General features: G+C 46.9%; 2 protein-coding genes and 2 long non-coding RNA genes across 12 annotated transcripts in view; 3 read left to right on the forward strand and 1 right to left on the reverse strand.

The window, feature by feature from the left end:
* The window catches only part of LOC123614998 (uncharacterized), a 14,267-nt gene extending 5,759 nt beyond the window's left edge, over window positions 1-8,508 (forward strand). The window contains exon 4 of the long non-coding RNA XR_012499619.1: window positions 1-8,508. This exon is cut by the window's left edge and continues 195 nt beyond it. This is a non-coding gene — a long non-coding RNA (uncharacterized LOC123614998).
* Window positions 8,509-40,369: 31,861 nt separating this feature from the next.
* On the forward strand, window positions 40,370-46,193 carry LOC141573532 (uncharacterized). Its single transcript, XR_012499316.1, has 3 exons — window positions 40,370-40,854; window positions 41,419-41,480; window positions 45,937-46,193. It is a non-coding gene; the product is annotated as an uncharacterized LOC141573532 (long non-coding RNA).
* A 30,276-nt stretch (window positions 46,194-76,469) lies between these two features.
* Window positions 76,470-189,114, reverse strand: RGS9 (regulator of G protein signaling 9). Of its 9 annotated transcripts, XM_074343527.1 has the most exons (23): window positions 188,979-189,111; window positions 187,477-187,587; window positions 171,821-171,898; window positions 165,062-171,398; window positions 164,385-164,610; window positions 127,988-128,084; window positions 124,189-124,239; window positions 122,671-122,777; window positions 122,433-122,484; window positions 122,117-122,175; window positions 120,978-121,054; window positions 116,711-116,792; window positions 111,520-111,591; window positions 103,671-103,700; window positions 102,917-102,978; window positions 100,978-101,091; window positions 98,890-99,005; window positions 95,343-95,430; window positions 93,233-93,371; window positions 89,947-90,032; window positions 87,514-87,631; window positions 78,269-78,738; window positions 76,470-76,943 (listed from the first exon to the last, which is right to left on the reverse strand). In XM_074343527.1, exons 6-23 carry the CDS (start codon window positions 128,061-128,063, stop codon window positions 76,796-76,798), a joined length of 1,947 nt encoding a protein of 648 aa, XP_074199628.1. In that variant the 5' UTR covers window positions 128,064-128,084; window positions 164,385-164,610; window positions 165,062-171,398; window positions 171,821-171,898; window positions 187,477-187,587; window positions 188,979-189,111; the 3' UTR covers window positions 76,470-76,795. The 9 variants fall into 9 exon arrangements, with proteins under 9 accessions (XP_074199628.1, XP_074199629.1, XP_074199631.1 ...); XM_074343528.1 differs by lacking the exon at window positions 187,477-187,587 and having other exon boundaries at window positions 188,979-189,114; XM_074343530.1 differs by having other exon boundaries at window positions 164,385-164,516; window positions 165,062-171,898.
* GNA13 (G protein subunit alpha 13) lies at window positions 188,611-227,725 on the forward strand. Its single transcript, XM_074343533.1, has 4 exons — window positions 188,611-189,129; window positions 191,581-191,807; window positions 216,879-216,929; window positions 222,170-227,725. The coding sequence occupies exons 1-4, from the start codon at window positions 188,847-188,849 to the stop codon at window positions 222,740-222,742; spliced, it is 1,134 nt and encodes a 377-aa protein (XP_074199634.1). The 5' UTR covers window positions 188,611-188,846; the 3' UTR covers window positions 222,743-227,725.
* Window positions 227,726-242,291: the final 14,566 nt, after the last annotated feature.

Raw genomic sequence — 242,291 nt, forward strand, 5'->3', positions numbered from 1 at the left:
CTGTGCGAGATATTCAGTACCCTTGACCCAAACGCCAGAGTCCTCCTCCCCTGACATGCGACAATCAAAATGCAGCCCACCCAATTCCAAACTCCCCTCCCCTGGCCGAGGGGCTCCATGGTGGTGGAGACCCCTCCCCAGTCAGCCAGGCAGACCTCGTCTCTGCGGGTCACACGCTTGAGAATCCTGGAGCAGAACTGGCAGTTAAACCTCATTTCTGTGGCTCCTGAGTGTGGTGGCCTGTGCACCCAGGACAGCACAGCCCGGGTCACTGTGCTTCCTGCTGCCTCTCTGCTCCAGTGCCTGCCCCCAACACACACACACACACACACACACACACACACACACACACGGTCCCCTCAAAGCCCAGGTTTCCACGTGGGCTTCTCAGAAGAAATGCCCCGCTACCCTGCAGGGGACTCCTGCCTCCTTGGAGCAGCCTGGGAAGGAGGGGGAGATGTTGGCATAACCCTGTGCCCTTGGGGACAGACGAGACAGTGAAGGCTGGAAGGCGAGAGGCCCGTGTTGCCTGTCACCAGCCCAGACAGCAGCAGAAGTCCACAGGGCAGAGGGCTTAGCTAGTTAGTGACTTAGCTATAAAATATAATATAAATGTCATAACCTATAATGAAAAAGAACATATATCTATATATATAACTGAATCACTATGCTGTACACCAGAAACGAACACAACATTGTAAATCGACTCTACTTCAGTAAAAATGCGTATAATATAAAAGAGGTTTTTAATCTAGTCCCCTCCCCACCACGTCGAAAAGAAAAGTAATTCACGCTTCTGTAGAGAATTTAGAAATCATAGAAAAGAAAATGATACTAAATCAAATCACCCACAATCTCACTGACCCCCGAGAGAGGATCGTTGTTAACATTTTGTTTATCTAATCATTTTCCTAACCATCTATTGTCATGGTTGGTTTTAGGTGTCAACTTGGCTGGCTCTGTGTATGAATCATGCCTTTTTATTTGCTTTATTCCAATGCCTTAACATCTTGGGGCCTTGCTGCCCGTGGAGGGATTGCCCCTGCCAAGGTTTGCCAGTTTCTAGAGATAGCAGAAGACCCACCCGCAAGCACGCCTTTCATATTCCAACCAATGAATCCAGAGCCTGAACCCACAACACCTCTTTCGAACCCACACTCAGGCCCCCTCTTCCCTGCCCTCATCACCCCAGGGCCAGCTATCAGACCACGAGGGACAGCCCCTGTACCGCAGAGCCCGCTGGAATTATGTCCACTAGCCAATCCAAAACCTGCTCACCCTGCCTCACATGCTCCTTCCTGTGGAAACCACAATAAAGACTCCTATCCGTGCTTTCCCGCTGCTCTCTCTGCCTCCTGACTGACCCTGGTACTTCTCCATGTGGCCCTTCCATCCTCCCTTCTCTTGGGATAATGTGTGATACACAACTGCCTTTTCAATGGTAACCATCTCCTGATCTGTTGGCCTCACCACACCTGGATAATAGTTAAACCTAAACTTTAAAACACGGTTGCTATAGTCTGAATGTTTGTGTCCTCCCAAAATTCATATGTTGAAACCCTAACCCCCAAGGTGATGATATTAAAAGGAGAGACTTTTGGAAAGGTGATTAGTTCATGAGGGTGGAGTCCTCATGAATGAGATTAGTGCCTTTTTAAAAGAGGCCCTAGAGAACTTGTGAGAAGCTGGCAGAAGGCCGTCACCGGAACTGGAGCGTGCTGGCACCCTGATCTTCAAGTCTGCAGGATCAACTCCTGCACATGCTACGTTTCTCTGGAGAAATCTTTGTTTACTCTGAGATCATGAAGAGGTTCCCCTGTGTTGTAACTTTCATATTAGATCAAAATCTACCTGGAATTGATGTGTTAAATTGTGGTAAAAACACGTAACATGAATTTACCGTCTTAACCGTCTTTAATTGTACAGTACAGTGGTGTTAACTATATTCATATTGTGCAACAGATCTTTAGAACTTTTTCATCTTGCAAAACTGAAACTCTACACCATCTCTCCATTCCTCCTCCCTGCAGCTCCTGCCAACCACCATTCTACTTTCTGTTTCTATGAGTCTGACTACTTTAGATACCTCATATGAGTGGAATCATACAGTATTTGTTTTTTTGTGACTGATTTATTCCACTTACCATGATGTCCTCAAAAGTCTTCCTGGTTGTAGCTTAGGACAAGATTTTCTTCTTTTTTAAGGCTGAATAATATTCCAGTGTATGTATCTACCACATTTTGTTTATCCATTCATCCATTGATGGACACAGGTTGTTTCCATCTCTTGGCTATTGTAAATAATTCTGAAATGAACAGGAGAGTGCAAATATCTCTTTGATATGATGCTTTGAATTCTTTTGGATATGTATGCCCAGAATGGGACTGATGGATCATATGGTAATATTTTTTTTTTGAGGTCTCACCATACTGTCTTCTATAGCAATGCCCCCTTTTACATTTCCACCAACAGTACATAAGGGTTCCAGTTTTTCCACATATTCTCCAACACTTGTGATTTTCTGCTTTTTTTCATAGTAGTCATCCTAAAGAGTATGAGGTGAAATCTCACTGTGGCTTTGATTTGCCTTTCTTTAACAATTACTGATATTGAGCATCTTTTCATATACTTGTTGGCTGTTTATTTTATCTTCTTTGGAGAAATGTCTATCAAAATTTGCCCATTTTTAAATTGAGTTACTTCTTTTTCTTTTGTTGTTGAGTTGTAAGGGCTCTTTTTATATTCTGAGTATTAATCCTGATTAGATATATGATTTGCAAATATTTTCTCCCATTCTTTAAGTTGCATTTAAATTTATTGGCATAAAATTATACTCTCTTCTTTTGTTAAAAATTGAATGCCTTTAGGATTTGTAGTGACGTCTTCCTTTAAATTTAATTCCTGATACTGGTTGTTTGCCTTCTCTTTTTCATTTGATTAATTTTATGAGGGAATTATCAATTTTATTAATCATTTTAAGGAATCATGTTTTGGCTTTATTGAGTCTTCTATGTTTGTTTCCTATTTCATTCATTTCTGTAAATAGCTTTATTTCTTGTTACCTTCTCCTTTGGGGGGGGGGTTAATTTACTGTTCTTTTGTCTAACTTTTTAAGTTTGGTACTTAGATCATGGATTTTCAGGCTTTCTTTTTTTCTAATGTATGAAAATTAGAAAAGAAAAAAAAAAGTAGCTCCCTCCAAGCATCACTCTAGCTGCATCATATAAAATTTCTATTTCATTATCATTCAGTTAAAAACATTTTATTATCTCCATTGTGATTTATTCTTTTACCTATGGATTATTTAGGAGTATATTTTGTTTAATTTATAAACAAATGGGGATTTTCTATTTATTGTTTTGTTATTGATTTCTAGCTTAATTGCATTGTAGTCAGAGAATTTATTATGTATGATTTTAATAGCTTGAAAATTATTGAAATTTGTTTTATGACCCAGCATATAGTCATTTTTAAATCCCTTTTTTCATGAATGCTTGAAAAAAGTGTACTTGAAATTCTTGATTCGAACATTTCATGTATATCCGTTGAGTCAAATTTGCTACACGTTTCTCAAATCTACTATATTCTTTATCATCGTTAACAAATCTACTATATTCTTGCTGATTATTTGTTTTATTGTAACTTCAAGACATATGAAAATCTCCTTTTATGGCTATGAGTTTACCTGTTTTCCCTTGTAGTTCCAAAAATGATTGCATTGTGTATTTTGAAGTTATCTTGTTTGTTGCATGAAAATTTAGAATTATTACATAATTTGGTTGTGAATTGAAACTTTTAGTTTTTTCAACCTTTTTGTCTCTAATAATGCTCCTTTCCCCTTAAAATCTACCTTGTTTTAATAGAGTTACACAAACTTTCTTTTTTTTTTTCCTGTTCGCATGGTTATCTTCATCTAGAGAGAATTTTCATTTGCTTCAACAAAGTTCCTGGGAACCTTAGCAGCATGGCATCACCTCAGTCCAGTTTCAACTGAGATTATTCAAATGTGGACTACAGCATCCATCACCTATAGACAGCATTCTTCTGCCTATATTGCCATTGTCTCTTTCTCTCCCATGTGCCTATCAAACTCGGAAGTTATCTTCCAAAGCCTCGAGCCAGCTTTAATGACTTTCTTAGAAAAAAACAATCACAACTTCCCCCGTGTTATTCCCTCACCCTGTACGGACCTCTCTCACGGGTGCTCCTCACCCTGGGTTTTAATTACTGGTTCACGTGTCTGTCTTCCCCAATAGACTCAGTGGTCTTTGCCCACAGGCATCTCATCATTGTGATATCTTTCTATTTCCAGCAGCCAGCACATAGTAGGTGCTCAAGAAAACACGCACTCACGGCTGAATGAAGACAAGAAATCATCACCATTTTAGAGAAAAGGAAATAAAACCCAGAAAGCTGAGACAGATTGCTCAAGGTCACACTGGGTCAGCCGGGCTCAAAGCCAGGTCTTCTGATGCCCAAGGCCAACCCTACTTCCAACACCCAGAATAAGCAAAGCCCCTTGTACAGGGCCAGCCTCCGTGAGCTCGCAGAGAGCCAGCGCCCCCACGGACCCCCCAGCTCCCGCCGCTGGGGACTCTGCACCACCCCGGCCCCGCCCACTGCCCACCGCTGGCAGCTCTCCAGGGTCCCTGTCTGCCATCCTCCTCCCTCCACGGAGGCTGAGTCACAGGGATCCCAGGGAAGTTCCTGAACTCCGCTCCTGTCGGAGCTGGCCACCAACCTCCCTAATGATGCCCGTGGCAGGGTTCACCGAGATAAAAGGCATCCCTCGTCTCCAGAGCCAACAGTTGACTTTGGCCAACAACTCCGGGAACGCACACCCGACGTTACTCGAGGTGTGGCCCTCAGGGGGAAGATTTTGCAGGGAGAAATGGTCTGTCCTTCCCAGGATGTTTTTCTGGAAAGCCTCAGGTCCTGAAAGGGAGTCACTTAAGCAGGCAGAAAGAAGGCTTTCGTGGGTTGGGTTTTTGTTTTTTGGGGTTTTTTTTTTTTTTGCTTTTCTTGTCTTTTTTAACCTTCTGCTTCTGACTCTGCCCGTCTGTGCCTCTCTCACCCCCCGAGATTTCTCTTCAATACTGGTCATCCGTGGAGTCGGCGCTGCCCTCTCTGCTTGTGACTGGGGAGAGAGCGGAGCCGCCTCCCTCTAATGAGGGGCCCTCCAGGCCCCACTGCCCTCATTTTTGATACCTGGGGAGAGGATGTTACAGGCAAGGGGCAACTGATCAGAAAGGCCCCGCTGAACAGACATCACAGCCAAGCTCAAAGAGTGCAGGAAGTCGACGGAAGAACAAAAACATTTACAGAAGTGCGACAGTGTAAGGGGAAAAAGTACTAGCAACTCTAACAAGGTCAATGGTGAGGGGAAAAAAAATTTCTTTTTTTTCTTTTTTGAAAGGAATCGCTGAGGGAAAGAAAGAAAAAACCTCAAAAGGGGGCTGAGAACTCAGCGTAGGTCCTGCTGGTTGGTTCCTGGAACATTTTCCTTGATATCTTCCCATGAAACACTATTTCTCCAAGACTTCAATACATTGGAAAAGTTTATGCAACTGGTTAGAAGGAGGGTTAGAAGTTGTGAGTCACCATCATCAGCTCTGTGTGTGTTTGCTTTCAACACCAGCTTCCTGTGGGACCACATGAATGGAGCCTTTTTGGTTCTTTGGCATGTGCTGGGGCGGGGTGGGGTGGGGGCGCCCCGCCAACCTATTTCAAGGGAGTGTGGGGCGCCGGGCCTCTGTAGCTACTGAGAACAGAACACATGGACTGACGTTGCCTTGTACTCTGATCCCCGATGTCAAAGAACCGCAGGGAAGGTATAGGTGGCACTAATGCTAAATTCTGTGACTTGGGGCGAATTCCGTAAGCACTCCGAGCCTCAGTTTCTTTACCTGTGTAATGGGTATAAAACAGTCACCTTTGCAGGATTATTCTGAGGAGGATGACATTCAGCCTGCAGGTCACAGGGGCTCCTTAAGGAGCTGCTACTCTTTTTTTCCCCCTTGTAATTATTTATCAACGAAAACCAGAATGTTAAAACAGATCCTCTCAAATCTTGGGCTTCTGAGCTCATAGAAATGGGCCCTTATAAGCCTGCTTCCCCGCTTTTTAATGGGACAGGCGGCCGTAGGTCTTCGGTGGACTGCTAAATTCTACTTTCTCCTTTTGTGGGTTATCTGTGTGCAAATATTTTAATCTGACTTCCTCTGGACACCCAGAGAGCTGTAGAATTGTTCCTCTTTGATCCCATTAGTCATACTTTAAATGATGCAACTCGTTTGAATGTCACCCCAACAAAAGTACTTGCCAGGTGGGGCTGCCGCGTGCTTAGCTGTGTGAGAGGGAAGGATGGCCACTTCTTACCAAGCACCTGCTCCACACCCGCCCTCGGCAGCTCCTTTATCCACTTCCACTCAATTCAGGATGGGGCCTGGTGACAGCTTCCCTAGCCAGCGCCTCCCTCCCAGACCCCACTCTTTACTTCAGGGTATTTATTTCCTTCAAACAGACCACCAAACTTACTTATTTAAGGTTTATTGTTGGTTGGCCCCGCCCCCAGAATGAAAGTCCACAAGGGTGGGACATTTTTTCCAAAGACAGTTTTTAATTTTAGAATAGTTTTAAGTTTACAGCAAAGTTGCAAAGATCGTACAGAGGGGCCCTGTGCACCCCACTCCCCGTCTCCTCTATTGTTCACTTCTTCCATAACCACGTACTTTGTCACAAGGAAGGAAACAGCGATGGTACGTTGACGAAACGGCAGGCTTTATCCAGATTTCACTAATTTTTCCCAAATGTCCAGTTTCTGTTCCAAGGTCCCCTCCAGGATCCCACACCGCTTTTAGGCATCATGTGTCCCTAGTCTCCCCTTGTCTGTGACAGTGTCTCAGACTTCCCTTGTTTTTGGTGACCTTGACAGTTTCCAGGCATGTTGGTCATGTGCTTTGTACAGTGTCCCTCAGTCTGGGTTTATCTGATGTTTTGCTCAACTCTGTTGCTGGTGTTTTAACCTCCTAATGTGTCGAATCACAAACCCAGTTTTTCTAATGTTACTTAGAAACGTATTTCTATTTCTTACAATTATTATTATAATTGTATCATGCAAGGGCCAGTCTTCAGACACTAACATTATAAACATGAGGCATAAAGTTGTTTCCTTGAACTGGAAAAAAAAAAAAAAGAAGAAACTTATTTCTAGAATAATCTTTATGCCAAGTAAGTCTCACTACTTAGTCTTTTCTTTCTTTCTTTCGTTTTTTTATTGAAGTAGAGTCAGTTTACAATGTTGTGTCAGTTTCTAGTGAATGGTGTAATGCTTCAGTCATACATATACATACATAAATTCTTTTTTATTATGAGTTACTACAAAATATTGAATATAGTTCCCTGTGTTATACAGTAGAAACTTGGGTGTCTATTTTGTATATAGTAGTTAGTATCTGTAAATCTCAAACTCCCAATTAATCCCTTCCTGCTTCTTTTCCACCTTGGTAAATATTATTATTCTTTAATGTATTGCTGGATTTGATATCTAGTATTTATTTTTTCACTGTCTATAGTAATTTTTGTATTTTTATTATAATTAAAGTCTTCTAAGACCTTAGTGAAGTCTAATTGACATACCATAAATTGCAAATATTTAAAGTGTACAATTTGATAAGTTTTGACATATGTATACACCTGTGACATCATCACTACAATTAAGACAATGAACATATCCATCACCTTCAAAAGTTTTATCAAACCCCTTAATATTTTAGTGTTTCCTCCTCTTTATTCCCATCCCTGGCTGACCTCAGGCAAGAGCTGATCTGTTTTCTGTCACTATATATTAGTTTGCATTTCCTGGAATTTTAGACACATGAAATCATAGAGTACTCTTTTTATCCATCTGGATTCTTTAACTCAGGGTTAATTATTCTGATTTTCAAGTATGTTTAGCATGTGTCAATAGTTTGTTCCTTTTTATTGCTGAGTAGTATTCCATTGTGTGGAATCTCACAGCTGCTGGACATTTATGTTGTTTCCAGCTTTAGGCTGTTACAAAGCTGTTATAACCATTCATGCAAAACTCTCAAAGGACATATACTGTCATTTCTCTTTAGCAAATACCCAGGAGTGAAATGGCTGGATCATACAGTAGGTATCCACTTAATTCTTTAAGAAAATGCAAACTATTTGCCAAGTTGTACCTTGAGAAATAGCTGTACCATCTTAACATTTTACATTTCTGCCAGCAACATATGAGTGTTCCACCTCCTTCACATCCTTACCAATACTTGGCAGGGTTCGTCTTTTTAAATTTTAGCCATTTTAACAAATTAATATTGGTATCTCATGCTTTTCATTTGCATTTCCCTTTTATCTACTGATGCTGAGAATTTTTTTAATGTGCTTATTTGCCATCCATCCATGTATCTTTTTTGATGAAATGTCTTTTCAAATATTTTGCCTATTTTTGTTTGTTATCTTATTATTGCATTTTGAGAGTTATTTACATATTCTGAACTTACCAAATATATGCTTAATAATTATTTTTCCCAGTCTGTGGCTTTTCTTTTTTTTCCCTAGTTTTCCCAAGATAAAATTGACATACAGCACTGTGTAAGTTTAAGATGTACAACATGATTTGCCTTATATACATCATGATGAAATAGTTGACACAAATGAATGAACATACACCATCTCCTATAGATGCAAAATTAAAGAAATAGAGAAAAGTAGTTTTCTTGTGATAAGAACTCTTAGAATTTACTCTCTTAGCAACTTTCATATATAACATACAGCAGTGTTAATTATATTTATCATGTTGTACATTACACCCCTAAAACTTGTTTGTCTTATACCTGGAAGTTTGTACCTTTGGACTGCCTTTATCCAGTTCCCCCTCTCTGCACCTCCCTGGCTTATCTTTTCATTAACAGTATCTTTTGAAAAGCAGAAGTGTATAATTTTGATGACATCCAACTTAACAATTTGTTTTTATGGGTTGTGATTTTGGTGTCATTTCTAAGAAACATGTGCTTAACCTGAGGTCACAAAAAATTGCGCCTGTGTTAGGTTTAGGTTTTATATTTAGGTTAATAATCCAATTTGAATTAATTTCTTTAACGCGGTATTGGGAGGCAAAAAGTTTTTTTGTTTTTGTTTTGCATACTAATATCTAATTGTTCCAGAATCATTTGTTGAAAAGATGATTCTTTTGTCACTGAATTGTCTTTGTATCTTCGCCCAGAACCAGTTGTTTGGATATGCATGGGTCTACTTCTGGACTCCCTGTTCTGTCCCATCGATCTATTTGTCTTCCCTTATGTCAATATCACACTCTTCTGTTTGTTTGTTTTTGGTTTTTTTTGTTTATCTATTTTTAATAGTCAGTTTACAATGTCTTGTCAATTTCTGATGTGTTGCACTGTCTTGATTACTGGAGTTTATGATAAGCCTTGAGGGTGAGATGTGAACCATGTAGTAGGTTTTGTGTTCCTGTGAAGGAGACAATCAAGTACTAACGTAGAGAGGAGTCGGGCAAGCCCCTCTAGAACTAATGTGAGAAACCTCATAGGTACACAGAAAGTGAGAGCTGGTAGGGTTCTTAGAACTCATCATTATTTAACTCAGCAATTATTAACTGAGTGTTTGCTACATGCTATATTTTAAACTAGGCACTGGGGATGCAATGATATATAAAATTAGGTAGTATTCTTGTTCCCATCATGTTTCCACTCTAAGGGGGAGAGGGGAGTCAATCACACTAAAAGGTATAATTACAACCCAAAACAAGTGTTCTAAAGGAGATGAATAAGCTTCCAGGAGAAGGATGCAATTCTTCCTTATAGAAGTAATCCTCCACCTGGTGTGTGGGTAGGAGTGTGCCAGGACGTGGAGGGGAAGGGAAAAAGAAACTGCATTGGAGACTCTTTCCCCACATCCGTATATATCTATACTGCTTCTCCTTCAGTTAAAGAAGGTATTTAACAAATTTCTGCTCTTCTAAAGTTTTAGGAAGTTGTGGTTGTGTGCATGTCTGTCCTTGGCGAACACTGTATTTCCCAGCCTCGTCTGCAGATGGGTGACGCCACGTGACTAAGTTCTGCCCTGTAAGATCTAGATGGAAGTGCTGTGTGCAAATTCCAAGAAGTGTCTTTAAAGGGAGAAGATGTGCCTTTTGCTCTGTCGTAACAACTTTCTGCTGGCTGGATGTGGATATGATTGCTGAAATTGAGCAGCCACGTTAGCCACAAGAGAGAAGCTGTGTTCTACCACGGAACAATAAGGGTGGCAGAAAAGTAAGAGAGAAGGAGCCTTGACTGTCTTAAAGCTACCAAACAAGCTTTGGACCATCTACCTGGACTTCCACAGAAGAGAAATAAACTCCTGTCTCATTAACTCACTGTTACTTCGGGTTTGCTCACTATACAGCTGAATCTAATCCTAACTCATGTGAGCGATAAGCACAGAGTCCTCACAATGAGGGAGCAATACACACACACAAGGAACTAATAAGAGGTCAGTATGGCTGGAGGGCAGAGTCTTTCTCTCCCATTTAATGGACAAAGCGATGGAGACCCAGAAATGAATCAACTTGAGCTCAGACTAGAATCATATTGATGGATTTCCAATAGACGTTGCCAGTGATGAGTGCCTACACCGTACCCGGCTCTGTGCTTGACAGATGGTAGCTCCTTGGATCCTCCCAACAACACTGAGACGTAAACATCACCATCCCTTTTGACAGAGGAGGACACGGTGGCTCGGGGAGGTGCACAGCCTTGCCCAAAATCACAAGCTGGTTTGTGGCTGAGCAGGGAATTGGGACCCAGGTCTGTTTGATTTCAAAGCCCCTTCTCTTTCCACTACCCCAAGTCCAGGGGAATTCTACTCTGCAGGTCCACAGAATAACCCAGATGTTTGTGTTTAGTGAGTCTCAGAAGGAAAAAGAGACTTGGAAGGCTTATTATTCTCAATTTTGTTATTTGTCAATCCAGCTCTGAAGAGTAGTGATAGACAAGGGCAGGCTTTTTGGCTTCTGTCTTCTGGATTTCTTTTTTAAAAACAGTCACAATGCTATGCATTTAAAGCCAACATGTTGCCAGCCTCCTGGATCGAATGGGTGCATCTTTGGGATATAGGTGTGTATTAGTCAGAGATCTCCAGAGAAACAGAGGCAATAGGATAGATAGATGATAGATAGATAGATAGATTTATATAGAATTAGCTCACACAGTTATGGAGACCGAGACGTCCCACAACCTGCCATCTGCAAGCTGGAGAACAGGAAAGCTGGCGATGAAATGCAATTCAAATCCAAGGACTTGAGAATCAGGGGGCCCGTGGTGTGTGATCAGAGTCTGAAGGCCAAAGAACCAGGAGTGCCAGCGTCTGGGGGCAGGAGAAGATGGATGTCCCAGCTCCAAGAGAGAGTAAAAGAATTTGCCTTTCCTCCTCCTTTATGTTCTATGAGGCCCCTCTGCAGATTAGGCGATGCCCACCCACCTTGGTGAGGGTGATCTCCTTTACTTAGTCAGATTCAGATGCTAATCTCTTCCAGAAACACCCTCAGAGACACAACTAGAAATAACATGTGACCAGCTATCTGGGCATCTCCTAGCCCAGCCAAGTTGACACATAAAATTAGCTCACACAAGCTGTGCTGGGGGAAGGGAGATTTGGGTACAAATTAAAATAATGCATCTCTGGGCATAATATACACCCGAGCAGGACATTTAACTGTGAGCAGTGATTCGCTCCTGCTTGCAGCTCTGCCCGGCCTGGGGGAAATGCCATGATGTCAGAGTGACCTGGACTCCCCAGGGCAAGCTGCTCTGAACACCAAGCAAAGTCAGGCCGACCTGAGCTCAGGGGATAGGTGGGAATCAGAAAATCATAGAGATAGGAAGTAGAATGGTGGCTGCCAGAGGCTGAGGGGAGAGGAGAAGGGGGAGTTAAATGGGGACTGACTTTTAGTTTTGCAAAAGTTTTGGAGCTAAATGTTGGTGATAGTTGAAAAACAATGTGAATATACTTAATACCCCTGAACTGTACAGGGTTGTACAGATGCTAAATGTGATGTTATGTGTATTTTACCACAATTTTTAAAAGTTAATGAGAGAGCGAGAGAAAGAAAGAGAGAGAGAGAGAGAAAGAGAGAAAGAAAGGGAGGAAGGAAGGAAGGGAGGAAGGAAGAAAGAAAGAGAAGAAGGAAGAAATGTCACACACGTAATTGCGCTCTGGATACTGGAGAGCTGAACAAACTCTAAAAGAGAGAGAAGGGTCTGGGCAGAGGGGTCAGCACTGGGGTGGGGTGTCAGGGGCCCCATTAAGAGTCTCGTGTGGCCAGCCATGGACAGTAGGAGCAGAGCTGCAGGAGCCCCCCCGCTGCCAGGAGCAGTGGTGTGTCCGGTGGGGAAGTGGGGTTAGGAGGTACTGGTGGGTTGACTCCCGAGCCCTGTGCCCTGTCCTTCTGTGCTGTTCTAAGACTCTGTGTCAGCCCGAGGTGGGCTGAGGGTGTCTCGGAAACCCCACCACTCTTCCCAGAGTCGGTCCTTCCCATTCCCACCCCAGGATCAAAGCGAGCCTCCCCTTCACAGGAACCCTTTGTTTATTTCCTCCATTTCCTGACGACCTACTTTCTGGCCCCTGCTCTTTATTCCCGCTCTCCCAGCGACTCCTTCATCCCACTCCCGCTGTGTTGCAAGGAAAAGATGCTGACCTTCCAGCCCAGATGGTGGCCCTTGGGCCTGCTCGCCGCTCCCCACGCTGGTGGGAGCCTGGCCAGGCCTGAGCTCCCTGTGGAAGCTTCCCTGGGGGCTCCAGGAGATCCCCCAGGGCCCGTCTGCACGGTCTCCTGTCCAGTCCCCAGTGCATGATCTCGCCCCCAGCTGGAGGAGTCAGCCCCAAGCCAAGGGCGCCCTCTTTCCTCCCTTTTGAAAAAAAAATTTTCATTTTTTTCTAATTATAAGCAATACCCACGTGTTCAATGTAGACATTTGGATAATACAGAACATTAAAAAATTAAATAGAAAATTATGCATGATGCCTCACCCAAAGAGGAGAAGTGTTAGCATTTTACGTGTGACCTTGTCTCTCCCTCAATGTGTTTACACCTAAGTTTACATGGGAAGGTGTTTATTATTGACCAATGTATACATTCAACTGTATAACACGTATTAATAAGAAATACTAAATAAATATGACATAATGTAGTTGTTCAAGGGTGCTTGCTGTTTTATATGCTGCTTTCCTTTTTCGGTTCACAGTATAGCATAAATATGTCTCCTGGCCGTGGATTGATCTCCTATGAGCGTTCTGGCTTAAGAATTCAGGTTAACCTTGTTCTAGGCTTTGTGGTTCAGTTGGTGATACACAGTACCCAGCCGGGGAAGACCCAGCATTCTCAGAACCGTTACTAAAAACTCACCTTAACACTCAGTCCCCACGTCTCCCTGTAGGACTGATAGGTGCATCTTCAACCACCAACCAACGCCAGGTACCAAGATTTATCCTTCTGAGACAATGGCTGGTAATGACCCTGACACTCAGATTTCTCCTAAACCCCTGCTGTCCTTGCCTTTCACAGTTCCATCTTTAGGGATGGAGGGGGTGGCTAACTTCCTTTCTGGACAGCCCTTTCCCTCACCAGAGATGGGTTTGAAAGGTGTTTGAACATTGAATTGAACTCTGGTTCTCCGTTCCCTTTCCCCCTTGGCATTCGTCCACACAAAAGGAACAAGTTTAATTCCCCGGCCATACGACTCACCCCCAAAATGTTGGAACCCAGCATTTATGTATCTTTGAGGCTTCCCTTCTCTAAGTGAGGGAGCCCTGACACCTCTAGCTGGTCTTCATCTGAATAGTTCCCAATCCTTTCACCCTCTGGGCTGACGCCCTCCGAACGTGCTCCAGTTTCTCCGGGTCCTTCCTCAAGTGTTTCCCGGAACCGAAGGTGGGGCTCCAGATGTGGCTGGCCTGAGCGCTGCAGGATTTGCCGCCTTTGATGCCGGCTAAGATTGCCTTTGCTTTTTGGCAACCACATCACACAGTTGCCTCACATTGATTTGCAAGCAACTGAAACTCTGCACAATTTTTTTTTTTTCAGTAACATGTGCTCTTGTTAAGCCATTCTGTACTTGTCTGGCTGATATTTTTGGACCGAAGTGTATGACCTTGTATTTGTCTACCCAAGAGTTCCTTCTTGTGCGGTTCAGGCCCTGTGCTCGTCTGTTGAGGTTATTTGGAACCCCAAGTCGGTCACCCAGCTGTCCCTCTGGCTTTGTATTAACAGCCCATTTGATCCACGTGCTTCCTAGAGCTTAATCCAAGTCATTGATAAAAATGTTGAATAGAACCGGACCAGTGACATAAACCCTGTGCTACTAGAAATTTTTCTTAGGGTTACAGTTCACACAGTGAAGGTCCAGGTGTGTTTTCTTTGGCCTGTGTGGCATTTTTCTTTTCTTTTCTTTTTTTAATTTTGAATCAATGGCCAACATCTGGATTCCAGCTTCTCCTGAAATAGTGACTATATCTCAACACTGGGTCCACAGCCCAACATGACAACAACCAGCTGGTACGGCCCAAAGCAGCTGTGTGTGGTTGTGTGGCTTGTAGACTGCATGTCCCACCTGGATGTGTATAGTGATCACTTCAGCCATTAGGCAAGACACGGTTTCCATTTGTCTCTGTCCCCATCACTTTCTACTATCAAGCATCCTGCCTGGTCCTACTCTTTAATGACACCTCTCTCACTCCCGAAGGCAGTGAGCTGGCAGCCCCGACTCCCCATTCATCATCACCCTTTCAGTGTGATCTGTCAACTAGGTTATAAATCCATCTAACTGGATCATCTCCCAGGCCACAGAGTCTCCTTCGGATTTTATGAGAGATCGTGCCAAATGCTTTATAAAACTCAGTTTTCAAGGTTTCCTGAACCTCCTTGATTTACCAGATTAAGACCATGGGAGATGCAGTTGAGGTTAGCTTGGCCCTCCTTGGTCTTGGGAGACTGCTAACTCTTAACTGTTACTATTTACCTTTCTAAGTGCATGTAAACTGTCTTTTAAAACATTGTTTTTAGTACTCTTTAGAACTTAACCTGGAATTGGTAATCCAGCCACAAAGCAAGCCTGCACCAAGACAGTCTCTCTTTCATGACAACCAGGAGTACATTTTGCCCACATTTAGTTTTCAGGTACTTTTGTGGCTCTCCGTGGTGCCTAATTTGTCACCATTTTCACAAATCCTCTTGTGATCTCTAAAGGAGAACCATCCAGGCCACGTGGAATCAGTAACTATTTTGGGGGCTTCAATTCTTTCCTTTCTTTCACCAATGTCCATTTTACTCTATTCAGTCTGATTATTCTCTTCCCAGGCAGAGAAACAAGAGGTGAGGAAATTCATTTCCCTTCGTGTTGTAAGCACGGTACCATAAGATTGAATAACAGGTCTACCCATTCTTTGATCATCTTCTTGTTGTGTCACTCAAAAAAAGAAAACCCTTTTATATTGTTGTAGAGACAGTGAGTCGCCCATCAACACTGTACTTTCATCTCCCTTTGTATCTAGGTGATGCTATATGACTAATTCTTCCCAATGGAATGTGGAAGAAGTGGTGAATGTCACTTCTGGCCTAAAGAGCTTGGGATAGGAGTGATCTTCTTCACCCCTACTTTTCCCACCTCCACCGGCTCACGGCTCATAGCTCAGGGCTCTGGGACCCTGGCAGGGGGTGCAGACGCAGGGTGAAGGGGCACAGATCCCTGCATCACCGTGTGACAGATCACCTGCCTATCCAGACTCCCTCGTTAAGCTTTTCAAGTGAGTGAGAAACTAGCTTGAATGATGTCCCGCCACTGAGATGTTGTGCTTTGTTGGTTTCAAAGTTCACCCTAACTCATACAGTCACCCTAAGTATTTTTCCTAAGTCTCAGCTGGGAGACCTTCTTTTATGACTCTGGACCACTTGGGTCTTTGTCCTTGTAAATGTCTTTCCATCTTTTGTTGTATATGTTCTTTTAGAACTTCAGCTCTCCTGACACCCCCTGTGTAGCTAATCTCTTCCAACTCCCCCCACCCTTTGCTTCCTCATCAGGACTCTTTGAGACTGCATGGTCAGACTGCATCTTTACCAGCTTCTAGCTCTCTGGAAGCTTCTTTCTGTCAAGGCCATTGCTGTGGAATCATGTTCAAGACTCCAGAACTAGGTGCTTGGACTCTCTCCCCAACGTCATTCAGCTTTTGGAGCCTCTCAGATGGAAGATATGAATTATACTGGAGACTGTATATTAGTTCAGATAGTACCAGATGCTAAATAAGCCCCCAGATGGCCCCCTAATTGGGGACAGGCTTTCTTCTGATTCAGAGATCCAGTCTCCTTCCATCTTACAGCTGTGCCGTCTTCAACACCTGGCTTCCCAGTTGTCTTGATGGCCATTGCTTCTGCATCGGCCCCACCTACAAAAGGGTCTGGGAAATGTAGTTCAGCTTCAGGCCCAGGGAGAAAAGAGTTAGTAAGCAGCTAGTCAGTCTCTGCCACAAAGTGTAAGATTCCTGGTACTTTGAAAACCACTCTCACAGATAATGGTTTATAGTTTTCTTGATTCAGTCACTCAGAATTTATTTGTTGAGCGCTCAGTGGGTGCTAAGTATTTAAGAGGTAAGAGGTCTTCTGAACCCCTACCTTCCCCCCAGAAGCATCAGTGGGTGCTTATCTGCTCCCATGTGCAGCCAGCTTAACGACCTCCTGGTTGGGCTGTGAAGGTTTGTGTCTGCTCTGCTACCCAAGTGACTTTAACGTCCAGATCACGGAATTCTTTCCCCCTAACTTCATCCTGTGGCCAGGCAGCACGCAAGCCACAGGGAGTACAGTGGTAAGCAAAGAGATACTGCATTCTAAATCATCCCATCAAGTAGGCAGGGACTATGTTTTTATTCCCATTTAAAAGCTGAGTCCAACAACCTGCCAGAAGTCACACCTGCAGTCACTGGCAGATGAGGGCTGGGGTATCAGTCTCTCAACTTAGGTCACCCTATGCCCTGTGGTGGCAATGAACGGCACATATCTGAGTTAGCGTTCATGCTTCCTGCTCATTTGTGCAAATTAGTTCAAATCTGCAGGCCTGACATCAGAAAGAAACTCAACTTTGGGGGAAGAAACACTTTTAGAGGCGTGGAAACCTAGATCGTGTCCCTAATACTTTGCTAGGTTGGCAGGGTAGCGCTACCCTCGACTGCTCTGCGCAAGAGTGGTGGAGACGGAGTGGCAAGGGGGAGTCTCCCCATCTGGAACCTCCCATGTGGTAATCACACCTCGCGGTTTGGCCCCCAAACCCAAGCTGTTCCAGTCTGGTGAATTTCTGCTCCCAGACATTCATGCTGTGGATTCATTGGCGTCCTTCTGAACAAAGCCCCAAACATTTGGTCTGGCCTTTGTTTCTCAAGTTACCACTTACCTAATATGATTTGGTTCTGCTTGTAAGTAACAGGGCTGCAGAAAGGACATCATCTACCAAGGTCCCGGCCACCTGCAGCTCCTGCCAGGTTCTGCCTGGGCCGGCAGTGCCAGCCACACTCAGGGTTTGCTTGGGGAGCTGACCACAGAAGATGCTCCGGTCTGGATCCTTCTCAGTCTGCTCCAGGGCAGAGAGAGATGGGCTGCCTGTCACCATAAAATCACCCCAGACATGGGTGGATGGGGCCAATCGGTTTGCTAGAAGTGAGGTTTTTGGGACTCGTCTGTACAGAATGGATTAAAATCACCTTGGACCGAAAATCTGATATTGATAAACTTTTTTTTTAATATTACACCAAGTAAATTATGTTTATTATTTGAAAAATGTTTAAAATAAAAGAACTAAAAATCACTTCTATCATCATCACTTGGATATAATCACTCTTAACATTTTGGTTTCTACCGTGGACTGAATTATGCACCCACCCCAATTTAAAAACTTCATATATTGAAGCCCTGACCCACAATGTGATTTATTTGAAGATGGGGCTCCTAGGAGGTAATTAAGGTTAATTGAAGTCATAAGTCATAAGGGCTGGTCCTAATCCAACTGGTAGCCTTATAGGAAGAAAAAGATGCCCTCCCCACACTCACCCCTACCCCAGTGCCCACACCTCCATGAACACCCTGGAGGGAAGGCCGTGTGAGGACACAGGGGAAGGCGGCTGTCTGCAAGCCAGCAAGAGAGCCCTCACCAGAAAGGTCATCAGCTAGTGCCTTGATCTCAGACTTCCCAGCCCCCAGAACAGCAAGAAAGTTAATTTCTCTCGTTTCAGCCACCTAGTCTTACAGTACTTTGCCATGGCGTCCTGAGTCTACAAATGCAGCCTCAATGCCCTTCTCTCTCTCTGAATGGTGATTTTTATTTACTAGCATACGAAATCTTTTACATATATATATATTTCTAAGTTGCCTTCTTGTCTTAAATTCTGTTCTACCATTTCACATGTCACCTCTAATGGTTGTGACGTGTTCATGACGGAGCATTCACTGGTGTGGATCTGCTACAAATGATTTAAGCAATATCTCATTTGGGGGCTATTTGGGTTGTTTCCAAGTTTTCGCTCTTGTAGATAGCACTGTCAGGAACCTGCGTCTGGCGTGGGTGCTGAAGCCTGACTGCCAAGGTTCACATCCTGGCTCTGTGTCTCAGCTTCTTCGCCTGTAAAACAGGGATGATTAAAAACCTCGCCACTGGGGAATTGTTGTGATGATGAAATGTGATAGTCCAAATAAAGCTGAGAACAGAGACGGGCACAGAGTAAATGCTCACTAAATAAGGAGCAGATTAAGAGCTATCTCGAGGCTCCCCGAGATCTTTCCGACCCAGGTGAGCTGTGCCTTATCATCTACAGAATGGCAGCAGCAAGGTCTCTGCCAACCCCCTCCTCTCCTTCACCTTCGCCCATAGTGAGTGCAGCTCTCACTTCCGTCATTACGAAGGCGCTGACCCCCTGACACCCCGCGAATCCTACAGAGCTGTGTGTAGCTACCTCCGTGCCCTTCCGTGTTCCCCATCAAACAACAGGTTCTTGAGGAAAAAAAAAAAAAAACTTACTCCCAAAGAGGCAGGAAGGAACAACAAAAACTGACCCGTGGTTAGTATTGGAAGAAAGTTAAGCCAAGCGTGCTGAGCAAGGGAGTGTGCTTCTGGTCCAAGAGACTCCAGTTGGAGAGGCTGGGCTCCCGGCTAAGCCCTATTTTCCTCTTTATGATGAATAGCAGTTCCGTCTCCATGAAAAGAAAAGAAGAAAGAGGAGAAAAGAGAGAGGGGCAGCTTCACTCCCTCAAAAAAGAAAGGAACCCAGATTTCAAAACACTCAGACTTATTTCTCTTTCAAAAGGCAACTTCAGAAACCTGTCCACCCCTCCATCAAAGAACGGCGCTGTTTGAAGCCACCCCCTCCCCAAGCCTACCTGCTGATTATTCAGGAAAATATTATATTGACATGACTCTTTAGAACAGAAAGGCTTTGCCATGTTTGGGTACCACCCTAGGACTATCTTGCGCCCACACATGATTAAAAATTTAGATGGCTAACTTTGAAACAATCAAATGCATTAGAAGCCTCTTAATGAGCCGCTATCGGAACTAAAGAGCTGCAAACTTCAGAAAAGTGCTTCTGTGGAAACTCCGTTGTCTTTGATCCGGTAAAGTCACGGCGGGGTGGATTTATTTCAAGTTTATTTTTTTGGCGTACTGGTCCTCCCGAAATATTGGGAGATATCTTTCTTAGCAAGATGTGGGGGAAAACAATGGTGCCGTCTCTTTCATTTATCTGCAATTTGACAGGAGTGCGGTTTACTGACTTGAAAAGAGGCCAGGACATTATCTGAAGCCCAGAGACTCTAGCAGGGATCGCCTCCCTTTTGTACCAGTGGGAGTTGGCGACATTTTGAACCTGCTCACCATTAAATGCCGTCCTGAGTGGTGGAAAAGCCTTTAAAGAGAAAGCCGATGCATTTATGATGTAAATTTGTTATTTTGACGGGTCTTTGAAATCTGTCATATTCACATCCAATTTAATGCTTTGCAAAAAAAAAAAAAGTCTTTTTTCTTTTAAAACACTTTTAAGATTTTCAAAGCCATTTTCATGTAGCAAACTATTGTTATACCTAATATATCCTGAAAGTATTTTAGCAAAGGAAACTTATAGGATTCTGTTTTAAGTCATGTCGAGTTTTAAAACATGGCAGTCTTCAAACATGCTTGGACCAGGATATATCTTTTTGATTAGTTAAAAGCTGTTCTTGATTTCCACGTACACAAGTAGCTCGAGCACATACGCATTTAAAGGCTTAGGCAATTGTTTAGCATAACAAAAGTTGGCTTTCTGAGCAGTCACATAGGTTGTTGTATCTTTTGGGTAACGGAATTGTCTGGACCTTTGACTGTAGAGGTCTCTTATCGGCTCTCTGGAACACAGCTGAAACCCTGGGGCAGTGGGTCTGAACCAGGGGTGACTTTGCCCTCCAGGGAAGATTAAGCAGTGTCTGGAGGCACTTTTGGCTGTCACAGCTGGAAGAGACGAGCTACGGGGTCCAGAGGGTGTAGAACAGGGATACTGCTAAATCTCTTAGGATGCACGGGCCATCCTCTCACGGCAGAGAACAGCCATCCCAAACACCAACAGTGATGAGGCTGAGAAGCCCTGTCCCAGAAGCAGGCAGTGAAGGTCACTCCCTGCAGGTCTGTACTGGGTGTCTCCATGCCAATGCACTAAGCGAGTGGCTCCCAAGCTTGCACAGGGTGAGGACAGCTGGCCTCCTTTTTGACAAATAGAGATTCTCAGAAACCCCACCCCCAACTCCACACCTACCGAAACAGGTCCTCCAAGGAGGGAGTTGCAGTGTCCGTATCATTCGGATGTTCCCCAGGTAATTCTGATGCAATCAGTCCACAGCAGCAGCTAGGAACCATCATGCTAAACCAAAGGCATCTTTTCAGGGTAAGAGGGTCTCGGCCTTGCTCAGAATTATAACTTACACTTTGTTCCCAATTCTAATGAGCGTGCCTACTGCCTTCCTGGTTCAGGATATACTCACAGCTAGGTGGCTGGCAGAGATGGGAGTCCTGAGGACAGCAAAAAGTGACAGTGTTCAATAAAAACAGAAGAGTCAGACAATCTACTTAAAAGAAAAAAAAAAGCAGATATAAATTCCCAAAGCACAGCACTCTGGAGCTAACTTCTTCATTAGAGGGAGTTGTGTAGACAGGCAGTAAAGAACTGAGTGAACAAGTAAACAATTAAAACGTCCGCTAGAGGTAAACACTGTGCAGAGAATTAAAACAGGGCGATAGAAAGTGGCTGGGTAGCTACGTTGGTTTGCAAAGTCAGAAAAGGTCTGTTTGAACTGACTTTGAGATCTGACAAGAAGAAACCAGCCGCAGGGTAGTAGCATTCCAGGCCCACAGCCCAGCTAGTGCAAAGGCCCTGAGGCTGGAATGAGCTTGAGGATGTTCTGAGGATGGGAAAGAAGGCCGGAGAGGCTGGGCAGCAGTGGCCCAGAGGGAGAGTAGTGCGAAGTGAGGTTGGAATATTAGCGCTGCTGGTGCTTTGTACACCATGGGAAGCAGTTTGGGTCTTGTTCTTAACACAAGAGGAAGCCACCAGAGAACTTTAAGCCAGATAGTGACATGATCTGATTATCTCTCAGTGAGACCACCTGGTCAACAGGTAGAGAATGGATTGCAAGGGGCAAGAGTGAGAGAAGGGAGGTCAATACGGTTGCAACCATTGACGTATAGATGGTACTTAAGTCATCACTTAGGGCTGGACAGCAGTAGGGAACCATCATGGAGAGGCCGAACGAAGGAATGGCGCAGCAAAAGTAGGGAGTAAACAGGAGGAAAGTTAAGAAAGGGGCAGAAGAAGATACTGCAAGCAGGAGAGAGCGGTTAATGGTGCCCCCGATGCAGTTCACCAAGAGAAACGGGCACCTTGCGCCGCGGGCTGGGTAGGATCCCGCCAGACAGTCCCCCTGCGGATGAGGACAGTAAAGATGCACAGCAACTGACAAGGCTCTGGCCAGTCAGTGCAGACCAGGCCTTGTAGCAGCTTCAGGTGCCTGCGATGTGGGGCAGTCCGGGAATTCCTGGGGGAGGGGAGGGCGACGGGGCAGCAGGTGGCACTCCAAGGACCAGAGGCTATGGCTGTTTGTCAGCCCCTTACCCCATGAGCTCAATATTTTCACCACCAGCTCTAGTGCAGACCACAGCCCCGCATACGTGGCTTTCACCATTGTCAGCGGTCTGAAGAGTCTGGTCAGCACCTGCTTTAGAAGCCCCTGGGGTCTTACTAAAACTCGGGGTCACTGAGTCCCACCTTAGTCTTTGCAAATAAACCTCTGCTTCACTGTCACCTCAGAATCTGCCCTGACCAAGCTTGGCGATTCGCACGCCTGGTGAAGTTTAAGAACCACCGTGGAGAGGGAAAAGCCCTGCGAGACTGAAGGACTTTCTGACTTTGAAGGTGGGTGCCCTCCGGGTGTCTGGCTGGGCGTCTCCTCCCCTCCCCTCGGTGGTGGGATGGGGTGGGGGCGGGGTGACTGGGGTTTGGGTTCGTTTTGATTGAATCCAAACCTCACATTTTTCGACTCAGCCTTCCCTCCGAACGCCGCATCGCAGGTCCTCTAATCTCTGCCACCGAGTGGATTTCAGCTGGATCCCAGCTCCTCTATCAGCCCGCAAAACATTTTCATCTCGTACGGAGGTCTTCCTGCAGTTCTGCTTCAAAGCGGCGGACCCAAGAAGGCGGGCAAAAGAGCTTCAGAGTGTTTACAGATGCCTTATCACCGAAGGGGTGGGGAGGCAGCGAGGGGAGGGGAGGGCATCGGGCAAAAGGAACAAATTTCTCCAAAGCAGTTCAGAGCTCACCTAATCTGCTGAGGCGATCAAACAGTAGCTTAAAAGATCTCTCCTACAAAGAGGGAAATTAAGTTTTCTGGCTTGTCAGTCACCCAGGATCTAGGCTGGTGGTTTCCAATGTGTAGAATTGTCCTTTACAGGGTGCTAATTACAGGGTTCTGGAAGCAGATGTATGCGGGGGTGCAAACACACACACACACACACACACACACACACACACACAAGCATATCATCCCGTATTTATGTCTGTGAGTGCGTGTCCATATAATTAAGAGAATGAAGTGCCTGGCCTCTGAAAGCACTGGGGAGGGAAGGTGCTCACTTTGGAAACCATTCTCTCTATTTCTGAGTTGAATTGGGGGTGCAGGGAGGGGGCCAGGGGATTGGCTTTACCAAGAAGTCACCCACCAATTCCTTTAATTGCCTGACATGAGCAAGGGATAAATATATATTCCCCTTTTTCCCCCTCACCTAGGGAGCTTCTGTTCTTCCCAAAGCTTCTCCCTGGAGAAGGGAAGTTGAGTGCTTCTGCAGCACAGAAAGGCTAGCGGGGAGGCCAGCACGTCCGGAGCTCAGAGGCGCAGGAAGGAATCCACTAGGCGTGCCTGGTGTCTGCCCATCCTCAGCCCCAGCAGTGAGCAAGGCTCAGGGCTGGAGCCTCCACATCCCGCCTTCTCCTTGGCGTAAGTGAGGCCTGGGCTGCTAGGAAAAGAGCCAGTTTGGAACTCGGCCTGATAGACTTGGTCCCGGTTCAGAACAGAGTACACCACACAAACCACCATAACAGCGCCGGGTGAGAGAGAGAGGATGCTCCCATGTTTGGCTAAACTGTGGGCTATTTCCTTTACAGACGGTGCAGTTTAATCGTGTTTAAGTATAGGTTTGTTGTGGCAGGGGGAAGAGTCCCTGTCATCCTTGATTTTCCCACAGAAGGGCTTGGCTTTCTTAGTGTCAGCCACTAAGTACCGGGGGTTCCCTGGACCGGCTGGAGCACAGCCTCCGTCCTTCCCATGGAAGCCTGGCCAGGGCCCCAGCCACGGCAGGAGCATCTCTCCTCGGACCATCTCTGGCCTCTATGTGTTTAGCCACCTGGCCCGTTTCAGGGTCTCAGAGTTCTCAGCCTGTCTTCTCTCTTGTAAGCATCTTCACTTTCCGGTGGACTTAATTTTTGAGGATGAATTGCCCTGTGGTCTCCTGGAAGAGAAGGCCTGGGCCGCTTCCACTGCTGTTGAGAGCTTAGACCTCGGAGAGTCTGTGAGCTCTGAGTACCTCGGGGAGCTTCCTGAGAGGCAGGAAAGGGTCGGCCTTAATAGCAAGAACTCCGAAGCTGGACAGTGGGTTTTGGACTTTGTGCCCAGGTTTCCTGTTTCCTCAATGTAAAATAGGAGTAACAACAGTGCCCACCTCCCAGGGCTCGGGGGGCGAGGGGAGGGCTAATAAGTGTGAGGCCTTAGAATAGTGCCTGGTTCGGACGATTCTTAGCCATCGTCATCCTGCCCCTTGGGTGGCACCCGTGATGACTGTGTGAGGGGTTTAATCATCTTCCGAACTGGCCCACAGTGTGATTCGGGGCAGAAACTCACAAAAGCCTCTAGCCCAGGGGCCCACGTTGGTGCTGAAACGGGACATTTCCCTCTGCAGCTGCTGCAGGAATGGGTACCTTTGGGGATTTGTCTGTCTACAGGGCCTTGGGACCCATGGAAAGGGTGCTTTTGGAGGTGACTCAGGGGTGGGCACCAGATCTGTGTTGACCCCTTTGGACGTGCCTGTACTGGGCCTTGTGTTCGAGTGACAGCCACCACCCAGGATGAGCCCCACCCCAGTGGGCCTCACACCTTCCATCCGTCCGTCCTCAGCATCAGTACTCGTGCTGGGGTTTCACTATGTGTTTTTCCATAAGTCTGTGGCTCCAGACTCTTGCCCCCAGGGTAAGCTGTAAGCTGAAGATGCACTAGCCTCCTCGTTAATGCTCCTGACGGGTCTCCCAGCTTCCACTCAACCCCCGAGGTCCATCCCTCAAAAGCAGCCAGAGCCATCTATTCAGAGCACGAGTCGGAACATCCTAACCTTGCCCCCTGCTAGAGTCCATCCAATAAAATACACTCCCACATCTTTCCACAACCTGCTCTCCCTTGATCGACCTCTTTGTTCTGCGTTCACGTCTCTCTGGCCACAACAGGCCACCTTCGGGTCCTCTGACTCACCAGCCTGGGTCCAGCCTCCAGGTCTTTGCCTTTGCAGTCCCCTGCATCCAGATTCCGCTCCTCCCAGCTCCTTCGACCCTTCAGATCTCAGCCCAATGGTCACATCAGCAGAGGAGTCTTCCCGGACCACCTGATCCAAAGTGGCCCCTCCCCGGCCAGATCCTTCTCTCTTCACTGTGTGCCTTTTACCACAAACCATACTGCAAACTCAGACTGACGGTGTTGTAGACTGACTCAACAGCAAAGTCTCCAAGAGCGTGGTCCATCAGACACCCTCCTTTTCCACAAGTCCCAGGACAGGTCGTGGCCCATGTTGGCTTATGTACATACACATTTTTTAATTGATGGATAAAACACTGCCCTTGGACTATTTTGTGGGGACTCTCTGAAGGGCCTTGGACTCGGGATGGAGGGTTAGGGCAGATTTGGGGGATTCAGGTTGCAAATGCTGCTGGGTGACTTACCAGCAACAGGGGCTTAGGCAAGTTCACCTCAATATCTCAGGCCTCAGAGTCTTAATTTATAAGAGGGGAGAACACCAGCCTCTTGTAAGTGGTCTGGGTCGAGATCAGCATGGCGCCTGGCAGTGAGTGGTAATTGCTTTCGTGGTCCTGGTCGCTGTTGTTATGATGGGGCTGGGAGGTAGGCTGTCCTAACACATCTCATCAACCCCCATCCTAAATGCCAACTGTCATTCCCTTAATCCTTTATATGCTGTCACAAGGTCTAAATTAAAAGAAAATATTTTCCCTGGAAAGGCTAGTGCAGTCACAGTTTGTCTACCTAAACCTCAGTATGAATTTGTAGGCCGAGATCAGAGGGACTCCAGGGAAAAGAAACACAAACTTATTTAAGGGTAAGAGAGGGACAAGCTTGTCCAGGTTAAAGACGGACCACCTCACAAGGTCAGATACCCTGACTTCCCAGAGACATCAGAGGAAGCCCATTTGGCAGGTGGTCAGGCTGGGACTTGAACCTGGGCCTCAGTTCCCTCCTGCTGGGTGGCCCGGGCAGTTTGAGAGCAGGGTGAGGGTTGGGGACAGGGTGGGAGGGGAGGGGGCAGAGCCAGCGGCTGGGCCGGGAGGTGGAGCAGAGTTCAACAGGAAGAGTATCCACTCTTCAGTCTTGACCTTGGCCCGTGGCCATCGCTGCACCTGGCTGGAGAGACTCCAACCCCTGGCTGGCCCACCAGCCCAGTCCCAATTTCTCCACCTGTCCTGGAAGCCCTGCGCCAGCCTGACCTCCCAGGAGCACCTGCAGGGAGGCCCAGGCCAACGTGATGTGTCCCAGGCAAAATCCCCGTGTTCTGCTGGGGCTTGGCTCCTCCGGCTCCCAGGCTAATCACTGTCATCCTCCGTGGCCTCACGCCGTGATCGCCAGGGTTAAAGAGCTACAGTCGGAGAGCCACTTTGAGCCGTGTGAATGAGAGGGCTCAAAGAAGAGAGCTGAAAAGAGCAAAATATTGGACTGGGGGATAAAGTGCCTCTTCTGGGTGTTGCCAGGAAAATCACTGTACATCTCTGAGCTCTCGTTGCGGTTTGATTCACCAGAGGCCGTTCTGCAATCACCGTATGTTCTCTGCCCTCCTCCCCATAGACATAGACTATACTGAATGGTCTAACCCCATCACTGACCCCCAATCATATGGGAATGGCTGGAGACTGAACAAGTCCGGCTCATAGCCCTTCCCACGACTTGGAGACTCGGAGAGAGGGATGGTCATTGAACGGGGACCACCCCACCATCCACCCGGCAAGTGCAGAGGAGCAGGACGCCTGCAGGAGGGCGAGAGGACCAGTGGTAAGAGGAAGGGGGATAGTAAGAGGACCACTGAGCCTTGGCCAAGGAAAGAGGCAGGTGCGATCAATTCCACTGGCTGGGCGCAGCCCTGCATCCTCTACTTGGGGCTTGAGCCCCACCCGGGGGGCACTGGCTGTGTGCCCCGTGGTCTGAAGACAGGAGGGGACAGCGGAGACATCGCCAGAACAGAAGACTCTTAGAAGAGTTGTTTCCTGGTCTTGGAGTCTTGATGCCTCAGGAGTAGGAGCAGGGAAGGAGAAGGTCTGAAACATCCTGCTCTGAGTTCTCTCCAACTACAGTTACAGGTTGGATGCAGGTGAGATGAGAGAGACAAAGAGGCAGAGGAGGCCGTGCTGGGCTAGAAGTGACCGAGCCGAGCGGAGGCTGCAGCCCAGCCAATGGAAAGTGCTTATTTCCGATGCTAGAAAGTCTGTGATTACTCTTGCTGGCAACACTCTCTCTTCTGAAGCCCAAAGTGGCTGGACTGCAAGTGACAAGAAGTCAGGGCTGGGAGAGAAATGTTGAGGTGCTTCTCCAGGGGATTAATAAAAAGCCTCCAGAAGAAAAGGTTTAAAAGCTTAAATACTTGCTGATCATCCAGATGGGATTTTTGCATCAACATCGATGCCAGAGGCAAATGCAGACCGTGCCTAATTATCCAAAAACAATTCTTCCCGGAATCACTCCAAACTTCAGTCTTCTTTTAGCATTTCAGTGGGGGTGAGAGTCTTCAGGGGAGAGGGCAGAAGGAGACAGGCAGCGTTGAAAAACAGGAAGAAATTGGTTTTTTGAGATTCTCTTTGACAAGGACACCCACTGTAATTAAAATTGCAAAGCAAATTCCCTTAGATGTACAAGGGCTTTCATTATTCCAGTATGAGATTGTAATCTTTCCTCTTTCCCTGTTCTCTCTCTCTTATTATACATACGTACAAAAATATTTATGTATATAAATATATATATATATATATATATATATATTTTCCTCCCCATTTCTGGGCCATTTGAGACAGAGTTGCAGATATCACACCCTCTTTACCCCTTTTAGGGTGCATTTCCCAAGAGCAAGGACAATGTCTTACAAAACAAGAGTAAATGACCAAATTTAGGAAATTTCCGTTAAAACAAGGCTTTTATCTATCTACAGTCCATAGTCCACATTCTGATTTCATCAATTATCCCAATAACGTCCTCTCTGGCAATGTTTGTCTTCTGGTTCGTAATCCAGCTAGAATCACAGAAAGCAGGATGATTTTTCAATTCAGTCTTAGCTGAACCCCATCAATGTCCATCTTGTTTTATTTATATATTCTATATATTTATATGTATTTTTGAAATTGGCATACCAAAAAGGGGGCATACATTATCTGATAAGATAAAATACAAATTAAAACTGTCTCATGAAGGCAATGAAACAAGGGAAGAAAAACTAAAGCTGGGAGCTAGCTTACTTTTGTAAAGAGACACACCTCAACATCCTTCACGTTTGTTGCTGGAGGTGAATCATGGTTCCACCTTGAGCTTTCTAGCGGCCCAAACAAAGAAAGAAACAAGATCAGATGGACATGGCTGCAGGATGGTCCCAGGTGAGGGCTTCTGTCTTATAAGGTAGCTTTTATTTTTTAACGCTAATACTTACAGTTCATGATTGTGGTACATGCTTTCTTTCCAGCTTCTCCAAGCTCATGCCTACCTGAGCGCCGGGGTGAAGGGAGACAGAAGCTTGGGGAAGCCTCGGAGACCGTGGTAAATCATCATGACACAGTGGCGTAGCTCTCCCGGCATTCTCGTCCTTTCTTTCCTGGCACTGTCCCCATTTGTCATTTCCTACGAAATAATCTAACTTGATTGTAGTTCACGTACATTTGGGTGTGCATTTGACTGTTTCTTCTCTCCTGCTGGAGTGTAAGTTCCTGGAGGGCAGGGACTCCATCCGTTCTGTTCCCAAGCACCTAACGAGTGCTCCAAAGCTTTTGTTGAATAAACCATTGTCCCCAGGAACCCGCCTTTCCCCTTCCACACACAGGACCCACTGCATGTCACTCCTTCCTCCCCTGTGATGCCTACAAATCCTGAAGGAGCCAGATCAGTTTCTCTGCTTGAACGTGGAATGCAAACTCTCAGAGGACAGCTGGGCAGCCGGTGGACATTCAATAGTGCTTGCTGACAGATGGACACTGGGACTGGCCGAGTGGGGCCAAGATCGCGGCCGGCGTGGGCCGGGGAGGTGAGGACCCCCGCCCGCCTCCTCTGTCTGCTGCAGCTGCGTACAAGAGCCATCTGGGCCACACCCGGCTGGAAGGGGGGCCCAGTGGCGCCAGTGTTCCTTGTGAGCCCTGGGCAGCCTGCAGCTTGGCCCCACCACTCTCCTCCCCCGTGGATCTCAGGACCTCGACAGGCGCCTCGTGGCTTTAGGGCTCCAGCCCCCACCAAATGCTGGGCTCCCAAAGGTGCCCCGCCACCCACACTGCCCTCTGGCACCTTTGGGATCACACGGGGAGTGGCTGGCTCGGCCCCACATGTCTGTTCTCTCTCTGCAGCCACCACTCCCCGCCCCGGCCTTTCAGCCACCTTCATCCCCCAACCCAACACATGCGGCGGGCCCTGCTTCTCCGAGATTCAGTCAGAGCCTCCCACACATCTTTTATTAATATTAATTCTAAAAAAATTTTTTTTTCCAGTGCTATTTACCATCTGTTTTCTCCTTTGGCTGAAAATAATTGGAGATGAAACGCCGGCTGCTCGGTCCCCTGCGTCGTCTCAGAAGGAACAATGGGAACAGACAATGGTTCCATTTTCTCCCCCAGCAAAGCAAGCTTGGATCCACTCTCCTCCCCGGGCTGCAGCAGCCACCCTCAATCCAAGGGGTGCCACATCCTGGCATTTCTTACCACCTGGCTGTTTGGGGTCCTGTGCACCTTGGGTCCAGAAAGAAGTCTTGTCCAGGGTTTGGCAGGGGAGGTCTTTGATTTCTATCAGCCGAGTTCACTCCTTTTCCTCTGTCCTGACCACATCTGGCGCATCTGATGTTCCACTCACGTTTGCACCATCTGTAAATATAAATAGCTTGGTCTTGATTCCATTAGAGGCCCATGAATGGAACAAAAATATTCCCAACTGACTGTGCTGTGAGGCCGTGGGCCTGCCGGCATCGGGCTCCCGCTGGGGAGAAAGGAAGCGGAGGCCGTATGGGCCCTCCTTCCCCGGGAGCCGGACCTTCTGGCTTCCGGGCTGAGGGCTCTCGGCCTCCCTAGGTCCCTCTGAGTCACGGAATCGTAGGGAAATTACAGAGGGTCACTCAGCAGATAAAATGCTGAGGCCAGAATGGGCTGTGATGCATCAAGTTCACAGAAGCAGGATGAGAGCCGGATTCCTCTCGCCCGAGTGCACGATCTGAGGGGAGGTGACCCAGGCCGCCCCCTCCCCGGGGAGCAGCCCCCCAGAGACGGATCCCCCAGGGCGTCTGCAGCCCTCGTCACTCAGGGCGTTTGTGGGCACCCCGCTGACGTGACACTGAGCCCTCGTCCTGCCAACCTCGTTCAGCTCCTCTGCCCTATGCCCACCCGTTGGCACGAGGGGTGCCGAGCTCACAGCAGAGGGACCCTCCATCACTAGGTGGGTGTGGCCCAGGGCGCCAGCGGGATTCCATTCCTCACAGGCACCCACTGACTTCCCCGCCTCCCTGCTGGAGGCCTTGCTGCCTCCTGCCCTGATCTCTGGGGGCAGCCACGTGTCCGGTCACTGTGTGCCTGCCCCTCGGTGTCCAGGCTGCATTTACTCAGCCTTCAATCAGTCTCTCTCTCCTTCTTCCTCTGTCGCTCCCCTTCCTCTCAACTTCCAAGCAAAAACCAGGATAACTTCTCAACCTAAATGTTATAGACTGCAGGCTTGTGTCTCCCCAAAATTCGTATGCCAGAGCCCTAAGACCCAGTGTGATGGCGCTGGGAGACGCACCCTGGGGAGGGAGTTAGGACATGAAGGTGGAGCCTCGTGATGGGATTAGTGCTCTTGCCAGAAGAGGCCTGAGAGAGCATGCTCTCTGTCTCTGTCTCTGTCTCCCCTCCATCCCCCTCTCCCACGTGAGGACAAAGTGAGAAGCTGTTCTACAAACCAGGAGGCAGGCCCTCACCAGACGCCTGATCTGCGGGGGCTTTGACCTTGGATGTCCCAGCCTTCAGAACCATGAGAAATGACTGTGCATGGTTTCAGCCACCTAGCCCACACTGCCTGGGATGCTAGCCCTGGCACCCAACGCTCAGCTTCAGGGAGAAACCACTTTTGGCAAAGCTACCTGAAGCTTGACCCAAGGGTGCCCTTGAACGTCACCTGCGTCCTCCCTGTTGTCACAGCTCCCGGTTGCCTCTCTCCACCAGCACCTCAAACAGCCCCCCCACAAGACTGAATCTCCTCTGTAACCCCCAGAGTCGTTCACTGCTTTGTCTCCATCTCCTCCACCAGAGACTTTCCAACACCTGGCACGGTGGACATTCACCTCCAGAGCACAGGCCTCTGTGGGTCTCTGATCAGACAGCATTATTATCCACCAGCTTGTCTGGGAAAATGCCCCATATAGTACCATCTGTGGTGTCACACACCAAAGGGGAATTTGCTCGATAAGTAAGACTGAGCTACTGGGTGTCATGGACTGAATGTTTATGCGTCCCGCCCCCTTCCCCACTGCCCAGATTTGTATGTTGAGGCTCTGATCTCCTGTTGGACTGTATTTGGAGATGGCACCTCTAAGGAAGTAATTAAGGTTAAATGAGGTCCCAAAGGTGAGGCTTGATCTAATAGGATTGGTGTCCTTTTAAGAAGAGACACCAGAGTGTCTCTTCCTCTCTGTCTCTCTCCCCCCACAGACTTCTGCCCTCACCGGATACCAACCCTGCGGGCACCGTGACCTTGAGCTTCCAGCCCCCAGAACTGTGAGAAAATACATTTTATTGTTTCCAGCCCCCAGTTTATGTTTTGCTGTGGCAGCCAGAGCAGATTGACAAACCGGGTTAAACAGAGTGGAAGTTTCCAGTACAATCATCATTCATTCAACCACTTGTGTTCAGCAAATAAGTATTTGCTGAGCTCCTCTGGAGTCAGCTGCTGGGCTGGGCACTGGGGACACAGTGGGGACAGCAGGCCTCCTCTCCGTGCCTCTTACAAGACAAAGCGCTCTGTGGTTCTCAAAGAGGGGATGGAATATGCAATCCCTGCTCATATCTGACCACAAGAACCTTTCTTTAGGGAGCAGTGTGCAACAGATATTTTGAAGAAAGCTCAATAATACTTTGGTCCAATAGGGAGATGGATTCTTTGGTTTGTGTTTCACCATGATTATTATTTGATCCAGCAGATTTGGGCTCCCATATTCAGTACCTAGTACCTGGCTGAACACTGGGAAGATTGAAAAGCAAAGAGAAGGCAGGGAGTTGGGAGAAAACAGTGTATTCTAGAGGGCAGGGGCCTTGGAATTGACAGACCAGGGTTCAAGACTTGAGATTGCTATTTGTGAGCTGTGTGACCTCTGATTAGTTACCTGACCTCTCTGTGCTTCTGTTTCTTCCCATGTAAAAGAAGGATATCTTGGAATATTAGTGATGCCTCAAAGTAACACAGATATAAAGTTTTTGGTACACACAGCACGTGCCATAGGTGGTAGCCATCACTATGTCATGTGTAGACTGCACCCTCGGTGGGCAGAGATGGGAGGACTCAGCTGCTCTGGCCCAGGATCCATGAGCAAATTCCCCAGCCTCCTCCCAATGCTCATCCAGAAACCAGGGAAGCCAGATCCTGGTTGCCTTTGGGTCCCCCTCAGAGCCCCCAGCACCGTGGGCTGCTCTGTCCGACAAGCCCCGTCTCCCACATTGGCCCAGGGAGTCCAAGCCAGGACCTGGGGAAGTTAATCTGTATTTCTACTTATTCAGTGGTAACCATTCCCCTGCCCTTCAGTGGAGGCCTAATTACAAAGGCTTAGTTCCACATCTTCCCTGGCGGGATGATAGTCAGTGTGCTCTGCTTTGACCTGCAAGGAGCTCACTGGAGTTCTAGACGGGCTGGATTTGCATTGCCACGCTCTGACCCTCTTTATCATCCCCCCAGAGAGGAGACGGGGAAGCTTTTTCAGACTTGCCTTTTAAGTGCACCTCGCCAGGCCCTTGGTGCCTGTTTGGTTTTGTTTTGTTTTGTTTTCTTGAACAGGGTTGCCCCACCCCACATTTATCTTCGCTGCTAAAACTCTCTGTGAATCCACATTAGGGGTCAGAAAGGCCTATGCTTGCTGAGATATGGCATCGAAATGCAGCTTGTACCAGTCGAGGTTTGACCTCCCGGGTGTGTGTTAGGCGATATTTGTGTGCCTGCTTTCTCTCCCCCGTGTCCCTGGGGGACTGGAAGGCATACGGGACTCTGGGTCACAAGAAAGGGGCTTGAATCTACTTCCAGCACTAGCTCTGTCCCTGGCAGCGGGCGAGTTGCTGAATCCCTCAGGACTCAGTCTCTCTTTCTGAAAAGGGGGTGGGTTGAGGATTTCCCGATGTATCATTTGCTCCGGTGCTGTAACAGTGTAGCACAGGCTGGGTGGTTTAAACAACGAAAGCTGGAAGTCCAAGATCAAGGTGTCCCTGGGTTGCTTCTGAGGCCTCTCTCCTTGGCGGGAAGACGGTCACCTTCTCACTGTGTCCTCACATGGTCTTCCTTCGGTACGTGTCTGTGTCCTAATCTCCTCTTCTTAGAAGGACCCCAGGCATGTTGGATTAGGGGCCACCCTAATGACCTCCTTTTACTTCAATTACCTTTTCAAAGGTCCTCTCTCCAGATACAGTCACAAGCCGAGGTACTGGGGGTTAAGACCCCAACACGAGAATTTGGAGGGTGCACAATTCCATCTGCAGCTCCAGATGTAACATAGGGGGAGATGGTTGTGTTACGATGTATAAGATGCATTGTTGAACCCAAATCTGGTGACAGCTCAGTGCCTTCTGTCATTGAACAAGTTTTCCTTGTTAGCAAGCACCTAAACAAGTTTCGTGCCCTACAATGCGGGATGAGGACCCTCTTGCAAAGGCCACCAGAAAGAACATTGGCTGTTGGAGAATAGTCTGAAACGGCCTTAGACTGACTACCAGAGCTTGAATCCCACGCAAGCAACTCAAGCCAGTTACGTGAGTTCTATGCTGGGCCTCGCCTGAAGGCAGGGACCATTGTAGGACCTTCGTGATGATGAAATGAGATAGCTATGCTAAGCTCTGGACAGAAGGCTTGGAGCATAATAAGTGCGTGAGCTCTGTGAGCTATGGGGATTACTTCCGGTTGGCCCCTCGGATGAAAGCCACCAATGGGAGACAGTCAGGCTACCCCGGGGTTTGTGCGGTTCATTTCTGGAGTTGGGTTATTCAGACTCTCCTTGGCTTTTTCCAGGCGAAATAGTTCCCATTCCTTTAACCTTGCTTCACAGGCCCTTGTTTCCATGCCTTTGATCATTTCTGCGGCTCCTGCCTGGACACTCTCCAGCCTCCCCAGGCCCTTTCAGGAGGGTGACACAGACTCAACCCAGCAGCCTAATGAGGAACTGACTAATGCAAGACCTGAGAAGGGGGATGAGCCGGGGGCCGGGGCATGTCACGGGCCTTTTATGTGTGTGGAATCCAGCCGGCTTTGAAGAAGGCAAGGCGCTCTGTTGACTACGACCAGATGCCCTGGAGTTTCCAGGACGGGCTTTCTGGAGATGGTTCAGATTTCAAATATTCTATTTGATTGTCCCCATAAACCAGTAAAACATCCCAGAAGTCCTAACTCTTTCTGCTTCCACACTGCAGATCCCGGCATGCCTTTTATACACGGATGTGACACTAGAATGTTCCCGCAGCAAGTCAGGGGGACAGATGACATTCTGATGCAAGGTCACATGATGGTAGCCCTCGATTTTGAAGACTCTCCCCTTTTGCAAACTGGGAGTTATCCGTCATGCCAGACCACTCTTTTGGGAGTTTGTATTCATGGAACTATGACCACGTGGCGATCTTGCTCATTTGTCCTCAGCCTGTGAACTGTGATCACAACTAGGACGTTTTCTCCTAAACCCATGTCTGGCCCCAGTCCTTAGCTCAAGGTCAGACACGTAGGAGGCACTCACCTGGTAGTCGCTGACCCACTGGGAGCTGGTCCTGTCTTCATTCTAAACATATAGCGACTGCTTTTAGCCCTAAATATATCACCTTCTAATTGTACTATTGAATTTCATCCGGTTTTTGTCAGGGTCATGTTTTCAATTTGTCACGGTTGTTTTGAATTTTATTCTTGGCTTTCTGAGTGTGAGCCACCCCACCAAATTTAGCATCATGTGAGGATTTGATGAGCACAGCCTCCATCCTTTTGTTTAAGTCATTAGTAAAGATAGACCCGGCACTTAATCCCAGAGGAGCGGCATCCTTTCAAGTAAATGCCACAGCCCTGATTATGCAATAAAGCGTGGCTTTTCTTTTTGGCTGTAGAATGTGCGTTCATTTGCAGAACATTTACAAAATGCAGATAAGCATAAGAAGGACATAAAAATAACTTGTAATCCCACCATGCAGATGCATGTGCTGTCGTTTGGTGTGGATCCTTCTGGTTAAATATATATACATATACAATTAATCAGCATGGATTAAGGGACATACATTTGTGCTTATTTGTGCATTTGATCATATAGCATGACCGGAGAGCTAGTTACTATTCATACTCAACTACTGCACAGACATTCCCAAATCAAAAGCTTTTTTATATAATGTACAGATACACACACGCAACCCAACTACAGTTGACTCTAGAATATGGGTTTGAATGGCATGGGTCCACTCGTACAAAATTTTTTTTTCAATAGTAAATACAACAGTTTTACATGATCCACAGCTGGTTGAATCCGAGGATGAGAGGAACCCGAGATACGGAGAAATTGTTGATATAGACGGACCCAACGTAAGGGAGGCTGACTTTACATCATACTTGGGTTTTCAACTGCATGGTGAGTCAGCATCCTTAACCCCTGCCTTGTTCAAGAGTCAACTGAATATTTGATGAATACCACCTCCACGAGATGGTCCAAAAATATAAGGGTAGCACTGTTAATTCCTTTGAGAAATGCTTTCACTATACTGGCCTCTAGGAGATTTCCAATGTACATAGACATATTAAAGGTTCTGAGAAGTCCTGCAGTTTAAAAAAAAACCCTGTATTTTTTTCAAACTCAACATTCTCCTTATTTACTTATCCATATTACCCTGTTTCTAGAAGCACCTATTACTATTTCTTTGAGAAACATTTGTAGAAATGCTGTTATAGATTAAATCTTGACATCAGACTGAAGAGTAGTAATAATTTTTAAAAGCACTTGACTTAAAGATCAAGAGACCAGATCCCGTCTTTGCCTTTAATGTGCTTATGCCCTTGGGTAAGTTACTTTTGTCTGAGCCTTGGTTTAGCAAAATGATTGGATTCCCTGGTAACCCCAACCTGCCATACTTTCCCCTTAAAGAGGAATGAAATCGGTCAGGGAAGATGGGCACTTCACAACATCATTCGGTTATTTTCTCCGTCCCGCAGTAATAGTCATCATTTGTTTAGCACTTCACACAGGTTAACTCATTGGATCCTTACAACATCATCACGGCAGGTGATAGGAACTGAAGGGGTTAAATGCACGTACTTGCCCTGGGGCCCCTTAACCAGTGAGGGGATGAGGATTTGAACCCCAGGGCTCCTGTTCTCAGTCACTAAGCTCCACCACCACCGCTATGCTTCCCCCACATGGGCGGTGACCAGCTCCAGCATCTTCCCAGGAAAGTTTCAGCTGCTGGTCACTGGCTTATAGGATTTATCTGCTCTTTCTTTCTTCAGAGGTGAGCAAGCATTTGTCACCTCCCCTCCACTGGTCCTCAGTGATGCCACTAGGATACCAATTCCACCCCAAAACGCCCCAGTCCCTTGGACACCCCTCGGGGCACCTCCACATGTCCTCCTGGCTTGAATAAACCTGGCTTCTAAGTTCTCAGCTGCCTCTTCCCATCTCCAGGTGAGCCTTCCTTCACCGTGGAGACTTCATCTGATCCCCTGGTGGTATCAGATTTCTGGACAATTGAAGGGAAGGAGTCATTCCTGTTCACTGCCCCTGTTTTATTGGCTTCCTCTTCCTGTCTTTAACGGGAGTGGGAGGCGGGTGAGTTTGCACCAGCCTTTCCTGCCTGCTTATGCTACTGAATAAGAAATAGCTAAGATTTCCTGAGTGCTTACTACGTGGCAGGCACTGATCTTATCACAGGCACTCTATGAGGTAGTATATCTTCAATTTACAGATGAATCCATAGCAACAGAGAGGTTGAGTCATTTGCCTAAAGCCACACAGCTTGTAGGAGTTTGAGCTAGGATGCAAATCCAGACCCAGCCCTTCCTCCCGGGGCTGTGTAATTGACTCCTCTGTAATAGTGCCTCTCCCTTTCCACCAGGCTCTTCCTCTCCTCCCTCCTCCCTACCCACCTTGTCCTGAGGGACAGGGTGCCCCCACCTCCCCAGGTCCTCTTCCACTCTGCACAAACCTGCACTCTCTCTGGTCTCTCCATCCCTTCACACTTTGTCTGGCCTTCCCAGCCTTCTCCTGGTCCCTAAAATGCCACCCTCCTTCTTCCTGCCAAGGAGAGAGGACCTGAGGAACCCGCAGAGCATCCCTGGGCAAGGTGGGTGACGCAACTTGGGTAGAGAGGGAAGGAGGCCTTTCCGCATCTGGTTTCTGGTGCGTGTCCTCCTGCAAGAACCAAGGCGGATGTGAACCGTGTGTAGCAGAGACACCTACTGGCTGCTCTGAGAACAGGCCCTGGAAACCCGGGAACAGGCTCATGCTTCAGAGGACAGGTAGATGCAGCTACTTGGCAGGGTTTTCTGTCTGTTCCGTTCCCCTCTCAGGCCAGGCTAGACTGGTCCCTGAGAAGGCCTGAGAGGACCAGTTCCCCCTCTTTCTTCTCTTTCTCTCTCCTCCCTCTCCCTCTCTCTCTTTCTCTCGCCCTGCCTTGCAGACCAAGCCAAAGGGAGGAGGTAATTTTATTGCAAAGCATCAACCCCTGAGGATGACAGGCTGCTCACCACTTTGTCCACTTGTCAAGAAGGAGGGGCAGAGCCATTTATAGCCAAGTAAACAAAGGGCAGTTTTTCCGTCATGTAAGTGGAGCGAGGGTCACAGCCCACGCAGGTCGATTGGACCTGAAGTGTGTTATTCGTGAAGGACCGTGCTCCCTGGCCGCCTGTCTCCCTTTGAATCAGGGTTTACAACCCCGTATCCAGGGCCAGGCATCATTTGATGTAGACAAATGAGACCCACCATTCTGGTTAATTGCCACAATTTGCCAGTTCAAATATTGAGCTAGAAGGTGGCTGGTGGAGAGAGTAACCACTTCCTAGGAAATCACTGAGCTAAGACAGCCAGGGAGATTCATCCTCAGATGTTCTGCCAAAGAGCAGGGACACCACTGCCAGCAACAACCACTCCCCAACCTTCCCCCCTTAGAGAAGAACACGAGGGCCAGAGTGATTACACGTAGGTGTGGGGTGCAGTTGTTTCCCAGGTGTATCCGAAGTATTTCCAAGCTTCCGTCCGGTCTGAATGAACCCTCTTCCCCAATTTCATTTCTTCTTCTGAACCGGGGCCTTATTCTCCAACCAACATTTGTGAGTACTCAGATGTGTCTCGCACACAGTGGTGGGGATTCAGGAAATAACAAGGAGCTTCAGCAGGATCACCGTCCATCGCCAATGTGAGAGGGAGATGCCTAACTTTAAAACATCAGGTCTATCTTTTCTCATGAGTATACTCGTCTCAGGCAAGTCCAAGGAGTTTACAAACTCTGTGAGTGAAGAAGATCTAAGCCGCAAGAAGCTAAGACATGATTAAAGTCATTTAAGAGCAGTTAGATTTCAGAGTTTCCTCAAGACAATCGGATGATTGTTCCCAATGACTTGGTGCAGACATGCTCCGACGATGAGACAGGTGACGCTGGATGGCGTAAACACGGAAGGCTTCTCGGAGGAGGAGGGTTTCATAGGGCTCTTAAAGGATAAATAGGCTTTGACAGGAGGAGGAATGCCAAGTGCAGAAGGCATGCGAGGAAATAAGCCCGTTTGCGACAGGAAGGAAACCCCATGATAATAACCACCCCCCACCCCTGTTTGCAACAGGGCTTAGAACCCCCAGCTAAGGAGTCTGGGCCTCTTCAGTGTCATGAAGCAGCCACTGAAGGCTCTTCTGCACACAAGGGTCGGCAGAGCAATGCCGTTGGAAGAGTGCAGGAGGAGCGAGAGGTAAGAAGCCGATGGAATGGTTCTAGAATGGCAGAAACAATAAAACCACATGACTGGTGGACACAAAAATACAGATGCTTCTTAGTCGGGGGGCGGGGAGGACTGGCGGGGTGGGGGCGGCCCCTGAACGACCAGCTGTTATAGGGGAGCAGGCCTACTGGGTCTTTCTTCCCTGGTGTTACTAACAGGGTGAAGTTTCAAGGACAGAGCGTTTTTAAAGGTGGTTGAGGAAGGGAGGGCATAGCTCAAGTGGTAGAGCGCGTGCTTAGCGTGCATAAGGTCCTGGGTTCAATCCCCCGTACCTCCATTAAACAAATAAATGAACAAGCCTAATTACCCTCCCCAAGTCACTTAAAGGGGGTGGGCCCGAGCATGGGCTTTAAGTGCTCAGATGCAGCAGAAGTTTCCACGGGGGTGGGGCCGGGGGACAAAGCAGTCCGAGCACACTAATTTCCTGTTACATAGACAACTGGATGCCTCCAGGAGGGACGGCTAGCCCAGTGATCTCCAGCAGAAATGGAATTCCAGATTCCTGTGTAATTTTAAGTTTTCTAGGAGTCACATTAAAAAAAAAAAAGTAAATAGAAATCAATGAAACGAATGTCATGTTTTATGATAAGCTCCATATATCCAGAATAGTATCATTTTAATATGTGATCAGTGCTCTAAGATTGCTATTGAAATCATTTACACTCTTTTTGTCTGTTTGTTTGTTTGTTTGTTTTGTACTAAGTCTTTAAAATCTGGTGTGAGTTTTACACTCAGAGCACATCTCAGTTTGGACCAGTCATATATCAAATGCTTAAGAGCCACACGCAACAAGTGGCTAACATCTAGACAACACTGAGTTAGCCTCTAAAGCATGGATTTGCAAATCCCAGGCAGTTTGTCTCCCAGGGGACATTTGGTAACATCTAGGGACAGTTTTGGTTTTATCTGGGGGTAGAGACCAAAGATGTGCTAAACATCCTTCAGTGAACTAGGAAGTCCCCCACAGCAAAGAATGATCCGCAAATGTGGATCGAGGCAAGTCGGAGCGCCACAGAATGCTGGGAGGAAGTGGGCACTCTGGGCCAGGTTGTCAGGGTGATGCCACTGCAGACACTCACGCTAGAGCTCAGGCCTCGCCTCAGACAGGGCAGGCTTCCAGGCGCCAGTGTCAGAACTTCCTGGTGCTTTGTGATATGGCAGGGACTACACCCTGAGCCACTCAGATAAGCCAGATTGTGTTTGGAATGATTATAGTCCTGCAATTACCCTCACTGCACCCCACCCAAACCTCAGCATTGTGGTTGCCGTATTGTGTGATTCTCGCTCAGGGCAACTGTGCAATGGACAATCATGTGAACAGCAACCCCTACAGTTGGGCAGTGCACAACCTATGCAGCTGTACGTGGCAGCTCCACTCCCAGAAGCCCGGGGACCAGCTCTCATCATCACAGCAACCTCTTCTGGTTTTCTTCTTGGCCATCTCCTCGTTTAAAAGCCACCAAGTAGTAGAGCAACTGATGATTATGCACGTAGCAGAAGAAGACTCTCAACGTGGGAGCCACGACCAAGAATTGAAAGTTCCACCGGATTTCTGTCCAGGGTACCTGCTCTTAAGACAGGGATCCTGCTTTTTTTTTTTTTTTTTCTTTTGGTAAGGACAACCTTTCCTTCCTCTTCTCCTCCCTCTCCTTCCTACAAATATTTGTTATAGTGCAAAGTTGTGAGTTCACAGGGGGTTGGGCTAGGTCTCGGAACAGATCAAGGCAGAAAGATCGCTGCTGGTTGCAACAATATCTCTGCAGGAAATCAAGATAAACTTAGAGCAAACTGTTTCAGTAGAACCAGTTTAGCTGATGTTAATAGGTAATATGATTTTTTTTAATCCATCATCAAAAGAGCAAGGGCAATTCTGAGTTAAAGCAAGAGTATACATAGCATTCTGATTATGCAGACATTCTCTGGAGCCAGGCTTCCTGGATGTGAAGCCAAGCTTCTCTGCTCATTCCCTGTGCTACCTTACACAAGTCCCTTAAATGCTCTGTGCCTCAGTTTCCCTGTTTGTAAAATGGAATCATAATAATACCTATCTCAGAGGGTTGCAGTGGGAATTTTAACATGTCAGGATATGTAAAATGCTTAGAATTGTGTTTACCATAAAGTAAGGGTTCAATTAATGTTAGCTTGTAAAGTAAATAAATTTTTTTTTTCACCACAGAACTGCCGTCTCTTGCACATGCTCATGGGCACCGTGACTCTCAAAGCAAGAAGCAGGGTAAAGTAGGTTGTATTTCCTATCTTATTTGCCCACTGTTGTTAACCAGCCCTCTAGAAAACAAAGCAGGTGGCAAAGGTGGAAGTGCTGATAACTTTATTTGTGAGGCACAAGCCCAGGGCAGTAAGGATGAAGGAAGGGGAAAGGGGGCAAGGAGAGAAGTGAACCAAGGTCGTACCACGCATCATCACACTGGGTACCACTTTGCCACCAGGATGCTCAGCAAGTGTGCTCGCTGGGCACACCGGATTTCTCCGGAATGGCTACAAGGAAGAGAGGCGCTCCAGAGTAGTCCTCCAAAGGGAGAAAGAGGGAGGATTTCTCTGCCCAGTCCCTTCCCATGTCCCTCTGGTCAAATTTCCCTATGTGAGGAGCTGATTCCACGGGTTGTATCATCTGGCCCCCGGGCGGCTACTCCAGATTCCATACCTGGAGGTGTGAGTTTCCATCTCGGTCTGGAAGGAGGAAGAGCGAGGTGGGACACCAGCCCAAATCAGGGAAGAAGGGGACGGTCAAGGGGACCTGAGAAGGCATGTGGGCTCATGGCAAATGCAGCCACAGAACTCCTTCAGGGGAGATCTCCTCTTGGTAGATGCTCTGGGAAACATGCTTACGCCTGCCCAGAATGGCTCGGAGAGCCATACTCCTTATCGGTGCCGTCAAGGAACCACAAGGAAATCACTACAATATGAACAAATGTGATGCATTTGGGGAGGACCCCACCTGGTGTGATGTGTGAGGCTGAAGCATCAGTAGGAGGTTGGCGGTCAAGGGAAGATGGGGTGAATGAACACGGGATAGGGGAGTGGGGAAGCAGAGTCTACGACAGGAGATATTCATTCATAGGGCCACCATAACAAAGCCCCACAAACTGATGGCTTAAAACAACAGAAATTGATTCTCTCACAGTTCTGGAGGCCAGAAGTCCAAAAATCAAGGTGTCAGCAGGCCACGCTCGAGGGGAGGAGACGACCTTGTCTTTATCCTGACTTCTCGTGGCTGCAGGCGAGCCTTGAAGGTCCTTGGCTTGTATCTGCCTCATTCCAATCTCTGCTTCTGTCTTCCCATGGCTTTCTCCCCTGTGTGTTTCCTGTGTCTCTTCATATAAGGACACAGTAACACTGGATCAAGGGCCCTCCCAACTCCAGGATGATCTCATCTTAGCGAATTACATCGGCAACAACCCTATTTCCAAATAAGTTCACCTTCTGCTGTTCTGGGAAGGACACAGGTTTGGGAGAAACACTATTCAGTCCAGCACACGGGGAGAAAAGCACGTGCAAAGGCCTGGAAGGAGGAAGAGAGAACCAGGCCAAGAAAGTGGCCGGCGTGGCTGGGTGGCCCTGGAGATCAGGAAGGAAAAAGAGAGGCTGCAGAGAGACTGAGGGGGGGATCCCAGGAAATTCGAAAGCCCAGGGCTTACCCTGAGCCGGGGAGTGAGGCCTTTGACAAAGTCTTCGCTCTAGAGAGACCCTTGGCCCCCACAGGGCATGCAGTTTGAAGGGATCTGAGTTGAGCCGTGTGATACTGTGATTTATAAGAAGAAATAAATATTTGGTCTTTGTCCCGTGTCTGGCACAGAGCTCCTAAAATCCTTGGAATTTCCTAAGTGATGAGAGCGATGAAGGTGTCTTTTGTTATGTTAATGAAATGATTTTGGATCCCACCTAAGGATGGGAGCGGGCTGCCAGGAGAACTAACCAAGTCATTAGATAGCTGGCACTTTCCATCCATCCCCCCACCCCCACCCCTTACCCCAAGAGGAGAGGCTGGAGGTTGAATCAATCTCTAGCGGTTGATGATTTAATCAAGCATGTGTGGATAATGAAATCTCCATAAAATCCAAAAAAGGAGTGGGTTCGGAGAGCTTCCAGATTGATGACCGCGTGGTGATTTGGGGCGAGTATCACACCTGGAGAAGGCATCACAAACTTTCCCCACCCCTTGCCTTATGCATCTCTTCCATGTGGCTGTTTCTAACTTACATCCTTTTACAACAAACTGGTGATTTAGTGAGGAAAATGTTCCTCTGAGGTCTGTGAGCCGCTCTAGCAGATTAATCAAACCCAGGGAGGGGATCGTTGGAACCTCTGAACTATACAGCAAGTCGGTCAGAAGCACAGGTGACAACCTGGACTTTTCAACTGGTGCCTGAAGGGTGAGGGGCAGTCTCGCAGGGCTGACCCCTTCACTTGTGGGATCTGATGCCATCTCCACGTAGGTGGTGTCAGAGTCCAGCTGAATTGTAGGACACCCAGCTGGTGTCGCAGAGAATTGCTGGTGGTGAGGGGAAACCCTCGCGTATTGAAATGTGTGTCAAAATCTGAGGCAGGTTAACCTGGGAAGGCTTAGGGTGGATTTGAGATCTGAGCCAGGCCTTGAGCAGGTGATGGATTGGCAGGGATGGCCATGCCAGGTGGGCACAAAGGGCCTAGAGCCCCAAACGAGTTGTATGTTGGCTCCATGAACCTTTTCAATTGGGTTCTGCTGGAGAGGCCATGGCGGCGTTGGAAGCTATGCAGGGTGGACTGGGAGATGCAGGGTGTGGGGTCCCAGGGGCTGAGCACAGACCCGCTGACCGTGGGGCGATGACTCTGCCAGCCTGTGTGATGGACAAGTTGCCTCTGACATCGGACCAACACATGCTGAGCCACCGTCCTGTGGCCCCTGACTCTGAACATCCCCCGGAGGACCCCAGCCTCTTGCAGCAGCTTCTGGAGCCTTTCCTGGAGACGGGTTTTCTGAGACGAAGCCACAGAGGAACTGCTGCTCCCCGTTCCCGGTGGAGTGGCTGAAGTCTTCAGGTCCCTCCTGCCCTCCACCCCTCCTTCCCCATCATGCCGCTCAGCACAGAGGTGGGAACACAGAAGAGGGCTGTGCTGGAGAATGCTGGGGTCAGGAACTCCGGGAAAGAATGTCAAATATGAGAGGGTTCTGCTGACACGATTGAAGATGTGGGTGGCTGGAAGCTGCAGGGGATTTTAGATTTAAAAGAGTTTCTGAAGACACTTCTTCGAGGTCAGTGACAGGAGGATCCAGGCACATCTCGTGCCTCCTGCCAAGAATTCCGGAGGCCAGGACCCTCTTTCTGGGAGCTGAGGTTGGAGAGTTTCCCATGGAGCCCCCTGATGTGGGCAAATTCCATGTCTACCCATTTTCTTCTTCTAGACTTCAAAGCTGAGGGAGACCCCAGCTTGGGCTGGTGGCAAACAGACAGACGCCAAGACAGGCAGGCTCCGTCTCTCCACTTATGAACTGTGTGATCTTAAGCAACTGACTTAACCTCTCTGGGCCTGTTTCTTTACACAGAAAAGTAGGTGTAAACTGAACGGAGGCACTCAATACAGTGCCCGGAGTACACGGTAGATGCTCACTGTCCTTTTTCACTTCAAAAGATGGCTAATGGGGCGGGATTGTATACATGGATTGCACTACCAACAGGGGCTGACCGGTGAAATTTCATTCATTCATTCATTCATTCATTCATGTATGTTACAAATAGTTATTGAGAGCTACTGCCTGCTGGCCACTGTCATGGGCACTAAGGATTTGGCAATGAACAAAACAGAGTCCTGAGAAGCTTGCACTCAGATGGAGGGAGACAGAATTAAATCATCAGATCAGTAAATACAGTTGACCCTTGAACAACATAGGTTTGAACCGTGCGGGTCCACTTACATGTGGATTTTTCTCAGTAAATACTCCAGCACTATCCAATCCGTGGTTGGCTGAATCAGTGAATAAGACACAAGGGATATGGAGGGTCCACTGGAACGTTATACATGGTGGCACCCCTAAACCCTGCATTGTTCAAGGTCAGCTGTATTTAATATAGCAACTAATGATAAGTGCTAAGAAAAAAATCAAGCAGCCCACAGGGGCCAGAAGTGCTGGAAACGGGGACACATGGCAGAACCCGGGTGGAAATTTATTGATTGACTGATTGATTGGGTAGCATTTTAAATAGGGATGCAGAGGAAGGTCTCAGATCAGATGAGCTTTAAAGAGAGACCAAACTCAAGCCAGGCAGGAGCAGCCACAAATGCAAAGGTGTCAGGCAGACACAGAGAACAGCCATGAGGTCAGAGCAGTTGAAATGCAGAGAACAGAAGGGTAGGAGGTCAGAAATGGGATCAGAAAGAACTGGGCCTGTATCATGGAAGGGCTTGTCGCCCACCACCAAGACGTTGGGTTTTATGCACAGTGAAACAGAAGGCATCTGATCGGTCATACTGTTTCCATAACTACTATTAATTGAGCTCTTCCTTGGGGCCAGGCATGGGGCTAAGCACTTTACATACATTTAACTCTTACAAGACCCCCATGAGGTGTGTACTGTTACCAGCCCCATTTTACAGATGAGGAGGTTCAGCTGTGGAAAGCCTGAGTTGATTGCCCAGGATTCAGCCTAGAAGTCCCTGACTCTGTATCCTCCTTCATCTTAGATTGTCTTTCCCACAGTGCCTCCAACTCTCCAACTTATTTCACTGTTCTCCAAAGAAGAAGTTCATGGAAGGACCCATGTGAAGATAAGCACAGATTGAAGTGAGGGATTCACAAGCCATTGAATGCCAAGGATGACCAGCAGCCCCCAGAAACTTGGAGAGAGACACGGAACAGATTCTCCTGTAGAGCCTCCAGGAGGAACCTATGCTGCCAACACCTTGATTTTGGACATCTGGCTTCCAGGACTGTAGAAAGAATAAATTCCTCTTGCTTTAAGCCACCAGGTTTGAGGTAATTTATTATGGCGGCCGTAAGAAACAAACACAGATGCGTGTAGCATGTTGGAACAAACCCTATATTTGGAATCAGATGACCTGAATTTAAGCCCTGCTCTACACCTCCCAGCCATGTGTCCTTGCTCAAGTCCTTTACTTTCACCCAGGCCTCAATGTCTTCCTCTGTAAAATGGGTGCACGATTATCTGGCTTCCTGGGTTGTAGTAAGAATGAAATGAGATCTAAGCCACTGTGGGCAAGCAACTGGCAGACTCAGTGGAGCTCCTACATCCTAGAGGGGTAGGCTTGGAGGACCAGATGATGAGCTGGAATCCCTAGCGCTCAAGATCACATATGGGACAAGATCTAGAAGCACCAACTCTTGGGCATTTGCTTCCAAATGCTCCAGAGTGTTGCTGCCAAGGTGGTTTCTCCCTGACATCACCTCCTGAAGAGGGAGCGTCCAGCTCCTGGGCCAGGCAGAAGTAACCGCTTAGAGAGTGAGTCAAGGAACCCTGGCACTTGGATCCTCAGTCATTACTTCCTGCCAAGAGTCTGGGTGTGTGTCGGGGAGGAAGTCCTGTGCCAAGGGGAGTCTTAGGGCTTCAAAGCCAAAGAAAAGGCAATTAAGTTTATGGTGGAATTAGTCAGGAAACTGTAAACCTAGGACACTGCCCCTGTACAGAAGATCCTTTTAGCACCATCTCAGAACACACTGAGCAGTCTGGGACCTAGTTCCAACAAAATTGTCTCTTAAAAATAAATTCAGAGTCTAGACACAGTCACCAGGACCTCCTTGCTACCCCTGGGTCTTCATATATCATCAGGCTGGGGATTGTGCCCCAGTGATAAACCAAGATGTTCCGAGTCCTGGACCCCCAACCTTAACACAACCCCACCCTGGATCTGGCATCCACTGAGTCCCTCCCAGGGGAGAAACATGGGAAGGAAACTGGAGATGGTGCTTTGCACAGCTCATCAGAGTGAGCCAAGTGTTAAAGTGACTTGGCCTCCGATCATGGGATGGACTCAGTCCCCACAATTGGTGAAACCAAGCGAAAGCAATCAAAATGCTGCCTTCTGGGCCGTGGACCAGATAAACAAGAACATTTCACAATGATAAAGGAATCAGTCTATCAAGAGGACATAACAGTCCTGAACATTTATGCTCCTAATAACAGAGCTTCAAAGCACATGGAGCAACATCTGATAGACGTGCAGGCAGACATGGACAAGCTGCAGTTGCAATCAGAGATCCCAATCCTCCTCTCCTGATAATTGATAAATCATGTAGACAGAAAATCAGCAAAGATAGAGCAGATTTGGACAACACTGTCAACCAGCTTGACCTAATTCACTGGAAATAACCCCAATGCTCATCAACAGGGAATGAATAAACAAGTTGTGCTATATGCATATAGTGAAACACCATCAGCAATAAAAAAAAAAGAATAAACTATTAATCACTCAGTGAAATGGATGAATTTCAAAATTACTATGCGCAGCAAGAGAAGTCAACTAAAAAGGAGTACATACTATATGAATCCACTTACATAAAACTCTAGAGTTAGTCTATAATGACAGAAAGCAGATTGTGGTCACTTAGGGAGAAAGGTGTGGGGAGGACAGAGAGGGAGTTATTAACAAGGGGCATGAAGAAACTTTAGGAGGAGAGAGAAATGTTCCCTCTCTTGGTTGTGGTGATGGGTTCATGCATATATGTCAAAATTTGTCCAATTGTACATGCTATGTGCAGCTTATTATCTCAATTAAACCTCAGAAGAGCTGTTCTTAGAAATGTCTTAAGGCTTTCCAGAAGTCAGAGGAGAAAGTCTCCACCTGGAAGTCTTGTCTTCCCAGTTGCACAATTTGCCTGGTAGCGGGCTCATGTGCTCTGCTCACGAGACACTGGTGAAAGGCATCAGACACGCAGCGCAGCATTTTTGGTTCAGAGAGAGCATCCTTAGGAACCCAAGGCAACGTGCCAAGTGTCCCAGGTAAAACCCCTTCTGAGAAGGGGACATGGATACTTGGCAAGAAACTACAGAGATTTTACTGGGGCAGAGCGACATGAGTCCTTGTTTGGGCCATTGCTGCGCACCTGGCTCTCCTGGCATCTGGAGTTGCAACACCCATTTCCCCAAGTGCCTCTTTCCATTTGGGTCTATGGAGAGACCGAGGACCTCCTGGGGGAAAAGCTTCTGGTACACAATCATCATCCAGTCATTGGCAGATATATTTGGCAAACATTGGGTGGTGGTGCTGGGAAGGACCAGGCCATCTGAGAATAAAGTCATGTTGGGAGAAGGAATTTGGCCAGAGGGTGCCAGACTCAGCCACACCACCTGAAGATCAGGGCTAAGGGTAGTTCAGGGCAGAGCACGCTGGCTGGGTCCTGACCCTGTCCCACATGTGAGCCCTGGGGAGGAAAGCAGTGACAGAATCATCCCACTGACACTGCCGCCTGTGATCTTAATGATATACACATCGACTCTCAGAACAGGTGTCTTCAAACTACCGACCACAGGCCAAATCTGCCCCACTTCCTGTCTTTGTAAATAAAGTTTTATTGACACAAGCACCTCTATTCATTTGTGTGTTTGGTCAATGGCGGTCACACTCCCACAGCACAGTTACGGAGCAGCACGATTGCAGTAGGGACCATGTGACCCATAAAGCCTAAAATATTTACTACCTGGCCCATTAAGGAAAAGTCTATCAACCCCTGGCCCTATGTGCCAGGCTTTATTATGGTGTGAAAAATCTGCTTAACCACTAAGTCATTGTAAGACTTTTTATTTAAAATAAACAGATATAGATGAACGGATAAACACAATGTAATGTGTACACACACACACAGGGATATTATTCAGCTTTCAAAAAGAAGGAAGTTCTGACACATGCCATCACATAGATGAGCCCTGAGGACATTACACTAAGTGAAAAAACCAGGCACAGAAGGACAAGTACTGTATGATTTCCCCTCGTGACGAGTAATTAGTCGTCAGATCTGCAGGGACAGAAAGTAGAATGGTGGTTTTCAGGAGCTGGGGGGAGTGGAGAACGGAGAGTTATTGTTTCACAGGGACAGAGTTTCAGTTTGAGAAGATGATGAAGTTCTGGAGGTGGATGGTGGTGACGGTCGCACAACAGTGTGAATGTACTTAAAGCCCCTGAACTTAAAACTGGTTAAGACGGTCAATTGTATGTTATATGCATTTTACTACTAATTTTTTTTTAGAGAAAGAAAAAGGAGAAACAGATATGTGATCAAGTAGAATGTAACTTTCCATGAATTTTTTTTCTTTAGATAAAATAAAACAATTCAAAGAATTTTCAGATGCCTTCGGTCTCCTTGGCTGTTTAGGACACACAGGTAGGCAGAAGCTGTCACGATGCTCTGCACATCCAGGGCCAAGTGGTCGCCTTTCCAAGTGCTCTGAGGCTCATCGGATCTCATTCCTCTTTGGTACAGGTGAGTACCATGGGTGTACAGTGCCAATGAAGGCCACTGTGCCCAGGCGGCCTTCTCAGGAGAGGATGGCCACCCACACGCTCCGGGGAGCAGGCTGCCTGACACGGTCGCTGGGGTCCCCTGGGGGAGAGGTCAGCAGGGAGGAGGGCCCAGTGCCAGGACTAGCATCTCTCCCAACCACACCATCAGAGATCTCCTGGGAGAAGCAAACAAGATAATGGAAGTAGATGTGAAAAGGCTTTTACAAGTTTAAAGCACGTGATGACGGTTGGCTATTTCCTCTGCCTCCACGGGGTCACGTCTGTTTGTACAGGTGGAGCAGAGGCACAGGCCCGGGCTAAGAGCTCAGGGGGCCTCCGATCGGGCACTGGCTCCGTGACCTACTGGTTTTGTGACCTCTGGTGAAGGACTTCATGGATCTGAGCCTCTGAGTCTGTTTCCTGGTGTATAAATGGGAACACTAATATCTCAAGGAGGGGCCACGAGGCATCAGTGAAGGGTGAGACACGGCGCTCCTGAGTCACGGTCCTCCGGCGTCAGCCCAAGTCCTCACACCCCAGCCAGCCCGTGGCCCCAGGCAGGTAGCGGATCCACCCCAGATCTTCTCGAAAGACTGGTCTCTCCCGCCTCAGACCTGAGGGGGGCTCTTTTTACTGTGAGGGTGGTATGATGAGGTTATCACACACCTGCTGGGTGCGCCAGAGAGGCTCCATCTGTGTAAACCGGCCCCATCCTGCACCCACAGCCCTGTCAGGGTGCTGAGTGAAGCTGTCGCGAGCGATCCCACTGTTCGGCCGACTTCTAAGTAAGACGGAGCTGGGCGGCGCGGCCGGGGCCAGCACTGATTCCTGGGACAAACTGTTCTACAGGCTGAGTTGTGGAGTGACAGCCACCTATTTGTCAAGATGGAGCCTTCTGTGCGCAAGAGGGAGGAGGAAGAACGGAGCTAAAGAACCAGGCGGGACCGTGGCTCACAAACAGGACTTCGGAAGCACAAGACACCCTCCTCCTGGCCTCCCGTGGGACTGCACCTGTCTCAGCCGCTCCAGGGCTCCCGGTCTGGGGGTGGCCCCGACCTGGCCCCTCTGAGGGAGCATTTGGAACCTAATTGCTCACCATCCTTTGGGGCAGCCCTGGAGAGAGTACAGCCATCTGAATTCTTGTAGGACTCACAGGACTTTCATCGCCCTCGGACAAAATCTGGACCTGGGGGGGTTTGGCTGTGACCAGATTCCCTTCCTGTTGGGGTTGAGGAGGGGGTGTGGAGAGGATTCTGGGTTGGAGGTGAGAGATGGAGAGACAGGAGAAAGGGCTTGACTTGATGCTCTCGTGGTAGGAATCTTCTTGGTCTTCTTAAGAAAACTCATGTGGACCGTCTCAACCAAAACAGAAGTTAAAACCCAGAGATGAAAACAAGACTGCTTCAGTGGAGATTTTTTAAACTAAATAAAGGGTGAAAGCAAATGATAAAATCAAGTAGATGGCTCTGGGCTGTCTTCTCATCTGACTCTCAATCCAGTCAGCACGCACGTGAAAGGACATTCACTTTTCTCCTCTTGCTGAATGCGGTGGAATTGTCAAATGACACTTTGTTGAAAATATTAAAACCTAGAGGTCACGCCAAACCCAGCTTGAAAGCGGGAAGACATTCTTTCGTCTTAGCACAAGTGCGTATTTGGAATTGTAAATGCAGATTCTTTGGAGACAGCCTTGCCTTCCCGGCTGGCAAGTACAGACAGAACATTTGAAAGCAGGTCTCGCTTTAATTTTTGACAAGTGTTAGGAAGAGGTACCCTTTGCAGCTTGCAAGAGGGAGAATGAAAACCAGCTTTCGGTTCAGAGAGTGGGAAGGGAGAGCAAGGAGAGGGGGAACTGATTTCTGGAAAGAACCATCTGACTCAATCTCCACCCCCGTGAGGGCTTTCTCTGATGTTAAGGAGGGGGTGGCCGGCACGTCTCTAGGGGAAGTCCAGTGGCATCATGGTAGCCAGTGCAATGGTACAGGTACCTAGGAACCTGGCAAGCGATCGGAATTTTTCCAAAGAAGGACAGGAGGCAACAAAGGCTTGGGTTCCTGAAGACTCTCCGTAGTTACCTGGTGTGTAGTGGTTTGCATCCAGCCCTGAGCCTTATGGTCCAGCTGAATTTTTGTACAGCTCATGGGAAGTTGCCCTCAAAGTTTAGACCTAAGAGATTTGGAACCAATTATTCACCATCCATTGAGGCAGCCCCCCTAGGAAGAGTATAGTCGGCTGAATTCTTGTAGGACTCATGGGACGTTCGTTGCCCTCGAACCTAGGGGATTTGGCTGTGATCAGACTCCCTTCCTGTTGGAGGCGAGGAGAGGGTGCGGGGAGGATGCTGGCAGAGTTTGGGTGAGGGCATGTGGTGGATACAGTTTGTCTCTTCACCCAGCCTTCCCACACACGAAGACAAAGAGAAGGGACAAGTAAGGTATTAACCTTGACTGGATATGCACCAGGTGCCTGGAACAGACATTGCGTCTTCCCACCAACCCACGCTGTCGATGAGAAAATTCAGTTGGTTGGGGGTGGGGAGTGGGCAAGTAACCTACTGAAGGTCTCCCAACATTCAACACAATTTTGCCTGGCTCTGAAACTCTTGTTCTTTCTTCTTTACTGAGCCTCCTACACGTATATGAGAAAATCAGGAGATGTCCAATGACCAGATGAAAGTCCCTCAGCCGTGGAAGAAACGAGACCAAAACATGCATGTCTCAGTCACCTCGTTTGGGCCACTGTCACTATGAAAAGGTGACCTCTTGCATGCCTCACTTACAATTAAGGAAAAATCCTACTGTGGCCAAGAGAAGTTGGTCTTGATGCCTCCTCAGCCCTCACTTGCCCTCTTAGCTTTCCGAATCCATCCTCCAAATTCACCCCCACGGCCTTTAAAAAAAACTGAGATATAATTCATACACCATACAATTCACCCACTGAAAAGTATACAATTCAGTGGCTTTTAGTATACTAACACACATTTGTCTAAAATCAACGGAGCATCAGTATATGGATTTACTTCTGGGCCCTCAGTTCTATTCCATTGACCCGTGGGTCTGTCCACACGCCAGGATCACACGGTCTCGATTCCTAGAGTTTTGCATAGATTTTTGATCATTGTAGCTTACTATATGTTTTGAAATTGAGAAAGCATGGGTCTTCCAACTTAGTTCTTCTTTTTCAAGATTGCTTGGCTGTGCTGGGTCCCTCATTTCCACGTGAATTTCAGGATCAGCTTGTCAATTTCCACAAAAAGGGCCAGCTAGGATTTTCACCACGTGGCCTCTTATCTCTGAAAAGGGAAGGGGAGGAAAGCTGCGGGCAGGTAAGGGAGCTTTCTTAGCACATTGACAGCAGGAACAGGACAGTGTCTGTCCTCCAGACTAATTGTCTGACACCCGCTAATAAAATATGATACGGCTGTGACTTTGGTAACAGCTGAACGACATGGGATTTCTAACTAAGCCACCGCAGTGGGGGAGCACTTTACGTTTTCCTGTCCACTATTCCTTCGCCGCTTGCAAAGGAATGAACGGATTTCCGTCAAGTGTAATCTATCACTGAGAGAGTCAAGACGCACAGTGAATTTGATTTGGGGGTTGGCACACCATCTTGAAATTAAATAGTATATCTTCCGTGATTTTTAACTGAAGCCACGGAAATTTGACCAAGGTGATAGACGTCTGCTCTTACTGTAGAGATCACTGTTAATTTTAGACTCCAGTGAATTGTCTGTGAGCACACACCGAGGTGGCCCTCAGCTTTCTCGTCTGTAAACAGAGATGACCGCTGAGTCCCCTTCAGCTCTGAGGACCTACGGTTTTAGTAACTGGCTGAGTTACGGGGAGAGCGCCTTCACCCCTCGGGTCCTTTCTCGGTGCAGGAACCATCGCCTCGGTGATGGTCCTCATTGAAAGGGGTTGTCTCGGCTGAACAGAGTGACGAAAGGAGACAGATCCTGTTTGAGAACCTCCTGCTGCTTTATGCGTTTCTCTAAGATAAGAGAACACAGGTCTCTAAGAGAGGGGGACAACTCACTGTAGTGACTCCTGGACTGCTCTTCTCACATACCTTTAGGTAAATCCTTGCAACTCAGGGGGAGGCTCATCCTGCAAGATCACCCAAACTGCACTTTCTCAGATCTTCGTAAGCCCGTCTGCCTAAGTCACTGACCAGCCTGATTAAACCAGGCCCAGGTGGACCCTCCCCAAGTCCTAGAAGTCTTTCATTACTGTCTTGAGGCTCAGAACAAGCATCCTCTGACCCCTCTACCCTCTTAAAACTTTGCAGTCTATTTCAGAGGAAGGAAATGAGTTCCTATGACCTCGGGTGCCAACTCTCACAGATGGGTAGTGATTTCTTAGAGGGCTGTGTTGAGAAGGACTCTGAGGTTGAGTTGCAGACTCAGCTGGAAAGAAGTGGAATGATGGAGTGTGCACAGATTAGGGGCCTGGAGGCATAGACCCCACATATTTGCCACCTCTCAGCTATATACAGCAGTAGGTTTGTTCACCAGTCTGTGAACTCTGAAGTAAAGATGCTCAAATTGTCTTTATTCTGTCTAATGATTGTCTATTATTATTTCTAGGATGAATCATGCTTTACACATATACATGCAATGATTTTCCAAATACGAGTAGATGTAGCAATAGGAGGCAAGCTTATTTCAAAGAATAATTAAATTTAGGCCAGAGATAAGAAAAGTCCACAAGAAGCCTTTGAGAGTTAAAAGGTGTCCTCACCCTGAGAAATGTGGGAACCACGACATGATAGCCTTCCCGTGAGCAAAGGCTGAAGGGCAAACAAAGGCATCAGACATAATCATGTCACGATGACTTGACATGAATCGCACATACTGAATGAGTTGCTTAACTTGCATCCTGGCGTCAGCGTGGTTTTTCCAACAGCCAGGTAAGCCTGTTGCCTTGGGAAGGGAGGTCCTGATGCAGTCCTTCCCGTGCCAATGCATCTCCAGGGATGAGGGAATGGGGCCACTTCAATTTCTTCTTGATTTTGATCTCAGAGAATGCCAGTACCAAGGACCCTTCGAAATGTCTACTTCAGTGATTCTTAAACAGTGTTGTTCGTAGCAGATTTCTTCCTGCCACAAAATTTTACCCACAAGTACAAAACATAAAAAGATGAGAGAGGAGCCATTACAGTTGAGGGGGGCATCATTGTTGGGGCACCCAAACTCCTCCCTGTTGGGCATTCCCTCAGCTCCGCCATGGCTATGCTTACAGACTCCCAGGCCTGGGTACCAAAAGCATCAAGCCCCTGACCTCATGACCACCTTTACCACTCAGAGTAACGAAACCAAGACCCACAGCCTCAGCCCCAACCTCAAACCAAATCCTATGCCTTGACAAAGCCCAGGCAAGCCAGATATATCATCGTCTTTCCAAACTGATAAGCGTGGTGTCTTCACGTTGGATCGCCATGGCACTGAGGGTAGCCAGCCAAATCTTGAAGCCTCATGGCTCTCCTGAGCAGGAATCCTTCCAGGCTGTGAGTTTATCTGCATCTTTCTTTTTTTTTTTTTTAAGTACAATAGGATGCCAAAACCCCAGGCATCTTGTGTCTCATTTATATCTTGTATCTGTAGTATAAGGCTGCCTAGACGTCCACCTCCACCCTCTCTCCCTCCCTCCTCCCTTCTTTTCCCACTACTTCCCCTCCTCCTCCTTTGAGCTGGGTTGAGCTGGTCTCCACTGGGTCCCGCCCCTGCCGTCTCCGGCCCAAGCTGCCCCGCAGAGCAGTGGGGGCCCGCCTCCATTCCACGCCACCCCCTGGGCCATTCCTTGGCAGAGATTTGAAACATTTCTATTTAAATGACATTTGAACAAATGCGGAGGGGTTCAGTAGTACTTCAATCAAATTCCGTCGGATCCAGTTGGGAGCCCGGTCCCTGTGGACAGTGCGCATGGAGTTCCCTCTGTTTTCTGATTTGAATTGCTTTGTTCTCAGTCCAGGAAGGGGGAATGAGGGGGATGCATTTGGCCCAAAATGAAACATTTCCCTTTTAAGTCAAAAACTTGAACATGGCTGGAAGGAGAGAATTTAAGCTCCATAATCCCCGGTCCTGAGCAAAGCAGTAACAAGTCTGCAATTTCCTTTTTGGAGAAGGGAAGTCAGGGACACAGCTACTGGGCAGAGCCGCCTGGCGCCCTCCATGAGCCTGCCCGGAGCAGGCATTTCACATGCTCCTGGGGCCGCTGCTCAGAATCGTGTCCTGCAAGGCAGTTGGGCCTGTTTCCTTTCCAGCCTACGCAGCTAGGCTCTGTGTTTCCATTGCTAGGGGAGAGAACCCCAAGGAAGCTCTTCCGTGGCTCCTGGCTCTTTCCCTCCACTTTCCCTCCTGTGTGGGTCCCACCTCCCGCACCCATCCCCACGCCAGCTGACACTGCTTCCTGACTGGCCCTGCTGCGGTTGTGCAGAGTCTTTCTTCCCTCCCTGCCCACCAGCCATCACGAAGTGATGAAGTCCTGGGGGAGCGAAGTGGGTTTCAGGTCTTCGCACAAACCCTCCAAGCTTTGGGTATCAGACATTTGAGTATTCTCATCCAGGATGTGAGAAAATTGGACCGGATAACACTTAAAGTTACCATCCATTTTGAAAACTGTTTGAATCATCAGAGGAATAGCACTCAAAGGGATTGACCAAGTATCTCGTTAGATTCCCTCATTTTTTCTCTGATGAAAAACAGGGCATCTAGGGGTAAGCACAGCTCAGTGGTAGAGCACATACTTAGCATGTATGAAGTCCTGGGTTCAAGCCCCAGCACCTCCATTAAATAAATAAATACATACATACATAAATACATAAATAAATCGAATGCCCCCCCCCCAGGGAAGACTTTAAATATATTTTTTTAAAGAAAAAAAGATATAGAGGGCATCTGACTGAGCCCCAGCCTCCAGGCACAGAAATGTCTTGCTAATTTGACCTTGACCTTGTGCTTCAAGTCCTCTCTCTCACAAAGCCTTGTGCCAGTTGTTTAAACTCCATTGATATTTGTTTAATTCATAGGCAAATGAAGAGATGGATGGATGAATAAATGAATGGATGGATCGAGATTCTGTCAGACTAACAGATGCTTTCCATCCTGCCCAGGATTTGATATCACAATAAAAAGGCTCAGAAGCAGGTGTCAGAAGCACTGTAGAATCAACCCAATGCAGTTCCTTGGCCATATACGTCTCCCTTAACCATAGGTCCAATTCTTTCAAGCCCAGCCTTGCCCCTGATTTGTCCATTCTGGAAGAGGAGGAAATACTTTACATGGTGATTTGATGTCCTTGGAACCTTGAATCTTTTTCCCAAGGAGAATATTGCAAACTTCTGATCCAATTTCTTCACGTTAATATTTATGTGGGAAGCGCACCCTGTTAATCAGAGCGCTATTGGTTACAAGTGCCAGAAATTCAGCCCAACCTGGAATAAGACCCAAAGGGAATTCAGTGGTGGTGTCTGTCAGCCAACTCCAGGGGTGGATTTGCCTCTGCATATGGCCGAAACCAGGTCTGTAAACAATGTGATCGGAAATCTTTCTCTCTCTTCATCTCTCAGCCTTACTTTCCTCAGTTTCAGCTTCATTCTTAAGCATGGAACCTAACAGAAGATGCTGCACACCAAGTAGCTCTAGCTCCAAGCTCATCAGGTGCCCTAGAGTGGTCGTCCAATCAGATTCTCTCAGTGAAAAATGAGGCTTGTGGAGAAAGAAAGAGATGTGATTAATAGGGTGGGGGGAAGCCACTGAAAGACACTCAGAGAAGACTTGAAATGCCATAGATGATCTGAGATTGTAGAAGCCTTAACACAGCCAACCAGGAAGTGGGAAGGCAGAAATCGGATGCCACTATGTCAATAGGAGCAGGAATCTACTGGCCAAGCAGCTAACTTCTGCCTTCTGCTCAGAGGGCAAGGATGTAACCAAGTCACTCTGCTAGATGATTGGAGTTGCTATGGAAATGCCATAACTACTGAAATGCCCTACTGAAAAAATTCTAGCTGTTGAAATACAGTAGCTCCTGTTATGGTATAAGGTGTTCCTGTGCTTTGTGGGATGTGTCTAGGCAGCTGCTAAGCTATTGGCTGTCTCTCTAGATTCTCTGGGCTCCCTTATCATAAACCCCATGAACCATGGCAACCTGAACATGCATGTGTTGCATACGACATAAAAGAACCTCTCATACACTTCTCTCCCCCGAACACGTGCCTGTCTTAAAAGAAAGTGTGATGTAGACATTTCAGGCATCAGTGAAAAAACTAGTTGGTACATATATTTTGATTAAGGAAATGTAAAAAATCATAGCCCGCACACCACAGTGTCCAACTTAACCGGCAGAATCAGCATGCTGCCACATGCAAAGGACTATAGTAATTATTCTTCAAAATAGTGTTTTCTACAAAAGACTTGAATAGGACTTCACCAAAAAAAGGATATCCAAGCGGCTTGTGAAGAGGTATTCAGGTCCTCAGCTTCATGAAGGCAATGACATGCTACCATGTGCCCATCAAAACAGAAACGACCAAGAGCTGGCAAAGAAGCAGAGTGCTGGAAAATTGTATCCACTCTGGGTTGAGATATAACTTGGTACAACCACTTTGGAGAACTATCTGATGGTATTTACCAAAGCAGAACATACATATACCCTGTGACCCAGCAATTTCACACCTCGGTATGTGGCCCAAAGAAACGCATTCACCAAACAACATGGAAAAAAAATTAGAAACAATCAGATGCCCATCAGCAGGAGAATGGGTAAGTTCTGCTGGATAGTATATAGTCAGTCACTCAGTGGATGCTGCCTGTCCATCCGCTTGAACAAACTTCATATAAACATCATAATCTTATAAACATTGTATGATCTGTTTATATTATGTTCAGAAAGTTCCATCTACATAAAGTTCAAATCAGTCACAACTTATCTAAGGTGTTAGAAGTCAGGGGGGTTATTGTCTTTATCAAGGGGGAGGGAACTGGAAGGGAATATGGTTGTGGGCGGTGCTTCTGGGGTTCTTGCGATGCCTGTTTCTTGATTTGGGAGCTGGTTACTGGGCGTGCTCACTTTGTGAAAATGCATCAGGCAGTGCCCTGGTTCACTGTGTGAGCTTCTCTATTTATGTCAAACTTCAATCATAATGTACCTTAAAAAAAAATACTGTCTGGTTCCAGAATTACGCTGAGTAGATCAATGTTGATGTGATTCATGTGCCTCTGTCTTTTAAAAACAGTTCAATTCTTTCAAAAACGATTCTTTCATTGTGGCATCAGTATAATTCATCATGGCAAGCTCTCCTTTCCCACTGTACAGACAGCTGTGTCCTCAGGCCCCATGCTGGCCAGCCCTTTGTACGGACTCTTCTGTTTATTGGCAAGGCCAGCTCTGCTCAGCACCTGTGCTCGCCTGGAATCTCTAACCCTATCCCAGATGCTTTGGCTAATTTTGTGTTTAGCAGGGAAAAACAAACAAAAAAAAAACCCTGCTCTGATAGACAGTGAGGTGGGGTGGAAAAGCGCAGAGCTTGGAGTCAGACCTACACCATGAACATATTTCTGCCACATTAGGTAAGTTGCTTAACCTCTCTGAGCCTCAGATTTCTCATCTGTGAACTATGTATGGCAGTCCCTACCCCATAAGGCAGTTGTGAGGAAGGAATGGGGTCATATAAAGTGGCCAGCCCCATACCAGGCATGTCAAGCATCCTTAGTAAGTGTGAGCCATTATTGTTGTTCTTGGAGAAGGATCTGAAATAAACTGTTTTTTCTAATTTCAAAATTAATGAATGTTCTATTGCCAAACACTTGAAAAACACAGGAAAGCACCCCAAAGGAAAGAGAAATCACTCCGTGATAACCACTGAATCATAATTTTGTGTGTCCTCTTACTCCTTTCCTGTGCCTAAATTCTGGTCCACAGCTTCAGGTTGGCAAGAAATAGGTCTTTATTTCCTCTAATTAACCTTGATTTCTGTTACGAGCCCATGCTGCTGCAGGCAGGGATTCAGTCTCATCACTTCAATCCTCCTCTTTTCCCTGGAGTTGTATCCAAATGCCCACGGCAGGTGGAGGAGGAAGAGAAGAGGAGGAGGAGGAAACAGGGCACAATGGGATCTGGTCCATGGATCTGGTCCATGGAACCAGCTACGTGGTTCACTGCCCATTACCCCTCTCTCCCATCTGCAAGCCCTGTGGTCCAGCACCTCTGCTGCATGGGTCCCCTGGAGCTGGGGGTAAGCCAGGGTGCACCATAGTGGCCATAGAGGGCGCATCACAGGACCCTCTCCACACAGCATCCCTGTTGAGTCAAAGTCCCTCTGAGGAATTGACCTCAGATCCCCTGGGTTCTTGGAGCCTTTGAAGTAGCCCCCACCTACACTCAGCCCTCAGCAGGCTCAGCCAAGTGAGGGTAAGGTGCTGGACTTTTTCTCAGGAACCCTCCAGCATCTAAACTCTCAGCCCCTCTCCCTCTCCTCAACAACCCCCCCACTATCCCTCCATCCTCCACCCTCCAATCTTAATCCCAGGGGATCTTTGTCTGGGGTGGGGCTGGGGGAAAGTTTGTCATCATGTCTTCTGATGTCTCGGCCCTGAGGACCTTTCTGTTTTTCAAGCCCCCGACCCTGACCACTCTCCCTTTCCACTGCTTTCCAGGTCACATCCCTTCCCCGAGGCCAAACACACCAAAGAGCTGAACTTTAATGCCAAGATAGTGGGCTGGGAGGGGGTTCAGCAAAGGGTAAAAGGAAATGGAGATACAAAAATATCCCTTAATGTTGGAAAGATATTGTCTACACGTGCCCGCACACACACACCAGTACGATGCAGCTTTGTGGCCTCATTTTTCCATATAGTGATGGGTTATGAACCCATCCCTGTATCATTATGGTATTTTTTTTTTATTGACTGCATGCCGTCATGCATTACTTGACTCTACCCAGTGTTGGAGAAATACATTACACATCTTCCTTGACTTGTGATGGGTTTGCATCCCAATAAACCCACTGTAAATTGAAAATATCTTAGGTCGAAAAGCTACCAAACATCGTAGCTTAGCCTAGCTGACCTTAAACATGCTCAGAACACTTACGATAGCCTCCAGTTGGGCAAAATCATCTCACACAAAGCCTACTTTATAATGAAGCATTGAATCTCTCATGCGATTTGCATTCGAAATTGTACCGTTGAAAAATCATGTCAGATTGCTGTAAGCTGGGGACTGTCTGAATTTCCAAATCTTTATTACCGTAACTAACACCGCCATGCACGTCTCATGGGCGTGCCATTCTAAATCTGTGGGATCTAAGGCAAGAGTAATAACCTCTCTAAGTCTCCATTTCTTGATTTATAAAACGTTAGCCATACCGCACAGAATCAGTGGAAGAAGTCAATGAGATACTAGATGCGAAGTTGTAAAGTGCCCACCAAATACATGCTCAGCCAAGGGTGATGAAGATGATGCTGGTGGTGGTGATAGCCCATATTTTCCTCCGGATAAAAACCTAAAAGCAACACTGCTAGGTTAAATGATATGTACATTTTCTAAAATCTTCTGATAGCTGTTTTGATTTACCCTGCATGCTCCCTGCCCAGAACCTCTTTGCCGGGCTGATCCCACCTGTTGGGCGTGTTGACTGCAAAGGCTCACGGCTGTGCTGTTACCTGGAGAATCACCCTTGGCCTAGAGGACTCGCCCGTCTGGGAAGTGCCTGGAATGTCAGCCCGCCCCCAGCGCGGCCCGCAGCCAATGGCCGACTGGCACCGGGAACAAGGCCAGCCCCCTTGCCCGTGCGTAGAACCACCTGCGGTTCTATTCATGTTCCACGGCTCCCTGTGGGATCAGGCTGAGACCCGACTTCTTGGCTAGGTTTCTTCCTCTCTCCTGCTTTCTTCACTTCCTTAGAGGCTTTTCTCCTAAGAACCTCCCACTATAAATAAATCATTCACTTGAGAACCTCCTCTAGAAAATCCATCTTGAAACACTCATCCAATAGCAGTTTGAGGGGGTTGTGGGGGGTGTCAGGTGGGAGGTCTTAGGTGTGTTTTGTAGTTGTCATTCTTCAAAATACACGACAACAGAGCCTGGCCACAGGAGGGCGTGTGCTGGTGCAATGGGGCTCTCAGTCCCAGGACATCCCTGCTTTGAGTGGCTGCATCTCCCCAGACACGTGTGTACAGGATGCCCTCACCCAGCAAGCCAGTGAGTCTCAGAGGCAAAGGAGGGGCAGACAAGCTGTTCGATAACAAACAAGCCAGCGCTGAAAGGCAGCGATGTAGACCTCTGCTGCTCTTCCCCAAAGAGCAGCCAAGGAAGCCAGCACACAGAACCTGGGGGTGGGGGTGGGGGGCCAGGAGAGGCGAGAGGGGTGGGCAGGCTGAACGAAGCCGAGACAAAGTTCAGATTGGGGCCAAGGTGAAAATCGAACAGTCTGACCTAGTTCAAGTACATCGTTTAACAAGGACACTCATTGATAAGCGAACCACCTGATGCTTGCACAGTAGAAAAAATAATAACAATGAAACACCTGGTACTGCCTTTGGGTTGATAAGCCAGTATCTTTCATCACATCTCTCTCTCTCTCTCTCTCCTTGATGACTGAAGTACCCACTCTATGAGGCCTTCTGCTCAATCCACACTGGTAATAGTGACAAGACTTTGATGTCCTTCTCATTCAACAGAATGTTGTTTAGTTCAAAGTGAAGAACAGAGGCAATTCTTTGCTTTTAAATTATTAGCTCCCTAAGTCTTCTGTAATGATATCGTTTGACTGAAGTGTGCAGTTTATTAACTACATAAAGACGGCATTATCAGAGCGGAGAAAGGCCGAGGCGAGCCTCGCCTTTCAGCCGAGCAGCAGGGGTTCTAGATACTTTGATCTCAATCAATGCTAAATGTCTTTGTGCGATGGGGAGCGCGCTGAAATTATCTTTGGCATGACGGCAGCATCAATTATTCAAGTCCTTTTCCTGACGAATTAAAGTGTTCAACTTCTACCCCACTTGTGGCTTTGGTTTTTTTCTTTTTTTTCTTTTATTGTTGTTTTTCCAGTCAGGAAAGGCACTTGGAATAAATCTCCAAGCATTCGCTAGTCATACTCCAGCTGACCTTTGAAAATTCACATCGCCTCCTCCTCCTCCTCCTTCCTAATCACTCTCCCCACCCTCACTCGGAGCCCTGGTCTTCTCGGGGGTGACCCGAAGGACTCTGCAGAGAAAACGGAGGTATTGTTTCCATCTGGCTTTGGGCCAGAATGGTCAGTAGAGGCCCATGAAGTGACCCCTTGACAAGAAGGGTTGGTTTGAAATCTGATGAACTGGAGGCGTCTACAGGCTGTTAGAAACCCTCCCAGCTGACCCCGGCTACTCACTGTGCCTCCCAAGGGAGCCTTCAGCTACCAAACTGCCCCTCCGGTCGAGACCCAGCTCTTTAGAATACACTTACCCTCTGGGATGATGACTTTCAAACTGCAGGCTGAGACCCAGGAGTGGGTCATCAGATCAATTTAGAGGATCACGTCCAGCAGAAGAGAAAAGAAAGGACCAGAATGCATTTGATGGATGAGGGTAAGCACTGTTGCTTGAAACTCTGTTCTAGATGTGAATGCCCCGGGTCACCATACATCATCACCACCATCCCCTTTCCCTGTCAGAGAAACCCTGAGACAAGGATTTGGGAGCAAGTTGCTTATTTGGGGGGTGATTCCAGAAAGCACTGTGAGGTCATGGGGTAAATGAGATAGGAAGGCAGGAAGCTAATGAAGTGTGTGTTAGGGGTGGGCTACCACTATGGGCCACTGGAGTCGTCCTGCCAAAAATGAGGGAGCTGGAGGGCTGGCCTGCAAATGCTGGTCCTCCATTGGTCAGGGTCTTGCCTGGGTTTCAGCTCCCCAGAACGCTTCCCTATGCACAGACCAAGTATGTCCCTATGGCCAGAGAACACCTTCAGGCCAAGAGATGGGACAGCCAACAGAGAAAGGAGGAACTGTCTGCAGTGACCTCAGGAATATGGACGGAGGACCTACAGCATCCGCACCACCATGTAAAACGTGTTTCTAATCATGGACAGCAGTCAAAAGAGTTTGAACGTCCCTGCCCTGGCAGATAAAAGTAGGAGAGGTATCATCCACACCACTAAAATATTCTCTAAGCCTTCTAGACTTTTCTTGAAAGGTATTAATTACATGCACTCACTGACTACATGTACTTTACAAGTTAGTGATGTTGACACAATATAAGACCATGTAGGTCAATGAGCCCAGCACAGTGTTTAGCCTGGAACGACTACTATTATGTGAGCCAATTTCTTACAATTTCTCTCTAGATATCTATCTATCTATCCATCTATATCAAAACTGATAACTACCTACTTACCTACCTCCGTATCTCCTTTTGGTCCTGTTTCTCTGGAGAACACCAATTAATAACACCTAGATTCTCCCTTTTCACTTACCCTCACCCCCTCACAACTTGCTTACCAAACTCTTTGGCTTCACCTTTTTCTGGGCTCCAGAATCAATCCCTTCTTTCCCACCCACACCATCCCACCCACACCGTCTTCTTGAGTTGAGTGATCACACTCAACATGTAATTAGACTCTGTCCCCTCTCTACGTTCAGGCCCTATGGTACATTTTTTTTTAACATTGGCAAACTAGAAAATGAGAACTTGACCTTGCCTAAGATGACCCCAAGAGTTGGGCGCAAAGGAGAGAAAGACAGGCCAAATAAAAGGCTGGAAAGGGACAGAAGAGGGGTACATCAGGGCTTCCTAGAGAAGACACCGCTTGAAATGAGTCTTGGAAAAATGGGTGAGTGTTTGCCAGGCAGGACGGTAGAAGAGCATGAGAAAATTTCTGGAAGAAGGAAGTGGCACTCTGGGTTTAGGGAACACAGCTCTGTTCGTGGTGGTTTTTTTGAAATGCCCTTTTAAAATCATAATACCCACAGCATGTCAAATGGGTGCTCATATATTCTACGGAGAGTATTTTTCCAGAAGGCAAATGACCAACAGATGTGAAGAGCATTCACAAATTTCCTCTCATTTGACAAGCAGTCATATTTCTAGGAATTTTCTTTTTGTAAGAAACACCTGCCAAAGTGAAAACTTAGCAATACCCCAAATATCCAACAAAGTGGGATTAATTAAATAATTGTGCTGTATCCCCTACAATTGAATACAACACTATTATTAAAAATGATGTTGAGATGAACATGTGTTGTCATGGGAAAGTGTTCATGGCAAAGTAGGTGAAAAAGTAGGTATTAAACTGGTTGAAAGGTTTATGGGAACTCTCTCTGTACTACTTTGCAGCTTTTCTGTAAATCTAAAACTATTCTCAAATTTAATTAAATTTGAGAATAGTTTAAAGTAAATTCAAAAGCAGATATTTACAGTACTGTTTCATTTGTGTTTGACACACACACAAGGGAGAGTATATTTGAAGGGCGTCACAGTGGTCATTCTCCATGGTAGGATCCGTCGGTCAAATATGCAGAGTTAGCGTGCGGGGAGAATGGACGGAAGGACATACCTTTAGACACAGGGTAAGTTGTTGTCATTTGCTGTGAGAACTCTCGTGACACGGAGCAGCCAAACAACTCACACCCACTCCGGGGCTCATGCTGTGTAACCGCCCGTGGGTCCTCAACACCGCCAAGCATCCCTCTGAATTCCTCTCGTCCACTCTCACATCCACACTCTTCTAGATTCTGCTCTTCTATCTCCTCTTCTCGCCCTCGGCTCTGTCCCTCAATATTCTCACCTACTCCCAGACTATCAGTATTTCCATTATGTCTACAAGGATGTCCACATAAAGCGCCATTCCTCTGCTCTTCCTTCCCCTCTCATTTAAGGTTCAACCTCAGCTCATCTGTGAAAACCCTGATGGCGCCGGCAGGGTGATCTCCCTTCTCTGAAACTCTGTACTCTCTAGGCAATTTATCACATTCTGCTTTGTATCATTTTCATGCGTGTTTTAGTGCCCTGACTTCGTAGGAAGTCCTTGAGGGCTGATGGCGACACAAACCATTCTTGAATCTTCCAGCACCAAACACACAGTAAGTCCTCAGAATGGCTGTTCAGTGAATCCTTAAATTATTGACATTGTTGAGACTTGATGAGCCAGGCCACGTCTATTGATAAACCACTCTCTTCCTTAGCTGGGTTGCTAAACACACACACAAACCATCTCATTTGCAATTTCCTTGCAAGTCAAGCAGTGCATACCGAACCCTCATTACAGACCCATCCAACTGCTCTCTCTTCAGATCCAGATCTCTTGCCCTGAGGGTTTCGAGCCAGCTCCCCCAGAATAGAGCCTCAGTCTCAGGGCTTAGCCGACTTCTGAGGGTCTCATTCTTTGTCTTCCTGTCCCCAGCTTTCCACTTCTGGGACAATCCCCAGGCCCAGGAGCAAAGCCAAAGCTTGACCCCAAGGCGGTGTCCCCTCAGAACCAGCTCAAGAGCAAAAGAAACCTTGCCTTCCCTGAGATCAAAGCTCTGTGCAGCCGGATCACCCGTGGCCTAATGCCACGCTGCTATGGCAACAGGAATTTTAAGCAGACATCGGCAGAACCTGCCTCTTCTATTTCAGCAAGTCTGGAGCCCACCTCTCCTGGGCGGGACTTCCCACAAAGAGGGTCCCTGGTGCACCTGAGGGACCTGAGTCATTTTCTGGGGTTAGGATGGCCTGACCTGGTAGCTGATACCCTGAGACCTGGTAAGGAGGCTCGGGGGAGGAGGGAGGTGTCACACGAGTGCATTGCTGGGGAAGGTAGTGGGGGGAACTGGCCGCCTCAAGGGCAGAACCCCCAGAAGAAGGCTGAAAACTGATCATCATGTCCCTACCTTCCAGGAACCTAGGCTTTTCTGTATCTTTGGCATCCGTGCAAAAGATGACTAGCACCTGATCCCAAGCATATCACCACCTCTTGGGAAAATAAATCACATATTGAAATGACGCGAAGTGGATTGTAACTGAGGTCATAATAAAGATTCCCTCACTTCCTGTGAAGCTGTATGCTGAGACCACGGGTGACGGGGGCACCAAACAACAAGCACCCAAAGCCCCAGCGAGGCTGGGCTGCCCCAGAGGACAGGCAGGGAGGCACATGCCTCTCGCTCTCCGTGACCATCGCCACTGTCCTGTCCTCCCAGGGTCAGGAGCGTGCAGGGAGACGAGGGCCCCAGCACACTCAGCCTTGTGCCCTGGCTCTAGAAGAAAGTGCTCAACCCCAGATGGTCTCCCTGCTGAGTAAATGCAGTGCAGACAACATGACAGAGTCAACGTCAGCTCTAACCAGGATGCGAGGAAATGACTGCCCTCAGACCTTCATGTCGGTAGACGTCTAGATTTGTAGACTTTTAAAGATGATTTGACATGGTGGATTGATCTTAAAATTATGCATACTTTTAATTAATACTTACTGTTGTGTATGTGTATATATATATAGTTGTGTATTCACACACACACAATGGAATACTACTAGGCCATAAAACAGAACGAACTTGTGCCATTTGCATCAACATGGATGGACTTGGAGGGCATTATGCTAAGTGAAATAAGTCAGACAGAGAGAAAGACAAATACAGTCTGATATCACTTATACGTGGAATCTAAAAAAATACGACAAACTAGTGAATATAACAAAATGGAAGCCGACTCACAGGTATCAAGAACAAACTAGTGGTTACAAGCGGGGAGAGGGAAGCGGGGAGGGGTGACACAGGGGTAGGGGGACTAAGAAGTATAAACCATTAGGTATAAAATAAGCTACAGGGGATATTGTACAACACGGGGAACATAATAACTGCAAATGGGGTCTATAACCATTCAAAATCATGAATCACTGTATTGCACACCTGTAACTTACATGATATTGCACATCCACTATATGTCAATAAAAAAGTGTGCTCCCCAGCTACACTATGAATTATTGAGAGGAGGACCTCATTTTTTTCATGGCAACACACCAAATACCTAGTAGGCCCTCTATGAAACTGAATGGATAGACAGATAGAAATGTTAGGAAGGAGAAAACTTTTCGCCCTATCAACTTATGTCCAGTGGTTGGGGATTTGCCAATTAACTGACAAGAACAGGTGAGCAGATTAATGGTCAGAGGTTCATTCTCAGATTCACCGAGAAAAGATCAAGTTTATTCACGCACATGAGCACACACAAAGAAATGGCTCCTGTACAACGGGTTAAGGGTTTATATACCATCTTAATAAAAAGGGGGGTTAAGACTTCAAGGGAAAGCAAATGATGGGAAACTAATGAGAAACAAATAGGAGAAAAAAGCAAAGGGTATAGAAAGTTTTGGAAAGACTCTGTTTATGGAATTTCTCATCCAGGTGCAAATGGTCCATCTTCTTTCTGGATGTAAACCTCCCAGAGAGGGGATTTGCGGCAGCTGTATTTTTGAGGCTTTGTTTAAGTCAGGAAAAAAAAAAAGTGTAAGTAAGGGCTTTTTCTTCCACTGCTGTTTGTTCAGATATTTTCAGCTTAAAGTAAAGTTCATACCACATCAGTGAGACCATCAGATGGATGGACAGATGGATGGGTGGGTGGAATGGTGACAGTGGATGGTATAGACTCATTTGTGTGTGCAGGGTGCAGAGTGAAGAGGCATTTCAGGGCAAGGCCAGAGCCAGAGCCACTCAGGGAGTGTAAATCTCCCTGCCACCAAATTGTGGTGCCTACAATTCTAAGTTTGGAAATGCATTTTCTTGAGCCAGACATCTCTGTTAAAATGGAGCTACAATGGAGCAGGAAATGGTATAACTTGACAATTTGAGAAATGTATATGAACTATATACACATAAATATATGAAATGTATGTGCATAATAATATACATACACAAATATATACATACACATATATATGTATATATGTGTGTGTATATACATAATATTATATATATATAATATATTATATATATAAATATGGTAGGCAGCTGTGTTATGGTGGAAAAGAAGGCTTTGGATGAACTTCTAGTTCCTGCAACAGGACAGCCGAGCTACCATGGACTCCCCTCTGTTATAAAATGTGGCAATAACTCTGAATGAAGATAACAATTACATAGTCCCTGAGGGAGAGCAACAGGAGGCCCAGAGACTTGAAGGGCCAGAACTAAGTCCCCTCCATCAAGCCAGAATACCTGAAAGGCTGCCCAGGACAGGAAAAGGGGACTGAGAAAAAAGACGGGACATCCCTCTAAAGTATAACAAACATCTAATAGGAGCTGCCAAAGACACCGGAGAGAAGGGAGAGGAAGGAGGAACATTATTCAAAGAGACAGTGGATGAGAATGGAAACAAGACCTGAATCCTCAGATTGAAGCAGCACCATCCCCAGCAGGATACACAGGGGCAAACTTCCAGCTCTAGACACACTGCAGGGAAACTGCAGGACACTCAAGACAAAGACCTGTTCTTAGAAGTGAACCAGAGAAGAACAATCTATAAAGCAACAACAATTGGACTTCTCATCAGCAACAAGACAGGGTGAAAGGAGGAAATAATATCGGAAATGCAGAGAGGATTACTCTCAACCAATCATTCTTTATTCAGCTAAGCAATCATTTAATAGTAATAATCAAAATACTGTTAGGGTACAATAGTAATGAGGGTAAAATAAAGACATTTTCAGACAAAAACACAGTTTACATTTCAAAGCCATCAATGAGAGAATCATTAAAGGATGCACTTCAACACAAAGAAAAGTGGACCTGGAAAGAGGAAGTGGGATCCTAGGGACAGTGATGAGCAAAGAATTAGGTCAACATGTAGTTGAAGCTGAATGAGCATTGACAAGTAATAAACAATAATGACCATCACAATGACTCATTCGTTTAAAACCATAATGAAACTAATAATAACATTGAGCAAACGTTGGTGAACCTTGACCCTGGAGCTACACCCAGTCAACAGCATGTTTTCTTTCATATGGCTCTCGTGGTAAGAATAGTTTTCACTTTTTTTTTTTTTTAATGGTGGTAAAGTGGACATGACATAAAAATTACCATTTTAATGATTTTTAAATGTACAATTCAGGGTATTTAGTACATTCACATTGTGCACCAGTATTACTACCATCCATCTCCAGAACTTGTTTCATCTCCCCCAGACTGGAACTCTATCCCCATTCCTCCCCTCTCCCCCCTGGCCCCTGGCAACCACCATTCTGCTTTCTGTTTCTATGACTTGGACTGCCCTAGGGACCTCATATAACTGGAATCATACGGTATTTATTCTTTTGTGACTGGCTTACTTCACTTAGCATAATGTCTTCACATTCATCCCTGTTGTGGCATGTGTCAGAATTTCCTTCCTTTTTAAGGCGGAATAATTTCCATTATATGGATAGACCACATTTTGTTTATGCATTCATCCACGGATGGACATTTGAGTTGTCTCCACCTTTTGGCTATTGTGGATAATGCTGCTGTGAATATGAGTGTGTAAATATATGTTCAAGTCCCCGATTTCAATTCTTTGGGGAGGGCATATACCAAGCAATTGAATCATATGGTAATTCTGATTTTAATTTTTTAAGAACCCTCCACACTGTTTTCCATAGTGGCTGCTCCATTTTACCTTCCCACCAACAACACAGAAGGGCTCCGATTTCTCCACATCCTCGCTGGTGCTTCTCGTTTCCTGGGTTTTTTCTAGTAGCCATCCTAACTGATTGTAACGTGATCTCTCGTTGTGGTTTTAATTTGCATTTACATAAAGATGAGTGATGTTAGGCATCTTTTCATGTCTTTATTGTCTATTTGTATCTTGCTGACATAGAAGATGGGAGGGTGGATGGATGAGGGGAGGCAGAAAGAAATATTGTTTTGCCTTTTTTTAAGTATTTAAAGTAATTTGGGCAAAATGTTAACACGAGTTAATTCTAGGTGATGTGTATATGGATGTTCGTTATATTAATCACTGTATTTTTAAGTATTTTTTAATTCCAAAATTGAATTATAAATAACACACACATACACACAAAGAAAATAAAGTGCATTAGACTTCAACTGGAGTGTTTCTACCTGTTGTAAGTGGGGAAATCACACCTGCACGATGAAGGCAGTGATGCTCTCCGCTCACAGTGCTGTAGTGAGGATTAAATGTGCTCAGGAATTCATGGAGGGGCTCTGTAAGCCTGTAAGCTGTGGTTGTGTAAATCCCTAACTCCTCAAGACGAAGAACTTCAGGACAAGACAGTTGGGTGGCTACTTGTGGGCTGAGGAGGAGCAGAGGGTACAAAAACTGGTTAGAAGATGGAGAATGAAAAAAGGATTTTTTTCTAAAGGTTCTGAGATGAGTCCTGCAGTAATTCTGCAGCTCAGAGCATGGCTTTCTTTGTTCAAGTCGGTTGAACCTCAGCGGATCCCAGCACCCTAGGCAACAGGCTATGGTCACATCTCCCCAAACATCTGGGGTCAGGGAGACAGAAGATTTCTTCATAAACATCAGGCTTGTCAAGGACACATCCTGTGATGCTCTCCACGTGCCTCGTGGTCTCCAGATTCACCACTGAGCTACTTTGTGTTAGGGTGTGCGTGGTGTCTCCACTGCAACCAGTGTCTGGCCCACACCCACGGCATCCCATGCATGTACCACACAGACACTCCATGCACACACAGGCGGGGTGTACACACGTGGTCCCGGGTGCTTGCGCATGCACGGGTGACTGCGCGCACCTCCATGCACACGGGCGAGCTCCCCCTACTCCTTAGATGTGCCTGATGCTGGTAAACCAGCGCCTATAAGCTCACCCAGCTGTCCCTAATACACTCATATACTATTAGCCGTACCTAACATACTCCTCTTCACAGAGTTCTTCCAATAGCTTTGCTCTACTTCTTGAGAAGAAAATGAACCTTCTCCTCCCTCAGTCTCCTGCCCTGTGTCCATACGGGCCCCTCCCACCAGAAGTGGAAAAAGCTTGCTTCCTGATACCATTTATTTCCCCTACATATCACCCCGTAAGGCAATGCCCCAGCTCTCCAACCGCGCCCGCTCAACAGAGATGCTGACAGATCGCTCAGGCTGAGGAGTGAAAGATGAATGAGGCTTAATCAATTTGCGGTCCCAGGAGTCGGAGCTTGACACAGAGGGATGACCCTCCAAGGGAGGAATTCTACTGGACGTGGTCCACAGGCGAGGGAGGGGGCATTCTTCCTGCAGGAGTTTTTCTGCAGAGTCTCAACACTCACCCAAAGCCACTAGGAACAGCACAAGCCCCTCGTCCCAATCCGAGCACAGCAGCCAGGAGAACCCTGCGGCTCTCCCCTCCCCTTCTCTCTCATCCTCCTCCACCATGGGCAGCCCCGGGGGCTCTGGGGCCGAGGACAGGAGGACAGAGTGCATAGAGGAGCCCTTCTGCAGCCCCTGGATGGCACCCCAAACTGACTTTCCAACAAGTAAAGTACCTTTCTCCAAGTCCCTCTCCCTTCTTCTCCACAAAAGCTCTCTGAACTCCTGAGGGGAATCCCAGCCGCCTCTCTCTGGGGATCCGTGATCCTCCAACTCCCTCTTCTGGTGAAGAATGGGGAGGGGGCTGTACCCAGAGGCCCCTGTCCCCTCTCCCTCCCTGGCTCACCTTCTCTGTGCCCGAGGACCCCAGTGCCCTTGGCAGGTGCAGACTACATGATCCTTCTCCCCTTTCCTGGCAAATAGCAAGGGACAGCCCTGTCTCCATTCAGGGTCAATGAGTTCACAGCCTCGAGTGTGGGCCACCAAGAGTCCCCTCCCTGGAGGACAAAGGGACAACCGTCTTAGGAGAAATTGCTTGCTGGTAGATTTTCAAAAGAAGAAAAATAAGCACATTTCTGAAACTGGGACAAATATAATGAGATGTTAAACTGGATTCTTTCTCTGTTTCTGCTGTGGACCCAAAGGCTGAGAACAAAACAGTAGGTGCCAATCTCTTGCCCAGGTCCAAATGAGCCACCGGACATGTAGGTCCGCCTGGTGGCCTAAGAGTCATTCTTGCAATGCCACCTGTTGGGGAAAAGGGAGCTTGGCCCTCTCTGGAGCTAAGTGAGGGGTTTCACAGGGCCATGCAGAGGGCTTGACTCATGTTCCAGAGGGAGAGGGGCAGAACTGGAGGAAAGCTGAGGCCACGAAGCAGAGGGGAGAGAAAGAGAACAGGACTTCCCTGTTGGGACAAGGATGCTGGGGTCCAAAGGGGCGGCACAGAAGGGAGTGATCTGCATCCGTTAGAATCTGGCCCCAAGCAACTGGAGACATGACGACCATCGGTTGCTCAAGGGACAAGAGAGGTCCTCGTGCAGCCAGCTGGAGGAGACTCGTGGGCCCTCCTGACCAAGGAAGCCAAGGCCATAAAGCCTCCAAGAATCTAGGAAAACTCTCAACTAAGTGAGACCCAGCAGGGGAGTCCCAGCGAGCACGGGCACGGGTGGTTTCTGCGCCAGTCACCTAAGAACTTCCCTGTTCTCCTGTCCACCCCTCCAGGAGCCAGAGGCCACACAATGAGCAGGGAAGGAAGAAAAGAAGGGCAAGGTGGGGAGGAGAGAAGAAGCTGAGCCCCGTGTCCCCCAGTCCAGGCACCAGTGCCGCCCCAGCCGGGAGCAGTTCAGCAAGGAGACGGGGAGGCGCTGGACCTCTGGGCGACATTCCGAGGCTGCTCGTTACACTGACATTTGAACTGTGAACGCAACTGGATAGAGATTGCTTTTGTCACTGACAGTGCTTGGAGGATTTATTCTCTGAAAGGGACCAGAAATGTTATGGAACTTGCCAGAGCTTTCATTCAGGGTTAAGAAGAGAGCTAAGGAACAGCATAGGTTTAAAGAGAGAATTGGGGGGAAAAATAAAATTGTTTTCTTCTTGCACCCTCTAAAGATCTGAACAGGCAAAAAGTTATATATGTACCATCTCATTTTCTGTACCTCCAAATAACCCTATGAAGAAGGTCAAATTATTACCTCCGATTCACAGAAATCAAGGAGCTGTCCCAAGCTGGAAAAGGAAGGGGTAGGACTCAAGCATCCCACAATCTTAGGACCCACTAGTAACCCAGAGAGTAACCCACTAGTAACCAACTTCTCCACCTTCTTCTGAGCAGCAACAGAGCACCATGAAGAAATCAGCTTTATTCGCAGCCCCTCTCTTGGTGTTTGGCTCCTAGCAGGCATTCAGTCTGAATGAATGAAAAGACATTCAGCCATCAAATGGAGCATGGCTGCATTTCATAGATGTTGACAAACTATTTGGCTCAATTAAAATGAATCAGCCACTCTCGTCTTCTCTTGCCCCACCCACTACCGCCTCCCATTTTTCCATCCCCCAACCGAGACCATGTAACAGTTCCAGCGTGGGAGTGACTAAGTTTCCCACCAGTGTCCACTCTCCCCATCTCCCTTCCTGGTATCAGAGCCTCCAGAAGTTCAGCTGTTCAGAAGCTGGCCTTGCTCACAAAAGACTACAATTCCCAGCCTCCTTTGCACCTAGGTGTGGCCATGTGACCAAGCAATGAACCATGGGAGGTGAGTGGAAATGACACGTACTACTTACAGGTTATGAACTTAAGAAGAAACCGCCCTCCCTTCTCTTCCTCTTCTCCCATGGTCTCCATGGGCATGAACTGGGACCTGGGGGTGGTGAATCAGCTTCAGTCACTGCCCCAGGGCAGTGGTTCTCAACCCTGTCTGGACACTGGAATCACTGGGAAAAGACTCTTTCGAAAAAAAATCTTGATGCCAGGGCTCCGTCTCTTCTGACTTGATTGGACTGGGTGTGGCCCGGGCATCAGGAACTTTTCAAGGTTCCCCAGAGAATTTTTATGTCTAGACAAGACAGAGGCTAATCATACCAGCGACTAGGGGATGCGTGGGGCAGCAAGATAAAAACATATCGGTCCCTGGATTTCCTCTCTTCCGAGCGGTCTGCTCACCCTGGGCTGCCTCCTGCCTTTCAATAATTATGTGACAGAAACAGAAGCTCCTTCATGTTTGAACCACTGCCCTCCATCTGGAGTTGTTACTGCACTTGTCACTGGGCGTCACCTAGTCCAACCGCTGAATCCTGCAGCCTTCAGTCATTGATGCTGGGGATTCATGTGGGCTTGATTTCTCTGTAGGACCCCAGGGGCTTAGGAGTCGAGCCCCGTAACATGAATTTGCAAGTCCAGCCTTGAAATTCTTGAAATTCTCCTTATTTTCCAGACACCCTGGCTGCTGGTGGGGTATGGATTTGCCTTTAACCTCATTTTAGACCAGCTTTGCAAGCATAGACATCAAACTAATTGGCCTGCTCACCTTCCAAGAAAGATCTGGCTGAATTTTGCTTACTCTCTGGGAGAAAAGTTTCCTTTCCCCGAAGGGAGTGACTCCTGTGAGCCTGAAGGAGTGGATTCTGTAGAATCTGAAATGAAGCATCTGTGTTTCAGCGGTGAAGCATCTGTGTTTCCCTGCAGGGTCAGTGGGTCCAGGCTTGGCCAAACACCCGGGTACCCATCCACCATTCACCTGGAGATGCGTGCAGAGACATGGCGCAGCACCCCTAATATTTATGGGCTAAATGAGGTAAATTGTCCCGGATTAAAAGCAGGTGAGGGCCTCTTACCTGCTCATTGAATTCTGACGAAGCTAAGGATTAAAGGTGAGAAGCATAATAAGTGGTTTTGCAAACCACTTAAATTTTTTTTTCCTAAGAGGACTTTCCATGCAACTCGTGAGAAATGTTTTATTCACCACGTAACCCTTAATCTCAACCCACCATCCAATCCAAATATGGTCCCAGTGGGACCCTTTGGGGCAATGCTTCAGGGCTTTGGACAGAAACCAGTGACAAGGGCACATGCCCAGCCACACAGGGTGTGACCTGTAACCGCTCTTCCAGGGTTTCTCCGCAGTGGCACTGAGATTTTAGACCAGACAGTCTTTTGATGTGGAGGGGGAGGGGCTGTCCTGTGCATGGTAGGATGTTCAGCAGCGTTTCTGGCCTCTACCCACTAGATGCCAGTAGCAACACTCCCTGCCCCAGTCTTGGCAACCAAAAATGTCTCCAGACACTGCTAATGTCTCCTGGGGACAAAGCTGTGCCCTGACTGAGAACCACCAGTCTAGACGCATCTCAAGAAGCAAGACGTCACAGCAGCATCTCCAGGACCCAGCACAGTGCCTGGCACATAGGAGGGGCTCAATAAACGCTTGTTGAGTGAGTAACAGAAGAGGAGGTGGGAGGGGCACACCAAGGCCCAAACCTCCAGAAGCACCTACTGCACTGGTACGGCAGATGTGAAAATGCGTGCTCAGGGGGCAATGGACTGAGGCCCCCAGCACATCCATGCCAGGGCCAGGATGCCCACAGGTGCTCCCAGCCAGTGACCTTGCACGGTGGGAGTACTATGCAGATCCGTTCTCCCAAGATACAGGCTCAAGGACACCCCAGCAGCCTGGACAAAACCTTCTTGGTCTCAGACGTGCCCACTCCTTCCCCAGAGGTCAGCCCCGTGCCATGGTCTGAAAGCCCTCACTGACCTCCTTCTCCAGTTCCCACCCTTGATTCTTCACAGGTGTTCCCCCTAATCCCATCCTGGCCTCTGCTTCTTGGTGGATCTGAAAAACACACCTGGCATTCTAGAAAGATGCCTTTCCCCAGTCCTCTCTTCTTGTGGGATGCCACACCCTGGGGCTTCCCCCTGGGGATCTCTGTTGATGAACGCATCATGCACAAACCAATTTAGACGGGGAGGGAGTTCTTGGAAGAGATTCAGTTCCTTTGTCCAGAAAAAACCAAGAAGACATGAGTTGATCTCATAAATAGCTAATAAAACCACACTCACATTCCAATCCAAAAACACTTTTACAAGTTAACCTTTCATTGGAGTTAAGGCAGTAAGTAAAGTCCTCTGGTTCACATGACTTTCTTCTGACCAAGGGAGGAGAGGTCGGGGGAAAGAGAAGGACTTGGCCATTGGGAGCCCAGCCAGAGCCCTCTTTTCCATAATCCACCCCATCCTGTCTCTCCAACCCTCAAAAGTGATCTTAATGCACATTGGTTCCCAAGTAAGCATGCCCCGTGGCCCCATCCAGCCAAGTCTGTGGGAACAAATTCCCAGTCCAAGGTCCAGGGCTCAGCCCGCTTTCCCCTCGGCCAGGCTCTCCCAGGGGCAGATGACCTCCTTTATGGCCTGGTCACCCCGTTCTCCTGTCCCGGCGTCCTCCGAGTCCATCAGGCAGGTCCCGCTCCCCGTTGGCACATCCATTTTGATCTGGAAAAAGCTTCAGGCAGAAGAGGAAAGCAAGTGTGTGGGGACAGGAGGGTCACCTCATCCCCAGCCCACCCTGACATCCCTAAAGAAAAGTGAACACAGGTGCGATTTGCCAAAAGCCGTGGGTGCAGCCATGGGCTTGGCCAATCCTTTTCATTGGGGATGGAGACTCTTATTTTCCTGCTGAGTTATGGGTAATTCAGAAAATGGTTTATTTTCATTTTCAAGGGACTTGAGTTTTCACGGTTTTGATGAATTCAGGATGTCCCGAGAAAACATACTGAGACTTAATCCTCTGCCCTTTAAACTGCCTTCTGATGAAGTGGTGGCTGCTGAGGGAAGAGCTTTTAAAAAGCCCCAAGCCTGTATGTGCAGCACAGCTGTGGCCACAGAGCTAGAACATTCGCTCAGCAAGGCCAGTTCACCCTGGATCCCGACACCCTACCCCCTTCCCCAGCTGCCACAGACAGGAGAGGAGCAGTAACCTCCGCTCCCTCCCCGCTGTCCCCATCTGCACAGCAGAGGCCGTGGACTTGGGTATCCATGGCAACCCAAGACCTCAGCAAGGCGCCCTCTTTCTCCAGGACCAGGCAGGGTCAAACACAGTCGCACGCTAGTTGGTGCAGGGGTGCCCCCCCCCACGGTTTCCCCTCAAACAAAATAAAGGTGGGGGCTGACTCGTTGTTTTGCATTGACTACAACTTTTCTTTCTGCCACTGGTCCAGGAGTTATCAAGTGCCCCTCAGAGCCTCTGTTCTGCACCCAGAGAGCTGCCTCGGGACACTGGGGGTCTCAGAGGTCAGGCTGGCAGCGTCACCCACAGCGGAGCTTAGAGACGCCACCCCTGGACAGAGCCTGGGCACTGTCAGGATCGCTGCCGGCCCTTCTGAGCAACTGTGCAGGTGTGTGCAGGAGCGGGTGGGGGAGGCGAGGGCGCCTAAGGCAGGGGAGAGTGTGCTGGAGCCCCAGAACCGCCCCCGCTGCATCCACCTCCTGTGGTTCCACGGCTGACCTTTAAAAATGCGATGGAGTCATTAGACTAACGTTCTTGGCGGGGGCAGGGTGGGTGGAAATGCATAGAAGAGGGAAAAAAGATGGAAAAGAAAGACACCCTTCTTTTCCTCAGGAAGACAGGGGAGGGCAGCACTGAGTTTTTGGAAACTCTCCAGTGGCCAAGGGGTTTCAATGGCCCATCAGAGGCGTCTGCTCTCCCAGAATCCTCCTTAGCCAGGGCCCAGCTCTAGATCACCACATTTGCATCACAGAGCCTCGATCTTCAACAGACATCCGTGCACGTGCGCACACACACACACACACACTCTCCTCTCTTCTTACTTTGTTACCCTCCTGGATTTCAGCCGTGGCAGCTGCTGGCCCACATCCCCCAGGGGCTGCACCTTCCCATGGGACACAGCAGGGCACTTGGGTGACAGCCTGGCAAAGACTGGCGAGGCCAAACAGCCACGTCTCAGAAACCTGCTGAAGGACAGAGACATGCGGGCCTGGGGAGGGGCCCGGGGCCGGGGCCGGTCCCTGGAGGTCTCGCTGGTCTCAGCATCCGAGGGCCCGTGGCCAGCGCCGGATCCGCTGGCTTCCCCCTTCTGCTCCAAGCCCGAGGAGCTCTCCAATGCCACTCTGATGGGTGAGGGGCAGATGGTGCTGGGCCGGCGGATGAAGCGGCAGGGCGAGGGGAAGGGCCTCCTGGGGGAGCGGCACTGAGGCGAGAAGGGGCTGGAAGGGGAAGGGGGCACGCAGGTCCCGGTGTACACGGCCAGGTGGGGGCTGGGAGCCGTGTGCTGGCCCGGCTGCAGAGAAGGAAAGAGAGTTCAGGGTGAGTGCGTGGCTGGTCCCCCATCCGTTGGCTGCCCTCGGCTAACTTAGCCCCTTCCAGTGCCCGGAGAACAGGCCAGGTATGGCTGCTTCCCTGGGATGTGAGAAGGATGCCCCATGCCACCCAAGACAATGGCACAGTCATACACAGGCGTCCCGCTAAGGGCTCTGCCTGTCCCAAGCCTTGGTCACGTCCCCAGAGCCGGGCAGTTGCATTCCAGGGCACCGACTGGCCTTCTTCCAGGCCTGGGCTGCTGGGGTGTGGCCAATCGCCCACCAACTCTGCCCCAAGGGAGCCATGCTGAGTACCCACCCCACCCCATCTCACCCGTCTGTCCTTGTCCTTGGTGCCACCTAAGGACTGGAGGCCTTTAAAACTCTTTTAACAGAGCAGAAGGAGCCCTCGCCATGCTTGCGCTGACTCCCAGGCCAGAGACCACCCGCCTCGTCCTGATCCCTGACCACGTCCACACTGACCACACCTCGGGGATGGCCCGGCCCCGCACTTTCCAGTGCCTCCCGCAGGCACAGCCGCGAAACCTGGACTAGCCACGGAGAAGCAGGCAGGAAACAGGGGGTGAGGAGGTTACTTGGTGGAGAAAGAGGACATACGTCAACGTCTCTGGGCCATGGTGGCCCGGGTCCTGGTGCGCTGCGGAAGGAGTGTGGGACCAGGCGTGTTTCAGCTGAAGGAGCCCGAGAGAGCTAGGTCTGGGCTGACAGAGGAAGTTAAAACTGGAATTTAAAGGGAGGCTCTCCGCCCTCACCTCTCTTGGACTTGGTTTCTCGTCTCCTCCCAAAGGCCTGCCGTGGCCACATGCCACATCAAAGCCCCGTGTGAACAGATCTGGAGGATGTACTGGTTGGTCCTGGTGGGGCGGGGGACCCCCCCGGGACAGTTGGACCAACACTGTGTCCAAGAGACTCGGAAATGACTTCAGGGCAAAACAAACCTTCTTTGAAATGCCACAGCCACCCAGACATCCCGCTCAGAGGGAGCTGCCTGCCGCCGGGGCCTGGGCACCGCCCTGGGGTCGAAGGAGGGCAGCTCTGCGCGCGGAGCTGGGGGCAGCTAGCTTCAGAGGAGTGCGGCCAGTCCCGACCCAAAGAGGGAAGGGCGGGCACATCCAAGAACAGCCCTGGGAGGAAAAGCAAGGCCAGGTGGCCACAGAGGGCTTTGTTGTGGGGGACAGGGGGGTGGCCTCCATTCTCTCCCACCAGCTCCCTGAAGTTCAAGTGAGATCCTGTTCTGAAACAGCAGCTCAGAGCCACTGATTCTGCTCCACTGCTCAGACAGGCTGCCACACCCGAGCTGAGGCCCACACCTGAGGCCACGGGGTTTCATAGTATCGTCACTATTATTGGTAACATGCACCGGGAATTCAGCAAACCCACGTGAGGTTCTGGGCTGAGCCCTTTGTGAGGATTATTGCATTTACCTCCCAGAGCCACTCAGTGAGGCAGCTAACTATTATTATGCCCATTTCACAGGTGAGAAAACTAATGCTTCCAAGAGCCAAGCCCCAGGAATGCTGGGAACGCTGGGCAGGCTTTGAAACCAGGTTCGCTGGCTCCATAGTTTGCATGTGTAACGCTACCTGGATGGCTCAGGGCTCCTGCAGGTGAGAAGCACCCAGGGTGCCTGTTATAAATGTAGATCCCAGCCGCACCCCAGCCCCAGTGAAGGAGACTCGCAGGGGGTGCGACTCAGGAAAGCATCTTCTCACAGACACCCGAGGACACTGCTTGGTTCTTCTGCCCAGTAAGTTTGAGGAGCTCAGCACTGTGCTTCTAACACCTCCAGGGACACGTGTCCCCCATTTAGGACAAAGTCTGCAAAGAACAATAATACCAATAGTGGGGGAGGCTAGGCCCTGGTTAAGGATTTGGGAGTCGATGTTTAGTGAAAGAGTATGGCCCTATAATTTATTAAGATCTACTACGTGCTATGTTCTTTGAATCTATAATCACCCCATTTTAGAGAACCGAATATTGAGACCCAGAGAGGTTCATTACCATCCCCCAGGCTCTCCCAAGAAAGCAGTGACTGTGGAATGTAGAACTCTAACGTGGCCACCAAGATTCCTGTCCCATTCCTTCAGGATGGGTGTGCACTGTAAACGTCAGGGAGAGTCACCCCCATGGCCAGGCTATGTGACATGGCGTTAGGTAACTTACAAAAGTTACCTGGGTGAGCTTGACTGCATCACGTGATCCCTTTAAAGCTGAGTCTAGAGGCCAGAGACAGAAGTCAGGTTTGAAGCATGATAAAAATTCAGTGAGGAAGTTCTCCATTGTTGACTTTGAAGATGGAGGGTAGGAGCATGTGGCAAAGAATTCGGGCAGCTTCGAGAAGCTGAGAGCAGCCCTCGGCTACCAACCAACCGAAAAAAGAAAAGGGGGGGGCCCTCAGTCCTATAGCAAGAAACTGAATCCTTCCAACAACTTGCAGAAGGCTGGAAGCAGATTATTTCCAGGAGCCTCCAGGTAAGAACACAGACAGCCCGGTGACCCCTTGACTGTGTGTCCTGAGCAGAGAACCCAGCCAGGTCTCACCTGGCCAACCGTGAACTTAATAGATGTTTGTGCTGATTTGTCACGTGGCAATCGAAAACGAATACAGTGGCCAAACAAGAATCTGATCCCAGGTGCGAGTCACCCCAAAGCCCTTGCTTTTTCTACTGATTCTCCCATTGCCTGGGGGATCTGGACAGGACTTGGGGTCCTGGGGAGTGGGCTGAAACAGCAAACTAGGGGAGAGAGACAGGAGGCATCAAAGTTCTCCTCCCTCAACAAGTTGACTGAGGACACCCCCAGCCCCAGCTCATTAACTTAAAGCCCACTTACTCAGAACATGTGATAAACGCCTGTTCTAATCCGCACTTTACAGATGAGAAAACAGAAGCTCATGGAGATGATGCCACTTGATCAAGATTATACAGCTTTGTGACAGGATGAGCCACCTGCATCCCCCACCCAATTCAGTGCCCTCCTCCCCACCTCACGCCTCCCCCAGCACCTTCTTTTTTCCAGGATGAATGACAGGACAGGTAGGGAAGGCGGCCACCATCCTGCTTCACTTACTTGGCCCGAGAAGGTCCTTTCTTCTGGGCAAATAGCCCTGGACACTCCAAGCAAGAGGCCTTTTCTACCCCCTCCCACCATGACCCTGGCCTCTCCCACAGGGGCCTGGGGCTTGTGCTTGGAGACCCCGCCCCCCGCTTGGAGGCCACGCCCACTATCAGCATGTGGCAGCGAAGCAGTGGCGTGCAAGGCACACGGCACAAAGAAATGACACACACAGACACAGTGAAGGAGAGCCCGGCTTGGCTTTGTGCTGCTGCTTTATTATGCAAGGGAACCAGGAGAGCTGGGGAAGGAGCTTGAAATGGAGCAGGGTAGTGGCCATGAGAACACAATCAAGGCTTTTTAATGAAAGGCAAAGCAGGTGGCACAGAGATGCAATTCACTTCCTGTCCAGAAGCTGGCTGAGAATTTGAAGGAGCCCTTGTGGCCCCCTGAACTCCCACTTCCTGGGAGCAGGCAGGAGCCGAGGGCTGCATTCCGGCTCAGCATGCAGTGAACCATCCCCGCTTCCAGCCCCCTCTTCCTCTCCCCACTGCCCCACTGCCCCCAAAAGCGAAAGAGCGAAGTTGGCCCCTTGGAGAAAAAAATCCACATGGGTGAACACACCATCTCTCCTACCAGTCGTTTCATCTGTCACAGCCCAGCATGAGACCTTCCCATTTTGAACGGACCCTCACTTCAGCCGTGAAACTTGGGACCAATGGATTGACCAGTCACTGTACTGTTACTGCTCAGCCCTCTCATGGGAGCTGCAGACAGATGACATGACATCAACACCCCGCTTCCCTCCCCTCAAATATATCCTAATGGTCCCTGGGGAGTCCGACTCTGAGCGTGAAGAGAAGTAAGATGGTTTGGGTCAATGATGCTTTAAATGCACCTCAGGAAATGCCCTGAATAATAAAGAATAATGAATCACTCTTCTGGGCAACACTGACAGATGCAAGAAAACACAAGCTTACTTTAAGACCAGGAAGCTACTAGGGATGGTGAGGGTGATGATGATGGTGACGGTGATGGTGGTGATGGTGATGATAGTGGTGATGATGACAGTGATGGTGGTACTGATGAGGATGGTGATGGTGGTGATGGTGATGAGGATGGTGATGGTGATACTGATGAGGATGGTGAGGGTGATGGTGGTGATGGTGATGATAGTGGTGATGATGACGGTGATGGTGGTACTAATGAGGATGGTGGTGGTGAGGATGATGGTGGTGATGATGATGATAGTGGTGACAATGACAGTGATGGTGGTACTAATGAGGATGATGGTGGTGATGGTGATGATAGTGGTGACAATGACAGTGATGGTGGTACTAATGAGGATGGTGGTGGTGAGGATGATGGTGGTGATGGTGATGATAGTGGTGATGATGATGGTGATGGTGATACTGATGAGGATGGTGAGGATGATGGTGGTGATAGTGATGATAGTGGTGATGATGACGGTGATGGTGGTACTGATGAGGATGGTGATGGTGAGGATGACAGTAGGATGGCAGTGATGGTGATGGTAATAATAATGGTTGTGATGATGATCACAGCAGCTAGCATTACTGAACACTTGTACGCCAGGCATTTTCCTAAGCACTCTACTTGCATTTTCTTGTCCTGAGTCCTTGTACTTCCATGCAGCCCTCACAGCAAAAGCAGTATTTTCTCTAAAAGCCAAGCTTGAAAATGAAATTCTACCAAGGGAATCCTGGTAACTTATAGCATACCTTATACTCTAGCATAAGATATACACCACCATGGGGAGAGAAACTCAAGCTGTTTAACACATAGCAGTAAGGAATTAAGACGGTGACTCAGTACAAGGCATAACAAGAGAATATCATAATGATTTCAATGTAACAATAACATTGTCCAAATAAATACTATTTTTTATGTTATTTGAGATTCAAATGGGCCCTGTGGGGCTACTATTATGTTTGATACCTAGAAACAAAGCTATCAGGAGAGCAGGGGCCACCGGCTGAAGTCTAGAAGCAGACACTTCCACAAAACCTCAAAACTGGGCAGGGACCTGTGGCTCCTTTCCTACAAAACATGAGAATTTTCTGGCAGATTCTCCCTCGATCCCCCAGGTCAAACAAATCTGCCCCATCTCTGTGCTCTCCTAGCACGTTGCATGTGCTCTACACCATCCAGCCTCCATCATGTTCTGTCTCATGTTGTGGCTGTTGGCATCTATGCACCCTTGTCAGCCCCTTGAGGGCTGAGGGAAAGAGAACATCTTGTCCATTTTTGCATCTCTGTCCTAGAACCACTGAGTACCACCACCTGCTCTCACACAAAACAGGGATTTAAAATACATCTGTGGAGGGGATTAAGAGGTACACATTACTAGGTATACAATAAATAAGATACAAGGACATAGTATACAGCACAGGGAATGCAGTCCATATTTTACAATAACTATAAATGGAGTATAATCTATAAAAATATTGAACCACTATGTTGTGCACCTGCAACTAATGTAATATTGCAAATCCACTATACTTCAATAATGAAAAATAAATAAAATAAAATACATTTGTAGACTGTAGCTCCTGCTATCTAGAAGGGAAGCCATTTATCACCTCCCTGCCTTTAGATGAGTAATGTTGAAGCACTTAATTATTCATCCATCTAATAAAGAATGATAACCTACTGCTTGGCATGCCTGTGCCTCTCCTTAGATTGTGGGATCCTGTGTGTCTGATGTTGAGAAGGTTTCCATCAATAAGTTTGGTATACCTACTATGTGTCTGACACAGAGCGCCTGGGAGTCTGTTGGAGGATGGGATGGGTTAAATCAAAACTGAACAAGACGTAGTTTGTGCCCTGAAGAATTTATGACTTACTTCGACACTCCCACCATCCCCATCCCCATTTTGCTAAGTGTGTAATCTCAGCTCACGTAGGGTAACTAGGAGGGATGGCAAATACCTCTAGTTTCATGTTTCTCAAACTTTCCCATGGAAGTAGGCCAAACAGCAGGAGAGCCAGGGAACTATGTTCTCCTGGGAGTCTGAGGGCAAAGCCTCAATCTGCCACAGCCAAGCAAGAGATGTCTTTGATGTCTCAAATTTTATCTTAAAAAATTCATGTACATCTTGCAGTCTAATTCATAATATATTCATGATTGTTTTCATGTGAAATTTTAAGAATTATCTAACTTTCCTCCCATTCCAAATCTTCAAGTATAACTTTTGCTCCAGGCTGGGTATCTTCCTGAAATTCACCGAGTCTGGTTTGAGAAGCATGAATCTGGTCCCAACCCCTCATTTCACAAATCAGAAAGCAGAGAGGTGAAGTGACTTGGTCAAGACCATATGGTTCATGGTAGAATGAGGACCAGAGCCTAGGAGGCATTCTCCAAATCCAGGGCTCTTTCCACTCATCCACCCACCCACCCATCCATCCATCCATTCACCCATCCACCCACGTAATACTTGTTTCTACAGATCTAGATCTCAGGCATTAGACTCCAAATGGTGAGTGAGATACTCAGTTTACAAGGGTTCATTACCTGAAATTTCTGCTTGGGGTTCCCTCCCTGAGTTGGAGAAGTCCAACATTCTTCAAAAAAGAGATGAACTCTCTAGTTACTCTTTCAGAGTGTAAACTAGTCTATGACTAGGGAAAACGGGGAGAGTAATAAAATCATTTTGCTAACATGAAACCAAGAGCCTCAAACTCCTTACAACAGCCTAGAAAGTCCTCCTTGGCCTGGCCTTCCCACTTCTCTAAGCTCATCTTGTACCATTCCCCCCCTGGTCCACTAGGCTCCATTCATCTGGCCTTTCAGTCCACTCTGAGCCATTTCCCACTTCTGGGCTTTGGCTCATGCAGCTCCCTCTGCCTGGAAAGCTCTTCCTGCCCAGCCCAAACTCCTTGTATGGTCAGCTCTTTTTCATCCTCTGCTCATCTGTCATCACCTCAGAGAGCCCTCCTTAGTCTACACACCCCTAATCTTCCCTGTCACAGCACCATATCCATTTCCTTTAAAGCACCTTCTCCAGATTTTATCATATATTTGTTTGACCTTCTGATTGCAATGATGGTCTCAGTTCTTCAGCCTTCCCTGACTCCTTGTCTTTTGCCATAGGACTTTGAAATTTCTCTCACTAGAGAGGTAGAATCAATTTCCCTATCCATGATTCTAGGCTGGATTTGTGATTTGCTTTGGTTAATAAGATGAGGCACCAGTTCCAAACCTTCATCTCAAGAACCTTATGTGTTCCCATTTACTCCCTTGCAATTCTACCACCATCACAGGATCAGCCTAGGGTTGTTGAAGGATAAGAGACACATGAACAGAATCATTCCACTCATCCTGGCCTGGGTCAACCCCTACCAGGCATAGGAGGGAGCCCCACCAAGAGACACAGAGCCACAGAGATGACCCTATGTGCATAAGCCAGAAACACTTATTCTGGTATACCACTCTAGTTTTGTGGTTGTTTGTTACACAGCAATGGCTGCCTGATACGGTTGGCTTCATTATTTTTTGTCAGTCCTAGACCTAAGCTCCATGAGGCAGGGGCCATGACTATGTTATTCACCAATGCCTGGTACATAGTAGGTGCTCAGTTAAAGTGTTGAACGAGTCTTCTCGATGCATAAGGTCAATCCCTTGGTCATTGACTTGTTTTATCTCCTTTGCATTACTATACAGACATACAGGGGCAAATCCAACTTCTAGAATTACCTTCTAGGCCTCCAAGGTCGGATATGGAACTGTCCTGGCCACCCCCACCCCATCCCCACCCGCCCTGACCACAGGCTGGCCTGATCTAAAACTACAGAGGAGGAAGCACCACATCTAGACAACAGCCCAAAGAGTATTATCTTTGACTCTGATTCATTTTGGAAATGTCACAGACCTCCACCATCCCTCCTGCCACGAATGAAGACATCAGCACCTTTGTCCTTTATCCAAAAAGATGCTCCCAGCAGGCCATTTCACCTTGAATGCTCTGGACGCCTGTGACCTGAGTCCTTCGTTCCTACAAGCTATGAATTCTCCTAGCATCATGTAAAAAGGGGGTGGGGAGGCAAGAGGGAAGGAGAGAGGCCACCAACCCCTGATAATTGGGACTAAACACGCTCAACAGAAATTCCCAGGCAGGTGTGACAGGAGCCCGGGAAGTGTGTCTGCAGCGGGGCCCTGCAGCCAGCCCCTCGGAGGGACCCCCGGCTGCTTTAGAAGCAGAGTCTGAACTGGGGAGACGGGATGAGGAGCACCATTAAGCTACTGGAAACAAACATGCCTGAAAGAACTATGCCCTGGAGGTGAAGAGAGACCTTCTCATTAATTTTCCAAAGCCAATGGTTGTACACAAAGCAGCCTATTCTCTCTGGTTCTCACCCCAGGAACTCCCTAGGGTGCGACAGGCCATCTCACAGCCACTGAGTCGGGGCCCTCCCCTACCATGCGACCCGGCCCTGTGGGGGGTTGTGGTGGGAGGAGGGAGCCTGGGAATGGAAGTCAGAGGAATCAGAGGGTGGCCTGGCTAGTCCACCACCCCACAGAAGAGGAATGAGCCCTCCAGACTCTGCCTCTCTCTGCTGGCCCCGCCCCCGCCCTCACCCCCAGGGGGAGACCAAGTATGGATTTATTTGGGAGGCAGCTCTTTTCTGAGCTGGCTCCTGCGGTCCAGCTTGCTCATGACCTGGGTGATGTCCACCGTGTTGGCTGCTTCTCGAGCCTTGGCCTCCTCTTCCAGCTGCCTGAGGATGACAGGGCTGGGGCTGGAGCGCAGGTGACGCCGCATGAACAGGAGGCTCGAGCTGAAAGGAAGGACAGGACTGGCATTAGCAGAAAGCCACGTGCTTGCTTGCTCAACAGTGACCTGGTACACCCCACCCGGTGGGAGGTGAGGCCGGGGCTGGGGGATCAGACCCTAGACTTGTTCCCTCATCCTCCCGGGGAGCCTCAAGGGGGACCTTCAGACCTGAGCTCTTTTCTCCCCTCTGGGAGGATGGGACCAGAGTGAGTACCCGCTGCCATCAAATTTCAGGCTTAGGCACAAGGAAGACTGCTCAGATGGGACCGAGCACAGACTGCCTTCTACAGTGTTTAGAAATCAGTGTGTCAACTTAACTTCCTGGAGGCTCTTCCTGAAAGGGACAAGGAGGCTTTGGATGCTGGAAGCCCAAGGGTTCTTGCCTCAAGGGAGAATTGGAGCATTTGTTTGCAAAAGCCAAGGTTCTGGGAAGGAAGGAAAGAGCTGGGCTGCCCACGAGCTAGGCTGGGCAGGCACAGAAAAGGGCAAGGGGCCTGGGGAGGGTGGGTGAGCTGGCGGTACTGTGCGCAGGCACTGGACAAGTCGGAACCCTCTACCAAAGCCAAACATGGATTCCCGACACCAAACTCTCTCTGTCACAGCCTTGGGGGCCAGGACAAAGCTCCAGGTGATGCAGGCGATGGTGAGCAGGCTTGGAAAATAAGCATCTCAGCCCCAAGGGTAGACTTCAACCCCAGGACGTCCCCAAATTTCAGGACCACATAAGCCCCTAGAACTTATGTGTCTACCCTAGCGAGGAAGAGGGCTCCCCTATCAGTAAGCCACGCCTGAGACTGGGTCTCCCACCAGCCCTGCCTGCTTGAGGCTTGATTTAACTTGTTCTGGAAAAAATAAGCGTTGTACATTGTCTCACGCCTGCGCGTCACGGGACAAACTCACACCCTCTGCCACCCGTGCAGAGTCACAGGCCGAGCGTCCCTCGTTCCAGAAGCAGTCCCACGTGCACTCTCCCTCCCAGCAGCGGTGACAGCGTCACCCCACCCCACAGCCAAGCTCTACGCCTGCGGTCTCGTGCCACCCCGGCTCTCAGAGCACCCGGGGTGCCCCGCAAAAGACCCCAGCTGATTCCTCAGGTCGGTGCCAACCAAAAAAGATCTCTGGAGAGAGACGTACGAGACTCCCCTCCTTTCCCCACTACTTTCTGGCAGGACTTCTGGAGCTATTATGGGCCTTCCTTGCAGCTTAAAGAAGATGCTTTCAAGTCCCCAGGGACACTGAACTCCTTCCTTACCCTGTAAACCTAGAAGAATAGCACCACAAAGGCCTCCTTTCTCTCCTTTTATAACACAGCCATTATCCTCAAGAATGGAACCAAGTTGGGTGTTTTTTTTTTAAGCTCCTTTGATAAAGGCTCTGGTCCAACCACCCCTCTTTTGAATTGACTGGAGACGCTGGAAAAGAGCCCAGCGTGGGCTGAGCCAGCAAACAGGGGAACGTCTACTAACGGGGCGGAGGTGGGGAGCGGACAGGACACGCACTGGCGCTGGGAAAGCCTCAGCGAAGTCCCAAGTCTTTGTTCAAGCTGTCAGTTGGTTACTCTTTTGGATCTTCAGTCCCTGTAGAGTTTTCTTCCCCCTCCTTCAATAAAAAGTGTTCAAACTGCCCCCTCTGAACACTTCGTCCTTTGCCCAAGGGCTCTTCAGGTGAGGAAGATGAGAATGAGCGCAGTAACTGAGGGACTTGATAAAGGATGGTCCCCCCTGGACACAGCAAGAATGCCTGAAGTGTCCCTGTTCACTTCCCGTAGTAGTGCACCGTTTCTCTTGGGGTGCAATCTCCAAGGTCTTAGGCCATTACAAGGATACCAGGGCATAGCTAAATGAATTGCAGCAATTAAAAGACCAATGGCAGGGGGAGGGTATAGCTCAGTGGTAGAGAGCACGCCTAGCATGCACAGGGTCCTGGGTTCAATCCCCAGGACCTCCACTGAAAATAAATAAGTAAATAAACCTAATTACCTCCTCTTGCTGCAAAAAACAAAACAAAACAAAACAAAAAAACTCAGTGAGATGCTTTCATTTGTGATAAAGGTAACTATCCCATCTGCTAGTCAAACCTGTTTCAAACTAGTATTAGGGGAACAAAACTTACTGGCAGTAATTACTATGTACATCTTGCGAGCCTGATTTCAGGGCATTATGGAGCCAATGAGGCAAATCATACCCTAAGAAATACTTCCCAGTGCCCAGTATTTTCATCCAGCGAGTACCCTGATCATAGCCATTTGGCTGAAGGAGACCCTCATTTCTCTGTAAACAGAACAGCAGGCAGCGAGCAGTTGCAGCCCCTTCCACTTGCCTCTTCTTGGTGGTTTCCTGAGGCTCAATCGCTTTGGCCAGCATTTCCTTATAGATTGGGGATTTTAAATAGCGAGCGTAAGAGTCCTAGCGGGAACAAGGGAAAAACAGTAATTACGAGAGAGAAAGTGTCAAATCAAACGAATAAATTTGCTGGTTTTCCAGCCTTCCCTCGGCAGTGAGATGGCAAAGTTAAGAGACTCTGTATCCTTGTGTGAAAGGCATTCCGGTGTGGCTCTCAAGCAACGGTTCCCAAGTGTGGTCCCCAGGCCAGCAGCATCCATTTCACCTGGCCACCTGCTGGCAGTGCACATTCTCAGGCACCCCAGTCCTGCTGAATCGGAAACCCTGGCGGTGGGATACGCCGAGTCTTAACAAGCCTCCAGGTGACGGTGCCACACTTGCTGCTGGAGAACCGCGGTCTGCAGCCACCCACACAGAAACTCGGGGCTTCTCCAGTCAAGTGCGCATGAAACAGAGGGCACCTGCCCCCAACCTCTCTCCCACCCAGCACCTCCCACTCCAAGCCCACGAACAACCCCTTCTGCCCTGAATTTGAGTGTAAAGGCAAAAAAAATACAAAAATCAAACCAAACCAAAAAAAAAAAAAAAAAAAAAAAAAACCCAGTCTCAGACTCCTCTTGTGTGTCTACTTCCCAGGACCCTGGTCAGATTCAGAGAAGTTGCTTCCTAAATGCCTGCAACCTCCAAGCCAACTGGAAACTCTAGTGACAACAAATATGGGACAAAGCACACAGAAACAAATGTGAAAATTTCTCAACAACCAATTAAGATTTTTTTTTAATTTATTGAAACAGCACCTTTCTAAAGACTAAGTTGTAGTAGTAAAAGCTATGAGAACTATGGGCAGAAGATCTAAATAGAGAGCGTTTCAAAGAAGACACATAGATGGCCAATGGGCACTGAGAAGATGCTCAACATCACTAATTATCAGAGAAATGCAAATCAAAACTACAATGAGGTGCCACCTCACACTGGTCAGAAGGGCCATCATCAAAAAGCCTATACAATCTGTATAGAGATATAATAATCCATATATAGTAATTACATATAATCTATAATAACAAATACTGGAGAGGGTGTGGAGAAAAGAGAACCCTCCTACACTGTTGGCAGAAATGCAATTTGGTGCAGCCACAGTGAAGAGTAGTATGGAGGTCCCTTAAAAAAACTAAAAATAGAGTTACCACATGATCCAGTAATCCCACTCCTGGGCATTTATCTGGAAAAGATGGAAACTCTAAGTCGAAAAGATACATGCATCCTAATGTTCATAGCAGCTCTATTTACAATAGCTAGGACATGGAAGCAACCTAAATGTCCATCGACAGATGACTGGATAAAGAGGAGTATATAGATATATAGATATACACACACAGTGGAATATTACTCAGCCATAAAAAAGAATGAAGCATTGCCCTTTGCAGCAACATGGAGGGACCTAAAGATTATCACACCAAGTGAAATAAGTCACACGGAGAAAGACAAATACTATATGATATCGCTTACATGTGGAATCTAAAAAATAATACAAATGAACTGATTTACAAAACAGAGACAGATTCACAGACACAGAAAACAAACTTACAGTTACCAAAGGGCAAAAGTGGGGCAGAGGGATAAATTAGGAGTATGGGATTAACAGATACACGCCACTATACATCAAATAGATAAACAACAAATTCCTACTATGTAGAACAGGGAACTATATTCAGTATCTTGAAATATTCTATAATGAAAAAGAATCTGAAAAAGAATATATATATATATATATATATATATATATATATATATATATATATATATTCACACACACAGATATATGAACATAAAACTGACTCACTTTACTGTACACCTAGGATTAACAAAATATTGTAAATCAACTATAGTTCAATTTAAAAAAAGAGTAAGAAAAGAAAAAAATGCAAGGAGAACTAGGAGACAGCAGAGGAGTAGGGATTATGGAAACACGGGTCATGTTGATTTTACCTGTAGTGACACAAAGCGCTATGAGCATAGACAGTGTTCTTTTCTTAAGTTACCCGCGACTCTGTTCTGTTCTGGCTAGTAGCTGGCCTCCCTGGGGGGTCTCCCTGCAAGGCTGTATGAAAGCCCCATGTTTAAGAATCAAAATGCATTTTAAAATTCATTATTAAAGAAGCCCTGCTGTGAATCTTCTTGTAGGATAAACACAGAGAAACCCCACTGATGAAAAACAAATGATGAAAAAGAAAAAAAAAGGCTGTTCTAGCTTGGTAAAAATCAGAAACTATTACATATTTTAAAAGTAAAGTTTAAAAAATTTTATAACATAACCCACATAAAAGACTAAACAGAAATACATAAATGAGGGAAGCTAATAAAAGTCCGTCACTTACACAAGCCTACATGATATAATGAAGTTCCTAGAGATGTTTTACCATCAAAGAAATAACTACCGTCACAAGAAGGTGAAGCTACCCAGGGAAGTCTTGCTGGGCATGGCACCCCCTCACAACCAAACCAGACAGCTTCTCCTAGGCCACCTCTCAGCCCCAAATTCTAATTTCTTAAGAAAGTGACTGATTCTCTTCCATGTTCCCTTTACCTTTTTTTAACAACTCCCTGAAAATTCCACCAAGTTTGCTTTTTATTAATAATCCAGAAGGCAGTCTGAATTCTCAAAGGCTTTTACCATAACCACACCTAGTCTGTCTCTTTCAGATACTAAATCCTCACACCCCCTACCATGTGTTACAGGTGCTTAGGGCCAAGGCCACCAGAAGCACCACCAATCCACAGCAGAGACTAAAAGCTTGGCCTTTGGGCTCACGTAGACCCGAGTTGAAACCCCAGCTCCACTTCTGGTGAGACCTTGGGCAAACTCTCAGACTCTAGAGACTTGGGGTCCACTTTGTTGTCCTTGGGTACAAAATTCTGCACTTTGCACAGTGACTGCACCTCCAAGTCCCTAATCAAGAACAACCATTATGGCAATCCTACCATTACCAATGTCATTACTGCCTGCACCCCCACGGCAGAGTGAGAAACCACATGAAGACACACAGCCCTTGCAGGTGGTCCTCCCCGGCCAGAGAGCTTGAGAGCATGAGGAGGGGCCAGCGCCGTGGACAGGAAGACGGCGGCAACAATTCTGCATTCCCAACACCAGCAAAGCAGTAACCATATATGAGCTCCCCTTCCCCCGTATCTAAAGAACCGTCCAGGTATCTGGGCAGGGAAGGGCTTCCCGGCCCCCACGTATGCTCAGCACAGACCCCACCTACCTTCTTCATGAGCATGTAAATGTGGGTCTGCGCCGCATCGAGCACGTAGCGGTGAGGATGCTTCAGCCCCTTGACCGTGATGTCCATGGTCTTGCCGTCTATGTTTATCCACCGTCTTGCTCCCGGGGCCAGGAACAGCCTGAGACGGGAGGCGGGGGGGATGTTAGCACAAGTAGCCAAACCAAGTCAGTTAACAAAGACTTCACAGCTGCTGGGGAGTGAGTGAGTGACAGACATGACTCGGGCCACCCAGGATGAACGCGGCCCTTTTTTAGGAGACAGTAAAGAATTTGCACCGGTTGTCAAGCAACATTTCCCAGAAGCAAGTAAACAGCCCCGCCAGCCCTGGGAACGTGAATACGTATTTAACGTTGGTGTTCCCAGCCTCTAGGGGAGAGAGCAAAGAGTGGGTGGGGTAGCCCCAAGCTGGGTGAGGCCCTAGCCTCTAGAATGACAAATCCAGCCTCCAACTTCGTAAATTCTGCCTCCTTATGTGCTAGGATCCAGGGCTCACCTGGAACCAGGCTAAGACACCTTCAGACAGGTGTTCCGCTCTGCTCTCCCCTGGCCCCGGCTAGGCGTGTCTGGGGATAAGTCTCTAATGCTGAGAGGGGAGGCAGCCCGCATTCCCAGAACCCGAATCCAACGACCCGGGCACCCTCACCAGGGGCCCCAGCGAGAATCCAAACTCAGCCACACTTTGTGTGTCCTGCGGCTCCACCTGGAATTTCCAGCCCTGGAAGCCTGCTCTGAGTCGTTGAGGGGCTAGAAACCCTTATGTGGATATTTTGCCACAATCCCAGGCTCTGCATTAAGAGTCTGGAATTCAGACTAAGATTTGTGTGGCAGGGGAGCCCAGGAGGAAGGAAGCTGACACAAAGTTGGGGGGCGAAGAGTTCTGAAATTCTGGAGTTCTGGAGTGATGAGTGTGTGGCTGTGTGTGAGGCCACTGGGTACCGCTGTTCTGGGGAAGGGTGTCACGGAAACTTCATGGACGGACCATCCCTCCCTCACCCCCATTTCTCCTAGTGTGCAGAGTCCCCACGCCGTGGGACGAGGTGGGTACATTTAAAGAAAGTCCAGGAGCCTCTTGGTTTGAGGAGTGGGGCCCCAAGATCATCCCTTCCACGTTGTTAGCATCTCTCTGAAAACTGGGATGGTCTGAGTCCATTCATTCAAACGGATAAGCACTCAGAGGGGAGGGGCCAGTCTGGCCAGCTGCCCCAAGCTCAGCACCACAGTCTGATGGCCACGGAGGGCTGGCTCCAACTCAGCTTGGGGACTGGGAACCACAGCTCGGCTGGTGAGTAAGAACGAAACACGCTGGGCCCACAGAGCCCAAGACTAGTGTCCACTCTGGCCAGCGCAGAGAGAAGCACCAGCAGGGATGCGATCACATCAGACAAGGCACCCTCCACGCCAGGGCGAGGAGGGGACGGGTGCCGATTCCCGCAGCTCTGCACCTCAGCAGCCCTGGCGGTCTCATTGGACGTCCCCTCCCCGCTCCGCCTGGCCAGGACAAGCCCTGTTGGACTGGAACCCTCGGTTCTTGGGGTTCTGGGAGGAGATGCAGACCTGGAGAGGGACAGACTTACAGAGCCATTAAGTGCAGAATAAAAGATGTGCCACACTTGTGCGCCAGCCGATCTCCCTGTCCCAGACCCTCCGGGGACCCTCCCTTCCCTTCATGGTCCTCACTTCTCTAAGACGACCTGGGAATCGGGTTCCCATCTCACCTATTATCTCCTTTCTCTCTCTTTCTCTCTCTAACACACACACACACACACACACACACAAGACCTAAGGGACTTCAGTCAAAGCCCTTCACACTGTAATTCAGGGCCGCTTGCTTTTTTAACTCCTAAGCACATTCCCCTCAGAGCCGGAGAATCACTCACGCCTCACCAGGCTTTCTTCCGAGGAATCCCCTCCCCCCACCTCCCAGAGCAGTGGGAGGTGTTTCCAGCACGAGGCGCAGTGACTGATGCACACACGCGGACACGAGGCGGGTGGTGCCTCCGGTTCAGTCTCCGACCTCAAACGCATGGTCGGGGTCCGGGGAGCCCCAGGCCCCAGAGGAGGCTTCTCCCACAAGCTGGCTGGTCCTCACTTGTAAATCTCCTCCGCTTTCTCCTTGACTTTGGACTGATCTCCATACTTCAGATCCTCACAAGCTTCCCAGAATCCCAGATTCTCCCCTGCACGGGGAGGGGAGGTCCACGCCGATGAAAGCCAGACGGGAAACGGGTGGCAGAAGAAAAGAAGAAAGAAGAGAAACGGGTCAGCTGGGACAGACGCCATTCCCGGCGCAGTGACTGTCTTCCCTCTGCACAACGAGCTGAGGCACGAGGCAAGGCTGGACAAGACACTCCTGGGAGAAGGAGCCCCATCTTCCTTCCAGGGCCCGGGAGAGGGTTGTTAACTGAGCAAGGGCACCTCCGTGTTCTCTGCAGTGAACCAGGCTGGCACACCTGGTCTGCGGCCTCCGCAGCCGTATGTGTCTGCTGTGAACCTGCGCCTTCCCCCAACGGCGCACGAGCCAGAGCTCACGTCCACCCCCAGGGGCTGCCACATTCCTTTTCTGCCCTAGAATGTGGCTGCAGCAGGTGCGGCACGAGCAAGTTCACGCAGGACTCGACCTGGAAGCAGGCGTTGCTTCACTCCAGGTTTCCTTCATGAAGGGCCCTGCTGACGTTGCTCATGTTCAGTGACCACACGTGACTTCTGCCTCCTTCGTGTGCAGAGACCCCATCTTTTAGAGCCCCTCGCTGGGCATATTCCAGCCAAAGGTCCTTACAGAGACGCCGCTCAAGCAGCAATGCTGACGGACTGACTCTCCGGGAAGGCCTGGCCACTGCGGGACTTAACAAAGGGTCACCTGAGCCAGAGAGGCTCTGTTCTCTGGTCCCAGAAGAAAGCCAGATGCCTCCAGGTCCCTCATTTCTTTCCAACTTGAATTTCTCTAACCAGTTCTCCCCAGCACCCGGAAGTAGTGTGAACACCTAGGTACAGTCATCCCAGGTGGCAATTTTTGCCTGAGAAAACATAGTCACAGCAGTGGGAGAGCAAGAGCCTATGTGTGCGTGTGTGTGCGTGTGTGCATGCATGTGTGTGTGTATACGTGTGTGCGTGTGTGTGCACATGTGTGGGTGAACCACAGACTGCCACTGTGTGGGGAAATGGATAAGACCACGCCCCCTCTCCATTCAGAGTATTCTTTGAAAGGCTCCCAGGCACTTCAGACTAGAAAAGTCTGCACAATTCCAAGCTAGGTGACCCTTCCCCATAACTCCATAGAGATCCTTCCTCGCCAGCATAAAATTCAAGGTCTTCTTAGGACTGAGACCACAGGCATGAGTAACCAGGCCAGCGATGCTCTTAAGTGCCAGCCACTGGTCTTACATCACACACCATATAAACCAGCTTGCCCAGGGCAAAAAGGCAGTTACTTGCTTAGGCGTAAAATTAAATGAGTAATTATTCACAATAGTCAAAAGGTGGAAACAACCACAATGTTTATAAGCAGATGAATAGATAAACAAAATGTGGTGCATACACACAATGAATATTACTCAGCCTTAAAAAGGACTGAAGTTCTTGCAGACGCTACAAGGCAGACGAACCCTGAAGACATCGTGCTAAGTGACTAACAAGCCAGACACAAAAGTAAGATTCCACTTACAGCGGTCCCTAGTGTAGTCAAATTCACAGAAACAGAAAGTGGGATGGTGGTTTCCAGGGGGCTGGGAAGTTAGTGTTTCATGGGGACAGAGTTTCAGTTTGGGATGATTTTTCGAAAGTTCTGGAGATGGATGGTGGTGATGGTTGCACAACGATGTCAATTTCACTGAATGGTTAAAACGATTACGTTTTATGTTATGAGTGTTTCACCGTCGTAAAAAAAAAATTAAATGAGCACACAAAAATGTGTACGTGAATGTTCACGGCAGCACTACTCATAATAGCCAAAAAGTTGAAACAATCCAAATGTCCACCACCTGAGGAGTGGATGAACAAAATGGGGTATATCCATCCGCACACTGGAGTGTTATTTGGCCATAAAAAGAAGGAATGTTACATGCTCCGACAGGAATGGACTTGAAAATACTACGCCAAGTGAAAGGAGACAGAAAGCCACATTTTGTGTGACTCCATTTATATGAAATGTCCAGAATAGGCAAATCTATGAAAACAGAAAGTTCCCTGGGGCTGTGGGTGGGGGTGGGGGGAGCAGGGAGCAGAGGAAAAGGAAATGACTTCTGTGGACTAGGAGTTTCTGAGGTGGTGAAAATGTCCTGGAATTACATAGTGGTGACTGTTGAGCAACTCGGTGAATATACTAAAAAACCACTGACCCGTACACTTTAAAGGGTATGTGGATTATGGTTTGTGAATTACATGGTATGTGAATTTATGGCATGGGAAGTATTTCTCAATTTAAAAAAAAAAAAAAAAAAACCTTAATTAAGTGAACTGATTGTTTGTGGGTTCTGTTCATCCCTGAAGTCCCTGGAATCCTGTCAGGAGATCCCCAATAGTAATTTTTGAATGACGCAGGGAAATCTTTCAGATGGATTCTCTCTAAGTAATGCGTGGGTGAGACAAGCTCAGGGTGTAGTTTGTCATCTGGCCACGAGATGGCACCCTATCCACTTATTCACCAGTTGCTTCTGGCCTGTGCACTTCCCTTCTCCCACCCGTCTGTTCTGGGTTTTACTGTATCATGGCAATTAGGCTTAATTGGAAAAAGGGGATTTTCAAGAATCCATATTATAATGTAATGCGCTGCATCAAGCAGTCAAACAGGATAATGGGATGTCCCGTGGGTTAGTTTTCAGGTGCAACCTCACAGACAAGTAGTCTTGGAGAGGAAGTGTCAGGGCTCCAATGCGATGCTCTCCGTGGCTGGGCACTCGGTACACGAGCAACAGAATCCCATAAAAGTAAATATTTCAGGGAAGGTGGTTGAGCCAGTGGGATGCCCAACGTAACAAAATCGGTCCTAATTTGGTCTTTGCCTTTCCCAGATGTTTCCACGGGGCAGCATATTTAAGAAGCTGCAGGTGCTCCCAATCATAAGACGTCCCGAGCTGGGCTATAAGTGTGACCCCACCCCTTCCAATCAAATCCTCACCCTCTAAGGAGGTAGCGACCCGGAGCTGAGACAGCGGCCACACGTTAGAATCATCTCAGTGAGTTCTCAAAACTTCAGAGATTCCACCCCAAACCAATTAAAAAAGGAACCTCTGGGGATGGGATCCAGGCAAACATGTTTTAAAACACCCCCAGGCCATGAGACAAAGGGAGCTTGCTCTCTGGCCTGAGCTCTTGTCAGGTTTCCCTGAGGGTCTGCCCCAAGCGCAGGAGACACAGGAGCCTGTGGGCAGGTGACCCAGGGGTGGGAGTGAGCGAGTGAGGCCAGTGGAGGGCATGGAGCCTTGGAAATGTGAGTAACGCTAATGTGGATTCTGTGAGCAGAAGCAATTTCCCCCAACTCTGGGGCCCCTTGGAACCGGTGGAAAGGATGGGTCCAGGGAGCTCCTGTTAAGAGTCAGAGCTATAGAAACACATGCCCAGCAATGCTCGGAACCGAAGGCTGGATACTGCAGGAGTGTTCCTAAAAGGAAATATTTTATTGAAGAAAATTAGAAACCCACCACTGAATTCTTTCTTGAGAAAGTACTGGAAGCTCTGCCGCCCCTTGGGGTCTCGGATCAACTCGCTGAAGTTGAAGGCCCACCGCTCCACCCGCATCTTGGTTGGGATCTCCACCCTGCGAGGACAAGCACCATAAGCGCTCCAGACACTCAGCGGGAGGAGGGGCTGCGCCAGGCGGGGGCCTTCACCCCACTCACCTCCGTTAGTCCCACGGCCCAGGACGCGACCCCATCCTCCCCTCTCCCCCCGTCCCAGCACAAACAACGCAAGTCATCACTGGCTAGGAAAACACAGCCTTGGACAAGTCCCCTGGGCCTTGTGTCAGAAGCTGGCCACCTGGCTGGTGAGAAGGATGCCGCCAGCGGACAGCCTCGTACTCTGGCCCCCCTCCCTTAGCCATCAGGGCAAAGGGACACAAATGCCTCCTCCAAGGTCTGTGGAGACCGGAGGGTCAGGCTGCCACACTAGACCAGGAGAGATCCCAGAACAGCACCGGTGACGGGTGCTGTGGCCACTGCCACCCCTGGATGCTGGTCACCCACCACACAGCTGCCCTTTCCCCACAGGGCCACCTAGTGGTTCTTCCCCTACCTGCCTTCAGCCCATCTGCCCGCAGGTAGACCCCCGTCTGCCATCTGTGCACCCTTTCCCTGAGCTTCCCCTGAGATGCAACGCCCTCTCCACTCCCCGTCATCTCCCTAAAAGGTCTCCCTGATCCCAGGCAGGACTTGCAAGCCCGGCCAGAATGGGTCTCTCATTCCAAAAAATCAGGAAAACAGTTGATTTTTCTCCTATTCCTTATGGAAGTCTCCATAATCCAACACGGCCCCTTGGAAACAGGTTTCCGAGGCCATGACACCACGTTTCCCGCTGATGTCACAGCTGGAACCATGTCTGGGTACAACTGATGTCTGTGGGAGCTCAAGTTGGCCAGGCCAGTTTACTTTCCATGACATCAGCATGAAAACAGTAGGAATCTGGATTAAGATGAACCATTTATGAGTGTCAGCCTCTGGGAAGCACTGTGCTTTACATACCCATCGCTGGGCCCTGCAGAGAACACGGGCCACTACATGCCACAACATGGGGAAACCTTGGAGGTATTATGCTAAGTGAAAACGCTAATCACAAGGGACCACATATGACATGATTCCATCCATAGGAATGTCCAGAATAGGCAAATCCACAGAGACAGAACATAGTTTACTGGTTGCCTAGGGTTGCAGTAGGGGGTTCTTTTTTGGATGATGAAAATGTCTTAAAAATTGACTGTGGGGATGGTTGCATGGCTCTGTGAATATAGTAAAAAAATTTGAATTGTACACTTTAAACAGGTGAATTGTACAGCATGTGAATTATAACACAAAACATTACTTTGAAAAAAGATTAGCAATAGACTTACCATATGACCCAGGAATCCTGCTCCTGGGCATATATCCAAAAGGAACCCTACTTCAAAATGACACCTGCACCCCAATGTTCATAGCAGCACTATTTATAATAGCCAAGACATGGAAACACCCTTAATGTCCATCAACAGATGACTGGATGAAGAAGAGGTGGTATATTTATACAATGGAATACTATTCAGCCATAAAAACCGACAACATAATGCTATTTGCAGCAACATGGATGGCCCTGGAGAATGTCATTCTAAGTGAAGTAAGCCAGAAAGAGAAAGAAAAGTACCATATGAGATCGCTCATATGTGGAATCTAAAAAAAAAAAAAAACATAAATACAAAATAGAAACAGACTCATAGACATAAAATACAAACTTATGGTTGCTGGAGGGACGAGGGGTGGGAAGGAACTGGGATTTCAAAATGTAGAATAGATAAACAAGATTGTACTGTGTAGCACAGGGAAATATATACAGGATCTTGTGGTGGCTCAGAGCGAAAGAGAATGTGACAATGAATGTATGTATGTTCATATATAACTGAAAAATTGTGCTCTACACTGGAATTTGACACAACATTGTAAAATTACTATAACTCAATAAAAAAAGTTTAAAAGAGTAAAAAATAAAAAAAAAAATTTTTAAAGTTACTTCTAAAAGAACACCAATATATATCGAATACATACAATTTGGCATTTAAATCCCAGAACTGGGTGTCATCTGTTATCCAAGGATTGCTGGGGAGGCAGCCTGACATGATGGCGTCGTTGGACGAAAACTGCTCGCTGTATTTGACGATCCTGAAAAGCAAATGGAAAGCGATTTCCTAGACATTCAACACCCCGGGGACCAAATCAATACTCACGTTGACTGACCAGCGTGTCCCCCTTTAACCTGATCGATTTCGTTACATCCTTATTACTGTCTTCCGAGAAACACGTCCTAATAGCCCTGGGGACTGGTGGGTATTTCATAAGCTCTGCCTCTCTTCTCCTGGTGAGATGAAACACCATTCCCTGATCCGGTGCCTTTGTGATTTCTCTGTACCTATTTCATTAAAATATACTTTATCCTGAGCTTTCAAAACACAAAGCCGATGCAGTTTTCACGGGTTCAGACAAGTGTCTTTGGCACCACCTTGGAAGCACGAGGTTGCCAGGGACTCAGTGGGATCCTGTTGCCACCTTGGGGGCCACCCTTTATAGAGATAATGCCAGTGTTGGGAACTTAGACCAACTGTTCAAAACGGGGTCTCACTGAGACAAACGCGGGCAAGAGCGAATTCCCTCTAGCTGAGCTCCACCCGAGCTGACCCATTTCCCAGCGTCTGGGAGATTTACAAAAACCTGCATGCTTCCGCCCACATGGAAGGCATGGAATTGCCTCCCTAGCGAATGCATAAAGCGCCTGCCACGAAGCCTGCCCACAGCAGGAGATTTTGACAGAGGTGGACCCATGCCCACGGGAGATACACGGGAACTCTCGGTTTAGCGTTCTGTGCAGAACTCAGCTCCCCTGGCTCAATTTCTCCCAAGACCTTCTTATTCTTATGAGACCTTTACAGTGGAGCAGCTGCAGGGAAGGAAAAAAACTCATCCACAGGTCTGAACACTAATGATGTCAAAATTATGGTAATGAGTCTCTGAGACCAAAAAAAAAAAAATTGGAAAGTGGGTCTAAGAAGCAGCCTAATACAGCCTTTGAGCCTCCTCTAATGTCTTTCCTAATTGGTTTCATGAAACTGGGTTTCTGGAACATCAGAGTAGACGGCTGTCACTCTATCACAGAACAACGATGATCCCTGTAACCCCAAGTGAGCACCCCTGAGAAGCCGGGTGCACACTCATCTGTGACTGGGCTCAGCAGCCGCAGGCAGAAGTCACTGAAAAGGTGGGTGAGGTCGGGGCACATTTTCTCGAGCAGGTGGTATTTTTGCAAACTAGGGGCTTGGAGAGATATAAAAAGACATCTGAAGATTTTTACAAGAGCCTAACCCCTCACCACATCGGGAGAAAGGCACTGGACGAGACACAGCGTCTTCCATCTCCCTCAGCACTGCTACCGGAGCCTCACACAGGAAGAATAAATGAGAAGTCGTGTTGTGTTTCTCCAGAAAATGGAGCCAAGTCAATTTTCACATGTGCAGAAAAATCACAGAGTTAGCAAGGTGATCCCAAAATGATTTCCCCATTTCAAAAGGGTCACTGCTTACATTTCGGGGGACACTAAACCTCTTTGTGTCTTCCAAATAATGCCCAATGGGGGATGGGATCAAAACAGCCTGAAGGTTCAATAAATCAAACATAAATTTTCAACTTCTCATCGGATTTTAAATCAAAAATGAACCCCATTTATCAAGACAATGAACCATGGGGTCCAGCCTTTCCACTCTTTCCACCCACACAGACAGACGTGTGCAGACACCCGCCCCGACCCATGACTTTACCTAACCCACGATGAGACCTGGAGACTCACACGGAGCAAAGAACTAGTAACGTAACCCCTCAAGAGACAGCTTTCGTCCCTTAGAGCCCTTTCAGATCTTACACCAACCTATGACTTGTCAAATTTGCTTTAAGGCAAGTCATAGGTTGTCTCAGCAAGACCAACAAATCAGAGACGTACCCTCCGAGGGACACTGAGGACTTCACCGTGGACCTCATTAAGGCCTGTCGGTAGTACATGATCTGGAAGAGACACAGCTGTTAGACGTCCAGCTTCCCCACCCCGGGGTGTCACAAACACTGACGCGTACACACGGCCTCCAAGCCGGAAGCCATTTCTCCATCACGCGCCCCATCCTGTTCCCTCAAACCAGCCACCTCAGTGCCAGCGGGGCTCAGGTCTTCAGTATTCCATTTAGGGACCTCCTTAACGCAGCATATGTTAGTCTCAGAAAAGGCACTAACTGGGGAAAAAAAAGTCCTACGGTGCATTAGACCGAGACACAGGACAGGGACAGAAGCTGAACCTTTCCCTTAAATGCCTCTGACTCACAGGAGCAAATCTAACCTCAACAGCCAATGCTTCCCAGGGGCTCTGTTTTGAGCCCTGGATACAGGATTTGCCAAAACAGGCAGCCTGTCACCCTGGACAGATACTGGGCGGCGCTATAATTGTAGGAGCAGGGACCAGGGTGGCTGCACACTCTCCCACGTCCCTCCGGTCTGTGCCTTCAGAGGGCGCTTCATTTCCCAAGCCAGACCTTATGAGAGAATGCTTTGGCATTCTGAGCTGTCTGTCCACTTGCAAACCACTGTCTGCAACATTACACGTGGTTTTCATTTCATCGCTGAGTATGGAGCACGAAGCCAAAGTACATATAATTTGTTAGAGGATTTAAAAATCAAACTTCCCCGGAACTGGGAGACTAAATTACCTCTTTCCTGACAGAAACGACCGTTTGTTTCTGTAAAATAAAGAAGCAAGAACCATTAAACAGATGTCATTAAATCATTAGAGTTCAAATACCCCATTTGAAAAATAAAAGCACTTCCCTAAGAGAAAACGGCCCACCTTTTTTTTTTATTTATTTAAGAGAGAATTCCCCACCATCACCACCACCACTTCTGCCCTATTTGATGCAGCTATTGGAGAATTAGATCAACCGAGAGGTTTGGTGAGGGAAGGAGTACGATTTACCACTGTAACTTTGCCCAACTCTCCTCAAAGCCACAGTGAATTAAAGACTAAAGCGTGGGACTGGTTGCAGCCTACCGCAGTGCCCACAGAACCATTTTAAATGGAACGAGACATAAAGATGGGAGAGCAAGCCACCTGACCAACAGCACAAGTTGGGGGGGAGCCACATTGCCAAAAATAAAGCACACCATTAACAGACTCAAGCCCACTGAAAGCTGAGCCCCAGAGCTGGAAGAGGACAGCGGGTCCCATCCTCTCCCTGAAGTCACGGAAGCAAGTCCCCGCTGGGGATGGGCTGCACAGCATCCTCCCTCTGGACTCTCTGAGGTACAGCAGAGAAAGGATGGCTCCGAGAGAGGCTCCAGGTGTAAGATTCTGGAAGCCCCTGGAAACCGTTTGGTCCTGTCTCCTACTAAACTCTCCTACCATCTGACACGCTTCCTTGGTGTCACTTTTCTGCCCCACGCAACTCCTGGAGGTTGGGCACAGTTGGTGGTGCCAATCTCAGCGTTCCTAGGTTTGGATGTGTCTGGGGGCTGCTTGGTGCTGACTCTTAACACTTCAAGCTGAATATCTAAATTCCCGGCTGCTTAATACTCAGGCTGCTTAATGCAACTGGGTTTTCACTCGGAATAGAGTCAGAAGTCCAAGGAGGACACTAGTTCCCTTAGCCAGTTAGTAAAATAAATCGTGGACCAGAGTCCTCCAACGAAGGAGTGTCCAGTCTCGAACATCAGATACGGGTCTCTGCTTTCTAACCCATGCTGGGTATCATTTTGCTTCCTTAGATTGATTGCTGTTATCTTATTGCTTTTCACAGGAAATCCTTTTTCCTGGGTAGGGGAGGAGGGAGAAATGACCTCTCAGAAAGTTAATTAATGCTCAGGTAGGTGTCTCTGATTTGGACCCCCACACACCCTAACTTCCTCCTTCAAAGCACTGATCACAAGTGTAATTAGAGATTTGTTTGCGTGACTCTTGGTTTAACATACGTATCACCCATTAGGCACCATTAAGAGCAGGAAGACCATGTTTATCTTCCCGAGCATAATGTGTGGTGCAGAGTACATGCTCAGGAAGTACGAAATAAGTGATGACTGTGGCGTGCTTGGAAGCCTAGAAAAATGGAGATGTACCTTAAGGTAAACAGAATATTTTTCCACTTAAAAAAACTGAAAATACTCCCCAAATGACCCAAATATTTTGGCAATCATACTGACTACCTCTCCCCATTCTCTCCTAACTTAAGACTGTTTTAGAAGACACACGTTTCAGTTAGAAAAGGATCCTGGGGTCAGAGCGGATTTGCATTCAAATCTAATATAAGCAGATTCTTCTACTCGAGCCGTGTGGAAGTAGATTACGAATGGTGTCTACCGGTCTGTGCCCTCTGCTCAAAAGGGAAGCTGGACTTCTGTGTGATAATAATTACACCTCTCTGAGCCCTTACAGAGTTTAAGCGAGGGAGGTTCAATTATTTTGATTTTCAGCTGAGGAAACCAAGGCTCTGAGAAACCTTCTCAACATCTCCTCGTCGGTAACTGACCAAGCCAGGATTCAAACCAAGATCTGCCCTTCGCAAAGCTGAGAAGTGATCCGAGAGAGAGGAAACTGCTCTCTTCACCAATTCCTTCCTTGCCGTGAAGACGAGGATACCACGGAATGGAATGTCTCTGTCCAGCCATTTCATTTAAAGTTAAAACAGAAAAAAAAGAATGCTAGAGCCAGCCCCAAACACAAGAGGACACCCCAGCCCAGGAAAGACCCTTTCATTAACACTAAGGATAGTAAAACAAACTCCCAGCTGAAAGAGAAATAAGATCTGGGCATCTGACGCACAGCATGGTGACTGTAATTCACAGTCCTGCATCATATACCTGGAAGCTGTTCAGAGAGGAGACCTTAATGGTTATCACCGCCAAGTCATAGTTACGCGAGGAGATGGAAGTGTTAACGAATTCTGTCGGTGGTATACTTTGCCATACACACACACACACACACGCGCGCGCGCGCGCACCTAATCGTTACATTGTACACCTTAACCTGATGTATGTTCTATGCCACTAAAAGCTCAATAAAGCTGAGGGGGAAAAAATACCACTAGGGGTGGTAAAGATTGCAATTGTACTAGGTCTGCGCCCAGCAGGCAGCGTTGTAAACACCCTCCTTCAAAGTGCCCACGACTCGAGATGAAACCTCCTGTCCATCACGGTTCTACGGCCACGGGGATCCTGAGTGGACGAACACAGACAGGATGAGGCAGGCTCTCAGGCTGTCCGATGTTCTCTGGGCTCCATGGGGAGCTGTCTGTCCTTGCACGTGGGTCACCGGCACACCCGCTTCTAGTCTTCCCGAGCGTGGTCTGACTTTGGCCTCATGCGTTTATCTCTGGGGCCATTGTCTCAGTCTTCCGGGCTTTTAAAATTTTTATATTGTAATTCACTTCTTGACTTTATTACCCTTTTAGGGCTCTGCGTCGATGATGTGGTTTGCTGTTGGTTTTCTGATTCCCAAAATTACCAGCCATCTTCTGGGAATCAGACTGCAGTGAATTGGGTTGAGTCTAAGAGCTTGCCCATCCCTACACTGGATTGTCCATATGGATTTTAGAGTTTATTTCTTGCTTCAAAAACCACTGTCCAGAAACTAACACAACGTTGTACATCGACTATACATCAATTTAAAAATTTTTTTTTGCTTAAAAACCCACTGTCTGTGGCATCTTCCTCCTCCAGATTGACATATGGGGTATCACTGTCCTTCAAGGAGTGTGTGTGTATCTGGGCAGTGGGGGAGAGGGTTCTGGACTTTTCTGAAAAACGGAGACAGAATTTGATGGATTGAGGGTAGTTTTAAGAACCAGTATCAACTTAGGGGACAGAAAGGTCAAAATCCTGGTTCTGTCGCTTACTGGCTACATGACTTTGGGTAAGTTATTTAGCATCTCAAAGCCTCTGCCTTCTCATTTGTAAAAGGGAATAGAAAAAAGGGGGAGTGGTGACATAATAGACTTAAGTGACTGGCACCGAGCAGGGACTCAGCGCTCCGTGGTTACTAATGAGGGTCCACATACTGCTGCTGAGAAGATGCACGGTCCTAGTTACCAGATAAAATGCAGGGTGCCCGGGCAATATTCGGGACACAGTCATACCAACAAAAGTTATTCGCTGTTTATCTGAAATTTAAATTTAACTGAGTATCCTGTATTTTATTTGCTAAATCTCACAAACCTACCATCGTTACTGTTAGTACTTAGCCAAAGGCTGTAAGAAACATTAAAGTGAAGTTATTAAAAAACACACACACACATTTCTAAGCAATTCAGAGAAAACCGCCGCACAACAGAATAAGAAAGAAACATGTTTTTCACCCTGGAATCCACGCCGAAGCCCCGGCTTTCTCAGCTGTGGGCCCTCCTTTAATCCTTGTCCCAGTGACACACTTTGCTACAGTAGGGACCCTCTGGCCAAGGAATCTTCACATTCTTTGCATTCTTGGAATTCCAGCTTATTATTTTCCCACTTACAGAGTTGCCCAAACAGGGACACATCCAGAGTTTGTTCACACAGCTTGCTGGCCAGCTTGCCGGCCCTGAAACCCAGATGCAGGCTGCAGACAACTGTCACAGGGCAGGAGGGGTCAAGGCCAGGCCCCCGAGAGAGGGAGACCCTGGGGTTACTGCAGACCAGAGAGTGGGAGCCCAGGGCAGGGCTGAGCAGGGAGTCTGGGATCCGGTGGCCAGACAGAAACAGAGGTGGGGGCCGGGCGAGCTATGGAGTGAGACACAGGATGGGGAGAAGCATGGAGAATTGGAGAGCACAGGCACTGAGGGCAGAGGCCGTCAAAAGCCAGAAGCCAGGAAATCCGAGAACTGAGACGATTAATGCAAAGCAGACATGGAAAGAGATGGGGTGGAGGACAGCTAGCTGTCCAAGGGGACAAGAACTCGAGGTTGAGATCCCCCGGAAGTAAGTCTCCATCTGCCTGTCCTTCCTGGTCCGGTGGAGGCAGGACTGCCTCCACAACTCCCAGGGCCCAAGATAAAATGAAAATGCAGGGCCCCTTGTCCAGGGAAAAAAAAAATTTAAGACAGTGACAGCAGAACATCAAGCCAAGCACGGGCCCCGCTGAGTGCGGAGCTGTGGGCCTGGGCACGGACCACCCGCCGGGGACATTGGTCCCGGGTGCAGGCCAGAGGTGGCACATGACCAGGCTGCTGTGGGAATTTAATGAAATGCAGCAAAGCTGCTAGAAGCCACACCACGGACTTTAGGACACATCAGGCAGGGCACGGGTGCCCATCAGCTGAGGTTCAAACCCCGGCTCCAGCACTTCTGAGATGCGCATCTCCGCTGAGCTGCCCACCCCCTCGGCCTGTCCCCTCAGAGATGCTAGTAATACTCGTTACCCCACGAGGCTGCCGCAAGCCCTCCCGGAGCGCTGACCAGGTGTGAGCCCTCGGGCCCCAGGCCCGTCACACAGGGAGCTGTCGGCAGGCCTCACCCCTCCTCCAGCCACCACCGGTCACGCGGGAGCCACAGGAGGGAAGCTACTTGTTCCCAGTTGGTGGGAGTATTCAGGGGGCTGTCACTCCCGGAGGGCTCCCCTCCAGGACCACTGCTTAACACTGTGGACCCACATTCCTAGCTTTCACCCACAGGCCCGTGTGCCCACCAGTGTAAACTGCGCTGTTCTCTGCGGCTGCTTGTGAATGAGGCAGGGATGTTGAGATGGGTGTGCACCTGCCTCCCGCCGCCTCCAACAAGGGCAGAAGCAAGAGAAGGTATCAGGACAAAAGAGGAAGCCCGCCAGGTTCAGCTCCCCAAAACAGGGTCTAGGGTTTCCGGGGTGCCGTGAGTTCTCTCTCTGGCAGCACGGAGACAGACAGTGTCTCCACGTCGGACATCACTCCAGTCACGTCACATAAATGACCCCGCTCAATCTTCTGAAGGAGGAACTACTGTTAGTCCCATTTTATAGATGGGGAAGCTGAGGCTTTGAATTTGAAGGGCTCCAAGAGCCTGGCCAAGATCACACGTCCAGGGAGTGGCAGCGCTGGGAGTCACTCTGATAGCAAAGCTCTCCTCAGCACGCCACACTGGCCCGCATCCCAGAATGACCCCAGTAACCCTGTTGGGGTCTGAGGGAGGGCCAGCCCTGGCCACCACTGCCCACAGCCACGCTGGCGCCCGGCTACCACCCAGCCTCTGCACCGCAGGGCCAAATTCTCTCTGAAATAAAGGGGAGGCAGGGGGCTGTGCATGCTTGGTGCCCCTGCACACCCCAGGAAATCAGAACTGAGAGAGGACACGCTCTCTGGGGGCTGACCTCGGCTCTGGCCGGTTCCTCCCAGGGCTGGGTAGCCCCTTGGCCGACAACCATCAGCCTGAGGAAGTTGGTCACCCAGGGTCCTAGACACCTGCCAATCTGACACCCTCCTTTCTTAACCTCGATGGTGTTTATTTCTCTTGGATTATGCGCCTCCGTTTATGGAAAACAGACATCTTTTCAAGAATTTACAAATTCTCAGAAACGGGCTCTCTCTTCAAACCGGTACCAGGAGCGAATCTCTGAAATGAGCCAAAAATCCGACTTCTTCGCGCACCCAGGGCCTCAGGGACACACTGCACAGTCTCTCAGGGCAGATAAACAGGGGACACCTAGTCCAACTGTGGGAAATGTTACAAACGGATAAAGCTCAGCATCGGCCTCCACCCCAACAACTGGGTATGAGGGGAGGGGCCCCGCTGGCAGAATTACGGTTCTTGGTTCTTCTCAACACACCACAGCAGGAAGAGGGCAGACAGAGAAGGAGAGCTGGAAGGAGAGAGAGAAGGAGAAGACCATGGGTAAACAGCAGTGACCACACACCCGGGTCAAACGGCACCACGGCAGCGACAGCCCTCAGCCTCAGCCTCAGGCTATGCTCTGACTCTGGGCTGAGAGCATTGCTGGCATCTGGCAAGAAATGGGCTTCGAAAGCCAGAAGGCAGGCTCTCCTTCCCCACCGCCACCAGAGAGCCTGAGGATGCTGCCTCAGCGAGGAGGGGTCTGGCCTCCCGCCCCCTCCCCTGGGACATCACCCCAAATAGCACCTAGGACGCCCTGCTCCACCCTTCCCTCCTCCACACCAGAGAGGTTTCCAGAGCTGCCAGTTATCCATTAAAAAAAAAAAAAAAAAAAAGGCAAACCCCCCCATCCGGGTTCAGTATTTTCCTCGATGATTCTGTTTCCATGGCAACCAAGCCCGACAAGGCCTCACAATTATCTGTCATCTGACAGGGGGAGAGTGGAGCAGGCCGCTGAAAGCTGACTGTGCCGGGCGTGTATCAAAGGAAGGGTCACTCTGAGTGGTGGACCACGGGCCCAGGGACGCCCCTGGGGGATGCCCTTCAGGGACGCGATGTCCCCCTCCTCCCGGACTCCACCCCTAATCCCGGGCCTCTGGCTCACGCGCTAGTCGGGAGAGGTCCCCACAGCCATCCTGAGTTCGGGGCCCCAGTGGGCAAAGCTAACAAGTCAGAGCCTCCTCGCCAGCTTTTTCCTGCTCCTTCCTCTTTCCCTTTCGACTTCCTCTTCCTCCTTCCTGGCACATCCCTCTCGCTCCTGCCTGTGCCTTTCGGCACTGCGGAGGCTGACATGACACTCTACGCTAAATAGAGGTGCCTGACCCCTTGCTGCCCAAAGACAACGTTAGACAGAGAGCAATGAAACCATCTACGACTAGTTTAAGTGGGTTTAGGCTGGTTTACTGGGGTCTGTGGTTCTCAGCAGGGGCAGTCTTGTCCCCCAGGGTACACAGGACAATGTCTGGAGATGTTTTTGATGGTCAGGACTGGGAGGCGGGCAGGGTAAGGCACAGAGCTACTGGCATCCAGTGGGTAGAGGCCAGCGATCCTGCTACACATCTTGCAATGCACAGGACCGCCTCCCTAAAAAATTACCTGGCTCCAAATGGTGCCAGAGAAACTAACTGGGGTGCTCACCTTTCCAGCAGCTTCTGAACAGCATTTCCTCAAATAAAAATCCATCATAGGAAACTGGGCCTCCATCATAAATGGCGGCCTACTGGGGGAAAGGGTCCTTTTGAAACAAAAAGCATAGGAGATTCTTTGCAAAGATCCCACCTTACTGAGATGCAAAAGAAAGTAGGACATTTCAGGTCTTGTCATGTGCAATAAGGTTTACAGCCAAAGTTGACTCAACAGTTGTGAGCCTGGGGCTTATAGTCTTCAGGGCGTGGGTGAACTGGTGCAGTTGTGTGCAAAATGCCTGACCGTGCGTCTCTGGGTGAAACGAGTTCATAACTTCTATCAGATTTTCAAAGGGGGGAGTGACTCAGGAAAGCCTGAAAACCAACCATCTAGACCTCATTTGCTCTGACCTGCACTCTTGTCTCTCTATGCAGAACCCTCGCCATGCAGCCCCTCCCCGATATCACAAAGCCCACGGGCCTCCTCTCTATGGCAGTCCCAAAGCGGAGAGACCATTGCTTCACAGACACAAATAGACAACAGACCCGTGGACAGCTTCCCAGGCTAAGACCCTGACCTGGGCCCTGCCCAAAGCACGCAGCAGAGACCTACCTGGTTTACCTGAACTTCATTCGGATTGGTCACTCGGTCCAGGCCATAGTCGAGCACGTTGTTCATTCCTGGCTGAATGGGGAAAAGGGGGAAAAAAATTACGACCACTACTGGGAGAGTTTCCAGTTTCTTATTAACTTTGGATCTTGGCCAAGCTGCCAATTGTGAGACCAATCTGAGACGAGTTTGTGGCCCAGCCCATGGGGAGCTACAAGGGTATGTAAGATTCTCTAGGTGAGCTGTTGAGTTTCACAGGGCTGTTCAGCCACCACAGCATCCCCAGAATCTAACAGTGGGATGGGTGGAGGGAGGGTGGCTGGATGGATGGATGAATGGATGGATGGATGGATGGATGGATGGATGAATGGATGGATGGATGGAGGTCGGATGGATGCATGGAGGATGGATGGATGGATGGATAGATGGATAGATGAATGAATGGATAGATGGATGGAGTGAGGATGGATGGATAGATGGATGAATGGATGGATAGATGGATGGAGCGAGGATGGATGGATGGATAGATGGAGGGTGGGTGTGTGCATGGATAAACAGATGGATGGATGGTTGGATGAATGGATGGATAGATGGATGGAGGATGGCTGGCTGGATGGATGGATGGATGGGTGGATGGATAAATGGATGGAGGTTGGATGGATAGATGGAGGGTAGGTGTGTGCATGGATAAACAGATGGATGGATGGATAAATAACACACAAACTCAGTAAGAGTTCACTGGGATTAGCACACGGGACTCATGTCTACCCTCACAGGGCTCCTTCCCCACTCTACAGTCTATTGCTTTGGAGAGTCCAGGCTTCCGTCAGGCACCCAGGGGATCCAATCCCGGTTCTGTCATTTCCTAGCTGTGAGGAAGATCTTGGGAATTACTTCTCCTCTCTGCCTTCCCTACCTCTTCTGAGAACTAGAGATGATCCCTCCTACCTTTCAGGTTCTTCTGAAGATTTAACAAGATGGACTGTGACGCTTTCAGCCGAGGGTAGCTATTACTAAGCAAAGGATTGTGTTCGTTTTTAGATCATGCATATAAATTCCCGGCCCTAAGCTGGGTCACAGTCTTTGTCCTTATCCATCAGGCAACTAACTCTCCAGCCAATCTTGCCTGGTCTCTCTCAATTCCCTAAGGCAAGCAATTTGAGACTTTCACCTTCTCTCTGTTAGCCTGGTGCAAGCAAACGCTGAGTCTCAGCCCACGTGATTAACCAGGCTGACTCCACTGAAGCAGATGCAGGAGGAAACTGGGCTTCCTCCCCACCAGATTCAGCCTCATCAAGACGACCAGCCACATTTTTAGCTCAGAGATAGGGTTGCCAAATAAAATACAGGGCATCCACTTAAGTGTGAATTTCAGATAAATAACAGATAATTCTGATATATAATTTTATATAAAATATATTCTTTTTTTAGTATAAATACACAGTATGTATAAAAATACCAGGACATAAATCATTTGGTGGCTATCTGAAATTCAAATTTAGCTGGGCATCCTCTATGTTATTGGCTAAATCTGGCAACTTAACTCAGCAGGCCACCATGGGGACAAGCACTCGGCATACAACCTAGGCAAGGGAGAGGAAAAAAAAAGAAATAGAAAATGGGTGGGGAGGAGGACAGGGAAGGGGAGCCAACCTCCTCACCCTAGTTGTTACACATGGACCTCGATCAATAAATATTTGTCAAGAACCTACCCTGGCTGACGTGGTGCTCAGCCCTGGGGAGCCCTGGTGAGTGTGAGCCCGGCCTCCAGGCAGCCCCGGCGGGCATCTCAAGGCACTTCCTGTCTCACGGAGGAGGAGGCAGCCACTCAGCAATTAATCACACAAATGATAAATTGCAGTTGTGACAAGTGCTCCAAAGGGACAATACAGATGTCCAAGCCAGCCCTCGACAGGATCTAATCTAGCGTGGGGGCAGAGGCAGCTGTGGTCCTCAGAATCCAAAACGTCTCCCCTGCTCATTTTCACATCAACTGTTGTTTGCATTGTGCCCAGATCTGTAACTTTGCTCCATTTGGGTAAACAATGAGGGCGGAACACCGCTTTCCTTCATTAAGGAAATGAAGGAAAGGTCCCCCTTCCCTTAATCAACCAGCCCTCGCTGCGCCTCACCGCGCCTGGGTCTCGTCTCTGGGAGAGCACTGCTCCCCCTGTGACGGCGGTTTGGATTTTGAGCAACCTGAGCTGGAAGTGGGAAGTCCACAGCGACACGTGTGACAGGTGGACTCACGTCCCAGCACTGCCTAAGCCACTGAACCTCTCTGAGCCTTGATCTCCCCATCTGAACTACGAGGACAATGACACTCCCAACTTCACAGCATCGCCATCAGGCACGTGGGACCATCCACGCCGAGAGCCTAACACAGGCACGTGGCTTTGAGCTGGTATTTCGTGCCCGGTACCTAATTCCTTAGCTGGCACAGAGTCAGGGCCCCGTGAAGGGTTCACGGATTAGTGAACAGACCGGTGAACAGGGCACTGAATCTGCTTGGTAACTTCAACAGTTGGTTACCGTCAGTCCCCATCCTGGAGGCGCCACACGCCACCCAGCCAAATGCTTTGTCTGCCTGGCTGGCTTTTTTCCGCCGAATTGACAGCTTGTTTGGGTCTCCGGGAGACAGTCTGACAGTCCCTAAGCTCCCCGGCTCCCTGGGTTTGTCAGTCAGATTGCTCAGTTTCCAGGCGGAGACTGACTTCAAACAGGATGCTTTTCAAACAGCGCGCGTTTCTAATCCTCACACTCTCGGGCTACCAAGAGGAGGAGAGTGTTTTAAGAAAGTCGGGGAGAGGAGGGCCCAGGGGCACCCTGGCTTCATCTCTGACTCCTGCTCCAGCTTTGACTGAGGGGAGCAGCAGTGGAGAGACCGGGCGTGAAGAGTGGGTCTGTGTCTGAGGAGCTTTACGTCTGCTGCCAGCACCTCAGAGCCTCGTTCTGAACTTGGCCCCCCAGTGCTATCAGAGAGGCAGCAGGCCCCCCGAACCCTGGTGCCATGTTTGCTAGAGCCCCAGCAATCCCTGCAACGCTCTAATGGCCGAGGAGGTTACAAAGAGCCCTTGGGTGCACTACGAGATCACGTGATACCGTCGTGGGAGGCAAAAGAGCCCAGGGATCAAGAGCGAGGGCTCCCCTGGGTGGGCTCAGATCCCCCGCTGCGTAACTTTAGCCAGATAACAATATCGTTCAGCCTCCACTTCCTTATCAGCAACATGGGACTAATCACACTGCCGCGCACACAAGACTGCAAAGGTGGAATGAGACGGTGCGTGCAGAGCAAGGCGCAGCATACTGCAAGTTCTCCTCGCAGGTCTGCCTTGATGGCGGCGGCGACAACGACAGTGACAACGGTGGTGGTGACGGTGACAGAGGTGGAGAAAGTGGGGGCAGCAGGGGAGGTGGTGGACACAGGGGAGGTGATGGCAGCAGTGGTCATACGGAGACACATCAAACGTGTGTACCTCTGTACCATACGGTGAAGAACCACTCAGCCTGAGTGTGGGGCCTGAGAGCCTACCCCAGGAGAACAGGGGAGCACTCAGAAAGTCTCTTTCTCATTGTGTCCCTGTAGGCCTCCTGGTTGCAGGGACTGAGAGAAGGAGAGGGACCAGGGCAGACGTGCACAGCCAGCCTACATCGCTTGGGGAGGGGTCTAGGCACACTGCATCCCCACACCACGCAGTCTCTCCATGTGATTTGGAAGCCACGCTCCACCCTACGAGGAGCAGGACTGCTTTGGTCACGGGGGCCACTGGACACCAGCGCACCTGGTCAACTGAGTCGGCTTGTCCACCATTTGCCGTTATCCTCACCAAGCGTCCCCCTTCAGGGACAGAAGGCTGAGCAATGTCTGGTTCCCACTCACACGAAGATCTCACTCCCCAACTACCAATGGGGTGGCATATGCTTGATTCTGACCTTCAGGACCCTGTGCTGAGTCAACCACTCTTTCACTTAGGACCCCAGGGACCTGTGTCCAGCATTGGCGAGCTGGTCTACATAGTGGAGGCGCCCTGAAACAAAGGAAAACCAAACATGCTTCTTGGGGATCAACCCCAGGACCTTAACCTCACAACAAGGCATCCAAACCAATGCCCTCACGGCTGGAACACCTTATGGGATGTGTGCTTTGAACGTAGAAAGAAAATTAGCAGAACAGCCGAAATCTGATGGGCTTGAAGTTCAAAAATCCAGAAGCTGCGGGTGGGGAGTACAGCTCAGTGGTAGAGCACGTGCCTAGCATGCACGAGGTCCTGGGTTCAACCCCCAGGACCTCCATTAAAAAATGAATTTAAAAAAATTTATTTTAATCCAGAAGCTCTGGCACCGTGACTGACCCAGTTCACTTTCTGGTTCTGAGAATCCGGTTTCTTGTCAGCTTGTCAGGCAAGAAAACTAAAGGAGGAAGAGGAAGAACACCTGTTCTGAACTCATCATTTTTCAGAGTCCCTTTCACATCTCCCACCTCCGGTGACCCGTAGGCGGCACGTGTGTATGACGCAGGAGTAAACGGAGGCAGCGGAGTTCACCGCCGCGGGTGAGGGTTACAGCCTGCCTCTCTGTGCTGGGAGATGAGGCTACCAGTCCCAAGTAATGAGCTGTGACAAGTAACATCATTTGCGTACAGCTTGTCTCTCCAGGCCACTTACAGTCCCACAGCCAGAGATGCAAAGTGCTCTAAGCAATGAGACAGCCCACATTATCTCTCCTCCCCTCCTCCCATCTCCGCCGCTGGGGACCCGCTCGGGAGGAGGAAAAAGAGGGAGCGAGTGACCCAAGGCATGGCTGTGGCCGGGCAGATTTCCGCATCCCTACAGCATGTGATGGGTTGTTTTGTTTTGTTTTGTTTTTTCTGCTTTAGAGCCTGTGTCCTAGTTTTTTCTTTCTTTATACCTTCTCCGAGGTATTGAGTCCCAGCCGTCACAAAAGGCAGACTCATGCAGGTCCCTCCCATAGTAATTTCACTCAGTGCTAACGCCAGTGGACGGGCAGACTCCATCCAGACAGTGAATTTCCTCTTCCAGCCAAGAGGCACTTGGATGCTAACTCAACACTGAGCAGCAGCTCCTGCAGATTCAATTCTAGCTCCACAGGGTGATGAAGCAGCAAAAGAGGGTGGTGGGTCCAGGATGGGGAGGCACGAGAAGAGACGGGTGACACCAGAGAGGGTAGTACTCACAGGGCATCGGTGCACCAGCCAGTACGCCTTCTCCTGGCAGTCCAGCGCATACCTGTCTGCTTTATTCCTTTCCTTTCCAGCCCTGAAAAGCCAAAAGCCACATGGAAGGCCAGTAAGATTTTGCATCTTTTGCTCAGTCATGGACCTCTTTCCTGACGGACCCCATCCCGGACCACTCTCCCGATCTGCGCAAATCATCTGTGTCTGCCGTAATAATGGTCATGAAAACCGCAAACATTAACATCACACCTCTGCACTAGGCACCCTGCTAAACACTTTCACACCTGTGAACTCACTGAATCCTCCCAGTGAGTCTTTCTCACTCTGCAGTTCAGGGGATTGAAGCAAAGAGAGGTTGAATGCCCCACTGAGGGTCACATGGTCAGCATGTGGCAGAGGTGGGACTTGAACTTGGAGTCTGGTCAGCTCCCCCTGCCAACAGGACCCGCCCGAGAACAAGCCATCCCCGCCAACTTCACCACTGGAGCAGCGAGTGTGGAAGGTACTCTGGGCTGACACCGGACCACCTGGCTTCTGAATTTTTCCCGGTTGTGACAAACACCATAATCAGCATCTGAATAAGCCGGCAGCCAGCACTGCCAGAGCCTGTGCCGGGGAAAGCACTGGCCTCAGGGAGTCCTTGTCTCTCTCAACCTGTCACTTCCACTCTGTCACTTCAAAGGGTTCATGCCAAGTCAGGGTTTTTCTGAGCCCAACTTACGAGTATAAAAGGTGATTTATTTCCCCCTTTAGCTCCCGGTCTCCCCCTTTCCTATTACGGATAGGAAATGATCGCTGCGCTTTCCTCCTACAGGAGCAGGGTAACGTGCATTATCGCGCCACGGGCCCCCTTCAGCACCATGTCCATGGCGACCTGCACTCACATGCGATGATGCTTGCTTTCCCAGGCAACGTGGGATGACGCGCATGCCCTCCACGAGACAGCGTCGGCGGATTTATGTGCCAGCTAAGGGATCGTGAATAACATCCCAGCATCCAGAGAGCCAGATGTGGGGGGGAGTGCCACTCCTGTGGCACTGCTTTGCAACCTCCTCTGGAAATCAAATAGAAACACTGTCGCTCCCTTCCCCTCGCCAACCTAACTGGGCTGTCTACCGGGCTAACTAGCCCAGGTCCTCAGGAGGACGGGCCGCAGATGGCCGGAGGCACTGCGGAGTTCCCAGGACACTGGACAGCCTTGGAGACCGAATCGGCCGCTAATGACAGCGATGTCTCTCCTGGCCACGCTCCTCGGCTTTTTCGTGACAGGCATGACTGCAGGAGAGTCATGATGAATGGGATCCAAGAGAAGCAGTACGCGAGGAATTATCTTACTTTGTCATGTGCGATCAATCTTTTCAAGCAACAGTATTACAATCAATATTCATTCATTCGTTCGTTCGTGCATTTATTGATTTCCCACTAGGCGCCAGGCACTGGGAGTATACAGGTGAACCAAACAGACTGTTGTGGAATGAATGTTTGTGCCCTCCATCCCAAATTGATATATTCAAGCTCCAACGTGAGCGTATCTGGAGATGGGGACTTTTAAGAGGTAACTGGAATTTAGAAGTAGTTAGATGAGGTCATGAGGGTGGCCCTTATGATACAATTAGTGCCCAAGTTAACAGGAGACACAAAGAGCATCTCGCTCTGTCTTTTTCTCTCTCTCTCTCTCTCTCTCTCCCCTTCCCTCTCTCCCCCAAGCGAGGACACAGCAAAAAGGCAGTTTCTACAAGCCAAGAAGAGGCTCTTCATCAGACACCAAACCCCGTCAGGACCCTGCTCTTGGGCCTCCCAGCCTCCACAAGTGTGAGAAAACCAGTGTCTGCTGTTTCAGGCACCCGGGCTACGGTGTTTGGATGCGCTACGGTGTTTAGCTTAAGCTAACACAGACCCATTGCTTGCCTTTGAGTAGCTTTCGGTGTAAACATTACACACGTGGTCAAGAAACAGATATAAAATTACAAACTGTGTGACGAGCTATGAGGAAACACTGCGGGTCCTGTCACGCAGAATCGGGGACGGCCAGGGGGTGCTTTTTAAATCTGTCTGTAATTCTTAAGAATAAGTCCTTCCATTAAGAGGTGGGTCTGTGTCCTCCCCCCCGGAGACCAGGTGGGGTCTGGAGGCAGTTCTGACCAGCAGAGTTTACCGGAGACGGCCCTCTGTGATTCCCGAGGCTGCGCTCTAGAAGGCAGTACAGCTACCTTCCTCCTCGCCGGCGTACTTGCCCTGGACACTTCCAACCACCTGTCAGCAGTGTCACTGCCCAGATGCCACCGTGCTTTGAGGAAGCCCCAGGCAGACCTCATGGAGAGACCCAGAGGCCACCAGATGAGGACAAGAAATGCACAGCCCTCTGACCCGCAGCCCCTCGAGAGACTCTGACCCACAACTGCTCAGCCGAGCCCGCCCCAAATTCCAGACCTACAGAGATATAATAAAATAACCATTGCCACCTGGAGCCACTCCGTTTTAGGATGCTATGTGTGCGGTACTAACAGTTAATCAGAAAAGCCCCTTTGAGCACATGACACTGGAAAGGAGGGTTCTCTCTCTAAATGATGTGATAGGATTCTGTTTTGTGTTTCAAAAATCGGGCAAAGGCCAGCAGAGAGGCCAGCTGGGAGGACCCTGCCATGGTACAACCGACAGGGCAGAGGCGGTGGAGGCAGACAGAAGGGGGCAGGTATGGGAGAAGGGGTTTTGCCAGAGGAAGCAACAGGACTGGAGTACTGAACGGTGGACATGGGTGGGGGAGAGGTGAACGGGGGTTCCTTGTACTGGTGGGGGTCACGCTGAGGGAAGAGAAGGTTTGGGGAGGGAGGGGGGAAACATTCCAACATGGACTAGTTAAGTTTGAGGTGTAACATCCTCTCCAGTCACCACCAGCATCCTTCACCTGGATGCATCCTGTCTCATCAGCATGAGATGTTGAGTATGTAGCTGGATGCTGAGTTTGGGATCCAGAGAAGAGGTCCGGGTTGGGAGACCCAGTGTAACAAAACGACTACCTCATGAACCAACCTACATGGCCAACCTAATTCTGCGATGAGACCCGGTACTTGGATTAGTCAGCCTTCTCCAGAGAAATAGAATCAATAGAATAGATGAGAGAGAGAGGGACAGGGACAGAGACAGAGACAGAACTTGTTTATTTTAAGGATTTAGTTCACACCATTGAGGAGGCTGGCAAGTCCAAATTCTGCAGGACACACCAGCCAGGGAAGAACTGATATTGCAACTCGAGTCCAAAGGCAGTCTAGGGGTAGAATTGCTTCTTCCTGGGGGGAACATCAGTCTTTTAAGGCCTTCAACTGATTGGATGAGGCCCACCCACATTCTGGTGAGCAATCTGCTTTACACAGAGTCTACTGATGTAAATGTTCATCTCATCTAAAAAATACCTTCACAGTGACATCTTAAACTGGTATTGGATGACCTATCTAGGTACTGTGGACGAACTGAATTGACGCATAAAATTAACCATCACACAGTGGGTGCAAAGCACATCAGGGCTCCAGCTGGCCCACAGTGGACATGTAACACCAGCAAGGAATGAACCTTGTGGTTTCATTCCCCTGAGCATTGGGGGCTGTTTGTTACGACAGCCTAACCTCATCCTGACTGATACACTCTTCCTAACATTTATATCTGGCTCCTATGGACAAGGCAGAGACTCCAAGGGATCTTTCAGGTCCAGTTTTGAACTGGCAAATGAGGACCAGTAGTGGGTGGCTCTCACAGATGAATCTGATTACATCTCTCCCCTGTTTAAGATCTCTCTATGGCTCTCCATGACCCTTAGCACAAAGCCCTCTCATGATCTGCTCCTGCTAACATGTCCAGTCTCACTTCTGCCAGTTTCACGCTCTCTGTGCCAACTACAGGGAACTGCACCCAGCAGGCACTCCCTTGCCCCAGACTCTGGTTCTGTCTGCTCAGAGCATCCTTCCTCCCATCTCACCCTTCCTCCCCAGCCCCCACCAGCATCCTTCACCTGGATACATCCTATGCAGCCTCCAGATCCAAGGTTGTTTCTACAGCTCCTTCTCCAAACCCGGACATGTGGCTCTCAATTCACTGTAGCATCATGGCCTGTTTGCTTGTCTGCCTGACTCCCTAGAAGATGCCTTTACATCCCCTATGCCCGGCCCATTGTTTAATACATAAACTCCCAATGAAAGTTTATTTTATTAAAAGAAAACAAAGAAGAGGGGAGGGAGGAAGCAGCACCAGAGGACCAACACGATTTCTCACTCACCGGTACTGCTCTTTGGCCTGCATAACCACAAAGTCCCACTTGTAGTTAATTTTTCTGTTCAAGAAATTGTAATTTTCCTAGAGAAGGAAAACAAAATGAGAACGCTTAGCCCCATGACATATGTTGTGTGCAGAAGGTAGAAAGCCCTAAGCCAGAGAGGGCAGGCCCCAACTTTGCATCAACTAGACCTGGACAAAGGGTCTCCCAGCCCAGCTTTGCAAAGGCCTTCATTCAAAGGGTAGCACCAAATGCTCAAAAAGCCTTCACAACAGAAGCCATGCCTTGGCTTGGATTTTTGTGTTCAATAAATGGATCCCAAATCTGATGAGGAAGAGGGGAGTAGTGTGGCGAAGAATACAGAAACAACATTCAACAACAGAGCATCGCAAACCCACGAAGATAAGCCCTAACATTGGTGCAATGTCGGCTCCTCTCAAACCATGTTTGTTAAAAATAAAAGTGCAGTAAGATGGTTGCTCTCTGCCCAGAAATCCAGCCTTTGGGAGGTTAGGGTGTGTTCTTTGAGAAATCTGACTCATTCTGCCTAAAGCAAAAATCTATACTGTTGTTTTCCCCATGACAAACTCGAGTTCAAATCTGTTCATCCTGTAATATGCATTCTCACACATATTAATTAAGTCATATTACTTAGGGACGGTGAAAGCTACTGTGTGCCCAGGAGTTACTGAGGTGGTGGCCTGAATTACAGCAGGAGAAATGGCAGCTCAGCATGGCGGGGAATCTACCTCAGCTGCCTGCTTCTAAATATATAGATGGATGAGGGATGGATGGAGGGATGAGGGATGGATGGAGGGATGAGGGATGGTTGGAGGGATGAGGGATGGATGGAGGGATGAGGGATGGATGGAGGGATGAGGGATGGTTGGAGGGATGAGGGATGGATGGAGGGATGAGGGATGGTTGGAGGGATGAGGGATGGATGGAGGGATGAGGGATGGATGGAGGGATGAGGGATGGATGGATGAAGGAGGGATAGATGAGGAATGGATGGATGGATGAGGGATGGGTAGAGGGATGGATGGGTACATATGAAAGTAGTAACAGGGGAACAGGGGAAAACAGCTCAAGACTGTATTCCACTCAATTATAATAACCCATACTTGAAAGCATCTCTATACCTTTTCATATTCTTCTAAAATCCCTTTTTTCTTGATATTTCGCTTGGCCAGATAAATAGCTGGAAAAGAAAACAATGACATTTTCCATCATCATCAAATTCCAAAACCCTTCTGTGCGTGAGACTGCCGCGCTCGGCTTGGTGAAGAGCACAGCCAGCAGACCCGGTCCCACTTCCCCTGGGGATCAGTTCTAATACAGATGCGAACTGACATAAAGGTCGTGGTGACAGCAAGACAAATGCCACCAAAACGCAGCGAGTAAATAAGCAGCCTGTGAAGCACCACCGAAGGCATGGGAGGAGGTGTGGGGTTTTACCGTAGTCTGTGTCTTCGGCCGGCCACTGCTGGGTGGGCCAGAAATACGGCGTCTACAAAAGAAACCAGGAAACCACGCTTACACTCTGGGCTGAGATCCCCTGGACCCCAGTCCTGTAGCTGACAAGATAAAACCACCTTAGCCTCTTCCACTGTTTCCATAGATCTATGAGGCTGTGAAGCCATCCAGTTATCTTTTCAGACCCATTTTCACACCCAAGGTCAAGGCCAAGACTCACCTGGAATCGGTAGAGGCTGCTGTCAGGCTTGAGAACGAGGTTCTTGGGGTCTTGCAGGGGGTAAATGTAGCCATACTTGACAATGAAGTTGCCCAAGTTCTGTGCCTCTGGGGAGAAGCAGTCGGGACAAGGAAGTTAAGAGCAGAAGCTCACTGCCTGGCCCCCACACGGCACCCCAAACTCCAGGGGAGGTGCCCCCCTCCTAACAGCATGTCATCCAAGGAGGGAGGCCAGCGCTCCCTGGACTTAGCCATGGGGAGCATGCTTAAAGGAGGATCCCCCGGCCCAACCCCAGGAATGACAGCTCAGTCAGTCTGGAGGGGAGCCCGTGAAGCCCAATGTTGACAGATGCCTCAGGGCGTCCACCGCAGGCGTTTGGGGTGACAAGACGGGGAAATCCTGGAGAAGCATCCTTGGGCTCTTTGGGTCTGGAGAAGCCCCAGGGACAGGGAGAGACGGCTTGACCAGCAGCCACTTCCTCACTCCGAGAGAGAAGGGGAGCCCATGTTTAAAATCAACTTCCACTCCAAGCTCAACTCTGCCTGCATCCCAGGGCCAGATCCTCTGGCTCCTCCCCACCTCACTTTAACTCCCACCCCTCTTCAGTTTGCTTGGAAACGTGGTCTTGCTTCTGGACTCGCATCAGTTAAAACAAAACTGTCCTAGTTCATTCTCAGAGGCACCAATGAGAGCAGGTGTCCTTCTACCATTGAGAGAAAATTCCATCCCTTCCTGTCCTCCAGGCTCCAAAGCCCAACCCACATCCCATCCCAGAGCTCAGTCTCCAAGGAGTGGAAAGACTTCCTCCCTCTTCACGTCTCCCTCCCTCTATCAGAGACCAGAGCCTCATTTTTTTACACCTGGTTGTACCAACAGCCTTTTTTTCTAGTGGCAAGTCTGGTCCCAGAGTCTTTTGCTCCAATCCATACTTCAAATTGCTGCCAAACATCCTAGCTGAAATACAATTATCATACACACTGCCATGCTCAAAAATCTCCTGTGGCTTACTGTTGCCTCTCTCCCAGATACAACTTGGAATCTGCTAATACACTAGGTGCGTCCCACCCGCCCACCACCCTCCACACCCAGATGAAGTTGCTGTACCCAACTTCCCCTCGTGACCATTTCTTCTTCATTCCATTTCTACATCAATGCTCTTGATAACTGCCCCCCTGGGAAGACAGACCCTCCAGACTCCCCTCCACAATTCACATGCATCGCTGCTTTCAAGAACAGGTGTAGATATGCATCACCTCCTCCAAGAAGTCTTCCTTGACTGACTCCTCCCCAATCGCTCCTGCTATTTACAAGCTCTCAATACTTTGTATGAAACAAAAGTTTGTCCCCCCGATTGTCATGCCTCCCGTTTTGATTTTGCTTGTTTTACACATGAAGGCCTTGTCTCTCCAATTAAAAGATCAGCTTCTCAGAGACTGAAGCTTCCATTTAGTTTCTACTTTTCAGAGATCCCTCGGTGGACTGCGGTCCTTGGTAACTGAGGGCCAGACGAGCTCTCACCCAGATTGGAGATCCAAAGCCGCTGGATGATCCACTGCAGAACCTCACTTCCTGCAAAGCAGAGGTAGTGGGCAAACGTCAGAGCCTCTTGGCACACCCCCGGCCTCCACGCCCTCCTCCGCGCTGCGGCCCAACTGGCCTCCTCCCCGTTCAGCTGTGATCTCACCCCTCTTCTGCTCAAAGCTTTCAGGGACTCCCCTCCACCCTGCCCACAACCATGTTCAGTTCAAACCCTGCAGCCCATAATTCAGGGCCATCCATGATCCGACTCCGGCCAGATTTCCAGCTTACGCTTCCCTGTACACCCTCAGTCTTTACCTCTCTTGGGTACTCATTTTCTCAGCTTACAGGAGTTTGCACATGGACCCTCATTCATCCAGTAGGAAGCAAACAGTCATCAGACTTAGCAATGAAAAGAAACAGACCCAAAGCAAGCTGCCCGTGAGGTTCTGGGTGGAGCTTGGACACATGGGAGTAAATCAGAGCCAGGGATGGGAGGAGAAGTGGGGGTGGGCCACGGTGGGGGGAGGGCTGGTTCTCCTATACCCCCAAGTTCCCAGGCAGAACTCTGAAGAGTCAGAGCATTCTAAATCTAATTCTAAAGTCTTAAATCTAAATTCTGAAACTCTGAAGAGCCAGAGAGCCCTAGAATTCTAAGCACCTGGCTTTCAAGGTACTTGTGTTAGAGCAGGAGGGTGGGACGTATTTTAGTAACTCTGAGGGTTGATTTACGACTTCAGACAGTGGAATGTGGGCTCCGTCTGTACTCTCGCCCTGGGCCCAGCAAGTCGAAGGGGCTGGCCTGGGAACAACACAAAGTGAAGACTGGCATGAAAAACAGCAGGAGAGGCAGACAGGGACCAGGTCAGGAGGGAAGGTGCATCCCTCCCATCACCACCCTCTGCCCGGATTCAGATTTATCTAAGGGCCAAGGCAAGCCAAGTTCCACCAGCAAGTCCAGAGCTGTTGCAGGAACTCAAGGAGGCCGTGTACCTCCCTCCAGCCCCATAAGCAGAACGTGCTCCTTGTAGGAGGTGGGCAGCACCGTCCAAGAAGAAAGACGTGATGTTCTGGAACCAAGCATCCCAACTCAGTCGTCACCTTGCCAATGACCACGGTTTCCAGCAACTCCAGCCTGCTTTACAAAAGTCAAGCTGAGTCCCCTGCCTGCCTGCAAGGGAACCGGCCCACAAAACACACCAAAGAGGAGGGTCAGGGTCTGAAACCCCACTGCCTGTGTCCTTGTGGCTGGACTGCTGGAAACAACACTCCCCTCCTTCAAGGTGATTAAGGGACATCTCGTCTGACGCCCTCCAGGGAAGGCCCTGATGGCGCCTCATACATGCTCTGGGCTTAACCACCTGCCCACAGCATGGCTGAGGATGGACAATCTGTAGCTCTCTCCTTTGTAGGCACGCCCCGGGGCACACACAGCCAGACGTCCTCTCCCAGTACCCACACGCCCACCTTACGGCTTTCAGAGGTTCTCTGTTGCTCTTGGCTTTATTCAGCCCTTGTTGGCTCTTTAAAAGCAAAATTCTTCATCTAGAATCCTACTTAAAATCCTAGGACTGGGTGTTTCAGACCTTCCACCCCGAGGCTCTGCACTGGTGGTGCGCAGCCAGGGAAGGAGAACCCCAGGCAGACAGCAGATAAGCGCTCTCCACCAAGGAGCCAGGGTTTTCTCATCCACTCGACTGCTTCCTGAAATAGATCAAATGAGATTATGGGGCCACCAGTATTTCCAACACGTGACCGACCCGTGCTGATGGCACAGCCAGCAGCTCAGGCTCCCACGTCAGCCACCTTGGTCCCCGGAAGTCCTGGGTCACCTGCCATCTGAGGAGCTGGACGGCGATGAGCCAATTTGCTTTTATTACAGCTGATGCTCCAGGACACAGCTCCTCCTGGGTGAATTCACCCAGGCAGGAGGGACAAGGGTGGGCAGCCCCACCCAGATCCAGGCACTAAGCGGCCACGGGTGCAAGGAGGAAAGCAGCTCACACCGCGTGTGACGATCGACAGGAGTGTTGGCGCTGGAGTCAGGTAGCTGGGCTCCAGTCTAAGCTCAGCCACGTACGCGTTTAGTGACATGGGGACAAGGTGCTGGAAGTCTTTGTGTCTCCACATCCCCATCTGCAAGAAGGGGCTGGATGGTCATATCTCTCCCTACGTCCATTGTGGGTAGTAACTGACACGCTGCAGGAAGTTGCTAGGTGCCGGCCCCCCAGGAGCATCACTGAGCGCTGGCCACATGCACAGCACAATCTCATCTAATTCCTGCAGTCATTTCCTTAGGCAAGGATCGATATGCCTGCTTTTAAAATAAGAAAATTAAGACTAGGGCTACACAAGAAGAATAAAAAAAAAAAAAAGACAGAGAGAGAGAGAGCAAGAATAAGGTGCCCAAAGGGCTCAAACCCAGCGTACCTCCAGTGCCCTCTGGGCAGCGTGCTAGACCAGGACTGATTCACACATTCAATGACCTTTTATTAAACTTCCACCCTGACCCACAGCTGTGCTAGGCACTGGGGTTACCCAGGTGAGCAAGATGAGATATCCCCTCACTGAGGGTCTCCCAATCCAGAGGTGAATTCAAGCCAGAGTTAATGACAATGGGGGGGGGGGAGGCGGGGTCGGGGATGCCCTCAGGAAGAATTATCACACCTGCATCTTAAATGCCGGGGGAGGGGAGCAGAGACACCTTGAAAAGTCTGCCCATCAGTCCCTGCTTTCTGGGAGCCCAGGCTACTCTGGCTCCTAGCCTTTCCCAAGTCTAGCCCATCAGAGTTTTCTCTTTTTCTGTGAGCTACCCTGCTGGATCGCAGTCAATTCCTCTACTGCTCCCACCAGCCAGAGCTGGTCTTCTGCTGCTTGCACTCAGGGAACCCAAGAGGCACCTAGCTGGCGGGGGCACCCCTCCTCCCAAGCAATCCAAAAGGGAAACGGGACGCTGTCAGCTAACTTGCCTCTGAAAAGACTCTGGCACCTTGAGTGAAAAACACTCAGGTCTCGGGTGGGGTGGAGAGCAAGGGCTCACAAGGCTAGCGGCACAGTGGCCCGTCCCTGGCTCGTGCTTCGAGAAGCTGTCTGCTTCTGCAGACAACGCCCCTCAGCAGGAAACAGACTCTTTACTACAAGACCAAAAATCATAAAACATACGCAACGCATTAATCAAAATGCATTCCTATTTTGGGGTCCAGCCCCTTCGGCCGATATCCTTAAATGATGTCCTTCAGCCCACACCCAGAGGAAGGAGACTATGGTACCATCATCCCCTTGGGGGAGTTAAGAGGGGTCTAAGTGTGAATCAGAAGACAGGGATGGATGGAGCAAACAAAGGCCAATTTTTTTTTTTTTTTTGCCAAATAGTATTTTTTTCTGCTACTTGATTTTATTAAAACAAAACAAACAAGACAAACAATATTAAAAATAAACAGTAAAGGTTTTTAAAATGACCTCTTGGGAAGAACGGCTTTACCAAGTGACCCACTGAATTCTTTTCTCTTTTCTCTTTTCCTTTCTGACTCCCTCCTAAGGAGCTGTGGTCCAGGAATCAGCAAGTAAGCAGTCAATATTTTCAGCTTTGTGGGCCATAATATGGCCCCTACACAACTACTTAACTCTGTCTTGCAGTATAAAAGCAGCCAGACAATACATATGGGGGGACGTGTCTGTGTTCCAATAAAACTACGTTCACAAATACAGAACACAGGCAGCATTTGGCCCGTGAGCTGCAGTTTGCCAGCCCCTGCGTGTGGTCTGTTCCAGGCCAAGACTAAATCACAAGACACATTACCCATCATGGCGTGTGGGACGCTGGCGACCGTGATCTTCTGGCTCTGCATCCTGACCCCCGTCTCTGGGTCCTGCATGTCCTTCACCAGAGTTTCAATCTGCAAGATAGAACCACAAATGCTGGCTGAGCAGAACCATTTCAAAGGCTGAGAACGGTCCTTTTTGCAGCGCCAAGGGAGCAAAAGATACAAAGAGGAACACGAGGGAGGCGCTTACAACCAGGAGCCCACCACCGGGATGGGCAGCGAGCAGCTACCAGGCAACTAGCAGGAAACGCAGTTCACAGACACCAACACCCCGCCCGGTGTGAGACTCAAAGAGATGCCTTCTGATCTGGGGACTCGGCAGAGGCTTTCAAGGGAAGATGAGACTTAACCAAAAAAGGGTCTTGCTGGACAGAAAGTCAGAGAACAACACGAGCAAAGGTGTGGGAGGCTGGCGGTGCCCTGGGTGTGAGAGGGACAGGAAACCTCGGGAGAGGAGGCTGGAGTGGCAGCTGGAGGCCAGATCACAGTGAGCCTCGGGCGCCTCTCCCAGGCTGTGGGCTTTGTTCCAGCAGCTACTGCTGGAGAGCCGTGCAGTTGGGCCCGCGTTTTGGAAACGTGGCCCATGCTAGAGAGAAACACATTTTAGTATGAAGAAGTCTGCCAAGATAGAGAAAAGTGGAGGGTCTGTTCAAAACTACTGCAGAAGTCCGGGCAGGAAGTGACGGCGCCTCGTCCCTTGCCACTTTACCCCTCGGTCCGTCGTCAGCTGAGCAGCCAGTGTGGGACTTCCAATTATTTTAGGATGTGTCCCTTCTCTGCCTGAAACTCTGCAAGGACCATTCCACTCAGAGTCAGTGGCAGAGTTCTCCTACCGGCTGGGACCCCTTCCTCCCTGACCGTGCCCAGCCCCCTGCCTCAGGGCCTTTGCTCTGACCATTCCCCGGGCCTGGACCACTCTTCCCAAGACTCCTGCAAGGTTCACTCCCTCACCTCCTTCCTCTTCTAACAGTCTCAGGAGCCCCCCACCCCCACCCCATCCTATTGAGGGCTGCAACCCTGAACTCCACCCCAGCATCCCTAATCCCTTACTTGCTCTTCCCAGGGTGCTCACCTTCTAACACACAGAATAATCTACCTGCTTATCGTAATGCTTACTGTGTGTCACCCTTGCTCCTAGAAAGTAAGTTCTTCAAGGGCAAATTTTTTGTCTTCTGCTGTTTGCTGCTGTATCCTGACTGCCTGGAACAGTGCCTGGCACGTGGACGGTACTCAGTAAATCACTGGTGCAAGAATTAATAAATAAACAGAAGCAGTGGTAGGAAAGATGAGAGGAAGGCATGGCTTCCAGGGCCCTAGTTCTAACTCTAATTAACTGGAATTACATGTAACCTGCAAGGGATGGGCTGGTTCAGTAAGGGTGGCAAAGATGAACTGCCAAAGTTTGTAAGTTATATGACTGGAGTTGCCAGTTGCCAAAATAGAAAATTCAAAAGAAGGAGCACTGTCTGAGAGCAAATGCTTCTGCTTTCGGAATGTTGGCTGCAAAGGGCTGCTGAGATATCCACAATGTCTGGAGGGTGACTGGAAATAAATGTCCCAAGTTCAAAGGACATAAGGGTGAGAGATACGAACGCAATTCACGAATGTTGACAAGAGAGTGGAAGCCAAAGAGACTCAATGAACTGTCCAAGGAAGACTGAAGTGCGGGAAGGCATTCACAAGGCCAGCCCAGCGGACTGTCTTCAGAGTAATTTTTTTTTTAACACTGATGAATAAAAAATGTTTTTCCACTTGAAAAAAATGAAATGGGAGTAAAATCAACTGAAGGATATTTTAAGACAAACTGGATGGGTTGGCACAATTAGAAAAAGACAACCCAAGTGTTTGGTCAATGTTGGTGACTGGCATTGATGAAGCCTCCCACGCAGAGGTTTCAAACTTCATGCTGCACCAGGAAACCCCTCACTGATGGAGAAACCATTCACTCCCCTAGCCCTCTACATGCTGGCAAATGACCAGTCAGTCATTCAACAACCAGGCAGTCACGGTTGGCTCTGGGAAACCAGACAAAAAGATCTGGTCCTTGAGCTTAAGGGGTTCACCGTCTAGTGCCAGGATATGACAGGACAACACGGGAAGCACACTGACAAAGGTGAGTCTGTGGAATCCTCAGGACACACCAGGGCCAGGAGGGGGTCAGAAGGGTCACTCCTGGAGTGAATCTTCAAAAAGATGAATAGGAATTAGGCAGCAGAAAGGGAAACAGATGGTGGGGGAGGGCATTCCAGGCTGCAGGAGCAGCAGAAGCAAAAACACGGAATATGAACGAGTAAGTGGGAACAAAGACCTTTCCTGCCCTCCTCCCGCCAGAAGCCCTCTCCCAAGGCCCGGGCAGCTGCGCACAGCTGGACAGATCCCCCTGGAGGGTTGCCCCTCAAACCCAACCTGCCCGCATTCCAGCCACTACCCACAGCAAAACAGCTCCCTCAGCTGCCTGCTTCCCCCCTCCCCTGGTTTAACTAACTTGGTTACATCATCATTAGCCTCCTGCTATGTAATAAAATAACACTCCCTCACACCATATAGCCCGTTACAATTTCCAAAGTCCTTTTAGAGTCTGCATGTGCTTGTGGTCCAAAGAAAAGGAACCCTCAGGTCTCACAGCCTCAAGGGGTCTCCTTTCTGTCCTAACTGTAGGAGTCACTTAACCTCTCTGAATCACCTTCCTGTACCATAAAATGATAGCATATGCTAATTAATAGGGCTTTGTAATTGCTGAGAATCTAATTGTGTAAAAATGCTTTGTAAGAACACATACACGTTACATACGCACAAAGGTACATAAACATAAAGATACAGACTTTATACAAAGAGATATTTGTCAGTGGTTGTGCTTAGAATCATTAATATCAGTAGCATTCATATAATGAGGGCATCTTTAAAACTTTGCCTGCAGAGCTGTGTTTAGATGCCAGGGAATAAAAACCCTATGCTACTAACCATTCATATGTGGGTATTTACTGAGCATGTACTAGGGGCCCAACCCTGTCGGGGATTCAGCAAGGCAAAAGACAGACTCCTGGTCCTCGGAGAGCTGGGAAGACATTTGTATGAAGATAAAAAAAAAAAATTATCTAAGATAAACACTAGGGATCTGGGTGCAAAAAAAGTTCAGTTCAGACCCCACTCTGATGAGTAAGCGAAGTAAATCACTAAATTTCACTAAGACGCATTCCTCTGTAAAACAGAGATTACGATAGTAACTACCCCCCAACCAGAGGGACGCTGTGAAGGTTAAATGACATTAAGCATTTAAAGCTCTTAGTACCGGGCGATGCACAGTGTCCATCAGACAGCAAATGCAGGCTGAATTATGCACCAAAAACCAGGGAAGGTACTGATTGGACTAGAGGCAGGAGAAGAAGAGGATGGCTGAGCTGATCAAAAAAAAAGCGTTCACAGAGGGTGAGAAGGGTTTCCCTAGACGGCGGCTGTACTCTGAGCGAGGGATGGTGTGACATCTTCTCTACACAGGAAAGTGAAGGATTGAATTTGGGACCCTTGGGCACTGTTGGTGGAAATGCAAAATGGTGCAGCTGCTACGGAAAACAGTATGCAAGTTGCCCCCAAAATTAAGAACAGAACTACCAGATGATCCAGCAATCCCACTTCTGGGTAGTTATCGGAAAGAACTGAAATCAGGATCTCAGAGATGTGAGAGCTCCCAGGTTCATGGGGGCGCTACGCACACCAGCCAAGATGAGGAACAACCTAAGTGGCCATTGATGGACGACTAGATAAAGAAAACTGGGCACATCCATGGGACGGTGAATTACTACTCGGCCCTAAAAAAGGAAGGAAATTCTGCAATGCACAACAGCACGCATGAACCTAAAGGACGTTATGCCAAGTGACTAAGCCAGTCCCAGAAGGACGGCGCAGTTCCACTATCTAAAATAGGCTAATTCATAGACTCAGAGTGGAATGGCGGTTGCCAGGGGCTGGCAGACAGGGAAATGGGGAGCTGCTAATCAGTGGGCATAAGGTTACAGTCAAGCAAGACGAATTAAGTTCTTGAAATCTGCCCTAAAATACTGTATCTACAGTTAACAACATTGTGTGCACAGTTTAAAAAAGTTTTAACTGGTAAATTCTCAAGTGAATTGTTCTTATCACAATAGAATAGAATTTTTTTAAAAGACGAGAGAGAGAGAGAGAGAGAGAGAGAGAGGTTGACTGGGCTGCACTGGAGGTGACAGGTCACGCAGGGGAGCCCTGAACTGGAGAAATTCTACCCGCCACCCCCCATTCTGCCAGCTCCTGAAGCTGGAAGGCTCCCACCTTCCCAACGGGGGAAGCAGTGTGGGACAGACCAGGTCCTAAGTCAATGCCGAGGGCTGGGGTTTCCTATTTTGATCTGTTGCTAAACCAGCATTTGCAGCAGGACCACAATCCTGAGAGAGGGCGGAGGTCAGGTGCAAGGTCAGGCCGCTCTGGGCACAGCGCCAGCCGCTCAGCCGGTGCGAGACTGGCCGGGGCTCCTTGAGCAAGACTGACTGCAAGCCCCGTCTGCACAGACGCTTTCTCGGCTCCCAGAAATGCTCTGGAACAGAAACTATTCATTTAGGCTCCATTTGGAGCTGCAGGGCTCGGCCTTCTGAGATGTCAGGAGGTTTCACTGGGTCAGCCGAGGGACCCACAGCAGAGAGGGAAGCAAAGAGACGCCCCAGGGGAGGGTGCTGGAGGGTGGCCTGCTTCCCCTGGACACGGTCAGGGGACCGAGGAGCCGCAGGCTGCAGGAGTCACTTTTGCTGGAGTTTTGAGCCTACTGTGAGCCTCGGATTTACCTGCTGCTCCAAGAAGTGCCTACCTTCCCGACGTGAAAGCTCAGCCTCCCCTTCCCCACGTTATCTGCCAGGTGAGTGTCCGCGTCCATCCCAAACCGTGCATTAGCTGAAACAGCAGTGTCTCGTGGATTCAGGGGGCTCGTATCTTGGAGAAGAAGTAGAAACCCACCTGATGAGTTAGAAACCCAAGTTTCTCCCACAGAAAGTCAGGGGATTTGATTCCTTCTCTTTGCAGTAAAGGAAAAAAAAAAGTCTAGTTCTAAAGAGTTTGAAAATAACCTTCAGAGGAGGAATAATGAGAGTTATTTTAAAAACACAATGAGGGGAGTCAGCTTTCTTGCTGGCAGGTGTGTCACCTCCACAGAAAGGAACGGCTGATGGGAGGAGGGGACACCACAGGGACCTCGAGCACACTTTGAGGGCGTTAGGCCCCTTGGGATTTAGGTCAATTTTCCTTAGAACTCTCCTTGTGTCAGTTCTTCTGAAGGGTCTCCCCAGTCACCTAAGAAGAAAACCATCACATTCCGGCTGGTGGCCTTGTCTCTGAGAGACTCTGTTATGGACTGAGTTGTGCCCCACCCCTCAGATTCACAGGCTGAAGCCCGAACCCCCAGGACCTCAGAATGCGACTGGATTTGGAGAGAGGGGCTTTGAAAAGGTAATTAAGTTAAAATAAGGTCATTAGGATGATAATGCAACCGATCTCCTTTGAAGAAGAGGAGATTAGGACACGGGCCCCCAAAGAGGGACACCCACGGCCGCCTGCAAGCCAAGGAGAGCGGCCGCTGAGAAACCAGCCCCGTCAACACCTGGATCTCAGGCTTCCTGGCTCCAGGGCTGTGAGGCACACATCTGTCACGGAAGCCACCCCGGCTGCGGTGGGTCCTGGCAGCCCAAGGACACTAACACAGGCTCTGGGTTCTGCCTTCCCCTCCGTCAGCCAAAGCCCTGTGCCCACCACAGAGAGGAGAGGGTCCAAGTGGTGTCCCGAGCTCCCCGGAGAGCGAGGAGCCCTCACCTGTGTGCTCCAAACTGCTGCCAGCTCTCACCCCCTCCTCCTCGTGCCTCGTGGGCATCCCTCCAGAGATGAGGGAAAGGACGGCCACCCCCACTCCAAAGGTCAGCGTCGCTCCTCTCCAGACTCAGCTCCCCGCACCTCCCAAGGAGCCACGTCTGGTTCCCAAGTGACATGAGAATGAGGGGTAACCAGGCCGCGCTGGACCCTGCGTGACCCGGTGTTGGGGGCCAAGTGGGGACAGAAGAGTGAGCCCCACGTTTCCCCCTCTCCAGATGCAACGTGACTGCAGGCGTGTCAGGGAACCCCAACATCGCAAAGGAGCAGGAACGATGGCTTTGAAGGGCTCGACGTCTCCCACCTTCCACACCCACGCTGCTCCTCGCGAAGGAGCTGTCACTCACTTTGCAAGATCTCTGGGCTGGAATTTTCCTCTGAGCCAGGGCAGGTTCCCTGGGAGGGTAACAACAATCAGTACTTTCCTGTACAAAGATGGGGATTGAGACCCAGAGCCGTGGGGTTGCTTTGCAAACAGAGGAGAGGAGGCTCCTGCTGTTAAGCCTGTCCACACAGAGGCCAGCGGAGCCCTCGGCCACCTCAGCCCGAAGTCTCCCAGACCGTCGGGAAAACCACACCCTAATCGGTGCTTAGCAGTCTCTCCCCCAAACCTGCTCTTCCCACCCTGGCCAAAAGGCCCAGGAAGCTTTCTATATGACCCGGCCAGTGGCGGCCAACTGCGGTGGACTCCACCTCTGTTTTTAACACATCTCCCATCTGCTCACTAAGTCCTTCCTCTGAGGCACATCTAACCTTCTTCCTGGACCAGCAGGTTCTGCCCACCTGCCCTCTGCCTTCAGACCAGCCTGTCTCCAGACTCCAGCGCGCCCTTCAGCCCCAGCACTCTTGCATTTGGGGGCCCACCTGCCCTCTGCCTTCAGACCAGCCTGTCTCCAGACTCCAGCGCGCCCTTCAGCCCCAGCACTCTTGCATTTGGGGCCGGGTCGTTCTCTGTTGCGGGGCTGACTGTCCTGTGCCTCATGGGTGTCTGGCTGGCAGCAACCCTGCCAGTCCCTGCTACATGCCAGGAGCACCCCCTCCCCAGCCGTGACAACCCAGAACGTCTCCAGGTATGACCGAGTGTCCCTGGGCTCTCCGTCGGGCTGTACATTCAAATCACCTGGAAAGATTTTCTTTAAAAACAAACAAAAAAAAAACCACCCAATGTTTGGGCTCCACTAAACTTAACTATTTAATTACCTCTTAAGTAAATCAGAAACTCTAAGGATGGTGACTTGACATCAATATTTTGTCAAGTGCAGCTGGGGTAGAGAAGCACTCATACCCTTTAAACAGAACCATCTTTCTAACATGAGAAGCAACACATTCTATTCACCCCTGATTTGAAAACGTCAAACGGCTTCTCACTGAACACAGAAAGCGTCAAATCCCTCAGCTAGACACTCGAAGCTCCCCAGTTCTGGGCCCTTCTCCACTCCCAGCCTTTCCATCACCGCCGTCCTGCCCCCGCTTACCCCCTGCCCCCAGCCGGATACCCCAGTCCCCACATGACTCTCCCCCAGCACCGCGATGTTTCACACGTCCGAGTTTTGTATTGTCTAAAATGTCACTCATCTTCCCATCCGCCTGGCAGAAAAAAAAAAAAAAACTTAATTTTTCAGACCTCAACTCAGTTACCACCCACCTTGTGAAGCTGCTGATCCCCCTACCCCAGCAGGACTGACCACTCCCCCGCTTTGTGTTACAGACACGGCCTCTAACCACGTCTCCCAGGACCTACAGAACACTCTTCTCACTTATACATCTGTCTTTCTCTAGCAGACGCTAAGCTCCAGGAGGAAGGGGCCCTGCCTTCATCCTCACGGTGTCCCCAGCCCTGGGCACAGCCTAGCACAGGAGCACACGATGCTGTGTGTGTGCACGACTCGAGCACGGCTACCGCGCTCTGCTCAGGGCTCCTAACACTTCTCTTTCCGCGCTCCCTCCTGAAGCCAGAGGAGAGGCCAGACTCCACACAGGAAAGCAAAGCCATCCGACAGAAGGCTTCTTTGCGAGGCACCAAGAAAGTCAAGCCCGCCGTGAACTCCAAGGGCAGCAGCAACTGGTCCCGCTGGGACGGTGATCTGGAAATCACCAGGTGAGGGGAGTATGGCCAGTACTAGAACAAGAGCCCTCAGGAGCCATAGGAGGTGGCTCACTGTGTGTCATCGCACACACACACTTAGCACATGCTGTTCCAGAAGTGGCTTAGCGGCTATGACTGGGGCAAGTTGCTTCACCTCTCTGGGCTTCCATTTCCTTCTCTGTAAAATGGTGACATCAACTCTGACTTATAGAATAGATGAGCAAATGCATGTAAGGCCCCCACTGGGGACAGGGCATATCTCATAAATATTCACTGATAGTTCATTGAATATTCATTGAGTGGTGAATGACAGCAGCACTCAAGTCCACATTCCTTTGTTCCGGGTCCTTCCCCAGAAGGCTGGACACCTAGTTCAGCTGGTTCATCGTTAAGGGCCCCCTGGCAGGGGCTCTTGAGGCCTGCTCTGAGGAGCAACGTGAGCTGACCGAGGACCTCAGGACACACAGACAGACAGGGTTCCTCCCCACGAGGCAAAGGGAAAGAGGAGGACTGAGGTGCAGGCAGGGTGTGCAGGGCAGAGAAGGAAGTGGCTCTGCTCAGAGGGGGTGGGAGAACCGGCTGTCACAGAGGAGGGGCCGCTGGGCTGGGCCGCAGAGGAGGAGGGGTGGGGGCTCAGCCAGGGGGGAGGGGAGAAAGGGCTTTCCCAGCAGAGGACCTGAGGCCTGAAAGGGCATCAAGTTCCTAGAAAGGTGAGAAGGGGCAAGAGCCCCACTGAGAGCTTGTGGCTGCTTTGTTTTATTTCCCTGGAGGGCAGGAGTGGACGGCCAGTAGGAGGTAAAGCCAGAGAGATGGGTCAGAGCAGAATCCTGAATGGCCAAGCTGAGAAGGCTGGACTTCATCCTGTGCCCACGGGAAGTCAGGGGTGCGTTTTAGGTTGAGAAGGTCAGCGTTGGTTTGGGAAAGAAAACCAATGTGTTCATGAAGGGTATTGTGGAGGTAGGCAGGCTGGGGTGGAGGAGGAGAGGCTGGGGTGGAAAAGAGGAGGCCGGGGTAAAGTCTGGTGAGCTGGAGAACCAAGACACTAGTCAGAAGGCCACGGTAAAGACCAGAAAAATCTACCAGATGACAGCCAAGATGGAACAGAATGTCTGAGATTCAAAAACAAACAGAATGTCTCCAGACAATTACTCTCCGAGCCTCCCTGTCTGGGAGAAGGCAGTCCTGGGGAAATCCTGGAAGATGACTGACGGCTCTCGGAGATCAGGCTTAAGGGGCTTCTGCTTTTAGGAGCCGGTGTCTGCGAGATAGGTTCGAAGGGTCCTTTCTGAGTGAGACAACACTCTGCTTCTCTGTTTTATGGATGAGCTGCACAAGTAGGTGGACGGACTGTGACCAAGTGTCCCAGTGTGCCCAGGACTGTCCAGGTTTTAGCTCTGAAAGTCCTGGACAAAGCAGGACTGACTATACCAATCTGCTGAGCTCCAGGGGCTCAGAGCAAGGCTCTTATTGTCACAAAGCATTGAGCTAATTCTACTCAAGTTAAGCCTAAGAAGCTGGACACCGTGCTCTGAAATGTGGCTGTGGGTGGGATAAAGGGTAGCCCAGTGACCTAGGACCAAATCCTCAGCTGATCTCTTCCGACACTGATTGTCTCAAAAGCCCAGAACAAAATGAGCCGCTTCCTCCCCAAATACATCACCCACAAGATGCATCCCACCTCCCACGTGTCCCCAGGATGGACACCCTGTGCCTGGCCATGTGGTCTGAGGGAGCCTTTACAACCTTTACAACAGAAGGGAGAAGCTCTGCCTTGGGCTGTCAGCACGGAGAGACCTGAGATACAGAAATACACACGCCGAGCGAGGACTCGAGGGAAGCTGAGAGCACAATGTCCCTTTCTCCTACAAATCACATCATGTTCATGGTCCATGTGTACACGCACGCACACTTGAAAATACCACAGTTTTGAATTTTTTAAAAAAACGGCAAAAAATGTTCATTTAACATCTGGGTGCCTTATAGCAATATCAGACTCTCTCAAATCTGACCGAGCCGCGCTGAACTGCCTTCTGGTACCTCCTCTCCAAGTAACAGGTTGTTTTCAGCCTCCAGCCACCCATCGCCCCTGGCTTCAGATTCTCCACTATAAACAGGGTACAAGGAAACCTAATCGTTATAGTCTTTAAAAGACACACCACACACACACATACACATACACACACACACACACACACACACACACACACACACACACACACACACACACACAAAGAGAGCGCAAATAAGTCACTTAATAACATCAAGCAGCACTGACGGACCACAAGGGATGCCCTGCACTCCTGCCCACACGCTGCGAGCCACCCAGCATCTGCGCCGACACTTCCCAGAGTTGGGTCCCTGCGCACCTCCCCGGGCCCAGGCCACGGCACCACGCTCACCTTCTGCAGAAATGCCATCCTCGGCCTGTACTGCTGGCCTTGGTGTCGGATTGTCATCTTGGACCCTGGATGAATTCAGACCCAGAACACAGGCGGGAGAGAAAGGAAAAGCTCCGGAAAGAGAGAGACAGAGAGAGCGAGCCAGCGTGGCCCGCACTCGCGCTGGCGTCCCCCGGGGGGTGGGCGGGGGGCGGCGTGGCGGAGGGCGCGGGCGGGGCGGGGCGGGGCGGCTGCTGCCTGCGGGGCCCCTTTACTCGCGTGGCTCGCGCCCCCGGGAAGCAGCTGGAATCCGCGCCAGCCAATCAGCGAGCCGCGCCGCGGGCTCCAGAGCGTGCACTGCGCTTGCGCCCACCTGCCGCCAGGGGGCGGTGTCCGTCCCTGCCCGGTCCCCGCGGAGCCTCAGGTGAGACCCGAGTGTCCGGGACCCGCGAGTGGGAGGCTCTGTCCAAAGAGCGAGCCTTTTAAGCAGGATGGGAGTTCTGTACAGAAGTGAGGCAACGCAGACTCATGAATGAGAGCGGTGGAAATCACTGGCTTTGCCATCCCTGCTCTGCCGCTGGCCAGCTGGGCAACCCTGGGCGAGTTCCTTAAAATCTCCAGTATCAATTTCCTTATGTGAAAAGTAAAAATAAAAATTCGATCACAGTATCCAACAGTAGCGTTGTGTATCATGTAACGGGGAAAGATGTAACAAATGTTTAGAAATGTTTAGGGGAAAAACAAATCCTGCGTGGAATTGGTGAGGTGTTGGTTAATAAAGAAAGAAAGTGAAGAAGAAAGAAGGAAAGTTGTAGCCCCCACTGGGCCAGCGGCCCCGTCTAGACAAGTTAACATGGTATTTCTCTGGCCCTTAGTGTTTCCATATGTAGAAATGAAAGGACGCCCTCCTCTTGCAGTAACATCAGGACCCTTCAAGTCGTGCCCTATAAAGCACCTTTTCCTGTTCATGCAAGCTGGATGGTTAAGGAGCAGAGAAAATGGTTATGTTGGAAGAGAACAGAGGGGTTTGCCTCAGTAAGGCACAGTCAACTGAGTCCCTTTAAAGCAGTGGTTTTTATCCATATTTGGGGTCTGTAGGATTCTGATAAAAGCGGTGGATCCCCTCTCAGGAAACACACGAGCACGCACACTTGTCCACATAACGCTGGCTCAAGTTTGCAAGCAATTTCAAGGGGTTCATGTCTGATCCCCTCTGGAGTCTTTCCATGGACCGCTGATTCAAAGCCACCAACATCCCCCCGCACTACACACAGAGGATCCTGGACCTCTAAGTGCTGGAATATCTTGACTTTTTTTCATGGAGCATCTTCTGGGCCTGGTGTTACACAGAATTCACATTGGGAGACATTGGAACAGGTGAGCTATGAGACTGCTTCCGGCTTCGACGTTCCTTAATTCTATAAGCCTTAAGCAGAGAGGAGATAAGTGGCTTTCCTAAGATTAAGGATGAGAAAAATTATTCAGGGGCAAAGATGGGCAAAAAGACAAGGGAGTTTGCTCAGTAATGGGGTAGGAGAGCCCTCCAGGATGCCTGCCACTCTCCTCATCACCCCTTATTCCGTCAGGCTCTGCTCTCCAAGTAGTTCTGTTTTATGGGGCACTGGTCCCAGCCAGTCCATGGCCCCCAGTGTGGGCATGAAGGGGATCTGAGAAGCTTAGATGAACTTGTTAGGTCATTATCTTCACAAAGGCTGACTTAAGCTGGACAGAGATAAAGTCAGGACCAGTGGAGGCTGAGGCCAAGGGCACGGGGAAGCTAGGAGGAAGCGGAGACAAAGGCGAGCAGAGGAAGCCAATGGGAAAAGAGGAGCAAACACAGCAAACAGGCCTAGAGCAGCAGAGGGGCCCCTAAGGTTCACTTGGGCTCTGTGTCTTTCCAAGGGCACATGTGTTTTTTTGAGTCCTCCTCCCACATACCCTGAGTCTTTTTTTCTTGTAACCAAAAGGGTCTAATGTGTAATGTGGGGTTAAAAGTTTAGTGGTAGTGTCCTAAGAAGAAAAATTGATTTAATTCACTTATTCATCTAAACATCCAACATATTGTATGCCAGGCATTGTGCTGGAGTCAGGAATTCAAAGCAGAATATGACCCTGTCCTGCCTCAAGGAGTTCACAGATTAATGGCAGAGAAGAATACTTGCACAAAATGTTACCAAACAAAATCTATGTAGAGTGGAGATCTAGTCAATGAAAGATAGGACTTTGTAGAAGGGATTTTATCCAGCCTGAGTGGAAGAGAAGATCAGGGAGACTTCCTGGAGGAGGAGTCTTAAAGAAAGATGGGAAGTTAATCAGGTAAAAATAGATAAATGCAAGCACATCACAGGGAACAGCACGAGAGTAGACACAGAGGCCAGGATCCGCATGATTTGAGAGTAGCATCAAGGAATTCACTGGACACAAGGTGACAGGAGATTGAGGAGAGGAAGGTAGGCAGGGATCACACAGTGGTTTTGGTGAGGGATGGAGTTTGGAGAGTTTGGGTCAGAGATTCAATGAAAAGGCACAGAAGAGTAATTTCTGGACTGATAGAGATGCTCTGTATCTTGATGGGAGTGATGGCCACACACAGGTAACTGAGTTTGTCAAAACTCATCCAAACACTGTACTCTTAAAATTAGAGCATGGCATCGTCTGTAAACTATACCTCAATAAAAAAAGATTGACCAAAAAAAAAAAAAAAGCAAGTATTATCTTGCAAGATGGCAGAGGGACGTAGTGCTAAAATGAGATCCTCTCATGACTCAGTCAGGTAAGTGGACACCCATCATCACTAAGTCATCCATGTCTTCCTCTTCATCAACAAAAAGGTGTGATTCGGGATCTAAACTGGGGTCATGCTGCCCCGCATGCTATGCAGTGTGATCTACCTGGGCCTCGACCCTCATCCGAGCACAGTGATGTGGTCATTTACAAAGCAGTGCCCTTTCAAACCCAGGTCGTAGGTCACCTCCCAGGAAAATGTCCCAGTACTTGTAGTTAACTCAACAAGTTAGCTCAGTCCACTGTGCTTAGTGCTGAGGGGACGAAGTTTAACACATCATGCTCCCAGCCCTTGTGCCCTCCTGTGGGAGGGGAGACAGAATCTTAAACAGTTCATTTCTATATGATGGATGTATCAAACTGCTTCCAGGCAAAGACCTTCTTAGAGGCAGGACAGGATTAAGGAACCACTAAGGGATGTGGGGGTACCCAGAGAATAGCAACCATGGGAAGCCACTGCCACCACCCAAGCCCAAAGGGATAGAGAGCCCAAGCCCTGGTGGAGGGGCTGCCATGCAGGGGTCGTCAGCTTGGAAGCCTTTGCTAGAGTGGACGTCAGGAGAATAAATACCCCGACTCTCTCTGTTCCCATCGGTCAGTCCTCATGGGAGCCAGAGGGCAACAGAGCCTTCGGGATGCAGTCTGTTAAGATCAGCCTCCTGGGGCACAGAGCCAGGGGGAGAAGGGCAAAGGACTGGGGGTGGGAGGGACACGGGGGAGGCAAACCTTGAAGGAACAGCACAACGGGTTAAATGTCTTCTACAGTTTTACGGTGTGGAAGCCCAGAGGACAAGTCTCAGAGTTGATCCTGTGTCCGCAAGCACTTCGGGCAACTCAGTAACAGCACCTCCCGCACCTGCACAGACGCCTCCCTGACTCAGACGGAACTCGTGTGGAATTCGTCTGACTCCCTGGGACATTGCTCGTGCTCTATTCCCTGGTTGCATTTTGTATAACTCTGTCTTCTTCGAATTTGTTACAAGTGTGTATTACATTTGCAATTCTGGAAAACCACATAGAGGGGGAAGAAAAAAACCTTAGATGCATGAATGTTTCTTCCTAGCTCCCCTGAGAGAGGCAATAGCTCATGAAAACACGTTCTGGCAGGGAAACTGGAGGGTCTTAATTTCCATTCAGTGAGCACCCCAGCTGGACAGAATCTCTCTGCACATCCGCTGGTCAGCGCCAGCTCAGCAGTACAGGGGAGTGTGGGTGGAGCACACACCCTTTTCTCCGTGACTTTCACTTTCTCTACAACAAAGCTATTTTAGACCCTCAGAAGCTGGCCACCCCTGGTGAGGCCCTGACTGCTTGATGCCGGAGAGAGGGAGAAAGAGAAGAGCTGGAACTTTTCTGGAAGGTTCCTGCCTCTTCCTCTGTGTTGGCCCAGTGGGGGCTACCAGCTACCACCACCAAGTATGGTCCTAGAATAAAAATCTTATCCTTATCTTTTTTATCCTAAATTGGATTCATTGGATGCATCCAGAGGCGATACTCTGCACAAAAGCACAGCCAGAGAAAAACACAGGAAAACAGAACAAAATCACACCTCCCTCTGTCCCCACCCTCTTCCCAACTCCATCGGGCACACTTACGTCTGTCTGTGGACTGAGTCAGCTTGGAATTGTTACATGGCATCTGCAACTTGTTTGTTAAGGGTGTTATTATATTTCATTATAGACAATTTAGAGCTATGGAGTTTTTTTAATGATAATTATGAAAATTGGTGCAGCCACTATGGAGAACAATATGGAGGTTTCTCAAAAAACTAAAAACAGAACTATCATATGACCCAGCAACTCCACTCCTGGGTGTATATCCAAAAAACCCCAAAACACTACTGTGAAAAGATACATTTCCCACAAGGCTCATAGCAGCATTATTTACAATTGCCAAGCTATGGAATCAACCTAAGTGTCCATCAGCAGATGACTGGATAAAGAAGATGTGGTATATTACATATACAATGGAATACTGCTCAGCCATAAAAAAAAAAAAAAAGAACAAAATTTTGACATCTGCAGCACCATGGATGGACTGGGAGGGCATTATGCTAAGTGAAACAAGTCAGACACAGAAAGACAAATACTGTATAATATCACTTATATATGGAATCTAAAAAACGCAATAAACCAGTCAATACACACACACACACAAAAGCAGACTCACAGATATAAAGAACTAGTGGTTACCAGTGGGGAGGGCGATAGGGCAAACTAGGGGTAGGGAAGTAAGAGGTACGAACTATTAGGTATAAAATAAGCTACAAGGATATACTGAGCAACACAATGAATATAGCTAACATTTCATAATAACTATAAATGGAGTATAACTTCTAAAAATTGTGAATCACTATATTGTTAACCTGTATAACATACACAACATTGTATAGCAACCATACTCCAACTTAAATTTTTTTAATTTAAGAAAGGGGAAACAAATGATATTATAGGAAAAGGCATTTTCACACATTGAAAAAGGCTTTGGTTTTAAGACAGCACCGGGGTTAAGGGGAAGTGTGAAGGCCTCCAGGCACAAGATGTGTGTTCTGGCCCCCCCCCCCCCCGCCTCTCACCGGATGCGTGACTTTTTTAACAGCTTCGTTGACCTTTAACTGACATACACTTGACTGCACGTATTTAAAGTGTACAATTTGAAGGGTTTCGGTTTATGTATACCCCCATGAAACTATACCCACGATCAAGATGGGGAACACATCTGTTATCCCCAAAAGTTTCCTTGTGCCCTATGTGACCCCTCTCCCGGCTGCCCCCGGGTAACCACTGACCTAGTTTCTGTCACTCTGAATTAGTGGGAGAGATGACTTTGATCAAGTTACCCAATCTCTCTGATTCTCTGTTTTCTCAGTACTAATAAGAATCAGATTTGATGAATTCAAAATTCCCCTCCAATTTTAGAGTCACATGACTTTAATAGTCTAAGTAGAATAAAAAGCTCAATCAGCCCGAAGGCTTTAGTGCTTCCTACAAATCGAGGTCCTTCTGGACTTAGATCAGCCACCTCGAAATGGGATTCCACGCGGCATTCCAAAAAGCTGAGCACTACCATGACACACCCCAATTGTTCCTACCACATGTGATCAGGGATGGGTGGGGGTGAGGGGCAAGAGGTACCTGCTTCAGGAGAGGAGACCCCCAAGAAAACGTATTAGCTGGTGCACCCCATCTAGATTAGTCCTTGTGAAGACCCTTTCTTTTGTCAAACACGCCCATCAGCGAAGGATTTTAAAACCCAAAGCCCACCAGCGGAGGGTCCTCTACTGACACTCAGACGCTCCCCCTGACTGTGTGGGGTGGCTCAGGCTCACAGCCCGGGTTCCCAGCCCTTCCTCTGGCCTCCAGCCCCCACCTCTGTCCTTGGAGAAGAGCCCAGAGGGCAGCAGAGAGCAAGTGTCTTCCTTAAGGCTTTCCAAAGATCCCTTCTGCTTTTCCCTTGGTTTCCTCAGGAATGGCAATGTCTGGAAGGGTACAGGAAGATGACTGATAAAGGAGATGCCAAGAAAATAAAAACACTAACCCTTGCAAGAATTTTCTTTCAATATCCATAGCTTCCATTTCACCTGGATGTTGCATTTGAAGATCTGTTTTGCCCACGCTTATTTCTCTTTGCTCCCATGTGTAGATTTAATATTGCTTTCTCTCTCTTCTCTCTCTCTCTTCTCTTTCTAGATAGATAGATAGGATGGATGGAGGGAGGGAGGGAGGGAGGGATGGATAGATGGATAGATAGATAGACAGATAGAATGGATAGACAGACAGGATAGATAGATAGATAGATAGATAGATAGATAGATAGATAGATAGATAGATAGATAGATAGATAATAGAAAGAAAGAAAGAATAGATAGACAGGTATCTGGTGACATCTGAACCTTGGAAAAGCTAATTCTGCTCTCTCCCTTTCCCTCTTTATGTTTGGTAGACCGCCCTTCTGGGTTCAAAATTCCAGCCACTTTACAGACAACCAAATTCGATGTTTTGTAAAAAGCACAAAGCTTTAGGGGAGGAAGAAGTCACTGCTAATGAGCATGGAGTTTCTTCTTGGGGTTATGAAAATGTTCTGGAATTAGATAGCGCTGATGGTTGCACAACCTTGTGAATAGACTAAAATGACTGAATTGTACACTTTAAAAGGGTAAGTTTTATGGTATGTGAATTATATCTCAATTTTTTGAAGAGCAAGCTCAGAAAAATAATTTCCTCAAGGTCTTGCTATTATAATGCCCCCTCTCTTTCTTAAAACTCTGCCGTGGCTCCCAGTCACCTCCCTGATATAATTCATTCTTTCATAGTCTGGCCCAACCTCATTTTTCAGCTGTTGTTTCACTGCTCCTCAACATGGAGTCTCTTCTCCGGCCAGACCTGGACTTTGCTTTTTCTGAGCACGTGGTGGATTTTCTCACCTTCAGGTCTTTTCTCTCGCCAGTTGTTCTGTGGATGCCTCCCTCCTCTTCACTCCACCTGCACGGAGTTTGTGCCGCACACGTGGCATTTTTCCACACACAAATTTGGGTGGTGGATAATTGGTGCATAGCTTACATCCCCTACGCCAATCAATGAGTTTCACCAAGGATACGGTCAGCCAGTGATGAGCAGTGGTTTCTGGGTTCTGGTTTTGGCTTTGGCAGGGGGTAGATTTGATTGTGGCGTTGCCAGCTTTGTGGTGTAAACACTCCTATTAACGTGACATCGTCGGATGGGAGCTGGAGGCGCTTCTATACCTGCTGGATTCATGTTGGGGCACCAAAGACTGCTAAGGATGAGCAAAACTTGAATTGGGGCATCATTACAGAAAGATTCAGTGGAAGCACTTTCTAGCAATTACAACGGTTCCATAAACTAAATAGGTTATCTCATGGACCAGGGAAGTGGGAGTCATTAGAATGTTCATAGCTTAAGTGGCTATGATGGTCCAACATGTTGTAGTTGAGATCTGCACTACACTGGATGGGAAACTAAATACTCCTGCCCATCTCTTCCAACCATAAGAATCATTAAGTCTCAGGTGGGTGTGGCTCCAAGGCAGTCTCATATGGCAGAGACATGGATGCTGTTCTCACTCATCCAGCATCACCACTGAAGGCAGGCAATCATTGGAAAGGGGTTTCTGGTTGGCCTGATCCACCTCTCCCATGCACCTACTGAAGCCTGCCCTCTTAAGCCCACGCTCCACTTTGCATCGTATTGTGAGTTTTAACACATGAACATTAAGCTTGCAGGGAGGCATCTGGTGTCTCAAGGGTGTATTTGATTTTTTCGAAGGCCACGGTCATCTCTCCTGCCATTCCCCAAGGGAAGAAATGGGTTCTAAGGCAGAAAACGGAAGCAGTAATTCAGAAAGTCAGCCTTAGGTACCAGTCTATTGCTGGGACTCACATGCCCAGTATCTGAGAGCAAGTCCAGTGTCAGGAAGAATGGAGTCTGCAATCCCCAGGAATCACACCACTTTTGGTAAGAAAATTGTTCTAGCAACATATGTTTTTCACCATTTCCCTCCTTCTGTTTATCCCTCTAGGATTCACTACATTTTCATTAAATGTTACAACTTTCTCTGTTCTGTGTTAAAGAATATTCAATTTTGTTCAACAAATCTTTACTGAGCAAATCGCTAACTATCAGAGAAACGCAAATCAAAACTACAATGAGCTATCACCTCACACCAGTCAGAATGGCCATCATTTAAAAATCCACAAACAATAAATGCTGAAGAAGGTGTGGAGAAAAGGGAACCCTCCTACACTGTTGGTAGGAATATAATTTGGTGCAGCCACTATGGAAAACAGTATGGAGATTCCTTAAGAAACTAAGACTGGAGTTAACATATGATCCAGCAATCCCATTCTTGGGCATATATCTGGAGAAAACTCTAATTTGAAAAGATACATGAGGGGAGGGTATAGTTCAGTGGCAGAGTGCATGCCTAGGATGCACAAGGTCCTAGGTTCAAGCCCCAGTACCTCCATTAAATAAACAGATGAGTAAAGGTAATCACCTTCCCCCCAAAATTAACTTAAAAAATAAATAAGTATAATTTTTTAAACTTTTGGAAAAGATACATGCACCCTAATGTTCATCACAGCACTATTTACAATAGCCAAGACATGGACACAACCTAAATGTCCACTGACAGATGACTAGCTAAAGAAGATGTAGTGTATATATATGTATACATACATACATACACATACACACACACATATACATACATACATATATATATGTGTATACACACACGTATATACAATGGAATACTACTCAGCCATAAAAAAGAATGAAATAATGCCATTTGCAGCAACATGGATGGACCTAGAGATTCTCATACTAAGTGAAATAGAAAGAGAAAGACAAACACCATATGATATCACTTATATGTGGAATCCTAAAAAATGACACAAATCAACTTATTTATGAAACAGAAACAGAGACTCACAGACATAGAAAACAAACTGATGGTTATCAAAGGAGGGAAGGGGGATTAATTAGGAGTTTGAGATTAGCAGTTACAAACTGCTATATATAAAATAGATAAACAAGTCCTACTGTATAGCACAGGCAACTACATTCAGTTTCTTGTAATAACCTATAATGAAAAAGTATATGAAAAACAATAGATCTTAATGTATAACTGAATCACTATGCTATACACCAGAAACTAACAGAACATTGCAAATCAACTATACTTCATCAAAAAACAATACTAATACAATAAAATAAACCTTTATTGAGTACTGTTTCTGGGGTAGGAACTTTGTTAAGCACCCATGGCATAAAGGTGAATAAGACATGGTCCTGCCTTGAGGGTGTTTCCAGTAGGAAGGAAAGATATAAAATATAATTCTGGGATAGTTCAGAGGATGATGCTGGAGTATGTGGAAGGCAAAAAGAAAAGGAAAGAAAAGAAAAGTGATAAGAGCCTGCTCAGAGGTGCGGAGGTTGGAAATTATAGAGGTTGCACGTCACAGGCATTAGTATACTTGCTTCACTCACGTGGTCCTTGCTACAACTCTAGGAGTAGACGTCTATTATTAATACCCCCATTCAACAAATGAGTGAAGAGGATAAATAACAAGCTCAAGTACATGCCCCTATTAGGCAGCTGAGCCAGGACTGGGACCCAGGCAACCTGGCCTCTGCCTTGACACCTTACCTCCACGCCATGCTGGGATATTCCAACTGGCCAGACCCAGACTGACGTAGATTGAGAGCTAGCTGGTTTCCCACAGAAAAATCATGATGTTAAAACCAGAAAAAAAGAAAACTGGACACTGGGCAAGCGAAATCAACAGCTGTCCATTGTAGAATCACTTCAAAAATGCAGCTTCTCCTCTCTTGGATTATTTGCTTGGGATGAATTTTCCACAGATGGTTATCTCATGGGTCAGAGCCTAAACACGTTCAATGGCTTCTGACATAGATCACCAAGGAGTTTTTCAACAGGACTGCAGATTTACATTCTGTTCACCCAGAATGAACTGATTTCACCACACTTTTATTTGTGTTGAATGCTATTACGTTTTTTTAAACCTAAACAATTCTAATTGTATTAGATTCTGTATTTATATTTGCATAGTTTTCCCTTTTTTTAGAGCAGAAAATCCAAATAAAAGAGAATTACTATATACAAGTTATTAACATGAACCTCTGAATCAACAGATGAGCCAGTTGGGGCCCCTGGCTCATGAGGGGTGAGGGGAAGGACAGGTGTGCCCAGTCATCCCTGCGTTGTCAGGGAACAGGAGGGCTGCGCCTGTGAGAAAGGACAAGACCCTGCAGGTCCAGCCCCAGGCTGGGATTCAAGTTCAAAATGTATTTCAAATGTAAACCTTTTTTTTTTTTTTCAATTATTTAGGGTCATTACAGCTGTTATCGCATGAACGCTAGACTGCACGTCAATAAAAAATGTATGTGCGTCTACACCTGGAAAGAAAGAAAGAAAGAAAGAAAAGAAAGGAAAGAAAGAAAGAAAGGAAGGAAAGAAAGGAAAGAAAGGAAGAAAGGAAGAAAGGAAGAAAGGAAGAAAGGAAGAAAGAAAGAAAGAAAGAAAGAAAGAAAGAAAGAAAGAAAGAAAGAAAGAAAGAAAGAAAGAAAGAAAGAAAGAAAGAAAGAAAGAAAGGGCTAGAAAACTGTTAAGGAGTTTGGGAGTACCCTCTCTTGTCCCCGTTCTCCATTTTTAAAAATCGTGATGAAGGCAGTTTCCGACTCTCTGCTAACAGTGCTGACAAATGCACACAGGCACAAGAGGGTAAGAATGTGTCCCAAAGACAGTGACCCGCGCTCTACCCTACGGCGTCCAGCGTCCTCTTTCCTTCCCGCCGCGGAACCCAGAGAGGTCCAGACCATAGAGGCGCAGATATCTCCAAAGCCCTAGAGAGGAAGCGCAGGCTCCCGGGAAGCCGACTTCCGCCAGCGGCCCACTTCCGGCCCCGCCCCACCCGCTCCTGTAAGAAGAGTTTGCGGGGGGGCGGCTGGAGGCAGTGTTTCCTGCTAGGGGGCTGTGGGAGCCGTTCGAGAGGGGCTCGGGCTCCAAAAGTTGGGAGGAGCCGGGAGAAAGGCTTCACAGAGGGGCTACCTTGAGGCCACGGCACCGGGGCTCCGGTCCCCGAGGTGCTGACTCGGGGATCGGCCCCTCGAATATCCAGAGCTGTGGATTTGTTTCCTTGTTACAGCTGGCTCGCAGAAAATAAAATGGTGAAAACCCCACTTCAAAATACGTAACTTAGGGCTTGTTTTCGTGTAACTAACTGAGAGAACAACCGATCTGAAAAAACAGTCAAGTAACTAAAACAAAAATACTGTGGTGTGAGGATTTCACTGTGGCCAGATGTGGAAGAGAGGAGTTAGGTCAAACGAAGAGGCCCTGGAAGGAGAACCGGGTACCAGGGGAATTTGTAGAGTGCGGTTTGGAAGGAGGGCGGGACGTACCGGGGTGGAAGGGGGTCAGAATGATCTCCCTATGGGAGGTGGGGTGTCAAGACTTAGACTCAAGTTCTCTGACCGAGAAGGGGGACTCTGGTGATCAGATTCCTTGCAGAAGACTGGCCTGGGTTGTTTCCCTTCCAGGACAGCCACTTGCCACAGGCGCTAACTGCCTAAACTTTCTGACCTCGAGTGTCCTCAATTTTAAAATGAGGACGGTATCTGCCATGCTGTCCTTCTGTGTGTGATCACACAATGGCTATGTTCTTGAGTGAACCGGGTTTACATTCTCTGACACTGTAAGATTGTGTTGGGAACATTTATAAAGAAGCTCTTCCCTGAGAGGATAAAAAGATGGACAAGTTCAGGATTTGAATTTTGGTCTCTTAGCACAATGAGTAATAAAATACTGAATTGTTCTGAGAAGCCCTGCAGTGATGGAACCCGCCTAACATTGTTTAGCCTGGTGTTTCTCAAGCATTTGACCACGGAAACTTCTGAGTTACTCCCTATTAATGTCTCTCCAACGTGGTTTTTTCCAGAAACACATTTTTGGGAGACACTGACATAAATCATTCACCTGAGCACAGACCTCCTCAAGAGGCACTCTCACTTCTCAAAAGATATTTCAGAACTACTTTTTGAAAATCATCTGACTGGATTTCAGTAAGGATAGTTTCAGTTTTACAGACGTTCGAGAAAACGGTCCATAAATAATCAAGCACTACAAGCTATGTAACATACGGAAAGGGAAATGAACCCTCCTTGCCCTTCCTCCTATACGTCATGGACAGTAGATAACATCTTAATATTACTAAGCAAATATCAATATATTATTATTTATAAAACAACAGAAATAAGTAAGTGGGGAAAATATGAATTGTTTCAAGTGGAAATTCTACAATTCAGGGCTTCTTAATGACAAACCTAGGAAATTAAGGGCTTATTTTAGTAAAATATGATTAACATTTTCTCCAAAAATAGAATGTAGCTAAGAATCATTTAAGTACGTTGGATGTATGCATGAAGTGACATTCACTGGAAACTTGCCCTAACATTATGGAATAAAATTTAGTACAAGGATTGTCTTCAACATTATTCATGGCGACTTCGTTACTGAAGTAACAACAGAAGCTCTTAATGAGGTAGTTTCACATGTTTGGTACAATCCTCCGTCAAGGGGAGCTTTGAAGTGACTTACTAGTATGTTACTAAAGTTACTAATAGTGACTTACTAGTATATTGCAGTTTCAAGCAAATCCTGCCTAAGGATGATAGACAATAATTGTAATGTAACGTGTAATAACTGTAATGTGACAATACATTAGAGTGTCCTTGTTCCAGTGTCTGGGCCTCCAGAAACCTACACAATTCTTATAAAGATAACCAGGCTCCAGAAGACACTAATGCTAACCAAACTCAAAAGGCACTGATGTATAAACCTGGAGTGTAAGTTAATTCCTTCTAGTGAAAAATATACTCATCAATCAGCTGGATAATTTTATTCACCAACAGCGTGCTCCTTCTTGCAGGAAGATCTACATGGGGTCCAGATTCATATACTATGAGTATATTGTACTGGAGGGACATAGCATGGAATCAGAGCAAGGGGATGATATCCCAGTTTAATAGCATTGGGTGTCTTCACTCTACAGGTGTACCTGTCGAGTTGGCTAGATATTCATGTTCATGGGTAAAAAGCACTCTCTCTCATGGTGCCAGAGGCAAGATAAGTTATTTGGTCCCTTCGAACATCTATTTCAGAGGTGCTCTCCTCATATTCCTTCTCAAGCGAGAGTACAACATAATTGACTTGGTTTAAGCTTTTCCGTTTACAGCTCCCATGCAGCTCTGCCTCCCTGAAGTGGCACCTGGGTCACCAAGTTTGCATTTGGGGTCTTCACAGACAGTCCCTTGGGTACCTTCTATGATGACTGATTTCATCTGATCTCTTTCTAAAATTTAAACATCGGCTGGCCCCATTGTTGGTTAAGCATCTGAGACTCCAGATGGTCTTAACAACACATTACTCTCTCAAAGCTGAGTCCTTGAAAACAGCTTCTACTGTGGGAACCATGAGCAGATCGAACATTCCAAGGACAAGGGAGGGGTTGAGAAGCCTCCGACTGCCCAGGTCCAGGTCAAGGATCAGTCAGTCACATCCTCGTGGTGACCTCCTTCAACATCCATTGAACTCATCCAAGAACCAGGATCTGTATTAACCTATTTAATAATCTCCTCTCCTCTGAGACATTGTACTTGACGTTAAGACTAACTGCACATGGTCTTCTAATCAAATAGTACCTTTCAATTCCATAGGGCACGTAGTCAAAATCACATTTATCCAATTTATGCATTGTTGAGATATTACAGCTATCATCAGTTTGGTGGCTCCTCCAATTCTAATTATAAATACGAGTGGTGACTGGCTCTGTGTATATTTTATATGCTTGCAACAACAGTTGTCATTTATCTACATTGGAAATAATTTATCATACTTGGAGTGGCCCTAAAGAGGAATCACCAGGAGCTTGAAGAGCTTTTGGGGTCTACACTCATTAGAACTCATCTGTGACAAAAAAGACCCAAGAACTTAAGATCCCCCTGCTCCACCCAAGCAAGAGGGGCCTAGGATAGAGAAGGTGGAAAAAGAAGAAGATAAGGGGGCAGAAATGCAGGCAAGAAAATATAACACCAGCCAAGAGATTCTGCATCAGCACTTTAAGAAATGCTCATGCCAAATGATGTCAACAGCCCTTGGGATTTTGAGCAGAGTCCAAGAGCTGTGTCATGAACAGCTGAGTCCAGACGTTTACAGAGAAGAGCAGGTACCGGCACTGCTGACGCTGTGGCGGTTCTGACCATTCCGCCAGAGGGTGCCAGAGTCCTGGGGGACCTCACCCAGCAGGTGCAGGGGGAGCTGTGGGGAGATGCTGGGTGATGAGGGGCACCAGATGAGAAGCAGTTGATTGAGCCTGTGGAGAGCTGGGGGCCTGGGAGCAGGGGCCTCAGACCACCAAGCTAGAGCAAGGTACCCAGTCCCAGCGGTGGGAGAAGAGATGCTAAAACAGCCTGTGCCAGGCTGGACTGATTGACTCCCTCAGAGCTTGCCCTGCAGCTCACTGCCCTTGGACGTTAATGAACGATTCTGACTTCATTTTCTTTCTCCTTATGTCCTTGGAGATACTGTGTTTTCTTCTAGGGTTTTCACTACAGTTCTGTGCTGATGCCTTAACAGGCCCAACATAACCTATCCATGTACAAGTCAGTCTATGCATGGACAAGAAACTGTTTCTTCTAGAAGGGGCTCACATGGCATCAAGAATGTGTCCCAAGCCACCGGAAACAAGTATTTCAAGACCCCCTGGCTCTAACTAAGTTAAGGAACATGCCGAAGGGCCCACACAAGCAAATGCAGGGAGGGTCTGAATCAAGTCTAGCTCATGCTCTTTGTTCCCAGACTAGCGGCCACTTCCACTTGTGTCTCGGCAGCTGACACTCTGACTCAGCTGTCCCCAGACATTTTTCCTGGAAGTGCAGGAGCTGAAGGGGAACTTCGAGGTCACCCACTCCAACCTTTCATTTCACTGAGGAAGAGGTGGCGACTTGGACCAGGTCAGCGGCCTGGCCGTGGCCACACTGCTGTCAATCACACTGTCCTCGTCCCGGTCTCTGGACACCCTTCTTGTCTGCTCTCAGTCATGTGTCCCCGCCTAATGGCTGTTGTTGGAGGACTGCTCTCCTATCGGGAGGCTTGGACCATTCTGTGGATCTAACCCCAGCCCAGGGTACAGGGAACTTGTCTCCAGCTCACCATCTCACTGTCTGACCCAGAAAGCTGTTTTATTAATAATGGTTCATCTCGGACTAGCAGTGCAATGACTGCTTCTCTGACTCTCAAGCTGGAGTGCTTGGCACTGACCGTGACCTTCTTTTACTCCATCTGTGGTTCTCCCCAGTACCCTTCTCTTTTGCAAGAGGAGGGGATGAAGACGGCAGCCTGGACTCGGAGCTTGACTTTCTCTGACTTGGAATTCCCAAGTCTGCCCCGCAGCTCTGGACTCCAGATCATGCCAGGCTGGAAGGAGGTCAGGGACTACGGCCGATCCCTGGGATGTCACCTGTCCTCGCCTTTTTTAAGGTGATGGTGCCTCCCCCTATTTGTGGATACTTGCGCAGATTTGAAGCCAATGCCCTCAAGAATGTGTGCTCTTAGAGGTGAGGGTATAGCTCAAGTGGTAGAGTGCATGCTTAGCATGCATGAGGTCCTGGGTTCAATCCTCAGCACCTCCCCCCAAAATAAATAAACTCAATTACCTCCCCCCTAATTAAAAACACAATAATAAATTTAAAAAAATTTTTTTAATGTGTGCTCTTAAAGCCTACTTGACAGGACCCAACCAAACCGGAATTACTTGGTCTTTGCTTAACTACTCAACAAGTTATTTTACACAATAGTACTTTTTTGCCTTAACAAGACCCATCAATTATTTTACATGTGAAATGGACTAAATAATCCAAGAAAAAGACTGTCAGATGGGATAAAGGGGAAAAAAATAAAACTCTATGTAACTTCTAAGAGAGACTATCTAAATATATGGAGACAGAATGATTAAAGGATGAGAAAAGACAGACTATACACACCCTAGCAAGAAGAAATCAGGTGTATCCATACAGTATCAAATAAGACTTCAAGGCAAGAACTGTTACTAGACACAAAGAAATATCATCATGGGTCAATCCAACAAGAAGACATTAAGTCACAAATCAGTATGTACTCAATGACATAACTTCAAAATATATAAGGCAAAAATTAAACAACTCGAGAAGGAGACACCCACAATCACAGTGAAAGCCTAATGACACATCTTCCTCGATAGTTTATACCACAAGCAGCTGACAGACCAGCAAGGATACAGAAGATGAAACACACAGTTAACAAACGTGACCTGGTTGTTACACAAGAATTCTGTACCCAACAATCACAGAATTTACATTCTTAAGTGGAAACATGTACCAGAATTGACCATATGTGGATTATAAGGAAAGCCTCAAGACATTGCAAAACGTTGAAATCTTTCAGAGAATGTTATTTGACCACAATGGAATTAAGCTTAGAAATGAGTAATAAAAAGATTATATCCATCTCCTGGAAATTTTAAAATATGTTTCTAAATAAACCATAAATTAAAGAAAAAGTTCAAACAGATATTTTGAACTGAATGATAATAAAGACATAACTTATAAAAACTCACAATATGCAGATAATGGGGGGCATAGAGGGAAATTTATAACCTTAAAAATGTACATATTAGCAAAATGGAAAGGCTGCAAATCAGTGATATAGTCTTCTACCTAAAAAACTTACCAAAGAATAGCAAATTAAATATAAGGAAAATAGAAGGAAGTAAACAAGATTATAAACAGTGAGGTAGGACACAAACATACAGTAGAGAGAAATCAACAAAATCAAAAGTCGGTTCTTTGAAAATGTCTTTAATTGGTAAACTAACAATACTGTCCAATGAAAATAAAAGAGAAAACACAAATTCCCACTATTAGAAATGAAAAAGGGTGTCACTACAGACCCTACAGACATTAAAAGGATTAGTAAACAAATATTATTTTTTTTAACTTTACACAAGGAATTTGACATTTTTGATGAAATGGGAAAATTTCTTGAAAAATGCAACTTCCCAAAGCCCACCAAAGAAAATGAAAAATTGAATATCTAACATCTAATAACATCTAACTAAATTCTGTTATTCAAGAACTTCCCACAAAGAAAACTCTAAGCCTGGATGATTTCCCCAGTTAATTCTTGCAAATATTTAAGTAATACCAATCTTTCACAAACGCTTCCCGGGAATAGAAAAAGAGTATGTGGCCAACGTAACATTGATAGAAAACTGGACTGGGATAGTACAAGGAGGAAAAATTACTAGCCAGTCTCTCACGTCATGATATAATAAAAAATAAATAAATATATGGCCTTTGTCTTGGCGCCCAGCTCTGAATCTCTTGGGAGTTCAGGACAACAGGAGTGTCCTTTGTATGCTGTTGAGATGACTGGTGGCTGGAGGCCCTTAGGGCTGGTCATCAGAAAGAAAGAGGCTTGATTAGAGGACTGGAACTTCCAGCCCCAACCCCCAAACTCTAGGGAGGGGAAAGGGATGGAGATTGAACTAATCACCAGTGACCAATGACACACTCAACCATGTCTACATAAGGAGACCGCCATAAAACCCCCTAAATGACAGGGTTCAGAGAGCTTCTGGGTTGGTGAGCACAAGGTTCTGGGAGGCTGACTTGCCTGGAGAGAGTATGGAAGCTCCAAGCACACACCCCCAGCCCCATATCTTGCTCTGTGTCTCTTCCATTTGCCTATTACTGAATTGAGGCATTGGTAATAAACCGGTAATAGTAAGTAAAGCGCTTTGCTGAGTTCTGTGAATGGTCCTAACAAATTATGGGGAAATGTTGGGGGGGGGTAAGTGGAAGCCCCCAATTTATAGCCAGTCGGCCAGAAGTACTTGACCTAGACTTGGGACTGGTGTCTGAAGTAGGGGTGGTCTTGTGAGACTGAGCCCTTAAACCTAACTCCAGGTAGTCAGTGTGGCAAACAACAATAAAAAAAGGTTGCATGCCATTTCAGTAAACAAAGATTGTTGCCCGCCCACCATCAAGCCATCAGCCACTGCAGCCAGCGATGAGGTACCCTGAGGGGAATGCAGGATGGAGAAAAACAGGATACTGGCCCCAGGTAGTTAAGATGCTTATCAAAGGAATAATTTCAATAAGCCCAGACCCTTGCATCTTCCTATACATAGAAAAGCACTTAAGTCTACAACTTGACATACCTGTTTTTTGTGGTTAGCAGTAATCTTTTGATGTTTGACCACACGGGTTTTTGTGGGGTTTTTTGTTTTTTCAGCAAAAACTCCTATATATCCTGACTCATCCTCATCTCTTCGGAACAATCCCTCAGAACTATCTGAGAGGCTGTCTCCCAGGCCATAGTCCAGGTCATAGGCCTCAGTAAGGTCCCCAAATAAAACATAACTTGCAACTTTTAGGTTGTGGGCTTTTTTCAGTCAACAGCATCAAAATTAAGTTGAATTGTTAGACACCCAGTTGGTCAAAGGATTGAAGAATTGGTTGGTGTCAGAAGAGGGGAAAAAACCTTTACTCATGAATATAGAAGCAAAACCCTAAATAAATTATTAGCAAATGAAATCAAGCATTCAGCTAGGGTTTATTCCAGGAATGCAAGAGGGATTCAATATTCTAAAATCAATCAAAGTAAGTCATCATATTAGTAGGAAAAGAATAAAATCATAAACCATCTTGACACACATAAAAATGATGACCTCAGGGAAAGTGGTTTTAAGAAGTAAGATCAGATTCCTCCCTCTGAGTCCTATCCCTCCAGTTTCTAGGAGAAAACTACAGTCTTGTTTCATACCTGGTCTGAGCCACAGGCGCAAGGGCCCCTGATTATAGGACCCTCTGGCTTTGCACTTTGACCCCCATCTCTGATTCTCCATGTCTTTTACTGATGCTTCAATCTGCAAGACAGAACAGAAGGAGGCTGGCCTGCAGGTACTACTGAACAATTAATTATTGTAACAGGCACTCTGGCAGGTCCTAGAAAAACAAATATGAGTCAAGGTCCTGGAAGATTAAGTAACTCAAAACTAAAGATCCAAACTGTTCTTAGAAACAATGAACAGTACACATATGTAAATTTAAAAAATACATGTGCAGTATATTGTATATATGTATTTACATGCAATATATTGTATATGTGCAGTCAAACTATCAATTTTACCTAATAAAACTGAAAAATGAAAAAAAAAGATTAAGTAACTCATCAGAAGTCCCCCTCTAATAAATGGCGGGGCTAAGATGTGAACCTAGTCAGTCTGGTTCCCGAATTCATACTCTTACTCATTCTGTGTCACTGATTCTACACGTGCATAACTAACTGTAACACTAAGCATTAAGGGTCAAACTGACGTAAGTTACACATACTGTGGATGTGCAAAGGAAAGAGATTCTTTTAACTGAAGGTGGGTTGGCTCTAGAAGGCTTTTAAGAAGTAGCATTTAAACTGGAACTTATAAGATAAAAAATTTAACCAGCAGAATATGAGAGTGTATTAGTCAGGACAGGCTGGGTTATGCTGCCGTAACAAAAGGTTTAACACAACAAAGATTTATTTCTCTTATGCAAATGCTAGTTCAAGTGGGCAGTGTCTGGGGCACACCCTCAATGTCAGGCTTCAGGGATACAGGCTGCTGCCGTCCATGGTCCCTCCTTGCATCACATGCCTTCATAATCAATACGCAGGGAAGGCACCAAAATGTGGAGCATTCACACATGCCTTTCAGTGCTTTCAGCCTGGAAGCCACACACATCACTTCTGCTTGGAGCCTATTCATTCTGCGACAACACACGGAAAATTTGTGAGAGTTTTTTTGCCTCTGCCACAGAGGAAAGGGGCATTTCAGAATGAAGAGCTAACACATGCAAAGGCATGAGAGGATTAAAAATGCTTATGTGCACAAGAAGAGCAAAGAGACTTAGGACCCAGCTGGCCTCGAAGGTCATTCCATAGGCGTATTAGTTTGCTCCAGCTGCCATAACAAAATAGCACAGGCTGGTGGCTTAGACATCAGAAATTTATTTTCTCACAGGTCCAAGATCAGGGCGCCAGCAGGGCTGGTTTCTCCTGAGGCCTCTCCCCTTGGTGTGCGGATGGCCATCCCTCTGCCCACATGCCCCTGGTGTTTCTTCATGTGTCTTAATCTTTTCTCATAAGGACAAGAGTCAAATTGGAGTAGGGCCCAACCTAATGGCATCATTTCACCCTAATCATCTTTTGAAAGGCTTTATCTCTGTTAAGGACTTCCTGTTTGTGTCTTCCCCAAATTCATACGTTGAAGCCCTAACACCCAACGTGACTATACTTAGAGGTGGGGCCCCGAGGAAGTAATTAAGATTAAATGAGGCCATAAGGATGGGGCCTTGATCTGAGAGGATTAATGCTTATAAGAAGAGACACCAGAGAGCCTGCTCTCTCCCTCTCTTCCTGGGAATCCTCAAAGGGGTCCTGTGAGGACACAGAGATGCCTCAGAATGAAACTTACCTTGCTGGCATCTTGACCTTGAACTTCCCAGCTTCCAGAATTATGAGAAAAATTTCTTTTGTTGAAGCCACCCAGAGTGTCAGTACCCTGTTACAGCAGCCTGAACAGACTAAGACAATCTCGGACTGCAGTCCCAGTCTGAGATGCTGGGTGTGAGGGCTTCAGCACATGAATCGGGGGGCGGGGCGGGGAGACACAATTCACTGCTTTACAACAGGCAAGTGGAAGCTGTCAGGGAGGAACGCCGTCGTCGCTTGCCTTGTTTCATAAGGTAACAGAAGGTGACAAAGAGAAGAGTGAGCAGATGTAGGAACCCACAGAGCTGGTGATGGTGACAGTTCAGGCAGTAGCAGTGAGGACAAGAGAGGATGGAGACTGGGAGCACTGGAGGCTTGTCCTTGGCGACGGGATATGCTTTGGTGAGGGGAAGAGAACGTGAGTGCCAGGTTTCCAGCCTCCCTGTCAAGCAAATGGTGGCATCAGTACTCAACACAGGAAACACAAAAGCAGCGGCCTGTTTTGGAAGAGGAAGACTTGAGTTTGCGCCCTGTGGCTGGACCACGCACACAGAAATGTCTAGGGGACGACCAGAAATACAGCCCCAAGCTCTGGGGAGTGAGGAAAGGGAGCCAGGGTTGAGGGCACAGCATAAGCAGAGGGACAGGGCAAGAAATAGCAGGGTGTGTGCAGACAGCCACAGTCGGAACAAAGGTCTCTCCTCGCCGGGTGCCCCAGGCCTTCCCGCCCTCCTCACAGCCACTTCCACCCAGAGGGCCCCTCAGATGCACCCAATGCCCTGACTCCTGCCAACCAAATCCAGAGCCATCCAAACCGACTTCTCCCTCTTAATTCCACTGCTTCAATCTGGCTATTTTCCCACAGTTCATCTAATTCTATGTAAACACTGTAGAAACCCTTAGTTCACAAAGTCCTTTCACAGGCATGAAGGTATCTGTGGCCTGAATGGGACACTGGTCTTCCCAGCCTCAGGGACGCTTTCTAGGTCAGCTGTGTGGCCCTAGGCCAGTCATTTAACCTCTCTGAGCCCCAGTATTTTCATCCACTGGGTTGGGCAAATGTAATATCCACTCCATTTAAAAAAGTAGTTGTGAAGGTCAAATGAAAATATTGCTATGTCATCTCTAAGGGAATAGAGGAACAGTGACAGCTGGGGTGGGAGTGGCAGTGCCAGAAGTTATTGTCACATCATGTCCTTTAGAGATCAATGAATAAGGCTATGGAAGAAACACTCAAACGCTCAAAGAGAACCCAATCCAGAAAGATTTAACTGAATGCTTCTTGTGGGTCCAATTCTATGATTGCTACCAATAAACAACACAATCTTCGTTCTCCGGATGCTGAGGCAGCAAAGTACGCAGACAGGTAGAGATTAACACAGCACAGGATAATGCGTGTCCCAGGTGGATTGCACAGATCCAAACTGCACAGGAGCCCGAAGGAAGCAGAGATCTTCTGGACAGTCAAGGAATGCTTCCTGGAGGAAGTGGACTTTGAAGGGAGCATATGGTATGGGCAGGCAGAGAAGGAGGTGCATACGGACCTGGCTTCCTTGGAGGGGAAGCATCGTGCAAGGGAGCCCTGAACTGGAGAAACTTTACCTGCCACCCCCCATTCCACCAGCTCCTGAAGCTGGAAAACTCCCACCTTCCCAATGAGGGAAGCAGTGTGGGACAGACCAGGTCCTAAATCAATGCTGAGGGCTGGGGTTTCCTATTTTGATCTGTTGCTAAACCAGCATTTGCAGCAGGACCACAATCCTGAGAGAGGGCGGAGGTCAGGTGCAAGGTCAGGCCGCTCCGGGCACAGCGCCAGCCGCTCAGCCGGTGCGAGACTGGCCGGGGCTCCTTGAGCAAGACTGACTGCAAGCCCCGTCTGCACAGACGCTTTCTCGGCTCCTAGAAATGCTCTGGAACAGAAACTATTCATTTAGGCTCCATTTGGAGCTGCAGGGCTCGGCCTTCTGAGATGTCAGGAGGTTTCACTGGGTCAGCCGAGTGACCCACAGCAGAGAGGGAAGCAAAGAGACCCCCCACCCCGGGGTAGGGTGGCAGAGGGTGGCCTGCTTTTCCTGGACACAGTCAGGGGACAGAGGAGCCAGAGGCTGCAGGAGTCACTCCTTCCTGCAGCAGCCAGCTGTCCCTCCTTCCCTAACACACACACACACACACACACACACACACACACACAGACCCCGTTATGCTCACTTCTGAAGACAGGGCTAAAAGCTCCCTCCTTTCACTCATAACTTTGCAGGTTATACATAACTTTTCCTGAATAGACTGTCTGACCTTCACTGGGTGAAGCCACCACCTTCTTAGCAGGGAATCAGGGGGACTTAACAGTGGATGGAGGCGTTTTATCTGCTTGGTCAGTTAGAAATGTAAATTTTTGGTGTCTACATCTATCAAAATTCATCACATTATACATCTGAAGTATGTGTAGCTTCCTATACAGGAATCATACCACAATAAAAGTGTTTAAAAAAAAGAAATGCAAATTTCTCTGATAAACAATGTCAGCAGGTTCATTCCTTTCCCTCTGTGTTAAAAAAAAAAACCAATCTGTGAAGAATTTGAAACCCTTCAGAGGAGAATAATAAGAGCTATTTTCAAGAACACAACAGAGGCAAATTTCTTTCCAGCAGGGAGGTCCCCCTTTGCACAAAGGGTTTGCCCAGAAGAGGGGACCGTGTGTGCGCCGTGTATGTTTTCAGGGAGCTGCTGTGATCCGAATGTTTGTGTCCACCCCTCACCAGATTCATATGTTGAAACCTAACCCCCAAGGTGATACAATAGGAGGTGGGGTCTGTGGGAGGGGATTAGGTCACTAAGGGGGGACCCCCATGAATGAGATTAGTGCCCTTACAAAAGAGACCTGGAGAGATCCCTGATCCCTTCTTCTACCACGAGAGGACATGGCCAGACATCTGTGACTGGGAAGGGGGCTCCCACCAGAGTCCAGTCATGCTTGCTGGAACCCTGATCTCAGACTTCCAGCCCCCAGGACTGGGAGAGATACATTTCTGTTCTTTACAAGCTGTCCAGTCTGCGGTATTTGGTTATAGCAGCCTGAATGCACTCAGACAAGAGTCTTCCCGTGAGGATATTGAGTAATTTTCCTCTATAAATTCACTTAAGTGGTTCTTTAAAGAAGGTTATAATAAATCTAAAGTGCAAAAAAAAAAAAAAAAAAAAAAGACTGACTCCTGGGGTCTCAGAGAGGCAATCCTGGCCATCTTCCTGTGTTGAGCAGAAACTCTGTCCACCAACAATAGAAAATCTGCCTTGCCTTTGAAGCTCCCCAGAAAGGCTGCTCCAGCTCCCATCATCTTTGTGTTCTGTGTGCATCCCTCCTGAGGGTCTCCTTCCAGAAGACACAGGGAAGACCCCCAGCCCCTATCCTCACTGTCACCCTCCCCCCCCACACACACACACACTTGACCAGACCACAGCTTCCGGCTCTAACAAGATGTCATCGTTGGCCCATCGGACCCCAGAACAGGCCAAGCGTCTCCAGTCTCAGAATCCAGCTGATGGAGGTACAACACCATGCATTTAGGAATCCAGACACTAAAAGTATCAGAAGCAATGGCTGGGACACCCTGTCCCCCCATGTCGCTCTCCATGACGTCTCAAGGAGCTGCTGCTCCTATAGGCCAGAGAGGGCTCCCTGCAGACGATACTTATCACATCCTTTGCTGTGCAGAGCTGTAAACAGTGACCCCAAATCATTGCTCTTTCTTTCCCAGTAGGGGCTTGTGTCCCAGCTACAGCACTGCCATCCACAGTCCAACTGCCCAAGTCCCATGTGCCCCCTGAGCTGCATTCAAGCCTCACCAAGTCCCCATTTTTTGTGACATTCTCAATAACCACTGAGAAGCACTCTCCAGTCCTCCAGCGCCTCCCTCTAGAAGCAGAATTGCCTGCTGGCCATCACACCGGGCTCCAATCAACAACTGGAGGTCCACAACCACGTGCGCACCCCTCCTCTGCACCCTGGCCCTCTGCCTATGTCCCACCTGCTTCACGAACCCCCTCACATCCTCCAAGTCCCAGCTCAACCACCACCGAATCTTCCAGAATCCTTTCGTGATATTCTATTCACCCAGGCATGACCTCCACCCTCCAGGTATCTGCCATGGCACCTGTGATGTGCCCTCAGGCTAGTGTATGTGACTGCGTCCCACTACTAGACTAGAAGCCACCTGAGGACAGGGACCAGGTCTCCAATGTCTTTGTCACCCCAGTGTCTAACGACGTCTGACCCACAGTAGTTGCTCCATGAATGACTGTTGCGTGAAGAAATGTATAAATGACACCACCAGCAATTCTAAGTCAGCCCAAGCCTCATTAGATGGCGACTCTCTGCAGTCCTTGCCCAGGACCTACGGTTTCCCTAAGTTAAGAGGAAAGCATCTCAGGGGGCTGGAGCAAGTTTTTTTCCACCTCACCCCTAGATGGTCAGGGTGGCCGGGACATAGGAGATGACAGGCTGGAACTGAGGGGGCTGCAGGCCACAGCAGGCTGCCTGGCCTGGCCATGCTCTCAGACGGCTGTGTGTCATCGGCTAACTAGGCTCAGATAAAGCTCTGGTCTGTGGATGCACCACATCTTTCTGCCGCATCGTAAACAAGCCCAGGATCCCTCCGTGGTGGGTGCCAGTCACCAGGCAACAGAAATCAGAGGCAGGGCCGTGGCGTGGCTGGTGGGCACGTCTAACTGAGGGCTACACTGGCCTGAGATGGCGGCATGGGAGCCACAGCAGAAAGAAGGGCCCCTCTGACCAGCACCTTTCTCCCTGGCTCTGTCACAAGCCCGTCATTTCCTTGGCAGCTGGAGTTGTAGTGGACACAGGAGTACCCTGAGTGAACTCTCTAAGCTCAAGGAAAAGAAGACACACCATCCATTCCTGTCGCTCACATCAGAGTGGTCTTTTGAATGTGAATCTGACCACATTACTCTTCTGCTCCAAATTTCTCGGTGGCTTCTTTTGGGAAAAATTAGGACCACCTTTGAAAGGCTTGGGAGATTGTTATGATCCGCTCTTGCCTGCCTGTCCGAACTCACACTCTCCTTGTATATAAAAACCTCAGCAACCGGGAACAACTTGCCTGGACACACCAGACCCGCACACACCTCTGCTCTGGCAAACGCCGAGCCCGCCGCTTAGGTCTTCCTTCTGCCTCTTCTGGGCCCAGCGGAAGCCCGGATGCGGCATCCTTCAGTTTCAGACCCGGGGCCCTCTCCTCCTGGGTGCCTCCGCTACTCCTGCAGCAAAGTCGGAAGCACCTTTCCAGCTTCGCTGTATCTGGCGGCGGACAGTTCTTCCAGTTTTGGTCCTTACTAGCTTCAGTTTCCTTACCTGTAAAATGGGGTTAATAATCAAACTTATCTCAGAGTATTGGTGGGAGGATTGATGCCCAGAAGCATGATAAATGGTCGGGGAAGTGAGCCAGGGAAAGAAAGGAGGGCAATACAGGGCGCATTCCTGTGCAGGTTACCCATGTGGGTCACTGGGGTTACTGGGGGCCTCTGGGAGCAAGAGTGTAGCGTGTAGAACAGTCCGGCCCGAGTGGGCAGGAAGCTTCTGCTAACAGGCTCTTCACCCTCCAATATTCTGCCCACGCAGGGCTGATTCTTCACCACCAACAGGCAGCTTGGGAACTTAAACTGATACCGTTGTTATTAATACCACAAAGCAGTGGCCTCCACTCCTGCCCACACGCTGCGAGCCACCCAGCATCTGCGCCGACACTTCCCAGAGTTGGGTCCCTGCGCACCTCCCCGGGCCCAGGCCACGGCACCACGCTCACCTTCTGCAGAAATGCCATCCTCGGCCTGTACTGCTGGCCTTGGTGTCGGATTGTCATCCTGGACCCTGGATGAATTCAGACCCAGAACACAGGCGGGAGAGAAAGGAAAAGCTCCGGAAAGAGAGGGACAGGGAGAGCGAGCCGGCGTGGCCCGCACTCGCGCTGGCGTCCCCCGGGGGGCGGGCGGGGGGCGGCGGGGCGGGAGGGCGCGGGCGGGGCGGGGCGGCTGCTGCCTGCGGGGCCCCTTGACTCGCGCGGCTCGCGCCCCCCGGAAGCAGCTGGAATCCGCGCCAGCCAATCAGCGAGCCGAGCCGCGGGGGCCAGAGCGTGCGCTGCGCTTGCGCCCATCTGCCGCCAGGGGGCGGTGTCCGTCCCTGCCCGGTCCCCGCGGAGCCTCAGGTGAGACCCGAGTGTCCGGGACCCGCGAGTGGGAGGCTCTGTCGCAGACAGCGCCCCTTGGACCGCAGCACGAAAGCCCGAGGGAGTGAAAACAGTACACCATGGGCTTTGGACCCCTGGCTAGCCTGCCACCAGCTCCCTGGATGGGCCTTAGCAAGTTGCTTAAAGTTTCTGAGCGTCGATTTCCTCCTCTCACTGGAGAAAAGCAAGTGAGTGGCTGGGAAAGGACACCTGTCTGTCAGGTGCTGTGAGGACGGAATGAATAACCCAGTTAACTGACAGTGGGGTGTGGCTGACAGTGAAGACTGCTGCTCACCTGTCAGGTAGGCTGGCTCTGAACCCCGGATAGCCACTTGCTGTGGGATCTCAAGCAAGTCAAACTTTCTTTGCTTCACTCTCCCCATCTTACCAATGAGGATGCTGCACCCTCCTTGTGGGTTTTTTTTTTGGGGGGGGGGTTGGTTTGGGGTTTAAGATTACTGAGCTAATACACGTAAAAGCACTTAGAACCATAATTGACATGTGGCGAATGTCGGGTAAACCATAGTTTCTCTTACGTCTCTTGGGACTCTTAAAAATTACCATGCCTAGTGGCTCCGTTGCACTCCTAGTCTGAGATATATATCATCTCAGAATAACATGAGAACTCTTGGAGTAGTAAATGGAGGCAAGCATGTAGGCTCCGGAGTCAGATGACTTGGGATCAAATCTCAAATCTGCTGCTTACTGATTAACCAAGTGTGACTTCGGGCAAGTTACTTAACCCCTCTGTGCTTCGGTTTCTGTAAAATGGGAATGACACCATGACTGCCTACACAATAAAGTTATTAAGGGGAGACAATGAAAAAAAAAAAAAACATCTGGTGAGAGCTCCCTCCTGCAGGCTGGTTTCATGGGTGTGCAGCCTGTGTAGTCACACAGGGCCCCAAGCTGGGTCTAATGCTCTGCTGACACTGTCTTCAAATTTTTAATAATTGTGAATACAGGGCCCCACATTTTCATTTTGCCCTCAGCCTCACAAATCATGTAGCAGGTATTGCTCTCCTGCTAAACATGTGATGATCTGGAGGTGGGGCCTTTAGGAGATAATTAAGTTGTGAGGGTGGAGCCCCCACAGATGGAATTAGTGCCCTTACAAGAACAGGCCAGAGTGCTAGCTTGCTCTCTTTCAGACATGTGAGTACACGGTGAGAAGCAGGCAGTCTGCAACCCAGAAGAGGGTTCTCACCAATCCAACCATGCTGGCATCCTGATCTCAGACTTCTGGCCTCCAGAACCGTGAAAAACAACATCTCTGTAATGTATAAGCCACCCAGCTGATGGTATTTTGTCATAGCAGCCCAAACTGACTGAAACGCTAGTACTGTGAATGGCACGCAGGAGGTACTCAGTTAAAGCCTAAGAAATCACTTGTAGAGGTAAAAAAAAAAAGGGGGGGGGATAACAGAGTAAACAACCAATAGATGTCAATTGTTACTGTTATTAATAGTATCAATAGTTTAGTATCAATAGACAGCACAAAATGAATGAAAGTGGTCTTAACAGTTACTTTCTTCCCCTTGTTCTCAGTTTCTTCATCTGTAAAAGGAGGGGCGAGAACCAACCAATCTCCGACAGGATGAGACCTCCCAGGTCTCACAGGAGTCTCAGGATCAGGGACATGCCTGTTTTTCATTCTAGAGCAGGGCAGCTGGAGAGTGGCAGATAATGCTAGAAGAGGGCAGGTGGGCATTTGCCATAGGAGGTGCAATCTGCAAACAGCTCTTCGGATGATCTGGTTCCCATCCCAGCAGAAGAGCCAAGTTCCTGCCAAGCTGCCCAGACACCTCAGCTCTGAGTTAAAATGCTGGAATAACAGTTTCAGAAACCAAACGCTGAGGTCTGGTTGACTCATAGGGGAATGACTTGGTGCAAAGCCAGGAGTCCCAGCCCCAGCGAGGCCACTGAGACGGTGCATGACAGACAGCAGGAAACCACTCATTTCTCCCAGGTTTCCAAATTTATTGGAGTGGGTTAAGCAAAATAATATCAGAATCGTTTCAAATGTGTGTGCATCTTGTATCTTGGAGAATTATTTCCCCATTCTCTTATTTTGTTGATTTGTGATTTCTCTCTTTTTTCTTAATTAGGTTAGACAGTGATTTATCTATTATGAGACTGTATGTGTGTGTGTGTATTTACTTGAGAATCAGATTTTATTGAAAATTTAGAACTTTAAGATCATCTAGTCATTGGGTATTTCTGCTGTTTAAATTAGTTAACAGATGTGAGAGGTCTCTGCAAACTAGAAAAGAACTTCAGGGTATAGAGTGACCACCTGTGTCACTTTGTGTCACTGGTTGTCCAAAAGTAGTTCATGATGTCCTCTCAGAAGTGACGATGCTTGGATGATAACTCCTATGGGTCACCCTGATCACCTGACAATTTATTACTCTAACAGTGATCTAATTGAGCTTCCTCATCTCCTAGGAAGATGAGGGAGACATCATGGGGTAGCAGAAAGAGAGTATGACTAGGACTCAGGACATCTGGATTCTGGTCTATTGCTGACCCACTGGGGGACTTCAGGGATGACGTATCATTTCTTGGAGCCTCAACCCCTGGTCAGGGTTGTTCAGTGTTTCCCAAAGTTTGCTCTACAAGTCGCCCTTCTCAAACTTTAATGCATATACTAGTCCCCTGGGGATCTTGTTAAAATGTAGGTTCCAATTCAGCAGGTTGGGGTGAGACTGAGATTCTGCATTTCTAACAAGCTGCCAGGTAATGCCCATGCTGACCTCAGTCTAGTGACAAAGGTCTAAAAAGACCTGTTCCACAGACTACAAATCAATATGACATTAAAAATAAAAAGTGGGGAGGAGGTTCTAGTGAAATACATTCAGCAATACATCTGCTTTACATTTAAGAGGGATTGTTGACTGCAGGGCTCCCCAAAGTCTCTAACATACACCGGAGAGAATGGTTTGAACAACCCAGAAAGGATGTTCAGAAAGACAGAGGTCTTTATTTTTTAAACCGATGCAAGCGAGGCAAGAGAGCACCTGGCTTTCCCACGCTCACGCTCACTCTCTCTCCCAGATGAACACGTGAAGTCTTTGATTGCTTCCCGGACTTAAACCACGTTGCATGGAAAAAGGTTTCAGCCACAGCTCCCTCCATACTCACTAGTTCACATTTTGGACCATGTGACGTGAGCCATGGCTACCTGGACCAGGGACACTGGAGTACCTGACCCAGGCCACCGGTCCACAGACTGGCCAACAGCCTGTAACATGGCTAGATGTAAAATGATGAAGTGGGCCCACCAGGTTACCCCTCTTGGAGATAATCACTTGAACTGGCTGGTGGATGTGGCCAGATGTGAAAAGAAGCCGCAAGGTGGAATCAGATCCATGACGGGGCAAAATCACTGGTGAGCTAAAGTTAGGCGGAAGACACACTCTGAGCAGGCAGTAAAAGCCTGGGGTAGAAATGAGACTGGATCAGCATCACAGAGAGAGGCAGGGATACCCCCAAGAACTCTTAGAAATGGAAGTGAAGGCCCCAGGGTGCAGGGCTTGTTGGCAAAGAGCAAATTGCATCATCTTTGGTTACTTTTTCGTGGAAGTAATGGGCTACAGATTAGGGGACTGATGGAAATACAGTATAGTTGTGTTTCAGCAAGACATTTGTGGACCAGAGGGGAAAAAAGTGAACATTGCCCCCTACTCTAGAGCCCAAAGCAAATTTGCAACCAAGTCATGGCAACAGTAGGACTTTATTGCCATCATATATCCTCAGTCTGTCCACCCTAACCTTATACCTGCCCTGGTCTTGACTCCATATTTAATTTGTTTTCCTTATCCTGATTTGTCACTATAGTTAACCATTTTATTTTATGCATCTCTTGTATGCCTCCTTGCCCCAGTTGTGAAAAGAGACATGATATGAATAAATAAATAGTTCAGATGAGAACTAACTTAAGTGGATGCATGTCTGAATGACCATATCCCCAATTCCTGCTTAATTACAGAGATAGGTCTCCAGCTGCATGTCACTGGCTTGACCCAAAATTACATCTGATGGAAAAATCATAATGATTTAGATAACAACATTGATGACATAACGTTTACATTTTCAAACAAAGATGCCAAAAAAAAAAAATGGCTAATACATTAGAAAAACAGCATTCACATCCAGAAATGTTGGCCAGTCAGAGCTTCACCTGGTGTGCTTTCAAATGCCCGCCCTGTATCAGCATCTCTGGGTAAAACTTCAGTGTTAGGGTTTCCAGCTATTACCAGAAGTCATTATAGCAACAAGCCATGTGAGTTTCTTTTTGGAAAAATTCTGAGTTGACCCAAAACTGTTGTCAAGATAGTGTCCATTCTAGCTGTCTACCATGTACCATAAGAGAAATTTCTTTCCAGGTTTAGGACCAGGAAAAACTGAGTCTCCCCTGAAAAATAAAATCGCAGTGTAGCCTTTTCCCCCATCGAGAGAGATGAGTATCAAGTTTCCTTTTTCATCCTGATCAACAGAACACTTCAAATCTAGCATAAGGCTCCCTTGGAGCACCTGCTGTGAACATTTGATTTTTAATTTTCTCTCCAATCTGTTTTCCTATTTGAGCTTATATATTATCTGTTTTGTTATCTGAGTTTTTGTCTTTTGGTAAGCCACAACAACTCATTTTTGGAATGACTTGAGATATAAATAAATTAAATTATATTTGAGTAATGAGTGGGAGATGGTTTGATGAATTGGACGAGATCAGGAGAAAAGGAAAAATAAGCAATCTCAAAAATCTTCAAGATGAGTAACTCTATTTATCCAAATATTTGTTTAACCTACATTGCTTTATTTTAGCCCAAGATACGGGAGAATAGTGTGGTGAAAATATATTTGAGTTTAATAAACAATCTTGCGTTCTTTAGAGGACAATTGATTAGATCACATCTGTCCATCTAAATTGACCAGCTGGGAAGTAAAAGTATGTCTCATTCCTGCAAGCAGAGATCTCCTCTCTCCTCCCTGCACCTCCATACTTTCCAGGTGAGGTGGGTGAGTGTGTAAGTGAGGGAGGGGGAAATGGGTAGGAACGTAGGCATGCAGCTGGGTGCTAGGACTTCAGGGAATTCACACAGGATGATCTGCTCTAAGTAAGAGCTCCTCGTCACCTCCAGTATGTCACCCTGTTATGAGGGATCTTCCCCCTCCATCCTTTCCCTTCTAAGGAGTAGAGTTCCTGCAATGAGTCTGGGGCAGAAATTTCCCAGAAACACTTGCTAGAAACCATCAAAGGCAAATATGACCATACTGTCCCATCCTCTGTCCCCCAGAAGACACCATACTATCCCTCCCTTAAACAGGAGTCAGGTGGATTCTGCTTAATAAGGTTGATGTCTTTGCTTTTACAAGTCTCTTTTTTCCACTATAAATATACACTCACTCCTAAAAATTTAGAAATAGAGAAAAGCAAATTTTTAAACATTTGATAATATCCAATTGGGGGAGACTTGAGCGACTTGAAATGGAACATAGGAGGGAAAGGGATGTGCCAGAGCTGCCAGCACTTCTTGTCTGGGTGACCATGACACCATCTAATGGGGCCACGTTCAATTGTAAAAGGGAAAGGTTGGATTTACACACCCATGTTCACAGCAGCTTCAGCCACAGTAGCCCAAAGGTGGAAGCAACCCAAGTGTCCACTGATGGGTGAGCGGATAAATAAAATGTGGTCAAGACATACAATGGAATATTATTCAGCCTTCAAAAAGGAAGGAATTTCTGGCACATGCTACAACATGGTTGATTCTTCCGTGATTCTCTCAGTACTGTCTGTCTGTCTTCCTAACTGGACAGTCAGCCCTGTGAGGGCAAGGACTCAATTCTCTTGTTCATGTGCTATTTCCAGCACTTGGCATCATGCCTGGGGTGCAGCAGGCTTTCGATTGATCTATGAGAGAAGATAGAGACTCAGAAAGACTCCCCAAGAACAGAAATGAGGGGCCACGTGGCCCCAGGAGCCTCAGTTTCTGTCTGTTCGGCTTCAGCCCCTGAGAGAGGCCCCACTGTCTGTTGACTTTGCTGCCTTTCAAGGCACAGACATGTAGTTGCAATCACTTTATGTAAGGTGGCACAAGGGCCCTTTTGTTCCTGGAGTGCTGGAACCCCCTCAACCCCACCCCGGAGGCCTTTCAGATAGTAAGAATGATAACAAAGCTCACCGTGCCACCCTGGTATGAGCTAGGCGCTGGTGTGAGCGTTTCAAAGACTTCCCCCTGAGGGGGTACTGGATACCGTCCCCACTGTTCAGGTGAGAGGAGGCCCCGTGGGACCTGGCACAGAACTAGGAAGTAGCAGAGAGAGGATGCCAACCTAGCAGCCCAGCTCCAAAGTCCGCAGAGTCACCTCCGCCCCGCACTGCAGCACCGACATGAAGTGTGGCGTCAACGTCTGTGGAATAAAGATATGGATGGAGACGGCTTCCCTCCCCTCCCCATGTTTCCTTCCTCCAGCCTGCCCCACCCACACCCCAATAGGCCCATCCTGGCTCCGCCCCTTTACTCATTCTGTCCTAGAGGAGGTGGGGTGACTCATCTGATGGGCAAATTTGGAAGAACTGCCGCCGGCCCCTTTCCTCCTAAGCACTGAGCATCCTGCAGGCTGCATGGCTTCTGCAGCACCTGCCCTGCGAAGCCCTGCCCTGGGTCAGGTGAGAGATGCTGCCTCGTTCTGGCTTCTGCAGGCCCATGTGACCCTCAGACTGAGCTCAGTTCTCCCACTTGGTCTTTATCAGAAGAAAAAGTGCCATTTCTGTGCTCAGCCCATCTAATTCAGGCAGAGTGAAGGGGCTCTAAGGGTGCCCGCAGTGGTCCAGGTGGTGGGGCAGTTTTAGTGCTTGGCCCCTCTGAGCTTAGACACCCCAAGCTGAATTCCGAGTGGCAGGCGCTCAAGACAGGTATATCTACCCTTGCAGACACCACCCCTCACCCATGAGTGAAGACGGCTGAGGGCACCGCTCCAGAATGGGGCATCAAAGATGCCCTCACCCACGCGGTGGAACCCAGCCCTGCCCTAGCCGCCTCCACCTTGTCCCAGGGCCTCTTTGCTTTGCCAGGTCTCCCTGGGGCACCACAGATGAAGCCAAGGAGAGTACCCCCACCTTTCCTGGGTGTCTGCAGGGTGCTGAGCCCTGACACCTTTCACTCACTGAATTCTCACAACATCCTTAAGGGGAAGCTACAGTTCTGAGCCCCATTTTACAGACGGGGAAACTGAGTCAAAGAGTCTTACAATAACTAGCCCATATCATGTAGCCTTGAATGGTAGGTGGAGAGCTGAGATTTCACCCCAGTGAGGTGGTTTCCAGAGTCCACACTCCAAACTCCCTCCCAAGCCCTGGGCTCCCTCGGCCCCACTGGATACCAGCTGATGGCCCTCAGGGACACTGGCCACAGAGATCTCCCCCTGGGGTTTTGCTGTCCCTGGTGTTCCCACGATAGGCTCCAGCTTAGCCTTCCTGGACCCCCAGCCCCTCCTTCTGCTTCCAGCAGATAATTTTTTTCCCTGAGGAGCAGATGGGGGAACAGGAGCAAGTGTGTCTGTCCAACTGTGACTTTCCCAAGTGAGGGACTTTCCAAAGTTGCCACCCCACTGCTTTCTGCCGCTGATTTTCCTGGGAACAGCGACATCTGGAAGGGTTCAGGAAGATGACGGATCCAGGAGAAGGAAATGAAAACAAGCACCTGCGAGGATTTTGTTTAACATCCACCAGTTTCACTTTCTTTATGTCAACAGGGAGTTTCAAACCCCGTCTCCCTCACTCTTACTTCTCTTCGCTCGCCATGTGGGTCTGAACACTGCCTCTCTCTCTCTCCTTCCCCTCTCCTTCCCTCTCCTCTCTCTTTCCCCAGTAACATTAGCCGGCACCTTGGCCTTGGAAGCTGGAGCCCTGCCCTTTTGCCTCCTCTCTCTTCTTGGGTAGGCAGCTTTTCTAGGTACAAAGCCAAGGATGCCCTGCAGACACCAAACGTTTTGTTTTTAACTCTTTTATAAGCACAGAGAATTTATCTTCCATGAGGATGGCTAGCATCCCTTCCTCAAAGATGTTCTGTGGAAAAAAAAAATCTTCTGTGGCTCGCAATGGCCTTCCAGGAGAAGATGGTGCCCCTCCTCCTGGCATTCCAAGGCTGGCCCAGGTCTAAGCTAATTTTCCAGTCATTGCTGCTCCCTAACACCTTCTTCTCTAGTCATTTCCAGGGACTGGCTTTTTCCTGGGCACATGTTGAACCTGCCTTTGGCTCTTACCTCCTCTGCCTGAATTTCCCACCACATCATTGACCGTTGCTGCAGCCCTGATGCCCTGCTTCCGGACCATCTCCCTGGGCCCCAGTCAGAGCCAGGCTTCCTTCCTCTGCTCTGGTGCTGGTTCCGTGCCTGCTTGTGACACACAGCTCGCAGGGGCTCCATGTCCCCTGTGGACTGCAAGCGTCCCCAGGGGTACAGCAGGGGGGCTGGGACAACTTCCTCATACCCTTCACCCTGCCCCCGCATCACACAGTCTCCCCACCCTCCCTCCCCATCCAACCCACTTCCTAAACAAACTGTCCTCTGTCCCCCCAGAACTTCTCCTTGAAACTCAGCAGCCCTGAGAACACTATCTCCCTAGCAGCTCCCCTACCTGCCTTGCCCAAGACCAGAGCAGAGACTTCTAGCTTCTTCGGACATGCCCCTACTCAGATGCTAAAAGCCCAGCTCCCCTCGGGCTCACACCACCCAGCCTTGCCCCCTCCACCCATCCAGGTAGCGGCCTCCAAGTTTTTCCCTGTGTTCAGTGTCTTGTCCTCATCTTGGTGACTTCAGAGTCCCCCTGCATGACCCATCACACTTCATAATCTCATGACCCCCAAGGTCCTCTGCTGCCCCTTCACTTCAGCCACCCACTCCACCCCCCAGAGCCACACCCTAGACCTTGTCCTCACCCAGAAATATGCTGCCTTCAAAACCTGGATTCTAGCTCCTGGCCCTGGGAGCCGGCTTCCAGTCCCTCCAGTGCTCACTCCCCTCTCAGTGCCAGGGCCCAGCCCTTCAGCCTCTTGTTCATTAGGCCCTCCTCATTCGCCTGGACTCCACATCAGTCATATGAACTAACTTCTCAAGAGCTTCTCCGCCTCCCACCCCACCAGCAGACTTCCCCTCAAACCCCCCAGGCGAGGGGTGATTTTATATGCAAGCGAGTAAGAACCTGGAGGAAAACCTAACTGTCAGACTCCATCAGGACAATCCCAGGGTTACCGTCTAATATGGGTCCTAACTAAAAATAAACATACCATATGATCCAACAATCCCACCCCTAGGCATTTATCTGGACTGAACTCTAATTTGAAAAGACACATGCACCCCAGTGTTCACAGCAGCACTATATACAATAGCCAAGACATGAAAACAACCTAAATGTCCATCGACAGATGACTGGATAAAGAAGTTGTGGTATATTTATACAATGGAGTACTATTCAGCCATAAAAAAGAATAAAATAATGCTATTTGCAGCAATCTGGATGGACCTAGAGATCGTCATTCTAAGTAAGCCAGAAAGAAAGAAAAATACCATATGATACCACTTATATCTGAAATCTAAAAAAAGAAAAAAAAGAGGACACACATCCCCACTTTGAACTTGGCAGATTCCTCTGCAGCTCACCCACACATTAGCCCTCTTCCCAAGTCCCTGACCAAACCTCCACCCTCTTTGTTCTTTGTAAGCAACATGGCATTCACTTGGCAAAGCTGCTTGCAGCCTTGACCTTGACAAACCCATCCCCACACAAACTCATCTTCATTCACTCCTCTCAGAGAAGGCGTCATTTCTCTGGTTCAAGGCCACCACCTCCAGCTGTGTGTGTTCTTGAGTCTGTTTTCTACTATCTCCTCCTTAACCCTGCTTCATTCTGTCTGTCTCTCTCTCTCTCCCTGTCTCTTTCTCCTTGACTATGGGGCTTGCCAAGAATAGCCTGGTGAGACTAGTGATACGAGTTGAATTGTGTCCCCTGCAAAAGATACATCCAAGTCCCGACACCTGGTACTTGAGAATGTGACATTGTTGGGAAGTTGGGTCTGTATAGAGAAAATCACACTAAATGAGGTCAGGTGGACCCTAATCCAGTATGATTGGTGTATTTGGAAAAGGGGGAAATTTGGACAGAAGGAAGGTGCATCTATGAGCAAGGGGTGACAAGGGGTGCCGGCAAACACCAGAAGCTAGAAGAAGGAAAGGAGGATTCTCCCCTAGAGCTGTCAGAGAGAGCATGGCCCTGCCAGCACCTTGAATCGGGACTGGTAGCCTCCAGGACAGAGACAAGGCCTTTCTGCTGCTTTAAGCCACCCAGTGTTGGCACTTTGTTGTGGCAGCCCTGGGAAACTCATACAGCTGTTCCCATCCCAGCTCCGCTACATCCGAGCCATGTGCCCCGGACATGCTGTCACTCAACTTCTCTCTGGCTCAGTTTCCTTAAAAGTAAAATGGGAATGATAGCAATCACAACACCTGTTTCAATAGCACCACGTACGAGGCTTGAATAGATTATGTGTGAAGCATTTGGAACAGTTTCTGGCACTTTGGTCGGTGTTCATGGCTGTAATTATTATTGTTGACTACATTGTTAATAGCACTCAGTAATGTCAATTGCTCTTAGGATGATGATGATTATCATTTTTTATTTTTAAGTTCTGAATTTGATTTTTATTGCTGCATAACAGATCACCCCAAAACTTCGCCACTTAATACAACAATAAACATTTATTATCTCACATGATTTCCTTGGGGCCAGGAATTTGGCAGCAACTCACAGCTGCCGGGTTCTAGCTCAGGATCTCTTAAGAGGCTACAGACAAGAGATTGCCTGGGGCTTGACGAGGATCTGCTTCCCAGACGGGCTCACTCGGGTGTCTGGCAAGCTGGCGCCGGCCGTTGGCCATAGGCCTCAGTTCTTTTCCACGTGGACCCCTCCATGGGGCTGCTTGAGCACCCTCCAATATGGCAGCTGGCTTCCTCCCTGCTGAACAATCCAAGAGAGCTAGGTGGAAGCCACAGAGTCTTTTATTATTTTTGTTGTGCCACAATAATCTAGTAGTTATGGGGGTTGGCCCTGTTCACCTGGGGAGGGTGTGAATTCCAGGAGGAGAGGTCCAGTGGAGGTCATCCTGGAGGGGGACAACCACAAGTCCTACAGGGTGTGGCAGGGGCTCTGAGTTCCGTGGGAGTTCAGATGAGAGGGAGAGAAATGAAGGTTAGTGTGCTCAGGGTACAGATGGATTTTTTGTATAGCTTGATCTTGAGGGAAGTCCGTCACCATTTCCTTCTCACATTCCGTATTTCCATAGCACTTGGAGAGAGAGGGTAGGACTTTCATCCTCAGAAGGGCAAGTTTGAGGAAAAGTTTAAAAGGTGTGAACAGGACTTATAAGAGGGATAGTAAAAGGGAGACTGACATTGGGTTGGAAAAGAAGTCCAGAAATAGGGTACAAGAGGCAGCCTGGGCCGGCACAGAGAAAGTCCCCAAAGCCAAGTGAACGTGCTGAAACTAGCTGGAGTAGGAAGCAAACGTTAAGGGCATAAGGCTTTGGCTAAACACATTTTCAAAATGCCTGCAGGCTTGTTTGATGTGGGGGATTTGAGGCTAAAGAATTTTCAAAGGTGAAAAATAGCCTCCTCTAAGAGACATTCACTTCAATGTGAGCATGCCCGGGGGAGGTCCAGGCAACACCAGGAAACAGAATTTAATAGCTTCCTTATATCAGGGTAGGAAGCTCAAGTTGATAAGACAATTAGAATCAAGCATCTCAGTTGGAGGAGAAGCCTTCCCAGAGGAAACACTGGAGCGGGAGATAGTCTGTGTTTACACAGCACTCGGGTGATGTCTGCAGTTTACACAAACTGCATCCTCGGGCAGCTGAAGATAGACCCGCCTGACCTAGAAAAACCCACATCTGGTGCCCAGCCAGCGCCAGGAGGAAGTGCCTGCCCAGACCCACCCAGCCAGTGAGTTCAAAGCTGCTCGGACATGGACATGCCCGGGGCAAGGGCCACCCTGACACCAGACACTCCAGTGATGGGCAAGTCCACGATGGTCACTTACCTATCACCTTCGTGCCATGCACAGAACTACCTATTCAACTCCTCCAGTTAGGTCTACTCATTGAGATGATAATAAAACCTAAAGTTTGTAAATCAGTGTGGGGTCCTCACATGCTCCCAATGGGACATTGAATGGTTCGCAGTCCCTGGAGTGCACCGTGCTGCTGAGACAGCTGGCGTGAGTCAGGCACTTCTGGATTCGCATCAGCATCACCCCCTGAGTGTGACCTTGATGAGTGCCCTTTACAGCTCAGAGCTTCAGTTTCCCCAGCTGGAAAAGGGGGACAAAGCTGAGAGACGAGAAGCCCTTGGACAGTGCCTAGCACACAGCGAGCACACACAGACAACCACCACCAGCATAATCTCATTATTCCATTATTATTCCATGCCTCTTAATCTTCATCTGAATGTTATTCCCCAGCCCAGAATGCCCTCATTCCCATTCCCCCTCTTCCCCTTCTCTTCTTCCAAAACTCAACTCGAATACCTCCCACCTGCCTTCAGAGTGGCCCCACCCCAAGCTCTCAGGCCAGCTGACATGCTCAAATTCTCCTGGCTCTGGGCAGCTGTCCCTGCTCCCAACCCAGCACTGTAATGGCTGGTTGTCCTCACCCACTGTAAACACCTGGTAGACTCATTCCCCTTTATGCCCTGTAGCATGTAGCACAGTGCCTGGCCCAAGCAGGCACTCCTCACCCATCCAGATGATGTGTTGCTGGCCTTGTTTCGCCATCCATAAGTCAGTCCCTCACTGTGTGCCAGCAGCCCCAGCAGGCTTGCTTTTGCCCTGGACCATCCACAGGAGGAGACTGGCGATTGCAGTGACTCAGGCCACTGGAGGATGAGAGGAGCCCAGGGTGGTGTGGAGGGAGGGAGGGCCTCCTTTCCAACAGAGCCTTCCTCCTTTCAACACAGTGAAGCCCGAATTCTCACGTTAGAAGGAATGCTTTTCCCCAGGGAAGGTTTTAGGGGTATGGAAACAACTAGCCAGGGAATGGTTGTAGCCTAGACTTTTCCTCCCACTTCTGAAGTCTTTAATTCAGCCTGGATCCAGCACCTCAGGGAGTTCTCTAGAATTAAGGAGTGTCTTTCACAATCGCTAAGACTCTGGGCAAAGTCCAGGGTCCACCGTGTGATTCAGAGGGTGGAGTGGATGTTATAAATTATACATTTGCTTAAAATAAAATCCATAAAAGAAACAGTCTTCTAGACCTGGGTTCAGCCATCTGTCTTAAGGGAGTTGCTTTCTGACAGGCAGAAGCACTCTGGTTCCTTAAACCTTTCAGTGTCAGCCCAGTCTCCCAAACATGCAGTCCCCAAGCCTCCCACCCTCTGAGCCTCTGTCCTTGCCCTCATCCTAAAGAGACTCCTTGTTTTCCAGAATTCTCCAGATGGTTCTATGCATTCTCACACTAGCCAGGTACTATCAGTGCACACCTGAATTACTGAAGCCACCTCCAAGCTGCTCTTCCTGGCTGCTGTCTTGCCTCACTCCTTCCCTCATGGGTACCAGCACCAGGGGGATCATCCTAAAATGGTGCACGTGGAGTCCACTCCCTGCTCAAAAATATTACAGTGGTTCTTGTTTAGCAACAGAATAAAATCTTGACTTCATAACCTGGGATCCCACCCCTTTCCAATCTGACTCCACCATGCCTCTTTAACCTCAACTGTTTGGTTCTTATCCAACTGGCTCCCACATTGTCCCATGCATGTGACAGGCGCATGCCCAATCTCATTCCACCTGCATGGAATGCCCTTCCTCACATCTTTCCTCAGAACCAATCATTCCAGGATTTTGTCCCCATCCCATGGACCGGCCCAGGAAATAGCCACCAGCTCCAAGGAGCTGTTGAGCACTTAAAATGTGGCTAGTGACACTGAGGAACTTAATTTTAAATTTTATTTACATTTTAATTAATTTAAATGTAAAGACTGATACTCGACTTAGGTATTGTGGAACTTTTAAGTATGTTTGGGACAATCTGGGGTTGTGATTCTATTTTTTCAACTGTAAATTTTATGAAACCTAAACACAGACCAGATATCTTCAATGAAAATGTAGCATTTACTGCAACTGTAAAAAATACACACTGGATTTTGAACACTTAGTTCAAAAAAAAAAAAAGAAAAATGTAAGCCATCTCTGTAATAATCTTTATATTTATTGATTACATGTTGAAATGATACTTTTGATATATTGGGTTCAATAAACTACATTGTTAAAATCAATTTCACCTTTTTTTCCCTAACATAGCTACTAGAAAATTTAAAATTACGTATATGGCTTGCATTACATTTTTTATTAAACAGCCATGCTCAAAACTCTAGGTGCCTGAAGCAATGATCAGTATAGTACATTTAAAGCTTAGCATACACAACTTTGCATTTTTTTAATCATTATAATTACACAGCAAAATCATTACCACTTTCAATCCCCAGGGCCTAGCAGCAAATGCTACCATTATCTGACCCCCTATCTTGGGCAGGCACTTCGCCGGTTTCTTTATATGTTATCATCATACTTGGTCCTCTCAGGAGCCCAGTGAAGTGTGGGCATCCTTAGCTCCATTTCTCAGATAACAAACATGACGCTTAGAGTTTCGGTGGTTTTTGCCAGGACACTCATGGTAGGTACGTGAGGTAGCAGAGCTGGGATTTGAACCCAGCCCTGCGTGTCTCTCGCTGCTGCTCTTGGCGACCCCAGCGCCTGCCTGATAGGGATGGGCAGCTGTTGAGAAGTAAGTTCTAGTTTTCCCTGGCCCACCCAGGCGAACTTCGCTGTCCTGCTCGCCCCACCGTGGGCAGGCTTCTTGATTGATGTGTGTGATGGTGTGTGATGGTGTGCCCCAATCATCCCACCCCACACACACCCTTCAGCTGGTTCAAGTCACTTAATAACCCATAAGAGGGTGTTATCCCGCCACTGCATGTTAGCAGAGGGTACAGCACCATCCAAGACTCTGGTTCAGACAAGTGGGGCTGAGCCAGAAGTCCCTCGAGTCACTGCACACGTCCCTCCAGTCCCAGGGTGCTGCAAATCCAGCTGGCAGCCATCAGAAATTGCAGCAAAACAACTTGAGAGTAGCAGATGGTGCACACCCACGTAAATCACACACACGTACAATATGACATACCAGCCGCGAAAGGGACAGGGTAAGCTGGCTGTATCCCTGCCTCAGAGGCCCACGTTCTGGTGCAGCGGGCGGGTGAGGGAGGGGACAAGGACAGTCCAGGGTGATCAGTGCTGGGATGCAAGAAGCGAAAATGCTGCAGGACCTCAGAGGCCAGGTACCTTGACCAGACCAGGGGGGACAAGGGGAAGGAAGGAAGGAAGGAAGGAAGGAAGGAAGGAAGGAAGGAAGGAAGGAAGGAAAGGATGGGGCTGGGGCAGGGTGGTGGTGGGGAGGTCAGGGCAGGAGAGGGAGCAGGGGAAGGAAAGGATCTGAGGCAGGGGAAGACGGCCTGAGGAGCAAATCAGGGAGAACTGTGGGTTCTACCACTGCCGGGCAAACCAGAAAATGGCTGGTGCTGTTGAGATGCGCATAACATCCACCAAGAGAGTCATTTGTCAAAAGAAAGTCTCCCTAAGACAATGCTAGTATTCCATGAGAGGATTACGCTGGGAGAAGGAGGGAAGGCTGTTCAGAAACACCTCTTAGTCCCTGGCTATTGCTAAGGTGCCTGCTACTATTATTTGTTCCCTCATTTATGGAGAAGTTTAAATAACTAAGAATAGGGCCATGGAGGGACATATCTTTTGGGGGCCCAAGACATAAATGGAGGTACATTAGAACTCATTTTGCTTTTCCTGGTGAGTCTATTGGGTCATGTCTGTCCCAGGGGGAGTTAAATAGCCCCCCAACCCCAATTCCTTAATTGTTAAAGCAAATTAGCCAAGTGTCTCTGTGACCTGCTGAATCTCTTCTTAGAGAGAAATGCGCCTAAAGCAATAGGTGTTCATCTTTTATGTTCATGTCTGAGCACCTGGCGCTTTCTGCCTTCCAAACAGCACATACAGAGCTCCCAAATTGCAGAGGATGAGCTTTGCTTAAGGGCTTCACATCCTGCTTGAGGTTGTGCCCCAGGACCCCACTTCTTCTTGCAGCTGGGTTTAACTTCTTGGGGTAGCTTCCTTCGCTTCCCCTGAGGTCCTGAGCAGAAATCCAGGGTGAGGGGATGACTGAGGTTCGGTCCACAACACATTATGTGTCTGCTCTTCTAGTAAGTGCTCATTGACTTAGTGCCCAGGGTGGCCTTGGGAAGGACAGTGATGCCCGAGAAACTGGCAGGCTTTTACTAGAGGGGCACAAAAGTCCCCAGCAAGGGACTGGCTAATGAATGACTTAAATACAGTGTTTCAGCCGAACAGTCACAAGTTTCCCCTACTGGGATCCACTTCAAGAGCCTGGGTAGCTGGACACTTCTGAGGTCTAGTTTGGGCCCCATGTCTGTAAAATGGGGGCAATTTAGGTGTTATCACACCCTCCCAGCCAGTACTGCCCTAACTCCAGGCAAGAGAAGCCCCCACCACCAACCTATGCTTTAGAGGGTCCTACCCTGGCCCTCTTCTAGTGCTGTCCCTACTCCAGGCCAAGGCCAAGGGACCCCCCCCCCCAGCCCATGCTTCCCCCTAGCCAAATGCCAGGTAGCCAGGAGCCCAGAGTTCCTGATTCAAGCAGGCCAAATCCGCTTCCCTGAGTGTGAGTCTGTCCTAAGGGGTGACTGCACCACTGGTGCACCACCTGTAGGCTCAAGGGTTGTTCAATGGAGGCTGTTGGCAGGAGAGTGCACAGAGCATGGGCACGTGGGCTGAGGCATCCTGTCGTTCCCATGGACAGATACTGGTTCATCAATTGGACAAGCAAATACTTTTGACAAAAGGAAACGTGGTGACATTGACTAAAAGCCTGCTCTGTCATTTTACATAATTCCCCCCAAATACTTAGATTGTTAAACCCACTTTACAGATTAGAGAACAAAGGCCATGCTCTTAATGCACTGTGCCAGCATCTCCACTCGAACCTCAGCTCTCTGGTTGGGGTGATTCCCCGTGCTCCCTGTGCTGGTGGGAACAAATAAACCCTGCCCTTCATCAGAGCTCAGATTTGGAGGACAACCCCTATCACACATGTATTTTTCTCACTCTTGTATCAGCAGACCCTTTCTGGGGACACACCAACTGCCGTGAGTGAATCTGCACACAGGAAAGAGAAGAGAGGTGTTTAAACCACAGAAGGAAGGGCTCAGAAAGTACATGGGAGCATGTTCTGACCAGGACAGTACAGCTAAACCTTCCAAAGGGTTTTAAAGAAGTTTGGTAGCTCTGTCCTCAAATAATCTAAAACCAGACCTCTCATTTATGGACGGAGATAGAGTGCATTTGTTCTATCATTTAATCCTCAGGACGTAACTTTATGTACAAATGCTCCCGTTTTACAGATATGAAAGGCAAGGCGCAGATACGTTAACTCGGTTCTCCCCAAGTTCCCACGCCCGGACTCCATTCCCTCTCCGGGAAACACCACGACTAGCAAGCAATCTTGATATGCTTCGTAGGGTCTAGCCAGAAAAGCAGATGACTTCAAGTCACTGCTTAAGGCTGTTTTTCCTATTACCATTGTGTTTATTAGCAAAAAAAAAAAAAAAAAAAAAAAAAGCAATCACAGTGCAAAATCGCTTGACACACAAGGAACCGCTTCTCTTGGCTTTTATTTCTTCGCCATCTTCTCCTGGGTGGGCCTGACATGACCCCCCCAACAGCTGGGAGAAAGCTAGTAACTAAAGCTAGATTAGACCCTCTGCGGCCATTACTCATCTTCCCTAGACCTCTGATTCTGTGATTCTGACTCAGCAGCTGGTACCTCCCCCTGAATCCCGCCAGGTGCTAGCTCTTCTTTGCCTTAGTGGCTGACGCAGGGCTTTGGAGACAGATGCGCTGATGACACTATTTGCTCCGGGAAGCCAGGCTGCCACCGTCTGACCAAGGCCACGGGGACCATTTCTCTGTGCCCCTGGATGAGCCCTTACTGCTTGATGGTTAAGTCATCCCGGCATTTATACAGAGGCAAAGGCTAGGTGTATAGGTCCTGACAAGTGACACCACCTGGCTGGCCAGCTAGCCAGGGGTGTGGTTCCTGGTAGCAACAGGTCGCAGTCAGCTAGCCCATGTTCCAAGGAAAAGAAAACTGAAGCGGCTGGACTGGGAGCAGAGGATTTTAAGACACAAGAATCAATTGAGACTTTGCAGACTTAAACTTTGGAGAAACAGAACTTACGTTAAAGAACATTTACCCATTACTGCCACTTACAGGCAATTAAACATTAAAAAGTATTCCTCATCTTTAAAAGCTGTAAGGGAAAATAGAAACTGAACAGGATATTTTGTTTCCCGGAAAGGATCTCAGATTTACAAGAAAAGCCTTGTGTTTAGTGTTATATAAATAGACTGCCCATAAATGCGTCAGATGCAGTAAGCAAGGTGTTAAAAGAGTTTCTATGAATGGTGGACGGTATCTTTAAGACACAGGCCACTGACTTTGGAGAAGCTAAGTGAGGTCACAGCTGGTCAACAGCAGCTCATGGGTCTTTCTTGGAGGCTGAGAAAAATGTAGCCAGTAATTAAAGTCACGTTTTCCATTAATAACAACGGCAACAAAACCCACTGACAATGGAATTCCACATGCCGAGTTTCTTACAAAACTTTCCACATGCGAGGCTCACGCTGGTAAGGGCACCATCACATTTCATGACAAAATTTGCCTTTTCACATCGAGCACTCAGTAAGGGAACGTCTGGGGATGGTACACCACGTAAATATTGCCATAAGCATGGCTCCTTTCTTATTTCTACATCAACTGCCCGGAACACTTCACAAACCAGAGGCTGAGCTCCATTACAGAACATCTTACCAGAATCAGCCCAAGAGCTGGTAAACTTGGAGGTGGCAGTTACCCCAAAAGGGGCTGGAAAAACAGACCGGCCAACCAACTAACCAACCAACACACGTAACAACTGGACTCTATGGTGTCTCAGGGTTAAGTACAGTTAGCTGTTTGTTTCTCAAACTTGATCTTCATACACCTGGGGACCCAGGGCTTTACCTCGATTTTGGCATATCAGGAAGAGCTCCGGATTCAGAGTCAAAAGGGGGAGGTTCCCAGCTCTGGCTCTGCAACTGGCTGGGCTGAGTGAGGTTTTGAGCACTCAAACTTTTTTGATTCACTTAAATTTTTCTTCCCCTCAGCTTCGTCCTGCCATGGGAGTGAGGTTAATGCTGGGTGTTCCTAATCAGGCTATTGTGAACAGAATGAGATAAAGTAGGTCAAAGTGCTTTGGGGCATTTAACACATTACACACACATACACACACACACACACATTACACAACTGTAAAGGATTTGTATTTTGGGAGGGCTAGGGAATTCCCTTCTTACTCTGGTATGGAAAGGAAGATACGAAAAATCTGTGCCTGTTTTATCTGTAAAAAAGAATTCGAATTCACCTATTTTATGCTGGTGCTGAGATAGAACAGAGTTGGGTAACGATAACCTGGATATGTCATCATCCTTATTAGAAAATTAACACACGGTTTAACCATCAAGTAATGTGACTGATTTTTAAATAAACATATCTAAATGGGTGTTGTCCCACCCTGAGGAGTGAGTAGTCACCTTGGCGGCCAAAACTGTTCTTTAAATTATATTTCCCATCATTCCCCCCCAAAATTTTTTTTTCAACTCATCTTTTGGAATTGTTCCTAGAGCCTCTGGCACATTCTTCTAGATATGTCTGAGGGTGACAAATTTTTGTCCTTTGTGGATAGTGCTGATTTTTGTAAACAGCTCAAGGTTATTTGGCATGAAGTTTGGTAAATGAGCTTAAGTAATGCCACTTAAAAAAAAAAAGTGTTGGTTTTTTTTTTTTTTAAAGCTATGACTATAAGACAGCAAAGCTGTTTTTCTTTCAGTTCCAACATAAAGTTCCAAGTAGTAGATTTCAGGAATTGGCAGTATTGCTAGAAAGGGTTTGTTCCATCCTAAGGCGACCACATTAGAGGAGAAAAGCCATGTTGGAAATGTATTTCTACATTTTTTTAGTTACATCTTCATTATTTATCTTGCAAGCCTGTTTGCCACTAGACTTTGAGTTCCCAGAAGGAAAAGAACATTGCAACTAATTAACTGTTTAATCATTTTATCACAGTTCCTCAGGACATCTGAATCCCTCACTAGTGTATGGATTAACTGGCTAACAATACAGATGTTTCCAATGAATCACATCTGGGTCTATTGGAAATAGAGCACCCAGCAGATTCAATTCCAACCAAAAGACCCTATATTCCCTTAAAAAGTTTTTTTTTTCAGTTATGAAACAATTTATCTGAAAATTAAAATATCACTAGTATCATTACAATGTAACCTAAAGTCACAGCTAGAGTAGATCTGCTTTTGGTGCAAATAATTTAAATTCTTAGTCTTATTTTAAAATAAACATAATGGCTCTTTCATTCACTGAATATTGCACAGAGTACTTCAATGTTAAATGACGCCAATGACTTCTTTTACGGGAATTATTGTCTTCCCTATCTCACTTTTTATTGTGGTGAAATTCACGTAACATTAAATTCATCATTTGACCATTTTAAAGTGTACCGTTCAGTGAATGACTCATTACCACTACCTAGTTCCTAAATATTTTCATCACCCCAAAAGGGAACTGTGTACTCATTAAGCAATCATTCCCCATTCTTCCCTCCCCTGGCCCCTGGCAACTACTATTCTGCTGTTTCTTTCAATTTGTCCATTCTGGGCATTTCACATAAATGGAACCTTACAATATGTGGCCTTTTGTGAGTGGCTTTTTCATTTGGCATAATGTTTTCAGGGTTCATCCACATTGTAGCATGTGTCAGTACTTCATCTCTTTTTATGGCTGAATAATTCCATTGCATGGATACACTACATTTTGTTTATCTATTCATCTGTTGATGGATACTATGGGTTGTTCTCTCCTTTGAGCTACTCTGCCATGAATACAGGTGTACAATTTTCTCTTTGAACACCTGTTCTCAATTCTTCTGGGTATATACCTAGGAGGGAAATCGCTGGGTCATATGGCAATTCTGTTTAACTTTCTGAGGAACCCCCAAACCTCTGACTCATTTTTATGCTCATAATTTCAAGGTAGTTTGACTACTAGCTTGACTACCTTGGACCCCAGGCTGGGCTCAAAGAGGTCTCTTTTTTCGGAAACACTGCTCGGAGCAGCTGGGCTTGATCTGAGCCAAGCCTGTTCCAACACAAGGTTACAGGCAGGGCTTTGAACAGCTTTCTCTGCTGCTCTACCTGTCACAACACGAACTGGCTGGGCAGGAATACCTTCCTGCCTCCCGGGCATCCTTGGTTCTCCACTATGTTGCATACACTTCTGGAAAAAGAAAAAAGAGAACTACCTAACTCATAGGCTTCCCTCTTCCTGTTTTTGTAGATGAGTTCAAATTAGCATCTGGAGTCTACGCAGAAATGGTGCTTAAGAGTCAGTGTTACAGCCCAGCCTGGGCAGAGTTTGGTCCTTTCACAGGTGGAGAACAGAACCTCCTGAACACCAGCTAAGCTCTTCCACCCAGGGTAGACTTTTACCATATATTTTGCCTGAAGGCACCGCCTAGTGACTCTGACCCCATCAACCCACAGATACTGAAGTGGCAACTACGCTACTTTGTAGACTGTAGATTGTCCACCCCATGGGCTTGGCGAGGACAACAGGAGATAATCCTACTGCAGTCAGTTTACTGAGTCATGAGGCTCCTCAGCCATTAACCTAACCCGGAGAGTAAACTGATTTTTAAATTTAAACCCGCTCATGAGTCTTTCAGAGTGCTGACCTCTTTCTTACCTCAATGCCTGACACACAGACGTCACTGAGACAGGGAAGCCCTAATCAAGGAGCGTTAGGGTTGTGGTGACAAAACCAGAGACCGATTCAAATGGCTTTTTCCACTTGAAACTAGAATACAAAAAATGAAGAAGTTGGCTTTCGGGGTCCTTGCTGCGTAGTCTCTCTGCCAAACCAGCTGTCACTTGTCGTTTGTCTCCTGGCAGCCCTTCAGGTGTCTAGGCCTGAATCTGCCATTAGGCCAGGAAAAAAAGTCCCTTGGCTGGTCATATCCTCTGTGCTGGCAGGAAACCTAAAATTTGCCGGCTCTTGTCCCCAGTTTGTTTGCTTATCTGCTTCCTTGTAGGGAAGAGTTTGCATCACAGTGTCCGGTTAAGGGGGATTTTCACCATGACCTCACCCTCCTGCAGCTACCGTCAAGACTGCAGCGCGGCCACTCGGGTGAGACTCCACATCAGTGAGACACCAACAACCCACCCCCAGCATATCGCAGATTAACATCAACTCCAGGTCTTTCTCCTCAAAAGAGGGTATTTGCAGAGGTCCGAGAATGCCCCCCCCAAAAAAAAAAAAAAAGCTGCAGGTGAGGGTGGAGGAGAGGATTGATGACGTTTGGTTATCAGTCTGGGCTTGGGAGAGCAGAATGTCAAGGAAGCTACTTTAAAAAAATGCACGAAAACCTTTCCAAGCTCACGCTCCCCGTTTGAATAACATTGGCGCCAATGGGCACGAAATTAGGCGCGTGGACGGTGACAGCAGGAGGCGGGCAAGTAACCGCAGAGTAAGAGCGGCAAAAGCGATTGGGGAACCCAAAGGGCAATGTCTGGGATGTGGTCTCCGGCCTCCAGGGCTCCCGGAAGTTGCCCTTTTGCACGTAGGTGGGTGCAGCTAATTAAAGGGAAACATAAAGTCTAACTCCCCACGCGCGCGCCCCGGCGGAGGCGCCTGGCCCCTACCAAGCTCACGTGACCACCCAGGGCCCACCCTCGACCCCTCCCCGCGCGCGCGATCGGCGGCGGTCGCGGGCTCGCGATAGAACGTGAATCGCCGGTCCAGGGCGCGGGGAGGGGGAGCGGCCGCGGCGTGCGTGCGCGCCCCCGGGAGACAGCGTGCGCGTGCGCGCCCCCGGGGCCACCGCCCCTCCTGGGCCCGCCCTCCTGCCCTCCCTCCCTCCTCCCTCCCTGGCTTTCCCGGCCCGCCCTGCCCGGCCCGCCCTGCGAGTCAGTTCGCTGGTTCCCTCCCTCCCCCGACGCGCTCGGGCCGCCGCAGCGCTCCCCGCCCTCGAGCCGCGGTGCCGGAGCCGCCCGCCGCCCGAGGAGGAGGTGGAGGGAGCCGGAGGGGCCCGCCGAGGCGGCGGCGGCGGCGGCAAGATGGCGGACTTCCTGCCGTCGCGGTCCGTGCTGTCCGTGTGCTTCCCCGGCTGCGTGCTGACGAGCGGCGAGGCCGAGCAGCAGCGCAAGTCCAAGGAGATCGACAAATGCCTGTCCCGGGAGAAGACTTACGTGAAGCGGCTCGTGAAGATCCTGCTGCTGGGCGCGGGCGAGAGCGGCAAGTCCACCTTCCTGAAGCAGATGCGGATCATCCACGGGCAGGACTTCGACCAGCGCGCGCGCGAGGAGTTCCGCCCCACCATCTACAGCAACGTGATCAAAGGTGCCGGGCCGGGGTCGGAGCCGGGGGACGGAGGGCCCCGGCCCGGGGCGGCCGGCGCGGGGCTGGGCACCGCCCTCGTTCCCTCGGTCCCTGCCGAAGGACGGGGCCCGGCGGGCCGGCGAGCGGGAAGGAAGGGGGCGCGCCCCGGGCATCGGCCCTGCCTGCCCTTGGTGCCCTCGGCCCCGGGGGGAGGATGCCTGGGGGCGCCCAGCTTTCCCCCTTCCCCGCGGCGGGGGTACGGCTGGTCCCCCACCCCCACCCCCACCCCGCTGCTGGCCTCGCCCCCTGCGAGAGGGAAGTGAGGCGAGCGGGCTGCTTCTGGGGGGGGGGGTGACCTCTCCTGTCTTCCCCCGCCCAGGCGAGGCAGGCCGACCCGAGAGCCAACCCCAGTCTCGACACCCTCACCCCACGCCCCGGCGCTGCCCGCCGAACCTCGCCGGCCCGGGTGGGTGGGTGACCCGAGTCACATGGGATCGGGTCTGCTCCCAACTCCCTGCTTCCTCCGTCGCCTCCTGAGCCAGGGAGTTCTGGAACTGTCGCAGTAAGGAAACTTTTGCCCGAGACTTTGGTCAAGGGCGAAGGGTGACAGCTCTCGAGCCCTTTGGGACAAGTATATGAAACTTGAGAGAGTCCTGTTTATTGTGTTGGCGTCAGGAAAGGGCAAGACCCATACAGTTAGTCTAAAAAAGTTAGCATCAGTGGTTTTTCGCCCCAGTGTCACGGTTGGGCAGGATGTTTGCCTGTAATCACAATGCAACACATTCCACTCTCCTTTTGCTTAATAATAACTGGGGGCGGGGGGGGGGAGCGGGGTACCACCACTTGCTTCTACTACGTAAGTGAAATTGTGCGTTGATAGAAAGCATCTTTGGCCTAAAAGTAATGCGGAGCCTGTGCAGGTTAAAGACAGTGAATCAGTATCAGCTTGGATCATAGGCTCGGCTTGTTTGTCAGTATTTTTGAAATTAGGGTAAAGCTTTGTTCGTAAATGAAAAACACAAGCATTTTGTTTCTGGACTTTCAAAGAATTAGAGAAGAGGGATTTTATTTTGTCATTTGAGAGAGAACCAGCACTCATTTTCCTTAGTATCACGTTTTCTGCTTTATAGAAGGCATTTTGACAAAACTGAGGTACAGTGCCTGCTACTTAAGGTGCGTCAGGGTTCTCTCAGTTGCATCTGGGTCGCAATTATCTAGGAATTTGCTGCAGATTTCAAGCCTTCTTAAGCAGTGGGTTTTTTTTTTTTAAGTGGGAATTTTTGTTCAGGAAGTACTTAAGTCACTCTTTCGTGTCACTTTTTTTCTCTCCCAGTACTGAGTAGAGGAAAACTGCTGGGGGGGGGGGGTTGGGAGGGGAAAGCATCGTGGGGTAATGACAGGGAAGAGCACTAGGCCAGGAGCTCACACACCACAGCTAGCCTAGTACTTCTGTAGTTAAGGTGTAAAAAACAGTTGTACTTATCCTCCCTTAATGTTTAGTACAAAACTAAGGTCTCTTTCAAGGCCGAAGACTGCTTAGCCAGTCGTTTAATTGAAGGTACCTTTGTGTTCTGATGCAGCTGAACTTAAGGAATCCTGTCAATGGACAGAGTCAACATGTTCATTGATTATGGGCCAGGTCAACACCTGGTTCTTAATGTGCACAGGCTTCTAAGTGTGACCTACTTTGCGTCTTGATTATGAGATGAAGTCACGCACTAGACAGCTACTTTTTGAGTTGGCGTGATCAGAAAATTGATAGCAAAACATTTTTTCATTTATCCAAACAAGTCATGTGATTGTTAAGATGAACTAAAGACAACAGTTTAGTGATAGAAGTAATGGGTTTGGATGAATCTCTGTGAGTTGAAATCTCTGTTTTTGTATCTTTTTTGCAGTTGGTCTTCTCCTGTTAGGGATGTCGAAGGCCATCCTGTGTCTCACAGTGATTTGGAGCTTGGAATGGGAGAAGTTTCTGAGCTTTAAATGTGTTCTTGACTCAGTGTTGGGCTAAGCAAGGTGCTCAGGGGCCACACAGAACACAGGGTGATAATGTTTGGTTCTTGGCATTTCATAAATAAATATCTCTTCTAAAATCTTGCTTGTAAATCTTCAGAGCCTAGAAGTCCGGCTTTGCAGCATAATTTCTTTTTCCTTCGCTAGTTTTGGTTCTCTTGTGACTACCTTCTACCCAAAAGTTATTTTATAAATTAGAGCATGTCAGGATCCTTCAGAAAGAGCCAATTGTGTTAATTGTATTTGCTTTTTAAGGCTCTAATTTTATGACTGAACAGCTGTTAGTTTTTTTTTACTCTCTGGGAAGCTACTCGCTCTTGTTTTGATGTTGGTCTCCATTTTTGGAGGCAGTAGGCCTGGAGTACTTAAGTTTAAGGAAATAATACTAGAATCAAATCTCTAAGAAAAATCTAATGACTCCCATCACATTATTTTTTCCTTTTTTTTTAAACAAAGGTATGAGGGTGCTGGTAGATGCCCGAGAGAAGCTTCACATTCCTTGGGGAGATAACTCAAACCAGCTGAATGGAGACAAGATGATGGCATTTGACACCCGGACCCCCTTGACGGCCCAGGGAATCGTGGAAACTCGAGTGTTTTTACAGTATCTTCCTGCCATAAGAGCATTGTGGGCAGACAGTGGCATACAGAATGCCTATGACCGGCGTCGAGAATTCCAACTGGTAAGAGATTTGGTTCTTTAAATGTTGTGATTTTACTTTAATGACGTTTATTAGTGTCTGATTCAAACATACCAGATACACTGACTTCTACAATATAATGTATCTATCCAGAATTTTAGCCTTAGAAATTTGGATTGCTATAGAGATAAGCTTTTTAAACTAAGCAAAATGAAAATAAGGTAAACCCCACAGATTTGATGAAGTTGTTATAATTAGTTGCTCATTTTTCCTTTTTGAAAGTAAGATCATAATGATTTTCTTAGACATTTTTATCTAATTTTGTTCTCCTTTTGAAAGTAATTTCCTCCCAATTAGAGCAACAATGTTGATCTTTCTAAAAAACTGACCTTTTACTTCTGGATTAAGAGTTCAGTAACTGAACCTAATTGAAATGTGCTTTTTAATCTTTAGAGGTATTTATTTCATGATACAGGTTAATGTATAAAAAGATTAAAGTCCTTAATGTGTAACAGTTACTGTGCTTTTTGTATATTTGCAAACTATGTGTTTTTTTAAGGCTTCTAAGCACATTTTACAAAATGTTCCTTAAAAAAGAAAAAAATCTGTTACTTTCTCTACCTTTGTTTCACATGGAAAGCACCTAGAATTTATTTTACATTTATTATTTCTACTTTGTCTTAAACAAAAGTCCCTGTAAAACTTGGTAGCTCTTACACAACATTGAAGAGAGAGTGGAAGATAAAAGATCTGATCTAGGTTAAAGATACAAAAATAATAATTGAAATAGATTTTTTTTTCAATCAAGTGTTTTGTAACTTAATTGTGAATGCTCTGATTGTGTTCGGGGTTTTATTTGCCAAAGACCGGAAAGATGCCAAGGATGACAGCAATCCAGACAGTATGCAATTTGGAAGGAGTTCAGATCTAAAGTGTTTCACTATAATATGATCAAAATAAAGTGACAGTTAAAAGTAAAACTGCTTAGAAAGTTGTTTGATGATGTCACCAGCATTAAAGCAATTCACATTTATGGGTGTGGCTGCAAAATGATGCACAGCCAGCAGTCTTTGCTGTTACAGTTTGTACTCAGAAGCAGTCTTGGCTGTTGAAAGTTCTAGAAAGTGTTCATGATCACTTTTGATAAAAGTGAGACCTGAGTCTTTGCTTTCTCTGAATTACGGCTCATGTGTCATACAGCCTAGCACCTGATTATGTACCGCCTTGTATAGCTCTCTTCGGAGTGTGTAACTTGTCGAGTAGTTTATGCGTTAATGAAAGGCAGAGGCTGTCTCACATAGCTGTTAAAATTCAGTAGCTGGCAGCATTATATGTTGAAAATTATGAATTTAAATGGACATGTAACCTCCATCCAGTTCTCAGATTGGTAGTTAGTTCTTGTCCTCCACACACCCCTGCTCATCTCCCTTTACCCTCCCTCCTGTTCTAGGTGCTGCTTATTCTCCTTTCTTCTTAATTCATTTTCTCAACAAACCACACTTTTCACTGTAAATTTTCCCGGGATGTTTTTCATCCTTCCAGGCAGGGAAGAAACATCCATTTGTAATAGCGCACGCTGCATGTTGAGTCAGTGAACAAGCAAACGACTGTACTGTAAAGTTCTCTGTAGGGAACTTTTCCGTAAGTGCATTTAATTGAAGTTGGACTTCACTGACACTTCTTGAACGATAGGTAAAACCATTCAGAGTGAGGACCTGCAAGTTCTTAACTTGAGCCAACTGATGCTTTCAGAGCAAAGAATGCCTAAGGACAAGAAGAGACAAGGTCCAGAAACACTTTCCCTGATAAAAAGTAGAGACACAAGAAGAGTGGCAGGGAGAGATCTAGTTTTAAACTGGAAGACAAGGATTCTCATCCTGTGTGTATTCTCAGCATTGTTAATGGTACCTGGCGTGTGCAGTAGGTGCTTAGTTATTACGTTGGATTAATGGCTCTCATGCTTTTGGATGCTCTGTGGTGCTTGGCATGGTGTCGAACACTGGGAAGGCACTTTGCTTATTTAAAATTTTCTTCAAAGTCTCGTCAGTTCCTTCTTTTGTCTACATACAGCACATCCCCAAGTCCTGTCTTCTCTACCCCTGAAAAGTCTCTTGCATCATTCCCTCCTTTCTACCTTCCATTTTTGTCCTACTACCTCCTGCTCGGACTCCCAGTAATCTTGTTCAAACATAGTATGGATTTGTGCAGAAAACTCTGCTTATTCTCCAGAGCTTCCAGAACAGAGTTCAACCTCATAATGTGAGTCAGGACTCTGAACAAGCTTACCTATGATTCTAATAATCTATTTCATTAGACCACTCCACCTATCCTATAACCTCTCAAATCCCACATACCCTGGTTTTCTGCATCCCTGGCTATCTTCACAGAGTCCCTCTGCCAGGGTATTTCATTCCCATAGCTGGGAATTCATTAGGTCTTACCCTTCACCGAGAACAATGCTGAGCAGCCTTTCTGTGTGACTGCATGTGGTCCGTGGCCCCTTGCATCAGGTTCAGCTGGAACCCTTGCTTAAACAGAACACGACACACTTCCCTAGACTCTGTTCCTGGAATTGGGAAGGGGAGCGGTGATCTGTATTTGTAGCAGACAGCCATAGGCGAGTTGGGTGGGTTTGCTCTCTGGCCACAGTGCCTTGGGGTCCTGAGCTCTCTCACATGAAGCATTCCCCGTCCCCCAACCTGGAGTGCGTCTCCTGAGCCTGCGCGCTCGCTGACCCTCATCTGGTGCCTCACCTAGTGTTACGGTTCTTTGGTTTGTGTTTTGTTCTCCCTGTAAAGCAGAATCTCCTTTGGTTTGCCTTTTTTTCCCCTTTTTCTCTCACTAGTGTAGGGCCTGACACTTATTTCCTCATTTTTCACATTGTCAGAATTATATTATTCTAGAAAAAAAAGAAACAGTCCACATTTTTTCTGGGAAATGTGAGTGATTCTGTATGTTTGTTAGTTTTCCAAGGGATGGGAAATTCCTGTATTACAGAATCAATTTTTCTTTCTTGTTACATTTAACAGTGTAGTATATTCTTGAGTCTTGGATAGAAAAAGTAAACATCAGGGAAAAATGGGGGGATTTAGCAGATAAAATAACTAAAATTAGCCTTTTTGGTTTCAACCAACACTTGGTGGTTAAACTTATTAATGCAAATTGAAATGCAGGAAAAATGGGGGTAGTTTTTAAGCCTCTCTACAGCTTTTTTGCTTAAGATGAACGACTGTCCTTTGATCAGTCTTGGGGAAAAGGGTAAGGCAGTGACATCACAGCTTAGGTTTTTAGCAGACCATTCGTTTGTTAGTAATAACTTCGGGTGCAAACATGAATGTTTTCTTTCCCCAGTTCCCAAAGGCAAACATTTCCTTTTCCGGTTAGTTTTATTATGGGCAAGCTAAATAGCTTGCTGTGGAGAAAGAAAAATCTAAAGATTCACGTTGTTACAGCTTATGGTGCCTTTCTCCTTCTTATAAACTAGCACACTGAGGATAATATATCCTAAGAAGTGATCTCTTATCAGTCTCGATTAAATATTTGTAATGCTCTGCTTTGGCTGTACATGCACGAGAGCCCACCACTGTACTGAGGAGATACCTCTCTTTAGAAAACCGTATGTGACCGTAACTAGGGCATTTGCTAACTTAGATGACTAAAAAGATGGGAGTCAAAGGTTGGCTGGGAACTGATACAACTGGAGATACATGGTGAAACTAACCAAGTGGCTAGGGATCACTGCCAATTAAAATTTGTGTGTGTGTGTGTAATATACAGGTGCTTACACAGGAATATAAGCAAAATGTATAGACCTGGTTATATAGGGCAAGACAGTGTGTGACACTGGGACAAGCACTCCTAGGTTCTGTGGACACTTAAACGTTGTCAGCATTAATACAGCTTCCTGTAATGATCAGTCTTTTCTTTGCAATTCCTGCCACCAAAACTGTCTTCTTTGTTATCATCATACCTTCAGTTAGACTTCATTTTTCTTACTCAAATAGTACAGTTTGTGCCTGGTGGTAGTTACACTTCGAAAGCTGATGAGCTGGTTTATTCATTAAGACAGAGCTTCCCTCAGTCTGTGTAACAAAGTAACTATTAAGCCTCATGCACTGGCCTTTGAGAAGGGGCTGAGTACTAAGTAAAATAGGAACTCAGTTTGGGCTAAAGTATTTGTTTATTTGCACTGCGGCATGGCTTTGAAATACTGTATAGTTAGAGGCATTTGTTTAACACTAATTTGAATTTGCTTTAAAGGGTGAATTAATTACTACTTTCAGTTGTAAACTATTTTCAAGTTTCTGTTGGAGAAGAATTTGGTCCATTTCCTTTATGTATAAAACCTAAAAAGGACTTTGACTTCAAGTTGCTAAAAACCTACTGATTCTAGGCTTGGGGTAAAACATTTCAGCCTATATAACAAGAATTGTATATTACATTAGAGATTGTAGATATTTTTAAACTTAGGTCTCTATAGAATTTGTTTTTGGTGAACTTGATGAGATGTCAGAATGGTTACATTTTATCAAAAACTTGGAAACTCAAGAGTTGTACTACCCTATACATTAAAAACAGGATGTTTTGGCAAGTGCTTATAGTTTTAATGTAACTTTGTGTGATTTTGTGTGTGTGTGTAACACACATACATGCACACCTAATTATATCTCTTGATGTGTTGTATCAAGTTGACATGTTCATGTTTACATCGTTTTATTTTTTGGTAGAAACTTGACTAGCTGTGGGATGTCCAAGCTCTGGGTGCTGAAGAGGGATTGTAAAATACTGTGCTGCTTTTTATATTATTACCATTTATTGCTGTTCTATACTAGAATGTGGACCTAAGTCAGGAGAACCATTTGTAAGCTTGCTTTTAAGAAGAACGCGATGGCCAAAGGTGTCGGTACATTGAATAGTCCCTGTTCATCTTTCACAGATAGGCAGCAGCCCAGACAATTCGCCATATCCTGTCCTATTAGCTGAAAACAGGTGCCAGTTTTTTTTCTACAGAAAATTAATTCAAGAGCTAATAATTAATTACATAACTTTTTAACAGTTTGTGTTTTACAGAAATTGCTTTGTCCTTTTCAAAGGATGTTAATTACTTCTATCACATATATTATCATTTAATCCTTAAGAGGGAGAAAAAAAAACCTAGAATATGAGCTGTTGTCCTCATTTCACAGATTAAAAAATTAAGATGCAGTGAGGTTCCTTCAGATCCCAGAGGTAGTAAATGGTGTGAGGGTAGACACTGGAACCTCGATCTGCTGACTCTTGGTCCGCAGAGCTGGCCTCTAAACCATTTGGCAAGCACTCGTGCCTTCTATCCGTGGAGCATTCTTTCCTTTCATTACCAGCCTTTTCTGACCAACACACGTACACCCAAATAGTTAACGTTCCACTAGTAAGTTCTAGCAGATTATTTTAAATATCTGTAAGGTTTTCTTAGGAATACATAGCATTACACTAATACTGACATAGTTCTCTTTGTATTCTGAACTGTTCATAACATCTTTGTGCCATTCCTTTTTCACTATATTAACTTAGATTATAGGCATGATAGTAATGGTAATAATTTTATATTTAATGGTAAATTTACTAACTTTGGTACAGTTTATCCTAACCACCATGCTTCATGATAAAGGCTGTTTGAGTGTTCACCTCCTTGAAAACTACTAGTGACCCTCAACTGACGTTTCATCAGTGAACATAGTTTTTAATGTACCTTGAAAAATAGAAGTTTAATGGCAACCAGTTATCTGAAAGGCAGCAGTATATTCTTCTAGGGAAGTGACATTTGGAAATTGGCATGTGTCTGGTATACAGTTGCCCAGATTTGCTCTTGGTTTGGAGAAGGGGCTGTCAGAGCACTTTTATTCTGTTGTTTTTATGAATTCCTTTGCAGTGTTTCTCATGTAGTCGTCACAGATTTCATTCTGCTTATGAGTATTCCAGATTGCAGTTTGTTGCAAATTTTTGTTCCAGTTAGGAAGTACCTATTTCTGGAAATTAACTGATTTTTATTTCTTTGTTTGAAAGTACTTTTTTTTTTTTTCAGCTATATGATAAAATTCACTTTAGTCTGTGTTGGGAACATACAGTTTTTTTTGTTTTTTTTTTACAAGATGCTTTTTTTTTTTTTTTTTTTTTGAGATTTTTGTTACATCCACATTAACATAGCATTATTAGAATGAGCTGATACGGATCAAGGAAATAGCTTTGTTTTGAGAACTGAACTTTAGTGGCCTTGGCTAAATTTACCAGTCTCTTTCAGTGATAGTTGTTCATCTTAATCTCTCAAATTTAATCTCTCTTCCTTTGGCAGAACGAATGAAAAAGATTTTTAAACTATTGCAATGGGTGAACTTTTTCATCCACAACTACTCTGCAACAGATGCAGAATACTTAAGTAGAATTACTGTCTGCTGATTTATTTTGGTTTTTGGTCCAAGTCCTAAGACCTGGATACTTGGTTTTGCTACGTGGAACTTCACTTGTTTCTTCCAAGCAAATTAGAAAATACCTATGTTCAAATTTATTGACTTATTTTACATATTGTAAACCATTTTTACAAATGATTTTAACGTGATGACCTTAAAATGTGATGTGTTTTTCTGCTGTGCTGTGGGATAAAATGGAGCTAGATGGAACTTGTGTCCTGGTTCTGCCGCTCAATGTTTGAGCTTGAGCGAGTCCCCCGATCTCTCTGACTTACTGCAGCTGTGAAATGGGGATGATTCAACTACTGTTACTAGTTGTTGTAGAAATTACATGAGATAATCCATGTAAAGCCTTTGGCACGTTGCCTGATACGTAGTAACCACATTATTATTAACAATTAATATTCCTAAAATGCCGTATGTGCAAACCACAAATAGTTTTCTAAAATATAAAGCACTGTAAACTTTGATAAACTCTCTAAACTTGATTTCCAGTATGAAAATTCTGAATTCTGAGGAATGCAAAATCTGATCTACACTCATTAGACCATTTGTTGTCTCTAATGAAACCAAAGAGAGGTTTGAGGTTGTTGTTGCTATGCTGGTTCTTGCCTTCTGATACCGCTTTGCTTGATTTTCAGATTGAAAATCTGTGATGTGGTTCTTCATTTCTTCATAGTAGCTTTTTAACAGTTTGTGAGAATGGAGATACTTTCTGAACTTTTAACATTAGAAACATTAACTCCAAATATTTCATTGCAGTTGTCCCTTGGAAGGTCAGCTCTCTACTTACTTATATTGACTGTTTTTCTGGTACATAAATTACTATACTGACCCAGATTAGCACACTTTACCTTTACCTGTCACTGTTTTGACTATATTTTCCATCTCCTTGACAAATAGATACATTTTAAAGAATATTGCTTAATTTGTCTCCCTGATAGCCATAGTGAAATCATTTCTGAAAAGCCTTTGCTTATGCATTCATTTTGAACAAAAACCATTTTATAAATAGTGGGTCTGTATCTTTATTGCTAGTCCCTGTGTAAATTTTTGCATGATTTTTGAAACATTCACAATTCTAAGGAATCAAATGTAATAATGAAAATTAAAATGTTTTGGAAATAATAAAGCATTATATAGATGTGTGGTGAAAATAACCAGTATTCTTCTTGCCCATGTTCACGGTGAGATTTACAGCCAGAGTTGTTTAGTTGTTTGGAGAGTGCTCCTGAAATGCTGCAGCTGTGTATGCCGAAGTAGCCAGATCGTCCTCCTGCTAGAGGTCTGGTGGGACAGCCTCGGCGTAGGCACAGGTGCTCCGCCGCTGCCGCTGAGCGTGCTGCTCTCTTCTTTCCCTCTCGTCTGTCTCTGTGGTGCCCCTCCACCTGCACGCACCTCATACTCTTTCCCTTTTTGCCGGTTCCCGTGGCTTGGCAGAGGTGTTGTGAGTACTCAGATTAAAGAGGTTATTTGGGCTTCTTTTCCAACCTAAAAAAAAATTTCTTATATTCATAAAATACAGAGTGTCCTTTTTAAAAAATATTTTATGTTACTTTTTTTTAATGAGATTTTAGAACTACTGACCATTTTGTTAAAAAAACAACTAAAAACATTAGTCTAATTGAATCTCTGCTTTTTCTGATGGAGCAAAATAAACAAATTTCAGATTTGCTTTCTTAAAGAAAAGGAACATTTTATTAATTTTGCTATTTAAAAACAATGCTAGGCAGCAAACAGAACTCTTGTATTCACTCCCCCCTCAAAACAAAACGAAACAAAACCGTGTCTTTGGGTTCTTTGAGCCAGTGCACCTACATTTGGCCTGTTAATGGGACGTTTCTCTTTTACTCTTCTAGAAGGGTTAAACAGAAAGTGCTGGAATAATGAATGCTGTCGTTGGGGTGAGAGGCGCTCACTTTCCCTTTCAGTATCCTGGTTACCATTTTTCTGTCCGTCAGTAATCTTTTTAAAGTTATTTTCCTGTTAAATAGGACAAACTGGTCAATGGAAATTATAGAGAGAGAATCTGTCCTCTTAAATCATCATGTGATTTGCATTTAGACCTCAGGCTGTGAAGTGCGGTTGTTTCCATTTATTGATGCTAAGTAAAAGAAAAACTCAGGGCAGCTGTACTAGGTTTTCCAGGTTGCTAGAGAGTTGCTCACAAGTTATTTCCTGGCTAGCTTTGCTAAGTGAGGCTTAACAGATGAGATGTACATGCAGATACTTTAGATAAATAAATTGCTATGCAAATGTAAGATGGTCTCTAAATTCATTTTTATTGATTTTTTTTAAACCTGAATGATTGAATGCTTTATATTCACAATAAATATGCTTTATGTTCACAGCTGCAAATATCATATATCCTAGTTGAAATATTTATAAGAGCAATGTGATTTAGCCTGTTGAGTTAAAATATTGCAATACATAGGTAAACAACAGTGTCCTACTGTACAGCACAGGGAACTATATTCAATACCTTGTAATGGCCTATAATAGAAAAGGACATGAAAAGGAATATATATATATGTATAAATGAGTCACTGTGCTGTATACCAGAAAATAACTCAACATTGTAAGTCGACTGTACTTCAATTAAAAAAAATACTGCAAGACAAATGATTTGCTATTTTTAACCGGTACTAACTTGCCACATTAGCAGAAAACTGTCCTTGTTTATTAGCTACAGCTTCAAAAATGATGGGTACGTTAAATTGTTGCCATATAGATTATATACATTTCAGCTGTAGGCTGGGACGAGGAGAATTATACTTAATTTTCTTGTTGACTTTTTAAATTGTTATGTTATGATCAGATGTTACCAGTTTTAAAGTTGGTGTTACAATCTAGTAAGAAATCAAGGTTCTCACCTCTTATATAGTATTTTGCACATTTGGCCTTAATATGTCTTTTTTTTGAAAAAAGTTTTCTTTATTTAAAAAAAAAATTCATTCTGTAGAACTTCTTCCGATAGGATTATGTGTGTATGTATCCATTTGATATTTTTGTATGTAACTATTTTATACTATATACAAGTGTTAAGGTTAGGGCATTACTTTAAGAGTATCCATTTTCATTATGGTAATCTGAATTCTGTTCTCCTCAAATGTGAAGAATGAAGAGGAAATGTAAAAGGGCAAGAGGCCTTGGGTAGCACATTTCAGGAGATGGGTTATTCTTTACCAAGAGTTAAACATCAATGAAATGATAACTGGCAGCCTTCAGCAGCCAATCAGTGGCGTGTTACTGACCATCTAAAAAGAGTCAGGCACTTTTTTGCAGACTGCGTGCTTGCTAGTGAACCAGTGAAAGTAATCTTTGTTCCCATTGATCTTAGGTGCTAGTAGGAAGAAACTACATTAAATAGACAAACAAGTAAATAATCACGCACGTGAGAAATGCTCTGAAGGAGAGGGAAAGGAGGCAATGAGAGAACAAGAGGGTGGTCTGAAGAGGTGGCATTTGAGACCCCGTGGATGAGGAAGGGTGAGGAGAGGGAAGAGGTCAGGAGGCAGAAGGAGCACCATGTGTGCAGGTCCGAAGGTGAGGAAAAGCTTGCTGGGGTGTGGAAGTTGGAGGGAAGTGAGGAGAGCGGTCGGACCTTGATTGAGAACCTCTGTACTGTTTGGGTGCTGAGCAGCGCTCCAGAGTTAGGAGACTGTCACAGAGAGAGTGCTCGTGGTGGTGGTCGCTGTGGAGATGAAGAGAAGACAGTGGGTTCAAGGTATGCTTTGTAGGGAAAGTCATTGGGATGCTGATGGGTTGAGTATGAGAGGAGGGAGGGAAGCATACGTGAAGAGTGACTTGGATTTCTGGTCTTAACAACCAGGGGGGCAGTGGTACTTTTTACTGAAATGAAAAGACTGTGAGAAGGAAATTTGAGGGGGAAGATTAAGGCTTTAGTTTGGGTTTATCAGGTTTTGAGATCTCTATGAGACCTGCAGGAGGAGTCAAGTGGACGGTTGTATACATAGTCTGGAATCTAGAACAGAGCTTTGGGCCAAATGTAGACATTCAGGAGTTGTTTGTATTCAGGTGATATTTAGTCTTTAGAATATGCACAGTTACTCAGGGAAAGGGTGTCAAAGAGATTAGGGCTCAGGAAAGAGTCCTGAGGAACCTTCAAACCATTTGAGACTGTTCAGAGGAGGAGATGCTAGCAGAGATGGCCAGAAAGGCAGAAGAAACTCAGGAACATGTAATGCCATGAAGCTGGCAAAGTGTTTTAAGGAGGGAAAAAGTGGTCATCAGTGCCATGTGCCACTGAGAGGTCTCGTACAGTGAAGACAGACATATCCACTGATTTTGGCAACAGGGAGGTTATTGCCGAGTGTGGCCCGTGATGTGAGGGAGAGGAGGTGAGGAAGTGGAGAAGGTTTACTTGAAGTCAGGCTGACTGTTCTCATTTCCCTTTTGCTGTACTTGCAGCCCACCTGACTGAGTAGGTTGGGTTTTCAGGCCTTTTTAAAGTTTAAGAGGACATTGTATTTTTATTAACCAATTTCTTTGAATCTCACTCTCAGAACAAGAGTCAGTGTCAGTTAATGACATTGGTCATCTGTTAGGCCCAGCAAACGCAAGTGATGTTTCCTTAGGACCATTTCTTATCTAGTGAGGGCACTCACTCGAGCAGTGATACAACATGGCACTCGTTCATTCGTTTGTTCCTTCAGCAAGTGTGTGTTGAATACCTGGCCACAGTGTGTTTGGGATGAGCAGGCCCTGGGGACTCAGGGACTGCCTGTCTGGTCTGCCTTAATAAAGGCTCTTGATCTAATAAGGAGCAGGTTAGTCACCCAACAGCTCTTGCAAATGATACAATAAACGGTGTAGGATGCTGCATTGAAGCTCCTCTGCCAAGATTATGCAGGATCATAAGTATTTACTAACATAGAAAAGACACAGGAGGGCAGGTGGTCCAGTTCATTTCATTTTGTACGTAAAACAACTCCACAGAGGTTAAGGTCACAGCTAGTTTGAGTGTGAGAGTCACAATTGAATACTTACTACCATGCTTCCCTGCGTCCCTTAATGACACAATTAACCTGTAGTGACTCGGAAACAGGAACTGATATGCCAGTAAAAAATTGTGAGCTATTACCCACATTCATCAGTATTTAGAAACATTCAGAGGCTGCATGTCTTTGCTGTCTGACGTGATTGAATGGGAGATGAGGTGGGGGAGGTGGCTAATGCTCATGGCAGCTGTGTAGAGCTTCTCTGCTGCCCAGCATTTGGGATGATGGGCTCAAAACACGCACCTGGAAATAAAGTGATCTGGGTTTTCCTCTCACCTGCTGTGTGACCTTAGGCACAGAATTACTTTTTAAGTTAATGTTGATTGTTAATGTTAATTAAAGTTGATTATTGCATAACGTTTGAGTTGTGGGGATTTCAAGATGCGTTGCAGCGCATCAGCAGAGAGCAGAACTTTCCATCTGGTGCGCATTCACAAGGACTTGTGGGTGTTATGAAATGCTCTTACAGGCCCTCTGTTTAGATAGCAGGGGAATTGAAACTCTATTTGGGAAGTTATGTCTCATGTTGGAAAACTGCATATCCTTTTTTTTTTTTTAACAGTCAAGGTCATTCCTTCTGAATTTGAGAAATTTCTTTATATACTGTTAGGATTCGTATGTTTGACCCTTTTCAAAACAGTGTTTTAACTTTGAGGAGTTTTTCAGGGTTCAAAACTCTAAGCTTCTTAGTATTATCATTCTGTGACAACTGAAAAGCAGGGAAGTTGTTTTGTTTTTGTTTTTTTGAGGGAATTACTTGTAATAGGCTCCAGAATCCAAATTAGCTTTTTTCGAAGTTTAAATTTTAAAATGTGTGTATGTCCATTGTAGAATAGCATCTAGTTAGCCGCTGTACTGCCACCCCAAGACATCTTTGTTGACATTTTGGTGTTATTTCCTTCCAGTATTTGAATGCGGTGTTGGCTGTTGAGATAAACTTTTCTGTACTTTCTGTACAGTTTTATATCCTGTTCATTTAATGTTGTACCATTAGCATTTCCCGGAGGTGGTGATTTTATCAGAGGACCAGTAAGCCATTCTTCTAGAAATGGATGTGAATTTCTGACATATGGAAAATTCTTTCCTGCGTATGTATATTTTTTTATGAATAGTGGTGGTCAGTGGTAACATGGAGTAAGTAATGACAGAAATCTTACCTAGTGAGCAGCATTATACACTATGTCAGAGCAAGCCCGTCTCTGCAATATTAAACTTCTTCACATTAAAAGTTTTTGCTTAACTTTTAAGGGAATAGGATTTTATAAAGAAGTGCCGACTGCTACTCTGAAACCTGTATTTTAAAGAAGGGGCTGTAGCTCTTATATGAGGTTTTGAAAATAATTGATGCTTTCTTAAGATAACAAAATTGAATAGCTTATAAGATATAAGCATCTATAAATGCTTATTAGACTTATGACCAAACTTTTTTTTTCTACCTCTCCAGGATAAAACCTTTTAATAAAATAAGGCCCTTCTTTTTTGTGACATCTGTAGTAGAATTACTAAACTGCATTTACATTTGTATGGTATGTAAACTGGGATTTGGTGGGACCAAAGGAAGACTCTTAGAAAACGAAGATCATTAGCTTTAAGTCATTTTGGTGATAAGTCTAATTAGAAAACTTGTTATAAAAAGGAATTTATTAATTTGTGAGCAGTGGCAAGAAAAGGGCAGTTCACAAAATAAAGTTCTAACTTCTTTCCAAAAATCTTATTTCTGATGTGCCTCTGTTTGTTTTAATAGCTTATATGCAAGGAAAATCTGAAACTAACTGTTTAATTTAGAGGTATTCTCTTTGAAATTCTGTTTAGGCTGTTATAAACTATCTTGATCTGGAATGTTTTCAAATGTTTAGGTGGTTTATAATATAACTGACTAATTTTGGTTCTTTCAGGAGTTTTGAGTGATGCACATAGAAAATGCTAGTGAGAAAAGAAAATGCTAGTGAGAAATTTGCATTCAGTTGGAGTACTACTTAATTTTGACCTATCTATAGAGCAAAGGAAAATAGCTTGTATTTCTTTGACTATAAGTAAATACTGTCTTTCTCCTTGTGAACCAAAAAACAGGCATGAGTGGTAGTACTTTGAGTATGCTTTCATGATATAGACGCAGTATTACCCTTACTGAATATGCACTGCGTGTCACATCAGTACCTTACGATGTTTTTTTCGGAGAAAAATGAATAAAGTCATTTTTTCTTTAAAGGTAGGTCATCTCAAAGATAAGAAACAATAAAATAGATCCTTCTTGAAGACCAGGCAAAGGGAGAATGTTGGAGGGGCACTTAAATGGAGGCAGAAGAGAAGCTGTTCCATGGCAGAAGCCCTGAGAACCAGGAGAGTTTTGTGCCTACCCTGTGTATGAAACTAGCTGTCCTCTTTATCGTATTTTATTTTGAAATAAAAATTAAGGATGGGAAAGATACAGAACCCATTCAATAAGAAATATTACCCTCTATTTTTATTACTGACCACACCCTTAGATTGAAATGAAGAGTCTTGCTTGATTCATTAATCAGCTTTAACGCCGAACGTTTCCATTTTGTACTTCATTTATATATGGCATTTGACTTTTGCTGTAAACTTTACATATAAGTTAATGTTAGATGGAAAGGTGTATGTTACTCAGAGTCTATTCATAGAATATTTAAAGACTCCTTATTTAGATGTGACTTCAAGATATTTACAGGGCTGAAATTACTAGTGTATACACATATGAATTATTGATTTAAAAAAAAAAAACCTACTTCTAGGTCACTTTTAAAGGCAAGTTAATAAGTTGCCTGTTGAATGGATTTCTCCAAACATGTGCTTAATGAATATTCAGAAAATATTTCTACCTGGCTTAGTTTGGGGATTATAAGACTAATAAAAATTAAAGGCATGTTATGGGTGTACAAAAGCCTTATTTTGGCAATAGAGGCAGTGCCATATGGCAGTATAATTCACAGTTGTAGTCAATTTAAGGAGTAAACAGATTTGTAATTTTCTCTCTCAAGAATCTCTCGATTTTTTTCCCTCTTTGAAATATTCCAAGCTTGCAAATGGAAGGACTTAATATGCATGGCAAGTGTGTGAACCACTTGAAACCATTGGACTTAGCTGTTTCAGAATACAAACCTTTATTTTGTAGTTTACTAGTACTTCAGGAAGTGTTTTGCTATTTATGATACTTGGCAAGTGGTTACCACTATATAAAGAGAAACTAGATATTAACTCTGAGTTATGCCATCATTTGCAGAATCATATGTATACTTAGATTTCAGAAGAAAATTTCTCACTCCTTAATTTTCTCGGTAATACAGATTTTCTTTGAATTTTAATATTTCTTGTACTATTATGTTTACTCTTAAACAAAAAAACTGTTTTAGGTAATGTTAGTCTCATAACTAAAAGCGCCTCTACACATAAAAAATGGGATACTTCTTAATTCACTTATTTTTTTCTAGTTGACTTTTTTTTTTTATCGTGAATTTTCTACCATTTATAGACATACCTAATTGGCCTGCAGTTAAATTCTAGACATTTTACAAGACTAAGCAATGGTAGTTTATTTTAGTAGCAAACTAAAATCCAGTGCATTACATATAGTTTGCATTCGATTGAATTTTGTGACCTTTTTTCATTCCAAGGTGTAATTTTCACCTGTTCACCGGGTAAAAAGATATAATGCTCTTTATTACGCACTTTGAATTGCTTTGTTTACTTATTTGCAGAGTTTAGGTGTCTGTTTCAGAAGTGAATTAATTGTGTAAGTCTGAGGTTTTAAGTTCCTTGGATCCTGTTGCTAAAATATAAGTAACAGTGGTTCTAATAATCGTTCTCATTTGTGCTTTTTTTTAGCTGCTTGAGAGTGTTATAGCTGGAGTGCCAGGTTCATTAATTTTAAACCACAGAAGTGTCTGGGAGCTAGCTTTGAAGGCTGTGGACTCTGGCGGACATTTGAAATCAGGCTCTAGGAACTCAGAAAGGAAGGCAGCTGGAACTGTAGTGCAGTGGGAACTAAAGTATGCCTGAGCCACCAAATCAGATCTTAAAAAGAGAAAGCTCTATTTGTAGATGTGATTCTGCTGATTCTGTCACGATTTGGAAATGTCAGGTGATGCTTTTCTTGTGAGACCTAGTTGAACGCAAGTAAATGTTGCTTGAAACCTACTTTTGTAATAAGATAAAGCTAAATAAGTTTCTAATCTAGTTTAATATTCTTGGCATTTTTACAAAGCTTTAAAAAATAAACCCTAGCTGATTTTGTATAATCAATATCAAAAGGCAAAATTAATATAAAATCCAGTTTTGAGTCAAACAGATGTCCAGGTCTGAATTGATGCTAGAGTTGGCTATGTCGGAATCACTTCTCTTGGAGCTTATTAAAATTTTGATTTAGTAGACTTGTGATAGGCCTGGGAGTCTTTATTTTTACAAGCACGTTAGGTGGTTCCGATACACTGCCAAAATTAAGAACTGTTGGTCTAGAACAGGAGTCAGAGAACGTTCTATAAAGGGCTAGATAGTGTGATATTTTAGACTTCGTGTGCCAAGAGTCAAAGTCAGGGGCATTCTGTAGGTAAGTAACAAGAGAGAATTCAAATTTCCACAGATTGTTTCATTGATGAAACTCAAAATACAATAATAAAAGTGCATACAACGTTTTGTAGCGCAGGTTTGCTAGTGGGAAGAACTGGACTCTGTTGGAAGCTGGGAGAACATTTTGCTCAAGTGGAGTTTGAAGCTCTAGTGTTCCCTCTCAGAATCAGTTGCAAGTGTCCATCCATTAATGCTTACCCGTAGTGAGATTTCACACGTTCCATCCTTAGAAGTGTCTTTTCACACAGGTACTACCAAGTGAGCATGAGCTTCACTGAGCATGAACATCGCTTGGAAGACATTTATAGAATTCTGTTAGATTCTTCTCCACGTTTGCCTCTTGGCGTGTCATTGCCATTGCAGGTTTGCCATTTCCAGTCGAAGGTTCTGTGGATGCTCCTCATTACACAGTTGAATGGATTTTGAAGTATGGACTTTTTGCGTTTGCACCTGCATTACAGTCTGAAAGATGTTGCTGGAACTATAGTTTGATTTTAGAAATACATACCTGCCGCAAATGTATGTGAGAATGGAGGCCCACTGTTCTCACTTTTGACAGTGAAGAAAGTATATAAAGCAGTTGGACGTTGCTTATGATTTAAATACTGCTAGTTGTTAAAATGACTTTTCCACAGTATAAATTTGGCAAACAACTGTTATGCCTTTTAGTTTAGGGTTGAATTCATTAAGAAATGCAATTAAGTCTTCCCTAAAGCTGATTTTGAAAAGCCATTCAGTGTTCTGCCTTAGTGGTTGAAGGTGATTCTTGTTCAGAAAAAAATTCAGTTTCATCCATTAGTTCAAAAAAACTCAGTAAAAATTTACCTCTGCTGAGCCATCAAACTGTGTTATAGGGTAAGTTAGCACATAGGGCAAGTCTGTTTCTGACAAAAATTCGTGGAACTGATGGTGATCAAGTCCATGAGAGTGAGTTAAATTCATCGTTAACAATACTGGTTCAATAACACATTATAGATTCATTTATTTCCTCCAGAGTCCCTGCTGGTGAGTAATACATGGTGTAACCATTTTCACAGCTTTGTAAACTTGTCCCTTTTCCGCGCCACACACGTTTTTAGCACCATCAGTTGTAACACACCCTAACGTATTCCAGTTCAGGTTGTATTGATTGTTTTCTCAGCTTCTTTGAAAATAATCTCACCTGTTGTTCTTCCACACAGACTGCTCATACAGGCTAATTTTTCAGTCACTTCACACTTGGCATTATTGATCCCTTGAGGAAACAACTGCTGAGCAGTCTATGGCAGTCCTGGCTTGACCAGCAGTTGCAATCTCATTTTCGTTTTTTTCCTTTTGTGAAGAAATTCTGTGATGCACTGTTCCATTTTAAGTTTTGTCATTTTTCCAACTGTTGCTTTTCATCGAGTTGAGATGATTTTCCAGGGCGCTCAGTCTGGTAGTGTTGATGTTCATGTGTCCTTTTAGCACAGCGCTAGGCTCCTGGCATAATAAACCCAGGGCTTTGCCGTCTCATTTAATATCAGAATTATCCGCATTCCATTGTGCCTTAAAAGTATGCCATATAAAGTGCTCTTTCCCTTTTTGCTTCTTGTGGTGGATGTGCCCTAGTAATAAGAAGGTCCTGGTATTGCAGCACTGGTGACACGTGAAGTCTTTCCACGCTCTAGCTGCCTCGGTGCAGTTTGTGGTGCAGAGCAAGGAGAGCGCCGCACGCGGCCCGTCGTGTCTGCTCTGCTGATGGCCGTGGCCCGGAAGCAGTCAGGGACAGCCAGTCCCTGACAGACGAGCACGCTGTGCTTCAGCACAGTTTTATTTGTGGACGCTGAAATTTGAATTTCATATCATTTTCAGACATCATGAAGTAGTCTTTTGACTTCCCCCCTCCCAGCCACTTAAAAATAGGCCACACGGAAACAGGCAGTGGGCTGGGTTTGGCCTGCAGGCCATATTAGGAGGACCCCTGGTCCAGAATATATAAAATGCACACGTGGAACGATTCAGTGGCTCTCAGCTAACCTCCTGCCGCAGTAGAAATTCTCACCACTCTTGTACTCGCATACGCTTCTGTAGCTCCATGATGCAGATCATTGTGTACAGCTCCTGTTACATATGCCAAATTGCTGTCTAGAATACGTATGCCTTGCTTTTAAAATATCTGATCCTTATCTCTACAGATTTTAGAAGTTTAGATTAATCTTTGAAGTGAAAATCTGTGCTAGATTGTACCTATAATATGTAAGTAGAGTTGTTCCCTTCCTGTTGCTGTAAAGCTGCCAGTATTTGAGTATATTCTTCTAAAAAAGCAGATCTTGTGTGTTCTTTGGCTGTCTAGCTTGAATTCCACATCCTTTTAAAGTAGTACATTCTAAATCCTGTCCTATATATATTTTAGTTATGCAGAAGAGAGTGTTGAATAAATCTGTCACTTGTTTGGTAACTGAGCAAATAAACTGCCAACTCTCCCTGTAACTACACATTTATTTAATAAAAGTTTTTTTCTAATTCGTGTTCTCAACTTTTCTGTTAACCTTCAAACTCAAGGTCCCTGAGCCTTTTTGTACTTTGCAAGCAAAGACTTTCTAATACATGATTCTTGTAAGTGCGGACGACGCTGAGGCCATTCCTAGTTTAGACACAGATTTGGAAAGCTGACACAAAATATGGTTCATAGAACTAATAGAATTTTTAAGAGTCTAATGCTCTACCGACTGAGCTAGCCGGACGCTTAGAACTAATAGAATTTTTAAATTCAAAGGGCCACTGGAGCTAATAATTTCATCTATCATTTCATTTTATTCTTGAGTTAACTTCACCAGGATCCACTGGCTTTGTCAATAGCAGAGCCTGTCATGTGATTAGAACCCAGGTCCCCTGGCTGCTCTGCTGTTGTTTAGATGGAACCCAGATATCCACAGGGTAAAGAATGCTGGAAAACTTTCAGAGTGCCCTGGTGCTTTGTACTTTCCAGGCTTACTACAGTAACCTAGAAAGTCATCTCAGTATTTCAAACAGAGAAAAAAGAACTAAAGGATGATACAAAATGTGTTAAATTTTTAAAGTCGTAAGTGTCAAATGGCTTTTCTTCGCAATTTTATTAAAAATTCCCTTCAGTAACGTAAAACATCAAGGAAAGTTATAATGGAGCCTCAAGTCATAACCAGCAGAATCTTAAACTCTGGGTATTTCTTGCCCAATACATGAAGTTTTTTACTTCTGTATTAGCCAGGAGACTAAGAACATAACTTGAATAATGAGTCACAACAAAAATGAATTTAAGATTAATAGGCATATAGATGAAAGGAGAGCTTAAATTTAAATCAATTGTACAAACTGAAATTGTTGCCTGGGGCAGAACTTTGGTGATTATCCATTGAACCACAGAACTTCCTCATTTTGCTGACCGTTAAATTGAGGGCTGGAGGAGTTTAGAGACTTGCCAGATAGATCACTCAATGTTAGAGCGAGGACTAGCATTCACATCTTGTTAATATTAGACACCCAGAAGACTTTCCATCACTTTTGAAATGGTTAGGAAAAAGTATTTGAGGGAAATCTTCCCCTAATAATTCGTACTTCATTTGCTAAACACGTGGGGAGGAAGAAGAGGAGGCTACCAGGTGTCAGGCGCTAAGCTAGGTGTAAAATTTGCATGTGAGGGCACTGAAGTTCAAACCAACAGCCATGGTCAGACACTCTTGGTTACTGAGAACAGAGATGCCATTATTCATTTTCTTTGTCCTTCATGGTTAATTGCAAATAACACACATTTTATGTTTTTTAATTAAAAAATATTTTTGAGATTATAAAAAGGTTTTCTCTTGGTTTGGTTTTTTGTTTGTTTGTGAGTAAAGGTCTTAAAATTCCCCTAAATTACCTGTCAGAAAAATCCTCATCCTTTTATAGCCCGTGTATGTTCGTATGTGCACGTGTGCCTTTGCATGTGTGTTTGAAACTTTTGTTTCAGAATAGGTTCATTTGAGGGAACCTGCTCTCTTAACAGTAAGAGGCTTTAGTTTACAACCATGTGCATTAAAAGATTATTAAGACTATCCTTATGTCTCCCGCTTTCAGTTTTCTTACTGTGGAAGGATCAGCAGTACCATCTATGACACAAATGGTGAATTCACATGACTTTTCTTTTGACTGGGGAGTTATTTTATACCAAACTGTGTTTTTCATGAGAAAAACGTTTTCAAGTGTTTATCATGGTTGAATAGATACTGGCCGAGTGGTAGGGGAGAAGGCAAAGAGTATGGTCAGTTGGCAGCAGGGAACCTTATTTAGGACTTAAAATATTAGAATCCACACATTCAGATGTGTGAAAATGAATTAAAGTATTTTTGTTTAGATTTTATAGTCTTAAGGGCACAAAGGACTTTGTAAATTATACTGATGAAGCTTCCTTCAGTAGAAGCTGAAACTTAATGAGAGGAGCACATACATGTTTCTGTAATATGATCATTTGATTCTGGTGAGAGATGAATTCCTAATAAACAAAGGCATGTAGTAATTGGAGCCCAAAAGATCTAAGACCTCTCTTAACGAATGCAGTTGAATCAGAAAGCTTCAGTAAAAAGAACTTAAAAATTTTTTCTCTTAATATTTGTAATGCCAAGAGAAGAACCAATAGGGATGAGTTTTCCTTCTTTAAAAAAAAAAACAAAGGAATATAGTCACTCACAGAACCACGAAATCACCTTGTCCACATTTTAAATAGCTAAAATCAAAACATACATAATGTTACAGACCCATTCTTACCATAAATCCCTGAGTCCGTGCTTGTTAATGGAATTAAGAATTCTTTGGATTACAGATAGATAATACAATGTATGTACTCTTTATTGTGTAATCGCCACCGTTTTTTTGCAGCCAAACATTTGAATAGTTTCACAATGTAGGAGAAATAAAAACTATAAAGAGCCTCACCTCAGATCAGGTCAGGTTTTGCTGCCAAGTGAGTGTTGGGGCCCAGCTTACAAAAAACAAAAACAAAACCAAAAACAAATTGTGGGTAAGATGTTGTGGACCTTCGCTTTGTAGCCTGCTACTTAATTTCACACTTAGTGATATAAAAATATGTTATGTTTAGCAATTACATAAAAATAATTATTTGATGACTTACGTTATTATGTTAGCTTACCAAAATTTATTAAATCATTCCCGTAATAAGTGGAAAAATTTTGTTTGTATCATTTTGTTTATGTTGAATAAATTCGTTAGAATGCACAAAAGTTCACTGAAAGTTTTGTGAAGTTGACTACCCATAGATTTCTAAAAAGTTTGTGTGAATTTGCAAGGTTGCTAGAATGAGTATGCCAATTTCTAGAAATGATGGGTTGGGTACAAGCATTTATTTTGTTTAACGGGAGAAAGAGGCTTGCTGCTTTAGATAATATGTTCATCTTAGGGTTACTTTAACCCTCATTTATTTGCCCATTAGTTAAGATAAACAGCAATATTAATTGAAATAGATGTTTATATAGTTGAACCTTTATTGTCAATTTGGAAATGGAACATGTCATTTTCTCTTTTAAACAGAGCTCGTTTGCCCTGGGGTCCCTAAAATGATAAGCATCAGTTACAGCACAACGTGGGGCCTCTGAGAGTTTGCACTTTAGTTTATTATAGAAGCATCTGCAAAGCACGCTGATGTGATCTTGGCTAAGTTTATCTGCATCATAGTTTCACTATTAATATACTCAGTATCTTAACTGTTGGGTAGGCGAGAATCAGTAGAACCTTTGTGGCAATAGGTAGTGAGTGTCTTTAAAATGTTGGATCTCTTTGCCTTAGTAATTCTTCCAAGACCACTAAGAACATAATTCAAGAGCATGTGCAGTTATACTAAAGCTGTTTACACAACACTCTTTATTTTAAAAATATTTAAACTGTTTATTAAAAGCGGGGGAAGTAACTCAGAGGTCCGATGTTAGATTATTGGTTTTCTTAAATTTTTTAGTGCATAAATACTAGGAATTATTTTGACCATTAAAATTTACTTCCAATTGCTTAAGTGGAAAAATCAGGATGCAGACCTGTCTATATTATTTCAAATGTGTTAAATATACAAAAAGTGATTGGAAATATCCTCAAACATTAACTGCAGTTACCTCTGCGTGGTGGAATTAATGATTATTGCCTGTTTCCTTCTTTGTTCCTTTTTATAATTGTCAAGTTTTCTACAGTGAATTTGTACTAATTCTAAAATCAAGAAAAGTCAGTAAATGCAACATTATAACACTACCAGTCAAAAAACACCTTTTTTGAAATGTTTTAAATTTTAACATTAAGGATTCAGTATGCACATTACTAAAAGGGTAATAGTTTTGTTAGTCTTCTACATAAACAGAATGACTACCTTTTATCATATTTGTCCAAGAGACTCTGTGTATACTTCAGTGTAACACAGTTGGTAACATTCGTTTGAATTTTACTTTTTAAGTATTTTAAATGTGTATAACCTCATTTGGGTTGTACAAGCAATTCTTTAAGTAAACACTGATGTTATTTAAAGATTAAGCCCCGATTCCCTTTGGCCTATGTATGTTATCCGTCAAAAAAACAAAAATAGTATGTTTTTCATTTAAATGGATGATACAATACAAAATATCTGTACAGGCTTGACCATATAATCTCTTCAGTAACCCAACATGAATTTTTTCAAGCTTTTTCTTTTCCCTTCTCTTAAAAATCATCTTTAGATGCTATAAATACTGTGCCAGTATTCCAGGTCCAGAAAAAAGCACGACCATCTGCTACTGCTTACAGTCATGGGGAAGTCACAGGCAGACCCTCCCTGCCCCACCACTCCCACCACAAGCACACACACACCTAGGTACACACTCTCCGTGACGTACTGGGAGGAAGCCGTTCTCAACGTGTGGTCCGGGGATCCCAGAAACCCTCTAAAAGTAGTCTTCATGTTTACCACTCTTTATAATGTTACTGAGATGTTATTTCCCTTCATTATGTGGACACCTGGACTCATAGTACAGAATAGCAGTGGCTGAAACTGCCAGCGCCTTAGCACAGGTCCACGTGTTGGCCCCAAACTACTGGTTGTCTTCTTCACTGCTGTGTGTTTGCAATTTAAAACACACACCAGTTTCACTTAAAATTATCCTTGAGTAAACAGTAGAAATTAATAGTTTAAATCTCAACCCTTGAGGGCACAGCTCTCTAAAACTCTGTGTGGCGGAGTGGGAGGCACCCTGAAAACTCCCCTGCAGCGTCCTGGAGCAGGACCACGGTCTCAGGGGAAGCACTTCTGCAGCTGGTTGTGATGTGATCTGAACTAACTACATTTTTCATGGAACACCATTTTTATCTGAAAAGACAACCGACTTACTCAGACTTGAGCATTTGACAGGCATTTTTTTTTGAAAATAGCCTGTCATTTCAAGTAAAATAACAGTATTTGTTGCTATTGATAAAATTTGAGCTTTGAAGTGAAAATCAAAATTTAGGAAAACTTGTATCTGCCCACCACTGTGAGCTTGCCAACTTCTCAAGCCTTCAGGCTTCTGATGAGATCAGTGTGATATTTAATGAGTATGATTTTCTTAATACCATGTACTGAAACATGCCAACACTTGGAAGATCTGTATAACGTAGTTACTCTCTGTGTTCCATGTAACCAGCACTGGATGTTACAACACTGGGGGTGGGTAAAAGACCCATTGCAAGCACAGGATACACCAGTGAATTTTAATGGATGTAACAAAGTACAGAAAGCTAGTTGGTAGGCTTTCCATCCCACAGGGAGCTCACTTTTAAGAAACTACCATTTGTCAAGTTCTGGTGTAAAAATGAAAATATCTGTAATTACCTGAAAAGATTATTAAAATAACTCCCTTATCCAATCAACATTCTGCATAAAGGCCAGATTTTCTTCATATGCTACAACTAAAACAACCTTTGTAGCAGTTCCAATGCAGAAGCAGAAGAGTGTCCCACTGTCTTTTATTAGGCTGTACTAAAATATGCTAACATGAATGGGTTTATTGTTGATATTTTTAAATGAATTAATACTGTATTTGTTAAGATGTCTCAGTTTTACTTTGTAATATGGTAAATATTGATAGGTATAACCCCCTTAGAGGTCCCTTTGTGTCCTCAAGAATCTTTAGATGTACAAAGGATCCTGAGGCTAAAAATGTGAGAACTGCTGCTTTAAGGCCTTATGACGCCCAAGTGTGGTCCCAGAAATCACCTGAATTGCAGACACTACTCTTCTCCCCTCCTTACCTCATCAGATCCTGCAAACAAGATCTTCAGGGGATTGTCGTATACATTAAAAAAACACTGCCTTTAGGAACTTGTGGAAGCCACTTCAGGCAGGGGAAGCAGAAATCCAGCAAGAAAGCAGAAACACTGGGAGACTCCAAGACACAGAGCCCATCTTTCCCTGGATGGTTCCCCTCTTACCTGTCTGGCCTCTGTTCAAGTATTTCCTTTAAGGAGTTTTATCCTCATACAGTTTAGGTATTCGAAATTGCCTGAGGTCTAGTAGAAATCTGGGCTCAGAGAGCGTCCGCTGGTCACTCAGGAAAAGAAGACCTATTTGCCGATGGGAAGCCTGCAGCATTATTCAGAGTCTTCAGAAGCAAAGCCTGTCTGTCCAGGCATTTGCCTGTTACTGGAAGATCTTGTACGGTGTTCTTACCTCACCTCTGGCTTGCTCTTGTCTCTGAAGATAACCACCACTGATAAATACTTAAGGCACAAAAATGTACACAGAAGTAATCCCACCTGAACTGTAGTTGTATGTTTATCTCAAAAGCAGTTTCCGCCGTTTAGTTCCATCTTCTCTCTGGATGCACAGTTACATCAGAGAGCACACGTGTGATCCTGTCTGGACGGTGGCTTACGTAACGACCGTGAAATGAACCAGGCTGCCGCGCTCTGGCAGAGGCAGACATTTTATACGTTTTTAGTGGGGTTAGCTGTTCAGTCTGAAATTGGTGACTAAACGGGGTATGTTTGGATTAAGTGTACAGCCAGACGGTTTAATATAAACTGTTGTAACAAAGTCTTCCATTTCTGAGCCCTAATAACTATTTATTTTCTTCTTGTTTTAGGGAGAATCTGTAAAATATTTCCTGGATAACTTGGATAAACTTGGAGAACCAGTAAGTTTTTAAACCGAATGTTTATGTTTATTGTCATTTGAAAGCAGTAATCAGGATTATGAAATTTAGAAAAAAATTAGGTAGAAACCATTTCCTTTTTCCTAGTGGCAGTATTCTGATTGTTCCTGCTTCATTTTTCCACCCGTCAGCATCCTGATCTCTGCCGTTTCCTTGAGGAATGCCCTGTCCACTGTTCCGTGAAAGTAAAACTGTTTACAGAAAGAAGTTTATGCTTGAAAATGAAATGGCACATTAACTATTCTACTTCTGTGTCTTTTGCTTTTTTTGTAAGCAGAAACAGAAAGAACACAGTGGCTTGATTGATTTCAAAACTTTTCAGCAAACGGTATTTTCCAGTTCAGGACTCGTGTGTGTGGAGTTCCTGTGGAGGAAGGCTAGATGCTCAAGGCTTGCTGAAGGGACTCCATGATATAAGAGGGGTCGCCCTTGGAAAGAGAGTTTGGTTTTCCGGCAGGGTATCCCTCAGAGGCAGCCGCGCTCAGCTGTGGCCAGCGCCGGCGGCCCTGGCCCGCTGGGGGAGGACAGCTCCACTGTCTGTTCTCAGTGTTAGGCTCGTGCAGAGACTTCGCTGGAAGAGTTCTGTGCCACGTAGAAAGTGTTTGAAAGCCATTGCCCCAGAGTCATTTGTTATGTACTAAATTGAGTATAGCTTCATATGCCTCCTCTTAAACTAAATTTCCATTATAAATTTTAATGTGGTCTTAGGGGTTCTTTGAGTGAACCCCCCCTCACAAGTAGAAAAGCAGCATGCTGATGTATCTAGGACACGAGAAAAAGTACCGTATGTGTGTCTCCTGTTCCCTAGACACAGGTGTTCCAGAAGTTAGAATCTGCTTAGCCGTCTGTTTAGTCACTCAGTTCACAGTGAAACTTTGTATTAAGACTTACTGCTTCATTGTCACTTTTCTATCTGGTCAGATTATAATAAGCCTTAAAAAAAAAAGAGTTAATATAGGCCAGATGGAGTGAAGCCTTAGTACATTAACTTTGTAAGAGTTTTTTCATGTTTTCCAGTCCAAGTAGTGCTGACTTACCTGTTCTTCTCAGTTTGCCGTTTCAGATAGGTCTTCCTTGAGCACGCCATTCAAAGTAGGTCCCTCTTCTTGTTTTCAGTATCAGCCCTTGCTTTTTTTCAAACCCCGTTGCCCTTACTGCAGTTGGTTTACCCCGTCACGTGTTTGCTGGGCGTTTCCCCACGCCTGTCTGCGAGCAGAGGGCCCGTGCCTTGGTGTGAAGGCACGTGACGCCGTGACGCCGAGCTGCAGAGCCTGGCGCTCACCAGGTAGCCTCTAAGGGAGTGGCTCTGAGCCGGCTCCAGCTGTACTGGATGCTTAGAGTTCTGTGTTGAGAGCAAACAATCCTGAGGCGACATCTGGAATAAAAAGAAGTGCTGTGATCAGTTGTGATGGTTGTAAAGGCAGGGAGAAAAAATCTGGGTGTGCTACAGACTGACCACCCGTTCTGTGCATGTCAGACAGGCCACAGGATCACATTTGCTTCTCCGTCTCTGACAGAAGTGCCAGGACCATTGAAGCCCTTCTGTGTGCCGAGCCCCAAGACCCTCTGGAGGTGGGACCCCAGGGGTCAAGGACATGGGCTCTACAGCCAGACGACCAGGGTTCCAGTCCCAGTTCCATCACAGACTGGCTGTGTGACCTTCGGCATCTCTAAACCTTAGTTTCTTCATCCATATTATGAACATAGTAAGAGAACCAGCCTCGTAGGTTAAGGGGGCAGTTACATGAAATAAGCTCCAAGTCTTAGTCTGCTCAGGCTGCCATAGACCAAGTGCCTTAAATAACAGACATTTATTTATTAATAGTTTTTGAGGCTATACATCCATATCAAGCTGCTAGCACAGTCAGTTTGTGGCGAGGCCTCTCTTCCTGGCTTGCAGACTGCAGCCTTCTTGCGGTGTCTTCACACGCCTTTTGCTCATCACGTACGTGTGAAGAAAGAAGGGGAGAGAAATCTCTCTCTTACTCTCCTTACAGGCCGCCAGTACTACCTGATCAGGACACCACCCGTATGCTTCATAACCACCTGAGAGCCCCATCCCCAGATACAGTCACACTGAGGATCAGGGCTTCAGCTCATGAACAGGAGGGGAGAGGGGAACAGTTCAGCCCGTAGTGCCCAGTAGGGTGTTCAGATTGGCGCCTTGTGCGCAGTAAATGCTCAGTCTTAGCCGTTTTGTTCTTTGATCTCCACACTTAAGGAACTCATTCTAGTCAGAGACAAAACTAACATACGTAAGACAAGCAGAGGACAATTAAATGATACTGATCATGAAGATGGTGTGAGTTCACAGGACGGAGAGAGCTATTAGTCTGGAGCAGGAGCTAGCCCGTGAGGGCGAGGGAGCCTGAGCTGCCTGAGGGCAGGCTGGGTTCAGGCACGAAACGAGGAGGCGCGCACAGCTGTCCGACAAAGGACCGTCAAGTTCTTGGCTCTAACTTACAAGAACAGATTTTAGAAGGCAGTCACGTGGATCTGGATGCATTATTCATTGCACTGTTGTTTATCACACGTGAATGGACATGTTACGGTATCGAGATTTGAGGCTCTGCTGAGCCTCAGCAGTGTGGAGCAGGGCCTGCCGGTTCCAGCACACGGGGAGTAAGGAGGGTCGTGAGGGCCAGGTCACGGTTCGGCTCCTGAGCTCTGAAGTCATGCTGCAGGAGGGTTAGTCTGGGCTTGGCTTAGGGATGGATCCAGAAGGGGCGAGACATTCAAGGTGAAGAAACAAGTGATGAGATGGTGCTCCAAGCTGAGATGATAAAAATGGGGACAGTGAAAAGGGAAAATGTAAGAAGGAGTCAGAGAAGGAGCAGCAGTCGGATTGACGTGAAGTAGGAGATGACAGAGAAGTCCCACCGAGATAGGAAGGCTCGGAGAACGGGGGTGTTGGCGGGGCAGGATGTAGACAGGAGAGCGTCCTGGTTGAACTGAGGAGTTGGCGAGGATGACAGTTTTCTTGCTGAAACTTGTGTTGTGAATGGATTGTCAGGTGCGAACGATTGGTGAGCCTTTACAGGTGAGAGACTTGGATGGAGGTTTCCCTCGCTTTAGGGCCGTGACGACAGCGCTGGCAGCGGTGGTGCAGCGAAACTAGTAACACACGGACTATATGCCAAACCCAGTTCTGAACTCAGTCCTCACAGCACCCCTGTGAGTGCTGTTTTCTGTATTTTACAAATGAGGAAATTGAGACACAGAGAGGTTAAGTGACTTGTCCAAGGTCACACAGGTAATATAGGTGGAGAATTCAGTCCTAATCAGTATTACTCTGCCAGACCATTCAGCACTTGATTTCATTGTCCTCTGTTTTGTGCTTCATGTGAATTAACCTTCAGCTTCCTGACTAGATTGTTAGCTCCTAATTAAGGCAATAATAAAGAGCTTTTCATGTTTATGAAATTAGAACATTAAAAAAAAAACTCAGGGCTCGCATTTTCTGAGGCAGCTGTTACGCTCATGGACTATAAGTTGGTTAGCACCTTTCTGGAAAGCAGCTGGGCATTAAGTGTCCAGGGTCATCAAAATGTTCATAAGCTTTGACTTCATAATCTTATTCCTGGTTATTTAGTTTCAGGAAATAGTCCAAAAGGGGGGTAAAAAATATGTGCGTGAGAAGTTTAATTGTAGCATTTATATTAATTAAAGCAAAATATTGGAAACAACTAAAGGATCACTTACAGTGGGGGAATACTTATGTAAATTATAGCGCAGTAATCCATTTGATGTATGTTGTACTTTTTTTTTTAAGTAAAAGTAGATTTTTTGAGGGATATACACACTCCATAGACGGAACGTGGGCCATCTCAGAAGGCAGGAGATGCCCGTTACACTCTTTTAAAATGAAATACAACCATATCAGCATGTGGTCCAATTCATGATAAAATGTTGAGCAGAAAAAGTGGGTGCAAGCTAACGATTGATTGGCTGTGCTGATTCTAAGTACAGTAGTTTAAGTATGTGTGCAAAAGCTAGACGGAAACATGGAAATACCAACACGTTATTGGAGTCCTACAGTTACTTCGTAAATCGCTGTGGATTACAGATACCTGAGAACTGCCTACATTTTTTTTTTTATTCTTAACCGCACTATTTTAAGGAGATAAGTTTCACATTATAATGAAATTTCAAAATCATACTGTTTGGGAAGGCATAAATCGCAGCATTGTGTATAACAGTTGGCTTTGTTTTAAAATTCTGCCTTGATTTTAAAAACTGTTTGACCTTGATGATGAGCACTTAAAGCTCTTCTGTTCAGTATTGTCAAAAAGCTGTGTCAGAGTTCTGGGAAAATACCAGCCTGAGAAGACAGAACCAGTTCCACTGCGTGGGAAAGCGCGCCGTCGAGGGGTGGCCGGTGCCTCCTGAGACCTGCGGCTTCCCTCTGTTCAGGGTCTTGTAGTCGACTGTCCATTCACAGGGGAGGGCTCATTCGATGTTGGCATAGGCTCTCCCTCCGAGGCACCTTCGTTTCACAGGCACAGGTGCTGGCAGAGAAGTGGTTTGTGTCAATAGGGAGAAAGCAGGAGCACAGCCGCTTAGACTGCACCCCAGAAACAAAGCTTGGAAGGGACCCAGAGTCAGTTCAGTTAGTTTGTTACAGTAGCCAGGGCGGCTCCCGCACAGTCTTGTAGCAGTGATGACGTGGAGTGACCTGCGTGGAGGTTCTTAGTCATCAAGGCGGCTGCACTGAGCAGGAACGTTTGGAATGGGCTGGAGAGAGAGAGCGGCAGAACCTTGAACTGGCATGTGGTCCTCGTGAACTGACATGCCGACCTCATTGCTTTTCACAGAGGAATGAGGAGCAGGTGGGTGGATGCATGAGCAGTAAGGTCACTCTGGTTGGTGCTGGAGTGGGCACTGCTCAGGAGTCAAGAGTAAAGGGAGATGCACAGCGGTGGGCGGGGTGAGGACAGCTGGTAGATAAGATTTAAATTTGAGTAGTGTTGCAGAACTGAAAAAATTTAGTAGGAGCCTCTTTTTGGCAGTGAATCTTAAACCAGTTTGTACACTAACATTTTAGTGTATCTTGACATTTTATAATGAGCGTAATAGTGGTATTGATCCTTTAATGATACCCGGAGATGTCATTAAAAAGATAATTTTGTTTGCATATCTCTTCACTAGACCAGCCAGTAGTACATTAAGCATTCTAATTACTTCTGGATTACTGAGTATAAACCAACTGTTTTCTTTTCCAGGATTACATTCCATCACAGCAAGACATTCTGCTGGCCAGAAGACCCACCAAAGGCATTCATGAGTACGACTTTGAAATTAAAAATGTTCCTTTCAAAATGGTTGATGTAGGTGGTCAGAGATCAGAACGAAAACGTTGGTTTGAATGCTTCGACAGTGTGACATCAATACTTTTCCTTGTTTCCTCAAGTGAATTTGACCAGGTGCTTATGGAAGATCGACTGACCAATCGCCTGACAGAATCTCTGAACATTTTTGAAACCATCGTCAATAACCGGGTTTTCAGCAACGTCTCCATAATTCTCTTCTTAAACAAGACAGATTTGCTTGAGGAGAAAGTGCGAATTGTGAGCATCAAAGACTATTTCTTAGAATTTGAAGGGGATCCCCACTGCTTAAGAGACGTCCAAAAATTCCTGGTGGAATGTTTCCGGAACAAACGCCGGGACCAGCAGCAGAAGCCCTTGTACCACCACTTCACCACCGCCATCAACACGGAGAACATCCGCCTTGTTTTCCGTGACGTGAAGGATACTATTCTTCATGACAACCTCAAGCAGCTCATGCTCCAGTGATGTACAAAAGACTTGCTGTTTTAATACCTTTCTGTCCTTTTGATTGTTTTCTGTTTTGTTTTTTTTTTAATAGACGTTTACAACAGGAATTAGACAAATCTTGATTCTGTTTAACTTCTTGGAAATCTTAGTCCTTCTTCTGTGGACTTTGGTTTGTGGCTGACAGCTGCTGGATGACACATTGCCAATATCTGCTGATGTTCAGCTCTGATCTTTTTCAGTCTGGCTTCCGTTGAAGTGGAATTACAGTTTCCAGCCAGACCTCAGACTAGGTATATTTCAGGCTTTAAATTCTTCCACTTTTCAAACTGAATTCTCTGTAGTGCCAAGTATAGAAGATGTCCTTAAAATATTTGTAGGTATGAGGTTAAGAATATTCAGTTCTGAAACAAGTAAAATAAAAAAATCTTTTGTCTACCCTATGCGTAGCAGCCACACCTGTGCCTAGCTTTATGGTGACCTGCTTTGAAAGGGCCACTGGAAAAGGTTGCTCCAAGGAATGGCACTCTGTGCATTTACCCAGACTTAGCCTTCATGTTTAATTGCTTATATATGCAAAAGTTGTTTTTGTTTTAAAATTTCTGTGGTTCCTGCAGATAATATTCTTAAGTGTTTTAAAGTTTACATAAGGATTTCTGATGCTAATGAACGTTCACAAATGGTACGGGGAGGGGGAGCAAAAGACAGGCACCTGCCATCTATAATGTTTTGATTAAGAGTCGAGTGAAGTATAATGTGCCCTTTTCTTATTTAAATATCATGTATTAAATGTGCCACATGAAAGACATTCTGGCCATAGCAGCAATCAGAAAGTACAAGCAGCCTGATACAAGAACTTTCTAAATGAATAGACGCTTTCCCCAGAATATTACGTGTTTTACACTCAGACTTTTAAATCCTGGGTCCTTACTGTGGGAAGTCATTGTTGCACCATCACAGACACCTTTTTTTTGCTCTCCTGTCTGTCCCCATCAACTCCCGTCGGTGGCATTTATGGGACTTTTTTGTTTATTTGGAGCTTGCCAAGGGCAGTATGTGTGTGTCTCTGAAAGGGTATGTACACATTTGCAACATTATTATTTATGAAATTCCAGCTTTATTGAGGTACATTTTGAATGTTTCAAGGATATTTCTGAGAATGAGTAGTGATTTTTTTTTTGGTTCATACTAAAAGAGTATGAATTTTATAGTTTAAAATATACTTTGAAAGAGAGAAATGAATTTTAGTGAACCTCTGGATTGTGAAACATTTGACCTCCCCCCACCACTTGACCAAATTACAGCGTAGCCACGAAGTAGCTTTGTGATTACAGGTACACTCATCGTGAGCTCATCAGAACGGCTGGTTTGCAGTCGTGCAAATACTGCGTAGTAGTTTACACGCAGTGTTAGAATTTGATTAGAGAAACAGATGCACAAGGCTGGTGACAATTTGGGGAGTCTGACCCCTTTTCTCCTTTTCCTGAGAGTTGTGATTAAGACTGTGACACGTGTCACTTTATAGCTGACTGTGTTCTCAGGTATTTTACTGGCTAAAAAGTCCTTGAAAGATTGATCAACATGATGGATCACCCAGCCTTTCCAAGACATTGGCGCTGGGTCTGTCTTGCTGTCTGGTGAGATTAGGGCTTTGCAGTGAACTCACCAGGGGATGTTCTTAACGTACCTGACTTTTCTTGCATCTGAAATTGCCACCATCATTTCATCCATACCTGCCAGTGTTCCCACATCTCGGTAATCCGTGGGCTCCTGACATGTAGGTCCACATCACAGCGCGAGGTGCCTGGTGTAGTGTCTAGTTGATGTGTGTTTGAGTAGGTCTGCATCTGGTGCTTTGTACCAGAAAGAATGCATTGTTGAAATTCGCAGTTAGAATCCTTTCAGTGCTAGTCGGTGTCTGAGTATGCGCACAGTGACCTGGAGACTTCTGGTGGAGAGTCTGCCTGTAAATTTAGCAAATGGTTTCACTGAATGGCCAAAATATTATTTAATTCCAGTGAAGGCTAAAGCTAAAGTCACTTCCCTGTATGTATAAAGAGGAAAGACAGTCTTATTTAAGTTATATTTTAGATCTGTGATACGAACCATAAACATTGCCTGACAAAGCAGGAGTCACCAGTGTGACGACCACAAAGAAATGGCAAAGCACCAAGTAGATACATTATTTTGAGCATTTGAGGTTTTCTTTCCTGAGAGGTATGAAGAAGTCTCAGAATCAACTTTCTTTTAAAATAAAATCTAGGCTATATTTTGAGGTAATAAATCATTTACACTTAATGGCAGGCTTGCTTAGACATCATAGGGACCGTAAGGTTCAGTCTGAAGGCGCTAGTCCACATATTTTATATCCTGTTTATTTTTAAACCATTTGAAGGACTCCTACATCTTCTATACCATGAAAACCAGATCCCTTTGAAATAGCACTGTGTGAAGAGGGAGATGAAACTTAGTGAACAAAATTGAAAGGGTGCTCGTAGTTTTCCCTATGCCAGTCTCCCCCCAGTCTCTAAAGATGTAATTTGAATACAAAGTTTTTCGGTGTTTGATTTTCTAAGTCTTCATGGTTATGATTTGGAATAAAATGTGCCTAATTCTCTATTGCATTCTATTCATAAGTCTGAGTGTCTTCTTGTTTAGTTCTTAAGAAATGTCACGCAAGTGTCTTCATTGACCTTGAAATTTATAATATACAGAGTTGCCTTATAAATCAAAGAACACTGCAGATTTTTGCCTTGTTTTTTTTTTTAAAGGGAAAAGGTTTTGCCAAATGTTTTCTGAAAATCCAGACAACTTAAGGTATGCCTCTGCCACTCAAATATTATTTTTAATAACCCGAATCATTGCTTGCTGCCAAATATTGTATTAAGTTGAAACCTTCATTTCAGTGTTATCGTCTGGAAAGGGCACTTGATAGCAAGAATGCAACAGCAACCAAAGAAGGCATCGTGGAGTGAAAAGGTTTGGTTTGGTTTGAAGTTGCGTTGACATGTATTTTCACATGGTTAGGATCCTGTGGTTAATCTCTCAAGTGAGGTTATGTAGGGAAATCCATGTTCAGTTGTTGGCAGTGGTTGGTATAAAGTAGAAGGAAATAAGATTACCTTAATATCAGAAGTGGTGAGAAGTGTTGCTTTAGATTCCCAAGAATCATATGCCCCATACTTTTTTGTAAGCAGGAATGAATAAATCTTAACTTCCAGTGCATACCCAAATACTTGTGTTTATGCTCTTGGTAAAATGTATTTTCAGCATTAGTACACATACCCAGTTATGCCTTATTTATATGAAGAATAAAGTTACCAAGTTTATGTTCTGTTATGTTCTGAAACTCAAATCACTATTTGAGAAACCATCAAATTGGTGCTTTCATTATATAATGATACATTGAGACAAAAACCCCAAGCCAAGCCATTTGAAACAAGATTCTCTCCATTGCCATTTGTAGCAATGTTATTTCTGTACATGTAATGAGAAGTCTAACTTCATTGTTAACTCAATTTCTTGTTTGAATCCGTGAAATCATGCCTGTAAAGCTCAGTCAAACATTTGTAACAAACTCCCTAATAAATCTAGAGAAAGCCACTTTGTTACCTTTTCATTTCTTTTAGTTTTAATTGAAGGATCAAGAACAGAAAGTTTGAAGGTGTCTTTCAGTTGGAAATCTGAGCTTCTCTCTCTTTCCCATCATTTGAACATATAAAGTTACATTAGTCACAGATGATTTATCCATGTGTTTGTGTCACTGGACTAAAAGCACTTTTTTTTTTTTTAACTGATAGGATACAAGTTGGCTTTTCAGTGCAGAAAACATGAGGACAGCAGGGCTTGTATGTGAATGGGTGTGTATATGTCTCCACATTCCAGATAAAGCAGATGATATAGTCCATAGCCATTAATTTACGGTACGAAGTTAGGGACTAATACATTTATACTAGGGTTAAGTCTAAACCTGGACATTTTAAACAAGTTGGACTCCATGGCTTTTTCAAGTACCATCATGTTGGTATTAGCTTTAGGCTGGTAAGTGATTATTAACATAAATTGAAGTACAATGTTTGTACCACTAGCATTCTGTTGTCTGTACTTGAATGTATAGTTAGCAATTAAGTATCTACAGTCATTCTTGTGGCATCTAGGTCTAACTATCTGATTTCAAATGCCAGAGCTCATGTGGAGCAAAAAGTGTTAACGATAGGACAGTAATTTCTGGGTTGATTAAGATTTTGTGACCTATCCATACCAGATACTGATGAACACTTCGGGTTGGACTGTAGTACGCTAGGACTCGCTATGCATTAATGTTCAATCAGTGAATGTCGTAATAGCTACACACTATCCCTTTGGTATCTGATTCGGGTTTGTATTTAGAGAGCTTGTTTGTAATATTTCTTGCCATAGTAAGTGATGCATTTGTCCTCAATCATGCCTGTCTGATGGTGCCAGGAGTAAAAAGGGGAGGGGGCGGGTAGGAGGTAATTCTTGGGAAGTAGATGTGAAAAAGCAGCAAACTATACCGTTTACCCTTTCTTCACCTCTTACTGGAAAGCAGAGTCGCAAAATGTTTCAGTGGCTTTTCTATACTCTAGCGTGGTGAGAGCTCGTTTACCACAGAAGCCTTATCAAAAAGTATGTTTTGTAACAACCTCATAGATACACTGTACCTAACAAAACATGATTTGTATTAGCTCTGTATGAAAGTATTTCTGGCTTTTTTATACATATATCTTTTTATAGCTTTCCAGGAACTGAGCACATATCCGATAACCGTTGTAAATTTTTTTCTGTCAGTGCTTTTAGTTCAGGATTGGCAATAAATTATTTCTAAAGGAGGTCTGAAAGTGGGAAGAATGGCTTGATTTTATGAAATGAGTTGCTAGACATTAAGGCTTTTTACTTTTGTACATATTTTGCAGACATTTTGCCTCTTGCTATTAATATTTGCTTTGTAAAAATTACTGACGTTTAATAAACATTTATAAACTATTTCATACTATGATGTTATTTAACAGTTCGATAAATGTAACTGTAAAGCAGATACCTAAAGTTTGAAAGCAAATTTTCATCCAGTGAAGGCACAGCAGTCACTCTTTGGGCAGATGTCCAGTGATCTAAATATTAGTCTGCAGACGTTTCCCTACTGAGGATGGAGGACTTCATCCAAGAAAGCTCCCAGACACTTTAGTCTGTTTGGATGTGGGAATGGGGGGGACGGGGACACTCACTGTTCTCTTTGCTCCTCTTAAAATTGCTGAAATTGCACTAGGGTGTTTCTGGGCTCAGGGTTTGTGCACCTGTAGGAGTAATGGCTGCTGTGACCTTCGTAATTGAAATGGCGTTCGAGAAACAAATTAACATGTTACCACTCATTTTTTTTGTTTCAAAAAAACTTTATGAATTACAGAAAAATTGCAAAGATGGTAGTTTCCCTGTAGTCCCCTCCTTTTGTAATAGTTTCCCCAGTTAACATTTGCATTAGTATGGCTTGTTATAATTAATGAACCAGTATTGATATTTTTAAACTAAAGCCCATACTTTATTCAGATTTCCTTGGTTTCTCCCTGTTGCCTCTTCCTGTTCCAGAATCCATCCAGGGAACTATTTTACATTGACTTGTCCTGTCTCTCTGCTTCTCTTAGCTGTTACAATCTCTCAGACTTCCCTTATTTTTGATGACCGTGGCAGTTTTGAGAAGGAATACTGGTCACGTATTTTGTAGAGTGTCCTGTGTTGGGATCTGTCTGATGCTTTCCTGGTGATGAGACTGGCTTATGAGTCTGGGGGATCACAGCCGTAAAGTCCCGTTCTCGTGAAATCACATCAGGCATTCCACCCATCTTCCCCCTCGCAACTCCAGCTGAGTTAGAAGCTGTAAAATAACTTTTGACGTGTTTATACCTTTCCTTAACTGGCATTTATGGAAAGCTGAGCATGTGCTTTCCTTCCACCAAGCAGAATGTGCTTTCTTCCTTTTCCCACAATTCAAATTGCAAAGCGTGTGAATAAACGCTCAGTGTCGGTGGCCATGATCCAAGACTGGCTGGCTCAAGGCCATTCTGGCAAATAAAAATTCTGTCTAAGGCCTCACCTTTAACATGAAATTTCACTGTTGGTCTCAAGAAAAACTGAGAAAAATTTGGACTTAGAATTATCTACAGATACCTACAAATCTGTAGATTGGAAACAAGTCATTAAATGAGGCTCTTTTCGTGAGATTTAAGATCTTTTAAAATTGAAACTAAACTCACTTGAGCATTTGAATCCACAAAACAAACCAAGAAGTCTTTGGGGAGAAAAAAAAAAAAGTATGCTATTGTTGGAACAAGAGACTATTCATTTGTCCAAGGAAACAGCTGAAACTCAAACTATTGTCCAGTAAAGTGTTGGGCACCCTTGTGGTTGATTGGCACCATCATGTATCCTTGGCAGGGGATGCTCTCTCAAAATGACCTCTTCCACTGCCCACAATTTGGGTTGTTGAAAGAGAAAAGAGAGACTTTGATCTCTCGAGAACGCAGGAAACTCAGTTTATAGGTTAAACTAGAGATTTGTTTGGTGGATGGGAAATTTGGCAAATCCTCAAAAAGCAAATGACCTCCGGCAGTGTTTTAGAAGATACTGTAATTTTCCTTCAGAAATGAGATGGGGAGCACCTGAAATACAGCATTGCGGCCGGAGGAAGGAATAAACACTGTCAACTACATTTCCCAAGCATCCCTTTGTCAAGGAGGCCAAGACAACAAAAGATTCAAACAAATGTTCAACACAAAGTAACCATTCAGGGCAGCTGGGTTGAGCTGCTGGGATGGCCCCAAGAACACAGAGGAAAGCTGTGTCCAGAATTAACATTTATACCGAGTGGAGGAGTGTGTTGGTTTTTCCTTTTCCCGGGGAAGGTACGTGATAGGAAAACAAGCAACGAAGCCTTTTTAAAAGTTGATCATTTGCAATTAACCACACTGCCGCTTTTAGACGCGGGCTTGATTTTCCGCCGCTGTCAAACCTTGAAGCCAAGAGGGAGCAAGTTCCTACGATGCAACAAAGCCAAACACTGCTGCCCTTGGGAGGTGGAAAGAGTGGTGGTTTTATTTTTCTATTATTCTGCATGGAAAATCCCAGTTCCTGTAAACTCTGTGAGATTTAACTAGCTGGTTCAACGCCAGAATGAGTACATCGAAGCTATCCTGGAGAAAAACAAAAAAACCCAAATGTCCTAGCACCCAGGGTTCAGTGGTATTGGTGACATTACACATTAAAGCTAATGGACAGGCCGTCCTGGCATCTATCATGCAACAGGTAATAGTGTGGGGGGGAGCTGCTATAAAAGTCAATGTACAAAACTAAGACTGGATGCCCAAATTTATGGAAATAATGAGCATTAGTGTAGCACAGGTACACTGGACAGCGTAACGCCTTCTAAAGTGCGTAGAACAGAATTACATGCAAACCTCCCGCTCCTCAACCTTCAAGGCATCAGCCTCCCTCCCCAGCCAGCCTTCCCTTCCTGCTTCTTTCACTCCAACTGAACCAGACAGCAGTTTTCCCCGAGCCTCTTCTCTCTGGTTCTCTTCACCACGGGCCAGATCCTGCTCATGCTTCAAGGCGTGGCCCTGAGGAAGACGGCAGGATGGCTACCCACCCCGAGGCTGGGAGCAGTCGTCCTTGTGGACCTCTCGCGTCCTCACCCCATCCCTCTCTCAGGGCACTGACAGCAGATCTGCTTATGTGCACGTCTTAGCTCTCCTGCTCGGCTGTGGCCTGAGCCTGACACTATTACACGGATGCTCTCGCTATGCTCCCTGTGTGCCCTCCTGACACATCTGACTGTTCCCAAGAGGAACCAACACAGGATCGGCTTCTTAGGAGACTCACAATCACGCGGTGATGGGAGCCTGAGGGAAATCAGACTGAGCAGGGGTAGAGAGAGCTCCGCCCTCCAGTGTGGACGAGTGACCCTGGAATGGACTGTCACTAACTTGGGGAGTGGCCTGATCAGACAGATTATCTGGGAAGTAAGGAGCTTGAGTGAGACGGTTTCCGTTTTCTTTACTGATTCTTGAAAGCCTTCGAGAGTATTCCAACTTGCAACAAAAGCTGTGTACATTGTAGTGTAGTGTTACAGTCTATAATAAAAATTCCTATGATAAGGTCTTCAAGTTTTCATGATAAAAAAAAGTAAAGGGAAAGACTCTATGGGGGAAATTGTACATATGTGTCTTTGAAGACACTAACAGTAACTCCATAGGTTTTTAAAAAATTGACCCCCAGTGTTGTGTTATTTTTTTTCCTGCACTCTTTTCCTCACAGGGAAACTCCTTGTAACAGGCCATAGATACTCAAGAATGTGTTGTTAGTCTTTCTGTGGTGTTGAAAGTTAGGCTCTGATAGCCTCAAAAACTCACTGGAGCTTTCAGATATGTGAAGGTCAGATGCATTTGGTTTATGATCATAGTTCAGCCAGTTATAAAAAAGAAATACCGTATACTGGGTGCTTACAAACAACAGATATATATTTCTCAAAGTTCTGGAGACTGGAAGTGGAGATGGGGTGCAGGCATGCATGGTCAGGTTTTGGGCAGGGCTCTCTTCTGTTTTGCAGACTGCCGATTTATCGTATTCTCACTTGGCTGGCCTCTTCCAAGGGCACTAATCCATTCATCAGGGCTCCACCTTCATGACCTCATTATCTCCCAAAGCCCTCACCTCCAAACACCATCACATCGGGATTAGGGTGTCAACAGATGAACTTGGACTGGACAGAAACATAACGGTCATCATTAGCATTGATTTGAATCCAGCTTGATTTTCTGCCTTTTTTTCCAAGAAGAATCTTTTTTCGTTTGTTTGTGTGTTCAGTGATCAGTGCAAAGATAAGAATCCAGCAGCTCCTACGCATCTTCTGTGTAACACCTTTTTTGGTATAAATTTTCTTCTCTGTATACTGCCAAAAACTTTTGGTAAAAAAAAAAAATCACCCAGTCTTACTGCTCTATCACAACCACTATAAATAATCTTAATGTTTCTGTCTAGTGAGTTCTCCCTATATATGATTCACTAACATGTCATGAGCTTAAGTCCTAATGATAATTGTATTAAATAGTTGCCTATTTCACTCATTGCCTGTCCATGTCTTTTTTTTTTTTTTGACAATATGACAGGCACTGCTCTGAAAACTTTATTTTTATTTTTTTAAACATTTTTATTGAGTTATAGTCATTTTGCAACATTGTGTCCATGTCTTTCTGCTTGAACTTCTTGCCCAAACGTGTGATGTGAACAGTTACTACAATAGCAACAATGAGTATGCCCATTTTGTTTTCAAGCTTCTGCAAATCAGATTACTTGTGAGCCAGGGAGTTTGGTTCTAAAATTCTCCAGTGTGCTCCAAAATTCAGTATCTTGAAGGTCTTTTCTGAGAGTTGAACCACACTCTTTGTGACGTCATAGAACAGAACCGAAAACTTTAAAACTGATCCCAGATACTGTGGGTCACTGGTATTGCATAAAGAATTCGCAGTTTCAGGACAATACCTCAAATTCTTATAGTAAATAATTTTTTACCCATTTAGTAATGAAAAAAATAATAAAATAATTTTATTTCTGCATTGTAAAATTAAGATTTATTTTAGTCTTATTACTCTTATGTTTCTCGATTTGGGGGGCTTTTTTGTTGTTAGTTCCATGTGTCCAGTAGTATGGAGTTTACAGTCCTCATGATTGTTTACAGAAACCAGCTCTAAACTCTCTATGGTGGAACCCAGAAAGGGTACTTGGCCACCAAACCTTAAGCTTTTACTCACTGGTAACTTGATACTTGTCTTTAGCACAGAACTCAAGTAGCCAAGATCTCTGTAGCAGTGTCCAAATTTGAGCTCTCAGTAAGCACGTGAAAAGATGCTCGACATCATTAAGCATCGGGGAAACGCAAGTCAAAGCCACAATGAGAAGGTGGAGAAATTGGAACCCTCATATATTGCTGGTGGGATTGTTTCCCTTTGGAAACCTGTCAGTTCCTCCAAATGTTAAACACAGAGTTTCCATATGACACGGCAGTTCCACCCCTAAGTGTCTACACAAGAGAAGTGAAAACACATCCACACAAGATCACGTACATGCATGGTCATAGCAGCGTTATGTACAATAGAAAAAAGGGTGGAAACAACCCAAATGTCCAACAGCTGATGCATGGATAAAATGAGGCATATTCCTACATAGAGTATTATTCATGAGACGGATGAAGTCCTGATAGATGTTACAATGTTGGTGAACCTTGAAAACATTATGCTAAGTTAAAGAAGCTGGACATAAAAGGCTTTACCTTCTTTACAATCACATTATATGATTCCACTTAGATGAAATGTCCAGAATAGGCAAATCTATCGATACAGAACATATGTTAGTGGTGGTCTAGGGCTGTTGGCAAGGGAGCTGGGCAGTGACTGCTAATGGGTGTGGGCTGCTTTGGAGGATACTGTTCTTAGATTGTAGAGATGGATGCATAACTGTGAATACACTAGAAGCCATTGGCTGGACTCTTTAAATCAGTGAATTTGATGGTATGTGAATTATATATCCAATAAGGCTGTTTTTGAAAAAAAAAATTTGAGCTTTCAATCACCCCACAGAGTTTGCAAAAAATAAAAAAAAACTGAAAATAGACATTAAAATGTTTGTTTTGGAGGCATGGGAGTCACAAGATGTTGTATCTTTACACTTTTCCATTTTCTAAATTTTTTACAAAGAACATCTGTTACTTTTATGTTGAGAAAACAAATCAATAAACATTTAAAAGCGAAAGAGAAACCTGCATTTGACCAGCAAAGTATAAGCCCCTGTGTTTGCTTTGAAACAGTTCCTCTGCCTCCCCTTTCATCCTGGTCATCATGTGTGAAATTACCTGCTTTCCAGTCTGACTTCTAGGAGAGACTGTATGCTCCCAGAAGGCAGAGATTACTGTCTGTCTCCTTCACCTCTGTACGCCCAGAGCCTAGTAGCTTGCTAGATATAGATAAGTGCTCAAAAATATTTGTAGAATTTAACTGAACTTCCTAAATGTCAACTATGTTGCTTACGTGCTAGATACTTCTAGTGATAAGAAAATGATCCACTTATGGAACTGATTTTAAGATGCTTACTGTCTAGTGGGGGAGAAAATATAGGTGCAAAAATAAATAATTAACTCCCAGAATCTATAATAATAATTACCACTTCTGAAAACATGGAAAAATGCTATGGGGTCTTCAGGGAAAGGAAATTACTTCCATATAGATGGAATCAAGGACCCTTTTGTGGAAGACAAGGCACTGGGCTGGGCCTTCAAAGATGACTTAAATATATCTGGACATAAGGAGCAGAAAGGCTGCGTGCTGGATGGATTGAACAACAGAGAAAGGAGAAGGCATCTTTGATGAAGCAGCCTTCTGTAAGGCACTGGAAGTAAAGAGGAGAAACAGCTCTCTTATCTCCACCCTAAGAGTTCACTGCCCACTGGAGGAAACAAAATATGGAAGGCTATGATAAAAGATGAGCAACATGTAGGATGTTCTAGGCAGAGGGTACAGCATGTGCAAAGGCACTGCGGCATGGTAGAACTTACAAGTTGGGGGCAGCAGCAAGAACTCTCTCTGAGAGACAGTCAGAGGCAGAGATATAAAGCAAATGATAACATTTTAACTGTTCTTTGGGCTATTCTTTTAAATTTTGTGTATGTTTGAAAACTTTTCATAATAGAAATTGGAAAAAATAAAGAGGGCACAATTTGTGGGGGTGGTGTTGTAAGTGTAAAAACTGCTTCAAAGCCTAGACTTTGTTACAGCAAACTGTGTTGCAGCTCAGTGTTACAGCTCAGAGTTACAGCAACCTGGATCCTGGCAAGAGATCAAGCGACACTCGGAGGGTTGGAGAACTCAGGTCTATTACACCAGCAGGCCCAGAGGAGTTAACACTCCAAGCTATGGACCCCGTCTGTAGGTTTACACAGGCTTTTATAGGCTACCAGTCTAGACTTTGCAACATTTTGCAACATCATATGCAGAGTAGGTGTTAGAAATGGACCAATCGGGAGTGATAGAAATGGACCAATCAGGAGTGAGCTTTGGGAACCAATAGAATCTTAGGGGTAAGTTCTGCTCTCCTAGAAGCAAGCCATTTTACAGAAGCACAAAAGCGAGATAACACCGCCAGACCAGGGAACCGGATGGCGCTGGCAGGAAAGTAGTGGCCCTGCCTGTGGGTCCTGCCGGTCTTTTCCTGGTGCTTCCCACCTCGGCTTGAGTGGGGTCCGTACCAGAAGGCACGCAGGGCTGAGCTACACCAAATCCGAGAGGTCAAGATTTCGTCTCAGCCACAGTCCTCACGTGGCCTTGTTCATTATCAGGCGGCCCCCAGGGGCTGTACTTTCTCCCCAGCCTTTGTGTGATCCATTTCTTTAATGGCCTCTGTGCTCAATAATACAAGAGGTCCAAACTGCCAGTTCCAGCATAGGACATGCTCATTACATTTTCATTGCTCATTAGCTTTCAACTCTACATTGACTTTTCCAGAGAATTCCTGTGCTTCATTTTGCTCTTATTTTGTGAGATTCTTTAAGGAATGACTATAGGCTGCGTCTGGGCTGGATGAACAAAAACATAGTCTTTGAAGTAAGATGAACTTGGATTCAAATCCTGGCTTCTCTGCTTACCAAGCTGTGTGACTTTTGGCAGACACCCTGGCCTTTCTGGGCATTGACTGCCTCATCTGTAACACCTACGCAGTGAGTTTGCTATTCAGCCTTTCATGCAGAGGCTGCTACAGTGCCAGGCACGAGGTAGGAATTGAGGGTAGCTATTATTATCTTTTTATTTTTTAATTCCATCTTTTAAATTTTGTTCTTTTCACTCCTTTGGCTTCTTTCTTTGTCTTCCTTCTTCACTCTCACCCTCCTTTTTGTTTCTTTTGTTTTTCATCTTGACAACTTCCCCCGAGAGAAACCAGAAACCCATGTGTGAAATTCTCAGTCTCTAATACCACGTTTATCACCCAAAGGTGATAGTTAAGTAAAGGTCCCCTGAGGAGGGAGTCGTCTTGGCATTGGCAGTTAGAGGGGGGAGGGTGCCCTTGGCCAAGTTCAGCCTTATATGAATAGGATCTGTAAGCAGAGTCCACGTGCACCCCAGTCTTGTGATCGGCTGAGCAGTGCAGGCATAAATCCATGTTAAATCAATGACCAAGGACCATCAGAGTTCAGCTTTATTCTATTTCACTATGGGAAAGTACAAAATAGATATTTTTTAAAGTTAGCAGGCAGATACGAAGCCTTCCTCAATGGGTGAAGGGTTTAACATTCATTTCTCAAACATTTTAAATTCAGGCCAGATTGATAATAGAAAAAACTGGGGCCCCAGGCTGCCCCATCTCATTTTGGTCCTCAGAGCGTGAAAAAGAGGAACACAATGCAGTCTCTGCTTGAAACTGGTTCCATCAGGGGCCCCCTGGGACCTGTCTCAGCGGTGAGGACTCCCTTGCAAATCTGACTTGCCCAGATGGATTTGCGAGGGTGACAGGCAGCAAGACTAATTCAGGAAGGCAGTTATAAGAATGTCACCTCAAAAAAGCAACGAAAGATGTAGACATTTGAATGCAAAGATGCAAAACAAAAGGAGTGGGGCGAATACTGCTAATTGTTTTTGCCCTGTGAGCTACCCAGGGGTCTCAAGTCCACTCAGAAAAGCGGAGAATCGCCTTTCAGGATGAGGAGGGAGGGTGTGTGAGCCTCTTCTGGGAAGGTTTCCAGGATGCAAAGTAGCCCTGAGGGGGCGGGTTTCTTTGTCTGTCTTTCTGTCTGTCCCTCATCAGTCTTCTCCACATTCTGCAGTTCACTCCAGGGAGCTAGTCTGATTAATCCAATACCTTGCCCCGTTGGGAGGCACCCCTGGGGGCCACCAGGTAGCCAATGGATGGGTCCACTTTGTCAGGGGACCTCCCTGATCCAATCAGCCCCCTGGGAAGTGCCCAGTTGCCCTGCCCTTACACTTTCTGGTGGGTGGCATGCATCACCCGTCACGTGCCCAGAGTGGGTGTATAAAGAGAGAATCTTTGACTTCAGATTCTAATTCTGGAGAGTGGTCTTGGGGTTTTCTTAGTTAGGAAGGGTCTCACCAAGCCAGCATTTCTTTTCACATTTAAGTTGCTTAACTGGGGAACATTCTGGACTGGCCTCTGATTCTGGCTCTAACATGGGGACACCAGCCTTAAAACCGTGAGCAATCCCCTCAGGGTCCCTGTGTGTCCCCCTGTGACATGGCAGGTCACAGGAGACAGATGCTCAGAGGCCCACTGCAGGACTAACATGCCATCACCGAGCTAGAACTGGGTTAGGATTTTGAGGTGTGGCTGTTACACGTGCTGGCTCTGTGACTTCGGGCACTAAGCAAATGAGGCACCAATTTCCTTACCAGGACCCAAAAGCTTGCATTGGTAAAATGTTTAGGAATATGTGTTTAGCTGGGAGATAGACTAGCCGAGTGGGTTACGACGGTTACTTGATTACTCCTGGAGTCACACCCATCTCAGCATGAATCAGCCTGTCACTCTGATGACCAGCCCTGTGACCTTTGGAAGGTTTTTCAACCTCTACGCCTCCTCTTCCTCCTTTGGGAAGTGAGGATGCTAACAGTTCCTGCCTCACAGGCTCTTCCGAGCTGTAAGAGACAATCTATGCAAAGCACTCAACCTGGGGCCCAAGTGAAGGGGCCCGAGTAAGTTGAGAGTCTGTGATGGCCAGTGTCTTTATTTCCTGTGGCAGCTGTAACAAATTACCACAAAGTTTTGGTGTCTTGAAACAGCAGAAATCTCTCATCTCACAGGTCTGGAGGCCAGATGGCTGAAAACTCTTGCTGGCTTGTGTTCCCTCCGGCAGCTGCAGGGGAGAACCCGGTCTTTCCTTGTTCCAGCTTCTGGAGCTGCCGGCTGCCCTTGGCTTGTGGTCACATCACTCAATCTGCAGGACCGGCATTTTCAAATCTCTTTCTGCTCTGTATTCGCACATCTTCCCCTCTGAGTGTCAGATCTCCCTCTGCCTCCTTCTTATAAGGATACACGTGAGGGCATCTTGGATCCCCACCCCATAATCCAGAATAATCTCCCCATCTCAGGACCTTTACCTAATCACATCCACAGAGACCCTTTTACCATATCAGGTACCATATAAAGACTTGGGTATCTTTTGGGGGGGAGCATGGCAGGAATGTTCTAGTTGGCTGTGATATTTTGCCTCCGCTGCCCATTTGCTCTGGAGATGTGCCCGCGTCCCCTTCAGACTTCCCTAACAGCAAACACGTCATCTTTCCCACCCAGCGCAGCTCTCCCTTCTGACTTCCTGTTTCTGCCGACAGCTGCATCATTTTCTCCATCACCCTCCTCAGAATTATCTTTGATCCTCCCAGCTCCTTCCCTTCCTGACACCCCCATCCACACTCTGTATTAGTCACCAGATCTCAGGGACAGAGTCCCTGAGCAGAAGGGAAACTTCTCCTCCAACACTTTTGATTCACAGAGACGGTGCTGAGCCCTGGAGAGGAGGGGGCACCTTGCCCAACATCACACGTGGTATGATGACCAGGCAGGGCTAGAGCCCACAGCCCCGGAAACCCACTCCTCCCATGGTGGCCCATCCTGATAAAATGCTTCCTGAGGACTATTCCCCATCCTTCACCCCCAGCTCCACTGCCCCTCTGTGGCCCAGCCCTCATCTCCTCTCCTGGGGAGCCTGCAGAAGCCTGATGGGTCCTCTCCGTCCAGTCTGCCCTTTGACCAGTCTCCCTAGCATCCGTTACACTGCTTCCTCTACAGATCGCCTCTGTGGAAATAGCATCAGTCTTCCCTTGATGTAGAACTGAAATCCCTCTGTTCAGCAAACATTTGTTGAGCATCTTTATGTGCCAGCTGCTGAGGTGGCAGGGCTGGCTGATGGTGGACCAGACCGAGCCCAGACTCCCACCACAGTCTGGTCCCTATGCGGCCTTAGCCTGGCATTCACATTTCTCACCTGCCCTCCTGCCCCCGACCCCAAACCCTCCACTGCCCCAAGCAGCGGACCTGCACAGCCAGGATGCCTGCTCTCCTGTTTCTGCACCTTCAGGGGACCATCCCGAGTGCAGAACGCCCTGCCCCTTCCTGACCCCGTGGAAGTGTGTGCTTCCTTCAGAGCCCCTGGTCTGTCCCTGCCCATGGAGCCCTCCCTGGACTCCAGTCCGTGCCGTGAATTTCCACCCCTTCCTGTTGGGTACCCTCCTGCCACCCTCTGTCCTGCTTCCTGTCCTGGGTGACTGAAGGAGCCCCTGGGAGCCACCTTTGCTGCCTCCATCCATCCATCTCCACTCCTCCTGTCTCTTTTGGTTTTTGCTACTCCCCAGAGGTGGGGGACACCCCTGAATCGATGGCCCCAAAGCTTCTCCTGAACACAGCTCCCCGTGTCATTGCCTCTCTGGGGCAGCAAAGCTGTGACCCAACAAAGTTGGGGCTGGTCCACCAGCCCAGGGATGCTCTGAGCAAGAGCTGAGAAACTCCCCTGGAGCCTGTGCCCCAGTCCACCCCAGGGTCCAGAAAGTAGGCGTCCTCAGGGAACTCCTGTTCGGTCCCCAATAGGAAGTGCTCCTGCCTGTGGTTAAACTATGCACATTCTTTCTTTGGATCCTGAGAAACCCAACCGGCCAGATGGCACAGATTCCTGACAGTTTTTGGGCAGGTTACCTCTCCTGCAAGTGTGGGGTTTCATTACCCGGGGCTGTACCCAAAAACTTTGTGGCTGAAAATAGCAGCAATGCTATTTGCTCACAAATCTGTGGGTCGGGAATTTATACAGGGCGCACGGATGGGGTGGCTGGTCCCTGTGTGGGTGGAAGATCCCAGATGCCATCTCCACCCCCCCGTATCGGGTGACTCAGAAGTCTAGGGGTGGCTGGATGGCCTTGAACAGGGGCACACATCTGGCTGAGGTGCTTGGCGCTCCTCCACCGAGCCACAAGGCCTCTCCCTCTCCACGTGGCCTTCCCAGCAGGATACACAGTACATGTTATTTGGGAGCTCACGTCTCCCAAGACAGCAAAAGCAGAACCCACCAAGCTTCCTTGAGGCATGGGGCTGGAGCTGGGGCCGTGTCACCACTGTTCACTGTCTTAACCAGCCCAGGTTCAAGAATGAGAACCCTGCACACCAGGAGGGCATGGATACCCGGAGGCAGGCTCACTGCAGGCCCGTAATGTGGTGGAGCCTCATTCTTCAGCGGATGGAGGGCTGGTCCTACCCCTCAGCACCCTTCATACTGGCTGGCTCCCAGGAGTTGCTTAAGCTCCAATTATCTTATCCAGAAAAGACAAAGGGAACTGCAGGTGTCGTGGGGCCCTCTGAGCAGGCCTGTCACACAGGCCTTTGTCACCAAGAGCTCTCCTTTGGGTCGGTTGGAAAAGAAACATAGCAATGCGGGGCATGCTGTCATATTACAGATGAGAAAACCGAGTCCCATCAGAGTTTCCAGGTCATACACTTGCTAAGTTAAAGGCCACGCGTTCAATGAACAAACTAGGTCGGGAAGCCCCGGACTCTCATTCTTTTCATTGAAAAACTGGGAAATCAACTTGCTGTTCAGAAATTCATTTCCTGGCCAACCTCTCTGGACTGTATGTAATCTGTCCAACGAAGGACATCCGTATTTCTCCTTCCACGGCCGCCTCAGCCCAGGCGTCGCTTGGATAGACCTGATTCTCTCTCCTACCCTTTCCTTGATCCCCAGATCGAGTTAACTGATGGCAGCAACTGTTGGTGAATGTTACTTACTGAAGATGGGATAAAATCGTTTCCTTGAGGAACTGGATAACCAGCCCCCACCTCCTCTCTCAAGAGAATACTGGAGAAATTTTCAGTATTTGAAAATTACGCATACAGAAGAAGTTTCGGTGACTGTTTTTTTTTTTTTTTTTTTTTGGTTTGGTTTTTGTTTGCGTGTTTATGGAATTGAACCTACTTTTCCCAGCCTTACACCCCCTTCTCTACCACTTGGTGTCTTCTGTGTTCTGCCCAAAGGAAGCCACCTTTGGGTGAGGAACATGCCTCGTTCTCCACTCCAGGGGCAGGCACTCCTCACTTCTTCCACCTGATGCTTTTAAGACACATCCAAACGCCACCCCGAGAAGGAGACTTTCTTCATCCAACCCCTCCTGGCAAACGTGACCTCCCTCTCCCCTGAACTTGGGGCGCTTGGAGCCCTCCGCACGGCACATGCTCTGCCCCGTTTCCCTCTATGTTAGTTGCACTGTGTTCTACAGGGCAGGGCTTGGGTCTTACCAGGCTCTGCTCTCCCCAAGCCACCCAGCGCTGAGCCTCGCAAGGGGAGATGCTTGCTGTTTGTGTGGAAGTGTGTCTTTGTGCCTAAAGAATCACCACTCTTCCCTCCCCAGAGCTGCGTATGTGTTATATCCGCAACCATGAGCTCACCATCCCCTCCAAGAATTTGGAAGCAGGGAAATAAGATTTCCCTTGGAGGTAGGGTTGCCAGATTCAGCAAATAAAAAGACAGGATGCCCAGTTAATTAGAATTTCAGATAAACAACCCATCATTTTTTAATATAAGTAGGTCCCATAGAACATATGGGACATATTCATACACACACACATACACAAAATGATTCATTGTTTCATCTGAAACTCAGATGTAACTGGGGCCCCTGGGTCGTATCTGGCAACCCCACTTGGAGAGTGAAAGTATAAAACACATCCGGATCAGAACAAAGTCGAGTCACCTTAAGAAGTCAGAAGGGGTCCTTCAGCAAGACTGGATTGTAATTGGAGAATATTAAGAAAAGCATATTTACAAAAACACTTCAAACCCTCTCTTGTAACACATCCTAGGAATGTGCCAGTCCGAAAGGGGGTTGGTCAACAGCAGAAAAAGGAGGGTCAAAGAGAAAATGGAGCTTTGGTCGCTCTCTCTAACGTTGTCCAGAAGCATGGATGTCCAGGTCTGGGACAGCTCTGATCCCACCGTGGCTTTGAGTGGCAGGGGCCACTGGCATCACCCAATGAATCCCCCAGGTTGACCAAGAAAAAAACTGTTAGAATCTGGCTTCCCTTGTCTGCAGGGCGTGCATGTGCTGACCTCAGAACACAGGTATTCGGCTCTGTGAGGGCGGCCACCACATGGCAGTTGGTTTTGTTTTTTGTTTTTTTGTTTTTTTTTTTTTCTGCACTAGCCTCTCTGTGAACTCAGGCAGCAGGAGTCTGATCCATCCTCCACGTGCTGGCTCACCCCCAGGGGACACCCAGCTCAGTCAGTCGTGCTTTACTGCAACCACCGCATTCTGGGTCTCTACTAAGCAAATGGCAGGACCCATTTCTCCCAGGTCTCAGGGTGGCAGAATCATAATCAGCGGCACTTACGACGCAGGGCGTCCTGTATTTCACGGAATCCTCACACCAAGTCGCGGTCCCAGCTCCCGAGACAAAGAAATAGAGGGAGGTTTAGTAAGCCCTTGTCCCAGGTCACACACGCCGGTAAGCGGCAAGACTGGGATGCAAA

Source organism: Camelus bactrianus, chromosome 16 (genome assembly GCF_048773025.1).
Source record: "Camelus bactrianus isolate YW-2024 breed Bactrian camel chromosome 16, ASM4877302v1, whole genome shotgun sequence".
NCBI lineage: Eukaryota > Metazoa > Chordata > Mammalia > Artiodactyla > Camelidae > Camelus > Camelus bactrianus.

What these genes read in the sequence shown, in the direction of transcription:
- RGS9 (XM_010948638.3), bottom strand. Translation starts at nt 138,434, where the DNA reads ATGACAATCCGACACCAAGGCCAGCAGTACAGGCCGAGGATGGCATTT. An exon ending in ATGAAGTTCAGGTAAACCAG is followed by an intron (nt 103,701 to 111,519) that starts GTAGGTCTCTGC and finishes TTTATTTTACAG; the next exon opens with AAACAAACGGTCGTTTCTGT. An exon ending in CAGGAAACCACCAAGAAGAG is followed by an intron (nt 87,632 to 89,946) that starts GCAAGTGGAAGG and finishes CCTTCCTTTCAG; the next exon opens with CTCGAGCCTCCTGTTCATGC.
- GNA13 (XM_074343533.1), top strand. Translation starts at nt 188,847, where the DNA reads ATGGCGGACTTCCTGCCGTCGCGGTCCGTGCTGTCCGTGTGCTTCCCC. An exon ending in CTACAGCAACGTGATCAAAG is followed by an intron (nt 189,130 to 191,580) that starts GTGCCGGGCCGG and finishes TTTTAAACAAAG; the next exon opens with GTATGAGGGTGCTGGTAGAT. An exon ending in GGCGTCGAGAATTCCAACTG is followed by an intron (nt 191,808 to 216,878) that starts GTAAGAGATTTG and finishes TTCTTGTTTTAG; the next exon opens with GGAGAATCTGTAAAATATTT.